Below are 208,575 nucleotides of genomic sequence, written 5' to 3'. Positions count from 1 at the left end.
GTTGAGCCCGACCGACCCAATGCTAAATTCTCGACTCGACAGTTTGATATGCGGTTTGGCAGAGCCAGCAAAATATCAGTTTTCCATTGCAGAACAGGACCACTGGCAGCAGGAACACCAGCAAGGAGCTTTCCACTTGCTGATTTAATTTTCCATGGCCGACTTTTGGCCAGGCCCTGGCTTCGGTTCGTGTTTGGGTGCGCGCGGAGGCGTGGGTGGTCCAGTGGCCAGAGGAAAAACTCGTCAAATGTTTACAAGCAAATATGCCACATCATCAGAGACAAAGAAGCAGAGGGGGAGAGGAACTACCGTTGGATGCAGTTGGGGTGTGGTGTGGTGTGGTGTGCTCTTTAACTGCGCTTCTCTGGGAATTTGTAGTTTCCCCTCTCTTAGACCCACTCACTCTCCCTCTCTGTAGTTGGAATCTTGTTAAGCCATGACCTGTGGGGGAGTAAACAGGAGGATTGGGTTTTGGGGGCCAGCTAGAGAGCAAGAGAGAGAGAGCGAGACAATAAGTTGGAATTCGCTTTGATCTTTTCGCACTTTTAAATGTTTGAGAAATCTTTGTAAAAGGCATGAATCGGATTTCGGAGAACCAATAAAAAATTAATGGCAGGCAGTCTGTTACTGTTGCGGCTGCCACTGTGGTGGCAGCAGCAGCAGCGGTTGTTATTTGTTTTTTAAATTTTCTGTTTGATAAAGCGCACCACAAACAAAATGGGTGGCAAAAAGCGAAATTCCCTCCGAAATCAGGAAAAGAAATAAATATATGCGGGAGCGGGGCGGCCAGAGATGTGCAACTAGTTCAATGGAAACACGGCTGCTGCCTGCTCGATCGCGCTGTCTCTTTTACTCTCTGATTTACATTTGATTCGATTGGAAGGCGGAAATCTTTGGCAATTGCAGATTAATGCCCTGACAGCTGCCTGGCTGCCAGGCTCCTGGATTTCGAGCGCCTGGATCTCAGCTCCCGTTGCCTTCTCAGGTGTCAGGATACTTTGCGCTGATTAGATAAACATTTTGGGGAAATGTGTTAAGCCTTGTTTGGCTTTTGTTTTTCCACCCGCGCCACGTGGGGGAGCTAAGGGCGGGCTAAGTGCGGGCTGTGCCTTTAAAGCCAACTTTCTGCGGGCCAAGACAGCGGCCCAGCGCAAATGGCATTTTTATTGAGCCATTAAAATTTTCGTTTCGTTTCGTTTCTTGGATTCGATGCCTAGTCGAGAGTCCTGGGTCGTGGGTCTCCGTGTACGTAGATGGCGATATCTGGCGGCCAGGACATCGTTGCTCTCCCCGCCGCTGCTGCTGCTACCCCTCTAACATTTTGATTAACGTGCTCCTGATGCTCGTTATACCTGGTACTTGTAGAGGATGAGGAGTATCTGCTGTAGATGGAGTTGTATGTAACAGGTAGCTGTGGCATCTGGAGCTTTGAAGTTATGGGGCTACCATTTGGCAAGCCTTTAGCTAGAAGTATCCTCTATCCATCCAGCCAAAGTCATTGCAACAGATATAGTTATAAATATAATTAGCGGGTATCCTCCAGTCGAAGTCTCAAGCATTGTCTTCCTTCCAACTTGTGTTTTTATGGGGATGGTTTGTTTTTTTTGCTGGCCTTTTTGCGTGCCCGCAAATATCCCACCTAAGGGGATAAAGTTGTGAAATATTTTGGGATTTGCGCGACTTAGGCGCTGTCCCATTCCCATTTCCACTGCCACTCCAGTGTTCCCCCCCATACCTCTCGCGTGGCTAAAACGCTGTAGGTGATTAGGCAGCAATCCATATTTCTTGCGGCCAGCGATCGTTCCCGGCCCACAACTGCGAGCATTCCTTTATTTTCGGTCAGCGGCGCTAAAGATTTATGTACATATTTGTTTTTGGCTTTTCGGGAATTTGCCTCATTAGCTGCATCCCTTGTCTTGGGCCCCACCCCACCACGAGCTAAATCTTAAGCCCACACCAAGCAATCCAACAGCCATCACACCTGGGGGCGTGTGCGTGTGCTTATCACATGAATGTCATTACGCACCTCTGCCTGAGACACCCCACCCAACTCACATCTTCCATCTCCCATCTCCCATCTCCACCTCCAGCTATAACTTTGTGCCCCCTCCCCCAACCCTGCATAAAAGTGCGAATGTGAATCCGAATGGGAATACGTGAGTTCTGCAAGTTATGTGCGCGTAAGTGAATGAAATTACCGTAAGGCATTTAGCCAATGCAAGAAAGACTCTCGGAATAGATACATAAATGACAATGCCACGAGCAGGCAGAGCGAACAGGCAGCTGTAGCTGAAGGGATAGAACACTCGTATATCCCCAGCCACAAAACGTTTAAAGACGCTCCTCAGCACTTGGTATAAAAATTGTGCTGCTGCCTCCACCTCCAACACTGCTCTCTCTCTCTCTATATCTCTCCATCTCTCCACTCCCACTCTCTTGCTTACTCTTTCCGTCTCTCTGCTGGTGTACGGCGTAAGGCGCGCTTATCGTTTTGACAGGAATATCTGCGCTTTCTAAATGCCGACGCCGTCGTTTATGACGCTGACTGCTGCGCTTACGATTGAGTCTGCCACAGCCAACAGCCAACAGCCACCAGCCATAGCCACATCATAGCTGAGCAGAGCAGAGCAGAGCCCCCCCCCCCCACATCTCTCTCTCTCTAACATCTCTCCATCTGAGGAACCTTCTTTTGTCGCAGCATTTGCCGTGCGCCGTAAAAACGTGCTGTGCCTGGTTGTTACTTTAATGGCTTTTACTCCCCACGAATCCCGGAGTCGTCAGGCGAATTATGGAAGCTGCCGTCGCCGTCGCCGCTGCCATCGTCGACTGGGATCCCTTGGCTTCGTCCTGGCTTTGTTTTTCAGCACTTTCGCGTGCCTGCGTGTGTATTTAATAGTCTGTGGTTTGACATTGACTGCCACGAGGCGCTATATACACACGGCTATGCGATTGCTATGCGAGAGTATGTACAGATATACTCTGCCCAGAATTATATACACATAAAGTGCTCTGCATTAATGCGCCGCTCAACTTGTAAGCCGTGCCAAAGGGCTGAAAGGCTGGCGATGATTTCGTGCCCAGCGAGATCCATCTGCCCCCTGCCTAGTGCCCCCTGCCGCAGTACCTGCACACGGCCCAGCGTTTCGATTATCGTGTCAAATTTTAATTACTCAAATTACAGCGCGGCTTTTTATGCCCGCGATTTACTTTCTCTGCCCCCCTCCTAATGTACATCTCGCAGAGAGTTGTCAACGCTGTCAGAGAATGTCTTTTGGTCATTAAACATCCGGACTGGTCGAGGTGGAGGAGTGGTGCGGCGGGGATTTGTGGGAACATTTTAAAGCCTGCTAAATAAGTGAGACAATTGACCCGAGGTGACTCTTTGTTCCTCCAGAGATGGCAGGCTGAATACCTGAGGGGAGAATTTTGGGAATTTTCTTAGATTTTGTTGGGCGCAGCTTTAAGGTTTATTTTGCCATAAAAGTGAGTTGGGATTAAGTTATCTTTGCGTAATAATTATGCTAAATATTAGTTATGCTGTTGTATAACCGAAAAGGTATCAGAAAAGAGGGAGATAAGCAACAATCCTACTCAGTTGAACACATAAATAAATTCTTATTTAAGCTATGAAATTGCAAAGAAAGCAACGAACTTGACTCACATTGCAATCAATAGAAAGAGCTTGGAACAATTGAATAACCTTTCAATGAATCTTTAAGTAAATTATTTCTGCGTCTATTCTTTCGGTAATAAGAACACCTTTGGGCTGAAGTAAGAAATAATAACTTCAAAGATTTATAAACATAAAATCCACACTAAAGACGCAATCAACACAAAGTTTCATCAAATTCAAAGACATAATTTTTAGCCATTTCTGATCATTTCTATAAATTTGGATTGCCCTGCTCTTATCTTTTTTGCTAATGCATTTTGTGGGTGGGGAGGCAGAGAGAGACAGAGATAGAGAGAACCTTTTTTCTGCCAAGTTCATCAATTCGCCGGCAATTTGACACGCAGCTCGGGGTCTATTAACCAAAAGCGAACCATGGCCAAAAGGATTTGCCCGGCAACGGCAACCAGTAGCCAAAAAATATCTCTGTCTATCCATCTTTGGTTTAAAATCTGCTGGAAAAAACGGAGCGAACGAGGAGGAAGCTGAGGCTGAGTGAGTAGAATGGGCGATGGCAGGGTAATAGCAGCGACGACTTAGGCCGCGTTAGTCCTTTAATATGCCAAGATTGACGTCGATTATGCATTAATAGGACACGCACTATAAATAACGCGCCTTTGGGCGTCGCTCGCTCTCTCTTCCCCTCTCTCACGCTCTCTCACTCTCTATGCAGTGTCGTGCCGTGACGTCTGAGGGGCCTAATGAACGGTTTTTCGAGCATACGTTCCACGTTGCCGCCCCAGGGAGTGAGTGGGAGAGTGACAGATAGAGAGTGCCCGTGCCCGTTGGTGGGTCGCATCCCCGCTTCGAATTTTGCGCTGACATTGATTGATTATAAATCGGCATACATTGCAAATCCAAAGAGAACACAATAACTGCTCTGCTTATCCTTTTGTGTGGTTCTTGTTCTGCTGCTGATGCTGCTGCTGCTGCTGAGGCTGCTGCTGCTTCTGCGGTTGCCTTTGTTTGGTCTGTGACAGCTTTTAATCTAGCACGAGGCAACGGAAACATCAGCCACCTCCACCCAAAAACCACCAACAACAATGATATGGGACTGCTAAAGTGCCTGGAACTCGAGCATATTTGAAAATCACTTTAGTTCATATTTCGGACACTCACACATTGAGCTACAGAGTGACCCTGAGAGACCCTGAGACCTTAGCCAGTTGTCATTCGTGAGAGAGTGGTCCAATCCAGTCCATTTCTGTTGCCGGAGATCCAGTGTACAGGGCGTTAATGATGCGGTTTTTGGTCAGCCGCAGTCTCTATCCAAGCCATGCTCAGAGCTTCATTGACTGCCGTACACGCAATTTACATAATGGCCAACGCCTTCTGGGTTGTGGGATGCAAGCGTGGAGTGGAGTGGAGTGGAACGTGGAAGGCTTTCAGCAGCAACAGCAACGGCAAAAACAACAACAGCAAAGGGAGACTGAACCGTTGATGGCACGTTTTTGATTTCAATTGCTATTGCCAGTAGTTTCACTTGACTTTATGTCCACTCCTGCTCCTGCTCCTGCTCCTGCTCCCTCCTCGTTGGTGCTTCGTTTTCGATGTCTGGCCTATATAGGTTGCTTGGCGCCATTTTATGTACGTAGCAAAACAAAAGTTATGGCCCGATTTTCCCTATCTATTGCCTATGTCTTGCTCTCACATTCCCCCCCACTGCTGAGGGTTGGGGGCGTGCTGCTAACAAGTGGGACATTTGCCAGTTTGTCTTTCTTGTTGTTGGCAGAGCAGCCGCAGCAGCAGCAGCAGCAGCAATAAAAACAAGAAAAGAAATCGTTGACGCCACCCTTTTTGGATGTTTTTGTTGGTCCAAAAGTTACGTTACGCATCTAGGAGTAATGGGAAATCGGCATAAGTAGATGTGTACACAATCCGATGTGTAGTTTTTCTTATCCATGCCCCAACCCCCAACCACCCTCTTGCTCTATGATAATTTTAAGCAAGCGAAAGCAAAGCAGAGACAATTACGTGGCCAGGACAAGCCTGTAGGTCTGAGAGGATGGGGACTCTTTTGCTATGGCAAATTAATAGGAAACACACACACGCACACTCGCACACACACACACACACACATGTGCTCATACTCATAAAATGTAATGTCATAAGTGCTGCGCTGAACCTAAAACATTCCGCTTAACGCGGGTCCCTGCCACTCAACAGCCAAGCAATAGGCAAGAAAATAATGCTAGAACAGAGGCAGAGTTTCGACTGAAAGATACCCGCTAGGGAGTCGAGCTGATGCCTCAAATGGAGGAGTGTACTTGGAAGAGGAGTTTCCATATTGGAACAAAGAGTTCCATCACAAAACGCTCAGCCATTTGGCTTCATCCAGGCGCATACCCCTTGGCACTCCTTGGACTGTGTGCGGGGTACAAAATGTTGCTTCCACTTTGGCTTCTGCTCGTGCTCATAGCTGCAAGATTTCCCATTTTGCTTGGGCTGGGGTAAAATATTCGGATTAGTTATGCTGTTGGTCTGCCCCAGGCAGTGTCTGCCTCGCTTCCTCCCAGACTGGGGGTGGCTGTTGTTCTTGCTTTTGTGACCAAGATGAAGGACCACAAGCAGGACCAGGACTATAACTAATTCCCTGGTTATGTATTGTAGTTTTCCTAGCAAGCCGGGCCGAGCGCTTAACTGCAGCATTCATTGCTCACAAATTGGCAGGCAGGAGCCGCAGGCATATCCATTCAAACTGTTGCTTGCCGGGTAGGATGCCAACAGGAGCTGGAGCCTTCTCCAGCTCTGTTGTTGTTCAGTCAGTTAGTGGTTTATTTGCTAGCGAAAAATATCCTGTTCCAGCTTCCGTAACGCACAAGGAGTGGGAGGGAGCGTAGGCATTCTAGGGATCCATCTAGTTCATAGATTTATCTAAAATAAGTGAACCATCTAATTGTTCAATAAGTTCATCGTCGGCCCCTCTGGCTGGGAGGCAGGAAGGCGGAAGTCCCTGCAAATCCTAAGGACACGAAGACCCACAATTCTTGTTGCTTGTTTAGAATATCCAGGGATTGAATAGCCAGCTTAGGCAAATGGAATCTGCACCCCAGCTCCAGCTACAGCTACAGCCGGAGCAGCAGAAGCCGCAGGCTCCATCCTCCAGTGTTGCTTAAACCCAAAATTAGGGGTGGCTCCCAGCAGTCTCTCTCTGTGTGTGTGTGCTGGTTGCGCGTGTGTGTCTGGGCCTTCTTACGGGCCATAAAATTTAAAAGCGAGCAAAGCATTTTAGCTCTGGTGCAATTTATTAGGCCAGCTCATCGCGCCGCATTTCTGTGCCTTTGCGTAACAATTGCCTTCATCTGTTGATAAATCCTTGGCCTGGCACCAAGTAAATTGAAAATATACCCCCACACCGATACCAATCCCAATCCCACACCCACACCCACAACCATCCTCCCAAAAGGTGGACTCTGGCGTTGGTTGTGCAGCGAACTGTGTCGCAGTTCTAATTATCCACGCACATGTCTCTGGCAATTCCATTGAGCCTCAGTGCCGTCTGCGCTTTAAGCGAACCTTAAGGGCACGGCAAGGACAAAGAGCTGTAGCTGGTTACGGTAGCGCTTCCGCCACAGCTTTGCAGTGTGCTTTTGCCTTTTATGCAACTGCATTGGCCACCCGCTGGCTGCTGGAGCGGCACTGGCATTCAAAACAGCAGCCAACTCGGCCCACCAGCTGTGCTGCTGCCGCCGCCACCGCCACCGCTGCCTGCGCATCCGAAAGTGGCGTGAAAGTTATGAATTTTAAACATTTTGTGCCAAAGAACAGAAACAGGAGCCGAACAGCAGCAGCAGCAGCAGCCACATCCATATATCAGCCGCCGTGTCTTCGTTGGCGACTGCACAATTTATAGCGCAGCCAGCATCAGCAATTGTGGGTGAAGTGAATCCTCCTCCGGGTGCTCCTCCTCCTGTTGTACTCCACTTCTTGCATAAAAACATTGAAAGATTTATTTTAAAAAATTAAGTGCTGTATGAAAAAAGATGTCTGCTAAAATGGAATGGAATGCCATGCTCCTAGGATGCTGTGCGATTGTTGCGCCATATGTCCACATCTGTTTGGAGGCACTTGCGGTACCTGTAGTTGACCAGGCCAATGGAGTACATGGGATTGGCAGCCTTGTAAAAGTGCAGTCCGCGTCCGATTTTGATTATGTAGCCGTTGCTCAGACTGGAAAGCACAGGAAGTACAAAGAAAAGATTAGATTGCAGCCCTATGGCGACGATGAGTCAAAGTAGACTTACTAAATTCTGCGATCGTGCAACGTGTCTTCATACTTGACGGACACCACAATGTCCCGGCGCTCCAGGTCAGCTCTTATCTGGCCCAGGTTTGTCTTTTGTTGGTCCGGATTCTTTGGGTCCGTGTGCTCTTTGGTTATCAAGCGGAAATACTTCAAGTTTTTGCAGTTCGTGATGGCCAGCTCCAGAAAGCGCACCAGGTTTTGATACTGTCAATACAAATCAAAGGTTCCATCGATGTCCTCTCTGGGGAAAGAGTTGCTCTAGTTACCTGATAATTCTGCGTCATGTAGGGCTCCTCGAGCAGTATCTCAACGGTTTTGTCGTCCATGTACTTGCCAAAGATCTGATCGTAGTCGTAGCCCGTGTCGTTCTCCTCGATCGATACGTGGTCCACCACCTCGCCCAGCATGAGCTTGCCATTGACGCGTGCCTTGATGGCATCCGCCCGGTCAATGTACTCCTTGATGCGCAGCAGGAACGCCTTCCGCTTCGTCTCCTCCCGCTCCGTCTCCACGAACGAAATGAGCTGCGCGATGCCATCTTGGTAGAGCGTCTGCGCCTCCAGTATTCGTCCGATTTTATCGCATTCCACGGCGCGTATCAGTTGTTCCTTTGCTTTCAGTGCAGCGCTCATCTTTGCATCTCACGGTGGGTGCTACTTTCCAGTGGATATTCTGCTTAAAATTATTAACTGTACAGTCAAACTTATGATAGCTACAAAAACCGAGCAAATAAACAAAAAAAACTGCAACAGGTTCCAGCTGTTCGCGCAGAGCAGGGTTGCAGTCAGCGATTGTCCAGGGCTGCATCGCTGCCGCGTAAACGTTTTGCGTTTGAATTTGTCCGCTCATAAATATTTAGCTCTTTCGTTTTATGCTGATTTTGGCTTACGAGCAATTTACCTGAAAGCGAAAGCGAATGCGTTTATCGCCAAATGCCAGACATGGCAGCCACATCGAACCAAATTCAATTTCACTAAGCCAAATATTAATTTATTTGTGTTTTCGTTTCCAGCTCTCCCCTATCCCACTCTTCCCATCAAAGGTGACCAATCGAATCGAAACCAGAGAAAAAACCGAAAACGATTCGTGTTATTTGAAGTGGCTGGCTGGAACTGGTGCTGGCGTGGCTTCGGGGATGGATGGCTTTTGGGTATCCTGGCGGCGGCGGCAGACCCATCCTTATTCCCGTATTCGTATTTTTATTTATGTCATAAATTTTAAGCCATTGGGAGCTGTGGCTGTGCGAGAATGAGAGCGTGACGTCAGCTTATAGTTCACATTTTTAGGGCTTAAATTTTTCGCATTTTGAATGCGAATTAAGCAGAAAGTAAAGTCATTTAAGGTGATTCGACATAAAACTTGCCCCAACCAACCAGCTCTCCATCCCGCAGCACATTCAATGATTTGTTTGTTTTATGTACTACCTGTGAGGGTGGGTCGGGTTGGTGGTTCCAACTGGTTCCCGGAACTGATCGTGCCCTAAAAATCATTGCATACTTTTGGGCTGTTCGGTTTTAAATTTTAAATTTTAAATCCCCGGTTCGCCACTTGAGACACTCGAGAAAATCGTATTTAATTGGTAAATTAGAGCACTTTAAGTGGTGAAACGAAAGTGACCTTGCTGGGGCGAAGAAAGTCCTGCCAGAGAGAGAGCTTTTCAAGTGCCACGCTGGACTAACTTTTTGTTTGGAATTAGTGGAATTGTATCTTGTAAAACACCAACTCAAGTGGGCTAAGGGCTCAAAGCCGTTCTCAAGCAGCGAGCAGGCAGCAAGCAGCTTCAGGCCTAAGAGCTGTAGCTCTTCCACATGTCACCCAATAATGCGCTGTGATGTGCGAAGCCACTTGCCATCGGATTCGGAGTGGCCAGAGGATTGGTATTGCTGCTGCCGCTGCCGCTGCTGCTGCCTGTTGTGATGGTCCACTGAATGGGGTTGGAGTCGGAGTCGGAGATGGAGATGGATATGGCAAGGGGATTGTGTGTCGTTGGAATCGGTTGCTGGGGGCAGTGGTTAGCTCATATTACGGGTATCTTGGCGCCAGCTTTTTATCGACGATTATTTTCTTTAACTGTGTGAGTGCGTGTGTGTGTGTGTGTGTTGTGTGTGTTTGATTGTTGTTCTTGTTGGTATTTTGCCTTTTCGTTCAATATTTGCTTGCTGTTGCCATTGCTGCTGCCTGCTGCTACTTCTTTTTGTGCTCTATGCAGAGGGTATTGCGATTTGGAAGTAGATTTTAAGCCTTTTCTGAATATATTTTATTGCTGAAAAGTGTGCAAGAACTGCACGAAGATGGGAATATCCTATCGCTTTTATTATGCGAACTTCAAGCAGTTTTTCCATCTATATTCACTACATCTCATAGCCATAGTTCCTTTGATTAATCATAAAACACTCTACTGATAAACGCTCCATTTTGAAGTATATGTAAGCCTTCGACCTGGAAGTCATCTTCATAATTCTTGTTGTTTTTTCTACTTCTTGGGCGTCTGCTTCTGCTCCAACTCCTGCTCCTGCCTCTGCTCCTTTATTCATTCTGCTTTCTGACTCTTTCTCTGTGCTGCTTCCTTCTTCTATTTTTTTCCGCCACTTTTGCAGCCTTTCTCGTTGATTTTTATTTGTTTCTCTTTCAATTTATTTTGCCATTTCGTTTTCCTTTCTGCTGTCATTGCTGTTGCTGTTTTCTCCTGTTTGTTGCTGTTGCTGCCATTTTCATCGCTTTTATTACAAACACACACACACACACACACATAGACACACACACACACATGTGGAGCAGCTACTACCCAACATTGTGTGTCCTTCAGAGTGCGTGTTTGTCAGTCTATGCTCCTGCCTGTGGGTGGGTTGTGGGATGCAGGGGGGAGAATCTGTTTGTTTGCTGCTAAATGTGCGCTCAGCCCGCCACTCATTTATGTCGTCGATGTGCCACAGCCGCTGTCACCCTCTGCACCCATCAGAATCGAAGCCGAAGCCGAAGCGAACCCAAAACCCAACCCAAAACCCCCCCCTGCTGATGTCCCATCCCCATCCAGTGGCACGTTCGTTAACGTTCAGTTTTCCACTTGATGCTATATATGTTTGCTTCCATTTTTCAAGAAGGATCAAAATTTATATTGGCTAAAAAGTCCCTCGAGAGCTTTCAGCGCGCTTTCAGCTCCGCGCACACATTTACAGATGTAACAAATTGTAACACAATCGTAACTGTTTGCTCTGGGGTCGGGCTTGGGCTGGGGTCGCTCGATGGGTTGGCTCAAATCATAACCTCATGAACTTTTCGCCTCGTACGGTAAGTGGCCGCCACGCCACGCCATCAGTCCAATCCAGCACATCCCAACCCAACCCGCCTGTTTGTCCGCTGTCCCCCCAGTGCCATACATGTGTCCCGTGTCCTCTGTCCCCTGTCCTAGCTGGAGTATATAGTAGCTGCTCCCATTCTCCCTTTCTTATCCACAGCATTGAGAGACGCCAAGCAATTGAATTGAGCTGCAATTGTTTTGATTTCTGGCCCAGGGCTTGCCGTTTCATCTACCCCTGCCACTGCCTAGTACATACATACAATATATTATGACTTTTCGTATTTATCGCCTGGTGCTCCATATATGTGGGTCCCACCGCCTGCCTACGGCCCCTTCGTGCGCTCGTCAAGTGTGGCAAAAATGTAATAAACAATTCGAGATGCTTTATTGCTGCAGCAACTCAATTTATATGGCTGGCCTGCTCCTGTCCAATTCCAGCTCCCGGCTTCTAGTCCTGCTGCCTTGATCCTGTTTCCACCTCCAGGCAGACTTATTCTTCTACTGCCTCCTGCCTCCTGCCTCCTGCCTGCTTTTGTTGTGCGTCAGTTTCCATATTAAGCACACAAATTGATGATGTTAACAATGACGATACAAGAATTGACTGCGCTCCGCGCCATGACTGGCCGAAAGTTGAAGTTTTTGGCGTTTTGGCGGCCAACCGGAACAGCGCATGGGCCAACTGAAATGGAAACTGCCAGGCCAACTGGGCAAAGAAAGAGACCAACTATCGCCAGACATAATTCCTGAATATTGGATGCCTAAGGGCAGTGGCAAACAAAGTTTAATGGGTAAGGCATAACATAAGCGGGAAGAATGTTACCGAAAATACAACCAGAATTCACTTCTTGTTAAGAAATATCCATCAAAATTTGATGTCTACATTTTGTGCTGTTTGAGCAACAATTTCTTAGACACAAATATTGTTTATATTAAAGTATTTCCCAGTTGATCTTGTAAAAACAACTAAACAACTTTCCACCCAACTCAAGTCTCGACTTTCACTGCATATTGGATTCAAATAAGTTGTTTTGCCATCGAAAGGAAGATGTCCGACACATGGAGCTGGTCGCCCTCTTTCCGCAACTGGAGGAAAATATGTACATATGTAGGAATGTATGTACGTATCTCCGCTTTTAGCATGGCCAAAAACTGGCTTTAATGTTTTCACATTTGCTTTGTTGGCTTTGCTGGAAGTGAAGTTCGGTGCCAGCCCCAACCCTGCCACTGCCTCGACAAATCAATTGAAAACTGACAGTTGTGACTAAACGGCGCATATTTCCCTGACATCTGTGTGGGAGACTGTGTCTGTCTGTCTGTCGCTCAATGCCCCAAACATATCTCCACGGCACTCTGCCAGCGCCCACGCCCACACCCACTCCTGTGTCATGCATATTTCTGTATTGGATTTCAGTCCATTACGCGTCGTTCGAGTTTCGGGAATTGGATATCGGCTTTTATGCCATAGATATACTCTCTCTCTCGCATATGTATTTGTATGAATGGGGGCCCTGTTGCCTGTGCTGGCTGTGGCTCCTCTGTTTGTGTTCCGTTTTTGTGCATTAACGAAACTCACGCACGCCAGCAGAAGGCAGGGAAAAATGTCAGGGGCTTGATTTATCCTGTCCAACTCCAGTGTGTGCTGCGTGTTTGGCCACAATCAATCGATTGCCGCCATCGCCCATCGCCCATCGCCCATCGCCCATAGCCCATCCATGGCCCATCACCGCTTGGCTGTTTGTAACTGTCGCTCAGGGCGTGCCTATGCACGGAGCAGGACGAGATGGGACCGGGACAGCCCACTGACTAACTGACTAACTGACTGACAGACCCGTACACAGACCCAAAGTGCGGCGAAGGCAACAGCTGAGTGAGCGCGAAGGGCGATAATTAAAATCGGGTGCTCCTACCTGTAATTAGTTGCACAGGTCGAAAAACGTTAAACGTTCAACGCTCCATTCTCAATTTGCCACCACGCACAGGCCCTGCCCCGAGGCGGCCTGGCGTCCACTTCCTATCTCCATCTCTATCTCTCCGCTGTCTGTCTGTGAGTCCATTTTTATGGACATGTGCGTAAGCGATCCGTGCGAAAAATGGGCGCTTCGTAGCAATTACCTTCGATGCGATGAAGAAGCAGCTGAAGGCAGCGCCAGTCCAAAGAGGAATATGTTGATGCCACACTGCCGATAAGCCGCACTTCCAGCTCCACTTCCGACTGTGGAACGCCTACGCACCTTTTGCTGTCATGCAAATCAGTTTCAGCGGGTGGGGGAGAGACCAGTCCAATCCAATCCAATCCCTACCCATTTCTAGCACGCTCGTGGCATGCGTGGCAGCCGCTAAATAACGAGAATTCAGACAGCACCAGCGATATCTATCTGTTAGAGATGAGCAGCGCTTGGGGGTTGGTAGCGATAGTTTTTGCTAGCGTGAGAGATGGGAAGGATCAGCAAAGCAGAGGTAAAGCTCCAGCCTAGCCTAAGTATTTCTTCTCTAGTTTTCCCAATGATAAAAATCTCGCACTTAATCTTTATAAAAGTGTCCATTGGGGTTGAACTCCCCTTTAATTGATTGCACTGCCTGCTAATTATCATCATTTGGAACCCTTTAGTACGTTCCAAGTTAACAAATTCCATTAGACCACTAGACCAAGTCTTTTATCTTCCGTCATGGGTATTTTTCGTGTGATATTTGGCGCCAGTTCTTCCACTTCCACGCAGCCGGGCAGGTGGTTTGGTGGGGGGTGCCCGGAACCAGCCCGAAGTTTATCATTGCGTTGCGAAATGCGAATCGGAACATCCGTTTCTAAATGCCAGGCATTTGCCGTGCACTCTCTCTGTGTGTGTGTGGCCCCCGTCATGGCTTTTTAATGGGGTTAGGACCTGCAATTGTCCATACATATGACTCGATGGAATGGATGGACTGGGTACGCCGCTAAATTGAAATTGACCAGAGCCGTGAAGATAGCAAAAGAATGAGAAGACTGCCAGGCACATGGACACGGACACGGACTCTCGCCTTTGAGCTTATATAACGTCCCGGGGCTTATGTAATTTCAGCGTCACTTTCGAGATTTATAAATTTTCGTTGGTTTCTCTTTCAGCTGGTTCTTCTGCCTTTCTTTTTTTTCCCAGAGAGCGAGCTGCTCTCGCATTAAGCCAGCTGGACGACGTTTCATTACCAAAAGTGTGGGGCAGAAAGCAGCCGAAAGCCCCGAATGGAGCTGCGAGAGTATGCAATGTGAACAAATGGATAGGAAGAAATCAACGTTAAAATAAATGACACTAAAACTGGAGACACTCACTTTGTTTCCCTGTTGCCAGTCGCTCGCTTCCTCCACTATCTGCCGGCTGGCCCATGACTCTGTCCCTCCCTCGCTCTCCCTCTCTTTCCTTTCTGCTCATTTAGCCTGTTGTTGGGATATTTTTTTGGTGCTTCTCTTTTTGTTTTTCCTGCTCTTCAATTGGCTATTAAGCAAATTGATTCAGTTAAATTTATCTTAATGCAATCTTCACTCGCCCCCACAAAACCCCCACCATTCCAGCACCCGCACTCCACCCCCATACTGGGAGATAGTGCATAATTTGAAGGGCATAGTAAACCAGCCAACAATTCGCGCGACGCGCAACAACGGCTCGACGTACACTTGTGGATACAGATACATCTGGAGGCTCACAGTCCGACACATGACAGCAGCAACAAAAAAATAAACAGAAAAAAAAGGAAAAGGCAAAGGCAAAGGAATGGCAAGGAAAGTAGCGGAAAGGAAAGAATCCAGGCTGAAAACCCAATCCCATTGTCATTGCCCGAACAAACCAACGAGCGAGCGAACGAACGAACGAACCCTATTCCCCATTCAAGGAGACCCCCAATTGAGAGCCGCCCCGTCATGGAGTGGGAGGAGGAGGCGGAGGAGGAGAGCGCCGGACGACCACCAGGACTCCCATAAAGCGCTCGAAGCGTGAAGAACAAGGGTGAATGTGGAAAGTTACAGAAAAAAAGCATTAGAAAATATATCTGGCATGGCTTAAAAAGCGCGCTGTTGATTGTTTTGCTGGATAACGCTGCCACGACTCAGCTCTGGCAAAGTATTCCTTCTGCCGTTTCCCCAGTCTCCCGTTTCCCGTCTCCTGTCCGAGCCAAACCCTGTTGCCCTGTTGTGCTGGGTCGGGGGGGTGCTATTTTGATTTCGTTGTCGCCGTCATCCGCCTATGATGGAATCGCCCCGAAGGGCTGCTCTGTCTTCCATTTCCCCCCAGCCTGCTCCCACACTGACAGTGCCAGTGCCACTGGGGGGCGAAAACTATCTCGACTCGCGCTGTGTATGTGTGCTACTGGGCAATCTCTAAGCCGTATAAATATGCCATCGTCTGAGGACAATCTACTAAAACCATCAGATTCGACGCGGCCCAACCCAGGCCAGAGCCCAAATCCAGGCCTCGCCTTCGTGCCATTGATCGGCCTATAAACAGAATTTTTCTCCACTGCTTTGTTATTGCCCCATAGGCAAATCATATAAATTATGCTCAATTTTTTCCTTTTGGCTTTTAATAAGCATAAAAACTTATGATATGTGAAAATATGCGCAACAAACAACAACAGCAGAGGCAGAGGCAGAGACAGTGGCAGTGGCAGAATGGGAGGATGGGGTGTTGGGGATATCATCCATGAGGCTGTTTATGTTTGAAAATTGTTTACTCTCTTGTTTTTGGCTCCCGGTTACAGGCACAGCCACAGTTGGGCACGGAACAACAGCTTGCCAGAAGGGGTTCTTCCCTCGCACATCCCCCACATATATTCAACCTCTAACGTGTCACATTTCCCCTGGGGAGTGTTTTTCCACGGCTCAAAGTGTACTCAAAGTTGAATTTAACTTTGATTTGAGCAGCTCCTTCAGACATTGTTTGTAGTTATTGTTGAGAAATGATTTTGTAGGTAAACTGTGAGACCTTTAACCATCGAATAGCGATTTGCAGGCAGTTGTCGCTGGAATATCTGCTGTAATTTGCTGTAATATTTGGCAGCCATGACTTAAGCTATAATCTTGGCGGAAGAAAGAGAAATTCCTTTGCTGCAGCTTCAGTTATTGCCGCTTTCAGTTGATTCTCAATGGAGGCAAGAGCTGGTTAAATGTTAAAAAAGGGAAGGAAAACCCCTCCCCATCCACTGCCTGCAGTTACGTGGAAGTGGAAGTGTAACTCCAATTACTTTTTCCCGGGAAAAATACTGAGTTTCCGTTCCGTTGATTCGCACAAACGGAATTGCATTGAATGGAGGAATCCACAGAGTTTGTCTGCAGCTGACAGTAGTGCCACTTCCTGCGTCCTGCGTCTCCCTCCCAACCAATTGAAATCAAACGCACTTTGGTTGAAGTTTTTTTTTGTCAGATTTTTATTTTTTGTATTCACTATGTTTGTTTTTTCATTTACTACGCAAGTTGTTTTGCATCGTCGCACTTTTCATTTGGTTTTACTCCGTTCGTTTTCTTTCCATCTTTTCTTTTTTTGTTTTTTCTTGTCATGTATAAATTTGTCATGTGTTATGAAAATATAATATACTTATGTACGTTTTTATGTTAGATGTTTTATGTTTTATGTTTTACAGAATGCTTGGCTCCATTGTTGTGTGTGTTGTCTTTTCTTTTATTTTCTTTAGTAACTATGCATTGATTAGACATTTCTGCTGCTGCTCTTACAACTGGTCTTTCAATTGTTATCAGTGTTTGGATGTGTGGATTATACAAATCAACTGGTTAAGTACAAAATATATCGTTTATAAGGTGTGTTTATATGCATATACCTATGTATGTGTTTATGTATCGCACGAGTACTTGTCGCACTTGAATGGAAACCACGCAATCAAACTGAAGACTTATTTTTTTTGGTAAATTCTTAATTCCACTCGTTCAACTCTTCTTCGGTTAATTAGCTGCTCAATTTTTCAACAACTTAGCATAAAAACTACTGAAAAACATGAAACGATTCGCTTGCTTTGTAATTGGAAATTGACCATTTGGTAAAATTGACTTTCGAGGGCGGAGGTGCCCCTGGCAAATGTCAATCGTAATCGTATCTGATTGACAGACAGACATAGTGCCAGGACCTTCGATTGTGTGTGTGTGTCTGTCTGCATGATGCACATGAATGTCATATACATAATGCATGTCATTTATAATTTAGAATGTATTCTTGTATATGTGTATATCATATTTGCACAATAAACGCATTTTTGCTTCTCTCTGTGTCCGTGTGTGTTTATATACTCGTATTTATAGCTTTATATATCAATGTATATATTCTTCGATTATTAATCGATACAATGCAATAAAATACATAATTATGTGTGTGTGTGTGTGTTTCGTGTGTGTGTGTCTGCTGTTGTTCTTGTTCTAGGTACAGAATTCTTTTTGCTGGCTTCGTCTAATGTGCTGTGTTTGTTGTTGTTTTGTTTTAGTCATAGTCTAATCGTAAGCTTAAATTTATGTCTCGCTTTTGTCTCGTTTTAATTATAATTTGCAACTCTACTTTTCTACAATGCTACAGTTGTGTCTGTGTCTGTGTCTGTGTCTGTCTGTGTTTGAGTGCTCTAAATACAGGATAAAATACAGGATTTATTTTCTACGCAGTAACTCTTTCAACTATGTATCGTATCCGCCGTGTGGTGTGTCTGTGTCTGTAAGTATTTCCGTAGTATAGTCGATCAAAATAGGTTTGTATATATGTAAGTACCTATCGCAACAATGCACCTATGCAAAAACATAAGATGAGTTTTCCTTTTCATTTGGTTTTTTCGGTTTTTCAGTTTTACGGTTTTTTGGGTTTTCGTTTTCGTTTTCATTTTTCCTTTTCGTTTTTCGTTGTATAAAGTACATCAATTGGTCTCGTCAAGCAGCACAAAAGTTGCGATAACAATATATGCAAAAAACAACTCTACCGTTAATATATATGTATGTATCTGTATATCGATAACTAATAATCGTTAAATCGTTCAATTCATCATATGCCAGCTAAATCCAAAATCCCTACGGCTTTTAATTAATTCTTAGTACTTGTTTAATTTTTCGCTTCTGCTCTTCTTTTTTTTTTGGTTTGCTCTCTAGCAGTTTTCCGTTCGTTTTTCTCTGTAAACTAGGTATATATCAATATATATATATCGATTCTTTATTATGCTATAGTGTATAGTGCCATAAATGTTTGGGGTTTTCGCTTACTTATCGCAATAATATAACGAATTCCAAATATTTACTCATAGATACATGCGATTTAATACTTTTGAGTTACCTTAATGCTCTATTGCTTCTGCTGTTGCTCTTGCTTTTGCTTTTGCTTTTGTTGCTGTTTCTGTTGTATTGCTTTTTATCGTTAATTCTTCTCTATGATTATATACCATATACAATAGCTGTAAATAAGTTTGTTGCTTCCTCATATTGCTCTCCATTTTCGATTCATAATATATACTACAATAATATATATTCAAAGTGTTAAGTCTTTCATTTTTGTTCTTTTGCTGTTTATTCGTTGTTTCTGCTTTTGGTTGTTTTTTGTTGATTTCTCAATTACTTTCTTTTCGAATTTCGTTATTAGTTTATGTTCAATTCTTGAATTATTAGTGTTAACGTGCCAAGTCTTATTAATTTTGCTTTTGCTTTTGCTAATAGTTAATCATTGTTTGTTTTGGTTGCCCAATTATTTATACATTGCTTGTTGTGTGTGTGAGTGTGTGTACGTGTGTTGGATATAAAAAATAAATAAATCACGTGGAATGCAAATTAAATTTTCGAATCAAATGCTCGCTGCATCACCCTAACGTTAGCTCGCACCACCCGCCGCCCTTCGCTTCTTCGCTTCTGTGTGGAATGAGTTGTGGACTGTGGACTCTGTGGGCCACGCCACGTGCTGACTGACGCAGTGGACCAGCCAGCCAGCCAGTGTTGGCATGGCACCGCTACTCGCCGCTCCTCTGCCCCTCTCTTTGTGCCCATTACCATTCTCTCGTGCTCTCTCATTCATGGTGCTGTTCCTCTTTTTATTACATTTCCCCTTTGTTCGAGTACGCCTAACGAGCGCTCGTTAAACTGCATTGACACAAAAAAGGACAGCACAACATTGTGTTGCTGTGGCACTGGCACTGGCACTAGCAGAAGCGGAATGGTGTGTGGGTGTGGGAATGGGGGCGAAGGGTTGTCAGCAACAGCAACAGATAATGGAAACAATGGATCATGAACCTAATGCCACAAATACTGAACCATTTCAACAATTGCATTTCCAGGTTGCGTTCTCGTTCCCGTTCCGATTGCGATTACGATTACCATTTCGTTCGAGTATGTACAGCTGTGTGTTGTGTTTGTGTGTGTGTGTGTGCTAAATACTATGCTAAAAAAAAAAAATGTATCAACTTTAACAATTTCCTTTTGTATAACAGTACGTCATGATCCTGGAGAGAACACCCATAACATGTGTGTGTGTGCGTGATTGGACAAACTGAAACGCTTCCACGTCGATAACCAAATTTTGGATTAAAGCTTTTCCAAATAAAAGAAATATATTCTGTATTTATGTGTGTATGTATATGCCTGGGCTGGGGTAATTCTATTTACTATTGGTTAAAAATCTCAAAATATTCCTCTGCCACTCCCTCCCCCCTGGTTATACTCTATTTATGTATATCTTTTACCACTACGTTTTATTGCTTTTCGATACACGTTATGCTATGTATAGTTTTCTGGATCTCAATATGAATTTGATTTCTCGTTATCTTCCAATATCCTTTGAGCAAAATTAATGAATCTCGTGTGTGTGTTTGGATGTGTGTGTGTGTGTGTATGTGTGTGGGCTATCACAATATTCGAATTGCTTTGGGTTCATCTCTCAACCTTTCATCTTCTTACGGCTGGCTGTAATTTGTATTTCCATCTAAAATCACTCAGCACAATAATTGTTGAAGAAATAATCAAAATGCACAAGAAACAAATACACACAGAGTCCAGAATCGTTAAAATGAGAGAAAATATTTGTTCAAAGCATAATGAGAATAAGTTTATAAATGAAAAACAATGTTTTTGCATGTAAAGTGTAAGCATTTAATATGTAAATTGTATATTTTTAAACTTTATATATATTTTTGGGTTAACCTTTTCGTTTATAGTACATGTGTGTGTGTGTGGGTGTGTGTGTGTGCTGCGATTGCTAATTGTAGATAGTTTCAACCTTACAGTTTACGTTCTAATACTAATAATCGATTAACTCTCATTTGTTAAGTTAAGTTATTGCTTTTCTTTGCTCTTTTTTCTAGCTTTCTAGTCGTGCCCCTCACGTGACTCACGCGCTCTATACAATTGTTATACAAAATTTTTAAAATTTAATATTATTGCCGGACTTCAATTCAATTTTAATTCAACATTTCTCATAATGCAAATTTCATAAATATTCATTATATTGTTTCCATCATCCATCCATCGTTTTTTGCAATTCAATTTTCATCGATTACGAGAAATAATAGATGGTAAATAATATGTGACTATTCCTATATAACTAGGTATATATTAAATATAGTTAATTGTAATTTTTAATTGAAATAATTGTAGTTTGTTTTGCCTTTCTTTGCATTGGGGTTTGTTTGTTTTTTTGAGTATTGCTTTGGTACTTTAGCCGATTTCGATTTCGATTCGATTCGATTAATATTATTGCTTAAAAGGGGACTCGCTGCCGCCTCTCGCATCTCCCTCCTACTCCTGCTCCTGCTCCTCCTCCTCCTGATTACTCCTCTTCCAATCAACAGTATAAAAATAATTTCGTGATTATGTACTAGGTTAACTTACGCGTACATATCTGAATACTATACCCTATATATGTATGTATATATAAGTGTATATGTATGTATATGCTTTGTAAATATTACGCAACTACATACGTATTCTAGATGTATGTATATAGATTTCTATCATCCACCTCTGTCTCTCTGTGTACCAACAACTTTGGTTTCCTTTCTTTTGGTTTTTTTGGGTCGCTCTAAACTTGGCTACAACTATGGCTACAAAATGTTCGTTGCACTTCGTTCGTTCTTCCCCTCCACTTCATCATTGAGATCGGTTGCTGAAGCTGATTTCAGTTGAGTATATAATGTGTGTGTGTGTGTATGTATAATGTATATAATGTATATGAAGTAAGTTCTAATATTTACAGAATTTGTGCAGCGATTTGTTATCTTTTCTTAGGGGTGTTTGTGTGTGTGGAATGTGTTTGTTGGGGCTTGTGAGCTTGTTGTGGGTATGAGTATATGAATGAATGATTAAATGATGGAATGATTGAATGGAATGAAACGTATCTTGAGTTAAGGGTTAAGTAATATCATCGTGCTAGGTCGGTTAAGTTGTCGAAAAGTGCAAAGTATTATTCACGCATGGACGAAGTGTACTGTTAAATGCTTGAGACTAGATCACACTCGATATTTATACTCGTATATTCGTTATTCTGTTCTTCAGAGGGGCTCTGCGCTCTTACGATACGATTCTTTGGTCTTTTTCGCTGGCTGTCCTACTCCTAAATTGGGCCTCTAACGGAATGCAATGTTCTTTAATTGCATAACTGGGTTCGAAAAACTGGGAAATTGTTTACTGGGACCTGGCTTTGGTTCGTTCATTTGATTATAAATGATAGATTTTTCGTGGTTTTTTTTTGCTGTTGTACAGCGACTAGATGTTCACTTCTATCGTGAGTATTTTCTATAATAAATAATTGTCTTCTCCCATGTTTCTCCTGCCGGGTGTCGGTCTGGGTCTTGGAATGCTAATTGACTAAAATGTATGCTCGTTGGATATGAATTGAGCGGGGAAATCCTTGGGGGGAATAAATGAATGAAAAGTCAGCCCAATAAATTCAGAAATTTCCACCTCTGCAAATGCTCTTCTAGCCTTAAATGAGATCGGAATGAACTAATGGGGGGTTACCTATATGTATGTATTTATGTATTAACGTGATGGATGCTTTCTACAAGGGTTTAATATGAGGGATGGGGTGACGGAAGCGGTTCGGCATTCGGAAAACCCTCCTGTCGAACCGTTCCCAATACCTGGCTAATATTGCTTTGCGTTTCGTTAGTTGTTTTAGTTTTCGTTTTTGTTTTGTTTGTATGCAATTTTTGATTAATTTGTTTTGTAAGTTGTTGTTTTTGTGTCGTTGTTAATATCGAATCTAAAAATCTTTGAGTGCTTAAATGTCCGGCTACTGTCCGTTGTTCAGTTGCTCTTAGTATTTGTTTTGTGGTGACTTAGTTTAAAATTGTTTGTTCGGTAGGTTGGCCCCAACCCCCCAATTGAGTGGGGCCACCACGCGTAATATTCTGCTTATAGATAGGCTGCCCTTAAGACCTAATTCGTTGTTTGAGAAACATTGCATTTGCTTTTGTAATTCGTTGCATTAATTTTAATCACTTCGTCTTCGTCACGTTGTCGATTAAGGATTTAGAGTTAGTGTTTAGCATTAGATTTAGAGTTAGAGAGAGATAGAGAGAGATATTTTCATCGAGCTACAGTTAGAGTTAGGTCTAGGGTTAGGGGAGAGTGTTTCTTCTTGGAGAGTTATAGAGTTAGAGAGAGAGAGAGTTAGAGTTAGAGTTGTGGAGATTAAAAACGTTTGCTTTTTGCATCAGCTACAGATTATATAGTACACTCTATATAGTAGGTATATATGTATATATATATCGGTATGTATATATGTTTTGCTTCGTTAAGTAGTTTTTTGTTGTTGTTTTTGTTGTTGTTGGATAGATTAGAGATAGCTGCGCTCTGGCATAGAATTGCTTAGTTTTTTGTTCAGGTTTACGGAATGCATTCGGTATATAGCCATACCTCATACACAAGGCTCTCTGTGTTTGTGTGTGTTAGTGTGTGTGTGTGTGTGTGTGTATGGAATGTTGGGTTTTGTTTGGGAATGTTCTTCAACTCTTTCTTAGCTTAATAAGAAGAATCAGCTTGGAATGGGAATGGGTTGGGTGTCTTTTCTTTTTGCTGTTTGTTCGATTTGTTGTTTGTTTTGTTTGTTTCTTTGCTTTCTTTGTTTTGTTTTTGCTGCCTAACGTGTCTAATGCGATTTTCTACAGTCTCTGTGTTACTCTACTACACTTTGCTTTTGGACGTATTGTGATGTATGCATCGTATTTCGTATTTCTATATAAAAACTGCTATCGGTTGTAGCCTAGTTGTAAATGGTAAATGGTAACGGTAACTTTAACATTAACGGTAAATTAACTAACCAGCATGGCAGCCCTTCCACTTACTCAACATTGCATTTGCCGCTGTGCATTACATGGCATAGGTGTTGCCACCCAGTCCCGATCCTGTCTCCACCTTGACGCGTTCGAGGAACTCGTGTGGCGGGGAGGAGGCCATGCTGGCGCCGCTTTCGCTGTTGCTGTCGCCGCCGTGGCCGTGCAGCGACATGGCCATCATCAGCTCCTCCTCGTCCTTGAGGCAGGCCGACTCCAGGTGCTTGTTGAGGTACGACTTGAGCGCGAATGTCTTGTGGCAGCGCTTGCACTCGAAGTTCTTGTCGACGGAGTGCGTCTGCATGTGGGCGCGGAGGTTGGAGCGATCCGCAAAGGCCTTGCCGCAGTGCGCACAGCCGTAGGGCTTCTCGCCGGTGTGGGAGCGCAGATGGCCCTGGAGCAGCCAGGGGCGCGAGAAGAGTTTGCCGCAGACGCCGCAGCTGTGCGAGAGTTTGTGCGTCAGCACGTGCATGGCCAGGGCGGGCATGGACACGTACGCCTTGCCGCAAGTGTGGCACTTCTTGGCCGACTGCGAGTCCAGGGAGCGGTGCGTCTGCTTGTGGCGCGACAGGTTGCTGGAGGTCGCGTACTGCTTGCCGCACTCGGAGCAGGTGTACTTGGTTTTCGCCTGGTCCTGCACCACCACGGCAGCAGGATCTGCCACATGCTTCCGCTTGGAGCGGCCGTCGCTCACGAAGAACGCCTCGTAGGTGTAGGCCACCGTCTTGGCCGCCTGCGTGCCGCCCGCCTCCCCATCCACCGACCCGCCGTCGCACTCCTGATTCGTGTTTGTCGTGTTGCTGTTCTCGTTCTGCACGCTGCTGCCACTGCCGCTGCCGCTGCAGCTGAGGATGCTGCTGGCCGGGCTGCTGGGCATCGCGTGCTGGGAGCTGGCACTCGAGGCGTTGCTCGAGGGGCGTTGTTCGTTCACCGCGCTGGCTGCAGCAGCCAATTCGGCAATCGATGACGTGCTCCGTAGATGCGCATGCGCCTCGAACGATGCGGAGTGGGAGTGCGAGTGGGTGTGGACCAGAGCATGTTGCTGCTGCAGAGGCAAGTGATGCTGTTGATGATGCTGTTGCTGCTGCTGCTGCTGTTGCTGTTGCTGCTGCTGCAGCTGGTGTGGCTGCGTGGGCGGGTGAAAGGCGGTCGAGGCGCTCAGGTCCAGTATGGCATGTGCCGCATGCAGGTCCTCCTCCGCGGGTATCCGCTTGCGGTACCCCTGCGTCGGCTTGTCGTCCAGCGAGTACGGCCGATAGATGTCCTTCTTCTTGGGCGGCAGCGACAGCGTGGCACCCGTGCTGCTGAAGCACTTCCGCTCACTCGATGTCTGGCCCGTTTCCATCTTGATGTGCGGACTGTAGCGGTCCACCATCCGATCGCCGGCGCCGCTGGGCGAGCACGAGGGCGACGATGTGGTGGACGATGGCGGTGTCTGGTACGAGGCCAGGTGCTGATCTGCGGCCGGACTGCTGCCGTTGGCGGCTGCCACCAGGGCTGTGGCCGCAGCACGGATGACGGTGATCTCGCTCTCCATTCGGGGCAGGTACGCGGTGTAGTGCAGCGGTGACAGTTCGCGGGTGTAGCCTGCAAGTCGCGAGAGCAAACAGAGATTTGGATGTGGGTTAATTATCTGTGGGATGTGTGCAACAGTTCGAGGGAGAGTGAAGCGTAGAAAGGAGTGCCTAAAGGTGTGCTAAAATGTATGGTTTTATGCATCAAAGGATCTTCAAGGGATAGCCCGTTGGGATTGCTGTGAATCTTGCATGAATTTTAAGCCTTTTCTTTGACTGTTGAATACACCTTCGACGGTGTTCCATGCCCAGCAGTCCTTCAACTTTAAATACTCCCCAGCAATGACTCACATAAAACAAGCGGCAAATCCATTAATTAATTCTTTTTCTAGCTGACCTTTCGCCCATTGCTAAGCGGCGACTGTTAAGCCCGAAGAGGAGCCGGAATTACCTTGGATTCCCCTTGAAGTGTGCGTCGCTCCGGGCGCAGCATTGAGTGACAACAAAGGCAATTAAATGGATTCGATTCGGAATTGTTTCGCAATCGAACAATGGTCGCATCAATGACAGCGATTACGTGCTTGCCCCGTGGCATGCCGTGCCCCAAACCCCAAACCCCATGCATATTTCGCTCACTCTCTACTCGCTCTCTCTTGTTCGATTGGGAGAAAGTTTGCTGCGGCCAAAACTTACCGTTGTAAACATTGCTGGCCACTCGCGTCGCCGCCTCCGGGGAGTGGGGCGGCGGACTGGGCGCCGTGGTGCCCGCCGTGGGGGAGCTTGGACCCCAACACTTGGCCGATGTCGTGGTTGTTGCTGTCACTGTTGCTGTTGCTGTTGTGCTCTCATTGCTGTTGCTGCTGCTGCTGTTATTTGTGGCCTCTGCGGTGGTGGCTCCTGCTGTTGCTGCTGCTGCTGAGGCATTGCTTGTGCGTTGCTTTTCCAACTTGGTCAGGAATTTATCGCCCACAACATCGATCTCCTCGTCATCGTCGAGGGTGGAGCGACGCGATTTGAGATGCGACAGTTCTTCATCTCTGGAAGTAGTCGATGTGTTTGTGGCATGTTGTTGCTGCTGTTGCTGCTGCTGTTGCTGCTGCGGCTGTTGTGTGTTATCCTCGGACCGATCCAGCCAGGGATAGGCCTTCCATTTCTTGGCTATCAGACAGCGCGGCATCTTGGCTAACGGAAGCGGCAAAGGTAAAGTCAAAGGCAAGGGCAGAGGCAGTTGTGAGGTTTAGTGTAGACTGATGGAGCTGTAGCTGTAGCTGTAGCTGTAGCTGGAGGAGCGCGTTGGATCCAGTTGGATCCTGTAGAGCGGGTAGTAAAGTGCTGAAGCGAGTTTCGATTTTCGAACGAGCAAAGACCGTCTGAGGGGTATTCGTTGGTGGCAAAGCGGAAAGGAAACGTTGCTGATTTTATTTCGCAATAACTGATGACGCATGTGAAAATAGATTTGGCTCGCCGAAAGTCTCTTAGAGATTTACTTGTACAGGTTGTCGGGATTGGGCATACTGCTGTCTGCCGTCTCTTCTCCCGTGTTCTCCTTCTTCTCCTTCTTTTTGTTCTTTTTCGGTTTAGGTTCGCATTTTATGGACTGCTTTTCTGTTTGTTGTTTGGTTACTTTAGTTTTGGTTTTTGTTTTGTTTTTTGTTGTGTTTGTTGGTTAGGATTCCTCGAATTTCACAGCCACTTTACACATTTCTGCGCTTGATTCGTTGTCAGACCAGACCTGGCACCCAGACCCGTATCCGTCATTGGGAGTTGGCAGTTGGAGCCACGTTTTGGGTCAGTCCTCGACGCTGCTGCTGCTGCTGCTGCTGCTGCTGCTCTTTCCCATACACGGACCCGCACCCGGACACAGACACTTTCACGTACACGGGACACGGACACGGACACGTTGTTCGCGTTGGCTGCGTGTGGCTTATCGATTTTTACATTTGCGTTTACGTTTACGTTTTGTTTTTACACGAAATGGACTCAAAACATAACGCCTTTCGGATTGCTGCTGCTGCTGCGTGGGTGTTGGTCTCCACTCCGCTCCACTTTTACCGATTTGGGTTTGATTTGCGAGCGGATATATCCTTTGGTTGTGGCTTATTTTCGCTTGTTTTGCTTGTGGCTCGTTGTTCTTTTTGTTTGTTGGGAAACAATTTGAAACCAAAAACTTTGTCGAGTCAAAAATAAATGTTTATACGGAAAGTATAGCTTTAGTTTTAGTTTTAGTTGTAGTTGTAGTTGTGGTTGCAGTTGTAGTTTTAGGGGTTTAGGTTTAGTGGTAAAGGTTAAGTGAGGTTGACGCGAGTTTCAGAATAGTTAAGTTATTATTATTGTTGTTGTTGTTGGTAGTGAAAAAATTGATTTAGGAGAAAATATAATATTATATAAGATAGAGAAGAAATGCGAACGAACCGAATGCTTGAATGCTTATGAGAGGCCAACTGAACGAAACCCCGCTTATAAGGGTTGTTCCAATGGGGCGGCAAGGCCGCGCTGCCTTCAGCCATGGTGAAACCATTCAAGGTGGTTCCGTCGGCTGCCTAAACGTTTCGTTTTTGCACCCCTAGCCTTCAGTGCGTGGACGTGAAAGGCATTGCTTAGGGGCGCCGTTTTGGCTGATGGGACACCTTGTATGAGCTGCGCTGCCTGCAGCGCACGGACTCAAATGTTGCTGACTTAATGTTGCCAGCAACAGACAGAGACACATTGAACGAAGGCACGAGAGAGAGCAGCGCGAGTGCGGAACGGAATGGCAGAGCAGTGGAACACAAAAACACAGCCCCTAAAATACCAACAAGCCAGCAACCCCCAAAAAATGGAACCGTAGCTGTTGCTATTGCTGTTGCTTGTCCTTAAGCCAGCGGCACACGTTGAAAGTTATTCAATTAACATAATATATGGTGGAAAAGTGCTGAAATTCAAATGAAACTCTAGGGTGAAGGCATACTTTTACCCTTACAGCTTTTTAGGTTTCATTTTTATATAAATTAAGAATTTTTTAGCTCTTTTTGCTGACATGTTTGACAGTGTGGAGCGTCCCGCGGGCGACAAGGCAACAATCAGGAAGTGTTTCACTCTTGCCAAACGTTCCGCATTTCGTTTCCATTTCGTAATTGTTGCGCCTCTCTCTCTGGCGCTGCTTGTGTCAGGACATACACTCGTACCTGAATTGGCTCATGGCTTTTTTGGCTCGGGGCCTGCACCCCGCTCGCCCCTCTCCCCTTTGTTATTAAGCTTACAGGGTGGATTTTCGCAACAGCCTGCCGCCCTGCGCTGCCCTGCCGCCTGCCGCCTGCCCCGCCGTCGTCACTCACAGAATGTGGCAGTTGTGCCGAGTTAATTGCTGTTGCATTGCATTTGTTGCTCCGTTCTGATTTTCAACAAATTGCCAGCGACGGCGACGCCTGTGGACGGGGGCAAGCAACAGTGCTGTGTGCTGTGTGCTGAGTCCTTGCCTGCTCCTTGCTTCTAACTCAGTTAGTACAAGATAAACAGCAAACTAACTCCTGTCGGTCCATGTCACTGCAATGTCCTGCTGCTGTCCTGCTGCCCTCCTTCATGTTCCTCTATGCACTGGGCATGAATAAGTGGTTTACTTTCTGGATCAAAGGTCGGGCTGTGGACTCCAAATCGGTCTATGATTAATTGCACACTGCACAGAGTCCACTTTGATTGACAGCTAGCTGTGTGTGTGTCATATGTCACACTCAGAAAAATGAATGTCTTTCCATTTTTAAGCGAGGTTTCCATGTCCAAATGTTTACAGTAAAAGTTTTGGAAGAGTGCCGTCGGTACATCCATTCATCCATTTACATATATTGCTGCATAATCTCTTCCACTTCATTGTGAGACTCCACACACACACACACACACACACACACACACACACACAGGAAACAGACTAATTAATTTAAGTACAGCACAGCTTTCGATTGGCAGAAGTGCAGCGGGGTGGCGGAGTAGCGGACACGACACAAGCGGGTCTGCATAATTAGACACTTAAATTACAAAGTTCTTAACCTTTTAATTAGCCAGAGAGACAACAGACAATTTGACTGCCACGACTAACTTTCGCAACGTTCTGCAACAGCAGAGGCTGCTCTGCTCGGATGAGGTTTCAGGACTTTAAATTCCATTTTTTTTTTTTTGAGAGAATTCCATTTCTGGGTTTTCTATGGTATCCCCTGACTGGAGGACTACGTGACAGATGCAGTCCTCCTCCTTTCTACGGTTTCCCTGTTTAAACAAATTCGAATTTTTGGAATTTTGGAGGAAAGCCAAGAAGTGCACGGCAAGCGATCCAATCCAATCTATCCATCCATCCATCTCGCGGACATGACAGGCGACTGTAGTAGGGTCAGGGCCATAAGGACCTTCCTCGGGCATTCCTTGGAAATGCATTTCTCTCTGTCTGTCTGTATGTAAATATGAATGCTAATGTAACGTATAGGCCATCTGTGGAATTCGACTGCACTAATTACAACAAGGAATGGGGCTGGGGCTGTGCCTGGGCTAGGGATTCCTCCCTGGAAATGGAAGCCTTAGGTGTGCCCTCGGGTAGGTCCTTGTCTCTGTTTTGAGCTAAGAAAAACCACTCGCATGGCACACAGGGCACTCGGCCTCCCTCCTTTCGGAATGGTAATCTGCTTTTCCAGCCAACGGCCAGCAGTCTTGCAGGCAAATGTGGCACAAGATGCGCTTTGGACAACCCACAACGAAATTGTTGCGCTTCGTTAGTCGCACTCCTCCACCCAGGAGCCAGCACAGGCCTCGCCTCGATCCTTAGATCGCCGCTGGCCACGCGCTGCAGATGTGGAGGCAGTGAGGCGGTTCAAGCTCTGGGCCATAGAGACCATTCCATATGGCTTTGGCTGCCAAATTGAAACTTACTCGTAGACACGCGTCAGCGACAGGAAAGCAACGACCAAATTATGCAGCCGGCAGCCGGCAGCGACAGGGCAGGGCTGGGCACCGCTTGGGCGGACAGAGGGAGGCGCTCACCTGGAACAAGGACAATATGGTTAATGCAGCGACAGCGCCTTTCCTGTTTCATGTTTTACGAGTAGTTCTGCGTACTATGTCTCTACGTTTGGGTGCTATGAGCCTTTGTTTATGCATTTCTTGTATACCCTTACCATGGGGGGGATTTCTACTGAGTTTAATGACATTAAAGGGAGAGAGTATTGGCTGGGATATAGAGTGTGAATAGCGAAAGGAAAACCATCTTTAACTTTGTGTTAATTCTGCTAAATATTTACTTATTTTTTGCTTTAAGAAAAACTTTCCTTGGGTGCAAAACCGACTTCCAGAAGCGCATTTGGTTTGTCGCTCTGTTTAAGCTTGTCCACACGGGGCCATACTTTTTTGAGTTTATTTAGTCTTTGGGTGGGGTACAATAAGCGGCTAAGCAAAGGTGCACCGCAGCCCCGTTTGCGGGGATGCAGTTGAGCGCGTTTGCGAGCGTGCAAAAAGCAGCAGCCGCAGCAGGACTGAGACCAGGAGCAGGAGCAGGAGCAGGAGTGGAAGCAGGAAATGCTCTACAAGTGCTGTGTTGCAGCTGGGCCAGCTGTTGGCTGTTATGGCTTTTCCTTGGTGATTTTGGGTTGCACCACCACCACCCACACACACCAGCTACACCCCCCCGCCCCGACATGCATGCAGCTCGTATTTGGCTTGTCAGCTTGCCAAAGGCTATTTGGCGTTGCCTAGCGCTGGCTCAAAACTCTACGACTATTACGGACAGGCTAACCCCACACTCTCTCTCTCTCTCTAGCCTTCTCTTTCTATGTATAACTCACTCCATCTCGCTCTCACATGAAGTGTGACGCTCGCGTGGCACGGAAGTGACGGCGGCAGCTGTAGCCGAACTATAACCAGAAACTGTTGATCCTTTCCTCTGCCACCAGCCAGCACCCAACAGCACAGAACCGAAGCGAACCCAAAAGCAATGTGGCATGCGGCATGCGGCATGAGGCATGAGGCAGAGCCCAAGCGAGCCAGGTGTCTGGCATGCTCATTCCGTTTTTCCATTCATTCAATGATGTATTAAAGTGGAAACAGCACACGGGTGTGTGTACCAGACAGAGTCTGGGTCCGAGTACGAGTCTGATTCTGATTCTGAATTGTAGCTACACTCTCTGCCAGGGAGAGAGCATGCGGAATATCCGCTGGAGTCTGCGGGAGAGATAAACCCAACAGAGGTTCTACCTCTAAAACTGTTCAAGCAAACGCCAAGAGAGTTAAACCATGAAATATTGAAATGCTATAATTGAATTAAAGCAATCGCTGGCTGCTCCCTGCCCTGTCCCTGTCCTGTGTGTGTCCTGTCGTAGTTTATGGCAACATAAACCCATCAGCTTTTGCCCTACAAAAGGAGAGTATTCACGCTTCGATGGCTCACCAATTGACTTCGCTTTCATCTTTATTGTATTCGCGTTGTCTGTCTGCCTGCCGGTCTGCCGGTCGGTCTGTGGGTCGCTTTTTGGTCCCTGTATAATTCGTAACTCTCTCTCTCTCCTGCCGAACGCTGTCGAGTTTTTCCCAAATGCTATTTATTCCTGTTTCTGCTGTAATTTCATTGTTACTCCTTTTTGAATGGCTCTGCAACCACCCCATACTGGCTGTAGTCGTCCTCATCATCATCATCATCATCAGGCAGAGCAACAGCGGCAGGGCAGGGCATGGCAGCAACAGCCACAGCCACACCACCACCACACCTCACACTGCCGCTACCCAACCACCCCGCCAGCCCCTGTTTTTGGCATTTTTTGGCGTCTGCATAGAAACAGCAGCAAACAGGTAAAGCAATTGGGGAATACCAAAAAGGAGAAAAAATGAAAAAGATCAACGGGCTGTAGGGGAAATGTGTGGAGTGAAGGTGGGGTTTTGCGTCATCGCCCGAAATTGCACTTTGCTCAGTTTTGATGGGCAAACTTATTAGCATATCCTGCAACAGGATATAGAAGCTCCTGCCTGCCGAGTGCTGCCTGCTAGCTGCCACTCACTACTGTTGCTGCCGCTGCCGCTGCCGCTGCCCCTGCTGCTCCTGCCACCACTTGTGCGGCTTCCACAGCCCAAAAACTGGACACACGCGTCCGATGCGAGAGTTGAGTTGAGTTGAGTTGAGTTCAGTTACCATTCCGGTAATTCGAAACTTTGTATTTTTAATTACATTTGTTTGGGCTTTCGCCTGAATCGGGGTGTTGAGTCGGGGAAATCTCTCGCTGCCCGGATAGGGATTCTCTCTGCTCGGCTCGGCTCGGCGCGGGGATCCTCTGTTGCAGCTGTTGCAGTCGGACAACAAAAGCGAGTTGGAAACCCACAAATCGTTAGACGAGACTCTGGGGTTCAAAGACCTCTGTTGAAGGAGCAGCAGCAGCAGGAGTCGGGGGCCCGAAAAAGAGCACGAACCCCGGTCCGAGGTCTGAGGTGCGCTCCAGGTAGAAAAAGGACCACAAATATATTTTCGGCCCTCTGTCTGTTGGTTGGGCCTCGCCCAGCTCTGATCCTTAGACGGGACAACGCTTGACGATCTACATAAATGCAACAACAACAACAAATCGAGGATGATAATGATGATTGTGATGCGAGGAGATGCAGTCTGCCGCCGGCTCTTGGCTGCTGCCTGCTTCATTTTTCTCTCTAAAAAAACTGCCAAAAGGGCGATACGATCCGACCCCAGCGAGAGTGTGAGTGAGTGAGTGAGAGAGAACCGCTTTTCATTCGCCTTTCAACAATTTTCACGACAGCTGTCCACATTGGCATTATTTCGTGTTACTCATTTTCCACATTTTCCTTCCTCATCGATGCAACAGCAGCTGATTCCTGATTCCTGACCCTGGGCGCTGGTTCTGCTGCTGCTTCGGGTTCTGGTTCTGGTTTTGCTGCATTCTGACGGCTGCACCCAGTTCTTGAATTTCAATTCGGGATTGATCCAGGACCAGGTCTGAGTTTCGGCCTGGGTTACTGCCCTCTGGCATTTGTTTTGTTTGCCAGCCATAAACTAATGGCTGTCAGCCCAGGCAGCAGAGATGCAGAAACGGCGCAGAGAAAGTCTGGGAGAAGTATTTTGAATATCGGCGGTTGCATTTCCCGGCTGCTGTTGATTCAATTAATCGCCCAAAAAAAGTCAAAGTTGTGGAGGGAGGCAGGCAGGGTCGAGCGTCAATCAATGGGAGAGGAGCTGCCATTGAAGTTGATTCTTCAATTTGTGGGAATTACGGGGAACGCGCATGAAAGGAAGCATTCTGCAATTGTTCTTGTGCAAATTAGAAATGCCAAAAACTGACAGTTGTTCCACAAATTTACATTGTTGCTGGAAGAGGTAAAGGGAGGAGCTGGAGAGGCAACGTTTGTGGATTTTCAAATACAATTTGTTGGGTTATCATTAGGGAGTTGTATGAACTGTTTATCACTGCAGACTTGGAGTACTCAGCTTCGAGAAGTGCTGTCATATTTGGCTTGAAATTTGCACAGTCCTATGGCTGATGGTGATTTCATTCAATCCGAAGCAAGTCTTTGGGTCTGTGGCAGGCATTGCATATAGGTACAGCGTTTCCGATTCGCAAAATCATTTCTTACACCGATAATTGCTGTATCAGAGATCAAATTTCTAAAGAGCCGAAGTGCCATTTGATGGACTCAACTCCCTGAGTTATCGCTGTGTTATGGCAAATCCTTTTCTTCTACAAATCTACAGCCTTAAGGCACATTTCGTTTCGAAAGATCCGGCTTGCCAACACACATTAACCAAATGCAAGAAACAACAAAAAGCTTTCGCACATTTCCCTTGGAGAAAATACACTTTAAAGCAAAGACAAAGAAGAGCCAGGCAAGGATGGATGTTGTTTGTCTGTGGACTCTGCTCTATGTGTCTTTGTACATACATTTGTACATACACATATTGAGTCACTAATCTTAATTACTTGTTCGAGTCGGTGCTCAGAGCCTCGGTGCCTCAGTTGGCTCGTTGCTTGTGTAGCATGCAACAAGAGCACTTAGCGATGATATCCTGCCAGTGGTCTCATGTATCTATCTCTGGCCACAGACAGACATACACGAGGAGTACTTCGCACTCGCACTCGTATGCACAGACGTGATTATAGTTTCCGATGGCCTTTAGTGCTGCTGCTGCGGCTGCTGCTGCTGCTCATCTACCTTCCTTCTCCCCTCATCCCCTGCTGTATCTATTTTCCTTTCTCTTATTGAAATAAATTCCCAATGAACGCGCCCATTCGATGGGCCTTTCATTTTCATGCGTGCCATTTGCAGCAGCTGGCGATGGTCCTTGCAGCTTGTTGCTGATGTTGCCACTGCCACTGCTACTGCCACTGCTGCTGTTGCTTTTGTTGTTGTTGTATTTATGGAAACGCTTGCAAATCTATGGCCAGGCAGGAGCAGATGCTTTATAGTATATACACGATTGTGTATCATATTTGGTTTGCGCATTAGCCCCCCCGTCCCATGCCAGCCCCTGTCCAGGCAAGGCTAAGCGACACATGGGGAGCTCATCCACAGCCACGAGCTACGTTTGTAGAAGGATACACACACACAGCACACACAGCACACACAACACAACACACACAGTGGATGTGCACATATTTGCCTTGTAGATGTTTAGGGGGAGGTGCCACGAGGGGTGGTTGAGCGAACAACCCAACCCAACCCACGCCCAGCCCAGCCTCTTAGAGCCCCTTCTCCATGCCCTGGCATGCCATGTTATCCTCATGTCCTTGTGCTTCAACTCGACAAATATTCAACACGTATTCATTTCCTGCGGACGCTCAGTTGCCAACTGGCAACATTCTGTGTCGAGTGAGTGCTGGGGCCGGGGACAGGGCTGGAGATGGATGCTGTAGATGGAGAGATGGAGATGCTGCACAAGTGCAGCCAGAGCAACGCCGAGGACATGGATACTTGCACTTGATGGCAGTGCCTCTGCCTCTGCCTCTGCCCCTCTGCTCCTGCCCCTGCCTCTGCCTCTGCTGATGAAGTAGCGACAATGCGGCAATGCGTCGCAAACTCACTTTGAGTGCTACTTGGCAGCAAGACAACGTCGACGCCAGACTGCAAGAGATGCTGCAAGACACCGGCGCTGATGGCGTGAATCACGCAAAAAGACCCAGCGATTGGGGAGGAAATGTGTAAAGAATTCCAAGAGCCAGCAGGAAAAAGTAAGCTTTTCCCACAGGTAGCGATAGCAGAAAGACAAAGGAGTGGAACGCAGAGAGAGAAGCGGGTACAAATTACTATATGGAACCCAGACAACTGGCACATAGATTGATGCAGAAGAGAATGCTGAAAAGTCTTTCTTCGAATTGGAAATATATAGAGCCAAAAGGGGGATTACGATAAGGGTAGAACTGCTCGAGTGTAGTTCTACATAGACTACATTATAGACGACATATTCCATCATTATTCCAACTCCGATAACACCAGATTCACTCTTAATTCCCTTGGTAACTTTTACTTCAAGCGTCTTGTAGTCGCTTTCCTTTAGATTAATGGATTCTACTGAATTCCCTGGAACCCTGCTGGAACTTAGCTCTGGGGTACGTCTTGCGGAAGTGTCTCGTGACAAATTTCCAACACGAACCCGTGGCCCCATCTCCAAACGAACCGAATATGTTGATCCTTTGACGATTGCACAACACATGCAGTCGTCCACCCAGTACCCAGTACCCAGAACCCAGTTCCCATCTATCCACTTCCCAGTCGCAGCTCCATGCTCAACCTTCGTCCTTCCCTCTTCCCCCTTGAGGTAGCTCGTCAAGTGACCCTCTCGATGGCTGTGGCAGTAGCTGTGGCAGTGGCTCCCGGGCTCCCGGGCTCCCGTGGAGGAAGCCGTGAACGCTTAACGCCCGCTCATTCCCACCGAGGGCGAGTCACACGTATCCACGAAATCATTTTTCACCACTTAGTCACGTCGCTTTGACAGCACATATCCCATGGAGGCTGGATACTGTATATTCTAGGGAATATGCTCCATGGACTGGGGTCTGGGCCTTGGGCTTGGGCCCATCTACGGGTTAGGGATAGTCTCAGTCTCAGTCGCAGTCTCAGTCGCAGCCGCAGCCTCAGAAGCCGCAGCATCCTCTGTTATCTGCGGTTTAGTTGCTTATAATTGGCAGACATGTGAGTTGTCTGTCCCAGCGCCTGTCCTCCGGGTGTGTAGTTGATGGTGTGGCTGAGAGTTGAGAGCTTTTCCCAGCAGCCACCGAGACCCTCAGAAGGGTTCTCCCCGCTGAAAAACTCCAGACCGGATGCGAATGCCTGCCTGCCGACTGTTAATAGTTAAGCGATGGCAGAGCACAGTGCTCTGCAGCGGAGTATCCTTCAGTGGCAGGATATCTGTATATCAGTAATTATCCAACGGTAAGTTCCATGGAGCACAGCACGTTCCCACGCAGGACATTGCGTGATGTTGTTATTAGTTTGTGCGCTGCAATTACAATTGTATTTTGTGTCGATCGTTAGTTGGGAAGCGAAACTTTCCCGGAGGGTGGGCTGGCACAGGGAGAGAGTGTAGCGCAGGGGGAGGGAGGATGGTGTGGCCGGTGGGCCAGAGGACATATGGCATCAATCAAGTGGAAACCACTAAGTATAATGCACCAATGTTGCCCAGTTTCCTGTTTGGTTCCCAGCAGCTACTCGGACTTGGAGTTGGACTCGAACTTGGACTTGGACTCGCAGTTGTAGTTGCAGCACTCCCAAATCTTGTTGCTGCCACAGCAGCTACAACAACAAGTGCCTGTGGTACGTGTTGTCCCTGCTATTTGGTTACCTTGTATGGTTGCACTTCCTCCTGCCCCACTGCTACGCTGTGGCACGAATCAAAGTATTGAATTTCTATATCCGTTTTTTGTTCGTTTCGTTTTTATTTTTTCGTGTATTGTTCGCCTGGCGGCAGAAGGCGTGCGAGGAGCTGCCACTGCCACAGCCACAGCCACTGCTGCTGCTGCTTACATAAGGACAACGGCAACAAGAGCTCAGCAGGACTAAATGAGTGCACAGGAAGTTTTTACATTGCTCACCTTGAATGGGGTGTGAGGTGCAGCCAGAGAGGGATAGGGGGTTTGGGTGGATGGATGTGGAGGGTTTTTGGTTGGGTATCGTTATGGGTATGGGTATGGGTATGGGAATGAGAATGGAACTGAACTGCTTGCCGGGGCAATTAGGCTGGCTCTCTGTCTGTGTGTTTCTGTGTGTGTGCAGTGTGGCACAACGGAAACTGTCGCAAGTGATCGGCGTGTTGATAAGTTCAGCAGCAACATCAGCAGGAAGGAGCCAAGCAGCAGCAGCAGCAGAAACATCAGAAACATGAGCCACAACAGCAACAAGAATGTAAGGGCTAGGGCTAGCTGCAAAAGGACGAAACTTTACATACACTTCGAGAGAACCGTGCAGCCATAATTGCTATAGAAGCTGAAGATTATAGTAGCCCAACTTTAGGCAGTTAATTCTATCTCTAGTTCAGTTTTTCTTCATATTTTTGCATCGTTTCTATAGAGAGATGATATAATATTTCGATTAGGGGAGGTTGAGTTTTTATAGCAACTGATAACCCGATATGGCCAGGAAATATTCTCTATCTTCTGCATGGACTTAGACCTGCTGCCGTTGCAATCATTTGATCACAATCTTTGTACCCGCAGCCTAAAACTTAAGCCGCCGAAAATCTGTAACACATTTTGGGCATTTCGAAAAGTGCCTTAGCAAAAGTTTCGAATGCGTTTTCGAGGGGTGTACGAGTATGGCCCAAAATCCATTTGTTCCGTTGGATTCCCAGTCATTTTTTGTGTGTTTTGTTTTTGGCTTGGATTCAGGTTCAGGTTCCACTCGGAAACAAAGTGCTATAAAAGTCACGCCCGAGGGCGAAATGAGTTTTGTGTTGTTGCTGGTGGGGGGAGTGCCTTGCTCTGCCTTGCCCTGCCCTTCGCTTCGCTTCGTTTTTTTCCGGTTTTGCTTCAGCATCAGGTAAGGGCTGAGCGGAGCAGAGGAGAGCTGAGGGGGGCTGACGGGGTAAGGTATAACCTTTTGTGCCGCCCATTAGAAACATGCACGCAGTCGAGGCTTACTTAAGCATACAAATTGTGTGTGTGGAGCCAAATGCAAATGCGACTGCGAGTCTGGCAATGTGGAAAGTGGAAATGTGGAAATGCGGATACGTGCGGGGATTTCAAGCAGCCCCAGAGCAGAGGCAGAGCAGAGGCAGAGGCAGAACTCCTGGCCGCAGGATGGAAAACTTTGCCATGCGTGCCGCCATTTGAGTCGCTAGATTGACACGCGGCCAGACAGAGGGAATGGGAATGGGAATGGGAATGGCATTTTCCCTACAGCTAAAGAAAACTGTGCAGATGTGTCCAATTTAGTGGAACACTGGACCAACGCCCCCGGCCAGATGCTGAAGCTGCTGACTGAGGCTGAGGCTGAGGCTTCTCCTGAATCCTTATGATTGCAAGCAACCCCACAAAAGGGAGCGAAAACCTCGCTGGCAATTTGCTTCTCCTCGAGGAAATTAATACAGTAATTGTGGTAAGTGCTGTTGATTCATAATCGCATGTATTCAATTAAGAAGATTAATTATTTTCTCCAAGAGATTATTTTCCCAACTGAAGGGAATTTAAAGGCTTCGCTGGACAGCTTTAAGGGAGAACTCTTTTGGGGCTGGGCAGCGGGCAGCGGTCAGCGAGAGGTCACGTGCGTACCATAAATATGTTTGATATCGATTCTACCTGACCAGTCCCAAGAACTATCCATCTTCCATGAGATGTCAGACGCAGTGCGGCCGCAGCGGGTTGCGGGTTGAAGGTTGAAGCTTCTCATGCAAAGTTCTCCCGGACTCAGGCTGGGGATACACCTCCTGCTACCAGAGAAATCTGGTTGAATATTATGCGCTTGCCACACCCACCCAAAACGCCTTCGTCTGCTGGAATGTGTCCTGGCAATAATCAGCAGCTGAAGCCTCTCTGTTGGGTGTCAAAAGTGTCCTGCCATCCCCCTTCTGAAGGGTGGTTTTCCCCCTCCACCTCCACCAGCGCTTATTTCTATTCCTCTTATTGAAGCCAATTCCCGTTTCTTGCTTTGGTCCTTGGCCCTTGCTTCGATGGTCCCGGCGAAATAAATTAGGCAGCAAAAAATTGACATTCCTGCCGAGGAGGAGGCCAAAAGGAGGGCCGGGACATTGCCACTGATTAGAACAATATGCGTAAATATGTTGGGCACTTCTATACACACATACAGACAATACATATGCACACATTTGTGTACACATTTATTATACCCGGGACTCGAAGAGTAAATAGGGTATATTGTATTTGTGGGGAATAACGGTTGTATGTAACGCACAGAAGGAAACGTTTCCGACCCCATAAAGTATATATATTCTTGATCAGCATCAATAGTCGAGTCGATTGGGCCATGTCTGTCTGTCCGTCTGTCCGTCCGTCCGTCTGTCCGTCTGTCCGTCCGTCCGTCCGTCTGTCCGTCTTGTTTGTCGGCTAGTTCTCAGAGACTATAAGAGCTAGAGCCACCAAATTTTGGCACCAGACTGCTGTATGCTCACACTGAAACCAGTGTATTTAAAAAATGAGCCCCGCCCCCTTCCGCCCCCGCAAAAGGGCGAAAACCTCCCAAATCGACAATTTTGAAGATAGCAGAAAACTAAAAACGCTATTCCGTAGGGAATGGCCATATCTATCAGATCACCAAATTGGGTTCCGATTGGGTCATTATTATAGCCACAATGAAGAAATTTCAGTGTAATTTTCAGTGGCCAAACACACACCGTCCCGCAGCTTATAGCAGCACACTCTGCTTCGCGCAGTTTATGGCCTCTGCCCCTTACGTCTCTGCCGCTGCCTCTGCCGCGACTCTGCCCTGACTCTGCAAAGTGTGTCTCTAGGGGAGGGTGACGAGCTAAAGGAGCGTGTTGGCGGGAGTAGTGTTGTTGATGTAGATGACAGATGAAGAAAATATGTAAAATTTGACAAATAACCGCTAAGTTGCAGATGTAGTACTGAGTGCCGGGTATAAAAGTTGTGACGCGTAAGAAGCGTCTCACACGTCCCTTCTCGTTTTTTTTTCGTTTTTGCTGCTTCGTTTTCTTCGGCCATCTACGAATGCGTTATATAAATAACCATATAAATATATATACGAGAAGGGACGTGTGAGACGCTTCTTACGCGTCACAACTTTTATACCCGGCACTCATTACTACATCTGCACCTTAGCGGTGTTTTGTAAAATTTTACATTTTTCCTTCATCTGTCATCTACATCTACAACGCTTCTCACTGCAGACTCGCGGCAGAGGCAGAGGCCGCATACTGCAGAAGCAGAGTGTGAATGAGTGAATGTGAAAAAAACAACAAAAGCTGCGGGACGGGGTGGGTTTAGCCACTGCAAATTATTTTCTTCGTTCTGGCTATAATAATGGTCCAATCGGATCCCAATTTGGTGATCTGATAGATATGGTCATTGCCTACAGAATGGCGTTAGACTTCTTTTATCTTCAAAATTGTAGATTTGGGAGGTTTTCGCCCTTTTGCGGGAGCGGAAGGGGGTGGGGCTCATTTTTTAAATACACTGGTTTCAGTGTGAGCATACAGCAGTCTGGATGCAAAATTTGGTGGCTCTAGCTCTTATAGTCTCTAAAAACTAGCCGACTAACAAGACGGACGGACGGACGGACAGACGGACAGACAGACATGGCTCTATCGACTCGTCTATTGATGCTGATCAAGAATATATACTTATACTTTATGGGGTCGGAAACGTTTCCTTCTGTGCGTTACATACAACCGTTATTCCCCACAAATACAATATACCCTATTTACTCTTCGAGTACCGGGTATAAAAAGATGTGTTCAAAATAAATATGCGTGCGTGTTGCTTCCCCACACCAACACTAGCCCAAACACCCACATCCACCCACACACACAGTCGGAGTACACCCATACAGTAGCACAAATGAGTATAGATTTGTTTGTTTGTATGTCGTTAGCATTGTTTTTTCTCCAGCAGTGCGTGCGTGCATGTGCCGAGCTTCGCCTCCGCCTCCACCTCTAAATATATCTCTGTGTGTGTGTGTGTGTCCTCTCTTTCTCTCTATGTGTTCCTGTGTGTGTGTGTATTTTTGCCTTTCGTTGACACTTTCACAATTTATGGCAAATGCTGTCTTTCACCCCCTCTCTGCGCTCCACCCCATGCCGCGGTAAAGGCGCCAGCGAACGTGGCAACCGAACAGCGCAACGGCCCACCAACCCCCTGAAAGTTACTTTCGCCACCCACCGAAAAAAAACGAATTCCCCGAAAGGACAGAAAAAAAACAAGTCAATTGGGAAAACATTTGGGATAAGACTGGGAAGTACCTAAGAAATGGAACTCTGGAGCTGGGAAAGTGAGGAATTATATGAAAATTAGTTGTAGAAAAATGAAGAAAAATAGTAAGTATGAAAATGATAAATTAGATCAGATTAAAGTAAATTTATCTGAGGATACAATGTATGAAATATAACTAATATTTATGGAATCTATAAAGCAGCTGTCTGGCTTATCCTACGATCCTGCACTTTAAAGAAAATTTCAGCTAAAATAACTGAAAATAGTTCCCGAATAAATTCCATTAAAGGTAGTTCCATTATCCACTCCAAATTTCCAATGCAAATCCCAACACATTCTCCCTCCTACAGGGTATCATGACTGGTTGTCTGGGGGCGTGGCAGGCCGCTGGGCAGAACGAAGCAGAGCACGGGGAGGGCAGGGGATTCTGTTTACCAGTTTCCGCAGTTCCGCCGTCGCACATCTCATACCCCACATCCTACATCCCGTAACGATCCGCAGTTGTGTGCCGCGTACACAGGACTCATTTGAAATAAATATTTTTGTGTTTTTACTTGAAGCGACAATAACGCAAAACATGAAACATACAACACTAACGGGCAAAAGACAAATGTGTTAGTGTTGAAGAGAGAGGTGGTGGTGTGCGTGTGTGGCTGTGGCTGTGGCTCTCTGCTCTGCCCTGTGGCTGTAGGCAAAACCACGCGCGGCGTTGCGGCGTCAAAGTCGAATTACTCATACGCCACATTGGCCAATGCCACTGCCACAAAAGCTGGCATTGTTGTTGCCTGCCACCGTTCTCGCACTCCTCCATCGCCGTTGTTGGCGTCTGACACACAATCCGTGCCTACTATGCGCGTTGACGTTAAAAGCTACAGAGCAATTAATCATTAGCTTTTGCAGGATTTATTGCAAATACTTTTATCGGATATATTAAATGAACTCCACTCCACCAAGCCCTACTTCAGCCAACGGAGACGACTCGACAGAGGCCGCACCCCCGCAGGCAGAGTAGGAATTATGGCAGCATTAATCCAGTGAAGACTATCTGCTGGCAACATCTTACTACTGCCATTGTTGCTGTGCCACTGCCACTGCCACTGTTTGGTTGCCACCGCTGCGCTCCTCTGCTTTAAGATTTGCGTCATCGTGGAGTGTCAGTCATGTGGGTCACGGGGAAAATTAAACTGTCGCCTGCAAAAGCGAATGACAGTGCCAGGAATGGTGGGGGAATCGCTTCGAAAAAAAGGGAAAGCTGTGTGTGTGAAAACTGAAGGCAAAACTTTTTCGCTGCTGTCATTCCCTGGGTAGACATATGCACACGCGATGCCGTGGCAGGCTTAGCAACAGTTTACATCGCATTCTGTTGTTTGCTTTCGGTGACAAAATGAGTTACAGGTTTCATTCATTGCCGCCTAATGCAGCTTGATAAATTTGCGAGCATTAATTACGCTCGCTTGGAGGCCATTCCAGCTCCACCTCCACCTCGCAGTGGTTCCTGAAGTGTTCTCTTCTGTTCTCTGCTCCTTTTGTCAGTCAGCGATTCCTGCCTGAGTGTGCTGCTTCCTGCTGCCAGCTGGAGCACTCCTCGGTTGTGTCTGCTCCGAACTCTGTTCAGTTTCATGTGCCATTAACTGCCACAAGCCGCTGCGATTGATCTTGCCCGTAAGTTGGGTTTATTGCTGCTTTACTTTACTCCTTCCCAGACGCGTACCTCTTGGCAAGAGGAGAGATTCCCGCACACACACTCTGCACATGCAAATTTATAACAATTTTACGTTCTCGCATGCATGGGGTCGTAAATCGTATTCGGAAAAAGGTGCGAACTGCTGCTCCAAGGGGGGGAGACGCGGAGACCCTCTCCGGCCAAGTGGCTGTGCATAAAAAATCGTTTATGGCTTTCCAGCGCTCAAATAGAACAAAGCATAAATCCTAATTTACTTATGTGTAGCTGCAGCAGTTGCCGCTTGCCGCTTGCCACTTGCCACTTGCCACTTGCTACTTGCCACGTGTGTGTGTCGCACAACGGTAAACATATATCAACAACATCTTAAACTCATGACGCCAAATAAATACAAATGTTGTAAAATGTTTTCTGCGCAAAAAGTGCAAGGGATGGATGGCCCGAAACCCAAAGGATATTCCACTCCATTCCGGTCTGCGCTGCTCTGCTGCTCTGCTCTGCTCTGCTCTCGGCGGGGCAGACTCGTAAATCGCTTGGAAAGCGAACACCTACCTAACCAGAGTGAAGCACCTTGTGAGCTTAGTGGGATCGCGATTGAATAGCTCTTTGAATAAATTTCCCACCCTAGCAACTGCTGTGGAGGGGCCTAGTCTTGGGCGTGGGGAAATTGTTTATATTTTACTCAACTTTTGCTGTATTAAAATGGGATTTGATGGGATATGGATTAGGATATGGGTGGGTAGCTTGTTGCTAGCTCATTTTGAATGGATTTTGATGTGATAAGTGAGAGATAATTTTGGGTTAAGATTTATTTATTGATTATTAGATTATATGGATGAGCGGAAAATACAAATTAGTGCCAAACATCTAGTGTTTATGTGGCTGTTATTTCCTCAGTTTAAACATGAGTCTGTAGCTGCTCCTTCTGGAAGTTTCCACCACTTAAAGTCATACATTTTCCTGTGGTGCAGCTGCAGCTTATTAGTTAATAATTGATTTATCAATTGATTTATGACTGCCTCCAATCAAAAATATACTTGCAGCTTGAATAATGTTCGAGTCACGTCTGGCCTGCATTCAATCAGTAAAACTTTTGGCAAAAAGATAATCCGAAAATGCAATCGAAATCAGAAATCAGAAGTCAAACCGCAAAAAGCCACGGACCAGAGTTTGTGCAATAAATGTAACCAGCACTGAACATACCTCTTGATCAAACTAATCAAGTTGAGTAGCCGCCACTGAAGTGGTGTTGTTTACTCCAAGAACTTCTCTGCCCAGAAATTGATATAATTGATGGCAAGCCATTACACACAACATTAGAAAGGGCACGAGAGAGACAGAGAGCCCAAGTCAGGTCGGTGCTCTGCCTCTCTCACTCTGCAACTGTGTTTGTGCTGTGTCTGAGTCCGAGTCCGTTTCGTCTCTGTGTTTGTCTCCATCTGCTGAGAAGCTTGACTTTTGCAATCCGAAATCTAACAGCTTCTCGCAGAGCGAAGAGGAAGTAGCGAAAAAAGAGAAAACTAAAGCGTCAGCGGCATGTTAAGTAAACTTTATGACCAGTGCGAGAACTTCACAAAAAGCAAGGATATGGATTGTGGAGAGCTGGTTTGGGAGGAGGCAGAATTGCGGCGCGCAAATAAAAACCCAGGAGCAGCAGCAGGACCCCAAAGCAGAGCCAGCAGCAGAGCCAGAGTGAGGCATCAAAAAGTAAGAGCAACAACGACATCGCCAAATGCAAAAGCAACAACTATAAAAACCTGCAGCGATAGTAAAATGCAAATTGGGCAGCAGGCGGATTGTGGATTGTGGATGGGTACCAGGACAGAGCACCAGGACACGCCAGGACTCCTTTGGTCCGTCAACCAGAGGCGCACAGACCAACAAAAAAAAAAAACTGAGCGAACAAGCAAAAGTGGGGAGAAGAAAGCGCTGGCATTCGCACTCGTAAAATAAAAGTAAAGTGCAACAGCAATTTGTTTGCACAATTGCTGAATGCGGCCATTGCTGTTGTTGTTGTTGCTTCAGTTGTTGCTGTTGTTGTTGCTGTTGTTGCTTGTGATGTTGCTGTTGGCACTCGTCGCATTGTTTGCTTTGTAGCCAGTTGTTGTACATTTTTATGACAGCTCAAATTGGCCCCCATCGCCGCGACTGACTGCCCGCGAGCAACACTGTCAGCATATGGCAATAAATGCGATGGCCAGGACCGGCAACAGGAATAGACTCTCCCCCTCCCCCCCCCCACCACTTTACACCCACACCATTGTCCGAGCATGTCTGTCCCGACCACTCCTTCCGTTTGGCTGTCGACGATTCGCGTCTGATTTGTGATGGGCAGGCAGAAACTCTGTTGATTTGATGCCTTGTGCGGTGGAGCCCTTTTTGATGAGTTCCCAGCCCACCTCCTGGAATCTCTCTCTCTCCCTCTCTCTATTCACCGAGCAGACCCTAGTGCTGCCTCCTGCCACTCCTCCTGCATTTCGTTTTCTATTTTGTCACTTTGAAATTAAAATATAAATCCCGCGCCGCTTTGACAACTTTTTAAGCTCCATTAGCGTTGACGAAAGAAAAGCCTATGGCCGTGGAAAAAGGGTCAATGTAACCGCGAAGGCAGCCGTCGCGCGGCAGGACATCAGGACAACGGCAACGGCAACGGCGAACAGCAACCCCTTTTCGGCTGGGGGTAACCTTGCGGTTGTTGCCATTCCCAACACCAGAGCGGAGCTCCCGACCCCATACCCTGCCACGCTCTTCCGGTCTGGTTTTTGGTTTGGGTTCGTTGCCGGGTTCGTTCGTTGGTGTTGCACTTCCGTGGCCCGAACAACAACAGCGGCACCACAAAATACGAAATACGAAATGCGAAATGGAAAGAGAAAAAAAACCATTTAACTGTTTCGCTGTTTGGCATTCATTGCGAATTTAAAGGGCGGCTTAGTGACAGGAATAATAAGGAAGCCCGCAGCGGAAGCGCTGATGTCAACGCAGCAGCAGAGTCAACAGTGGCAGTGGCAGTGGCAGCAACAACAGAGGCAGTGGCACACACAACCAAAAAAAAAGCAGAACTGTAACCGCAAGGGACTTGGCCGAAGGGGGGCAATAATGGGCCACGGGCCATGAAGTCCTTGTTGCTGCTGCTGCTGCTGCTGCTGCTGCTGTGTTTGTGTCCGTTCGTCCCCGTTTTCGATTCGGTTTTTGGGGCTGTGCAAACAAACCCCAGAACCAGTGCTCAGTCCACAGTCCGCAGTCCTCATTCGAACCAAAAAACCAAAGGAAACCAAACGAAACCAAACGAAACGAAACGTAACGAAATAAACCCAAAACCTCAAAACGTTAAAAAGGACAACAAGGAGCCAGTTTCGTTGTCAGTTCTCTGGTCAGCCCCAACTATGCTAAGGGGACATTCCCCAGCAAATAGTTCCTCAGCCCAAGGAATGGAAGCAATACCAAATTAAATGCTTACTACTTGAGCGGCGCTTAGTTGAGTCTCATAATTTATAACCAAATCCCCTGCTCCGACCCAGGCAGATTTCCAGGTTCTGGATTCGTTTTTGGTATTTTTAACCCAGCGCCGTGCCAATTCTGGCAGCCGGGCAGCCAAGTGGCAGACATCAAAACACACCCCCGGCCCGGCCCGGCCCGGCCCGGCCTGGACGCGCTTCCTTCAGCCTGTCGGCCGGCGTTCCAACCCCCGAGAGTGGTCCTGTTTCTGGTCCCACTCCCAGTCCCTGCTCCTGCTCCTGCTGCTGCTGCTGCTTCTTGCGGTGCTGTTGCATAATTTTCGGCAATCCACAAGTGTGTGTGGATTTGCCTGGCACGAGTCCGCTGCCAGCCTCTGTCCCTGTCCCTGTCCCTGTCCCTCTCTGTGTGTGTCTGTGTGGCTTACTCGTTTGTTTTGTGCTGAGAAATGAGCGTGAGAGAGCAGCAGCGCAGGCGCAGATCCAACTCTCTGTCTCTCTTCGCTTTTGGGGTTGTTGAATGTGGGCGCCCGAACTGGGGGCTGGCTGGCTACTTGTTGTGTCTCTATGTGTGTGGTGGGGGACAATCATCCATCAAATGGCGCACTACCTATCGATCGCTATCCGATAAATCAAAGCAGTCATATTCATATCAATAAGTGTAAGTAAAGATGCATCTTCCTCTCAGCCATAGAGTGTAACAGTAACCCTTCGTTGGGATCATAGTTACGAGGCAACAAACAACCCCATCCCAGCACCAGCACCAGCACCACCTCAAGGGTGGTGCGTTGGTGTGTTGAATTTGGTGCTGTTGCTGTTGCTGTTGCTGGCACTGCTGCTGACCCGAAATCACGCACACTCGCTGTAAATTACACACACAGAAACCCAACGCACAGATACACATGCATTTGTGCTGTGACGGGAGCGGCAAAGGCAACGGGTAACGGGCAACGGCGAAACAACCGAAACGAAAGCTGCGAATACGAAGCGCACAGTAGAAGGGAGTGGTACGTCAAAAACTGACGCACAGCGGCAGGCCACACTGCGCAAGAGGAAACAAGTCCATAGTTTAATAGTACTCATAATAATAATAATATAAACTGTAAAATACATAAAACAATACGTGCAATCCAAGTCCAAGCCCGAGCAAACCCAAATTACGTGAGAAAGTGCAAAAAATCTATAAGAGAAAAGCGTGGAGAAAAAAAAAACTGTGCAACGGTGCTGAGAAAAACAAGCCAAGGAAACATACACATAGCAGGGCAACAAATCAGAGCGAGTACGAGAGAGTTTCATATAGTATACGACATTCTATAACAACTATGTAGATTCCTATATCGCAAATGTATTCCCCTCCTGAGACCCAAGCATGTTCATGGGGCCTCCCATTACCATTAATTTTTGCATGAATTGATTTGGGCAATCCTCAGATGTTTCGTGTTGCATGTGAGCAGAGGTATGAGGTATGCAACAAAGTGATGTGTCTGTGTGTGTGTGCCTCGAGATTGGTTTTCTTTCGGTGTCGTCCCCGTGCCTCTTGTGTGTGTATATAAACTGCGATGTCGACACTCGTTGCAGTGCCAGCGGTTGCTGCAAAGTATGCAATAAAATCTCGCATTGTTTATGTGCAAGGCTGGAAAGAGAGAGGCATAGAGACAGAGAGAGAGTATGAGAGAGTGTCCGGGACAGGGGTGTGCTGGTGGAGACGACAGTGAGGTAGGCTAAGGCAACCAACAGTTGACTATTTGTTGCATGTACTCGCACCACCACTCACCACTCGCCACTCGCCGCGAGCAGAGCACCAGCGAGTGCGCTCTCCCGAGCCGAGCACCTTCCATATCGTTCTCTCTGTCTCTCCGTCGATTTCAATTCACAAAACATTCGACAAGTGCAGAGTGAAACAAGTTGTTGTTGCTGAAGCGAGCAGCCAAACAACGAACAGGCGAAAAAAATTAAGGCATATATTCAATAACCCGCAAACAGAATCAATCCAATTCGGTGGAAAATAATCATTTTCCCACCATGTGATAGCTGCAAAAAGAAAAGTGACCAAAGTGTGTTCGATACTGAGGAAGGGAGCGTAAGCGGAACCAGGCAAGAATCGCATACCATGAATGGGAATCTCAATTGGAATCGGAATCAGGATCCGAGTCGAATCCGAGTCCGAGTCAGAGTCAGAGTCAGAGTCGGAATTGCAATTGTCGTCTCTGCATTTCCTAAACAATGGCAACGAGTGTATGCGCCATTTTTAAAAGTGGGATAGGGATAGATAGTTTCGTGTCCATGTCCGTGTTCGTATTCGTGTCCGTGCGTGTGCGCCTTCCTTCCAATGGATGTGGATGTGGAAGTAACTTTGGAAGGGAGTCCTTCCTCTCGCTCCTTTCGTGGCTGCGTGGAAAAGCTACGTACTGGCACTGCCAACCCACGTATAACCCGTGCAATTTCGTGCAAAAAGTATAACAATTTATCAATTAAGTGTAATCAAGTGTTGCAAATCGCCGACCCCTCGGCCCCATGCCCCATGTGGCATGCCAACCCAAACGCCTGCAATATCTGCTGCAACCTGCTGCCCTGCCACGTCCGTGTGGTGTCTTGTGCATCGGTTTGGGTTCAGTTGACGCTGATTGCACGGCGGTTTCTGCATTTATAATGTAAATATTATGGCTGCCAACCACCGCAGGAACTTGTTTACAATTTTCACTCGCAAATCGGCATTTAAATTATGCAATTTTACGAGGAGCGCAGCGTTTTTTGTTGCTCGTTGCCTGGTGGTGTGTTCGCTGCATAGTTTACAGAGTATTTACTTTAAATTTAAATGGGGATTCCAGTGTGTGTTATTTTAGAGGGTAGTAGGCAATGCCAATACGTACGCGTGACATTTGCATATATGGATTATTTTACGATAGAAAAACGATAGAGGGACATTCGTGGGTGCGTGGATATGCACGGTGCTGGTAATTGGATGCGTTCGAGAGTAATGAGCTGATTAAGGGAGTAAATGCAGCGATTCGATTTCGCTTACTTTGCAGCTTGCACTCTTGGAAGATTCGATTTTAAGGTAGTAAAAACTCCCAAAATTGTTGAACTGAGGAAACTGTTTGCCATTTATCAATTTTGAATGAAGCTCAACCGAAACGAAGACACAAGAACTTATATTTAATACATATCTTATGAACTTATTTGCTTCTTTATTATTTCCCTTTCTTATTTGTCCCTTTGGGGAATCTGCAACGAATATTCGTACTTATATTTGTATGTAAATGGGGCTGCCTCTTTGTCTGCAGTCTGCAGTCCTGCCAGTGAGTAAATCCAATATAATTTACTTTCATGTCTACTCCTTGCAGAACCTTGATTGTAACGGCAGAGGCAAACGGCAGAGGCGACGGCAACGCAACAACGAACGCAAAATACCTCAATTGTGGCAAAAGTGAGTTTTGGCCAGGCCAGCAAGCGACACAGCAAGTTATATAAGCGGCAAAAAGAAGGCTAGGGAGGTGCAGAGGAGGCTGTCGAGGATGCCCGCCAGTCGCAGCCGGCACGCCAAAGGACACGATTCCAACAATACCAAAGGAGCAGTAGCAGATCCTGGAACTGCAACTGCAGCTAGAACTAAAGCCGGAGCAGCGCTACTCTCAAGGCAACTCATGTCAATGTCAAAGTTGAAGCATAACTAGTTGGAGGAGGAGGAGGAACAAGAGCAAGGAGCAAGGAGCAAAGCTAAAGCATTTTACTGCAGACGACGCTGGAGTCGATGTCAAAGAAGGTTGTGCTACATCTACATAGTAAATACAAAACAAATTTAAAACATAAGCAACAGAAACGGGCTTCAAGAGCAGCCAGAGGATCCCCCACACAAGCCCCAGGAAAGGAATCCGAACCGAGAGTCAGAGCCCAAGCCAACACACAAAATATAAGTGCAGACCGACCCTGAGGTGTGGGTTGTCTGGTGCACAGGCAATTCTAGAGATTTGATCCGCCAGGCGGCCAAACTGGCAACTGCCGGCAGACTCGGGGAGCGGACACGGGAAAGGAGACGAAGACGGTGACGGAGTCAGAGTCGGAGTCGGCCCACAAGGAGAGAGCAGAGCAGAGCAGGCACCATGTCTGTGGACTTTATACTGCCCAATCGGAACAAGATACAAACGATTGCCTACGCGAGTGCCAGCAGAAAGTATGCCGCTGCGGCATCCCCTGCCTCGACCGGATCCGGAAGCAACAGCAGCAGCAGCAGCGAGCTGCAGAGCTGGCGGCGACCGAAGCCGAGAAACGGCAGCAAACTGAGGCTGGAGGACAGGTCCTCCTCCTCGGTGCTGCGCAATGCCAATGGGAATGGAAATGGAAGTGCAAACGGGAGCAAGTCATCGCTCAAGTCGCTGGCCAAACGCTCCTCCAGATCCCTGCTGAAGCGTGAGGTAGTCGAGCTGGAGGACGAGGATGATCGGAAGGAGGGAACTGGCGGCGAGGAGCAGCTGTGCGAGCACTTGGAATGGTCCGCCGCCCAGTCCCTGGTGCAGATGACCTCCTCCAAGCAGGAGAAGCAGCGTCGCCTGGGAGGGGGCTCATCGGGAGGTGCTAGCGGCACCACAGGAACCACAGCGGCAGCCACAGTCTCCGCCTCAGGTATGTGTGCAACAGTTGACCACTTTTCGGTTTCCGTTTCCGTGTTCCTTTAGTCCTTCCTGCCACTGCCCCTGCCACCGTCCACTGCCAATGGTTGCCCTTTCCCTCCTCCGTCTAGCGGTCGCCAAGCCATTCATTGTTCCATTTATGGACTTCCCCTAGTGGGGCTCCCCATCACTCCTTCCCCTTGCCCTGGTGGCCAGCCTTCCTTTCTTCTGGTGGCAGCTTGCCCTTTCCTATTTCCTTCCCCGCCTCCACCATTCCCCTTGGAAAGTTGCGTCACAACAATGTGAACAGGTGGCTGCGACAATTTGTGTACTCGTATTTATTTTTAGTAGCCAGGCTTCTGCCTCACTCTCCCCTCGTGCTCACTCTGGCGTCCATGTGCCCCAACCAAGAAGCACTCTCAACCATTTTATGACCCCCCACTTTGGCCACTGGTCGACGCTCCTCGTCCTTCACTGTGCCCTGTGCCCTTATCCCCTGCGCAACAGCCAGCTCAGCTCCCCCCTCTTCGATATGCGCTCGTGTTTGACATTGTCGCCGTTAGCTAATCTTTTTAGCGTATGTTGGCATTTTCCATGTTTGCGTTCGCTTTAGCCCTCGCCTTTTTGCCCCACTCTCCCTCCCACCCTTGTTGCTTCTCCTTTGCTTGTTGCTCTTGACAAAGGCACAGAAGAAGAAGAAGGAGAACAGAAGAAAAAGAAGAAGCGAATGCAAACACGAAAGCGAACAAGCGGCGGCATTGACTGCCAGTCTAGGAAAGGGGTGGGGGAGGGGGAGGGAGGAGAAGGAGTGTAGAAGAGGTCGCGTCGTCATCTTATCGATTGAGAAACTGTAAACGTAACAGGTCAACCTCTGCGGCAGCAGCAGCAGCAGCAGCACAAGCACAAGCAGCCGCAGCGTAATGTGAAAATATTGCGTCAGCGTCAGTGGGCTCATAAAATAACCAAATGTGCAGTTATTTATGTATGGGTATTGCATATTTCGCTTGCCCCTCCTCTCAACCTCCACACCATCTGTGTTGTTACTCTTCTGCTTTATTTTCTTCATCGCGCTTTACACAAAACAAACACACACACACACATGCACACGCACCAAATAAATCAAATGCAGATTTGCTTTAAAGCGATAGAGAGGGACAGCGAGACCCTCACCGTTTCTTCTTTGCAGTTTATCCCATTCTCCACACTTACGCTTGTGCCGAAAAGGGACAGATAGAGAGTCCGCAGATTCGGGAACAGTAATTCTCTGCCCGCTGCGTCGATCTCTGTTTATTAAATTTCACAATTTCCGCAATGAGCATTTTAAATATTTTAACGCTTATTTTTGCCTCTGTTAAGTGCTTTGTGGTGTTGAGAAGTGTTATTTCAAGAGTGCGTCAGCCAACACTGGGATGCCGGAAGCCGGTAGTGCTTTCTATCCGCAGCCATGTGTTGCAGGTGTGACATTTCTGGAAAGCCTTTCACCAGGCAACCCTACTTTGAGCAACTTCTTTCACAGCTGATTCTAAAAACCCTTTGAACATGTTTTCTGAAACATCTATGGTATTTGGCGAGCCCCAAACTGAGCCCTTGGATTGTTGGTTGAGAATTTCGGTAAATTTTGTAGCTGCGGCCTCCTGCAATAAGATATTTTCCACAATTTACAGTATCGGTGCGCCGTCCAGTGGCCGTCGGGCGGGCCCCGGCCGAGGACGGAAAGGTGATCTTCTACGCACCGCCAGCCAGTGCCTGTGGTGCTGCGCGCCAGCCGGAGCCAATGTCCGTGAAGCGCCAGCGCGAGCAACAAGTGGCGGCGAATGCCTCCGCAGCGGCCACAGCCGCTATGATTTACCGCGGACGCAGCGCTGAGGAGACGGAGGCCGCCCACGATCTGCTGTCGCTGTCCCAGAGCCTGCCGCCGCTCATTCCGCCCTGCGTGGTGACCATCATGAAGCAGGAGCAGGAGCACCACAAGTCGTCGGCGGAGCACTTGCCGATTATGCAGGAGATCTCGAACGCTTCCAACAAGTCGCTGGCCACATCGTCGCAGTCGAACATCCGATTCATCGGCAGCAGTTCCTACGACATGATGAACGGAGCGCCCGAAGCATCGAACAACTGCTCGCCACTGACGCCGCCCAACTCCGATCACAGCTCGGATGTGGACATCGACATGTCTTCCTCGTCCGAATCCGGCCAGATGCACTGGGGCAAGCAGCCGCACCAGCCGCCGCAGCAGCAGCGGGCCTCGGCCCTGAAGATGTGCCTCAACATGATGGACGGGCGCACGAAGGCCAGCAAGGCAGCGGCCGGCAAGGACCGGGAGCAGCTGCACCAGCGTCCAAAGAGCTCCAGCAGCTCCAATGCCTCGGGCGGCGCGGGAAGCAGTGCCGCAGGCGGACGTGCAGCCACGCTTGCTGATGTGGCAGCAGCAGCTAGCGCTGTATCCAGTGGCAACGGGGAGAATTATGCCAAGCGCAAGCGCGGATGCTACAAGTGCTCCGAGTGCGGCAAGCAGTACGCCACCTCCAGCAACCTGTCGCGCCACAAGCAGACGCACCGCTCCCTGGACTCACAGTCGGCCAAGAAGTGCAATACCTGCGGCAAGGCATACGTGTCCATGCCGGCCCTGGCCATGCACCTACTAACGCACAAACTCTCGCACAGCTGCGACATCTGCGGCAAGCTCTTCTCGCGCCCCTGGCTGCTCCAGGGCCATCTGCGCTCCCACACCGGCGAGAAGCCCTACGCCTGTGTCCATTGCGGCAAGGCCTTCGCGGACCGCTCCAATCTACGCGCCCACATGCAGACGCACTCTGGCGACAAGAACTTCAAGTGCCACCGCTGCAACAAGACGTTCGCGCTCAAGTCGTATCTGAACAAGCATCTGGAGTCGGCCTGCCTTCGGGATGCTGGAGCCATAGGGCAGGGCAAGGGCGATGACTATGACTGCGATCTGGACGACGAGGACGAGATGATGGGCAAGCACGATCAGGACGAGTTCGACGGCGATGAGATGGACAGTGATGAGACTAGTCAGGATATTGAGGTGGCTTAGGCGGCCGTCGACGATGCCATGGATAGTGATGAGACTAGTTGGGATATTGTGGCGGACTGAGGCAGCAGCCGAGGTTGGCCACAAGACTCCTCGTTTACCTTAATATTAGATACTTTATACCAGAACCCTATAAGCAATATTCGAGCACCCTTATCAAATTAAAAACGATAAAAACCAAAAGGAAAGAAGCGTAATCGAAGGTTATAATTCAAATCTGTCAACTAGCAGCTTACTAGCAGAGTAGTTCGGACGGAGGATGGAAGACGGATGGATAGCAGATGGATCTCAACTCAATAGAATGTTTTCAACAGTTATATACATATACATATATATCTACTTACTTATTATCTGACCTTTTCCGGGCTACTACTATAGCGGGACGAGCGAGAATGAGAACATGGCGGAGGAGTCTTTCCGAGTTGCAACTTTTACTGAATTGAACAACAACCAAAAATGAACAACAACAACACCAAAAGCAACAGCGACAAAAGACAGACCGACAGACAGAAGAGCATAACGGAAGGGAGAATTAAGGGGAGAACAAAACAAACGGAAACAAAAAGGAAAAAACAAAAGGTTTAAGAAAGAAATCCAAAACGTAACTTATAGTAAAAATCTGACACAACGAATATTATGGAACATAAGTAGAAATTCTATATATACACAGATCAAATAAGCATATATACAGAATGGAAGGGAGAAAAGGAGTAAAGGAAGGAAGAATGGACGGAGGAGAAAGGGCAAATTATATATATATACATATACATATGATCTATATGAACTACGAGTATAATAACATAGCGAGCAGAACCAATTTGCATGTTTTTTGGTAATATCTACTTTAAGGCATCGTTTTAGGGCTCTAGAGTTTATACACACACACACACACACCCCTTACCGCATCCATGCATACCTAGATGTACGAGTATTACGAGTATTAGTCTGTATTCAAAGAGAACTTTCTCGCTCTCTATCTCCAACCACGCCACCCCCACACGCCATTCGAGGAGGACAGATGGACAGTAGAACAGTTTGAACAGTTAAAACAGTTGAACAGATGGACGGCTCACTTTCAAGTCTAGCAAACTAATCAATTAGTGAACTTATAGCACTTCCTGTAACTCCCTATATCTCTCTCGCTCTTAGGCTCTTTTTAAATATTGTACTCAACGATCAAGATTAGCAATTGGAAATCGGATATACTCTCAGCAAGATGTAGTCGGACGAAGGACGCAGAGGCAAAGAAGAACCATTTTAAAACTGCTAAGGCAAACTTTACACTCTAACCCAGTTTAAGATGGGTATTACTTCCATATTATGCTCTAACTCGATAAACAAAAACTACTTCAATTACTTAGAAATGATTAAAATTAATGAGAAAACAATTTAGAAACATATCACAAGGACAATACTTAAACATAACTAAAAAAAAAACAAGTACATTCAAAATACAATTAAAACATAATTTAAAAAAAATATAACAACACCAAAAGTAATGATTATGAAAGAAGCAAAATCCCATTTAAGGCATTCTCATACACAGCAGCAACAAAGTACTTACGGTATAGTTATTTTATTACTAGCATTAGAACCAAACCAACTCGTGTATATACATGCAAGATTATATTAACAATTTTATACAAAACCTCCCCAGTCCCCTCCCGCCATTCCCGGTCCCACACAAAGACAACCCCCACTTTGGCCCAGCCAAAGGTTTCTTATAGACAAGAACAATCCTCCCCTTCCCGCAAAAATAGGATAGCAGCCCCCCACAAGTTTTGGGCAATCGAGGCCAGGTCGAGATAGCGATGATTATGATGATGATAGAAGTAGAAGACGCACTTGTAAAACAAATGATAACTAAAAGCAATTCCAAAGTTAAGTGACATAGTTTTTAATGATATCACATAAGGAAACCAAGAAAAAAAAAAACAAAACAAAACCAAAAAACAAATTTGTAATTCTATAACAAAATCGAGAAGTATTGATATATACACAAAAAAAACATGTATTTATTTTACGCGTAGATTTTATTCTGAAACCAAAAAGCAAAATGGGCAACAGACCGAAACCAAAAGGAAAACAAAATAAACAAACGAAAAAAAAACAAAACAAAACCCATGTAAACAATTTAATTAAATTGTCAATTACAATTATTTCTTAATTTAAGAAACGATGAATGAGGCGGACGCGATAGACGTTATTTTTTAAAGCATATATATACACATATATATACATATAAACAAATATATTTAAAAAAAGAGGCAGTTTTATATCGAAAATTACTAATAGTAAAGGCAGAATAGCAACAAAATATTGAAAACCATTCGAACTTAATTATACAACGAGCAAGAAAACATTAATTATAGATCCAAGCCCACACAAGTAAAAAAAACAACAACTTCAGAGATACACACACACAACACACAACACACAGACACTGACAGGACACACCTCCAGTTTATATATAGATTATATATAAATAAAAACATGAAGGGAAAAGGAAAATTATTACATCGTATCTACATACGTGCATGTACTTATTATACACATGTAGATCCGTAGATATGTCGCATGTCGAATGTAGCATGTCGTGTGGTGCATACACAACCGCGTCAAATCGGAGGAGCATTAGATTTAGACCAGAGAGTGCTATGTGCATTGTTTAGAGATCGTGTTTATGCATGGCTTTATTGATGATTATTGATAGCGTTTTAAATAGCATTAAATGCCTATATACACATAAGCAAACCAGAACAACAAAAACCAAAAAGAACAACAAAAAGATAAAAAACCAAAAAAAAGTATAAGAAATTCCATTGAACAGTAGTGGTAACAATTATGTGATTTGCAATTTTACATTCAAAATATATATATGAAATAATTACGAGTATGTATAGATTATATATTGAGGCAAGCGTTTAATTGATTTATTTATGAGTAAGATTTATTTATACACATTATACACCACAAAACGAGAAACAAAAAACCAAAAAACAAATGAGAAAAACTTACAAAAAAAATGTGAACAATGATGAGCAGAAACAAAGCAAAACATAAGTATTTTTACACCAAAACTTTGTTTATGTTTGGTTTTTTTTTTTTAATGTGACAAGTTAAGCCCCAAAACCCTTAAACCTTAGATACCACACACAAACCCCCAAACACTCCTGCAATATTCATTTAGATATCCCCAAAAAGCACACAAAATACAGACACACAGACACAAACAAGTGAATAATTTCAAGATCAAAGACACCAATTCAATTCGGATTATTATACAATAAATGGTAAGCTAATCGAACCAGAATGATGGAGGAAAATTGGTTAGGGAGAGATATTTTATAAAAAACGACAGACAAAACACTGAGAGAAGGGGGAAAGTGGAATGAAATGAAATGAAATGAAAGTGAAAGTGAAAGAATAACGTAAAGATATTAATTTATATATTCATATATTAGAGATGCAAAAAGACTTGAACAGTTATATATACATTTAAAATTGCAATATATTGTATACTTCATTCGAATATATATACATACATACCATACATACACATATATTGTATACACGGAACGTACATATGTGTATACATAGTACTTAACTTATTTATATATTGTATATGCTTACAGCGAACCATAAACTTAACATAAACCGAATGCCCAATAGGAGTCCCTCAAGTATCAGTAACTCAAGATCAATTCTTACAATTGTAATTGTAACCCAATGACCACTTGGCAGGAGCGAGCATATCGATCCACCTGCCCTACAGGAATACTCGTATATAGATAAAACATACCACATAGAAATGCATGCAGAAAACACACTCCACACACATGAGAATACACCCACACAGCTTTTCCTTTTGATACTTAGCATTTGTTCTTGTTCAAATTTTAGTTAGAGAAAGCCAGCAGCCAGCCAGCAGCAGCAGCAGCAGCAACAAGCAAAGCATTAAATAGTTTCAGCTTTCGTAGGAGTTAAATAATCGAACTTTACCTAGATGAACCGGGACTAGCCAACAATGCTCGCTAAACTTACTTGTAAAACCTATACCTATGCCTAAACCTAAACCCTAAAACCCTAAAACCCTAAAACCTACACCTACACCACCTCCCTCAACACTGACACACTCTCTGAACACAGTTTAAAGAACAACACTAACCGACATGCATAACCATACGATTTTATGGCTAATATGTAGCGTATATAACCTATTATATCCCAAAATGAAAAGCTTATCCACTCTTAAATTAATATACACAAGAATTAACAAAGCGAAAAGGAAACGAAACGAGACGAAACGAAGCAAAAGAATCACAGAATCCGCTATGGAAAGAAAAGAAATACGAGTACGCATATGACAAAACAAAACAAAGAATAAACGCCACACGAAAAATAATATCTACAAATAAAAAAGAAGAAAACAAAACAAAACCCCGAATCCTCAAAAGATTTAAACCAACAAGAATGGTACTAATGGAGATGGTATATAAATTAGATACATAGTTATAAAAGCTACACCCACACACTAGTGCAGCCATGTAACTATTTTTAGAGCCTCGGAAATAAACATACATAATATACATAAAAATATTAAATAAACGACAGAGAAAAACAGAAACAATTACCAAGAGTTTTGTTATTTGATAGAGAAAAGGTTTAAAGTAAACTCTAAACTCTGTTTTGGCTAAACTTTCAGGACTCTTCTCGCCTTTAATGGGCTTTTCTGGTCTAATTTCTAGTACTAATTCCCGGTTCGGTTGAAATTGGATAACATTGCTGTGAGCGCTTCCAATAGTGCTTAATGAATGTTCCGACCCCACCCTGATGCCATTCCTGATGGATTCTATCAACTCAATTGGGATTAAATGCGATAGTTGCCGAAAATCGGTACGTAAAAGTGCACTTAAATGGCTGGGCATCGACAAACATTTTACATTTTGTGCCCACAGCCAGCCGAGTGGCGGCCACTCGTTGTTTTGGGGGCAAGTTGATGCTCCACAACTAATAAACTATGCATCGCTGCTCTAATTCGATTGGGGCACACAGGCAGAGGCACAGGCACAGGCACACATGAAGCTTAGTCAACAGTTCCCCGTCAGCACTCGGGGCATATAAATATGTATATGTACATATGTATGTACAATACATACAATACATTATTGAATTGTGTATAGAGAGGGGGCCAAGTACAGTCGTGCTCTTCCGAGTAAGTATTCGTATTCACAGACAAGTGGCTCGGCATGTGGAGTGTGTTTAAATGAAATTGCTTGATTCGGCATAAACATATTTACTCTGTTGAATATTTGCTCAACAATTTGATTCGAAATACGCTGTTGTAGGGCTCGTGCCCTACCTCTGCCCTGTGCCCTGTGCCCTGCCCTTACATGTACTCGCACTCTCGCACAAAATCCCAAAATCAAAATGGAACTGTATCAAGGACGCGCTCCAAACGGAACAATCGAAGCAGGCAAACAAGTTCAGGCCTGCTCTAGTCGTACCCACCACCCATTTCCGTTTCCCTGTCAAGGCTCCAGCCCCCAACCCAAAGCCACTTGCATTCAATAGCGTAATCGTAGTCTGATAGATGTACTCGTACTCGTTCTCGTACTCTTGCGTGGCGGTGCACCCACACCCACCCGCGGCATTCATCTACTACAGATGTCAGCAATTTCTCGATTTGAATACTCAACAAAAACGAAAGTGGGCAAACAATTCAAACGCGCGAGAGCGGGAAGAGCGCGCAAAAAAAAAGACGAGCCGTCGCAAATGGCTTCTCTAACGACCCAATTAATTTGAAACAAGAAGAAAAAAAAGAATGTTTGAATTTGGAAAGCGGCAGCAGCGAAGGAAGTTGCAAGAAGGGTGGCTGGTGGAACGCCACAGGCCACTAAATGTTAGGTTAGAGCCCCACACCCACGCCCCACGCCCCACTCCACACGGAGCCTGGCAATTGCCGCAGCCCGAAAGCTTTTTATGCGCTCCGCCACAGCTTGAAAAGTTTGCCGACACCGCCGACAGCTTCATTACCAGCCATCATCGGAGCCATCATCATTCTGAGCCCCTGCCTCCGCTTCTCACTCTGCCGCTTCCCACGACTCTGATGCTGCCTGCACCTGAAGCTTCGGCTGCTGCTGCTACCCATGAGTAATTTGCCAAGCAAAAGTTGATTGTGGCGAGTCGGATTTAAGCCCAGCTGCTGACCGATCTATCTTGAGTCGAGAGTCTGGAGTCACGTCGATCGCATGCCAAAAGCACAGCCGCAAAAGAGTCAACAAAATATAGCCATGGCCAAGAACAGCCTCGTAGTTGCAGCTCTCGCACTGTTGGCCCTCTGCAGTGTCATTCAGGGTGAGTAAACTGAATGCATTTATTTGCTTTAAATATTAGCACTAAATGTGATTAAGCAGATTTATGAGGTGCGGGGATACATCTGTTTTGAGAATCACATTTCTATTGTTTGTGGGGCGAGCCGAAACAGGTTTTTCGATGATTTCCCTTGCCGCGCCAGAATCGCCACTGCCTCTGGCCCAGGGGCGTAGTTTGCACAGGGATCGGTTCGTTGGCGAGACCAGCCGTCCGACCCCAGCACAGAGTTCTTTGCTCGTTAGTCATAATTACGCTTTGCCGTGATTCAAGGCTTCCGGGTGTATGTCATAGCCAAAAGCAAGAGATTAGCCAACTGATAAGAAGAACAGCAAAAGCAACAGCGACAAGCGACAGGCGACAGGCGACAGTAACAGCAACAGCGAAATAATTTAATGGCTTGTAATTAAATGTTTTTTCTTAGCGGCGCCCTATCAGGAGCTGGAGCCCCGCAAAGGTCATGTGCCCGTCTACATACGCCACGGGAATGAGCCGCTGAGCGACATTCATCCCGGTCTGGCCGAGGCCTTCAAGGAGGAGGGTCTGTCCAAGGCACTCGAGGCAGAGGTAAGATATAAACAGTAGCGCAGAGTAGCGCTCCCTTTATCATGATTTATTTTACTCAGAGTCTGGTCACTGAGATACCCGAAGCGGCAGCCGCAAGCTCACCAACGACAAGTGCGCCAGCGACGAGCTCAACAGAGTCGGATATTGCCAGCTTCGAGACCATCAAAGCCCAGGCAAAGGAGTAATGCAATTGAATAAACACAAAATAGTTGCTAAACTTCTTTAGTTTACAAGTTAATTCCATCAAATAAAACCCCATAGACAGGCAAAGTTTAAGCTCTAGTGATGAAAAGTGTCTAAAAAGTAATTAAATATTTATGACAAAAGTGAAAATGGGAATCAAATTAAAGAAGATATTCCATTCTCCCATCAAAGTTAATATATTTATGTAAAATCTGCATTGGGGCATCTCCCAACTCAGAGCTTGTGCAGTGGCTTTCATCACTATTCCTCTGAGTGTCGTGTCTGCCGTGTTTAAATGAATTTCCGACTCAAAGTCAAAGTCGAGTCCCAAGCTCGTTAAGAGCTGCACAAGTTTCACACATTCAATGGAAATTATTTCGGTCCTTTCCTTGGCTGCGTCTCCAATTCCGTCGCCGAAATCGCCTTAGAGCTTTGTGTGTGATTTACTTGTTGGGCCCATTAGGGCGTGGAGCGGGTCAGACGGGGCCAAAGGACAGCAGCAAGAGCAGAGGCAGGAGCGGACAGGAAGTGAAGGGATTCTGGGTGCTGGCTGCTGGAAGCTGTGGCGCAAACGTTTGTAATTAATATAATGGCAACGGCTGTGTGGCAATGACGATGGCAAAGTAAAACTCCAAAATGGCCTACACACGTTGCGGTCTTCGTCTCCGTCTCCGTATCCTTGGAGATGTGGTAGCTGGGAGGCAGATGGGTTGGTGTTTGGTGCTTGGGGCTGGTTACGAGCTGAACTGGGGACTGGGTGATTGGGGGGCGATCACAAATTGTTGTTTCATTGTCTCTGTGTCGGCGCGGAGGCTGTCTAACGAGCAATAAAACTAAATACATACACATAAAGTTAATTATAAAAGGGCAAAAGGAAATGGGAGCAGCCAGACTATTGAGCCTGTGGATGCAAGTGATGGATTAACCGAAATGGAGCAGCGGCCCCAGCAATCCAATGCGGACTATCTTCAGACGAAATCAGCGAAAAGCGAACCCCAACGAAGGCTGCAATCAAGAGGGCATTAAAAGCAGAATGGAAAAAAAGAGCAGGCGAGTAGCTGAGAGAAAAAAAGGCGATGAAAACTATGCGTAGTAAAAGCGAGTTTTATGGGGCATCCTCGTTTAAGGAACTGCTCCTGAATTTAAATTTTTCCTTTGCGCTCGCTGCACTCCCACCCGCCAGAAGGATACGAACACACACACAGATACGAACACGTACACTCGTACAGAGCGGGGGCAAAAGAGGAAGACGAACGAACGGACAGACAGACGGACAGAAGGATGGGATGGGATGCTCAGGTCCGTTGTCCGTGTGCTTGTATCATTGTGTGCGTTCGAGCGCATTCAACCTCAAAATGAATAATTGCATATGCTTCAATGATTTGCGACTTTATTCGAATGCCACGGCAAAGCTCTCCACAAGCTGGGCTGCTAGCTCGCTGCCAATACTTTAAAGATACTGCCACATCCTTGGCCCCGCTCTTTGGTTAAAGGCCAAGAGTTCAATTGCACAAAATAGACAGCAGAGACACGATGGGGGGTGGACACCATTCCATTTCCATTCCCATTGCTGGCTAATTTGAAAATTGTTCGCTTAATTGCGATGCTGCTCCAACGAGCGCTTAAACAATAATCGAGTTAACGATTATGTGAACGATTATCGCCATTTTTACACCACTGCCAATACTAAGGATTATTGGCTGCCCATTAACAGGAGCTTCAATTCCAATCCCCCCACCCAACGACACTCGACGGAGTTGGCTCTCCACTTTATTGGGTATAATGTGCACACATTTCCAGCTGCCTCTGCTCCTGGTGCAGATTTCAACCCAGTAAATTGCCCAATAGGCCGCCACCGGTGCCGCCTCCGGTGCCGCCGCCGCCGCCGCCGGTGAGTCCTGGCAGGGAAATTAGATTGCCCAGCAAGGGGTTTCCATTCAAGTTGAGAAGGCAGCTGTCAAAGCATTGCAACGTTTAGTATATAAAAGAGTTGACCTGGCTAGTGGCAGGAGAGAGAGAGAGAGAGAGCGAGAGCGGATGTTGCCACTTACCGCAGATCCAGACGAATGACGTACTGACAGGCCCACTCCCGAAGGCACTGCAAATGCACAGCACACGGCAAGGCTCGATTTGAATATTGCCAATGGATTTGGTTAATCTGCACTTACCCGTAGCATTTCAGGTGAAGGCTTGGGGCAAGTGCCACCAACACCACCACCGCCGCCGCCGCCGCCGCCACCACCGCTTAGTAAACCACCTCCACCGCCACCATGCTCCGGATTCTTGACGGGCGTAGGAACAGGCACAGGTACTGGCACAGGAACTGGAACTGGTACTGGCACCTTAATCGGAGCTGGAGGCTGTTCCCAGGGATTCTAATTATTCAGATATTACAGGATCGAAGATAATCGAACAGGATCGAGCTTACCGTGTGTGCCGTTGCCAGGGCGATGAAGCCCAGCACAGCCAAAGGTAGCAGGAATTTACTCATATCAGCTGTAGTCAGAAAATAACTATCCACTGATACCGATGCGCAGCCTGACAGTCCATTATATAGCCAGTCCACAGATGTTTCAATGACCCACAATCGACAGAGAACAATTGCTGGAGCTATCAATGCACGACCCATATCTGAATGACTCAAAAATGACAGCCAAGAAAGTACATTTTTATTTGCAATTAAAATTGTGTGGTCTACTCTTTGGCTGAACGATTAAATTGTGTAAAATGTAAATGTAACTCGAGCTGCATGAATGAATTTATGCCTATTCGGAATCGGAATCGTCTACCAAATCTATGGTACAAACATCTGAACTCTGATTCTGCGAATGGCGAGCCTCGTGGATCTTCTTTAGAACATCCCAATCCTCCACCAGATGCACGGGCTCGATGTAGCTTTCGTTGGCACACCCAAAGACCGGGCAATGGACTTTTTTATTGCGCTTGATGATGGCAAGGACGGTTTTCTTTTCGTAATAATGTTTGCAAATTGTATTCCGGACAGGCTTGACAATAAGCCGTGTGGTCCATGGATCCTTTAAAGATGAAAATGTTTCCGCGACCAACTCGACTTCGTCGTCGCTAGACTCAGATAAATTCGAAAAAGAAACACGTTTGCCGGAAGCACTGCTAAGTGATACACGATGATGGGATTACAATTCTCTTATTCAGATAATTGTTTTTACCTCATCCTTCTTGATATTCCGCACTTGAAACAATAACAATAAAAAAATTAAGATTATGCGAAAACTCCGAACAAAAAAAGACGCGAGTTTGATTTAACAAATTTGTTCCGGCTTTTTTTTTAGCTCTCAACTCGACAGTAAACAAAACAAAACTGAATGCAACACATTGACGCACACAATGACAGGAAGTAAGTAGATGAAAAGCCTCCTTGTGGACAAGCAAAATGAAAGTCAAGGCACTTTGAGTTGATTCTCTATATGTTAGGTATATTTCAATTAATTTGATAATCGTAAATATTTGATTTATTCGTCATGCAAACCATGTACAATTACATAAATAGGTAGGTTCATTTCAATTTCAATTTCAATTGTTCTGTGGTTGTGTTTTTGTTTCTGTTTTTGGCAACTAGTTATACAATAAATATGCATTTATTTGGATGCACATTGCAAGAACTAATTGTACAATAATTCATCTAATAATACCATTTTGTGTATAAGAGTAATATGAACGATCGGTTGTTGCTATTTGATTACGAGTAAGTAGTACAATATCAATATCAATGTCAATATAAAGTTTTAAATATAAATATCAATGGTGTGTAATTGAACTGCAATCCAGCATGCAGCAAAGGAGGAGAAACGCACATTCAATCCAATCGTAACCGTTTCCATTGTACAGGTAGGTGATTTCTAATCATTTTCTATTACACTTGAACTTGAACCTGACTTGACTTTTGAGCCCTCTGTTTATGCATTGTTTTAGTATATATTATTTTAATATAGCTGTGTATATATTGTTGTATTCGGGGTGTTCATTGCAAGAGACAAAATACTCGCTAAGAATCTTGAAATCAATCCTGAAAGTGCTGCTCTTCTATCAGTGCAAATGGGCGGCCACCTTCTTGCAGTTGCACAGCCACTTGATGATTCGCGCATTCCGCTCCACAATCGACGGCGGTTCCGAGGGGCGATAGGTCTGTGTGGTCTGCGGCTGTGTCTCGGTGCTGTCGGGCAGCCGCATCGAGTCCACGGTGCTCACGTCCGAGAAGAACACCGTGCTGGAGTCATCGGAATCGGTCTCCGGATTGTGCTGCCTGCGCGGCTGACTGTAGATCTCGTGGAAGGCCTCATCGTTGAGGCCCAGCCGATCGAAGAACTTCTCCAGCTCCGAGATGCTGGCATTCAGCGCCTCGCGCTCCATCTCCATGCTGTGAGCACTGGCATAGCTGGCGTCTGCCGAGAAACCTTTGGGGAAGAACACATTCTCGTGATCCACGCTTCCCCGATGCTGCTTGTAGGCAGCCAAAACACCGACACTGGGTCCGCCCATCTCCACGCCGCTGCTGTTGATGGGCGATGTGCGCGGCTGGGGCTGCACCGGCAGTCGATTGCGGTTCTTGAAGCGGATGCAGCGCTGCCGCTTGAACTGGATGGGCGGTGGACTTATGTCGTCCACGGAGGGTGCCGAGCCGGGACTCTGCACCAGGGAGCTCTGCGAGTGATTGATGCTCGTGTAGCCCTGCGAGCTGGTGTGCAGCTGCTGGCTGGAGGAGCTCGAGTAGCGCGGCGTCTGCGTCTTCATCCTCGGCGATGGCGGTGTGGGTGTGTAGTCATCCTGGAAGGCCTCCGGCACCTCTGGCGTGGGCGTAAAGTTGAGCAAATAGTCCGAGGCAGCCGCATTGTCATAGCCGCTCAATGGAGCCGTGTCCTGCTTGCAGCGGCAGTCGATGCACTCGGTATTGCGCCCGTTCAGCGACGGATAGTCCGCACCCGGCGTCACATAGCCGCAGTAGGAGTTTGCACTGTGCTGTGTCGAGGAGCCGCTGTCGCGCCGCGTGGCCGCCACCAGGGTGCAGCAGTTCTTGATTGTGCCACTGGCTGTGCCCACATTGGGCTCCCGCTGGCGCTCGCGCTTGTAGCAGGGCTCGCTGCGGTGCGTGTAGTGGCCGGAGCTGCCGCCCGAGTCGCGATTGATGGAGGACTCGCCGGCAGACTTGATGGAGCGATTGCCACGGCTGCAGCAGCTCAGTATCTCGCTGTGCGGCGAGTGCCGACTGATCTGCGTGTGCAGATCCGGCAGTGATTTGTGGCTGTTGATGTTGAAGTCCCCGCCAGCGTACGGAGTTCGCTCCTCCGGCGCATGGGGCACCTCGTGCGAGTGCGAATAGGAGCGCTGGTAGTTGTACCTATAAATGGAGCACGTTCCAGTATAAATTCAAGTTCTCCTGTGGCTCTCGACTCACCTGTAGCGATCGTTGTGGGCTTGTCCCGACTTGGCAGCATACTCGGCCGGCGGACTGATTGGTCTGTAGTTCTCGGTTAGCACCAGCGGCTCCTCGCCGCCGCTATTGTAAGCAGAGGAGTCCCGCCCATAGCCGTGCGATGGTATGTAGAGGGGTGGGGGTATCCTCAGAGCACCGCCTGGCCCGGCACCGCCCTCGTCCTCCCCGTAGTCGGTAGGCAGCAGCTCGGCACTGCCGTCGTTCAGTTCGTGACGCCGCAAGGTGCCGCCATTTCTCTCCTTGACAGCCTCCGAGCCGAGCAGCATGCGCAGCTTCTGCTGCAGCAGATTGTTATTGACAGCAGCGCCCCCGCCCCCGCCCCCAGCACGACCTTGGGCCTGGCCATGACCGTGGCCATGGCGATTGTGGTGGTGCTGCTGCTGCTGATGCGGATGATGGTTGTGCATGTACTGCTGGGCCTGCTGCAGCTGCTGCTGCTGGTGCTGCTGCTGCCGGGACAGGCTCATGTATCGCCGGTCCTCCAGCTCGTCGTATGCCTGGGAGTTGTAGTGACCACCGCCATGACCGTGGCCGTGCGCCTCCTCCGGGCGTCGACCCCGCTTGGAGCCGGCAGCATTGTTGCCGCCGTTCCGATAGCTCGACTGCTGCAGCCGCTCGAACACCGCATCCGACTTGATGTAGAACGGCTTGGACTCGGCCAGCAGTTCCACCGCAGACTTGCGCTTGCTGTAGTGCCTGCCGCCGTGATAGAACGCGGCATGGTGGCCCCAATAGCTCCGACTTGCAGCTGCCGTCTCCGGCAGAGCAGATGCTGACAACGGACGCTGCCCGGAGGACATGTAGATAGGCCCGTTGCCGTATGCACCGTCGCTGGGCATGCTCACGCCCATGCCGCTGCCAAATATCTGCTGGCTGGTGGCGTACAGCGTCTGGCTGGCCGTCCGCGAATACTTGGGCATGGTGGTGTACATGGCAGGGCCCGACGAGGGCGTGGACCCGTGATGGGCGCCCGGCGAGCTGCTGCCATTGCAGGAGCGCTGCCGGGGACTGCTGCAGCCATGGACCACGGCGGCCATTCCCAGGCAAACGGAGCAATCCGCGTGGCCTCCACTGGCAGGCAGCCTTGAGCTCTCTCACAAGGTGTTACTGTTGTTGTCACCTGCTGCTGTCTCCTCTTCTGCCACTGCCTCTGCTTCTGCTTCTGCTGCTGCGGCTGCTGCTGCTGCGTCTCGGCCTCGACTGGGTTGAGACTCCGACGGGGGCTGGGGCATGCGCAGTTGTAGGCGTGATGCGTATACTGAAATTACAATACATTAATTTTCAGCTCAGCCCCAGTCTTGCACTGCACTGCTCTCAGACCCAACCAAAAACCAAGCCAGAAATGAGGACTCGACATGCACTTGGAGACTCGGAGACAAGGGCTGGCAGGGCTGTCTTTCACTCTAGCTGGCGTGCCTTTGGTCTATTTACCTGCGGGTTATTTATAGATACCCCAGATTTCGTTTTATCCTGAGCAGACTTTTCACTCTGCCAAGCAATTCGCAGGCCACCAATCCTCAACTCACTTTCAGTTCACACTTTGTCAGCTCTTTAGTGGTTTAAGCTTTGAATTCTTAGAGGAAAACACTTTAAAACACGAAAAACTCACCAGGCAATACGAAAATTCCTTCAGTCTCGGCCTGCGACGGTTGCAAGGTCCACTACAGTGTGCCTCTTTGAATAACAGATGTTGTACCACTTCCACGCGTTCCGTTCCCACAGCCAAAGCACAATCATGCGCCCAGCAAGAGAACAGAAGCTATAGCTGAAGCGTGTCCAAGCTTTTGCTAGATGCGGTATTTGTTGTGTAAATGGGGAGGCTCTACGCATATCAACAGCTTAGGTTTAGTCATTTCCAAAATAAGCACTAAAATAAAAGGGAACCATTAAGAAATGAACGAATTTTCAATTAAAAACATAATTACCTCATCAAATCTACTTCATGTCCAGCGTGCAGACACTGCAAATCCCAACCTGTTGAAAATATCACAAGAGCGCACACTTAAATAACCGTTAGAAAGCTCACTCAAAGCCACTAGGAACTTTTGAAAGCGACAAAAGCTTTGGCCAGAACTTTAGCAGCACAAAACACATGAACACGCTCCACAGCAAGCTGCGACGGCAATCATTCCGATTCTAACGCTGCTTCCGAGATGTCCGCTGGAAAAATCCCGTACGTTAAGCACAACAACGGCACCCAGATCCAAGCCATTGGACTGGGAACCTACACGGTAAGTGTAATGAATAAAGTGGGCTGGGCCCACGTCAACGGTGATCCGTCTCCACTATCGATCAGTGCACCAACAATGCTTATCGGTCGAGAGCGAGCGCAGATGCCAGAGGCGAACAGTTGCATATCTCACTTTTAAATGACTTTCCAATTGTCCGGCAGTCGTTGGGTGGGGATTGCGAGCGCGCAACGCTGCATGCCATAGATGTGGGCTACCGACACATAGACACCGCCTTCTTCTACGAGAACGAGAATGAGGTGGGCGCGGCCGTCAACAAGAAGATAGCCGAGGGTGTCATCAAGCGCGAGGACATACACATCACCACAAAAGTAGGTATCCAGTGGGTGGTACAGTTTAACCCAAACTGACGCTGACGTTTTCTCTAGCTGTGGTGCCACTTCCATGAGCAGGAGAGGGTGGAGTATGCCTGCCGCAAGACCCTGCAGAACTTTGGCCTGGAGTACGTGGACCTGTACCTGATGCACTGGCCATACTCCTACGTCTATCGCGGCGACAACGAAATGATGCCCACAGATGCCAAGGGAGAGGTTGAACTGAAGTAAGATTTGGTTATATCAAAAGTCAAACAGAGGTAGGCACTTACCCTCACTTTCTTATTACAGCGACATTGATTATCTGGACACCTGGCGTGCCATGGAAAAGCTGGTGGAGCTGGGCCTCACCAAAAGCATTGGCGTCTCCAATTTCAATTCCGAGCAATTGACGCGCCTGCTGGCCAACTGCAAAATCAAGCCAATCCATAATCAGGTGAGTCGTTTGCGGTTGGGCGGTTGAATAACACTTACCTGAACACACACATCTGCCTGCACAGATCGAATGTCATCCCGCTCTTAACCAGAAGAAGCTGACGGCTCTGTGCAAGCAGCACGACATTGTGGTCACCGCCTACTGTCCGCTGGGCAGGCCCGATCCGGCCAAGAAGACGCCCAACTACATCTACGACGACAAGGTGCAGGCCATTGGAGATAAGTACAAGAAGTCCACGGCACAGGTGGTGCTCCGCTATCTGGTAAGAAATTGCAATCGCTGGGCAACAGCTGATTCTGACTTCTTATCTACTCTTCCACAGGTTGAAATTGGCACTGTGCCGCTGCCCAAGTCCTCCAACCCGAAGCGCATTGAGGAGAACTTTAAGATATTTGATTTCAAATTGGATGCCTCGGACCATGCCGTCCTGGACACATACAACACTGGCGAGCGCCTCATTCCCATGGAGCATGCCGTTAAGAGCAAGAATTACCCCTTCAATATTGAGTTTTAAGCTGAAAAGTCATTTAAATTGTTGATATTAAATTGTTAACTAAAGATTGATATACTAACACACATACTTACTTAAACACGCCACAGTGTTATCATTTTAGTGATCGCAAGTTAAACTTGCCGACGAGAGAGAGCTTTTCGGCCAGACTTCTGTGCTCTGAAAATAAACCAAACCGGGATGGAAAATTCCACTCAATCAAACACACCACCCCATGCCCACACACGTGCTGGTATTTATTTAAAAACAGGCAGTCTGATGGGCTTGTCTAACAACAAATACAACCCACACCACGATTATGTATTAGTAAAACTTAAGCAAAACAGAAACAATTTTCTGATTTCATTTTTTTTCACATTCTTGGCGCCCCAGCAATCAGCTGATAGTGTGGCCAACTAAAGGTTGTTGTCAGAGCGCTGCCAGACTGCTGGATAAGGCTGGCCCATCAGCTGTTCGCAACAACAACCAACAACAATTTAATAAACAGAAATTTCACAACAAATCACATCATGTCCTGAAACACCACATCACTGCACTGAACATTACGTGGACGTGGAAATCAAAGCGGTGTAGATAGATAGAGCCTTCCGTCCAATCCGTCCAACGCTGCCTACCCAAATCCCAAATCAAAGTAGAGCAACGACTTCCGGCAGCGGCTGCACTGTCAACAACACGAGCAAACCTCAAACAATCGATGCCCCACTGCCACATAATGGTCTATATGCGAATTGTGCTGACAACCTTGGTGACCGTCACGTGCCTGCTGGGGGATAACTTCGTGGAGCTGACCCAGCATCCGCTGCTGAAGGCCCTGGCGGACAATGCAACGCACGCGGCCATCGGCGCCCTCACCGGCATCGCCTTTTCGATGCAATTCTACGAGCGGACCACGCAACTTTTCGGCTGGATATTGATTTTCACCTGTTTCGTTGTGTCATCGTTCATTGACTTGGATCACTTTGTGGAGGCCCGTTCGCTGTACCTGGAGGTGAGTGGCCACCCAAAGGGCAAACTCTTTGATTGAATTTCGTTTGTTCCTTGCAGGATGCCACCAATCTGTCGCGTCGTCCGTTCCTACACTGCTCCAGCATCATTCTGGTCATGTTGCTGTTCTACATGTGCACCGCGTGCCTGAACTACTTCCGCACCAGCCTGCTGCTGGGCGCCCTGCTCTGTGCCTTCATCACACACCATACGCGTGACGCTGTGCGTCGCGGCTACTGGATGTGTCCCATGGGACACACGGATCGCGTGCCGCAGGTGGCCTACATCCTAATCACGATCATGACGCCCCATCTGCTGGGCTGTCTGCACGCCCTCTGTCGCAGCGTTTTGGTGCTCAACTTTTTGGGGCAATACGTGAAATTAAGCGAATGCAATTACCGCGGCGGATCCGGGTCGGGGTCGGGCTGTTCGAATGCCAACTATCGGTATATGCAGGTGTAAGAGGATAAGGGGGAACCTTTGTGATACGACAACGTAATGCGAAATCATCGAATGGTGAATGCAAATGCTTTGTAGGCTTCAAGCGCATTAGAGATTAGCTTTAACATTGGATCAGCTAGAAACCAAATACTTCCACACTACAGGACACAATTTTAGACACAACTACAATTAGTTTTTATTCGAGTACATTTTGGGGAATTCATTGATTCCCGTCCAATTGATAATATGATATACTTTTTGTCCATTAACTAGCGTAGGTTTTTACTAGACTCTAAATACAGATAATATCCGAATTGTGATATTTAGTTGATAGTGAAAAAAATAGTATAACGACGAGCATAGCGCACAACAAATCAATTTTCCACTTCCAATCTTGACTCTGTATCCGTAGTAGGCAGGCCCTAGTATTGTGTATTTAAGCCATTTTAATCTAATAAATCCAAATAATTGCCTTAAACTAAACCGCTGTCTCATCAGCCTTCGAATCACGGCCAACCGAACCATTAATCCTATTGATTTCTGCTCACCTCAGCTCATAGTTTCTCTGTGTGTGCTTCTGGCGGCCCAAATTAGTTGCCATTTACAAATTGGCCGGTGCCAAGTGCAAAAGGTCTTAATGGATGGATGGATGGCTGCTCTCCCAGTGAAAAAAACATCATAAATAGCACTGTTTGTACCATTCCCGCAACTGCTGGCTCCTCGAATGAGTCGAGTCGTTGGCTATTTTTATAGAGTTTAATTTTAAATGTTTGCAATTATAAATAGTTTACAGTTCGATTGAAAAACTTCCCATTAGGCAGATAAATAGGCGGTTTTTGCGGAATATTCCTACGCCTTTCAATGGAAAATCATTCGCGATAAATAAGTGATAAAATTGACATAACATGTGTGAACGCGTCTTCATTTAAGACAATGACTAAAACGGACGCAAAAACATTGCCAGATCAGCTCGAAATCCCACGCTAGGGTACTTTCCAATAAACGGTACATAGCAGTAGGCAGCAACAAGAGAATTCTGCTTCTGATTCTGCTAGTGCCACCCACATCACAGATTTGTTTGACATGCAAATGATCATCTCGTTTAGGACCGTGTCGCTTGTGGACTTTTATTTATGTGATTTGGCGTGGCGTCTGACCGATCATTCGCATGTGGTGGATATTGTCACGCTGAGAGCAGACAAGTCGAAGAGACAACCGCGAATCTGTGGGCAGTACAAAAAGTGTCTGCGAGGCGGCAACACAACGGTAAAGCTGCAAACTGTGCCACTCTCTTCTCGCGCTCACCAAGTTTCGTCGCTCTCCCTCGTGCGTGTCTGTGCGTGTCTTTGCGTTGTTCAAAATTGCGGAACAAGAGGATAACGGTACAAATCCGCTCGCCGTAAGTGTGTGCATTATTGTAGGAGTAGAATGCTCAAGGCAGCATTGCCAGTTTATTGGTTGCCTGCAAATCGCTTTGTTATGGCAACGCTCCAGCTGCCTTTTGACCTTGAATGCTTTTCATGCTTCGCTTGGCAGCAATGGCAATTCATTTGAATGTTGTAGCATTTCTCAAATGGGGTCTCCGATGATATCACTTCAACGTCCATTAAGGCCGGAATTAAGTGTGACATTTTCCACTAGCCAAGTATCGCTCAAGCGTTTCCGTAGTCATTAACAGCCCGTTGAAACGATCTTTGTAAATGATTCCCAGAGAAAAGCACGATCAAAATACAACATTTCGTTTTGTGAACGTTTCATAATACTTATCTGGCACGATCATAACTTGCACGGCGGGCATAGAAAATTATATGTACAGACATATACGATATATGGTTTAAAAATAAACATTGTAAATATTTACATTGGAAATCTATGAGGAGGCGCAAAAAGGCTAAAGAGCAGAATGATTTTTCCCCATAATTCGCTAGCGGGAAAATTCACTTTTCACTGATTAACGCGTGGCAAAATTTAATACACATATTTGCTGAGAAATATTCCTATAAATAAATAAGCTAAAAAGCTGTCCGATGCTTTTATGAACTGATAATGTGATCGTAAACACTCCAAACCGAATGAAACCGAATCGGTTTCTGGTTTCCTCCGGTTGCAGGAGGAAGTCTGGGTTTTCCATTGAGAGAAAGTCATTCACTGATGGCTCCAATGATCGATAACGAGCAAAAACACGAAATAAATCACCAAACGAAACGTTGATTGATGCAACACAAAAGCCTGTCACTCCCTCGAAGTGAGTTGTACTCGCAATTTATGTTGTTGGAGGTCCCTGCAACACCAGAGACGAGCAACCCCAGCCACCCTTTTGCCTGCGTGTGAGCAATGTGTCAGCTTTAGACGCCTTACCTGCACCGCTTGAACGGTCCACGACAGCTGCCTAATTAAAATTATCAAAGATTCTCTGGGGGGGCTGCTGGCCGTGTTGCCGTTGCCAAGTTTCTTGGGCCCGGAGTGTTTGTCAATCGTTAAAAATAAACCATACGCAGTGTGCCACACGAACGCACTTGCAATGCTGTGCAACCGGGTTGAATGACACGATTCTGTGCGTTCGACTAAATATAACCTTTGCTGCCTGCCTGCCTACACCCCAAGCTGACTATTTTCATTAAAACAAAATTTCTACTTGCTCAAAGCACCAAATACGAGAACAAATGTTTGCCAAACCTTCTTTTGTCGAGCTCTGATGGCACACATACTTATTTATTTAGATACCTAAAATTCGCAGCGTCACAAGATCCAAATGTTATGCCGGCTAAGCTTGTTGACAATGCGCGAGAACAGGCTAAGAAATCGGTGGAAATAAATCAACAAAAATTCAAATTAACAAAATGGCAATCCCCCAGAACGAGGCAAGATTTCAAAATTTCGGTGCCGTCAGATCCCCGAGAGAGGCGCTCTCTCTCCGAACTTGTTCACTGTTCATTTTTTGGCAGCTTTTCGAGCTCGTTGGAGCGCCGCAGACTGTTCAATATTGTTTGGGATTCCGTGGCGAGACGATCGTCGACAGAGTCGCGCGCGCATCGACATCGAGTCAGTAAATTATATACAAAAAAATTCCAAAGCGACAAATATACATTTACTGCGCAAAACAAAATAACAAACAAGACATTAATAATCGCCGAAGGATTTTATTTATCTCAAATTATTATCAGATATTCTTGGAATTCAGTTGAAAAGTAAAACTAAATACCTACAAAGAGTGAACAGTGCCGACAAGCGAAAATAAATACATTTAAAGTCGATTTAAGTGCCATTTAAGTAAATATAGCGATAAATAACAAGCACAGAAACTAGGCCAAAAGCGGCACCCACCCACACCCAGCAGAAAATCGCACATACGCCACAGAGCACACCAGCCGGCACCGGCACACCAAGCAACACTCACTTGTTGTTGCGGTGCATCACCTCATTTGCTGTACGCTTTGCTTGCGAGTAGCTCCTCCACATCCCCGGCTTTATCAATATTGAATGAGCCCCATGAGTGGTCTACGTCATCAGCTGAAGGTGAGTACTTACGGCACCCTTGAACCTTGTAGACAGATCCATTGAATGCCACACACCACACCGCACCGAAGCGATCTCGCATTTATCCAAATATTTGCTTAATCGCTTTCGTTCTCCGTCTGTCAGGTGCTAAAGCTGCCTCCCATGCACACACCACAATCTGTTTATTTCTTTTATTAGGGGCAAATATTAATATTTGTGGCTTTCCCTCCATCGACCCTCCTGCGCGCTAGCTATAAATAAATTTCAAGAATAACAATATTATTTAGTAAATTTAAGTTGATTCCTTTTGTGTCTTCAAGTCGCGCTGCAAGTCTGAAGTCAGTCAGACATTTCCATTACTTCGTCTGCGGACTGCAACAAAGCCTGGAACTCAGCTTTTTTCTTTACTTCTAATACTAATTTGGCCGTTAGTTCTAGTGCTGCTTCGTGCTCCGCGACACGAATTCCCAGAACCACACCGAACAATTCTTCTCCAATGCGGCCAAAGCGCTCAACGTAGTTTTCCAAGCGATCGGGAAGATCGGTCACTGATTTCACGATCGGAGCACATATCTTAATCAATCGAAACAAGATTTTCTGTATGGCTCCCTCCTCAAGGCGGGGATGCTTGTCTCCAGCGTACAGCAGTTCCGATAACTTGGATAAATCAGGCAGCAGATAGGTTTCTACGACAAGACTTCCCAATTGGCCAAAGCCAATGACGGCACCATAAATCGTTAATAAATGTTCGTGATTGCAGAGTCCCTTACTTAACGTTCTGCAATGTATGCAAACAAATTTATTCACAATCAAAGAGCGTGTCCGCATCAGTTGCTTACCTTATAATTCGATCGAGCAGATTGTAGTTCTTGTCGACTCGCACAATATCGCCCATCAATTCACTCGCTACTTCCCGCAGCTCCCAGTGTAGCTCATCGCCTTCAACGTCAAGCTTTTCGAATTCGTACTGAATGAGAATGCACGAGAGTATGCCAGGTAGAATGAAATGGAACTGCAAATGCGATACAATAATCATTAATTAATCACCGAATGCACTGCACCACTCCCCCACTCACATTTTGGTCAAAGGAGATGCTTTTGTTCTTGGCCAGAGCTTTTGCCATATGAATCACAGTGAAGCACACAGATATATCGTTATTATAGAGACCGCGATCGATGGTGCTCATCATGCTCGTGATCAACTGGGGCAGTATAGCCTCTAGGCTTGGATCTACTTCCATTGACTTGAGCGCTCTGGCGCGCACTTCATCGTGCGGTGCAAGGCAGGCTGCCGTGACTTTCTTGTAGAAGTCCTGCTGCTCCTTGGTGAGCGGAAATTTATTGGGTGGCTGTGTATTCTCTGTCTCCTCTTCTTGCCACCCAGTACTGCGATAATTGCTCGACGATGCGGAAGCTGTCTCCGTCGTGGCAGGAGTGTTGACAGTAGGAGCTTGCCCCTGCCCTCCTATCCCAGGATAAGGATAAGCCGGATCAAGCTGAATCCCCATATCATTGACATAGTCGGCGTCATCTTTGAGTGCCTTGCGAACGTCTTCCTCCGTTATCTGATCGCTACGGTTGTGATATGCATACGTCTCGACAGTCTCCAGCATTCCACAAAACTCTAGGCTCATGTCCTGCGCAATAGCTTGAGCCACTTCATCGCTTAGTTCCCCGCCTGTGGCCGTCTTGTAAATGGTTTTCATAGTTGCGGCCGAAAGAAATAACACTCTGATATCATATGCTCCGCCGCCTGTCATGGTGAAACGATGAATATTTCGCTACTGAAGACCTTTCGGAAATGGAAACGATTTAAAAATTAAAAGAAGATTTTTGTTTAGGCTGAAAGACTTACCTGGAAAAAGCAATTGAATTTGATGGGATCAGCCGAAACAGCTTTACGCTTACAGTAGACTAAGCCGCCTTTTGAAGAGGTTTGTCGTTATTCGTTCAAGTTCCTTCTGAAATCAGAATTAACATAAGTTAAAATATACTTAAAAATGAAATTTTGGATGCCAAAAAAAGAGAAAAACTCACTTTGCAATAGAAGGACAGATGGATCGGTATTGTCTCTGACTTCTATCGGGACTTTTTTCAACAATAAAACAAAAAAACACAAACAAGATTGTACTTTTTTGAGAGCTGATGGCTGATTCTGTTTGCGCATTCAAAATGGAAAACTGAATGTCTAAAAGGTCTAGCTCCTGTCGGAAGTTAGCTTTATGCATAGCCAACTTCATCTGATTTTATGACAATTAGCAGAGTTGCCAAATAGTTGACCTTACGTCAGATATTAGTGGTATTCATGCGTAAGAATATATTATTTGATTTGTGTTCATTTATAACACATCTACAATACTCTTTCGTATAGGTTTCATCTGTAAGTATCTCTCATTGTGGGCACAAAGATTAAGTTTCAAAGCAACAAAGTTGCACCTTTCCGCCGTTATAGTCAATTGTTTTAAATGTAAGCAAACATTAAATGGGGGAAAACTAAAAACTTGCCAACGATAAACGCCGCTCAAGTCGTTCGACAGCATTACAGACCATTTCACCCATGGGGGCCGGGCCATAAAACGCGTCTCTGTCGCATCGCAGCCAATAACATTGTAGCCAGAACACATCATTAAAGTGCACAGACAGCCACACATCTATGTACGGGATTCGTGTTCGCGTTGTCGTGACGGAGTCGAGAGACCCGGACTCATTATGGCATAGGAGATGGCCCATAATGGCTTCTTAATGTCCAAGTCTCTGGGCATCCGAAATGCGCTTCAATGCTGTTCATCGCATTAAAAAGTTGATTGTTTATCGCACTATATAGATGTTTACACATACAAATACTTTCCCCAATCTAAACAATGGCAAATTATTAACTTTTCTTTACTCTTTCGATTTTGTATATTTGAATTTCATGCAACAAATTATGAAGGATATTAGCCAGGGAAAATATTTATTGGTAGGTAGATATATTCATTCAGGGCTAACGAGCCTATCAAAATGTTGACAAACAAGACGCAATATTTATGCTTCTGGCAAGGCATAATATTCGCATAAAAAAGGATTATAGAATTTACACACAAATAAAATACGAATAGAAGGGAGGTAAATTGTAGTGGAAAGGTGTCAACGCTGGAAATGCCATTAAGCGAGTATTTAAAATGTCAGTCTCTTGTGTACATTTATTAATTTGTTTTTATTTTATGTCATGTGGCACGTGAGCGGTGCCTGAATTGTTATTTGACCAACTGTTGTTTGTGGGGTCGGAGGTAACTAACCTGGGCCAAGGCTTTACCATGAGAGCTTCTGCTGCATAATAATTACCAAGAATGTTTATATTTTTCACCTTTACTTCGATAAAAGGTGAACTTTTAAAGCATAAAACATTGTTCAAAATAAATACAAAATAATTAACGGATTCTTTTCATGCCAATAGAGATTTAGCCATGAAAACCACTTCAATTTTCCAGCCCACTAATTGATATTTCTGCACCTTAAATTCACTTAAAATAGAACCAAAACTGAAAACAAAACAAAATAAAACGTGACACGAAATAAACAAATTCAGACATGATTGAATTAAGCGCTAATCGATTTTCGTTTCATTTCACTGAGGCAAAAATAAATCAGAATTTGCAATGTACCGCGGAGGCAGCTCTTTCATATTTAAATCTGATATTGAATTATACACAAATATATACTCAGTGTTTTCGTAAATATATGAATCTCTATTTTTAGCGCGCTCGCTGTGCAATTTTGCAATTAATCAAAAATGGCCGAAATACTTGCCACAGGGCGAGGTAAAACAATGGAAAATTACAAAAACATTTCCCCCAAAGACCCACAATTAATTAACTTATATGTACATAATCTAGCCCCAGCCGAGTGATCTTTACTGCATTTGCAGTTCTCTGGGGTCTTTGTTGCACGAATGCTAGGAATCCCTCGTTCCCAAATCGAATATAAATAGAATGGGTGCAAGATAACAACGTAATAAACAAAATGTCAAAAATAAAACGCCAGTCGGGCTAGACATTAGTCTCTTGGGACGAGATGTAAACGAAATACACAAATAGCTTCACCTGCCGGCCCATGCCGTACCTGCCGCAGCCAAGACCTTTCCGCTCGAAAATATGCAACACTTTTGCTCTCCACCTCAACTAACATTTTCTCTTGGGTGTATTTTAATTTGTATTATTTTTGTGTTTATATTTCAGATGCTGGGCACAGCACTGCTGGGCAAGCGAGCCACCAAGGTAAACACATTATAATCCCGAAAAAATCAGCTTCTTTGGGTCTTAATCTATTTGATTTTCACTTTCGTTTTGCAGGCTGTCAAAAAGAAACCATTTACAGAGGTGGAAATTACAGGTAAGTCAACGAAAATCAACAACAAAATGAAATGTTTATGTGCAAAACAAAGGGAGTAGAAAGCAGTGACCTCTGATGTTAAGTCGCGGAAAGAATTATGGTTCATACAGATTATAACTGATGTACGAATAAATACAAGGGGATTACACTTCTTTCCCGCGTACACGTAATCCGCTTGCAGAACATCGAACTGCAATGTTCTGTACAAATTTAGACTGGCCTAAATGCTGGCCGCCTTTTTCATGTTTTGCTAAAAATATAATTTGAAGTGTGCTGCAAAATTAATTTTAGCTGCCTGCCGATCGGGACGGCACGGGACAGGTGCACTGGCACATTAAGATAGATGGATATTTCGAGCCGAGTATGCTACAAACACTCTTTGAGATATTTGTATAACTTTTTTTCGCTTTCTACAAACCAACAACGACTGCAGAAATGCGGCCATAATCTAATCGTGATAGCCATAATCGACTTGAAATTTAATTAACGCGCGCCTCCTTCTTTTTGGTACCAGATAGGTGGTACGATTGGTGGTAGCCACCACCACCAAGGAAGGCAGCAGGTGAGGCAGAGTCGGAGATAGCTGACACCCGCACATCACGTGCCCAATTAGCGGGGAAATAAAAGGCACGAGCATAGGAAACAAAGATGCAGATACTTGCCATACAGCTGCCGATTATTATTATGCGAAATAAAGCACGCTCATGGCTATAGAGATTTATCGCGAATCAGATAAGATGCTCTTGGTTCCTGGCCAACTGTGGGCTCAGCATCAGGCCATGTGACACATTTCTTGGATGACAGGCAAAATGTATCTCGGGCACAAGTTATCATATTTAAATCACTTCGGACACTTTCACATGACACTGCCCTGTCAGACTGCTAATATCCAGCAAATATTTGTATGAAAGTGGAATACAAAGTAGCTGAAGTGAGTCACTACTGGACTGGATTTTATGGTTTTGTTGATCTGATAAAATCGTATTTATGGGGAAAGGTATAACCTTTTTATGTCAAAGATGCAACAACGTTTGATGTTACTCTCCATCATTGACAAACAAGTTCCAAGTTATCTGTTTATCTATTATTATATGCCAGTTTTCTTTTGTTATCTTCAGCTTTCTCTCTCAAAGCATAATCCGCAAATAATAGGGTACCAACAGTACGACTCTCTCCTAAAGCCTATCCTCACATATCGTTTGGGTAGTAAATATTATCACCTGTTCATTAATAACAATAATTTATCAATCATACCATAAAAAGTGTTATTGCTGTTTTAGCACTCCCAGTGGAAAATTATAGGGAAACTTTAGGGTTACGAATAAGATACGAATATATCTATGAATGTGCAGAATAAATCAGAAGTACCTCATACACATCTCATATAAAAACCCAGACAAACCCACTCAACGTTATTTTTTGAGGCTAAGGCCCCTTTCAAAGTGTTGTCTTTCGTTCAACAATGTGACAACAATGTGAAATCTGCGATAAGAGCACGAATAAGAACAGTTATAATAACAATTAATAAGAGCAAATAGTGCACATGCCCGTATTACTGTATTACGCCATATAGAAATCAGACAACTGCTTGACTTGGCCCATCCCAGACCCCCCGGGCCCATCTCAACGACGCCCCCACCCAGATTTGGGTGCTGCCATCAGCTGATAACTGATAAGCGAGTTATCTGAAATGAAATATAATACAATATAGTAGTAGCACAGACACATGGGCACACCCAGATATAAAGAGAGAGAAGGGAACCCTAGCAAAAGTCGGTTCATTCCAGTCATTCATTATCTTGGAGTTTTCGTAGATAAATCGTGCGGCAAGCGGTAAGCGTTGGCACTCGTGCAGCATTTCGAGCCTTAACCAGAGTATTGTCAGCCTATACAGCGGTTAGAAGTGTTCGTCCCGAGTGTCTCTTCAGCCTTGATTAATCGCAGCCATCCCTTACGATCCATCAGCACTCCATTGGAAACACGATCAGTGCGCGCTGCCAAATTAGCGTCTATTGGAAATATGAGCAAAGATGATAAGTGTGAGTATTGGCCAAAAGCACTTCCGAGCGGTGTGCCGTGTGCCGTGTGCCGCTAGCCGTAAACTTGAAAGCGAACTTTAGACGTACTATCGGTCGAGCGGCTATCGATACCACCGATTGTATTGATTACAGCACAGCCAAAAATTGCTAATTTGTCACCGCACAGAGGTGACAGCAAATCCACTTTGGGAGACAGAGCGACCGGTGCCAATTTGTCGACACACTTGTAAAACTAATTAAACGTTTGTCACCAGCCACGTATGTACATATGTCGCTCTCTGCCTCCCACTCTCTCTCTCTCTCTTTTTCTGACACTTATCGCTTGACAATTTATCTCCGTTCGCGTGCGTGTCTGTGCGTGTCTCTGTGCATGTGTGACTTTGGCAAGTGGGCGATGGGCTATGGGCGGTGGGCCTGGCAGTTAATTTGTTGCCACTTTCCTTTCTCCGCTGCTGAAGGCTGACAGACAGCGGTTGCCACAATATTCTACGCTTTTCCTCTTTCAATTTTTTTTGTTTCTTGTGTTTTTTTTTGAGGGTACACGCCTGCATCTTGATTTATGGTTGCGCCACTCTGGCGGTTTTTTATTCCTATGCCACAAAATGCTCGAGCTTGACACTCGAGAGCTGCGTTATGAAAGGCACCGCAATTAGCCGGCAAAAATACGAAGGAGAAGCGAAAAATGAGAACGTTTGGTGGCTACAAAGTTTCCATCGCACTTTAAATGTCACGAAATACAAGGAATTCAACAGCATTTAGCTCTTTATAAGCACTTGAATTTAAAGAATTAAATTTAAATGTAAAGTATAAAGTTATATGCAAGAGTTAAATTTGGTCACGTAAATGGAATGAATATCAAAATGGAACGAAACCAGTAATTTTATTTGATGTCTGCTTATGAGTTTGTGCGTGACTCTGCAGTACCCCACAATTTTCGGGTACTCTGCAGTCCCGCTCCAATGCACTCCTGCAACCCACTTGCACCCCCCCTCGCTTTCTATTTTGTATATTCAAACCATTCACACGGCACGTTTTGGGTTTGAAATATTTTGATGATGGCAGCGACATCGACCCGCGGATTGATTTCTGAATATTAATGCAGGTCCTTGAAGCAGCAGAGGCTGCACTTCCATGGAGTGGGTGGGTACACTCGATACAGTTGAGCAGCGTCAAAGCTCTTGACAAGAACCATAAAAGCAAATATGGTTGAGTGAAAAACGCATCTCTAAATGGACATCGCATCGTAAATATCAAATTTATGGTGCATTTTTTTACACTTAAAGCGTGAAAATCGCAAAGCAACTCTTAGCGAAAGAGAGAGTTAAGGATTGTGACTGGTATTAGGCATTAAAATCCGGCAACTGGCGCCCACCGGGTGGGTGGCATGGCCTCTGGCCACGGCACGTGACCTCATTATTCCGAACCGAGCCGGGCCCCCTGCTATACTTTATACCAAACACAATTTACGCCTTAATCTGGTGTGTGAAAGTTCTTTTTGCGTCGCAGTTCGTGTTTAACCCTGCACTAGAGTTTTATATATTGAGAGCTCGATGCGGAAATAGTTTATTGTTTGGTTTTTGGCTTGCATTTTCTGTTGTTCTCTCTTTTGTTCTACAAACTTTGGGCAATTCATTTTCATTAAAAAGTTGGTGTACAATGGAGTTGAACGAACTAAGGATGCGCTCAATCAGGAATGAAGCAAAAACAAAGGCGGACAAGCGTCTCTTAACGGATTACAACTCATTTGTCGGAAGAGCAAGCAAACCACAAAAACCACCCTCTTTGTGGGAGGGAACTCTTTTAATTAGCAGAAAGCGGAAATCGAATACCAACTAAATCCATTTTGTATCCCGATTTAATTGTGAATTACGTAAAATTCAATGAAATTGTTGCATAAACGCCTTACGTATTCGTAGTTTACGCCTTGCTGTCCACCCACTCTCCACCACGCTCTCCCTCACCTCCTCAGATAACTGAACACACAAACAGAAACAGAAACACAAACACAAACACTTACACCCAGCCCAGGCACAGAGCCGTGCCGTTTTTCGTCAATTTGTTTTGTTCCACATATTCGCTGAGCCAAACAAACCATTTTTATTTACCCTGTGTGTGGAAAAGAGATGGAGATGCAAGAGAGACTTTGGTGGTGCGGTTCCAGTCGTTCCAGAGAGAGCTTTACCCCTCCAACATACTAGAGAGAGAGAGAATGAAAGTGAGAGGCGAAACGCATCTGCTTGCACACGGCATGCGTTCCACTTGTTTTTGTTGTTTTTATAGCAAGGTTATTGGAAAGTGACTGCTCCTTATGGGATGTTGACAAAGATGCTTATATACAGGGTGTCTGCGGTTGGGCTTTAGGTGAAATTATTTGCGATTGGGACTGTTTGCATCATAAACATCGTCAAGCATTCACAATAAAAGATTAGGCATGTGCCTTTGAACACTTATCATACTTGCATTTCGCACACGAAAAGTCCCGCACAGTCCTTCATAAATAAAGCGCAAAATAAAAAGCCACAAAACACGAGGAACGGAACTTATCACGTGAATGCGCTTCACTTTGCCACTGGCATTCCAGCGTGGAGGGGAAAGAGTTCACAAGTGGCTCTCGCTTTGGCTCTCCGCCTGTGCGGCTCTCTTCGTGTGAAGAAGAACGTTATGAAAACAGAAGCAGCAACAAAAACAAAACAGATTTGTTGAATGAAATTTCGCTGAAGCCAGAGACCGAACGGAAACCCGAAGCCATACGAACCCGAGGCGCCATCTAACGGCACCAGAACCGAATGGAGGGGGCCGCCGCCTATCATGGAGAACAAACACCACCCACCCGAAGCTGCTGCCAATTCATGAGGTTCCGCTGGGTGCCGTTCAGTTCAGTTTCGAAGTCGACGCGATTGCCAACAGAAGACCGCGACGGAGAGTTCGAGTACCCACTCTGTGGTCTAGTCCCCAACTAACAACTAACCTAAAACCCGACTATAATCGGTGTGCTATCTACATACCTTTCCATCGCTATCTCCACTATCCGGCTATCAGTTTCGAAGTTTAGACTCCGGGCAGTGAACCTCTTGGCAGAGCGGCGTAATTTCATCAGATTGATTCATTATATGGTAATCGAAGAGATAATATAAGTCAAAGTTTTGATTGGTTTGCACATTGAATGTGTGTAAGTGTTGTGTTCTGTTTTTGGATGGGTTCCAAGTGCAATTCTGTGTCTGTGGCTGGCCTGCTGCAAGACCCCCAAACGGAGTCTGTTATGTCACTTGTGGTAACAATAGTTTCAACTGCTAAAGACTTTAAATTTGCAGTAAGAATATGATACAAGAAGCATTCTTTGGTGCATGATAAATATGAGTCAAAGTCATTTGCTTGGAAATTTGATAAGACAAATGAGTGTTTCCCCATCTGATATAAATTTCACAGCTGACAAAGCTGTTTAGTCCAAGGGAATCTTGTGATTTCATTCATCAAACATTCTCCAATGAAAGTATGGCTTTGAAATTGGCAATCAATTATTAAAATATCAAGTCCGAGGAAACTCACTCACTAATGAGGCGCACCATACACACATTTGAGGAAAGCCGACAAGTGTGTGATGTGGAGAGGGTTAAAGCAGACATCAAGTACACGACCGTGACCCTGGCATTTGACCTCATTCAGTCATCAGACATCATTTGTGTAATTAATTGCAATGAATGCCACGGGCTGGCTGAGAGGTTAAGAGGTTTTGATGGGAGAAGTTGCACAAAGAAATCCATGCAGAATCAGGTTAATTATGCTCGTTTATACGCCGCTCCGCCAAGATCAACAATAATCATAGCCATTGTTTGCTATTTTTGAAGAGAAAACTTTGAGAACTTTTGAAAGTGAATAAACAAATCGCGCAAATTACTCACAACGCCCGCCCCATTGAACGGCAGAGAAAAGACACAAGAAAATAAAAAGTAATAATTGCCAAAGAGCTAAAGGAAAGAACATCTTAACAGCCAGATAATTGTGCAAATAAACGGGCGTCCAAGGCGCACTGAATCTATAAATACTGTAGAGAACCACTAAACAGAAGACACCCAAACGGAAAGAAAGAAAGAACCCAAAGCAACAGAAATGGATCACAAAGAAATCGCAAGTCAAGTGCGAGGTGAGCTAAGTACGGACATCAATTTCGATTATTTAATACTTGCTACAATATTTATCATCTTTGCTCTATAAATACATTTGATTTAAGCAAAATTTAAAGACATTTTCACACTTCAAAGTGCTTAAATGTTTATTATTTCTTGATAGTACACAGTTTAGTTTTATGACAGTCATTAAAATTCCATACGGGGGAGCACTTTTCTACTTATCTGTCAGCATAAATATTTCCATAATCTTGAACTATATTTAACATTTATTAAACGGCGCTGCAGCAGATCGTATGTTCCCATTAGATTCTTCAATTTTGGCTGCCTGTTTCCCACTCGTATTTCAGTTTTTTTGCTATAACTATCTCTGAGTCGTGTGTTCGCACATTTCTATGGCGGTGCTAACAGAGCACATGATTTTGTGGATATATCCAAAAAATTATCACTGGAAATCTATATGCCATGCATGTGCACAATGTTTAAACAAATTAGAGCAGGCGCAGCCGTGTGGGGAGCCGGCAACAAAGAGTCGTGTCGTGTGTCATGCCAAATCACCGCCGCCCGTCCGCCCACACACAAAGACAAACACAAATACAAATACAAATACAAAGAAAAAGAACAGCACGAATGGCATTGCCAATCTAATCAACACGATAATTTTGTATGTTTGTTATTGCAATACGCTACCAGAGGGTGTCATGATTTTGATCTAGAGTTTGTTATTTAAAGAATCATTTAATAGCATGAAGATTGAGAAGAATTCGTCTGGTTCTATGCTAATTAGTCCCTCAAATTATGCCAAAAGTTTTGACTGATCAAATCAGTCATCAATCTGCAAGGGTATCCAAACATTCGAAGCACAGAATTACACTTTTTACTAGTTCTCTTTTGTTTGCATTTTTTGCTGATGATTTGTTGGGAATTACCACAAAATATCTTATCGCTGGCACACCAAGCAACCAAGTCTATTATTGTTTTACATGTTCATAATATTTTTTATGATTCGGCAGGGAGTCCTCCATGTTGTTTATCGCCTTTGCTGATTTCCGTTCGATTGGAGCACGAGCGGAAGCACACAGTTATGGCGGTCAGTGTGTGTGGCTGTGTTGTGTGCCCCACTTTACAATAAGTACGCAGAGTATTTTCAACATTCAGGATATACGCTGAAGGGTGGGAAATCTGTGCGCGTGTGTGTGTGTGTGTGTGACAAATAGAGGCACTCGAACTCCTACGCCCACTTCAATTTGACACGTTTGAAGTGCTGAAAAGCGCGCGCGAAATGTTCAAGCATCGAGCCCTTTGTTACGTATAATTTAATTCGTGTGCCGACATGAAAGGGGATTAACATGGTTTACTGTCAGGCAGGCTATTAATAGATAGCAAAATTCGCAATGAAAAAATATAAAAAATCAGGCCATAAACCAGGGAAAAACTTCCGCTTCTGCGGAGATTCAATCAAGGTCAGGGTTAAGCGCAGAACACCAAAATGTTATTTGGGCTATAATCTGAAAGGTTACATGGCAATAAATTACATATAATATCTGTATATCTGAACCATAACCTTGAACAAATTCCAAGATGAGACCAACAACAGCAACACCATGAGGCAGCATTTCCGCTGAATAAACGACTTTCCTGCTGCCATAAGCCACAACTCATGCCCACTCTGGTTTATGCATATGCTGTCCCCACAATTCTTGGGAAAATCTTCTCCTTCTGCCAATATTCGTACGAGTACGAGCATGTGTGGGCGGATTGGTAAAGTTTCTGCAAGAACTTTTAACTTTTAAGCGTTATTTACGGCAACACACAGCCAGTGGAAGTGCAATTTAGTGCCCCGGGGTGCCATGCCCTGGCCCTGGGCTTGGCCACGTTTTTTGGGCTACTGCAAGCGTGTTGGCAAGTTTGTTTTTCCAACTCAATTACATTTCACTCGACAAATGAGACCCGGGGGAAGGTGCCGCCAATGTGTTGGCCCTAAAGAGCCAACGGAGGGCAATGCAATGCAATTATCAAGTTCATTGACAACGAAACAAAAACCTAAACAGACAACAAGGAGCGTGAGCGAAACAAGAATTGTTTTAAGGACAAAGTTGTATGGCTTAAATGCAGCAGCAAACAGGGGAAAATGACTCACATTTCAGACTCCCAGGACAGTGCTGCTGTCCCTTCAATTAGTTTCCTTGCGACACTTACAGATTGCAAACTTTCCGCCTGAGCGCACTTTCCGCTTCGCCTTGAAGCGAGGGACACGCACGGAGCGAAGGGAAGAAAGGTCTTTGTCCTTAGCTAATATTGCAATTAAAAAGTTTTTCCTAATTGCAAAGGCCACTGACAGCACTGACTTGACATTTGCCACACGTTTCCATCACTAATTTGCGATGACATTTTCTACGCTGAACAATCGATAAGCGCAGCCCATGCAACGCTGCAACAAGAGGCAAAAATTCGAATTTATTTGACTACAACTTAACTAGATGTCAATCACTTGGACGCCGGAATATGGGGGCAACCTCAATATGTCCCTGTCTGACACCTGTCAGACCTGTGCCTGTGCCTGGCAACGCTGCAGACGCTGCAGCGTGAAATATTGGTGTCAATGTGTCAATATTTGAAGAATAAACACGTGTGCAATTACAAACTATACAAATGCAAAGCCCACACACCCACAGGCACACACAACGCGGGCCACTCGACAAAAGCCAAGGCAACGGAAGTGCTCCACATTCTGTACCGGAGGGGAGGAGGGCGCAAAAAAGCGATAGGGAAAAGAGACGTGGCCCAAAGCAATTTACATGCAATTTTCGCATATCTTCTTGCCATCTTCTATGCCAGCGGAAGCCATCTACGGAGGTGGCAGCGACTTTTGAGATCTTTTCCAGTGGTTCACCTTTAAGCTTGTTTTTCCCCTGCCTAACCATTTCCCACATCACAGTTTACGTGACCCAAATGGCAGAGTATTTATCAGAATTACGCGAAAGTTAGGCGCGATTGGAACAAAATTATAAGTTTTGTGGCTAAACGTTAATATTTATTGGGATTTTCGCCGCCAACCAACTGCAAGTTTGATCGATTTGGCATTGAGTTCAAAAAAGTCAGACACAGACAGCAACAGCATTTTTTTATGGCCGCAAGGCATTGACTGAGGTCTTGTCTTGGCATGCCACAGAGAAGGCCGCGACAAGGTCTTAATTATTGTGCAAGGCCCCGCCTGGAATGAGAGTTTAAGCCCCAGAAAATTCCGCCTCAGTTCATGCAATGATTATTTTCCACCCCCAACACACATCAAAAGGGAAGGACTGCCACCCCATTGAGCTATGTTTTTCCCCACATTTTTATGACTTTATGAGTAAGAGCTAAAATAACAAACATTAAGCAGGGTTTCCCCCCATAAAACATGGCGTGGAAGGGAGTTTTTCCTGTATCCTCAGAAACTACGCATTTCCCTAGCAAACAGTTTTTCCTTTTTTTTTTTGGACAAATTTTGCTGTTCGGGGCAACACATTCGACGCAATTTGTTTCCCTTTAATATGCACATAAATACTCACTTAAGTTTTGCTCATAGTTTGCCTCGCCCACACGACGCATACGTAATATTGTGGTGGGAAACCACACAATTCCGACAGGCAAAATGCCAGAAATCGCTGCTTGATTGCACTTTCCGAGATATGCTGATGAAATGTTTTCTGCATTTTGCCATTTTCATTTTAAATTGAAATATTTACTTATTTATTCTACTTAAATTTATGTTTCAGATCTACGCACAGCATTCGATTTATTAGACAGGAATCGTGACGGACGCGTGACGGCCAACGAGCTGCAGTTTATGCTCAAGAATCTGGGCATAAATGTGCGTGATGAAATCATACACGATCTCATACGTGAGGCGAGCCATTCAGGTGAGTGCCACTCCACAGCAAAACGGCAACAAAGTGTTTGCCCCACTTCAGTTGTGGTTCTCTCTTCTCTCTGACAAGAAGCCCACCTGTGGACAGCAAAGTGCAACAGTTAGGCCCTTGGTCTGCCCGGTCCGCTTTAATAATTCAAGCGACGCTGAAAGGCGGACTGTAAACGTTAATTAAACTCAGCCGAGCATGTCAAGTGGTTTTGCTGGCATTTAATCAAGTTTAGACTTGGCCGAGCACAAATACCAGTATGCAGGTGAAATGTATTACTTATTTTCTCCTTTTGTGTGGTCGTGGGACTCACCAGGCCTGACATTTCCCTTGAGTGTAGGGCAATATCAAAGAAAATCCCAGTTGAATCTAAGGGCAGCAGCAGGGGGAAGTTATTTTATTGAATGTTGCCCCAATAAGTGTGCTAGGAACTGTTTGAATACCCTTTCCAGCTGGTGGTACTTTATTGTAAAAGTATATTTAAATATTCATTGGAACTCTGAAGATTCAGCGTTCGCTTGATTTTTCACTAGCTCCTTTAATTCGCTAAGGAAAAATACCTTTAAAGAGCATATTCTAGTCAAATAAACTCCACCAAAACATTTCTTTTGATTCTTATATTGTAACAATATAAAATACATCCGCCTTAAGCCAATTTGTTGCTGGCCCACGCCGTTCCGGAAGTTTTTCTTATTTAATTTAGCCGTTGGAAAATGCGATTTTCCCCTCGTTAGGAATAGGAGTAGCGGAGCACACTCCGTGTCTGGAGTGTGGGTTGGCTCTCTTGGCTCTTGTTGCATTCTGGTTTAGTCTATGGAAAATTTACCCCATTTACTGGATCCTTGTCAGCTCGCTTCTTCCTGCTGCTCGTCGCGTTTCGCATATTTAAATCAAATTAGGGCAACCTGGCAGAAATACGTCTAGTCGAATACGTGTGCCTGTCACTTATGGTACATATAAACAGACATAAATGTGTATGTGAAATGTACATGCAGCGTGGAGTGCACGTTATGGGCGTTGCCTCAAGTCTCATTTGTGTCAAGCGTCTCGGTGGCATATTGAATTCCATTTAAGCTCCTTTTTGCTTCAGGTAACTTCAATATTTGCCCACTGCATTAGCAGTCTTATCGATGGGGAGACTTTGCCTGCAAATGCTGTAAATTTAAAGGAGGTCACGTACAGCAGTGCAGCAGAGCTGGGGGCACACGGACATTTATCATATATAAAGCAGACAAACTGTTGCTGACAGCCGCAGCCACCGCCTTCTCACAGTCAGACAGGCATTCGTACACAGAAGACAGCAACAGAGAGAAGGGGGAGCGACCGACCTGTTTTGATGACTGCCACCGACAGACAAATGTTGCGGCACCAACGCCCCCAAGCTTTGTATGGACACACACATATTGTATGTCTGTCTGTCTCTGGATATCCTTAAAGTTTATCTACAAACACAGGCCGCGAACACAGGCAGCGACACGTGCACGAGACACAATAGAAAAATATGTTCGAAATACTGATAAAGGTTCGACTTTAGCGTCTGATTGTTTTTCCATTGTTGTTTGTTATGACAAAAGCAGACTTGACCACACTATCGCTTACCAACACTAAGCTTATCAACACTTGTCAACACTGTTCTTAAAGCGCTATAAAGGGAGCAGAGCAGAGACAGGAAATGTTTCTGTCTCGTTCTTAGAATATTCAATAATAATAGGCATTCGGATTTCCAGCAAACTCTGTCAAAGGCAAGCTTTTTGAGATATTTACCCTATTTGTATGCAGCGAGGAAGACACTTGGAAATTGTCTTAGCAAGTAAATAATATTCTATGTACTTTGAAACTATTTAATAACTTGCACTGGCCTCTCATAGAACATACCCCGAGAAGTGGCAGCAAACTGCTCGAGCGAGACCTTAAACAAAGACACACTTTGCCTTTGCCTTTGTCTCCCTGTTGAAGTTTTTTGTTTGTTTTTTTGATTTCGATTAGGGCCGAAAGCGTGCACTTTATGGCTTCATTAACATTCCCTGGGTTTCAATGACACCAACCGGCCTGTCGCCCTCTGAGGCTGTCTGTCTGCTCGGCTGTGATTTGGAATTTCGGACGCTGCTAAATGGACACCTGGCTGCGGTCGGTCCTTATTTATGCGTGTCTTTATGGGGTCCAGTGAGCATTCAACAGTTTTTCTTTACGGCTTGCCTTCTCCCGGGGGTCAAGTCAATTGTGGTGGGGTCAGGTCAGGTCGTGCGAAGACCATTGATAAATTATGTGCGCTGAGACTTAGCTGGGACTGGACATTGGTCGACGCTTAAAAATAATTGTCAATGCTTTTAGGCTGCAATGCAATTAATTTGAGGATTGGCGACAGCCAGCAGGAGATTCCCATGTGGTAGGCACAGATGTGGCAGCGATTTTGTGGTGTACATAAAGCCATAAACGACAGCCGGGAGGAGCCATTAAAATTTCCTATTTGGCAGTGGTTAGTGTGGGTGGAGAGGGGAGGCCAAAGCCAGGCACTGTCATGTTAAACTAGTTCGCCCCTGGCCACTGGACAGCAGTGTGTGTGTGTGGAGTGGAGACCGCAGCTCGAAAGCGAAACACATTTCCCATTAGCAACAACTGTCGAGGCAGCAGGCCACCCGTTCAAGGCCGATATCAAATGGAAATGGAGCTCTAATCGAATCACAATGAAGAGGCCAACGGCGAAATCTGCATAAATGGCAGCAGCCCACCCCCGCCCCGAAATGGAAGGAAGCACTTGGAGAGGCCCCAAATTAAATTCAGCTTAAAATACCCAAGGAAAAGCCGAGAAATTCCTTGAGCATTTGCTGGCCAAGTGAAATGGAAATGGGAAATGGCTGCCAAAAAAGAAATGCCCCAAAATGGGACCCAGACATGAAAGTGAGTGAGAAATGCTCGAAGGGGCTTGCAGCTAAGTTCAAAGTTCAGTTTGAGCCTTGAACTGCATTCCTGGCCGGCAGCAGCAAATGTGTGGAAATCCCTTCAAAGCGTAACATTGCGCATACGCAACGTTGGTCAGAGGCAGGCGGCTGGCTGGTAGCAGATTTAATTAATGGCCAAGCAGCAAGGTAATTTATTTGCCATCACAGACAGGCAGTCGCCAGCCCTCTAACCGCTCTCCTTCTCCCTCTGCCTGTGTTTGCCAGCTTTTATTGCATGTTTTACTACCAGCTCAAATGTGTCCAAATTACACGTACTCAGAGGGTGCGGGGTGGAGGGTGCTGGTGGGGCCAATTCCAATTCCACAAAGCAACAATCAAAGAGGAGCCCCACACACACAGCCACAGGCCCAACCCACATTTTTCCTCCCCCCTGCCGTGTGCCGTTTCAACTTCCGTTTCCGTTGGCATGAGGTCAGCCGTGGCAGCAACAGAAGCAGCAGCCACACCAGACAGCAGCAGGTACATTTTGCCAATAATTGATTACACTTTGGCATGAAGTTGTTGCCACACAGCAGCACCTGCCCCGGCACTGCCCACTGCCTCTATTTGGCATTGATTTGTGCCCGAAACAGATGCACCAACACAGTGGCAGCTGCAGTTGCACGTTGTCGTTGCCCGGCAGCGATGAGAGGCTAATAAACAGCAAATGGATCTGTGATTGGCAAGAGCTGATTGAAAATGTGAGGCAGGAATTGTAGGTGGGTGGGCAATGTGCAACAATTTTGCTACGAGGGGGAATATTGAATATTGTTTAGCAATGTTTATCGTCTAATGCTATCGATAAAGTACACAATTATCGATCATTGCTGACATTTCTAGCTGCTTTTGCCACTCCCAGCCATCGATCAATGACAGGAACTTGGAATTTTTGCATTTCTCTGCTTAACGACTCAAGCAACAGACACACATGGAATATAATAGGACATGCTGCACTGCATGCAGGAAACATTTCGGTGGCACTGCCCAAAATGTGCCACACAAAAAGAATGCCCCCATGGCTTGGAGGCGCCCCACGCTGTCTGCTGCCCGAGAATGTTCTTATTGCAGATGGAACGACAAAACGACGACAATGGCGACAGCAGCAGCAACATCTACAGCTACACAACAGAGCCATTTTCATTATCCTTGGACTTGTGCTTTTTGCAGGCACAGACGCAGAGCAGGAGGCAGACACAGAGGCAGAGCTAGAGACCTAGAGATAATGTGCAGCGCGCGCAAACATTTAGTTTTGTATTTAAAAAAGAAAAGAAAAAATGCGGCAGATACGAGGAAAAGGAAAACATCTCAAGGCTACAGAAGGATAGGCATTGCCGAAGGAAGATGAATCTTCCGCCAAGAGCACACACGGACAGACGGACAGACGGACAGAGAGACAGACTTGATCAAGAATGCGGAACAGCTCCTCCCCTGGCAAATGACAAGCAAAGCTTAGGGCTCAAGAGGTTGACGGGGTTGCATGCAGGCCGCTAAGCACAAATGAAAATATTTTTCAAGCAGCCAACACAGAAATGTCACACAGATGTCAGAGGAAACAACAGCAGAAAGACCAGCAGCAGCAGCAGCAACGGCAGGAAAATGGCAAACAAAGAGCTCGCTCCTCCTGCGAATGAGAACGATGACAATGATGGGTGGGAAGGGCAGGGCAGCATGAGCCAAGTACGAGTATGCCGACATATGAACAAATATTCCAAGCAATCATCATGGCATATCATGGAATAATATTTGTACCAAGTGCGGTGTTGAGTGAGGAATTTGTTATGTACATTTCCGTAGGGCCCAAGGCACAGGACACTGGACACTGGACACTGGGCACTGGGATGTGCTGATGGCGCTGCATTGTCTAATTGATGTGAGAGTCCTCGTCCTTGTCCTCGTTCAAGTACGGGCATTGGGTTTTATGACCTTTAATGCTTTTTTGATGGCAAACCAACAAGCAAATGCCACTCAACGGCTCACAGCCAGCAGTTCGTTTCGTAATTGCCCACATTTCTACATTTTACCAGTTCTGGCCTTCATCTTCGCTGTCCCGCCCTCTCCCTCACTCTCTCTCTCCCTCTCCCTCGTTCTCTCTGTTGGCCTTTAGCTGACACTTTGCCTCTATTGTTGGCAAGGCAACGGGGTGTCAACTATGCCAGAGATTGGATTTCACTAACAAGCTAAGCAGAACCATGGAATTAAACGGGAAAAATCGCCAAAAAATGTGGGAAAATCAGGGAAAATATAAACCAACTGCAGTGTGCTGGAAAAGCATAGAAATAAATGTAATTGGATGCGGGATTACTCTTCAAAGAGCTAAGCCCCAACACTCGGCAGGGATTTCTTATTTCAAATATAATTAAATTACTTATGCCTAATGCTGAGGTTTTATTTCAGTTTCTTCTTTTAATGACAAACGAATTAGCAATTCAAATTTCGGTTACGCTGCCCCAAAAGACACACAAACCACACACAAATTGCAATTAGAAGTGGAAATTTTCCTCAAGCCAGCAATGTGAATGATAAAAGAAGCCAAAGCCAAGTCCACCAACCATTGCCCCGCTTGCCATTCCTGCCACAGAACAACCGCTTGGCGATTGCCGCAGAGATTATCGCAGATTTCAGCTTCATTTTCATTCCCATTTACACCAACTGTTTCCATGGCATTCCCTTTTCCGCTTTTGCCTTTTTCCTTACTGATTTTTTCTCTCCTCTTCGTTCTGGGCCAGAGGTCAAGGTCGTGGACATGGCTTCAAAGGTTTTCCGGACGGCATATCTTTGGCTCTTAATTGTAAAAGTTTCTGCTAAAAGTCCCAAAAAAGTTATCTTCCCTTTTTGTATGTTCTGGCTCTAGGATTTAGCTTTGGGTTTTTAATGCCTTCACCTGGACACATTGCACTTCCTGGGGGAGGGAGTATCTCCCATCTTGTTCTCTATCTATCCCCTTGCAGCGTGCAAACATTTTTCAGCTGGCAGGCAAACAGCCAAGAAAAAATGCACTCAAATCTCTTTTTTATGCGGAAATGCTTAGAAATTCTCTGTCTCCTGCTCCTTGCTGGCACACTCTCTCACTCTGCATCTTTCGTTGATACAATTACAGGAAATGGCTTAATCAACGAGGCCGAGTTTCTGCAATGGGTGGGCAGAATTCAGGCGCTGCGCGACGACCAACAGCAGCACGATGAGAATCCCAGCAACAGCAAGCCCCTGGACGAGGCCGATGATGTCACCGAGGATTTGATAGCAGCATTTAGGTGAGTTTATCCGTATTTCCGCTCTACAAAATATATATTTAAATCTCTTCTCTTAGAGTATTCGATCGGGATGGGAATGGATTCATAACGCGCGACGAACTGCAGACCGCCATGGAAATGATTGGCGAGCCTTTGAATGAGCAGCAGCTGGAGCAGCTGCTGGCCATTGCCGATTTGGATCAGGATGGTCGCATCAATTACGAGGGTAAGTCAATGCAGTCGATAAAGGACATTGCTGACGCAGTCAAGCAGACCCAAGGACACACACAGAGAGACATATAAAAGCCACAAAACGGCGGCACTGGCCTGAGGCTTTGGCTCCTGTTGCTGCTGCTGCTGCTGCAGCTGTGACTGGCTGTGGCTTTTTCTGTGGGCCCTAATCAAGTCTTGCCATAAAATATAACCTTGAGCGAATATTTATTCAAGCCCGAACCGACAGCCCAAAATTATTCGCTCATAAATCAACTAGACAAACGACAAAGTTTATTAACCTGCCCCCTAGAAAGCGCTTTAGCTGCGAGAGTGAAAGTCTATTTTCTTGTTTACTTCAGAAGTTTTTATGACCCTTTACTGCTGCTGAATGTAATCCAATACGAAAACTTTACGAATTTGTAGTTAAATATCGGAATAACATCAAGAGCAAACTCCTATAGCAATTCCAGTACAGATATCTTTGGATATTCCGCTTCATATTCCATCTCTAACGAGTAGTTTTCAGCCCTCCCTTTACACCAGTGGAAACACCTTTAAGTACTCTCTCTTTCCCCTCTCCCTCTCTTATTTCTCTGTGGTAGAAAAAAAGGCAGCACAGCGTTCCCTGGGGTGGCATTAAATTGGTTTAATAAACTTCAACTAATACTGCGGCATGCACAGACACGCACAAACAAACAAGCTTTGAGCTCGAGTGTTCTCAGCACTAAGAGCGTGCGCGTGTGTGCATTGTTTTTTATGAGTAAGTGTGTGTATGTGTGTGTGGTTTGAATTCCCTTGTATTGTATCATTAGGTTCATATGCCATCGCTTTAGCCCAGTTGATACTTTGACCTTGTGCAAGTAACGCATTGACATGTCAGCACACCCATCCAGCCATCGAACGAGTCCAGCACCCGCACCCACCGCCAGCCATTTGTTTGCTGCCATCTGCAATTTATTTACTCTTTTTGTCTCTTTTTTGCGCTTTTACCTGGGATAAGCACTCAAAGGAATTCAGCTTGGTACTGGCAGAATTAAGACACGGTACACAGGATTCCATTAGCTGATCCCAGCAGCATGGGGGAAACCTTAGTAAAAATCGAGGGTATTCCATGGTCGAAGTAGCGCACAAGCCGTTGTCTGGCTTACTTTTTCTTTGGCTTTGTTTTGCTGTACATTCTGCTGACACTGCACTGTGCCGGAGGATTGGCCAGAGCAACACGTACACGTGGTGGACCCTACTCGATGTCGCCGCTCGCAAAAGTGTGACAGGGGAGGAGGCGTAATCACCAGCTGCAGGCGACATTTTGTGTAGTTTCGATGTATCATCCATGAAAGGATTTAAAATGGTAGAGAAGTTGTCAAGGCAAATGATTCCCAGTGATAAATATTTGTCCTCAGCGTTGCCAGACCACTTTTCCACCTAAGCTTTAGCATGAAAGAGTGAGGTTATGTTTGCAGCTTGACATACATTTTGGCACTCATCCATTTTCCGTATAACTTGAGCATTGTTCTTGCCCAGCACAGCAATTAGAATTAATGGACAACATCTTTTTTCTTTCTTGATTTAATTACAGAATTTACGAGACTTTTGCTGTAAGCAATTTCAGCCCAGGAATGGAGGCATGGACAGCAACAACAAACAAAAACTTAGAAATGGAAAACAATGGAAAAAGGTTAACCATTTAACATATGCATATACACAAGTGTTAAGCTATTGTGGATTATACTCAGACAAGCGGAAAACTATTATTATGAGAAAGAACATTTTTTGGCAGAGTGAAAGAATGCAAACAAAAAATTACTTAATATTTTATACAAAAAACTAAATGAAGAATTCTATTTATATACAAAAAGGCGTGGGAGAAAGTGCAAGGCAGGCCCATACACACACAAACACACCAACCCTACACACACACACACACACACAACACATAAATTAGTTTGGAAAGTTCTTTCGATTGTAAAAAGTAATAATATTCATTTAAGTTAATGAAGCAAGAAAACCACCAAGAATAAAGTGGAAAACTTTTTAGATTTATTTTTGTAAGTTTTGTCGAAAAATGATTTATATTATGCAATTATACACACAAACACACACAAAACACACACCATACACATTAAAAAAACGAAAGAAAAAACAGAACATATATATTCATATTCGGATAAGTCTGAGAGCGTGAGTGATATTGTGTTTAGGGTGATGGATGCAACAGCAAGGGGCATGCATATATAATAATCAAATTTATAATAATAAAAACTATGAAGTGGTGAGTCCCCAGCTGGATACCATACATATATTTGTATCTTATTAAATGTAGTTACATATGCTGCTTTCAATGTATGCGTGTTTCAAAATCCCCCAACAAAAAACGTTGTTTTCAAACAGTTGTTAGAATAAGCAAATAAATGTTAACAAAATCTATATAAGAAAAAAGTCCACAGGAGAAAACTTATTTCAGTTGGGAAAAGTAAACCCTTTGGAAATGAAAGAAACAACAAAATTATATTTAATGTTGAAGAAGAATATTCTAACAAATATTTTATTCATGCAGCAGCCCATTTTGTGGATGAAAATTGATGAATTCAGTGCAAAATCTAGTCAAATTAATTTTGTAATAATTTCTTTGGGTTTGTGTTTATTCGATTCCAGGCCAAAATTCAAAGTCCATTACATATTGCCGTCCCGTCTTAGCCATAGATCAGAAAGTAATAAAAGTAATACCTTTTTGTTACACAAATTCCCACTCATCCATAGGACATGAAGGTTTCAAATTAGTTTTGTATTCATTTCGCATTTTAACATTTTCCTTTTTGATAAATGGAAGATTTAGGTACAGTCAGAGAGCGAAAAACACAAAAATATTTATATGTCGACGATTGTACGAGAGAGGAAAAATTGATAAACGTGCAACAGACAGCAAATAATTAAACATATTAATCAGGTCAAAGGTACAAATAGTCAAATGGGAATTACAAGGAAAGCAAAACACAAATTTTTGTAGTGTTTTTACAAAAACTGGACAACTTCAAGAGCAAGCAAATGAAAAGCAAATAAACCGTAAACAAAATCAAAATCAAACAATGCAGTTTTCAAGTTATTAAAACTCTATATTCTATATGAAAGATCTTTATGGATATATACCCGATCAATGTCTTTGATTCAAGTAGTTTTTTAATGAACTCTAAATGTGCTTGGAATAATCTTACGCAGGACTATGTAACCCAACAATATTCGAGTACCACAACTACTTAAATATCCATTTGCTGTTTACGTTTAGTGTCAAACTATCAAATATTATATTACTACTACTACTACAACTATATACTGGACAACGCAAAACACACATGAAGTAAGACACTATCTATATGCTAACGAGTACTTAAAGCGGTAGATGTTTCGTTTAGGTATTAATGATTTCATAATTTATTATAACTACGAATGCGAGATGGCGAGCGATCGAGATACGACATAATAAACTACGGTAAACCAACGCTCAAATAATGTTTTATTCCTTCAAATTCGATGGATCTGGGTAGGCGCTGTCAAAACATGCACTGGGAAAGTGAAAAAAAACTGGAATTTTTCATTAACAGCGTTTCCTTTGAACTATAAACAACTCTACAATAAAATTTCCAATTTAACTTCAAATATCATAATGAACCGACAGGAACAAATGGTGAGTTACAGGGGGAAAGTGGTTTTGTTTTTGTGGAGTGGGTGCAGACTTCGGCGCTTTTAAATTTAAACCGTAACGGTCGGTGCCCAAACGCGCTAGTGCAATACTCATCTCGCGTGCTTTTCAGTGTGACCATTTACGGTATATTGTATACCCTGCAGTACATTACGGGTATTATCTGTGGGTATATTTCCGTGGGTCCGTCGGTATATTTTATCGATAAAACTGCGGTCACACCGAACCCCAATTCACGAGGCCCAAAATAAAATCAATTTTTCACGAAAACCGAACGAAAATTTGTGTTCAAACTCCATTAAATGCAAGCGAGAACTGCATTTAAGGTCCGTTGTCAGCGTTAAAGTCTCCCTGTCCAGTGTTCATCAGATACAAACGGGTTACGATCACGTTACCCAACGATTTCTCGACGTGTGTTAAAATAAAGCCGCAAAGTGGATACCGAAACTGTGAAAATCGAGGATTTGATGGACTCTGATCCTGAAATTGAGTTCATTGAAAAGGATAGCGGGATGTCATCGTTAGGCGGCAGCAAAGACGAGACGCCCGAGCGTCGCACAGTGGCCACCGTAAGTAGAAACGTGGTTCCCATTGCCAATCCCCTACGTCTTATCGTGCTCACGTAATGGCCGCACCGACCGACCCATCGACCTGCACGCCGCCAGCAGCAGCTGCCACAGCTGTTGCCCGTACAAAAGCTAGCTATAAATATATACTAAACACAAATTTATTGGTAAACACTTTCTAATGCTGTTTTTATCTACTTTGCAGAGCGTCCAGCAGCCTGCACGCGATGGCGAGGAGAATTTCGATGATGTAAGTTGGCGCATGGCGCATGCTGATGTTTGTAAACATGCATCAAGGCTCTAGAAGAGCATACAAGCTGTAACATACTATAACCTCAATCTTTCTCATCCTCAAGGAGCCCGACGAGACGATCGGCGAGCGCATTATTGGCCTGACCGAAATGTTTCCCGATTCTGTGCGCAATGCTGTTGCCACCGTTGCCGGAACCAGCGTGAATGGCTGCAAAGGTCTCTTTTCGTTCTCGCGCAACGCTGCATGGATATTCTTTACAACGTCCATCATTATGTTTGCGCCGATAGTCTTTGAGACTGAACGCGCCAATATGGAGGAGCTGCACAGGTCGCAGCAGACGCAGGTGCTCCTGGGGCCGAGCAGTGCCATGGCTTCCACTGGGCCAGCGCCCAATCTGCCATTAATACGTTAATCTATTAGCAATTAGCTCTATAACCAGCTGGGGTCCGTGTTCGGGACGCGTTTAGCCTAAGTTTATCAAAATATCAACCAATCAATACCAGTCGCAGGCAAAAACGAAAGCCATGCCCCTCCATAACACACAGCAGAACAGAACAGATCAGACACACACACAGCAAGCGCCTTAAGCATTTACGATGCCTCCCACTTACCCAGCAGCGTTGCGAGTGGGTTGGAATGGCCCCCCAAGAAAATAGTCCACTAAAACACCTCATCGTTCGGCATCCTCTTCGAGCAGTTGCGAAAAATTCTGATAGGTCTTAGATTCGTAGTTGACGTTTCAAAGTGTGTAAAAAGTGGAACAACTACGATATAAACAAATTAATAAAACTATGTTTATTAATAGTTAAACGACAGCGACCAGTTCAGGGACTGCCCAGGTGTTCGCGCGGTATGGGATGCTCTGTGAAATAGCGACGAAACTCACCGGCATACTTGTTCCGCAGCGTCCGTTCGCCAAAGTCGTTGAAGCGCTGCGCCAGGAACACGAACACATCCAGCACCTTGGAGTGGGCCTGCAGCTGCTTGAAGGACTTGGCAGCGCGCTCCAGTATGTCCAGCGACTTCAGCAGCTGAGCCTTGCGCGCCTCCACATTGTTGGGCGTGATGGCCAGCAGGCAGCGAACAAACACAAAATCGGTTCTGGCCCGCTCAAAGATGCCGCCATTGGTGTGTATGTCGTGCATGGCACGCTTGATGGCCTGATAGGCCTTCTGAGGCAAGCCCAGGAGCAGTAGCTGCTGCGCCAGCAGCATGTCCACCAGGGCCAGCTCGTAGTCCATCTGCGAGTCGGCCATTTCCTCGGCCACACTCATCAGCAGCATTGTCGTTTCGCTGGAGAAGCGACCCTCGGCCAGGCCGCAGTAACCCAGCATCACCTTGATGCGCATACGCAGCAGGAAGGGCAGTTGGGTCTGCGTGGCCAGATTGTCGAGCAGGCGGCGAGCATTGAAGAACTCCCGCTTGGCCACATAGATGGAGGCGCGCTGCATCAGGGCATCCGATTTGTCCAGCAGATACAGCTGGTCGCAGGCTTTCAGGGCATCGTGCCAGCGACACTGATAGATGCCCGCTTGTATGATCACATGGCACTGGCTTATCATCCAGCCCTCGGCGCTGGGCAGACGCGGAAAGCGGCTTCTGGCGCGATCTAGCAGCACCCGCGACATCTGTGGCTGACCCTGCAGCTGCAGCCACAGCGCATAGCTGGCCAGGGCACTGCCCAATCCGGCCGAACCATTGCTAAAGCGATCCCGAGCAGTGAGCAGCAGTTGGGAGTACAGGGCGGACAGCTCGTGCCTGCCATAGGCAGCCCAGACGGCGCTCCTCAGCGCCAGGGCCTCAGAGGCGTGGTCCACGAAATTGTTGCGATTTGTGAGATTATCGCTGTGGTGCAGCAGGTCGAACAGGCGCAGCGGCTTGTAGCCGGCAACTGTGCCCAGCTTGACGGCAAAATGCAGCGCCAAAGTGTAGTTCTGCAGCAGCGAGCCGTCCACTTCATTGGCATCGGACACACTGCGCTGCACGGTGGACAGCGGCAGCTCGTCGCGCAGCAAACAATACCAGGTGTTGGCTAGGTTGAGGCTGCGCTTGTCCCCGTGCTCTTGGGCCAGCATGATGCTCTCCCTGAGAGCGGACAGTGCCTCATCGCGGTGCCCGAAAGTGGCATGCAGCACGGCAAGATTAACGCAGAAATACTGATAGCCCTTCTCCTGGCTCATCAGCCGCACGGGGCTGCGGTCCAGGGCGCGATGCAGAGCGGACAGCGAGGTGTAGTAGTCCCTCACGCGCAGCTGGTTCATGTAGCCAAGAAAGTAGGGAGTTGTCGTGAGCGGCAGATCCTGTATCATCTCTTGCACCTTGCGCTGCAGCTCCATCGGCGACAGGGAGTGCCGTTCATTGGTCTCCAACAGCTCCGACTGTTTGTTGATGAAGTATTTGGCCTGCTTTGGGGCCCACTTGCTCAAGAGATTGCGCCCGTCTGGACAAAGTGCCACAGCATCGTCGCTCTTTTTGTCGTCCGCGCTGGATTTGTCTTGGACAGAAGCTGGCGGTGGGGTCTCCTCTCTGTGCAGCACTCCGCCGGCCACTGCCTTGCGTGGCCCTGGGCCCGAGGCCATGGCACGCACACCACGCTCATAGAACGAGCAAATGTTGCGATACATGTCCATCATGTCGGAGAAGCTGAGCCGCTCCAGGACGACGCCCACGCGACGCACATAGACGCCCACCATGCTGAACTGGCTGATGCCATAGTTCTCGTTCAGAATCTCGTCTATGTTCTGGATCTCTGCAAAGTCGAACAGGGCCTCTATGCTGCCCGCACAGAACTCGGACATGGCCTTCTCGAACGCCTCCAGCATCAGCTTGTCCAATTTGTAGCGCCCTGTGGTGAGCAGAGCGTGCAGCTCGTCGTAGCTCTTGTCTGCCTCCTGGATTAGCTTGAAGATGAGCATGTAAAACATGCGCCGCTTCTGCGGACGCATTGAGATGCCCGTGTCCAAGCATACCTTCTTGTTCTGCAAAAGAATAGACGCAAGCAAAAGTCAACTTTGTGGCGGGGAAACTTTGTTAGGCAAACCCACAATTACATACTGCTTGAGCAGAATTAGGACAACTATCTTGTGGGCAGTGGGAGATTCTATGCGCGGCGGCACCAGCTTCGAGGTGGGATCCAAGGTGTCCAGTTCATCGTTGAGATCTGTTGCCATTTTCGAGTTGTTCAATTTGTTTGGTTTGCCGGCACTGTGGCCGCGAATTCACCGATAAAATATACCGCCTGATCAGCAGAAATATACCTTTTCACTTTAAAAAAATACCGTAAATATACCGTACATCTTATCATTTACCTCGACTTTGATATTCTGCTTAATATTACCGGCTAATTTGGATTCTCAGCGCTAAAAATATAATTTTATCCGATTTATTCATGAATTCTCCATAAGATTAGCTACTTTTCATGACTTTATTTTATTGGATTGTTTATTAAATAAGGAGCAAACCAAAATGGTCAATTCCCTACGGAAAAGAGAGAAAATAGTCTAGTCTAGTCCCAATTATTAAAAAAGCACACGTATGGGAGATTTGATACCCTATGTTCTATTATATACCTTAACGCAGTCACCCGAGTGTACAGCACTAGCTCAACATGTGCACCTTGAACGCTTCTTCGCAGAAACGAAATAATCAATTATTGCCCCAACCGAACTTCCCACTTGATCAAAGTCCAAGTGGGAAACTTACGAAAATTACAGACACAAGGTAAACGTACTCTTCCCCAATATGTATTTCTGCTTTAAACGAACGAAAGCACAAAGTTCATAAATCAACTACACTACCCGTTAAATGCTAACCAAATGGAATAGGTAATACAGCGTCGAGAACTGCGAACGCAATGAATTTTGGTGGCCATTTACAGGACAAATGGGAAGATGGAGCGGCGCTGCCGGGGATAATCCTTGAACTCCTTCTTATAGTTGCGATGCTTGGCCAGGGCCCAGACGCTCATCTGGAAGGCGCCAGCAAAAGCAAACAGATAGGCGGGCAGGCACGATGTCATCACCGAGTAGGAGACCCAGGCGCCAATCTCATAGGTATAGTTCGGGCAAGAAACAAGGCTGCAAAGCTCCAAATATTAGCAAAAAAATTGTCTACTGGAAGGACTGGCACTCACTTGAACAGCTTGGTCAACGGATTGGCGTCGGCAACTGGAATCCTGCGCACCTTAGTGCCCGGTGGACGCAAGTTGCGCAGTGCAATGTGAATGGAGAAGTTGCCCAATTCGCACAGCTGCAAGGGAAAGAGTAATTAGTAATCCTGTTGTGGACTACCACGCAGTAGTGACAACTCACAGCGAAGGCTCCAAGGGCGGCCCAGACGGTGCACATGCAGGGCGATGTGTACAAAGGATGGTTGACATGGTACGACACATATGCGGTGAATCCCCAGTAGTAGGTGCAATTTTTGAACAGATTGCGCAACGGCATTGTGGCGTGCGAGAAGCGGTGCACAAAGATCGTCTCCAGCAAACGCTTCGCATAGTGGACAGTGTAGCAACCGGCGGCGATACTGCAGAAGATTGGGGAAAAGCGAAACAAACGAAAACGGGTTAATAATTATGCATTCGGGTAAAAGCAAACCAATGTCTGGGCTTGCGGTTTGGTCACTCATCGCTTTGCATAAGCGGCCCTAGTCGCTGTTGGGTCAATCAGGTCGTATTCAAAAAAATACAAAATCGAAAGATGTGCGGCGAAAGTCGCACCGAAACGAACACACACAAACACACACACACGCAACGGTCTACTTACTGGGTGGTGAGGGAGATCGGTGTGCTGGCTGCCTTGCCGTAGACTAGTTCCGGGCGGAAATAGAAAACCAGATACACAATCAGGGGCCCGGCATACTCGGCCAAGAACACCGTCTTCCATCCAATCTGCGGTCCCAGGTCCTTCACATAGATCTTGTCCCCAGTGCGCAGCGACAGCGACTCCACGGTGTCCGTGTCCTTCAGGCTCTTGCCACGCGCATCCAGCCGCAGTGACTGGCGGTTGGCGTCCGGTGTCTTGTTCAGGCTCTTGTGGATCAGGGCGCGCAAATCCCCAATGGGAGTGGCGGCCGTGGGCACCTTTACCTTGCCATAGGATTTGCTGGTTTTTGCACTGAGTATTTCGAGCTCCATTTTTTTTGCGGCCGTTTGCGAAGTGACTAGAAAATTTGTGACGGGTGATTATCGCCAAGATATACTCTGAAAAATACTGAAATATACCTTGCCATATACCGTAAAGATACCGAAGGAAATGATATTCCGCAATTTTGATATTCTCATCCATATTACAAGCTAGTTAGGACTCTGTGCACTGAACATGCAATTTTGTCAGATTCAATAAGCAATTACTTAGAAGGGTAGTATATTTTAAGGTCTGCTTTTATTTTATTCCTCATGAGAAAAAGTATTAAGCAAAAAGTGTAAAAAAATGCCCTTCTATTTTACATAGTAACTACACGTCAACCACACATTTACTACAAATGAACAACTGGACCAATCCATTCCCTAATTCCTTTAATTAATGCTCAAATTCGGTTTTCATCAGATTACTAACAGAGATGCAAGTGTGTCCCACACTAATTTATACAGAGGCTAAGTAGTCGTTGCTTTTAATTTCAATATAAAAACAATAAAGTTACAATAGCCCTTACTCCTCACAATTTTCCAGTCAGGGGCCTGAAAGGAAGAAAAATCATTCGAAGTTGTCCACAAACGTGCAAAAGTGTCTGGGGAGCATCATTGGTAATTATATGTGAATCTACCGTTAGTTTTAAATTTGCTGTACTCAATTTTTCATACATTGTGGGTATACCTAAAAGGGCTTTAGGGAGAAGTGCTTTGAGCTGCAAAGTTATATTAACACAGATTAGCATAACAAGCCTTGAACTTAATTTCAACGATATTTTTATTGTTCATAACAAAATTTCATGTTGTTTCAGTTGTTATCCAGGTCTTGTCTTGAAATTGTCTGATAATATTTTACATTTTAATCTGGTGAGTTTATACAACACCTTATCTGACGGTTCGTCTACTACACGGCGCTGACTTTAGTGTCAACTAAAAAAAATGTGACAAAAAAGTTTTCTAAATCAGTCAGAGCGGTCAGGTCTCTCACCGTGCTTCAAAAATAATTTACGAAACTAAGTATGCGAACGGCCTCGAATTTATTGTCAAGGTAAATTTGTTTGAAAATATTAGTTATAATCAGTCGGTCAGTACGGTTAGTTGTCGTCTCGAAGGGTTTGAACATAGTTGAGTAATTTTATTCTGTGGTGAGTATATTTTTAATATAATATTCTCTTGCGCTGTGGGTATTTTTTAAACGGAATATCAGACTGCCTATTCCGTTGTCGGTTCCACAATTCGGTAAACATTATTATGATCGTACTCTTCAAGACCAATCTAGTCATGAAATAAGAATGTTTACGGTATGTTTTGAAAATGGGATCAAATATTTTGGTATTTTTTTTGTTAGAAGTGCTGTGATTTTGATCAATAAGTCCACGGTCACACTGTTCACTGAAAATTGAAAGATAAAAGCACAGTTCGTTTGTGAAAATTGCAGAAAAAAAACAGCAGCAGAATTTAACAGCAGATACGTGGTCTTTGTTGGTGAAGAGAATATTTTAAAAAGAAAAACTAAATAGTTTGAAGACAAACGTAAGTTTTAAATGTTGCTTAAATAGTTATTTAAAGGCTTATAAAACAAGCTGCAGTTTTTTCCAAGGCCTCGTAACAAAGGTCTTTGCAGCCATTTTTTTTTTTTTATTCAACCCTCTTATGCACTTGCTTATTTTAAAATTAGAATCTGGGCTGCAACGCATTAGTTTTCGTAACTAGGCTTCCGGGAAAATAAACAATGATATAAATAGTTGTTGCGTAGATATCGTTTCTTAATCAGATTTTGACAATTTCTTGTGAAATTTTACTGTGACGCCATTTGAAAATTCGAGAAGTTTCACACAATCTTAAATATGACACACGCATCCCCTTTTGTATGCGTATGTGTGTGCTGTGCTAATGATTTTCTTAATTTTTCTTTCGAATTAAATGAATATTGTGAAAACTAAGTAAAACAATACCTAGTCATTCATTTTCGAAGATTTCAAATTCGAGAAACCTACATGCATTGTATGTATGTACATACATACATATGTACGCATTGGCCTTTGTGTGCATACGTCGTCATATGTACAATGTGTACAAATGTGTAGCCCTGCTGGTTTATTTAGTCAATTTCTTTCGTATTGCAACAACTATTTCCCAATTTTCGTGCAAACAAGGTGACGAAATCTTTTCAATTTATTTTGTACATATGTATATTTGATGTAAAAAGGGTTGGTAAAACTAGTTTAGCCTCCATTTCTTACACATCTTTGACGTCACTTATGCATACATACACAAAACAAATGCATACACAGCTGCTTTACAGCAAATTGGGTATGGACCGTCCTTCACTTTCGTGCCCTCGTGCGTGATCGTGACTGTTGGAAATAATCGTGCACATCCACTTTCGAATACCACATTTTGCTCGTGCCCGAGGCCATCCGATTTCGTGCTTTCGAAACTCTATTTGTGTCCATCTCTAATATATATGTATTCCAAGCCACGACTACCGAGACGGAACAAAGGTATCAAATTTTTTCCTTTGTGTCTTTGTTTTGTCGAATTGAAGAAGTAACAACCTTTCACCCCGGAAAGAAGCAAGCCAAGAGACATACTACAGTATCTCAAATACTTTCGTCTCGAATTAAAAATTGTCATTGTCCCCCTTCCCAAACACACAGCTGTTATTAATTCAAACATATTTTCATTTTCCTTCGCAGAATAATACAAAATGCAGATCTTTGTGAAAACCTTGACTGGTAAGACCATCACCCTGGAGGTCGAGCCATCCGACACTATTGAGAATGTGAAGGCCAAGATCCAGGACAAAGAGGGAATCCCCCCAGACCAGCAGCGTCTCATCTTCGCCGGAAAGCAGCTAGAGGATGGCCGCACCCTGTCGGACTACAACATCCAGAAGGAGTCGACCCTCCATTTGGTGCTGCGTCTCCGCGGTGGTATGCAGATCTTTGTCAAGACTCTGACCGGCAAAACCATCACCCTGGAGGTCGAGCCATCCGACACTATTGAGAATGTGAAGGCCAAGATCCAAGACAAGGAGGGAATCCCCCCAGACCAGCAGCGACTGATCTTCGCCGGAAAGCAGCTGGAGGATGGCCGCACCCTGTCGGACTACAACATCCAGAAGGAGTCGACCCTCCATTTGGTGCTGCGTCTCCGTGGAGGAATGCAGATCTTTGTCAAGACTCTGACCGGCAAAACCATCACCCTGGAGGTCGAGCCATCCGACACTATTGAGAATGTGAAGGCCAAAATCCAGGACAAGGAGGGAATCCCCCCAGACCAGCAGCGTCTCATCTTCGCCGGCAAGCAGCTGGAGGATGGCCGCACCCTGTCGGACTACAACATCCAGAAGGAGTCGACCCTCCATTTGGTGCTGCGTCTCCGCGGTGGTATGCAGATCTTTGTGAAGACTCTGACCGGCAAAACCATCACTCTGGAGGTCGAGCCCTCGGACACCATTGAGAACGTGAAGGCCAAGATCCAGGACAAGGAGGGAATCCCCCCAGACCAGCAGCGTCTCATCTTCGCCGGCAAGCAGCTGGAGGATGGCCGCACCCTGTCGGACTACAACATCCAGAAGGAGTCGACCCTCCATTTGGTGCTGCGTCTCCGCGGTGGTATGCAGATCTTTGTGAAGACTCTGACCGGCAAAACCATCACTCTGGAGGTCGAGCCCTCGGACACCATTGAGAACGTGAAGGCCAAGATCCAGGACAAGGAGGGAATCCCCCCAGACCAGCAGCGTCTCATCTTCGCCGGCAAGCAGCTGGAGGATGGCCGCACCCTGTCGGACTACAACATCCAGAAGGAGTCGACCCTCCATTTGGTGCTGCGTCTCCGCGGTGGTATGCAGATCTTTGTGAAGACTCTGACCGGCAAAACCATCACTCTGGAGGTCGAGCCCTCGGACACCATTGAGAATGTGAAGGCCAAGATCCAGGACAAGGAGGGAATCCCCCCAGACCAGCAGCGTCTCATCTTCGCCGGAAAGCAGCTGGAGGATGGCCGCACCCTGTCGGACTACAACATCCAGAAGGAGTCGACCCTCCATTTGGTGCTGCGTCTCCGCGGTGGTATGCAGATCTTTGTCAAGACTCTGACCGGCAAAACCATCACTCTGGAGGTCGAGCCCTCGGACACTATTGAGAATGTGAAGGCCAAGATCCAAGACAAGGAGGGAATCCCCCCAGACCAGCAGCGACTGATCTTCGCCGGAAAGCAGCTTGAGGATGGCCGCACCCTGTCGGACTACAACATCCAGAAGGAGTCGACCCTCCATTTGGTGCTGCGTCTCCGCGGTGGTATGCAGATCTTTGTCAAGACTCTGACCGGCAAAACCATCACTCTGGAGGTCGAGCCCTCGGACACCATTGAGAATGTTAAGGCCAAAATCCAGGACAAGGAGGGAATCCCCCCAGACCAGCAGCGTCTCATCTTCGCCGGCAAGCAGCTGGAGGATGGCCGCACCCTTTCTGACTACAACATCCAGAAGGAGTCGACCCTCCATTTGGTGCTGCGTCTCCGTGGAGGAATGCAGATCTTTGTCAAGACTCTGACCGGCAAAACCATCACCCTGGAGGTCGAGCCATCCGACACTATTGAGAATGTGAAGGCCAAGATCCAAGACAAGGAGGGAATCCCCCCAGACCAGCAGCGACTGATCTTCGCCGGAAAGCAGCTTGAGGATGGCCGCACCCTGTCGGACTACAACATCCAGAAGGAGTCGACCCTCCATTTGGTGCTGCGTCTCCGCGGTGGTATGCAGATCTTTGTCAAGACTCTGACCGGCAAAACCATCACCCTGGAGGTCGAGCCATCCGACACTATTGAGAACGTGAAGGCCAAGATCCAGGACAAGGAGGGAATCCCCCCAGACCAGCAGCGTCTCATCTTCGCCGGCAAGCAGCTGGAGGATGGCCGCACCCTTTCTGACTACAACATCCAGAAGGAGTCGACCCTCCATTTGGTGCTGCGTCTCCGCGGTGGTATGCAGATCTTTGTCAAGACTCTGACCGGCAAAACCATCACCCTGGAGGTCGAGCCATCCGACACTATTGAGAACGTGAAGGCCAAGATCCAGGACAAGGAGGGAATCCCCCCAGACCAGCAGCGTCTCATCTTCGCCGGCAAGCAGCTGGAGGATGGCCGCACCCTGTCGGACTACAACATCCAGAAGGAGTCGACCCTCCATTTGGTGCTGCGTCTCCGCGGTGGTATGCAGATCTTTGTGAAGACTCTGACCGGCAAAACCATCACTCTGGAGGTCGAGCCCTCGGACACCATTGAGAATGTGAAGGCCAAGATCCAGGACAAGGAGGGAATCCCCCCAGACCAGCAGCGTCTCATCTTCGCCGGCAAGCAGCTGGAGGATGGCCGCACTCTTTCTGACTACAACATCCAGAAGGAGTCGACCCTTCATTTGGTGCTGCGTCTCCGTGGTGGAGTCAGCGCCTAATTTTGCTACATTTCCAATTAAACACTCTCAACCACACAGAACTAGTTATTGCAAGGCTACACTATCAAGATATTTCTGCCGCAAGCGACTGTCAATTTCAGTTTAGATTCAGGCCTCAGGACCAAGACCGATATCCTTTTTGTGACCACTTTTCCCCGCTTAAATTATATTCAAAATTATCCATTTAAATTAAAGGACAGGTTAATAAATTAAATTGTTCATTATTCCGTTTTAGTTCATTTAAATTACTCTTAAGAAAATTTCGAGCACTGGTTTCAAATACTAGATTTTTGGTATTTTGTGCATTATGGAATGCGCTATGGATTTTCTAGTAACAAGCGGTGGTATTTTCTACAGAAACGCATTAGGAAATTTCTGTAAAATAAATAAATATAGCAATAAAATACATTTGAGCAACAATGGCGAAATTGTTGCAACGCCTGGAGGTGACGCTTCGTAGTTTTTACGTTTTCAACTCGAGCTTTGGGGAGAAGGAAGGCGAGGTGAGTTAAAATGAGCCGAGTCGCAAGCAACGCCCACAAATGAGTAACATCCGCAGGAACACAAAAAAGTCTTGTACTATCATCCGAACGACATCGAACTGAACACGAAAATAAAGGATGTGGGCCTCAGCGAAGCAATCATCAGATTTACTAGGTAATTCCCACGATAGCAGTAGCTCCAGAAACCATTTAATGCCTGTCTCTTCCAGCACCTTCACCACTGAGGACGACTGCAAGGCGCTGCATACGCAAAAGACAACGCAGCTCTTTTACCAGCCAGAGCCGGGCTTCTGGCTGGTTCTGGTGCTGAATGTGCCCAAGGAAATACGGCTGAAGGAGGGCGTGGAGGTGGCCGACTACCGTGGCGGCGAAGTGTCCGACCGCATCTACAGGGCCGTCCTCCGCCAGTGTTACCAAATGTATCGCTTTCAGCATGGAACACTGGCGTCCGTTGGAGCTGGCTTGGAGCAGGTCGATGAGCGCCGGGAGCTGCTCTCCGAGCAACTGTTGCAATTCTACGAGAAATATCTGACCAGCCTGAAGGATCTGGCCCACTGTGATATCATTGACATGTTGCATTCCATCCAATACCTGCCCCTAGACAAGTCGCTCTTCCTGCGGGCGCACAACTTTGGCATGCTGTGCGCCACCTTTCCGGTGATCAAACAGAGCATTATGTTCTACAACGAGCAGATCGTCTGCGGTGGCAAGCTCAGTGCCGTCGATCTCTACAGTCTTCACGCATACATTGTCCACAATGTCCTGGCATTGGAGTCGAGCTCAGCATCTGCTGCCACGCCAGTGCTAAAGCGCAGCATCAGCGAGTGCCAAGCGAGAGGGTTCGTACGCTGCCAGCCCGACGATGGCCAGGAGGAAGCACCACCGCTTACGGTCTACCTAACCATCGACAATCAAGCAACGCCACATTACTTGCTCATCTATCGTGCTCTACACATAACCTTGTGTCTTTTCCTCGATGGTATGTCCAGGTCCCATCTCTTATTTCTCCTTTCTAATCCCTGCTTTCGCTGCAGCCAATGAGCCTGCTCCAAAACAGGAACTCTACGATGAGCTGCATGCCTACATTGCGCCCCAGCTGACGTGCCTGGCCCGTGATATTGCCAGCGAGGTGGCAAAGGAAGCTCTGGCTCACCCAGTACCCGACAGCGGCTCAGCGTCCAACGATTCCGCACCCAAATACCTGTTCATCAACGAACAGAGCCTGCAGCATCACACGAACCTACACAGGAATGGCGTGCCGCGGAACGTTATGAGCGTAATTGCGGATCTGGCCAATCCCGGCGAGAATTTGGATGTGGCGTCTGCGGCGCCAACCGAGGAGCTGCAGGTGAAGACCACCAATGACTATTGGATTGTGAAGCGGCGCTGCAACTGGCGGCAGTACTATGTGATTCTGTGCAACAGCAAGGCGACCCTTCTGGACGTGACGCAGGAAGCGAAGCGTATATTTGAACAGGAGCTCACAGATGATGTATTCTTTGACAAATAAATAGCAGTATGAGGTAAACGAAGGGGGTACGCCAATTGTAGTGCCGCTGCCCCGATCCTGGCCGGCGCTCCTGGTATTTCCGGCAGAATCTGCACGTGGAATGGGCATTGGTTGGTAGTTTTCAAGCCATCACCGTGGAGCTAGAGCCAATGTTATTGCCCTCAGCAGCATCGTTGTAGGACGTGGAAGACGACGAGCTTGTGGTGGCTCCATTCTGCGTGTGCGTCTTGCTCAACTTTACGACGTAAATGCGGCGATTGGACATGCAGATGCTGTAGTAGTGCTGGTCGTAGTCAATGGTGATCCTCTCGCAGCTACTGTTGGGCATAAAGTCCTCATCGATGCTGTAAATAATAATAATCAAGGTGATAATCAAAATGATGTGGGTGGCGTTTGCACTTGCTCCAACCTTTCCGTCAGATTCAGAAGGCCCATTATGACATTTGCACTGCGTTCGTCGTTCTTCAGGTCACCACCCGATTCCAGAAGGGAACCATCGTCCTTCAGGATCAGGTATCCAATCTGATTAGGAGCAATTAGCTTTTCTTTATCCATTTCAAAATATTTTCCACCCACACAAACACACCCCAAAACAAAGTATTTTTAGTGTTGTCAAATTTCAAATAGTCGGCATTCGTCATTTTGTAAAATCGAATCGATAGTACCGCAAACGCAAACATCGATGAGCACTATCGACTAAACATTTTTACCGTGCGGTTCGCGTGAATTTCAGGCGCTGCGAAAAACTAGAAAAAACCATTTAAAATCAATAATTTTATTAATGAAACAACTGTGAAACATTACATTAGATATCAAAGTGTAAGTTTTCAATAAATTTCTAGTGAAAGCACGTGGATTTATAGCTATAAGTTACAATTGAAAATTTGGTTGGTGTGCAAAGTGAAAATTTTTCGGGTCAACGCCACACCCTCTCATTGGGGCACTCTTAAATCCAATTAAACATGGTTAAATGTGAGGGAAAAGTGTTGAATATTGTTAAGTATATCAATGGCACAACACCGAGGATACAATTATCCTGGAATTGTTCGTATTTCGTACAAAATTATGTATTCCAATTGAAGTTGAAAAAAAAGTATCTATGTATGTAGTAGCTTCAGTTTTGTTTGTGTGTGTGCATGCGTGCAGGAGTAGAAAATTCAATGTGTGCGTGTGTGTGTACGTCATCGGCTGGTGGTGCGGCAACTTCAGCCGAGAGAAAGCGCAAGAGAGCCTGTCATGAGATTGTTTGTGTGCATGTGAGAGCGTCCAAGTACGAAGAGTAATGTTTTGCCTTACATTTGCCAAAAAACCTGTTTTAAATGGCAGTGTCCTTGACTTTGCTTGAAGGCTAATTCTTTTAGGATATTTCAGCGCCGTTGCAACTGTTTGTGTGTGTGTGTGGATATAGCACAGCTCAGCCTACAAGTTATTTTGGCTAAAATATTTCGTGCTTGGCAATCATTGCTCATAATTCCAAACCGTGAGGATTACGTCATTCCAAGCTATTTTCTGATAGACACTTCAATTAATGTGAACACACAAAAACACACACACACAGAGATATGGGGTTGCTCTCTTTTCAAGGGGGTTCGCTCTCTCGCACTTGCTGTTTTTGTTGTTGTTTGTATTTTGTACCGCGATAAACAGTTAAATTGCCTTCAATGCTATTTGTATGTGTGATGTGTTTGCTCATACTTTTGTATGGCTGCTTTCGACATAAAGAGAGAGTGAGTGAGAAAGAGACATACAAAAATGTCCAAACCTAGCCTAGGGTATTTTTTTTTTTTTTTTTGTTATTTCCTGCCCTGCTCTCGGGCGTGGACCCACCCTCTCTGTGTGTGATTGTTTTGTTCACGGGTGGAAATGATGTCACTGGCTTTAATTAATTAAGGCAGATTTCTGCTTTTTGACCTCTTCCATTCGTATTCTGAAAACGTTAAGTAATCGTAATCGAGCAGTAATAAATTCCATGAAATATCCCAGATACGCTTATCAGAATTTCCCAAAAGGGAGATTTTGTGTACAGTAGAGGGTCGTTGAATGGGAACATTGTATATCTAAATTTAGTTTAATGGTGCGCATTGCCTTTATGTATCTATACAATATGTTTTATGTGCTCTACTAAATTTGAAATTGCATTTTCTATACTCTATTTAACTATGTAATATTATTTACCCTCTAACATAGTATGTATCAAAGAAATATTTTGATACCTCGTAGTGTCTTTCGTGACTTAGTTCCTTCTATTTCCCCTCCTACGCGTCCTAGTGTATGTGATTCAATCAACATCCTCAAGAACAAATCCTTCAACCTATCCACAAAAAACAAATATATAAAACAAAACAAAAGCAAATCCAAAAATAGAAACGAAAACCAAACAAAAGCCGAGCGTGTACAAGAAAACCATTTCTCTTCTCCCCTCTTCCGTTACAGGAAAAGTGAGAGAGAGAGAGAGAGAGAGAGTGAGACCATTGCAAACGCGAGAGAGAGGGAGGATTGTGTGTGTTTCTGACAGCTAATATAAATAGCTCGAGCCTCCGTAATAAGGCCATGTCCCTAACGTCTATTTAAACGACAGCAAAGACCTGGAATAAAAATGAACAGATTGGAAGAGACTCAGCTCCAGCATCTGCTGACGAATCTGGAAAAGATTTCACGTCCGCAGTTGCCACAGAAGTTCTTGTCACTCTTCAAAAAGGGCACGACCTGCAGCTTGGAGGACTTTGCTGTGTACTTTCTGGCTGCCGTGCGCCAACACACGGAACAGCATTTTCGCGGCAGCAAGTCGGACACGACACCCCAGTGTCTGACACCTGTACGACAGCCCAAGCCGCCGCCTGAAGACTCGCTCAACGAATCTCTCACCAACCAGAGTGCAGCCAGTGCCAACTCCTCAATGTGTACTCCAGGACGACAGCAGCAGTCACAGGGCCGAAGGTCCACAGGCAGCGGTCAGTTTTGCAGCACGCCTCAAAGCGCGAATCGCAGCGGAGGTGCAGCTGGTGACCGTGGCCAAAGCTTTTGTCTGGGCGATTTTCTATCTAACACGCCGACCCAAGGACAGCAGCGATCCACTAAGAAGAAAACCACTCCCCAGCAGCAGCAACAACAGCAGGCAAGCAATGCTGCTGCCCAGGCAAAGCCCAGGCGACGTGTTCTCCCGATGACTATCAGTAAGAACGTCTCGGCCAGCTCGTCCTTTGGCGACGCCAGCTCCTTTAGCAACGACAACAATTTATGGCGCCTCTCGCAGTGCAGCGAAATGTTTGATTGCAGCCAGGGCGCCGCTTTGGACATGGAGGCACGCAAATCTCTACTCCTGCACAAGCAGGAGATCAAAAGTGAAGCGCCCGTCAGTGTGGCCCCGGAGAGAGGACAAGAAGATGAGGTCTCCAGCATGCCAGATCCGGTCCACGTCAAGCTGGACGATGTGAAGAGTCCCGGCCAGCTGCAGGTGCTCTCGGCCATCTATGGTCAGCTAATGGACCTCAATCTGGTGCCGAATGTGCTGGGAGAGTTGGGCTTTGTGCTGCAGCTGCTCAACGTACACGACGGGGATGTGAGTCCGAGTCAGTCGGTCAAGGACCTGGATCTGGGTACGCCACTGCAGCGGCTGGGCCTCTACCAGAACTGCATTTACTTTGCCCTCCAGCTGCTGGAGCATCAGCAGTATCTTCTGCTGCAGCTGGACAGGAAATCACTCGGCGTTCTGCTGCAACACGAGCGCCTGGGTCTGCTGCCACAGCCGCTGCTGCAGAAGTTGGATGAATCGTGCCAGCGTAAGCAGGAATTGGCCAAGAAAGAGATTACATCCTCCTCCCTGACTGTGGCCTCGCCAGGGGGCCAGCAGAATGTCTACTACCACGAGGAGAAGGATTCGCGCGATAACTTTCCCAACCAGAATGAGTTCAGGGCCTTCAAGTCGCAGCGTGATCTCTTCTACAAGGCCTTCAAGGTGTGGGAGACCAGCCACCTCAATCGGGTGTTCTGCTTCAGTCGAGACGTCACGCCACGGGTGAGGGAAGTCTTCAAGGTGTCGGAGCATGCCGTGAACATGGCGCACTTTGCCAAGCTGTTTGTCAGCCAGCTGCTCATCTCTGGCAGCGAGACGACCGAATCTCCGGAGGAGCTGGGCCTCAAGTTGGACCAGCAGAGACTAAATCGCCTAGCACAGCGACTGGTGACCTCCAATTCCAGCGTTGAGGATCAGTTTCCCCGCTCGCAGGCTTTCTTCCGCGACTTTATCAGCGAATGCGCCTCCATGGCGTTTCTGGTGCAGCTCAAGCTCGCGCTCTATGTCCAATTGGTGCGCCACAATGACTCCACCTTCGAGTTGCAGCAGCTGGCAGAGGATGTGGTGGAGGAGGAGCGCGCCGCCCAGCAGGGCGGACCCTTCATTGTGCGTGCCCAAACCATGGCCAATATACTGATTCTGGCAAAGTTTCTCGGCTATGTGACGGCCCTGCCCTACAATCGTTGTGCCGGTCAGCCGCAAACGTATCTCTGCCAGCAGCAGCTGCAGCTGCGCAGCCACTTCCAGCCGGACTTTAATCTTCGCGAGCTCCTCGAACGCTCGATGGCGAATGGCAAGCTGCTGATCACTCTGCCCTGGCTGGTGCAGTATCTGGTGATGCTGGACCTTGTCACGCTCCAACTACCCAACACGCTGGCCACGCTGGAGCTCCTCTATGCCCTGTATGCCGCGATGCCGGCAGAGAAACTGCAACCAGGTGCCGTGTTCATTGCTAGGAGCTGTCTGGGTTGGCTCATGGAGGCACAGCCGGATCTGGTCACTGGCTACTACAGCCACAGGGCCCTGGAGGCAGCGGGTGCGGGTCCCGCCGCATATGCAGCCATTGTCGAGAGCTGCCTGAGCACTTTTCGTTCGTTGAAGGCGTCGCATGTGCCGCAAATGGAGGAACTACTGCCGGTGGCCTGCCCCTACCTACACGAGTTTCGTGTGAGCATCACGCCCTCGCGGCAATCCCAGAGCACTGGACGAAGCGGCCGTTTCCGGTACATAACCACGCGTCTGGAGCAGCTCACTCAGAGTGCAGCCGCCGCCACGTCCTCTGCAACGGGCCATCCGGCGGTGGTCGCGGTGGAGCTCAGTCCAGCGGAACAGCAGCAGCGGAAGCTGGCGGATGCCTTCCTCCACTCGCAGAACGCCTCAACGCGACGCCTCATCGAGTTCGTGACGGAGCGCAGCTTCAAGTGCGTGGTAAAGGATGCCCAGCAGCAGATTCTGCTGCCCTCCAAGGCGGCAGCCGATAGTCGGGTCAACGAGATCAGTTCCATGCAGTATCAGGAGGTGTTTGGGAGCATACAGCAGATCTATCAAGAGACCAAATCGCAGGCCTGTCAGCACTGGGCGGAACAAGTGCCACGAATGCTAAAGGAGCGCATTGAGAAATCGCTGGAGGCACTGCTCCCGGAAAGCACCAACGAAGTGCTGCGAGCCACGTACGCCCAACTGATACGTGGCCAGGCGCAGATCCAGCTGCAGCAGTGGCTGCAGTCGAACGTGCTGCAGTCCAGCTTCTACCACGGGGATCTTCAGGAGCTGACGGCCAAGGTGTGCCGCGCCAACAAGAACAAATTGGAAACAGCTGGCAGCAGCAGTTCCAGCGAGATGCAACTGACCCTGGACGTGGGCTTCAGTCTCTCCGACATGCTCTACCAGCTGCAGCAGTGGCTGCACTGCGTCAGCCTGCGTCCGCAGAGCGTGGGCGATGCACCCGAGCTGTGCAAGCTGCTGCAGCAGATCGAACACGCCGTTCAGCTGCCCCAGCTGCCGACCGTCTTTTATCACTTGGTTGGCTCCTGCTTGGTGCGACTTGTCCAGCTGCTGATCAGCCGCGAGCCGCGGCTCCTGACGCCACAAATACTCTCTGCCAGCTGCGCCGTGTGGCGAACACCTCAGTACTCGGCCAGCGAGCCAGCTTCGCCGGGTATTTTTGATGCTCTGCTCACTGTCAACTTTATCCATGAGGTGGGTGGCAAAGCGATAAGCTTACGCTTGCTGGAGCAACTCCTACTCACCATGCTGGAGGAGGGAGTACTGAATGTCGATCAGTTAAATGAACTGTTCCTGCCGCTCTTCAAGGAGAACTGGCCACCGGCCGTCTGGAGTGCCCTCTCCCAAATGTTGCAGCACCTATCGCAGGGTCAATACATTGCGGACAAAGAGGGGGAGATCAAGAGTCCCGAGGACGAGGCCAAGTCGCATTTATTTATGGAGATGCTGGCGGATTTGTCCCGTGATATGGACAGTTTCTAAACCCCCAAAACGAATTTGTATTGCTTAAGTTTTGTGTGCGTGTACTCTTTGGCCTTCCTAAATAAAGGAGGTTGCTCTTTCCAACTTTGTGTAGGGGAATTGTCTTTATTGGTTATGTTGTCGATAAGATAACGAAGGCTGGGGCTGGGGTAATCAGCGCGAGAATGAGTGTGCGTCAGTGCTGTCACGCATTCTGAAACGATTCGATCATCGGACCCAGGAGCAGTTGGCAACGCAGCAAGCGGTGATTTCAACTCTATTATTATTAGTATATGCATTAATTTATACAGCTAAATGTTATGCAGACGCTGCAGCCTGCAGTTGTACATTTTCCGTTTAAGTGAGGGCGATTTCTCTCAGATGGCTGGCAACGCTATAGGCCAGGGATGCTTTCTGGCTGCTGTGCCAACTTGTTGCAGGAACAGAACTGTAGATTTTTAATTAAACTTTTAAACTGTTTAATATAATTAAATAAAAACTAATTATATATTATTCCATCTATAATTTTACAGTTGTGCACGGTCAAACATTTGATGAAGAAGCAGCAGCAAGCAACCAGCAGCAGTATTAACTTGAAACCAGTTGGCAGCGCCTAGAGCAGCTTACGGTAAATATTGCAATACACAAAACGAAAAGGAAAATGGAAATTTATTAATGCAAATTTGCTCTTTGCAGCTCTTTACCGAAACCAAAAGACGAACGAATATTTTGTTAAAGTATAGAAGACAACCAAACGAAGCCACGAAATGGAGAATTTCACACCGAAGGAGGTGAAAATCCTCGAGACTGTCGAGGACATTCAGGAGCGTCGTGAGCAGGTGCTCTCGCGCTACAATGAGTTCAAGATCGAGACCCGTCAGAAGCGCGAGAAGCTCGAGGATTCGCGTCGCTTTCAGTACTTTAAGCGCGATGCCGACGAGCTGGAATCGTGGATCCACGAGAAGCTGCAAGCGGCCAGCGAGGAGAGCTATCGCGATCCCACCAACCTGCAGGCCAAGATCCAGAAGCATCAGGCCTTTGAGGCCGAGGTCTCGGCGCATAGCAATGCCATCGTATCGCTGGACAACACCGGCCAGGAGATGATCAACCAGCAGCACTTTGCCTCCGAGACCATTCAGCGGCGTCTGGATGAGCTCCACCAGTTGTGGGAGCTGCTGCTCAGCCGCCTGGCCGAGAAGGGTCTGAAGCTGCAGCAGGCGCTCGTTCTGGTGCAGTTCCTGCGCCAGTGCGAAGAGGTCATGTTCTGGATCAAGGACAAGGAGACCTTTGTCACGGCCGATGAGTTTGGTCAGGATTTGGAGCACGTGGAGGTGCTGCAGCGCAAGTTTGATGAATTCCAGAAGGACATGGCCTCGCAGGAGTACCGTGTGACCGAGGTCAACCAGCTGGCCGACAAACTCATCCAGGATGGCCATCCCGAACGCGACACCATCACCAAGCGCAAGGAGGAGCTGAACGAGGCCTGGCAGCGCCTGAAGCAGCTGGCCATTGTGCGCCAGGAGAAGCTCTTCGGTGCCCACGAGATTCAGCGCTTCAACCGCGATGCCGATGAGACTGTCGCCTGGATTGCCGAGAAGGACGTGGTCCTCTCCTCCGACGACTATGGCCGCGACTTGGCCAGCGTGCAGGCTCTGCAGCGCAAGCACGAGGGCGTCGAACGCGATCTGGCTGCCCTCGAGGACAAGGTGTCGACATTGGGTGCTGAGGCGCAGCGTCTGTGCTCCATCCATGCCGATCACAGCGATCAGATCCGTGACAAGCAGTCGGAAATTGCCAATTACTGGCAGAGTCTGACGGCCAAGGCTCGCGAGCGCAAGCAGAAGCTGGACGAGTCGTACTATCTGCATCGATTCCTCGCTGATTTCCGCGATCTGGTGTCCTGGATCAACGGCATGAAGGCCATTATCTCGGCCGATGAGCTGGCCAAGGATGTTGCTGGCGCCGAGGCGTTGCTCGAGCGTCACCAGGAGCACAAGGGAGAGATTGATGCGCGCGAGGATAGCTTCAAGCTGACCACCGAATCCGGCCAGAAGCTGCTGGAGCGCGAGCACTATGCTGCCGCCGAGATCCAAGAGAAACTGGGCGCTCTGGAGAACGACAAGAGCTCGCTGCTGTCCCTGTGGGAGGATCGTCGCATTCTGTACGAGCAGTGCATGGATCTGCAGCTCTTCTACCGCGACACCGAGCAGGCAGACACCTGGATGGCCAAGCAGGAGGCATTCCTGGCCAATGAGGATCTGGGCGATTCACTCGACTCCGTGGAGGCGCTGATCAAGAAGCACGAGGACTTTGAGAAGAGTCTGGCCGCCCAAGAGGAGAAGATCAAGGCCCTGGACATTTTTGCCACCAAACTGATTGACGGCCAGCACTATGCCGCCGATGATGTGGCACAGCGTCGCCAGATGCTGTTGGCTCGCCGTGCCGCCCTGCAGGAGAAGTCTGCCAAGCGGCGCCAGCTGCTGGAGGACTCCAATCGCTATCAGCAGTTCGAGCGCGACTGCGACGAGACCAAGGGCTGGATCAGCGAGAAGCTGAAGTTTGCCACCGACGACAGCTACTTGGACCCCACCAATCTGAATGGAAAGATGCAGAAGCATCAGAATTTCGAGCACGAGCTGAACGCTAACAAGTCGCGCATCGAGGACATCACCAATGTGGGCACGGAGCTGATCGAGAAGAAGCATTATGCCGCCGATCAGATCAACACGCGCATGCAGGAGATTGTTGTGCTGTGGGAGACGCTTGTCCAGGCGTCCGACAAGAAGGGAACCAAGCTGAATGAGGCCTGCCAGCAGCAGCAGTTCAATCGCACCATCGAGGACATTGAGCTCTGGCTGAGCGAGATCGAGGGCCAGCTGCTATCCGAGGATCACGGCAAGGATCTGACCTCTGTGCAGAATCTGCAGAAGAAGCACGCCCTCCTCGAGGCCGATGTCATGGCGCATCAGGATCGCATTGAAAGCATCAAGGTGGCAGCCAATAAGTTCATCGAATCGGGACACTTTGATGCGGACAACATTCGCAACAAGGAGGGCAATCTGTCGGCCCGCTATGCTGCCCTCGCGGCACCCATGAGCGAGCGCAAGCAGCATCTGTCGGACTCGCTGCACGTGCAGCAGCTGTTCCGCGACCTCGAGGACGAGGCTGCCTGGATACGCGAGAAGGAACCCATTGCCGCCTCGACCAATCGGGGACGCGATCTGATCGGAGTGCAGAATCTGATTAAGAAGCATCAGGCCGTGCTGGCGGAGATCAACAACCACGAGGCCAGGCTGCTGAATGTCATCAGTTCGGGAGATAATATGCTCAAGGATCAGCCCTTCGCCAGCGACGATATCCGTCAGCGATTGGAGGCTCTGCAGGAGCAGTGGAACAACCTGAAGGAGCGGTCCAATCAGCGCAAGCAGGATCTGGATGACTCGCTGCAGGCCCATCAGTACTTTGCCGATGCAAACGAGGCCGAGTCGTGGATGCGCGAGAAGGAGCCCATTGCCACGGGTAGTGATTACGGCAAGGATGAGGACTCCTCGGAGGCGCTGCTGAAGAAACACGAAGCGCTCGTGTCCGATCTGGAGGCCTTTGGCAATACCATTCAGGCGCTGCAGGAGCAGGCCAAGAACTGTCGCCAGCAGGAGACACCCGTGGTGGACATCACTGGCAAGGAGTGCGTCGTCGCCCTCTACGACTACACGGAGAAGTCACCGCGTGAGGTGTCCATGAAGAAGGGCGATGTCCTCACTCTCCTCAACTCCAACAACAAGGACTGGTGGAAGGTGGAGGTCAACGATCGTCAGGGCTTCGTGCCGGCTGCCTACATCAAGAAGATCGAGGCAGGGCTCAGTGCCTCGCAGCAGAACCTCGTGGACAACCATTCGATTGCCAAGCGCCAGAACCAAATCAATTCGCAGTATGACAACCTGCTGGCCCTCGCCCGTGAGCGTCAGAACAAGCTGAACGAGACGGTGAAGGCGTACGTGCTGGTGCGCGAGGCTGCCGATTTGGCACAGTGGATCCGCGACAAGGAGAACCATGCCCAGATCGCCGATGTGGTCGGTGAGGATCTCGAGGAGGTGGAGGTGCTGCAGAAGAAGTTCGACGACTTCAACGATGACCTCAAGGCCAACGAGGTGCGTCTGGCCAACATGAATGAGATTGCCGTGCAACTGACGTCGCTGGGACAGACGGAGGCCGCTCTGAAGATCCAGACCCAGATGCAGGACCTCAACGAGAAGTGGAACAACCTGCAGACCCTCACTACGGAGAAGGCCAGCCAGCTGGGCTCCGCCCACGAGGTGCAACGTTTCCATCGCGACATTGACGAGACCAAGGACTGGATCGCCGAGAAGGCCAATGCCCTGAACAATGACGATTTGGGCAAGGATCTGCGCAGTGTGCAGACCCTTCAGCGCAAGCACGAGGGCGTTGAGCGCGATTTGGCTGCGCTGCGTGACAAGATACGTCAGTTGGACGAGACGGCCAACCGTCTGATGCAGTCGCATCCCGACACTGCCGAGCAGACGTACGCCAAGCAGAAGGAGATCAACGAGATGTGGGACCAGATCATCACCAAGTCCACAGCTCGCAAGGAGAAGCTGCTCGACTCGTACGATCTGCAACGTTTCCTCAGCGACTATCGCGACCTGCTCGCCTGGATCAACTCGATGATGAGCCTGGTCACATCCGATGAGCTGGCCAATGATGTTACCGGTGCCGAGGCGCTCATTGAACGTCATCAGGTAAGAGTTGCGCATCAGTAGGAGAGGAGAAGAGATCTTTGCAGTGCAGATTGAGGCTGCGTCTGCAGGGATACTCAATGCTTCGGCAAAGCCGAAGTTGTTTTCTTTCAGTTGAAACTGTTTGTTGGCCTGATCTATCCATGGAGCCAACCCATTTAATTGACTCTTGTATTCCTCTCTATTGATTATTTCGTTTTGGTTTTTCGGTTCGTGTTCCTTCACATCATTTATCGATCTATCGACGACCTGCAACAACCATCAATCAATCAATCAATCAATCGAAAATAAAACTACAACAATGGTTCATGGCTCATGACAAACAACATTCAAACAAAATAAAACTCACATCATATGGTTACCATTACAAAATCCGAATCCTGGCTATTCCCCACGCCAGGCACATCGAGCTGAGATTGAGTTTACGCTGGGCAGCAGCAGCTCCGTACCGAAAGCCACTGGGGCCTCGACCACAAGCATCTCATCACCCGCATCCGGCGACGAGGTAGAAGTTCCTTCGGCTTACCCATTATCATCAGCAGTGATATTCCGTTGTATCTTTCTGTGTGTGTTTTGTCGTTCTCTCTGTGTGCCATGCCATGCCAACCATTTACAATATTCTGAATATCCAGTGGTGTATAAAATATCAAAATTCTGAAGCATACCCTTTTGGCTTTTGCTTACACACACACAGACGGAACATATTTGTTGGTTGAATAACCCCAAGAATTGTTTTGTTACATTATCTAATACTGGGATACATACATCAACACGCTCACAAACTCTGGAAATCATGGCTTTAGTTGCTCAAACATTGTGTAAAAAGAAAATCAAAGCTTACACGTTGGATTCTTCCTGGCACACATCGAACATTTACCAATACTGTTCATATACTCCACTCCAAGGGAAATTTACTTACAAGGTGACTTCTTCACCTGTCTCTGTGTGGGTGGTGAATATGCTTTCGGTTTTGCACACAGCGGACCACGTCACCTTGCAAGTAAATTCACCTTGCTCTGCTCATCTTCATTGAATTCTTTCTTCAACTTATTTTCGTTTCCACGTTTATTTGTTTTATAACTAATTTGAAGCTGCCGCTAAATAAAACGCAGTCCTGGCAGCCTAGCCACAGCCACAACCAAAGCTGCATATTGTTGTTCTAACCCTCACGGCGTTGATTGATATCTTGTTTGGGCATTTGAAAACTTAAACTAATATTGTGCTCTTCGGAATTCCCTTAGGAACACCGCACGGAGATCGATGCACGCGCTGGAACCTTTGGTGCCTTTGAGCAGTTTGGCAACGAGCTGCTGCAGGCCAACCATTATGCGTCGCCGGAAATCAAGGAGCAGATTGAGGATCTGGCCAAGGCTAGGGAGGATCTGGAGAAGGCATGGACCGAGCGCCGTCTGCAGCTGGAGCAGAACTTGGATCTGCAGCTGTACATGCGCGACTGCGAGCTGGCCGAGTCCTGGATGTCGGCCCGCGAGGCCTTCCTCAATGCGGACGATGACGCCAATGCCGGCGGCAATGTGGAGGCGCTGATCAAGAAGCACGAAGACTTTGACAAGGCCATCAACGGGCATGAGCAGAAGATTGCCGCCCTGCAGACAGTGGCTGATCAGTTGATTGCCCAGAACCACTACGCCTCCGCGGCCGTGGACGACAAGCGCAAGCAGGTGCTGGAGCGCTGGCGTCACCTCAAGGAGGGGCTCATCGAGAAGCGCTCCCGGCTGGGCGATGAGCAGACGCTGCAGCAGTTCTCGCGCGATGCCGATGAGATTGAGAACTGGATTGCCGAGAAGCTGCAGCTGGCCACCGAGGAGAGCTACAAGGATCCGGCCAACATTCAGTCGAAGCATCAGAAGCACCAGGCCTTCGAGGCGGAGCTGGCGGCGAATGCGGATCGCATACAGAGTGTGCTGGCGATGGGCGGCAATCTGATTGACAAGAAGCAGTGCAGCGGCTCGGAGGATGCGGTGCAGAAGCGGCTGACACAGATCGCCGATCAGTGGGAGTACCTGACGCACAAGACGACTGAGAAGTCGCTGAAGCTGAAGGAGGCCAACAAGCAGCGCACTTATATCGCTGCTGTCAAGGATTTGGACTTCTGGTTGGGCGAAGTCGAGAGCCTACTGACCACTGAGGATTCTGGTAAGGATTTGGCATCGGTCCAAAACCTCATGAAGAAACATCAGTTGGTCGAGGCGGATATCGTGGCGCACGAAGACCGCATCAAGGACATGAACAACCAGGCCGATTCCTTGGTCGAAAGCGGTCAGTTTGACACTGCTGGCATCCAGGAGAAGCGCCAGAGCATCAATGAGCGATACGAGCGCATCTGCAACCTGGCCGCCCACCGTCAGGCCCGCCTCAACGAGGCCCTCACTCTGCACCAATTCTTCCGCGACATTGCCGACGAGGAGAGCTGGATCAAGGAGAAGAAGCTGCTCGTCGGCTCCGATGACTACGGTCGCGATCTCACCGGCGTCCAGAACCTCAAGAAGAAGCACAAGCGTCTCGAGGCCGAGCTGGGCAGCCACGAGCCTGCCATTCAGGCCGTGCAAGAGGCCGGCGAGAAGCTGATGGATGTCTCCAATCTGGGAGTGCCAGAAATTGAGCAGCGTTTGAAGGCCCTCAATCAGGCCTGGGCCGAGCTCAAGAATTTGGCTGCCACGCGTGGCCAGAAGCTGGATGAGTCGCTGACCTATCAGCAGTTCTTGGCCCAGGTCGAGGAGGAGGAGGCATGGATCACCGAGAAGCAGCAGCTGCTCTCCGTGGAGGATTACGGCGACTCGATGGCCGCTGTCCAGGGTCTGCTGAAGAAGCACGATGCCTTCGAGACGGATTTCACGGCCCACAAGGACCGTTGCTCGCTGATCTGCGATCAGGGCAGCGATCTGGTGGAGGCCAAGAACCATCACGGCGAGTCGATTGCCCAGCGCTGCCAGCAGCTGCGCAACAAGTTGGAGAACCTCAATGCCCTGGCCGCTCGTCGCAAGGGCGCTTTGCTGGACAACTCTGCCTATTTGCAGTTCATGTGGAAGGCCGATGTGGTCGAGAGCTGGATCGATGACAAGGAGAATTATGTGCGCTCCGATGAGTTCGGACGTGATCTGTCCACGGTGCAAACGCTGTTGACCAAACAGGAGACATTCGATGCAGGTAAGTTTGGGCTGTGGTTTACAGTGAGAATTTTGCTTATTAAATTCGTTCTTTTGTTTGTTGCTTAGGTCTCAATGCCTTCGAACAGGAGGGCATTCACAACATTACGGCACTGAAGGACCAACTGATCAATGCCAGTCACGCCCAATCGCCGGCTATATTGAAGCGTCATGGGGATGTCATTGCCCGCTGGCAGAGTCTGCGCGATGCGTCGGATACGCGCAAGCAGCGGCTGTTGGCCATGCAGGAGCAGTTCCGCCAAATCGAGGAACTCTACTTGACATTTGCCAAGAAAGCTTCGGCCTTCAATTCTTGGTTCGAAAATGCCGAAGAGGATCTCACAGATCCTGTTCGCTGCAATTCGATCGAAGAAATACGCGCGTTGCGCGACGCCCACGCACAATTCCAAGCGTCTCTGTCCTCGGCCGAAGCTGACTTTAAGGCATTGGCAGCACTCGACCAGAAGATCAAGAGCTTTAATGTTGGACCCAACCCATACACCTGGTTCACCATGGAAGCTCTTGAGGAGACCTGGCGTAACCTGCAAAAGATCATAGAGGAACGCGATGGGGAACTTGCCAAGGAGGCCAAGCGCCAAGAGGAGAACGACAAGCTGCGCAAGGAGTTTGCCAAGCATGCCAATCTCTTCCACCAATGGTTGACAGAAACAAGGTGAGTGGCGTAGTTATAGTAAAACATAGCTGGAGGTTGTTCCTCCATGATCAAAGGTACCCTTGCCCCGCCCTAACCTCAATCCTCCATTCCCCCCTCACACATACACACAATGAAAACAAACTCTTGGTGGTCTCTCAATCCATTCGAACCATGAAAAGCGTAACTGAAAACGTTCAATTCTATTTTTCTAGATATTATATGCTGGGTTATAATCGTCAAGGGTAATTAAGAAGGCGTCGCGCGTCTCTTGTGTCTTTTGTTTTGATTTTGTTGTACTCGTTCGTTCGAGAGGGCCACACTGGCGTGTGTCTGTCCAGCAGCAAAGGTCACTCCTCTCCTAACAGCTGCGCTGCTCCACTAACCAAAGCGCCTCTCCTCTTTGGAAAATAATAACTTTTGCTTTTGTGCCTCGCGCTCTTTGTAAATATCCTCAATCTAGGGTCGAGCAGCGGCAACAGCAACAACAACGGCAATAATAGTTTTAAAATTTAACAGTTTAGTTTTAGTGCCAATCAGCTGTTGTGATTATGCATTTCTTCACATTTGGTCACATTTGAAAATTTATTCCCAAATTCGATTAAAAATATCAAAAACGAATTCTTTAGCATGTGACAACAAAATATAATAAATGCAATGCATAAATAAATCATTTTTTTAGCGGTACAGAAAATTATATGTAGAAATTTGAACAATTTATGATCTTTTTTTTGGTAGCAATTATTTTATTCAAACTTGGAAATTTCTTTGGCGCTTTAATTATTTTAAACTTTGCTTTATATAGCCATTAGACGACTATTACTCCTTATTAGTTGCTGAATTCAATGAATCAAAAGAGAAAACAGAAAGCAGTTCTAAAACTACACAAACTCTGCTCCGATACTCGTGAATTCCTTGAATTCCACCCAATTGAAATGAAACAAAATTCAGACACCTGTAAATATAAACATGAAGGGACGACAAATTAGTTGTGAACCCCGCCCCCACGCCCAGAAAACAACAAGAAGAACTTATTCGCTGCCCCATAACAGACCTCTAACAAGATTTGCTTTTATTATGCATTCTACTATAATATCATTCTGTAACGTTCTGAATTTCTTTGTGAGAACTAAACTCGATCGGCTGGTCTTTTGTCGTGCCGTACTAACGAAAGCTTTTGTTTATTTTTCTGCAAATCTCTCAACCCACTCCAATCCAATTCACATGCACAGAACATCGATGATGGAAGGCTCTGGTTCCCTCGAACAGCAACTGGAAGCGCTTCGCGTCAAGGCCACAGAGGTGCGTGCCCGTCGTGTCGATCTGAAGAAGATCGAGGAGCTGGGCGCCCTACTGGAGGAACATCTCATTTTGGACAATCGCTACACGGAGCACTCAACAGTCGGACTGGCCCAGCAGTGGGATCAGCTGGATCAACTGTCGATGCGCATGCAACACAATTTGGAGCAACAGATTCAGGCACGCAATCACTCGGGCGTCTCCGAGGACTCGCTCAAGGAGTTCTCGATGATGTTCAAGCACTTTGACAAGGACAAGAGCGGAAAGCTAAACCATCAGGAGTTCAAGTCATGCCTGCGCGCCCTCGGCTACGATCTGCCCATGGTTGAGGAGGGACAACCCGACCCGGAGTTCGAGGCCATTCTCGATGTGGTCGATCCCAATCGCGATGGCTACGTTTCCCTGCAGGAGTACATTGCCTTCATGATTTCCAAGGAAACCGAGAATGTGCAATCCTACGAAGAAATTGAGAATGCCTTCCGCGCCATCACTGCCGCCGACCGCCCCTACGTCACCAAGGAGGAGCTCTACTGCGTAAGTTTTTCTTTTATCAGCATTCCGACTGTTCCTTTATCTAATTTGATTTTATTTCTGCAGAACCTCACCAAGGACATGGCGGACTATTGTGTGCAGCGTATGAAACCCTTCTCTGAACCGCGCTCTGGCCAGCCCATCAAGGATGCTCTGGACTACATCGATTTCACGCGAACGCTTTTCCAGAACTAAGTGGGCTTTTGCGGTCTTTTTGTTCAGTGGCGCCTGAGAATATGTCTTACAATCTAAAAACAACAAAAACAAAACAAAACAAAAATTATATATTTACACAATTATTTTCGATAATTTTAGTCTCTAAGTCGAAAGCAATTTAAAAGCTTATTTAAGAAAATTATGCCACAATGAACCTAAAATCAACAACAGTAATAGCACACCCCCCTGCCTGCAATACATACAATACAATTACATATTTATCAACATGACTATAAATCCGTTTGAAGTTTTTTGCATTTAAAATATTTGTATCACCAGTCCAGCTTCCAGTTCCCTATCCGAAAAGTATCTTAAATTTGAACATTTCAGTTGGAGGATTGCACGAGAGCGCCGTATAGAATAATTATACACATATTCGGTATTGAATACATATGAAACTTTGCATATAAGACGCTTAGCTTCCAGTTAACGAGCATTACATAAACTTTCTATAGTCGTGTCGTCAAATGTCTGTAATCGAAATATCAAAACGTTTAAGATACTCTTGCTACCCACATCTAAATACATAGATACATAATCCAGCCTTTTCCCAGTTTTCCTTGTCCAGTTTCTACGATGTATTCGCAACGAAAGTAGAAGATTTCTTGAGCAAATGCAATTTTATAGAAAAAACAAAATGAAAAGCTTAACAAACAATAAATATTGCCTCTGTATTGAACACATATATTTACAATTCGTGAGTTGCAAATAAATATATTGCTGCATGTCTAAAAATGTTAAAAATATGACGAAAATTTCCTTCACAAACATATTTTTAGGGTGTTGTTCCCATTTATTCTTTACAAAACAGATTAACATTTACAATTATAACAAAAACTTCTTTATGCTATCCGCGTAGGCGGCATTCGTTAGCTTCCCATCGAGTGCAGCCTTGGGCAGCCACACGTACTTGGGGGCAGGCGTCTTCTTGTCTCCCACTTGGCCGTTGCATAGGGAGGCGCGATAGAAGAATACCTTGGCCCCGACGCTCTCGGCACGCTGATTGCTCGGGTACTTGTACTTGTGGAAGCCCACGGGTGCGTTTCCGTAGAAGAGCACCTGCAGCTCGCTGCCGCACTGTTCGCGTAGCACACGCTCTGCGGTCTGGCGCATGGACTCACCATCTTGCCGCTTGCCCTGGGGAAGAATCATGTGCTGCTGCTGGCCGAGCTTCTGTTGCACCAACAAATAGAGCGTGTCCTCTAGGCAGCGGTCCGTGGAGCTGGTCTTGTTGGCCGCATCGTCGGGCGTCGTACGGGAGCCCAATTGGAATTTCTTCAGCTCCTCGACGTACGCATCTTTCAGATCTTGGGCGGTCTGTTTGGTCATGCTGTCGTCCAGGTCCACCTGCACTTTGCCCTGCTTGATGAGCTCGGCCTGCACCAGTTCCCGTTCGTTCTTCAGTTCATGGTCGGACTTCAGGCTGTTCTCGAACTCGACACGCCACAGCAAGTCCTGGAACTGCTTCTCCACAGGGCTGAGTGACTTGGATACGACGGGCAGCCGTTCAACGAGAACGCCGGCGTAAAGATCCCATTTCTCCTGGGCGGCAGCTGTGGACTGGGCGCGCACTACTTGCCTGGCTCCCACTTGCACAAAGCGTCGCAGCATTGTTTAGTTTTTAATTTAAAAGTTGATGGAAAAAAAGAATCCAAATCCAGCCCCGATTACATGAGCAGCGGTGCTAACATATGTTCGCGAGTTGCATTGGCCGGCAATCGTTATCGGTATCGGAGAGCGCGTCGCCAGCGTTTGCCGAATCTTGATTTGTATTTGTCGCGTTTTTTCATAAATAAACCAAAACATGTCCGGCTTGGAATCCTACATCAACCACACAGTGTCCATAATCACTGCGGATGGACGTAACTTCATCGGGACACTGAAGGGATTCGACCAAACCATCAACATCATCATCGACGAGTGCCATGAGCGGGTTTTCTCAACGTCGTCCGGCATAGAGCAGATTGTGCTGGGGCTGCACATCATCCGCGGCGACAACATTGCTGTAATTGGACTGATTGACGAGAGCATCGACTCCCGCCTGGACCTCGCCAACATTCGAGGAGAGCCCCTGGGGCCCGTTGTGCACTAATGAATAGCGAATAAAAACAAGACTCTACTCTTTAACTTTACTAAACTGCATTTACTTCCACAAGCCTTCCACTCTACATTTCATTCGGATTCCGTGCTAAAGTTAACCTGGCGGCAGGTGAGCGTGTCCAGATCCACCACGGCGACGCTCTTCGTCTTGCCAAAGCTGGGTACGCACACGAGGCAGGTGCGTTTTCCCTCGGAGGTAACATGAAGGGCCGTCTCGAAGGACTCGCAGTTGCCTGCAAAGTACACGTGTGGACACTCGCGCATGATGAATGGATCACTCTCGATGTACGGATAGCAGGCCAGAGTGTCCGGAGCAGTGGGCGCCACATGGCCCCAAGTTAGCGTGCAGCGCAGGGCCTCCAGGGAAGATTCCAGCGACGTGCTGCGAAGGAGATCTGCCACATTCTGGCCGGCAGTGCCCACAATGAGAGCATCATCCAGGCGGCAGCTGTACGGATTGGTCACGGCCTGGAATGATGAGAGCTGCGCCGCTTGGGGGAACATGCACTTGTGGAATGGCTGCTGTGGCAGCATAAAGTTGGCCGGATCGAAGGCGCCCGGCATCACATCGATGGGCAGGCATTGCGCCCACGAGGCGAACCAACTGTCCAGCTGGCTGACCGCCTGGACAGTGTCGTTGGCATTCGCCTGAGTGCGTGCCACCTGCAGAGTCGGAACATGCGCCATCGCACTGCCGCGGACCGAGTTCCCCGCTATGATCATTCGGACCAAGGACTTGGCATCTTTTCCATTGCCCAGACTGCCGCTGAGCCAGTACTGGAAGAGATTTAGGGCGTCTACATAGGTGTGGGATTGTAGCTGATCCAAGCCAGACACAAGCACCAGCAGTCGGTTCCGTTTGTTGGGCAGTGGCTTCTGTGGCCCGCTCTCGTAGTACATCACATCGTCGACGTTGAAGAAGCCTTCGCTGTCGGTGCCGCCAAGCACAGCGCACACGACGCCTGTGGCCATGAGCTGGGTCTGCAGTATCTTTCCCTGCAAGCGCACCCGCTGCAGTTCATCCTCCAGTATCACCTTGTCTTCAGGCTCCGAGTAATTCTGTCGCGGCGGCTGCGGTGCCAATTGATTCTCCTCGGATATGTCCCTCAGGATGCTGGGCTTGTGCGCCTGGTGCTTGTATATGGTGCCAATCAGGATGCAGTGGACATCCTGTTCGCCACGCAGCTCGCACAGCTTCTTGATGGGCTCCGTTTTGCCCCACTTCTTCTGGACAAGCGGCGTCAGGAGGCGCGTCATCTCGGCCAGGCGGTGGGCGTACAGGTGACAGAACTGCTTCTGGTAATCGTAATCCTTCAGCCGATATTGGCTGCTCAAGTTCTCGTAGGAGCTCTCCAAACGAAGAGCCATTGTTTACGATTGTATGGTTATATTCTTGCGGGATAAACAATTAATTTGCTTGTGCAATTTGGCGCAAAATTTGTTGGTAGTTTTTCGATATGTATCGGTGGCTGTCAGCTGTTATCCGTTATTCGCACAGTTGCTAATTCTGCATTTATCGGAAGAAGAAGAAGCGCACAACTGATTTTCAGCGAAAAAGTGTAGTGTGTTTTGGAAAAAAAGAGTTTTGGATGTGTTAATGCAATGCATTTAGTCTATAAAGGCACAAAAGAGATGCGGAACAATGTGATAGCGTAAATGGAGTGCCTTATGCCTCCTGCTCAGTGTCCTGTGCTGATTTGGGCGAATGTTTAACCGAGCGTATTGATTTTTACGACTGCGGGGACTGGACTGCTACGCATATTGTTGTTTATTGTTCTCCACAGCAGGCAAGCCCAAAACAAGAACTGCGTCGCAGGACGGTGAAGCATGAGAGTGGGTTGTCAGCTGGATTGAAGAGCGAGAAGCCAGCCAGTGAGGCGACATGGGTGGCTCTGTGAGCCAGGTGTTCCGTTCTGGGTCCGCCCTGCTGTCACATCGAGATGGCCACAAAGTGTCGAAGGCAACGGAGGAGAAGATCCAGACGCTGTTCGAGATACTGCGTGCCAATCCGAAAATCTCGCTGCAAACACTCGAAAGCCTCCTCATCCAGATACCGAAGCACGAGAATATCCTGGTCATACATGACGATTGCGGGTACAACATCCTGCAGCGCAGTGTCGGCCTCAATCACATTGATCTCACCAAGTGGCTGCTGCACCGCCATCGGCCGGATGTGAACCGTTCTCCCTGCTCCCTGCCGCTGCACATTGCTACCCTGCGAGGGTACGAGGAGTGCGTGGAGCTTCTCCTGCGCCACGGAGCCCGCATCGATGTGGATACCCGGATGTGCTTCCCTGGCGCCCATACGCACAACTGCGAGGAGAGCGGCAAGTGGCACAACAATGTGGACGACGTCAGCGAGCGATTGAACAACAAGCTGCAAAATGCTCTTTGCTATGCGATCGACGGCGATCAGTACAATGTCCTGAGCCTGCTCACACAGAAGATGGAGGAGCCTTGGATACCGTTTCGGGCTAAGAAACCTCTCCTGCATCTTGCCTGCGAGCGTGGTGCATGGAATTGTGTGCAGCAGCTGGTGCTGACGCGATCCGAAGAGATAAATCTTATCATGGATGAGTACTATCCGATCCACCATGCCGTGCTGCACGATGGCCGCTTCCTCGAGCTGCTCATACAGCAGGGGGCGGTGACCACTGTTCGTACCTGTACCCAGCAGATGACACTGCTGCATGTTGGTGAGTTCTAGTGGGAATTAATCCTTCTGCGTGCTGAGCAGTATTTAATAAAAACAAAATTCCCTTCTGCAGTTATCTTTGCTGCCCGCAAGCCGGCCGAGGATACGCTGGCCACCCTTCGCATTCTATTGGAACGCGGCTGCAAGGAGCTGATCAATGCACCCGACTCTCTGGGGAATACACCGCTGCATGCACTCATCGTGCGCTATGCGTTGGAGGAGGCTCGCTACGGCTACGACAAGTGGAGCAAGTGGGACGTTTTGTATTTGGTGCGCTTCCTGCTGCAAAACGGAGCCAAGCAGTCCATCAATCAGGCGGGCAACAGTGCGATGGCCTGTGTGTTTCGCCACCTGCGTGACTGGGAGGTTTGCTATGAGCTGCTGAACATGCTCATCAAGGAGGATGGTAAGGGAAACCATCTATGAATCTTTATTGAGACTTATTGGGACATTGTTTTGTAGGTGATCCAAACATTGTGGGTAGGGATGGGTCCGTGCCCATAATGGTACTGCTGGTGCCGCTGATCAACAAGGACCATCTGCACCATTTTACGCATTCAATGAAGGTGAGTCCAAGCTAAAGCTAAAGTACTGTCAGAGCGCATCGTATAACCTTTCATTTTAGGTCTGCTATTTGAACTGCATACGCATTTTGCTGCAGCACGGTGCGAATCCGAACTGTTCGTATCGCGCCAATCTGAAGCCGCTGCACGTGCTCGTGTTCACGGTGAGCGAGAACTTTACCCTCAATTGTGATGCACAGAAGCGCACAAACTTTGACTTTATAAAGAACATTCTGCTGCTGCTGCTGCAGCACGGCCTGGACTGCAACAAGACATATCAGCACATTCTGCAGGCTGTCATGGATATGGTGCAGAATGTGCGCACTTGCCACGACATGGAGTGCATCTACGAACTGACGCTGACGCTCATACAGTACGGGGCCGATCCCAATATTGTGCTCAGCAGCAAGACCACGCCGGGCATAGCGATCTTTTCGAGCGAAATAGCCAGCTATGGCGAGGCCCTGGGCGGCGGTGGGGCCGCCGCTGCTTTGGGCGGCGACAACACGTTCCGCAACTCTTTCCGCACAAACTCTCGATATCTGCTTTTCTACTATATTATACTGATAACGAAGAAGGAATTTATACTCAACGATCCGCATTTGACGTTTACGCGCATCATCCACCTCTTTTACCTGACCATGGAGCACGAGCCGCTCTACAATTGCCTCAAGTCGCTGCACAACTTCTACGTTGCCCAAGTTCCCAGCAAGAAGACCGAGCAACTGATTGCCCTGATATCCACTCTGTACCGCAAGCCGCGCAGCCTCAAGCAACTGGCACGCTGGGCCATCTACGAGGCGTTGAACCGCAAACTGGCCCCAAATGTCAATCGCTTGAATCTGCCCGGCCCACTGAAGGACTATGTACTGCAGTTTGAGAGATAACAAGTGAGCGTCGTCGATGTTAACCCCTAACTTAACGACCAATTAAACCCAACCACAACAAAGAACTAAAATCAATCATTACTGCAATTGTTATGTTGCCCCTAAGCTATATAGTACATATATACGAGTACTGTTTAATATACATATTTACCGCATACTAATACACCTACGACGAGGTATCGTATCGTATAGTACCGTATGTGGGGCTAAACAATAATTACATATTTTACAGAATATGATATATGGAAACGCTTAAACGTATGTACCTAGAGAACTACAACAACTACAGAAACACAACTAAAAATACTATTGGCGAAATCAAACGTGTGCAATTTCTTTGATACGAATCTATTATTGGAAAAGAAAAGAACGCTCATCTACTTGTATGTTTTTTGTATTTATATTGTATACGTATTCAGATTGTATACATAGCTATTGTATAATGTATTGCATTGCGCTTTATTGTAAACTAAACTGAAAGAACGCCCCGCAACCAGTGCCCAGCCGCTGGCCGACAGGGACGGGGCGTCTATTCCTATCTGCACCGATCCTATACCCCTCCCCTGATACTATCTCATGCCGTAACCGTATATCGGAGTCGGAGATCTGCATTAACTTGAGGCTTTTGAACTGATGAATATTGGGTTTTTTAGAATATTGTATTGTATTTGCAATTGACGAGATGTTATGTAATAAATATTGTCATTATTGTTGCTAAAAAGTTGTTAATCTCTGTATCTATAATGTATTTTCAATCGAATTGATAACGATCAATCAACAAATAAAGAACACTTTCGCCATCTTAAATTGGATATAGCCCTACAGGAGAAGCTTAAATACAAGTCGAAAGTCAGAAAATGTACGTGAAACCGTGTTAAATTGAACAGCAGATGGTGTCACCACTAGACGCCAGTGTCATCCCTATATTTTCACAGCCCACTCAAAGTAACGGGACCGACCAAAGCAAACGCCAAGTACCCCTCCGCCCAGCAGTCGTAGTTGCCGGCTCACGTACACACATACAACTACAACAAAAAACAACATGCGAACAGGTGCACAGAAAACAGAGAAAGATGTCGCGCACCCAAAGAGAGAAAATACGATACGAAATAACGGTAAACAAACATAACGGCCCATTGCTTGTTGTTGTTGGGGAGGGTCTCTGCTTGTGCGTAGGAAAAAATATACATACATGCATACGTACGTACATACATATTTCTATATGAATTTGGGGGGGTGTGTGTGTATGTGCTTGCAAAGGCTTTTTCGCCGTTAGCTGGGCTTTTACAGCATCCATCCCTTGCTTTCTATGGAGCAGGAAGGACAAACAGACCAGCATATGTATACGTGCTCCCTCTCTCTCTCTCTCTCTATCGCTACTGTGCATCTCTCTCCCCAATAACAATGAAAGTGCGAGTGCCTGCCATAAAAATGTCTATTAAGCTGTCAAGATTTGACACTCATAAAACCATCAAACAAGTCAAACGAACAGGTTCGCAGCAAAATGTGTACGTTGAACGGCTGTCAACATTTTTCGGTTCATCCTGGTGGCTTTCTACACGCACACATACACAGCGAGGCACACCACACTCGCTAGGAGGTTGTGTGGTTTGGGCCTTTTCATATTTTGTGCCGTCCCCAAATGCCGGAGGCCTTATTTATGGGAAATAGCAGGCTGTGGCTCCGTTAGGAATGGGCAGAACAGGAAGATTGCAAAGGCGAGGAACAAACGGATTGTACCTAATTTATAGTCGAAACTTTTGATGACTGGAAGGGGGCCATTCCAATTGGAAATGTGTGAAAGAATTGAGGAAGCGGCAAAATTCGCTAAATTTCAATCACACAAATAAGAGAGCGTAAAAACATAATGCGGGAGAACCTACAAACACGTATGCACATACATACAAATGAGTGCATGTGTGTGTAAGCACTTGTAAAGAAGTTCAAAGAGAGCGTGGAGTCAGCTCAAATGCCGGGCAGAAAAACGGGAACTCAAAAACAAACAAACACAACAAGTTGCCTGGGCAACAACTATTAATACGGAATACGGAAAATAGTCAGGAATAGGGAGTGAAAAACCTTTCCATGCACGAAATCGAATCCCGTTGCAGAATACTGCATTGCATTTTGGATGCGATTGTGAGAAAGAATTGGAAAAATGTACAGCCGCAAGCTGAGCCGCATGCACCGGCCGCCCTCGGACACCAGCAAATACGACAATGAGCCGTACATGAAGAATCCCCTGCTCAAGTTTCGCATTTCGGATGTGCACGAGCGCCGACACTATCAGTTCCTCAAGCAGAAGGCGGCTGACGTGAAGGTGCGAATTGCACGCCAGCACTGGCCACCCGAACCGGACATTCGGCCGCTGCCGCAGTCCCACTACGTGGACAATCTGCGGCGCGAGGTGCGCAAGATCATCGTGCCGCCCATGCTGCGCAAGACGGAGGCCAAGATTTTGAGCTTCGCCTCGGAACGCTTGCGGAACAGATACCCGGAGCTGGTGGACTCGTACATGAGGGATGTGCACGAGGAGTACAACCGCCTGATGAAGATCTACAGCATGAAGAACATACTGCGCCACCCTGAGTTCTCCGACGAAGATCCATCCAAATTTGAACTGCCGCAAGCGGACTTCCACTTCAAGCGGCCCGGTCGCACGGCCAACTACAGCGCTTATCTGGAGAACCGCCGTAAGATTGGCCAGAAGCTGCTCATCCTGCAGCTGCCCATGCGTGCCGTGCTGAGCATTTCGGTGTCGGATCTGCCAGACGTCGTCTGCATTTTCAAGTACATAAGCGCCACGGGCGCCCAGCAGCAGCAAATGGGTCTGGGTGGACGCGAAGCGCTCTCCTACAAATTCTACCGCAAGTACATCCAGAACCAGTTGGACAAAGTGAACACCTTTCTGCGTTGGACCTGGTATCCCAAGCTGGTGATTGTGTTGCGCAAGATGCTGCGCAAGCGAGTGATGACTCCGGCGCTGTGGAAGCGTGCCTGGAGTGGCCTGGAGGGACTGATGAATCGGGAGCTGAACAATATGAAGATGCGGACATTCATCACAATGTTTCGCATCTGCAGCAATCCGCGCACGATGCCCATGTTCCGCATGTCCCTGGAGTGGACAGAGGTCTCGGGGGAACTGGACACGCGGCCCAATCTGTACAGCATTCTACGCACCTTTGCTGAGATCTCCACGGAAATCTCGATGGTCGGCTATCGCATGGAGTCGCTGCAGCCGCAGGTGGAAACGCTCACCTCAATGGCCGCGTACGCGAAGGTCAATGACTACCTGAAGATCGAGATGAACGACAACTCGCTGAAGGATGTCATTGACAAGGTGCAGAAGATCATCATTGCCACTTACGAGGAGGTCACAGCGTACATCGACAACTTTAGGAGCAAATACGATGCGCTGTTCTCGTGGGAAGAGCGCGATGCCCTCAACAACTTCCTGGCCGAGTCGCATGCCTTCGAGGAGTACTTTGCGCGGATCGATGTCTATTACGAGTTCATCAATATGCTACGCAGCGAACCGGGCATCGAGTACTTTGTCATGGCCGTCATCCACAATGAGCCAGCGATCCAGGGACTGCGCAACCTGGCCGAGAATCTGATAGCCGAGATCACCGTCATCATTATAAGGGAGCACATCAAGGCCGAGGAGGAGATTTGTGAGGAGTTTGAGAAGATCAAGTATCGAGCTCTGGAGATACCAAAGTCTACGGAGGAGCTGCTCGAGAGCGCCGACTACATGATCCACGTGAAGACGGTGAAGCTGGCGGAGCTGACGGATCGCATTCAGTACTGCCTGCAGGTGGGCACCAACATTGTCGAGCTGACAGAGATGTCCAAGTATCACTTCGATCTGACCATCAAGACCATCAACTGGATCAAGGACATCAACGAGATATGCGAGTACAATGCCTCGCAGCAGGAGCAGTTCAAGTTCCTCTTCGAGGAGCATCTGCAGGAGGTGGTGAAGAAGCTGAACTCTGACATTGAGGAAATGCTGCCCAAGCTGGCCATCATCGATGACATGAGTCGCCCAGAGAAGTTTCGCGACAGCTACATAATCCTCCAGAACTTTATTGATCAGTTGAAAACTTTTGATGACTACGTCGCGTGGATCAACAAGGAGGAGAAGCTGTTCAAAGTGGCACAAACGGAGTATCCCACGCTGGAGGTGATCAAGTCGTTTGTCTATCCATTTGCAGAGATCATGAAGTGAGTGGCAGTCCATACCATCTATAAGGATTTCCGTTCTTAATGTTTCCCCTTTTGTTATCCCACAGATGCTGCATTGACTGGCAGCGCTACTTGAATGTGTGGCAGGATGGACCCTTTGAGTATTTGGAGCCCAAGTTTGTGGAATCCACAACGGACAATTATCTGAAGGAGTTCCAGAAGAATCAGAAATATTATCGCGTCAAGATCAAACAGGATCTCATTGACAATCCCGTGTGCAAATTCAAGGTGCGGGAGTCAAGCATTTCCCGCAGCATGTCTAATCGCTAATTCTTGTTTTTGCAGGGCCAAACGGAGGATCCCGATCCGGCCAAGCATCCAGTGCCGCTGCGACTTTGCACTTCCATGATTCAGTCCATTAAAGACTTTACCACCGGCGTCTTTGTTGTCAATATAATGTGCAATCCGGCACTGAGGAAGCGCCACTGGAAGGAAATGTCGGAAATTGCCGGCTTCGATGTCACACCGGATGCGGGCACTACGCTGCGGAAGATACTCAACTCTGGACTGGATCACATACTCGATCAGTTTGAGATCATCAGCATCAGTGCCAACAAGGAGCTGCAGCTGTGGAATGCCCTGCAGGCCATGATCAAGGAGTGGGAGAACAAGGTCTTCCCCACGGGCCCGTATAAGGAGACGGGAGTGACGATCCTCAATAGCCTGGACGACATTCAGGCGCTGTTGGACGATCACATCCTCAAGACACTGACCATGCGCGGCTCGGCGTTCATGAAGCCCTGCGAGGAGGAGGTGCGCGCGTGGTACGAGAAGATAATGCGAGTCAACGAGACGCTCGATCAGTGGGGCAAGGTGCAGGCCAACTATCTGTATCTGCTGCCCATATTCTCCTCCAAGGATATCGTAGCACAAATGCCAGAGGAGGGTCGCCTCTTCACCATTGTGGAGCAGACATACTCCCGCAACATGGGCCTGGTGCTGCGTCAGCCGCTGGTGATGGAAACGGCGCCCGCATCCGGACTGCTCGAGTCTCTGCAGAAGGCCAACGAGCTGCTCGAGGATATATCCACGGGTGTGAGCAATTACCTTGAGAAGAAGCGTTTGTTCTTTCCGCGTTTCTTCTTCCTGGCCAACGATGAGATGCTGGAGATACTCTCGGAGACAAAGGATCCGCTGCGCGTGCTGCCGCATCTGAGCAAGTGCTTTGAGGGCATCAACAGCCTGGAGTTTGACTCGAGCAAGAATGTGCTGGCCATGATAAGCAGCGACAAGGAGTACATCGAGTTCATTGAGCCTGTGTCCACGTTGGCAGCCGGCGGCAGCGTGGAAAAATGGCTCATTGGCGTGGAGGATGAGATGCTGAAGGCGGTGCGCAACCAGAACGAGCTCTCCTACGGCCACTATCCGAAGGTGAAGCGCCACGAGTGGGTGCTGGAGTGGCCCCAGATGACGGTGCTGGCCATCTCGCAGGTCTTTTGGGCAGCCAAAATGCACGGCTGCCTGCGTCGCAGCTTTGGCGGCAATCAGACCGTGATGACAAACTTCTTCCAGGAGTTGTCCAAGGAACTAAACGACATTGTGGCCCTCGTGCGTTCGCCTGTGATTAGCAATCTCAACAGGATCACCATCAAGTCACTGATCGTCATCGATGTGCATGCCAAGGATGTCACCGAGGAGCTCATTCGGCTGAAGATCAGCAGCGAATACGACTTCCAGTGGCTCGCCCAAATGCGCTACTACTGGGAGGAGGAGAAGACTCTGGTGCGGATCATCAACGCCACCGTGCCCTTTGCCAACGAGTATCTGGGCAACTCGGATCGCCTGGTGATCACACCACTCACGGATCGCTGCTATCGCACGCTGGTTGGCGCCTATCAACTGCATTTAAACGGCGCCCCAGAGGGTCCCGCGGGCACTGGCAAAACGGAAACCACCAAGGATCTGGCCAAAGCGCTGGCCGTTCAGTGCAAAGTCTTCAATTGCTCCGATGGACTGGACTACAAGGCCATGGGCAAGTTCTTCAAGGGCCTGGCCTCGTGCGGCGCCTGGGCCTGCTTCGATGAGTTCAATCGCATTGAGCTGGAGGTGCTGTCGGTGGTGGCCCAACAGATTCTGCTCATCATCCAAGCGGTGCGTGCGAATGTCAGCAAGTTTATGTTCGAGGGCACAGAACTGATGCTGAATCCCGCCGTCTATGTCTGCATCACCATGAATCCCGGCTACGCGGGTCGCTCCGAGTTGCCCGACAATCTGAAGGTGCTCTTCCGATCCGTGGCCATGATGGTCCCGGACTACGCCATGATTGGTGAGATTTCCCTCTACTCGTATGGCTTTGTGGATGCCCGCAAGCTGGCCGTTAAGATTGTGACCACCTACAGGCTCTGCTCGGAGCAGTTGTCCAGCCAGAACCACTACGACTACGGCATGCGAGCGGTGAAGACGGTGCTCTCCGCCTGTGGCAACATCAAAAAGCAATACCCAGACGAACTGGAGGATATTCTCCTCCTGCGCAGCTTGATCGATGTGAATCTGCCCAAGTTCCTGTCGTTCGATGTGCCGCTCTTCGAGGGCATCATCTCGGACATCTTTCCGGGCATCAGTCTGCCGCACATCGACTACAGTCTCTTTGAGACCGAGTTCAAGCGCGTCTGCAAGGAGGAGGTGTTGGAGCCAGCCCCGTCATTCCTCACCAAGGTTATCCAGACGTACGAGATGATTATTGTGCGGCACGGCTTCATGCTGGTGGGTGAACCGCTGGCGGGCAAGTCCAAGACGCTGCAGGTGCTCGCCAAAGTCATGTCTGCGCTGAAGATCAAGGCGCCGGACAAGAGCAGCTACTTCCAGCACGTCCTAATGGGCATCATGAATCCCAAGTCGATAACCATGAACCAGTTGTACGGCTCATTTGATCCCATATCCTACGAGTGGACCGATGGCCTGGTGGCCAAGATATTCCGTGAGTTTGCCATGACACCCACGCCGGACCGCAAATGGGTGATCTTCGATGGGCCCGTGGATGCTGTGTGGATTGAGAACATGAACACGGTGCTGGATGACAACAAGAAGCTGTGCCTGACCAGCGGCGAGGTCATCACCATGTCCCACGAAATGTCCATGATCTTTGAGGTAATGGACCTCGCGCAGGCCTCGCCAGCCACCGTCTCCCGCTGCGGCATGATCTACATGGAACCCTCGACGCTGGGCTGGCGTGCCTTTGCCAACAGTTGGCTCAAGAAGGCCGATCCACGCTGGGCCGACGCGGAGGGTGTCGAATATGTGACGGCCATGCTGCAGTGGCTGCTGCCCCAGTGCCAGACCTTTGTGCGTCGCCACTGCAGCCAGTTCGTGCGTTCCGGGGAGTTTAACTGCATGCAGACGACCTTTGACCTCATTGACATGCTGCTGGATGAGGCCATCGAGGAGAATCCCGAGGACTATCAAAAGTACATTGTGGGCTACTTCCAGGCGGCCATTCTGTTCGCGCTGGTCTGGGGTGTGGGCGGCATTCTGGACACAGCTTCGAGGGATAAGTTTGATGCATTTTTGAGAAAGGTAAAGGAACAGAAAGGCTGTAGAAGGGATTAACTTCTTCCTCCTCCTCCTTTTTGCAGATATATGACGGCGAGGAGGCACACCCACCCGAGGCTCTAGGCAAAATGGAGGTCACTCCGCCCGTGGAGGGTCTCATCGTGGAGTATGTTTACGTCTTCAAGCAGCGCGGCACTTGGCGCTACTGGCCGGAGCTGGCCAAGCGCATGGATGTGGAGGAGACCAAGACGGGTGTGATTGTGCCCACGGTGGACACGGCACGCTATGTGCATCTCCTCAAGATGCATGTGAAGCACAAGAAGCGCATGCTGCTGGTCGGACCCACGGGCACCGGCAAGAGCGTTTATGTGCAGAATTATTTGATGAACAAACTGAACCAGGAGGAGTACGAGACGGGCTTTATCACCTTCACAGTGATGATCACCGCCAATCAGTGCCAGGATCTGCTCATTTCGAAGCTGCAAAAGTTGAAGCGTGGCATCTATGGGCCGCCCAAGGGCATGCAGAGCGTCCTCTTTGTCGACGACATGAACATGCCCGTGAAGGAGGTGTATGGGGCACAACCACCGCTGGAGCTGCTGCGCCAGTACTTTGACTACGGCCACGTGTACGACCTGAAGGATGCCTCCAAGCTGTACATCAACGATGTGCTGATCATAGCTGCCTGTGGCCTGCCCGGCGGCAGTCGCCAGGATGTCTATGCGCGCTTCCTCAATCACTTTAATGTGTTCTCCATCAACACCTTCAGCGATGACAGCATGTTCCGCATCTTCCTGAATGTGGCACTCAACGGTTTGAGGCGCTCCGGCCACGGGCAGGATGTGTTTGTGGTGACCAATCAGATTGTCAGCGCCACGCAGAGCATCTACAAGAGTGTGCAGTCGGAGATACGTGCCACGCCAGCCAAGAGCCATTACATCTTCAATCTGCGCGACATTTCACGCGTCGTCACGGGCTGCACGCTGGTGCGCAAGGAGTCCGTCAATGACAAGAAGATGCTGGTGCGCGTGTGGTACCACGAGGCCATGCGCGTGTTCTACGATCGCCTGGTGGACGACACCGATCGCAAGTGGATGTTTGACAAGCTGAACGAGTGCCTGAAGGCCAACTTCAAGGACAAAGTGGAGAACATCTTCGACAAGTACTGCGTGCAGGTGGGCGATGAGCAAGTCTTCAGCATGGAAACTGCCAACAATGTCTTCTTTGGCGTCTACTTTGACGAAGACAGTGTGCCGGATGAGCGGCGTTACGAGGAGGTGCCCAGCGTGGAGGTTTTCCTCAAGGTGGCCCTGGACAGCCTCGACGACTACAACTCGACGCGTCGCTCCAAGATGGACATCACCCTCTTCACCTTTGCGCTGCAGCATCTGAATCGCATCTGCCGCATCATCTCCATCCAGGGAGCGAGCGCATTGCTCATCGGACTGGGCGGCTCCGGTCGCCAATCGCTGACGAAGCTGGCCACCAACATGGTGCAGACCTCGTTCTTTCAGCCGGAAATTACCAAGAACTACGGCGCCAGTGACTGGCATGATGACATCAAAGTAATACTCAAGGAAGCGGGTGGCATGAACAAACACACAACCTTTCTGATGACCGAGAATCAGATCAAGATGGAGCTCTTCCTGCAGGACATTGACTGTCTGCTGAATCAGGGCGAGGTGCCCAACATTTTCCCCATCGATGAGAAGCAGGAGGTGCTGGAGATGGTGCGTCTGGCCGCACAGGGCGGCAATCGCAACATTGATGTGTCGCCGCTGCAGGTCTTCTCCTTCTTCGTGAATCGCTGCAAGCAGAAGCTGCACATGGTGTTGAGCTTCTCGCCCATTGGGGATGCACTGCGCACGCGCGTCCGCCTCTACCCGTCGCTGGTCAACTGCTGCACCATCGACTGGTACGACAGCTGGCCGGAGGAGGCGCTGCAGATGATTGCCAAGATGTCGCTGGTGGATGTGAATGTGCCCTCGGAGGAGATCAAAATGGCCATTGTCGACACCTGCCAGTACTTCCACACGACGGCTGCCCGCGCCACGCGCGCCTTTTGCCAGCAGACGGGGCGGCACATCTACCAGACGAATGCCTCCTTCATCGAGCTGATACGCTCCTTTCAGACACTCATTGACCGCAAGCAGAGCGAGACAATGTTCGCCAAGATGCGTTACATTGGGGGCCTGGACACGCTGGCCAATGCAGCGGCTGCCATTTCCATTATGCAGCGAGATCTGAACGCCCTGCAGCCAAAGCTGGTGGCTCTGGCGGAGGCCTCGCGCAAAATGATGCTCGAAATCAACAAGGAGACGCTGGCAGCCAGTGCTGCCGCTGAGCAGGTGAAGCGGGACGAGGAGGTGGCCTCCGTGCAGGCTGTGGCCGCGCAGGTGCTGAAGAACGAGTGCGAAAAGGATTTGGCCAAGGCCATACCCGTCCTCGAGGATGCCCTGGCTGCTCTCAACACACTGAAACCCGCCGACATCACGCTCGTAAAGTCCATGAAGAATCCGCCATCGGTCATCAAGCTGGTCATGGCAGCGGTGTGCGTGATCAAGGCCATTCCGGCGGACCGTGTGCCCGATCCTGCGTCGGGTAAGATGGTGATGGACTACTGGGGACCCAGCAAGCGGCTGCTGGGCGAGATGAACTTCCTGCCCGCCCTCAAGGAGTTCGACAAGGACAACATTCCCGTGGAGATCATGAAGCGCATTCGCAAGGAGTTCATACCCAACAAGGACTTTGATCCCAAGGTGGTGGCCAAGGCCTCGAGTGCCGCGAAGGGTCTCTGCCAGTGGATCATTGCCATGGACATGTACGACGATGTGGCCAAGGTGGTGGCACCCAAGAAGGCAAAGCTGGCCGGTGCCGAAAAGGAATACGCGGACACCATGAGCTTCCTCGCGGAGAAGCGTGCCCTGGCCGCAGCGCTCGAGGAGAAGGTGGCGCTGCTCAACATTGAGCTGGACAAGGCCAACGAGGAGATGAAGAAGACCGAGGAGCACGCGGAGAACTGTCGCAACAAGCTGCTGCGCGCTGAGGCGCTCATCGGGGGACTGGGCGGCGAGAAGTCACGCTGGAACAAGGCAGCGGATGACCTGCAGGATTTGTACGACCATCTGCCTGGCGATGTGCTGCTCTCGTGCGGCATCATTGCCTACCTGTCCGCGGTGAATCTGCAGGCGAGAACCGAGTGCGTGAACGATTGGTTCGAGAAGGTGACGAGCCTGCGGATTCCCTGCTCCAAGAAGTACTCCATCACGGAGGTGCTCGGCCTGGAAGTGACCATCCAAAACTGGCAGCTGGACGGCCTGCCCAACGATGAGTTCTCCAGCGAGAATGCCATCATAGTGTCCAGCTCCAGTCGCTACAGTCTCTTCATTGATCCGCAGGGCCAAGCGAACAATTGGCTGAAGAATATGGAGCGCAAGAATCGTCTGAACTGCGTCAAGTTCAATCAGGGCAACTACATGCGCGTCATCGCGGAGGCCATGGAGTACGGCACGCCCGTGATCATTGAGAATGTGCAGGAGGAGCTGGAGGTGCCGCTGGATCCCATCCTCATGCATCAGACCTTTATTCAGGGTGGCGTCAAGCACATCAGCCTGGGCGAGTCGGTGGTGCCGCTGTCCCCCAACTTTCGGCTGTACATGACCTGCAATCTGCGCAATCCGCACTTTCTGCCGGAGACCTTCAACAAGGTGACGGTGATTAACTTTGCCCTCACCCAGAATGCACTGATGGACCAGCTGCTGAGCATTGTGGTGGCCAAGGAGCGGCCCGATCTGCAGGAGCTGCGCATCACACTAACCACAGAGGCGGCGGCCAACAAGGGCGCACTGCGCGATGCCGAGAACCTCATCCTGAAGACACTCTCCGCCAGCGAGGGCGACATACTCGAGAATGAGGCTGCCATACAGATACTGGGCGAATCGAAGGGTCTGTCCAAGGACATTCAGGAGAAGCAAGAGGCGGCCAAGGAGACGTCCGCCAAGATAGAGGCTTTCCGACTCAACTACAAACCGGTGGCCGTGCACTCGTCCATTCTGTACTACTCCATCACGGATCTGCCCAACATCGATCCCATGTACCAGTTCTCGCTCAATTGGTACATCAATCTGTACATGTACTCCATCGACACGGCCAACAAGTCCAAGGATCTGCCGCGACGCATCAAGTTTCTGGTCGATGGGTTCACCAAGAACCTCTACAACAACGTTTGCCGCTCCATCTTCGAGAAGGACAAGCTGCTCTTCTCGTTTATACTCACCGCGCGCGTGCTGCTGGGCACGGGCCAGGTGGAGATGCGGCATCTGGCGCATTTGGTCACCAATGCCAAAGAGTCCACCCAGATGCCGCCCAACCCTGATCCCAGTTGGATTACAGAGACCGTCTGGCTGAACGTGCTGCGGCTGGAGGAGCTCAAGGAGCTGCGCGGCATTGTGGATGCGTTCCGTAGGAATCTGCCGGCTTGGCAGGCCATCTATGACCACGCCTCGCCGGAGCTGCAGCCACTGCCTGCGCCGTGGCACGACAAGACCACAGCCTTCGAGAAGATCATCGTGCTGAAGGCCCTGCGCCCGGACTCTGTCTTCCTGGCGGTGCGCAACTTTATTGCAATCACCATCGGGGATCAGTATGTGTCGCCGCCAGAGTTTGACATTTCCAAATCCTACGCCGACTCCACAGCGCTGACTCCGCTCGTGTTTATCCTCTCACCGGGCGCTGATCCGTTGGGCTCGCTGCTGGCATTCGCCGAGAAAATGGGCCAGGAGGAGACGTTCCAGAGCATCTCGCTGGGCCAGGGTCAGGGCCCCATTGCCACGGCGCTCATTAAGAGCGCTCAGGAGATGGGCTACTGGGTGTGTCTGCAGAACTGCCACTTGGCTGCCTCCTGGATGCCCGCCCTGGAGTACATGTGGGAGAACATGGACACCTTCAACACAGTTCGTAAGTGATGGCAAGGCTACGCTGTAATCTCTTTTAAACTTTAATTCCCGCAGCAAATTTCCGCCTCTGGCTGACTGCCTATCCGACGCCACAGTTCCCGGTGACCATTCTGCAGAATGGCGTCAAGATGACCAATGAACCGCCCACTGGCCTGAGGGAGAACCTAATGCGCTCCTACAACTCGGAGCCAATCAATGAGTACGAGTTCTATGCGGGCTGTGCCAAGCAGGATCGCGCCTTCACGCGGCTGCTCTATGGCATTTGCTTCTTCCATGCGGTGGTGCAGGAACGACGCAAGTACGGGCCACTCGGCTGGAACATTGCCTACGGATTCAACGAGTCCGATCTGCAGATCTCTGTGCTGCAGTTGAGCGTGAGTTGGAGTGCACTTTTAGCATGAGACGTCAATCAGTTGAGATTTCCTTTCCCCCCAGATGCTGCTCAATCAATACGAACACGTGCCCTACGATGCCATTTCGTATCTGACCAGCGAGTGCAATTATGGCGGTCGTGTCACAGACAACTGGGATCGACGCGCGATCGTCACGATTCTGGCAGACTTTTGCAATCCCCAGGTGGTGTCCGACAATCGCTATAGATTCGCCACAGACGATCGCTACATCCTGCCACGCAAAACGGAGCACCGCGAGATGCTGCGCTACCTGGAGGACAATATACCTTCGCTGGCACCGCCAGAGGTCTACGGTCTGCATGCGAACTCTGGCATAACGCGAGATCTGCAGACCACGAAGACGCTGCTCGATTCGATGATCCTGCTGCTGGGCAGCGAGGCGGCAGGCACCGCAGGCGCTGGAGTCAGCGTGGAGCAGATCATTTTGAACACCATCAAGCAGATCGAGGGGGATATGCCGGCGGACATGGACATTGAGGCTGCGGCCGAGAAGTATCCCGTGGACTACAATGAGTCCATGAACACGGTTGTGGTGCAGGAAATGGAACGTTTCCTCAAGCTGCAAAAGGAGATTCGTGCCTCCTGCAGGGACCTGGCCATGGGCATCAAGGGCATCATTGTGATGACACCCGATCTGGAGAATGTGATGACAGCAATGAAATTCAATCGCATACCGCTCAAGTGGATGTCCAAGTCGTATCCGAGTCTCAAGCCACTGGGTTCGTATGTCCAGGATCTGTACAAGCGCCTCAACTGGCTGTTCCACTGGCACATGCACGGCAAGCCGCCCACCTTCTGGCTGTCTGGGTTCTTCTTCACGCAGGCTTTTCTCACTGGAGCCATGCAGAACTTTGCGCGCAAGCACAAGATTCCCATTGACACGCTGACCTTCGACTACGATGTGCTCAAGGTGGAGACGAAGGCCTCGCCCCCGGATGATGGTGTCTACTGCAACGGCCTGTTCGTGGAGGGTGCACGCTGGGAGTGGGAGCAGAATATGCTGGTGGAGCAGCATCCCAAAATACTGATCTATACCATGCCCGTCATCTTCTTTCGGCCCGTGCTCATTGTGGAGCTGGTGGAGGGCACGCGCTATCGCTGTCCCCTGTACAAGACAGGCGAACGCAAGGGCACGCTCTCCACCACAGGCCACTCGACGAACTATGTGGTGCCGCTGCTGCTCAACACCCAAGCGAAGCCCTCACACTGGGTGAAGCGTAGCGTGGCGCTCATCTGCCAGACGAACGACTGAACTGAGGTAATGACTGAGTGATTTCAATACATGTGTGTGTGGTTTATTAAACATTGTTCCAAATTAATATAATAATATAATATATGCAGGCCTATTCTTTACAAGTACAAATTCACAGCATTCAAAACGCTTCTAAGAAAACAAACAAAGGAAAGAGACTCGCAGATCAGCTCGTTTCAGAATCTAACTGCAGCTAACTCCACTTGCACCACTCGAGATGTTGAGATATTTTGGAGCTAAACTTTGGATTGGGCTTATTGCGTGTTGCAGCGCATTTCATATGCCTCGCCGTGGTTGCTCTCCGAGCTGCTGCTGTCGCGTCGCCGATACATGGAACTGTTGTCGCTGACGGAACTGGTGGCACTGCTACTGTTTTGGTCGTGCTCTGGCAACGCTCCAGGTGCGGCATCCGCATCAGCAGACGCTGCAGCACGATTGCGACGGCGATAGCGACGATTGTGCCAGCGTGCCATGGTGGAGGGATTATCCAAGAATTGACGAAAAAATAATAGGCCCTGTTGGCTGGCATTGTCTTCGCCAACTGTCTCCCAAATGCTGCGTCGAAAGTTTCTATAGAGCGTCTCACGCAGCCCATCGGGTTTTGGGATTTGCTGCAAAAGGGAAGATTTGATTGAAAGATTTAATTGAATGCCAGCAGCTGGAACACACTCACTTTTACGGGTGCATCGGGCGTCCAGATTTTGACAGTATGCTCCAGGCCCGAGGTGGCCAGCACTGGCATCCAGGGATGCGGCTCCAGGCAGTTGACAACACCCGCCATGTCGCCCTTCATGTGGTTAATGATTGACTCTGTGTTCTTGTCCCAGAAAAAGATGTGACCGCAGTCGCTGCCACTGATGACGTACTCGGATCGTGGTCCAAAGAAGTTGACGCCCTTGATGGTGCGATGGTTTCTGTGTGGCAAACGGTGAGCAGGAGAACAGACCACAATAATCTAGAGCATGACTTACACGTGACCCTCGTAGCAATGAAGAGATTCGCCCTCTTTGTAGTTGCGGGTGTCATAGAGAAAGATGCCAGCATCGCTGTAGGAGGCCAGGATCTCGCTGCCACTGTGATTGTAGACGGCGCAAGTGATTTGCGTGATTTTTGTCTTAAGGAACGAGAAGTAAACACAAATGAAAAGTCTCCCGTTTGGGCGGTGAAATTGCTCACCTCCCGAACGCCTCGGGGGGTCATCTCGTGGATGGGCTCTGGCAGCTTGCGCTTGTCGTAGACACGCAGATTGTCATCAGCGCCGCTGACACAAAACTCGGGCGCAAACGGATGATGCGAAATGCTGAAGAGACGCACGCGGCTCCGTTGGCCCCGCCTGTTGGGATCGGTGTAGCCAACCTTCAGCATGGTGTTGGCGGATGTGCTGGTGCGAAGATCAAAGTGCTTGACGGCACCATCCTCGCCGGCGCTCATCACCTCGTGCTTGGTGTGCGGCACCACAACGAGCTTGTGCACAGCATCGCTGTGCGTGTAGAGTCGCGTGGGCTTTGTGTCGCCACCGGATGGAGGAATGACGGCGCGTCGCACCTGACCATCGCGACTGGTGGACACAATGTCCAGGCAGCCGGCACTGTCTATGAACTTGGTCTGGAATATGTTCGTGTGATGGCCCGACTTGAACACGTGCAGCGGCTTATCGTTGGCCCAGTCCCAGACGATGATTCGTGTATCGTCGGAGCCAGAGCAGAGCAGATCTCCGGCCCGATTGAAGTTGAGGCAGTTCACGCAGCCATTGTGTTTCTTCATTGTCTTCCAGAGTGACATCTGCTCCACGACATGCCTGGATCCGTAAAAGCCACGCCCGAAGCTCTGCACCGAGGTGTGCCCGCCGCGCCATCCAATCCGATTGATGATATTGTGTTCGCGCTGCATCAGCTCATTGGCCGAGATCCAGGTGTATGGCGGTTTATCCTTGTACATGATTTCGTTCACGGCAAAGTCAATGTTCTCCCGGTCGGCCGCATTTGGCTCCGGTTCAATCCAATCACTGTGGTCCATCTGGTGCCCGCCCCACGATGATGACGAGTGTTAGAAAAGAACAGAAGTGAAATTCTTCAGAACTTACCATTCCACCATCACTGGAGCTGTTGGTGCTGGAGCTGCTGTAGTGGGTCCAAAAGTCATCCTCCACGCGACTATTGATGGTATCGGCGTCACTCGATGACTGCTCGTCGTCGTCGTTGGGTATGGGATTCGGTTCTGCTGCCTCTGCGGCTACCTCGGGCTCTTCGTCTACACTGGGCAGAGCTGGGGCGGCGGCAGCTGACTCACTGTCGCTGCTGCTCTCCAATGTGGCCACAGGATCGACGGTTATGCGGCGATAGGAACGTGTGGATGGTATATTGCGCTGGTTGAATGTGGGCGAAGTGTCAGTGCCATTGGAAGTGCCGGGATTTGCTTCATCATTATCATCGCTGTCGATGGCATGTAGCGGAGTAAATATCGGAAGCAAAGCACTGGCTGCCGCTGGCGACAGCGCACCCAGCAAGAGACTAATCTTTGTGGCAGCCTCCTCTGGCGGTGCCATTGATTCGTCGTTGCCCCCTGTCGTCTCAACCTGCGGCAAAATCTGCTGGCTGCTTACTCCTCCCTCTCTGTTGCTCTCGCCGTCATCGTCGTCGTTGTCGTTGTTATAATCGTTGCTGCTTGTGTTGGTGTTGTTTTGGGTTCCTATTTCAGTCTCGCTTACGACTGCCGTTTTTTCTTCGCTTCTTTTTGCCAAATCCAAACAAAAATCAATCAAGAACTACGCACTTGTTGGGGCGTATAACCTCATGTACTTACACAGCTGGTGCTGCCGAGGAGTCTATGTCCATGGTCGCATCTCCTGCAGCGGAGCGGCTGCTGGAGCTCTCATCTTCGTCATCGGAATCATGGCGCTTCTGGCGCTTGCGCGCGGATGCCGCTTCAGCATTACTATCCTCATCCGTATCCATTCTGCAACGTCACAATGTGTCAATCAAACCGTGACAAGTGCACCTGTTTCTGCTTGACGATTCTTTCTTTTCGATTTTCCCTTTTTTCAAGTGTACGTTGTTTATGTAGTTGTTTATGTCCGAACCGAAGGCAGTGATGGCAAACCAAACGAATATTCAGGGCTACAGCTTCAATCGCTTGGCCGCGATGGATCGATACCGCCGGACGCACTATCGATGTCTGTATGTAAACATTCCTCTCACGCGCCGTGATTTCAGTGATTTTTGAAACACTCCGATTTTAAATATTGATTTTGAAGCAGTTTCCTAAAAGCAAGACATGCTGTTCCCCAAATTAAAAATGTCGTAATGCTCGCGTAACGAAAACAAAAAGAAATCTGAAGTTTAACAATACAAACGGAATTATTTTTACTTTTCAATACGATACGAGTCAGAAGATTACATTTGAGTAATGTTTTCTAAAGCCATACTGGTTAGAATAACGTTAGCCGACTGAGATCTGAAATGTTTTCCATTTATTAATTCCAGAATACATGTTTTTTGTACATAATAAAAAGTTATCTTAGGTTTTTCTCCATGCTTGCTCCAAGCTTAACTTAACTCCGTCTTGTAATTGGCTCTTTGGCGACTTGAGCTCTTGCGACTGCTGGGGGATGGTGGCTCGGCTTCGAGTTCGGCTTCAGTTGCTTTTTATACATACATATATACATTTCAAGCTGTGGCCACGAAGACCACGACAACGAAGACGGCGACGACGACAAGTTTTGTTATTCAGTTAAATGCGGAAAGGCGACGGAGGCGGTACAAAGTTTTATGACGGCGCGTGCGTGGCAGCCAGTTTAAGCGAAACAGAACTCAAAATAAAATAAAATAAAACTTAAGCATCAGGCAATAAAACATTGTACGTGTATAAGCAATTCAAATCGAAGACACATCGTACGACGGTCCACTTGTTATGCTTTCCATTAACGAATATCTTGTGCGACGACTTCGCCCAGCCCATTTCGGAGTTGAGGTTTCGTCTCCCTCCAGTGTGTGTGTGTGTTTACGTGCTAATTGGCTTTCCACTTCCTCTCCCTCTCATCCAGCTACGCATGCGCAATGCAATCTACGTACATGAAGAGTTGCTCCCTAAACAGAATCTTCGTGAATCTTCCTATACATAGTACATAATTACATACATAGTTACATATTTATTTATGTATGTGCATAGTTCAATCCTCTGTGGAATTTGTTTTTGCTCTGATGTTGTTTTCCTCTCGATTTCGTTGATATTCGTATTCTGATTCCGTTTTCACATGTTTTGCGGCTTCTTTTGTCCGGGGGTTCAACGCGTGATGAACGCTCAATTCCGGTTTGCTTCAGCCTCGAGGCTAAACAAAAAACAAATTAATATGCAAAATGAAAAATTTGTAAAAACAAGCCGGAAAGTGAAACCATTTAAGAGTTGCTTTTCCAACCAATTTCCACGCAAACAAAAAACCTAAGTGCATATTCATGCCATTTCTTATCAAAAAACATCCAAAGTAAAGTTGTTTACGGAGCCCGAACCAAAGCAGATAGCAAACTTTACATAGTCAGAAGTAGTAGCTCTGGGTGGAAAAACTTGCTTGGGATGTCTGTAGTTTGGCGAATGAATGATACAACGTGATTCATCAGCCTCTTTAGTTGGTCATTGCGTTGCCGTTCTGTGCGATGCACCTTGTCACCGCCGGTCGTCAGCTATTTAAGGGCCTTCGGGCGAAAGTTGAGAATCAGGTTCGACAACCCACACAGCAGTCCCATGCGAATTTGGTTCAAGTATTCCCCTTCTGAGATGGTTGCCGAAACGAATTCGTGATAACTGCATGGAATACCAGTATTCCGGAGAGTCGGCAACAAAGAGAAGTCTTTGATTACATTCTGGCTGTCTGTCAGTTCGATGATGAAATGAGTTTCTAGCACACGGAGTACTCGTAAATGGCAATGAATGAGTCACAGTTCTACTGTTTCGACTCTCTAAGAATTCTTTTGCCTTTCACTTTTCTTGCATTCATCCCCGCGTCAAGCCGCCGTTCAATTAAAGTTCGTAATTGAACGGAATTGGAATTATGAAAATGTTTCTGTCGCTACAAAAGTCGCTTGACCACGCAAATTCATTCAATTCGTTGCTCGTGTCTCTCTTCCCATAGATGCGTCAGAGAGAGGTATGGGGAGAAGCACCGCAGCTGTGGCTCCTTCTGCTGCTGGCATCCGTTTCGTGCACATTGTGGGCTTCAGTGGACGCCAGGACGGGTGAGTGCGATGGCAGTGGCTAACCGCAAAAGGGGTTGACACATTTCACATCTCACTTTTGCAGGTCCCTCGCACGACAAGGTGGTGGTTTGCTACATATCCACATGGGCTGTGTACCGGCCCGAGCAGGGTGCCTATGCCATAGACAACTTTGATCCCAACTTGTGCACCCATGTGGTGTACGCCTTTGCCGGCCTCGACATAACGCAGGCGTCCATCAAATCGCTGGGTAAGGGGGAGCACGACCACGTTCGATTAATATATTGCCTTATGCTAATTCCTTTTGCTTAGATCCCTGGCAGGACCTGAAGGAGCAGTACGGCAAGGGTGGCTACGAGCAGCTGACCGGCCTGAAGCGCAGTCATCCACATCTGAAGGTCTCCCTGGCCATTGGTGGCTGGAACGAGGGCTCGGCCAACTACTCCAGCCTGGTGGGCAACAGCTACCTGCGGGAGCGCTTCGTCAAGCAGGTGTCCAGCTTTGTGCGCAAATACAACTTCGATGGCCTCGACCTGGACTGGGAGTATCCCACGCAGCGCGGTGGCAAGCCCAGCGATCGCGAGAACTTTGTGGCTCTCACCAAGGAGCTGCGCGATGAGTTCGACAACCATGGACTGCTGCTCACCTCGGCCATTGGCGCGGCCAAGAAGGTGATCGACGAGGCGTACGATGTGCGACAAATATCGCGGTATCTGGACTATCTGCACATCATGTGCTACGACTATCACGGCAGCTGGGACCAGAGGGTGGGCTACAATTCCCCACTCGCTGCCCCCGCCGAGGATCCACTGAGTGTGGTAACAGTCTTGCTACAAAATAATCCATTTTAAGATGTTAATTGTGCCTGAATTATTGCAGAAATTCACCATTGACTATCTGCTGAAGCTCGGTGCGCCGCCATCGAAGCTGGTTCTCGGCCTCCCCTTCTATGGACGCACCTTCAAGACGGTTTCCGAGGGAAATCTCAATGATGCCAGCGATGGTGTGGGCTTCCGCGGACCATTCACGCGCGAGGATGGCTTTCTGGGGTACAACGAGATCTGCAATATACTGAGCAACAAGACTTCGGGCTGGACCAAGCAGTGGGACCCACAGACCAGCCAGGTGCTGGCTCGCTCCGAGCGAAATGTGTTCACGCAAGATGTGAGTGTTGTGACGTTCGACAGCTCGCGCTCCATCGCCAACAAGGTGCTGTATGCCATGTCCAAGCGTCTGGCGGGCGTCATGGTCTGGTCGGCGGACACGGATGACTTCCTTGGCAACTGTGAGCTGGATAGCGATACCTTTGAAGATTTCAAGGTGGTTAGCAGTGCGCCCCGGCGACTCAGTCAGAGCTATCCCCTGCTACGTACCATCAACGAGGCCACAGTGCTGGCACTGGAACAGCTGGCCGTACCGGAGCCAGTGCCGGATGATTCGGAGAACGAGATCCCTCACGGCAGCATTGCTGATCGCAAGAATGCGGCCGCCTCTCTTGTTAGCCTCAGTGTCACTGCCACGGCTCTCTTTATGCTGCTGCACAGTCTGGCCCATTGACAGAGCGGCGTAATGAAGCCATAGTCATAGTAATCCCAGTTGTACTGTACGACGTAGTCATTAAATTCCAAATTGTAATTTTAATTAATAGCGTCTTTGTTTTTAACGATCTTCATATTGATCGATAGTAGCCGAGTATACTATCGATATACAAAGCTTTGATGGCGCAGCCCTGGTCTCGGAATTTACCGCAATTTCAAAACACGCGCGGATTTGTTGTTGTTAAAATGCTTCGGATATACTTTGTTCTTTAATAAATTTAACTTGCGCTCTAACATTTAACTAACTATGTATATACTATATATGTATGTATATGTGTGTAAGTGTGTGTGTGTATATGTATGCAACTATGTAAATACGCAGGTAAATATAACATAATTTGTATATAATAATAATATTTGTACACTGTGCGACAAAATGGAAACTTCTGTATGTGCTCAGCACGTGCCAAATATTAGTTTGTAGATAAGGAAGAGTTTTTTAAGTTTTTAAACGTGATTTGGGAGGTAAAGGTTTGTCTACAAACTAATTTTTGTCGCGTGCCAAGAACAAAATCGCCGACGCACAGTGTTTGTCATTTCTACAATTTCTCAACATTCAATTCAATGCTACAATATTTGTGTGTTTACGATAGTAAATATTCCATATTCAATATAAACTATGTGTATATACTATATGCAAAGGATATTTCGCGTAAAATAGTTAAAGCAAAGTGTGCACGGCCGGCGGGGGCCTTTGAGTTGGTTAGACAGAGAGAGAAAGAGATTGAGAGGGAGGAACTGCTGCTCCTCTGTTGGATGGCAAACATTACAAATGCGACGATATTTTGTTGGTGTGTGTGTGTGTGTGCGGGTGGACGTGGAGAGAACACTAAAGAATCGACGAGTACATAGTCCCGTATTGAGTATATAATGATGATAATGAAACCACTGCGCCACTCCGCCTAGACAAACACCTCGTCGCACGCTTTGTCTCACAAACGCCCCCCGTCCGATGACCAGTCTGAGCGATCAGCTCCGCCTCCACTGCCATAGATGTCCAGCTGCTCCCGCGAGCGTGTTTTCGACTTGGACTTGTGCTTGTGGCTGCCGCCGGCAATGGCGCGCTGCAGCTGATAGCTGCCCACTGGATTGTTCCTATCGTTGATGACCTCGTAGTGGGTATCTACGCCAACAGTTGACGTACCACCGCCGGCCATGAGCAGCTCGTGGATGTTCTTTGTGGAGCGACGATGTGCCTCCAGGCACTGCGACTCCGAGGAGTATGGGAACGAGGCCACAAAGCTTGGTGATTGCTGTCCCGTCGTGCAGGGCGTGCACGGCGGATCGCTGGCAAAGTTTGCAGGTGGCGGTGGCAGTGATCCACCGCAGGGCGTGGATGGTGACAAGTCGGTGAACTCAGTCTTGGCCTCCGACTCCACGGAGCACATGCTCTGGCGCGAGATCTCCTTCTGCAGCTGTTGCTGCTGCTGCTGCTGCTCCTTCATCGTGGGCATATTGAGGTTCGAGCTCTCATAGTCGTCCTCGAGCCGTGCCTGAGGGGGAATGGGCAGGCGACTGCGTATGGAATGCTCTCGTCGTCCGAATCTCTGTGCCAGATAATCCTCATTCGCCGAGGAGTTGGAGTTGCTGTTGGTGTTGGCGTTGCTCTGGCTGCTGCTGTGGCTGCAGTTGCTGTGCTGATGCTGATGATGATGGTGCCCCTGATGCCGATGGGCGTTGTCGTAGTAGTTGTCGTTCTTCACGGACATGTTGCAGCAGCTGCTGACGTCCGCAAAGTAAACCTCCGACTCGGCGGGGTCCTGCAGTAGCGAGCCCACCACCTGATCCTTGGCTATGGCTCCGTTCGAATCCTGATATCCGCTGTTCTCCACGCCCGTCGAAGACTGCGTCTGTGCCTCCTGCGCACCCGATTGAGTGGACTGCTGCTGCTGTGGCGGCTGCTGCTGATCCTGCTTGGCAAACAGCTGCTGGACATTGGGTCGCTGCTGGCTGGGATTACTCTGTGGTCCGATGCTCTTGGCCCCGGTGCCCGCCTCGATGCGCTTCTTCAGCTTCCGCGTGGGCAGCGTGTTGGAGCAGCGATCCCTCTCCCTCACATTGCCGCCTCCGTCGCTGTCCGAGGGCGTGTTCTCGTACTCCACCTTCGACTTGTAGGCAGAGGAGCGTGTGGACGTCATGCCAGTCATGTTGCCAGTCATACTGCTCAGACTCAGGCCATCCATCCGCTCCAGAGTAGCCGACTGGCCTTGGATTCGCTGCAGCTGCAGCTGTTGCTGCTGCTGGGGATGTGCGTGGGCGTGGGCGTGCGAGTGTTGATGCTGGTGCTGGTGCTGCATCGCCTGCTGATGGAGCTGCTCCTGGGTGAGGGCCACCGTCGTGGTTGAGGGATTGCCAGCCAGACAGGCCGCTGGCTGCAGATACTGGTAGTAGCCACGCCTCGCGGGGCTATTGGGATCGCTGTACGGCGGCGGCGGACCCCACACTCCGTAGGGCAAGGCATTGGGCGGCGGCATTCCATTATAGGTGGCACCCACCGCTGGCTCTTCGATCAGCATTTGATTACCGTCCGCCGTCATGGCCGTGGCAGAGCTGAAACCGTACTGGGAATCCGGACTGGCTGCTGCCTGGCGGAAGCGTCGTCCCGTGTCCGGTGTGGTGCGCTGCCATGGCATTCTTGGCCAGCTCCAGCCGCTGCTGCTGCGTCCGCCTGCCCCTGCTCCTCCCCGTTCTCCGCCACGACACTGTCCGGAGGCATCGTCACCGCCTGGATTAGGCGAGTAAAAGTTTCCCGGTGGCTGGGACGCCCAAAAGCGTTGCTCCGCTCCACCGCCTCCGGCTGCCGCGGCTGCTGCCGCCACCGTGGCCTCGTCCCAGGGATAAGCGGTGGTCTGCATCGGCAGCGTCATCTGCCTATGGGCGTGGCACTGCTCGCAGCAGCGACAATTGAGCATACGTCCGGGTGCACCGAGAGCTCCCATCGAGGGTGGCGGCGCCTGGCTGGCATAGAGGGAGCGGCAACGCAGCTCCAGCTGCTCCCAGTACATCTTCTTGCGCTCATGACTAAGCAGCTGGTAGACGAGCATGCAACTGAAGACGGCAATGAGCACACCGGCCACTGACAGCCCGAAGATGGCCCGCAGGCAGGAGTATAGGGATCCATGGACGACACCGCAATCGGAGAGGGAGTCAAAGACCAGACGCACTCCTTCTGAGGAAACAGGCAATGCATAAATGGAGGAGCATAAACACCACACAGACGACAGACAATGCTTACCCTTGTCCACACGATCCACCTGGGACTCGATGAGGTCCGAGTAGCAGGTGCAAGTGCGCGTCTTCTGGGCGTATTCGCACTCCCGCAGCGCCTGCAGGCGACTCATGTGCAGCACGGTGGTGGTGACCGTGACCAAGGCACAGGTGAGAGCAGAGACCAGTCCACAGGCGCCCGACAGTTTAATCTGCAAGAGCAGAGGTTAAAATAATCTATGAGGAGTGGAATGATGTGCTGCCACTTACCAGATAGCTATAGCGATTCCTTCGACGGGCCAGGCTCATGATGCAGATGCCCGTGAGGATGAGCAGTGTGGCCGGCACAAAGGTCGGCACCGTCTCAAAGTTGCCCACGGTGATGGTGTACGAGTGCAGCAGGAAGTAGACGCCCAGAAAGAGAACGCCCAGCAGGCAGCTAAAGCCGCCGCAGATGAGGCACCACACCACATACTTCTTGATGCCAGCTCCATGGCGATGGGCTGCAGTGGGAGAGAACAACACAAAAACGGATATAAGATGGGGAATTAGAGGAGTCTAAAGCCAGTACCACGATGATGGGTATCCACATTGCCGGAGGACGGTGGCGGAGCGGGCACCCAGGAGCAGGGCGGCGGCATGCTGTACTGCACGAACTGCATCACCGGATAGCCATGCATTTTGGCAGGGATTCGTTGCTGTTGCTGTTGCTATTGCTGGAAGCCTTGCTGTCGTTTCGCTGGCCATAAACTGGCAGCCCCTATGCCCACATAGTGGCCATGGACAGGACGCGGAAGAGCATGAAGCAGCAGAGGATTCCTGAACACGTTTCCAAAAAACTCAGTTCCCTTACGCAAATTTCAACTTTGCTTTTTTTTCGCCTTCCCACTCGTCACTTGGTTTTCTTTTTGTTTTTTTTTTTGCCCCGCAACGAAACGGAAAAATATCTACACAGAAGTCGCTGATGGCACTGATGGAGATGCCACCGCTGCTGCTGCTACTGCTGGTGGCAGCTGCGCGAAGCGAGAGGCGGGAAGCAGAGGCAGAGTCAGAGGCAGGAGCGGGGGATACGGAAAAGCTGGGACCTGCGGATGTGCTTTGGGGATTGTGCGTTTGTTGCAATAACAGGAACGGAACGGTGTCAACTGAAAATCCCGACTGACATTAACACACTTCCAACCATTCAACCGAGCCGATGGAAGCCAAGGAACCATCCCCCAAGCAAATATTTGGGACCTGCAACAGCTCTCTCCGAGAGAGATATGAAGTCAAGGCGCAGGCGCTGGGGCCAGATATGCGGATGAGGAAGATATCAGAATGCCACGCGGAGGCTGGGACAGCAAAAAAAAAAAGGGTGACAAATCAGTGACTATCCCCCACAGGGCATGGATACGTGATTCACCTTTGGCATCTCTGATGCGCTGCGGGACACTCACCTATGGAACCATTTCCGTTGCTACGTGGCCTGGGCGGCGGGCGTGGCGGCAGAGGCGGTCGATTGTCATCCAGATTTTGGGATTTTCTGCCGCGAGCACTAGAGCCTCCCAAGGAGAGCACAGAACCTGCTGCCCCATCCAGCTCCGTGTCGTGGTAAATGTCGTTGCAGCTGTCGCTCGCGGGCTGAGTCTTGGGTGGCAGCTGCCCCGCACTGGAGCGCGGCTTCTTCTTCTTGATCATGGTGCTGTTGTTGTCGGATTCGCTGACCGTGATCTCATCCGCACCGAGCATGGCATCGGCCAGCAGGCTGCGCTTGTGCTGTGCCAAAGAAGAGCCTCCATTCGCGGCACAGCTGCACTCCAGGTCACAGTCACAGCTGCCAGCTCCCACCGAAGTGTCCAGCTGTAGATTGAGTCGATCCCTCTGTTGCTGCTGCTGTTGCTGCTCCTCTTGCAGCGCCTGGTAGGAGTGATTGAGCAGGGACTGGGCGGACTGCGTCTTGAGTGGCGTCGCTTGCTCTGTGGCAGGCACAGAGGCCTGTTGGTGCACCAGCACCGCCACTGCCATTGAACCGTTCTGTGTTGGTTGTTGCTGCTGCTGCTGTGGCAGTTGGGTCATTTGTGGCGCTCGGCCACAAGAGCAGGGGCACTGGCATTGGCTGGCTGGCTGCTGGATCGGCGGCTGTAACTGCATCTGCTGCTGCTGGTGATAATGTGCCGGATATTGTATGTAATGATAGTGATGGGGCGCCGGTGCAACCAACTGGCTGGGGGACATGGGAGATGCTTGTTCTAGACTCGCTTGAGAGCCGACACGTTGCAAGGATGTTGTTGTTCCTGCTGCTGCTGCAGTTGTTGTTGCTTCGGTTGCTGCTGCTGCTGTTGTGGATGATGTTGCCTCCTCCTTCTCCTCCATGACTAAGTGGTGCCCCCAGTGGCGTCTGCGTTGGCTAAACCGGTTTGACCCTTTAGCTTCGAAATGCTTATTTATGTTGCATACCACCACTGGCACGCACACATGCAACCACCGTCCATAATCGATGTGCGGATCGGGGTCTCACGCTTCCAATTTCAAGCACCGCGAATTCACAAAATTTATTGCTAATTCTGCAATATTTGCTAGCATTTGGAATAAATAAATAATTATCGGCTGCACATTAACATAAACAAGGCACTCGAAACGCGGAACACACACAACACACACGGGGGAGTAGCAAAAAAAACAAGAAAAGACGATCCAAATCCAATCCAATCCAAAACACCATTCAAACAGACTAACAAACCAACCGATCCGCGCACGCAACTCGAACACGGCTGACAGAGACTCGCAGCTGAAGAACAAATGACCAGTGTTGCCAAAAACTCAGCTCGGTTTTCCCGCCCGGTCTAGCTTTTTTTCAACATTAAATGTCGGGCAAAAGGGAAACTAGTTTTCGCTTAATATACCCAGAAAACCTTTAATGAACGGGAATACAAATTCAAGGTATCATTAGCTCTATTTTTGTTGCATTTTTAGTAATTCTTTTATTTTATTTTAGACAATCTAGCTTTGTTTCGTTCAAAAATATTGCCAGCACTAGCACTGAAAACGATCGAACGAACCTGTTGCGATGGGAATTGTGAATCAAATTGGTTCGAGCTCAACCAACTCACACCCACACACCAGCGAGGCACTCCTGTGTCCGTGAGCTCATGAGTGTGTTTTTGTTGGTGTGTTGCCTGTTTGAAGACCGACCCAAAAGGTGTGCGGCGCGCTTGCGCTTCAACATCAAACGGATTCGATTCCGGTTCTGGTGTCTTGCTTGTTGTTGTTGCTGTTGCACTGATTCATTGTAGGTGTGTGTGTGTGTGTTTGTGTGTGAAGACCCGCAGTCCGAACAGAGAAAATCAATTTCTTTGTATGGTTCTTGTTACCTTTTATTTTTTTTCTGTTACCTGAGTCTACCTGTATCTGGTAAAGGGCTTGTTGTTGTTGGAACTCTCATTCATACAAGTGTGTGTGTGCTTGAGAACCATTTCTGAGCGTGTGTGTGCGAGTGGGTTTGATGAGATCCAATTTAAATGTGATCCATCTCACAGTCCAAACTGGCTATGGTGAATGGGATCTGTATCGTGTCTAGAGCGCCATGGTAAATATCAACTCAAAGTTGTCTTTCCCTTTATATATGTATGTAAATATCTGACATGTCTCACACACGAGTGTGGGAAGAACTCCGTTAGCTCCAGGCTCCACAGGTATTAAAAAATATGTCTTTATAGAGGCTTTACAGCACTCGTTGGCGCATTGCCATGTGAACTTCTTGATTGTTTCCAAACCATTCTTCATGCTGGTCAGACCATCCTCTTCTCAAGACTATCATGGGAATCAGCTGAATCTGTGTACACGTGCTTCGTACTCGGCAGGTTAAACACCTTGCAGAGCGTCGAACCACTTCTAGGTGCACCGGCAAACTCATTTTGGATTTCGCTCGAATATTTTCTGAGGATTCCCGAAGATTACCTGTTAACCAACAACGACGTAGATTATTTTATTCATTTCTGTAATTCGATATTTACTGGGACTAGCGCTAATAGCTATTTCGACACACCTTTAAATTTGTTAATTTGTTTCAAAAAAGACCCCCCAATGAGGGTCCCAATGAGTTCAGAGCACACACCCACCATCTATTAATCAATCGATTACTTTTGTCATAAATATTTGCCTGTTGTTGTTGACATTTCCGTTTGCTGATAACACACGCGACACTGCCAGGGGGGCCTCGCACCTGAAGGGAGATTGAAATATTGCAAAGTGATGTGGAAAGAGATGAGATCCGTAATATTGCCACATTTCACTTCAAGAAATTTAAAGCAAATAGGAGTTGAGTCACATATCTAGCAATACCAATATTTTTAGCACAGATAATCTTATCCAAGTCACGGGTTCGAAGAGCTCTTCGTTTTCAAATCCTCTTTTCCAGCTTTGTTCCATTTATATTATCGCATAAACGGAAAACGCAGAAAACCTAATCAGCGATTTATAGAGATTATAAGAGAATTCTTGGTAAATCGCAATGAAGAGCAATGTTTATTAGTTAGGGGACGTAATCACTATACATACTATACATATAGACGTACACGTACAAATATGGGGCGGGGTACCACCTACTTATTTTAAGAGTCATCGCTTGTGCCCTTTGGCTATATACAATTTCGTTGTTAAAGAGAACGGACACGCACCTGGGGAGGGGGACGATAAAACAAAGATAGGGTAAAGTATACAATACACTTAAAATAGGTTAGAGCAAATGACTTTCTGCCTAAGATTAGGGGTCGTAGGCTATCGTAACTATTTACAGAGTTTAAAGCACAATTAACCATCTTTCTCTTTAGACTCTTTAGAGGGGATTTCCTGAAGAGCTATCTATGTACAAACATTGCAGGGCAGTGCAGTGTGTCAAGGGAAGAATTAATTATAATCACAACCGAGAACCGATCGAAATGTCATGGAGTGGGTACGATAGTATTGGCAGCACACAAGTCCATGTAGAAGGCCCATTGGCAGTATTACTGGGCTGTCGCTGCAAAGGAGTGCACCAGCATGGCAAAGCTGCTGATGAGGAATATACTCGCTGGCAGCGACGACAGCATGCGGTAGTTCTCCTCGGTATGCTCGCGCGTCTTCTTCTGCTTGATGACCCAGCCCAGGCTGCGTTCGACGGCCCGCTTCCACTTGCCGTAGCGCTCCTTTCGCTCCACATCCGTGGTTGTGGCCAGGAACGTGTCGTAGTGTACGTTCTCGTAGTAGCGCTTCTCCGGCTCAAACTTGCACAGATCGATGCCCTCCGCTTGGGCGGCACACATAGCCGCCCCGAAAGCCGTCGAGTCCATCAGCTGAGAGCGGAACACAGGCATGCCGATGGTGTCTGCCTGGAGCTGCATCAGCAGGTTGTTCGTCGTAAGCTTGCCATCGGCATGCAGCTTGTTGATCTCATAGCCGCACTCCTGATGCATGCACTCCAGGATGTCGCGTGTCTGGAAGCAAATGCTCTCCAGTGCCGCCCTCACAATGTGGTTCTTCCGCGTGAATTGCGTGAGGCCGATGATGATGCCACGCGCATTCTGACGCCAGTAAGGAGCATACAGTCCGGTGAAGGCGGGCACAAAGTAGACATCCCCCGATGTGGGCACCATCTCGGCGTACTTCTCTGCATCGCGTGAGTCGGGCAGAATTCGCATTTTGTTTTGCAACCAGGACAGGGCATGTCCTGCCACCGATACGGCTCCTTCGATGGCGTAAATCGTGGGCGCCTGCGGTCCCAACTTATAGGCGACAGTCGTTAGCAGTCCGTGGCGTGAAAAAACGGGCTTGTCGCCCGTGTTGCACAGCAAGAAGCAGCCGGAGCGATAGGTGTTCTTGGTCTGGCCCGGTTTGACGCACATTTGGCCCAGCAGCGAGGCCTGCTGGTTGCCCATAATCCCGCTCAGTGTCATGCCGCGCAGTGCACTTCGCTCCGAGGTGATCTTGCCAAATATCTCCGAGCAGCTGCGAATGGTGGGCAGCATATCCTCCTTGATGGCGAATGTCTTGAGCAGCACGGGGTCCCAGTTCTGGGTTTCGAGGTTCATGAGCAGCGTGCGCGAGGCATTCGTTACGTCCGTGATGTGAAGTGCACCTAAAATGCAAGAGCAAAAGAGGATTCACATTTTGAGTTACATTTGAATTTGAGAATCTCTTACCGTTGGTCAGATTCCACACGATCCAACTGTCGACGGTTCCCGCCTTGCAGCGCTGTCCGCGTATGGCCTGCCGCACCTCGGGCACGTTGTCCTTCAGCCAGCGGATCTTCAGGGCTGAAAAGTACGTGGAGATCGGCAGGCCAGTGATGTTGCGGAAATGATTTGGATCCTGCACCTTGGCCACAATCTTTTCCACAGTGCTGCTGGTGCGTATGTCCTTCCACACAATCGCATTGTAGAGCGGCTTGCCTGTGACAGCGTCCCAGACGATGGTCGTCTCGCGCTGGTTCGTTATACCCACGGAGACAATGTCGCTGGAGGTGAAGCCATGCTCGGGCAGCTGCTTGATGGCCTCCTCGGCACACTTGTTGATCGAGGCCATGATCTCCAGCGGATCCTGCTCGTACCAGCCATCCTGCGGACTTATCACGCTCAGCTCCACACGATGGGCGGCAATTTCATTGAAATCGGGCGTCGTGTATATGGAGAAGCCGATGGTCTTGGTGCCCTCATCAATGACGCCCACCAGGCCCGTGTGTTGGATCAGCGACTGCTTGCGCAGCTCCTTGCTGCGGAACGGTACATCCGCACTGGAGTTGGGTATGTTCTTGCCCTCCGTCATGCTGCTGGCTGCAAGATAAGAGCCGCAGTCGTAAGATTAGATAACCATTCAGTTGGTTAAGTATTGTGGGAAGGCAAGGCAACACCCCATTATTGCATAATTTGGTTCATTTTTGGAGAGGGTTCATTGTACATGTAATTTATGGGATGAAACATGGATCTAATAATAGAAAGAGAGTGATTTATGGTACGATTACATAGATAAAGATCGCTTGTTGTGGATACAAGATCAATCTGTGAGGGATAACAGTCTTCCATATGGTATAAGAAGTGTAGAAGAACCCTTGTTTAACACTCGAGATAAAGATCTCTGTGTGTTGTTCGCACTCGCGCCTAAAATTCCATCTCATTCGACTGGGTGACGGACCTGTCGTCGCTATTGTTTGACTTTGTACCCGGCTGTGGCGTCCGTGTGCGGCTGGCTTTTGGCCTGTTGAAGGGGGGGCTTGATTTCGACGCAGGTCTAACGGTCGAGCCCTCTTTCGGCGCACACATGGACAAACTGTGCCGCCACCCAAAGACTTATCATCGCTTGGGTGCTGTGTTCTCTCGCTGTATGAAGTGCCATTTGTGGTGCAAAGCAAATTCCAGCACATAAATTATGGTCAACTGTTTGGTATTTTGTGATCGCAGGTCTCGGCGACAAGGTCAAGTACTTAGGGAGATAACAGACCGATGATTGAGTGCACTGAATGATTAACTCAACATATATATAAAACACATATAATATACGCAAAGTACATGGGTTGTGTCAAGCATTAAATTTGATTATTTCCCCGTCAAACGGTACGATTCCGTTTATAGTTGAAACTTTCCACTTATTTCGAGAATTTCCGGATTGAACTGAGTTTACATCCCGAGATAAGGGATGTCCTCTAGTTGTTTTTGGGTTTTTATTGATATTTGCCAGAAAGAACCATCGACAATCAATGGATGTCTGGCTACAATCCCTGATTAGATATGGGAGAAACGCACGATCCCTTGACCGGCGTGGGTTAGACCCTAAACGACACTTCAACCCACCCGAAAAGGGAAGGTAAAATCAAACAATTATGGCTGGATAACATTCAAACGATAAAAAACATTCGATTCGATGATTTGAGTGCTTGATGAATTGATAGACTTTGGATGGTGGTTAACTTCACTTCGGATTGTACGCACATTTGATATTCGATTGTTTGGCGGTACTTCCTCTAGATAACACCGATACGGGAGAGAGCGTTCAACACTTGTTCAAATACTATAAATTATAAGGTGCAAGTGAAAGAGAGAGCAGCGGAAGAAAGACGGAGAGAGAGAGTGAGAGAGAGCGGTAGCCGATTTGTGTGAGGTGTAAAAAGTTCGTTATGCGCGCGACAAAATGGAATCACAACCGAACCGTTCGTAGCCAGCGCCAAATTGTATCTGAAAGTCAAAAATCCATCGTCGCTATCAAGGCGAAGGCGCGGCAGCGCACTGAAAATACATCGAAAGAGCTTTCAATATACTACTCTGCCCTATTCCTCATGTGTGTATTGAAAACAAACTAACAAATACACAGCCGCAGGTCTCCACACGAGCGTCCGTCCACCCGTATATGTACATTCCCGTATATTGTATATTGGAAACGACGCGAATACCAGCCATCGGAGCAGGCCAAATCAAATAAAACTGGTGGCAGCAACAGCTGATAAGACAGGCCCCACAGCCGGTAGTGGAGAGAGACATAGAGAGAGAGAGAGATTGGAGCGGGGGTCTCCATCTCTTGTCTCTTGTGGGTGGCAAAAGAGTCTCTTCTCGGTGCAATAAACTGCCAACTGGTTGCGACAGACGACAGTCGACAGACAGACGATGGCGACGGTGACGGCAGCCTTGGCATTTAAAAAACCCGCCACAAACATTTGCATCTGCCAGACGGATCTACCATGGGACAGTGGTCAAATGTGATTTGTTTTGGCAATCGAAAGGTTTTGCGGACTAGTCCGAAGGCAGACACATATAAGAAATTATCCCATAAAACTGTTACATAAATTTACATGCACTAACTGTGCAATTTCCCACTGTACGTAAGGTGCACTTCCAATTAACCATGTTTATGATGCAATTAGGGCTTGTTCAGGCATTCGATTTGCATATTCATGAGCAGAAGTTATTATCCCCACTTTGTTCCCAACAATTATAAACTGTAAAATGATTATTATTCTTAAGTGAGGAAAATATTCCACTGATGGGATCTCCACACATTAATTCTTTCGAGAAACCATCTATATTTGTGTGCAAGCTCGCGTGTGGGCGTCAGTTCATTCAGACAAACAGCCTCTGGGCCAATGTTCTTTCTTCTATAAATAGTTTGACCATTATTAAAAATATTCCATTGACGGCGGGGAAATACAGAATCTGCTTGACAAATTCAAAAGCAAAGTAAAGCAAAGCGAAAATAAAAGCAAAAGTCAAATGCAAATTATGATATTTGAATATTTGTGAATCCATTAAACTTTTGTTTACAAAAAAGTCAACGGGGGAGTGCGCTTTCTTATATAAACGAAGACATAAAGACGGCAAGCGAAGCGAACTTAATATAATTATTGTGTGATCGGAGCGAGCGACTTCATTAAAATAAATGTATATAATCTGGAAATGTCAGCGTGAATAACTCATGAATATATACACGTATACATACGTAGAGTTTTCGCGTGTGTTGGCCCACAAATGACAGCAATTCAGGCTTAATGGCCTGAACTGTTGCCCCGATGGTGGAGCAGTGTGGGGCATATGGGACAAGAGCTGACACTTAAGTCTTATCTGTCATCTGTCAGCTCTTTTGTGGAGGGTATAGGACAAGTCGTGTCTGCCTGATGGCCAACAATAAGTATAATGAATTGTGTGTGTTTCTTAATGTGTAATTTGAGGGTCTAAAAAAAAAATACAGCGAATGCTCGGTTGTGAAGACTGTTATTAAAATTGTCGCTGATTAGAGTATTCACTGTACAGAATGTCGTAATCCGAGGGATTCTGAAACTGGGAGTAAATAAGTCGCTGCAATACCTACTCATTTGCATGCCACCACATTATGTGCTAGAACTCTACATAAAAGTCGAACAGGTGCAGGTGCTTATGGGCATTCTATGCGCTATAAATCATCGCCCCGTGGGATCAAAGGTTCAATCAACTGTTCGCAATACAAAATTCACATGAATAATTACACATTTATATGACCCATGGGGCTATATATAGCTGAAGCCTTATCATATGGCACCATGTCGCATATCGAATGAAAAAACTTGGAACATATTTCGATGCGATTGCAAAAAACATTTGTTGGCCATTGATAAAATTGACTCCCATCACTGTTGACGAATGGACTCTGTCTGGGTTTTGTTTGCCATGAGTGTAGTTTCACTTGTTTTTGCTGACATATGATAACTGATAGCTTAATCGACAGAAACACGAGAGATTTCCAAAGTGTAATATTCCATTACGCCAGGTCAAAGGTCACGCGATTGGTGGCGCCGACGACTTTTAATCGGACAGTCGCATCTTTAATTATAGGCACACGTGTCATAGTTTTACACACACACACACGCACACGCACATTAAAGGTGCGGGCCCTGTTGTTTATATTTCGTACTTTGCTTACACTTGTTGGGCAATTAGTTACGTAAATTTCACATATTATAATTTACAAATACAAAATGCATTTTGCATTGCATCCGCATTGCGTTTTTAGTTCTTACCGCTTTCACAGTTGGCGACACATTGATGTGCTTGGGGCAAACAGCGATTGTTGCCATCAATAATGATCGCAGTGTGGGGCGGACAGAGAGCCAACTCACGTGATTCCCCTAAGCCCCACTGAGAGCAAAAATCAATACACGGACACCGCGTGGCATTGCGCTGCATACGTCATACATACTCGTAGTATGTGGACAGGCCCCTCTGTAGCTAATGACGTCACATCACGTCTGGCAAAGCCGCACAACAACAACACGTAATCAAAGTTGAACTAACCTATAGGCAGGGAGTTCCCTGCACACTATTATACACAGACATGCTCTAATGAATAAGCCATGACATAACCATTAGCATCCCATTGAGCATCATTAATTATTTATTTATCACTGGAGGCCAAGACACGTGAGCGCCGCTAGACAGACGTTGTACACTCACCTCCGCCACTCTCGCACCCACGCCGTGGAAACTCAAGCTGGTTTATGGACCACCAACTCTAAATATCCGACCACATTCTCGTTTTGTTTATTTGCAAGTTAAACAACATTTTATTGCTCTTTTTGTTGCTTTTTTTTATCAAAAGACGAGCCTCTTTTTTTCTGTGACCGCGGAATTATCGATAAAATATACCGACAGACCATTCGAAATATACCGTTTCATTTTCAAAATATACTGCAAATATACCGTACATCTTAAATCATTTTCATAGACTTTAATCTTCTGTTTAATTTTAGAAGATGTTTAGGAAGTTCAGCTTGCAAAATGTAATTTTACTCGAATCGTAATTTAATTCTCATGCCGATTGGCTAATTTTCATGACATATTTTTATTGGATTGATTGCAAATCCGTACCAAAGTTTGGGGAAGAGTGCTGCTCACGTTTCGCAGTAATGTAATTTTTCACGTTTTCGACACTGGTGAATTGGACAAGAGGGTGACGCAATATTTATTAAAATTAGCAAGTTCGTAACCAAGGTCGTGTGGTGGGATATAATACTGTTTGTATTTAGAGTCTCTCCCGATCATTCCACTCTACTTACATAAAAGAAAACAACCAAATTTTCAAGCTGAACTGTGTTAAAATTCTTGAGGGTCGACAATGGGTTAATCGTTCTCTCGACTATTATTGCTCGATTATCGTATGTGACTCATTTGACCACTTGTTGCTGAAACCTATCGACTACCCGCTAAACAGCATTTCAAATTTGAACTTCTTGCGCTTTACATAAGCGATTTATTCGCTTCAAGCATTCAAATGAATTAGTTCTGCTGTATAGTGTCTGGAATTTAGCATGGTAAATTGTTATACTTGGCACAGTAGCTACACCTGTATAGTACACCTGCTTTATCGGTTAATAAAAGGCGTGAAATTCATAAAGCTTTTTTGATGCCCAGCATAGATAAGAAATTGAGTACACCTTGGGGTTCACCTGATGATGATAACGTAAACAAGCGACAAACTTCATTTTATTATTAAACATGAACGAAACAAATATTTTGTGTGTGTTGCTGTATTTCGGCTTAAACCTGTGGCTGTGGGCTACGCTATCTTTCGGTTTTCCGATAAGTTTTGGACGGTCTATCAGTGGGCAGATTAAGTTTTAGTTTTATCAGCATATTGATAGTCGCATAGCCGCTGGGCGGTCGCTGCCTCAGAAGTCCGTGAGTCGTCATGACCAGTCAAGCGATTGCCGTTCCTGGAGCGGGAGCTTCGATTCCAGCACCGATGGAGAACAGCAGTGCAAACAGCGGAAACGGAAATTTAGAAATCGGAAGCGATGCTTGGCTGCAACAGGTCGTGGTCTACGACTGGCAGCCCGCGGAGATTCTCGGCCAGAATGTCGAGTCCATGCAGCTCATTGTGGCCACTTTTTGGTGTGTTCTCGTGGCCCGCGTTGCCACACAGAAGCTCTGCCCCCGCTCCAGTCCCAGTGTCGGCTATGCCGTGGAATTTCTCCTCATCGTTCCGCCCGTGGTTCTGCTGGCTACGGTGGCCAGTGATTACTGCACCCACATCCTGCTGCTGATGCTCATCTGCTCGCTGTGGTTCCTGTTCCGCAGTCAGGCATTGCAGCGCGCATGCGCCCGCAGCCAGTTCGACTTAGGCGGCACGCGGCCCACGGTGTTCACTCTGGTCCGTGCCCTGACCCACCTGATTACCGCCGTCTGCATACTGGCCATCGACTTTCAGAGCTTCCATCGGCCTTACCGCAAGAGCCGAACGTTCGGGGCGAAGCTGATGGACACGGGCATCGGACTGTTTGTCGTCACCATGGGTCTGGTGTCGCATCGAACGCGGCACACCAAAGACCTTCGCCGGAGCTTGGTTTACGCTGCGCTGCCGCTGCTGCTGCTGGGACTGGCGCGGACCGTGGCACTGCTGATCGTGGGCTATGGCCAGGATGAGCACGAGTACGGACGCGACATGAACGCGTTCTTTACGCTCGGACTGACGAAGTTGTTCGGCTCGCTGGCCAGCTTACTGGCACGCCGGGATGTGCACCTTCTGCCACTGGGCTTGGGTAAGTTTGTGTCCCAGCCTGACGCAAAAAGATGATAATTTTAGTCCCGGTTTAGGTCTCCTCGTGGTCCACCAGATGGGCCTGAGTGTCTTCGGTTTCTCCGACTACGTGATGGATGAGGATGTGCCGCGTGAGACGTTGTTTAGCGCCAACCGTGAGGGTTTGGTGTCGCTGCCCGGCTTCGTGGCCATGTACCTGCTGTCCATTTTCCTCAGCCGCTGGCTCATGTCCGCCACGCTGCTCAGCTACTCGGAGATGGTCAAGAAGCTGCGGCGACTGCTCCTCCTGGTGCTGATACTGTGGAGCCTGTTCGCGGCGAGTGCCTTCGCCATTGGCATCTCCCGGGTGACGTGCAACTTTGGCTACGTCGTCTGGACACTCTCCATCATATGCACCATTATGTGGCTCGGCCTGTTTGGCGTGGACTTTGTCATAGACAGTGTCCTGCCCTGGGATGCGCATGGCCAGGCAGTCGATAGCCAGGAGAAGGGCCAGCTGCTGGAGTCGGCAGAGGGAGAGGGCCAGGCCTCAGCTAGGATCGGCAGCTTTGCCATCTGCCAGTCCCTCAACCTGAACGGTTTGACATTCTTTCTGCTGGCCAACCTCTTGACGGGTGGGGTCAACATATTCCTCAAGCCAGAGGATCGCAGCCAAGCTGAATCGGTGCTCATTCTGCTCGCCTACATGTTTCTGGCCACCAAGGCGGTCCACGTGCTGCTCCAGCGAGGTGTCCGCCTGGCCTGAGTGTTCTGAGGCCTTCTGTGATTTTTCCATTGAATTTTACCTTGAATTTGCATTAGTTTATGTTTGTTTTATCAGTAAATACCTTAAGGTTAGTTAATAAATAATGATTTCTAATTGCATTCCCCCTACAACTGTGAAAACAGCAAAGTGACCGGCAACAAAAAGTACAATTTATTATCTCTACGAGTCGATATGGAGGTGTAGGCCCGATAAGAAGTGTTTAGTTTCTGCGAAGTGCTAAAATTATAATCTTAAGTTTTGCTTAATCGATGGGGTGTCATTTTAGACAGCAATATTAACTTTTTATTACATTCTAACCTGTTGCCTTGCCTTTCCTTGCAGATAAGCAGATACATAGATAACTTGACATTTCAAACATACAGTCATCGATAGTCATTTCGTAACCGTTTCTACTGATCATATTAGTGCTGCAAAGCTATCGATTTTTCTTCGCTGCCCAACACTCTGCGGCAAGATTAAAACTCTGATTTCTGATTGGAACAAATGTGGCTCAAACAACAGGTTTTTACCTGTTTCTTCGTTGCGGGGTGCAGCGGGGAAAGCAGCAATGTTATGGCTCAAACGCCACTCTTTTCCGTGTCCATGGCAACTCCACCGTTTAGTTGTCAACACAAGGGGCCAAAGCGAAAAAAGAAGTGAAAATTTCTCTGGCCAAAATGTTTGTTTACCTGAGTAAAAAGGTAATTTAACTAATTTTACTTGATAAATGGCTATAAATGAATACTATTTTGTGTGCAGATTGCCATTCCCAACAATGTCAAGCTCAATTGCATTGCCTGGAACAAGGAGGAGGGCTACATTGCGGTGGCCGGCTCCGAGGGTCTGCTGAAAGTCTTGAAATTGGATCAAGGTAAAGGTATGGGAATATATTTGGCTAATATTAACTTTCTCACATCTACCCTTTAGGTTCTAACGGCCAAAGTAAAGGTGGACTGGCTGCCGTCTCCAATTTGTCCATGAATCAGACCCTGGATGGCCACAAGGAGTCTGTTCGGGTCGTCACCTGGAACGATGCACAGCAGAAGCTGACTTCGTCGGACACAGACGGCGTCATCATGGTCTGGATGCTGTACAAAGGCTCGTGGTATGAGGAGATGACCAACGATCGAAAGAAATCCACGGTGGCCAGCATGAGTTGGACCTCGGACGGGGCCAAAATCTGCATTGTCTACGAGGACGGGGCCATTATTGTGGGCTCCGTGGATGGCAATCGTATCTTTGGCAAGGAACTCAAGGGCACCCACCTCACCGGCGTGCAGTGGAGTCCCGACAATCGTCTCATTCTCTTTGCCCTGGCCAATGGCGAGTGCCATCTGTACGACAATCAGGGAAACTTTGCCGTGAGCATCAGTGATTAGAGTCAGACTTAGAGTAATCCCCTGACTAATCCTCTCTCTCGTGTATCCTTAGATGAAGCTCAACATTCAGTGCGTGCGACTCAATGGGTCTAACGCGTCTCGGGTGCAGCGCATTGCCAGCATCTGTTGGTTCAGCGGTCGCTCCTCCAGTCGCCGCAACCGACCCGTTCTGGCCATCTGCTATGAGAGCGGCAAGGTGCAGATAATGCGCAATGAAAACGATGATGGTAAGTGCGAGGATGAAGGCAAAACTTCTGCCCAGACGTTAATTTTGCATCCACTTACGCGCAGATCCCGCCATCTTTGACACCAAAATGCGGAATGTGGATGCAAAGTGGAATCATGACGGCTCCGTTCTGGCCATCTGTGGCACCACGCTGGAGACGCCAGTGCCGCCAGCACAGCGTGACAATAACCAGGTGTGCTTCTACTCACCGCTGGGGAGGATCTATCGCACGCTGAAGGTGCCAGGGAGTGACATTACTTCGCTCAGCTGGGAGGGCAAATCGCTGCGCATTGCCATGGCCGTGGACTCGTTCATTTACTTTGCCAACATCCGGCCGGACTACATTTGGTGTTACTTTGAGAAGACGGTCGTCTTTCTAAACAGCAACAGCAGCAGCGGCAATGGCGTCAGGGAGACGCCCATGAGCGTGATCACCTTCTGGAATACGGTCTCCAATCAGAGCTTTCTGAAGGAGGTGGAGCCAACGCTGTGCCTGGCTGCCAGCAGCGAGCATTGCGTGCTGGGCGTGGAGTGTGTCAGCAGCAACATCAAGGAGATTGCTCTGAGCACGCTGGAGAATCGCAGCAATACGGCTGACGACAAGGTGTATCAGCTGCTGCTCTGCAACTCCATTGGCACCACTGTGGATTGTGAGTTGAAGTTAATTTGGAACTACGTTCGTGTATGCTTCAATCTTTCTCTTTTACCCCAGCCAAGTACACGGACATCAGACCCAGCTTTGTGGGCATCAACTCGAGCTATGTGGCCATCGCCTCGCAGGAGGAGATCCTCATCTGGCACTATCACACGCCCAAGAGCGCCTCCAATCTGCAGAGCGTGAAGGCGCGCAAGGAGAAACGTTTTCACATCGACGACACCCCCACGGGCGTGGAAATGGCCAAGGATCTGATGCTCGGCAGCAGCAGCACTGGCACCGGAGAGGCTCATTCGCATCGTCGCATCAGCGATCCCATTTGTGCCCTGGCTCTGTCCGAGAAGCTGCTGCTGGTGGCCCGTGAATCGGGCGCCATCAACGAGTACAGCATTGCCAATGTGGCGCTGCGGAATCGCCACATGATGAGCTCCAAGGTGTACAAGATGGCCATCAACTGCAATTCCACGTGAGTTCTGAGATGTTTCCCTGAGCTGCCTCAATTCACACATTTCCTTTCAGTCGTGCGGCCATCATAGACCACATGGGGGTCATGACGTTGCTGGATCTGGACGACAATCGTGAGACGCAGCTGAACTTTAGTCGCGTAGAGCGCAAGGACGTGTGGGCCGTGAGCTGGGCCAAGGACAATCCGCTGCTGCTGGCGCTGATGGAGAAGACGCGCATGTACATCTTTCGCGGCAACGATCCCGAGGAGCCCATCTCCTGCTCTGGCTACATATGCACCTTTGAGGATCTGGAGATCACCAGCGTCCTGCTGGACGACATCATAAGCATTGGCGAGCTGCAGAACTCTTCGCACATCATTCAGCTGCGCGTCAAGTCGCTGCGCGACACTGACGACCTCCTGGAGCATGTCGGACTCGAGGATGCCAAGCAGTTCATCGAGGACAATCCCCATCCACGCTTGTGGCGCCTGCTGGCCGAGTCAGCGCTGAAAAAACTCGAGCTGGACACGGCCGAGAATGCGTTTGTGCGGTGCGCCAATTATCCGGGCATCAAGCTGATCAAGCGGCTGCGCACCATCAACACGCAGGAGCTGCAGCGTGCCGAAGTGGCCGCCTTCTACGGGGAGTTCGAGGAGGCCGAGAAGCTCTACTTGGACGCAGATCGCAGGGATCTGGCAATTGAGCTGCGCATGACGCTGTGTGATTGGTTCCGGGTGGTGCAACTCTACCGCATGGGCGGCTCGGGCGTCTCCGATCAGCAAATGGAGACGGCCTGGCGCGAGATCGGACATCACTTTGCGAACCTCAGGTCGTGGGAGAGCGCCAAGGAGTACTACGACAAGTCGCACTACATCGAGGGCTTCATGGATGCCCTGTACCATCTGGAGCAGTTCGACGAGCTGGAGCAGTGCGTGGAGAAGCTGCCGGAGAAGAGTCCGCTGCTGCCCAAGCTGGCGGAGATGCTGGCCTCTGTGGGCATGTGCGCGGAGGCAGTGCAGGCGCATCTGCGTTTCGGTGACCAAAAGGCTGCCGTCAACACGTGCGTGAATCTCCGCCAGTGGGGCGAGGCCGTGGAACTGGCCCAGAAGTATCAGATGCCGCAGGTGAACACGCTGATTGCCAAGCACGCGGCGCAGCTGCTGAACGAGGGACGCCTCACCGAGGCCATTGAGATGCAGCGCAATGCCGGACGCCACCTGGATGCGGCTCGCCTACTCGCTCAGCTGGCAGAGCGCGAGCTGGAGAAGCGAGCACCGATGCTGCGCATCAAGAAGATTTACATTCTGGCCGCCCTGCTTGCCGAGCAGCACCTCAAGGCGGTAGCCACGCCCGAAATCGATTATGCCAGTGGCCGGAACACGCTCCTGGACTCGATCAGCCTGGAGGATGCCGCCTGCATTGAGCGCATGTGGCACTGCGCCGAGGCTTATCACTTTATGCTGCTGGCCCAGCGACAGCTGCGCTTTGGGATCATCCACAGTGCCCTCACCACGGCCATCCGCCTGCGGGAGTACGAGGATGTGCTGCCCCTGGAGGACATCTACTGCCTGGCGGCACTTGCCAGTTGTGCGGACAGGGCGTTCGGTACCTGCTCCAAGGCATTCCTGAAGCTGGAGACCCTCAGCCATCTGCCCGAGAAGACTCTGCAGGAGTACGAGCAGCTGGCGCGGAGCATCTTCTCCAAGTACGATCCAGAGGACGCCGATTTGGACACGGTCCCCTGCTATTCCTGCGGCGTACCCGTGCCCGACAGCTCGCCCGCCTGCATGGAGTGTGGTGCCCGGTTCCCGGCCTGCATCTCCTCGGGAAAGCCCATTCTGCAGCCGACAAACAACATTTGGATATGCACCACTTGCCACCACTGTGCCTCGCCCGTGGAGATCTCGCGACATCGGGCGTGCCCCTTGTGCCACAGTTTGATTGCCTCCATGGCGGTGTAAATGTAACTCGCAGCGGAATTCTGCAATAATAAAATAATCATAGGTTAGAACAAGTTTAAAAATCGCGCCTACTTCACGATACTTTGCTTATCGATAGAACTATCATGTAATTGAGTGCTCGATATCGTATTGCATTTATGAGCAGGCATCAGTATATTTCTATTATCTTTTAAGTTTTAACCTTATTTTGCCAGCAATGCAGCAAAAGAAAGTCATGAAAACTAGCTCATCTTGTGGAGAATTGAATGAATTTTCAAGTAAAATTACACTTTTAAAGCTGAGATGCCTAACCGTCTGCTAATATTAAACAGAAGATCAAAGTCGAGGAAAATGATTTATATGTATATGTATATTTACGGTATAATTTGATAATGAGACCGTACATTTCGGTATATCTTTGAGGATAATGCGGTATATTTCATTATTAAGTCCGCGGTCACACTGTTCGCAACTCACGCTTCGCGAGTCAAATTTTTTAAATTGTTAAATTAATTCAATACGCTGATGAACAATTGTATGCGTATGCGTGCGTAAATAAAATAAATAAAAGTTGCCGCTGGGCTGCGAATAAGCTTGATTTCAGCGACTAAATTGAAGTGCATTTCGGAACTGCGTCACGTCGTGTCGTGCGTTTTGTTGTTGTTCTTTGGGTTGGGTTTATAAGTAGAAATACTTATTTTTAAACAAATTCGTGAAGGGTACGCTACGATCACATAAATAAAGTATGTACATAATGTGTACATAATTGCAGCATTTGTGGTGTAGCGGAAAGTTTCGTGCCAAAAGAAATGATCAAAACGAGTTTCAGTTTGAGTGCGAATCTGTGTAGTAGTGGATAAAAGAAAACAATTCGCACAGCTTGGCGAGATGTTGTAAGCATTTAAAAATATATTCATTCGGCGAATGAAAGGTGCCAGTGCCATCCGAAATAAATCAGCCAGGTCGCTGGAAACCACGAAAGCAAAACGTGTAAACTAATTGAGTGTAAATTGAGTGCATTCCTTGCCTGCAGTGCAGTTGTTTTGAGTGGAGGAACAAAGGCACGCCAGGCCCCAGGCCACTAAACTGTGGTTAATGTAAGTAAAACCAGTTAATTTTAATGCCTTTTGGTTATACAAATAAGTGAAGCTCTTGAAATGTGACACATTCTTCGCCATTTATAGGGTTTACGAAAGTTCCAGTTGGCTTTTGAGTGTGTTTATTGGCCTCTTGATTGTGTGCATGCCTGTGTGTGTGTCAATTAGCGCTTTCGAGCACTCCAAGAACAGTTAAACCTGTTCTGGTTTTCTCTTTCTTCTGCGCCTTCTTCTTGTGGTTTTTGGCCTTTCTTTCTTCTGCCTTTGATTTCGCCCACTCCACTCTCTTTCGTTTTCTTTATCTTGCATTAAATTGGCAATATTATGAATTCGCCCTCTCTTTCTATTCAGCACAGCAGTATTCCCCAGCCGCCGACAGCCCGCATCCTCTGCGTTTCGTTCCCGAATCTGCGGAAGCTTCCAGCGGGGCTGCATCTGCCTTCAAGTAGATTCAATGGGAACGCTGCCAGCATATCTGTATGATATATGAATGTACTGTGTGTATGTGTGTGTCTGTGTCTGCAGCCTAGAATGAAATATTAATTCAGTGGTTTGGTTACGCACATACAGATCATACATACAGACTCTTCAGCCCTCTCTCACTCTCTCTCTGGGTGGTGGCGGGCTACAGGGTGTCTACGCCAGCCGCTGGCCGGTATCTAATCTAATGGCTTGTTGTTAAATATATAGATATACAGAATACATACATATGTATGTATGTACATACATACATATATAGATTATAGCTTGTGTACATACTATAAATGAATGACTGCTGATTGTCATACTGTGCCTTAGCTTCCTTTCGACACTGGGGAATCCCATTTGAAGGCTGGAATCCTATGCTGAAGTGCAATTCTTTTTAATTTCCCCACCTTGTTTTTTCCTTAACCAATCCTCATAATTTTCGACATTGACAATGAAGCTTCATCAGCATTCATTCGTTCATTATCATTATCATTATGTTAATGATCATGAGCATTTGCATGGTGCATGGTGCATGTGTGACTGACGCCCGTTTAGGACTTGAGCTTAAAAGTGCAATGCACGGCAGAAAAATCAACACAAGCAGTTACAAAGAGGTGAAAGATAACTTGAGCATGCCGCAGTGTAGATACTCTTTTAAGCTTAAAGCCAGTTATCAATTAAGAAGCTATCAATCTGTGAATGATGGAAACAATATTCAACAGAGCACATGTTCGGTTAATATTCATTACCGTCTCTGTGTAACAAATAGCTTATCCAAACCCAAATACCCACTGCTTGCGTATAAAAGTAAGAAATGTGCTGAAACGAGCACTAAACAGAGCACTCCCCATACTCGTGTGTGTGTCGTCGGTCTGGTATGCACCAGAATAAACCTTCAAGGGGAGTGGTTTGCAGGGGTGCCGAGTGTACACAACGTACTTTATTCGATATTGCTCTGGAGCACTGATGACAGCGGAAGGGTGCGTCTGTAGTGTTGCAAGATGAGGCAGGAGTCTCCTCCATTATCCATTACGCGACGCTCTAAAAGTTACCGAAGGACTCGTAGGATGGAGCCTCCACTGTCAGTTTTCTTTTTCCTGATGGATTATCCAACATGGTTGCAGGTTGCAGTTGCAGTGCACTGATTATGCAAAATGCACTTCTTGATGGCTGTCTGGTGGTGGCACATGTACTATACATATCTTCTGTCATGGCATGCCGTCGCGTGGCGTGGGTTCCACCTATTTCTAGTGTCTCTGTGGGGTGTTCGTTCAGCTGAAAAGCTGTTGCAAATAAATCTAGGAAACTTTGGGGCTGGAAATGTGAGAACCCCGTGCTAATTGGCCAATACTACGGGGCTACATTTACGGGTAAAGAGGTGTTTGTTGTCTGTATGCGAAATGAATTTGGAAAGCTGGCACAAAGCGTCTAGAAATTATTGTTGGCTGTCGCTGCCGCTGACGTGGCTGTACATCTGTTTTCATATTGTACTTTGGATCTACATATAATGGAAGTTTTGATGTCATCGCTTTACACACTTTGAATAATTGTCAAGTTCGAATGGTTCCCAAAATGCTTCCATTAAGCGGGATTTATTTGTGAATTAAGTTCGGAATATATTGCTAGGCAAAGTTCATGTTAGCTCTGAAATCAAATTCCTTTAGTTTTATACGAGTAACAGCACAGCCTTTGGCTCACGTTCTGCGGCCAAAACAATTGTTGATTATTATTATTAAAATTTTTGCATTTGTTTGTGTGTTTTTCCAAATGTGTTTTATCAGCGTTTTGGCTTGGCATTAAATTACCAACAAGTGTGGATATGAAACATTTGCGTTGCCTGTGGCGGATTCACACTTGAGATTAAGATTGAGTTGTGTTTTTCTAAGACTTTGATTTCCATATCCTAAGTAAAGCCTGAAGCTGGAATAATGTGTGTCTTATATACTGAACACATGTGTAAATGTGCACATAGTACATACATACATATATATTTAAATGGAATAAAGTACAACCTTCTTTGTTTGAGCTTTAATCAACTGCGCAATACTGAGGGAGTGTACTGAGTAGTGTATATGCCAGAGTTGGATATCCCGTCTCCAGCCAGAACACAACCCACACACGACAAGATAATGAGCATGTAAACACAATATGTCTGAGATATATTTATATATACATATGTAAAAGGAACACAAAGACAATACTTTGCCAAAGGTTGTGCCTTCGATAATCATAAAAACGAATAATGTATTCTACAGATGGAAAACTTTTGATGTTGTCTAAGAATTTATTTTCGATCTCTCAATTACACATTTCCTTCTATTAGTAGTCAAGTGCTTTTCCTACGAAGTGGGCCCTCCACCTCGAGGGGACTAGTCATAAATATATGTAAGTGCTATAGAAAGTAGGGAAGACAAGGAACAGGCAGATTGGCAAGCTTTTAATGAACTGAGGTGTTACTTATCAATTTACCATCCTTCGCTTATTAAGTACCCTATCAGCAATCATTCGTAGTGATTCATTAACGCGTATTATGTGTATTTGTGCAAACAAAAAGGAGGGCAGACACTGCGACGAGTGCAAGTCAACAGAGGAGTGGAATTAGAAACCCTCAAGATTCGGAAAACCACTCCCGCAGGCAGCCAACGAGTCTCACCAGCAACAGCTAATATAAAGATGTAGCATTTCCTTTAGTAATCGAACTGTGTTCGAAGAAAATAATTGAATCAATGAATAAACATAACCGAGATATCAGTTGGAGTGCGTAATGATTCATGGAAGCCAGATGCTGTCCATAATGAATCGATGAATGAATGGAATAGTCAATGTAGCAGATATTAACATGCACGTTTTTCCATTGAAAATAGTCCCACACACCTTTGTGTATCTCTCTCTATACGTCTATATGTGTCTCATATACAGATAAACATAAATACAGATAGTTTTCCTCTAAGCGTCTAGCCGTCGAGATTCGCGTGAGTCATTCACGACATTTTCATTTGCCTCACAATATCAACAGATTGTTTAAACAAATAAGTATCTACATAAATGGCAAATGCAAACTTGTTTTTTCCTTATAAATTATTTGCTTTTCTCTCAGTTTCATAATTAATGCGGAAAAACGAATGCAATAATGGGAAAAGTGTAAGGGAAAGGTATGAATATATTGAATCATGTTCGAGCTAGAATGTAAAAATATTATCTCTGGGATTCCTATTCTTATCTTCTAGGAGATAAAAGTATTAAGCACTCGTGAGAGTGGTGCTACACCCCAGTAGATAAATCTGTAAATTCTCATAATTCTCCCTCTGTTTGCCGTTCCGTTGAATCCAATTACTAGCCACTGGCACTACCCAGAGAGCAGCTATATTATTATCATTATATGTATATTCTATGACACTCTCGAGTCCATGACCGGATTACGCATCCTACCATCCACGGCTTGTCCATTTATTTGTTTACACTCGTTTGTGTGAGGGGGTAACATTGAATTAGTCATCAAGACACATGCTATGAGGATTATTAGTTCTTATCACCTTTCAGCTATCGTTTCAAATCTCTGTCGTAGCTGTTGTCCGGGTGGAAGGAAGAGCCGAGTCGCTGATTATTGCCTGTGACCTGTCGATTTCAAGGGTTTCTAATGAAAAAAAAGATTATATTTACAATTAGGAGATTGTGTTCTAGAATTTATTATCAATTTTTAAAGTTTTTTATTGCTATTGAAAACAGAAATAAAGATAATGCGCCTTTGAATGGTGATTAGAGTGGTTTTGCTTTTGTTAATAGTGAAGTGGAGTGTCTGAATAATACAAATTATAAAATATAAATATAATTTGTATTATTTATTTGGAGCTACAAGCAGCCGCTACTTTGTCCATCAAAATTCCGTTGTTCTTTTGCTCTAATTGAATTTTTTATAACATTGTGACCCTTGCTCGTGCTACCGCTACCCCGCCACAGGTAGTCCCTTTGTGGCGCCACTTGGCAGTGGCAACAGCACACGCGATTTCTGGGCTAATGACAGCCTTGGCAGTGAACGAAACGAACTGATGTTTGTTGATGTTTCAACTACACACAGAAAAAAAGCACTGAGAAAGTGATATTACTTGATCCTACAGTAAAATCCTAAGAGTTCACTGCCGGAATGGATGTAAATAAAGATTAAATTCTAATAAATTCCTCGAGTGTTTCTTTTTTCTGTGTTACTTTTCGCGGAGTGTACGTGTATGGGAATGGCCAGCAGAGTGTCGAAGCAGACTGGCGGGGAGTGCTACAGATGTGCCCGAACTGACGATTAAATGATTCAGATTTGCACTGCTTTCCCCCACTTCCCCCCTTCGCTGTTGCTGTGACGTCTTGGTCTGCCACAAGCCAACAATTAGCGTTAGAAATTACATTATAAAATGGAGATATGGGAGCACAATGGAATGGGAGGGAGAGCCCTAATTGCAGGCATTTTCCGCAAATGAAAAACGACATTATTGGGGCATGCTTCATGTAACAACAGACTGTAATCACGAATGGGGAAAAGGGCTGACTCTCTCTCTGTACACATTTATGTGTACCGAATGTATATCCGGATCGAATCTTATGCAATATATTCGGTAATTGAATCCCAAGAAGTGGCCCCTTGGCACCCTTTCGCAGAGGTAGACTTGACCCTGTTTACACATTGGATTGCTCGGGTTGCTCGATTGTAATCGGAGGCATCTACCAACCAACGAATTGCCCCTGAATGTGAATGCTTTGCTGGATCATGGATCATGGATGATGAGGCTTCTGTTCTGTGTTGTTTTGTGTCTGTGGATAAGGATTCCACTTGCCAGTTGCCACTTGCTGAATGATCACTGAATCAACATAAACAGAGTGAATATTTAATGATTCATTTGCTGCTGTTGCTGCTGTTGCTGTTGCTGCTGGGTTCTGGTGTAGATCCCATCCCTCCGAAGTGCGTATGCGGTGGCCTGCAATTGGGGGCAACAAAGGCCCCACAGCTGCCACAATCGCTGCTGCAGCGGAAATGTTTTGCTGCTGCTGCTGCTGAATGCTGCCTCTCCTCCATTTATCATTGAATAAATTGCAAAATAAATATACAAGCAAAAGTAATAATAATAATAATAAATGCAATCACGCAGGCCGCGGGAAGAGCAAGTGGCTGCTGTCCACCCACCCAAGTGGAATGGATTGAAAGAAAAACATTTATATATGATGCATATAGGCGATATTTATCTGATCGATTTGGAATGGAATATCTTGTGTTGTGTGCTCTCTCTCTCTCTCTCTCTCTCTGTGTACTGTGAATTTTGAAAATTCCGGCATTTATTCTTGTTGAGGCCAAAGATTCCGTGCTGCTGCGAGATTTGGCATCAACGAAAATAGATGCCCAAATGGAACTGCACAAAAATTGTACCCCCTGAGGGGTAGGCGAGTGTCAGCGTGTGTGTGTCTTTGTGTTTTGTGTTTGTTTCAGTGTATAATTATATTTCTTTCTGCTCTGCCACTGCTCCTGCTCTAGAGCAGCATGCGCAGACGTATCTGAAACACCAACTCCTGCACGCTTTTCTTCAGGAGTATCACCATGGACAGTGCGAAGCCCAGGAGGCTGAGGCAAAACAGCCAAGGCGTGGCCAGGGCCACTGTGAGAAAGACAAGAGTGTCGGGGCCGCGGGCATTGGCCATGCACCACAGCAAATGGCGCTGGGTGCTGCGCAGCCTGAACTTGTTGTTCCACAATCGCAGGCACACCGATCCGACGTTTTCGGTGAGGCCCACTGTCCGCGTGGTCAGGCACAGTGTCGAGTGGCACAGCACCTGCAGCACCAGCAACATGCCCTTGACCACAGCGGTCTGCGAGGCGCGATGGTATGTTGCCACCAAACGCTCACGATGCTCCGGCTTGAATTTCGACAGCACAAGATCGAGGAGAGACTTCGAAGGGCTGACTGTGGGTGGTGGGCGGCTGCTGAGCTCCTCCGTTTCCGAGTCTGTTTCAATGCGGTCTGCCTGGCTCGGGCTCCGGCTCGGGCTCTGACAGAGGCAGGGATCCTGCTCCTTCACCTCGTTGGGCATCTTCAAGGAGTCGCCCTCGTAGTAATTGCTGTGCGTGGATCTGGCGGTGCTCGCATAAGGTGCTCCTGTCCGGTGGGATGTGGGCTGCTGGCTTCCCAGCCCGGCCATCTGTGGCACAGCATTGAATCTGGAGGGAGGCAAAGAAGTCTCAGTTATGTGTGTGGATGTAGTCTGTGATCTTGCCACTTACCCATCTGAATCTCCCCTCTGAATGGGGGACAAGGACCCATTGCGACCCATTGTGCGGGAGAGCAGGGGAATGGTGTGAATATTATTAAGAAATGGCATCGAATTGAGTCCATCCTTGTCAGTGGTACCGGGACCTTCGCCCTGCTGCTGCTGCTGCTGCGGCTGCTCATTCGAGTTGAAGGATTCAAAGAATCCAAAGGTCCTCTGTGTACGGGTGAAAGTGGAACGTGGATTGTTCATCGTTGCTAATTTCTTTCTTCTTCTGTTTTTAGACTCTGTGTGGAAATATTTATCTTTTGCCAATTATTTTCCCAAAAAAAATTCGGATTTTTGTTTTACTTTTTATTCGAGCTGCTTTCAATATCTGCTGCTGCTGCTGTTGCTGCTGCCTCTGTGTTGATATTAAATGATTTTACTAACAGTTTGAAATGATTTAAAAGGATAATTCAAGGCACACTTTGATGCACACAAAAAAGGGTAAAGGCAAACCTTTCTAACTTTTGTTTTTCTTTTGCAGTTTCAGTAGTGGCGGAGGAAGACTTTCCATCATGTTTCGGTTAATGCTATTTGGATGGCTGTTGGCCTGTATGGCACTGCTGGTCCACTCGGAGCTCACCGAATTGGATGGCCCCAATATATGCAAGCGGCGCGAGAGGTGAGTAGTCCACTCGGAAGTCTAATCTCAGACTAATGATCTCCATGAACATTCCCTTAGCTACCCCGTTGAAGTGGTCTACACGGAACTGCAGTCGTACCAGGAGCGTGGCTCCAATTGGTGCCTCACCATACCACCACGCTGCTCCACGTATCGCATCAAGAATCGTATCGTAAACAAGACCAAGACCATCATGAAGAATCGCATTGTGCGTGACTGCTGCGGTGAGTGGGAGGGGCTCCTCTCTTTGCAAATAGTTTGCTAATTTAATAGATACATTTTAGATGGCTACGTGTCCAGCGGCGGGGAGTGCGTGCCCCACTGTACGGACCATTGCGAGCACGGCAGATGCATTGCCCCGAGAAGTGCAAGTGCGATCATGGCTATGGCGGCCCTGCCTGTGATATAAGTTCGTTGAACCATTTGATTCCTCTTTCTAAACCCCTAGCCCCCCTCCTAACCCTATTTTATTTTTGTTTTTTGTGTGTCGAAATCTGTACAATGAAACGCCTTGGGGTGGGTGCCTCTGGGGTGTCCCCTTTTGCTTAATTCCTCAAACGAAAGCCCTTGCAGAGTGCTCTGACAGAGCAGATTCAGGGCTAGCCATGAGTTATACATTCCGAATACTGTAAATGCCAGAACAGGGGGATAAAACATAGGGAAAAGTAGAGAAAAACAGGAGCATAGCAAACACCAAGAAGGGAAAAGGACAGGCCACACAATATGTACACACAGGAGGATGAGGATCGGGAGGGCATGCCGCCCATCAGCATTCCCACATTCGGGATACCCAATGAGCCCGAGCTGCTGGACGTGTATGAGCTCTACCGCCCATCGATGGGCACGCGGCGGCTGGTCAGTGAGCAGAATCGTGAGCTCTACCCAGAGGCCTTCATCGAACACGAGCGACTGGGCACATTGGCGGATCTGTGCGTGCGGGCGCTGGCCAAGAGCCAGGGCACTGTGCACATTGCAGTGCTCGTGCGGGAGGATCCGCTGGAGCTGCGCATCCACTACGACTCCATTGACGTGGATCTGCCGCTGCAGGAGTGCTTCTTCGTGGAGGACTTGCGTTATTGGCGGCGCGTGGTGCTGGCCAAGAGCTCGGACAAGTCGCTGGCGCTGAAGAAGCTCTCGGAGTACGACTGGCGGGGCAAGGGAATCAGCATCAAGTACGTGGAACTGGTGGAGGCATGTCCGGCCGCCTTCTGGCCGGAGCACGAGATGGCCGCGCTGGCGGCACTCGTTCGGGAGCATGTCCGCACCATGGACATCCGCCATCTGCAGTCCCACACGGAGGAGAGCTTCCAGCATCAGATGGAGAGCAGCGGCTCAGAGCCGGAAGTGACGTCGGAGGAAACCGAGGAGCTGTTCATTTCCAGTGATGAGCGCAACACCTCATCACTGTTGTCCGATGAGCAGGAGGAGGAGGGCTCCGATGAGCAGTCTGCAGTGGAGAAGGAGGAGCAGCAGCAGTCCGCGTCGAAGCTCAAGCAGCCAAGAATCATGTTTAATGAAATGCTAAACGACGAGGAGCCAGAGGAAGCTGCGGACGGACAGGCTGAGGCTGGCTCCATTCGGCAGGATCGACGCATGGGGCGTGCTGTCCGCAATGAAGTGCGCCAGCAGCTGCGGGACATGCAGGCGGCCAGGAGGGAGCAGCACGAGCAGCGGATGCGCCGTCGTTCCATTATGCGCAAGAAACCCGTTGAGGAGCCGCCAAAGAAGCGGCGCAAGAGCCGCAAGACGACCATGGGAGTCTTCAACATGAAGGTGGAGGGCGAAAAGGAGGACGTCGAGGAGAAGATCGTGGACAAGCGCCACAAGGAGAAGCTGCTGAAGCGCATCAAACGCTACGACTACCCCGCGGAGCACTGCCACCACATCGACCTCAGCTTTGTGCGCTTCTTCGATAATCTCGTGTCGCTGACACTCGAGTTCCTGGGGCCACACATGGGTCGCGACTACCACAAGCGTCACCTGCGCTTCTCCGTGGAGGATATGCTGCGGCTGGCCAGGGGTCTCCAGGCACTCGACAAGCTGCAGATCTTTCGCCTGCGCAACAGCCGCATGGACCAGTTCAAGCTGCACGCCCTGTGCGGTGGCCTCAAGGACCTGAAGGCTTTGGAAGTGATTGACTTTGGCTACGACGAGATATCCGACGAAAGTGGCGCCACCTTGGGCACCCTACTGCAGCGGGAGAACATGCTGAAGGCCCTGGAGCTGGAGTATAATCATCTGGACCTGAAGGCGGCCTCGGCCATTGGGGCCGCTCTGCTGCAGCAGCACCAGGCTGGAGGGACGACGCACCTGCAGTACCTGGGCCTGGCCCACAATCGAATAAGCGACAAGGCACTGTCCACGCTCGTCCACTACATCACGGGCACCGAGCATGTGCAGGAGCTCAATGTGTCGGCCATTACGGCCCGCAAGGAGGCGGTGGCCGAGAGTCTTGGCTACCTGCTGCGCAACCATCCGCCACTGCGGCGACTGGACATGGCAGCCATTCCGCTGAACGGCGCGGTGGGACGGAGACTTATCTGCGCCCTGGAGCGCAACCAGAAGGTCACGCACTTTGACTGCCGCGGCTGCGACCTGGACAGCGACGAGGAGTTCGAGGCAGCCATCATAGTGAGGCGCAACAGCTTCCAGAGGGATCACGCGTACATCGGGGACGAGACCAAAACGGAGCAGGACATACGGGAGCACTTCAAGAGCATCAAGCACCCGCTGCTGCAGAAGCTCGAGGACGAAAGGCTACGCCAGTCGGAGTGCCTCAAGGCGCGTCCCTCTCTGATCAGCACGCCCAGTACGCTCAGTGTGAGGTCCCTGGCGGAGGAAAAGGAGGAGGCCCAAGAGTACGACATTTGGGCAGAGTTGGGCATCAAAACGAAAGTCTCTGTTCCTCAAGAGGTAGAGGCTTCCGTGTCCAGCCGCAGCAGCGTGTCCGAGCAGGGTCCCTTTCGCTTTGATCCAAATAGCTTCGACTTGGAGCAGTTCCGGGAGCACATTCAACATCCGGGCATCGGCAACCGCTATTACTACTTCAAGAGCCGCAGGCAACAAAGCTGAACATCCATTTAGGGAGTGTTCATTATTTGTTAGTTCAATTTGATCCAAATCTGAAGTCGTTAGGAGCAGATCCAAACAACACAAAAAACGTTTATCGTTTAGGCTTCCAAGTGGGACTATTAAAGTGTGTTTAAATTAGCAGTTAAAATATGTTAACTGTAGGAATATGAATGGAATTATTAGCTGTGTTAAACCTCTGCAAGGGCGTGCCATCATCGGCCTGCCGTTGATATGCACCACCTCTTTATAACCGTAGTCTATCTGTTGCTGCCTTAATCTCCGTATCTGCCATGTACCTATGTATATAATTGTTGTATGTGCTTGTTTGTAGCTTTATTTGCATTTAATCTTTGATTTTGAGTCGAAATCTTAGTCTAACCAAGAGCACACACACCACACACACACACCCAACCAATCCTTATTCACACCCAACCAAACACGCAGTTCCCCCCGCAGAAGCAATGTTTATTCACACACGACACGTTCTTGGAGGAGTACTCCTGGTCGTGCCGTGGCTTAGTCGCCAGCAAAGCAAAGCAAAGATCAAGAGCAAGTTAAAGCAGCCACTAACTGTCCAAGCACCCCGTGTAACGTGTCCCAAGTTCTGTACAAAGAGAGAGAAAGATCGAGAGAGAGCTTCTGCTAATTGTCTCTAACTTTTTGCACGTCAGATTGTCCGCCTGGCTGGTACGGACGGAACTGCTCGATGCAGTGCGACTGCCTGAACAATGCCCTCTGCGAGCCCTTCAGCGGGGAGTGCGAGTGCGCCAAGGGCTATACGGGCGCCAGGTGTGCCGATGTCTGTCCGGAGGGACGCTTTGGCGCCAACTGCATCGAGGAGTGCCGCTGCGAGAATGGTGGCAAGTGCCATCACGTCTCTGGCGAGTGCTCCTGTGCGCCCGGTTTCACGGGCCCCCTGTAAGTGTCCACCAGATCGTGGCCAGCGAGACGAGATTCCCCATACTAATCTCCCTCCCAACCAGATGCGATATGCGCTGTCCAGACGGAAAGCACGGAGCACAGTGCCAGCAGGATTGTCCCTGCCAGAACGACGGCAAGTGCGAGCCGGAGAGCGGTGCCTGCATCTGTAATCCGGGCTGGTCGGGTGACGTGTGCGCCAACAAGTGTCCCGTGGGCAGCTATGGCCCCGGCTGTGAGCTCTCCTGCGAGTGCTACAAGGGAGCTCCGTGCCATCACATCAGCGGACAATGCGAGTGTCCACCTGGCTATCTGGGGGAGCGCTGCTTCGACGAGTGCCCCCTGAACACCTTCGGCCTGAACTGCACCCAGAACTGTAGCTGCGAGAACGACGCAACCTGTGACCGGGCCACCGGTGTCTGCATCTGCAACGCGGGCTGGCGCGGGGATCGGTGCGAGGAGCGTATCTGCCCGACGGACAAGTTCGGGCCGGACTGCAACCAAACCTGCGAGTGCGACATGGAGCACACGGAGCTGTGTCATCCAGAGACGGGACGTTGTCAGTGCAGCATTGGCTGGAGCAGCGCCCAGTGCACGCGGCCCTGCACCTTCCTGCGCTACGGCCTCAACTGCGAGCAGACGTGCAACTGCAAGAACGGCGCAAAGTGCTCCCCAGTGAATGGAACGTGCTTGTGCGCTGCCGGCTTCCAGGGACCCACTTGCGAGGAGAGCTGCGCACCAGGGACCTTTGGACAGGACTGCGCCCTGCGCTGCGACTGCCAGAACGGAGCCAAGTGTGTGCCGGAGACGGGACAGTGCCTTTGCACTGCCGGCTGGAAGAACATCAAGTGCGACAGGCCCTGCGATCTGAATCACTATGGGCAGGACTGCCGCAGCGTGTGCGACTGCCACAACAATGCCGCGTGCAATCCGCAGAACGGCAGCTGCACCTGTGCGGCCGGCTGGATGGGCGAACGATGCGAGCGGAAGTGCGATGCGGGCAAATTCGGCCACGAGTGCAGTCAGAAGTGCCAGTGCGATCAGCACAACAGCCTGGCCTGCGATGCCACCAACGGGCGTTGCGTCTGCAAGCAGGATTGGGGAGGTACAATATTCGGAATCCCGTTCACCCTTCCACGCCCGCCTCTCACCTCAAATCATTAGCTCCCATTTTATCATAAATCAATAAGGAAAAGCTCCCTCCCAATCGAATCCCTGCAGGATGGTGTCCCCTTCTAACAGATAGATCATGGCCAACTAACAAATTGCACTCATCCATCGCATCCCATTATGTATCCCCCCATCTATCGTCTATCATTTTTGCATGCATGTCGTTTGGTTTTTACAAAATTTTAATTAGCTTTTTCTGGTTTTGCACTCGTGTGTTTCTGTTTCTGTTTCTGGTTTATATTTTGTCGTCCCGTTGTCCTTGTTGTCTGATGGCCAACACCCAAGGCGTTCATTGCGAGACCAACTGTCGGACCGGTTACTATGGTGAAAATTGTGATAAAGTTTGCAGATGCCTCAACAATTCATCCTGCGATCCGGACAACGGCAACTGCATCTGCTCACCCGGCTGGACCGGCACCGACTGCAGCGAACCCTGCCCGACTGGATTCTATGGCATGGAGTGCAAGGAGCGTTGCCCAGAAATATTGCATGGTAAGTTGTGTCAATAAATGAATTATCCAGCAGCTAACACTCCCCTTGCTTTGTAGGTAACAAGAGCTGTGACCACATCACCGGAGAGATACTCTGCCGCACTGGATATCTGGGCCTCACCTGCGAGCATCCGTGCCCCGCTGGACTCTATGGCCCCGGCTGCAAGCTCAAGTGCAACTGCGAGCATGGCGGCGAGTGCAACCATGTGAGTGGCCAGTGCCAGTGCCTGCCCGGCTGGACGGGGGCCAACTGCAACGAGTCCTGTCCCACAGACACGTACGGCCAGGGATGTGCCCAGCGCTGCCGCTGCCTGCACCACAAGGTCTGTCGCAAGAACGATGGCATGTGCATCTGCGAGACCGGCTGGACCGGCACCCGCTGCGATGAGGTGTGCCCAGAGGGCTTCTACGGCGAGCACTGCATGAACGCCTGTGCGTGTCCATCGGCCAATTTCCAGTGCCATGCGGCGAACGGTTGCGTGTGCCGCAGCGGCTACACCGGCGAGAACTGTGACGAGCTGATTGCATCCCAGCGCATAGCCGAGGCCAACGATGAATGTGAGTCATTCCTTAAGCCCATGACATTCCCCTTATTAATCGACTTTCTTCTCTAATCATCCATGTGTTCCAGCAGCGGGACGAGCGAGCGTTGCCCTCACCCTGGTGCTACTCACGCTCTTCGCCTGCATTATATTCGCAGTCTTCTTCTACTACCGAAGGAGGGTTTCCAATCTGAAAACGGAGATCGCTCACGTGCATTACACACACGACACGGCAACCACCTGGCCGCCCAGCAATCACAACTTTGATAATCCCGTGTACGGCATGCAGGCAGAGACGCGCCTACTGCAGAACAATGCGCGAAAGATGAACAACTTGGACCAGAGGAGCACGTTGAGCACAGAATACAGCGGTGACGACTCCAATGCCAGTGGCAGAGGTAAGATCGGATATATCTACATGCGTCTCTGGTTGTTGGCTAACGATTTCATGTGTCCATCTACAGTGGGTAGCTACTCGATCAATTATAACCACGATCTGCTGAACAAGAACCTTAATGCGGACCTAACGAATCCGAACGTGTACAATGAGTCGCTGAAGGAGGAGCATGTCTACGATGAGATCAAGCACAAAGAGGGCTACAAAGATCCCGGTAAGTTGTCAGATAATTCTCACCAGACTTTTCTCGACGCTTTTCCAACTAATCATGTATTCCACATTTGCATACATTTTGGCCAAAATCAGTGAAAATTTATAGCAAGATTTTGTTTCCAGAGGGTAAGCGGGCGATGCTGAGTATTTTGAGTGCTTTGTCTGGACCATTTTTATTCAGTCCTGTCCATTGTCAAATGTGAACGAAACTTAGTTTCCAGAGTTTGATAACTAAAACGATTTCTTCTTTATATCTTTTCATAGGGGAATACGATCATCTGGACTACTCACGACCAAGCACTTCGCAGAAGCCCCACTATCATCGTATGAACGACACCATGCTCAACATCAATCACGATGAGGAGAAACCCAACAACCTGAAGAACATGACGGTGCTGCTGACGAAGCCAGAGCCACCCACAGAGCCAGAGCCGCAGCACGAGAGTTTCGATAACACCAACATTGACAATGTGTCGACTGCCTCGCCCAGCTCCAGTCCGGAGTTCCGCAAATAAGCAAGCACCACACACACACCTTTACACCCAACAGTCACGTGGATAAGTTTAAGTTGCAACTGCTGCGAACCATGATATTTTAAAGGGTCTGCATCTTAGCCTAATTTATTCGATAGCATTTTAGTTATGTATTTTGTCTGTCTCTTCGTAGAATGAGCGTCTTGCATTCGATATATTTGTATGTAAAATTGTTTCATTTCTCGTCAATTCGTTCAGAATATGTCATAGGAGTAAGATGTGCATGCTCAATTGTAATTGTAAATTGTTAATCAGGGGGCCCTATACAACCCAGAGTGTCGGCCTGACTTTTGTAAATGTCTTTCGTTTTATACATACACCTTTGCTCATTATGCTCATTCAATTCATTATACACAAAAACGACTTATATCCTAAGTGAATACGTATACAATTAAGTACCTATACACCTCTTCCTGTTAAGAAACGATTGTGCATTGGATGTCTGTCTCCAAGAGAAGCTGCCCCATATCGAAGGTTGCAATAATTTTAAATACGAGTAATTACAAATTGATATCAATAGCATGTTAAGCATACGGTATTTATATTTTTAATAAGACACATATTTGTAGAACTGAATTCGCGGGGGAAGTGTTGAACAAATTGGGGGTACAAAATATTGTATTTTAATTGTCTGTAATATGAAAACGATTGGCCAAAATTGTTTGAAATGTTTTTTAGATCGAATATTTACACGTAGCTTAAATATTGGTATTTTTTGTAATACATCAAATTGTTTTCAAGTTGTAATCCAAATATTTTAATTCAAAATATGTATGTATGTATGTAGTGGATAGATTACTGTTCATATAGATAATCGGTCTTAGGAAGGCGAAGATATCAAATAAAAGATGTATGGATATTTTAACAAAAATCGATTGTGTTTATTTTGGGATTGGGAACGACAAAACAAAAAAAATTGCGATTAAGAAAAAAAATATCAAATTTCATAGCAACCAGCTTTTGGCACCGTGCACATCGCAATTTCATAGGAACCAAATGTTGACACTGTGAAAATTGCAATTTCGTAGCAACCAGCTTTTGAAACGGTGGAAAACATGGAAACCAGTTACCTTCTGCTGATTTCTGTTCGCCTGGTACTTGGTCTGAAAATGTTCCAGTTTTCGGCCATTTGAGCGAAGCAATTTCAAAAGTTCACCGTGGCGCCACAACACTGAGCGGTCGATTCTCGAACTACACTATTTTAGTTCAAGAAGTGGCCGTCGCGATCGCGGGGGCGCCACTGTGCAAAGAGGTGGTTGTTGTACAACAACTTTTGTTGTACAACAATATAAATTGACAACAACAACAGGACAGACTTGTTTTGTTGTTTTCTCCTCTATTTGTGGGCCGACCAGGACGTGCCACGCCTCCTCGTGATCGGCAAAATGTCCTTTATCCTTTTCAATCATTTTGGGTGCAAGGACATTAAGGATAATGCCATTTTAACGTTGATTTTAAATATAATTTTTACAACGCTATAGCTCGGCTGTTTCCTGTCGGATAAGGACATGCTATGCCTCCTCGTGCTCGGGACAATATCCCGGATCCTTCGCAATCACTTCGGGTGCAAGGACATTAAGGATAATGCCATTTGAGTGTTGTTTTTGAATAGAATCCCTACAAAGCTATAACTCGGCTGTTTACTGTCGGATCAGGACATGGAATGCCTCCTGACGAGAGGATGAGTATCCTGTATCGCTTGAGTCCATCAAGGACCCCAAGGACCGCAGGATATGGCTGTTTTGCGCTATTTTGTAATTAGGATCTTTTCAGCCTGAAAGTATGCCACACTTAAGAGAACAAAGGCAGCCCCCAAAAGATACTTCAGACATTTGATCGCACCCCAAAAGTATGCTACATTTTATTTGTTTTAATAAAAAACAGCTAATTACATATTTTTACAAAATGTGTATTTATGTACATATGACTGTGTGTGTATGCTCTGCAGGTTAAACTTAGCCTCCGCTCCAATCCGATCCATCGTACTGCTCGTAATTGTTGGTTGGTAATTGTTTGCTGGCCATTGCCAAATCTGCGATTCTTTCCATTTGTCCACCGACGATTTCTTGAACTACATTTTTTCTCTGGTGGCGTCACTCCATGGATCGACGGCCTCTGCTGGAAGTAAATTAGATTAGTTCAAGTTATTACCGCTCGTTGTGGGGGCGCCAGAGTGCTGCACGTTAGTTTTAAATCGATTATGAATTGAATATCTACATATCCACCATAGGAAACTACTTTTAAACGCTATTTTCCAATCTATTTTTAGTTTAGTCGCTACAAATCTTCCATTTCTCATTCAATATGAAGCGACTCAGCGTTTGCCGACTTTCGTCACCTTTGCAATGCGATCCATTAAATAACAATATTGGTGGGAAATAGAGCACGCCAGACCAGAAGCCAGTCGTCAGATTGTGGGGAAACCAAAGAGTGACGTGACGTAGCCGATGTTGTGACTAGTCGAGGTGTGGATCTCCCAGTCTCCCACAATCGCAAATTACTACGCTCTGGGCCGGCATGTCTGCCAACAAGTGCACTTAATATATGATGACAAGCTGCCGTGGAATACCTGGGAATGCCTATGCGCTGTCTAGAGCACGCTTGAGTGTTATTTTCTCCACGGTTTGGAGATGTGTCTGTGCGTGTCTGTGTTTGTTTATCTGATTCCATGGCGGTGGACGGACGACGCAACGCATCGCATTATAGCTGGCTAGAACACACACTCGTATGCAGCTACTGTGGCGTCTTCTCCGGCTGCTCTCGCTTCGCTTCCCACTCCCGCTCCATCTCCGATTGCTGTCCGTGGAAAACCACTATACGGCTCTCTGTCGGGTCAGCCGTCGCCCTCTCCTTTGTCCACGGGCACGCTGGGGTCTGCCTTGGGCGTTTTATTTCTGCTTTTTCCGATAGCACATTTACAGTTATTTCTAAAAAACAATAAAATACAGGCATCGGCGTGGAAAAGCGCTACAAACAGATGTATACATATATATATGTATATACACCAGCGATCCGATCGTACGCTCGGGGATCTTGTTTTCGTGCTCGTGCTCGGGTTTCTGTGTGTGGCAAGTTCAGATGGGCAATCCCGATGTTCTTTCTGTGCTATATTTTGGAAAACGCATCCGCGCAGCGTCGTAGTAGGCACGAAGATTCCACGGAGATCGGCTCGTGAGATTGTGATCAAACTTGAAACAGAAAGCAAACAGCAAGCAGCAGCAACATGAGCAGCGTCGTAAGGCCTCACCATTTAAGTGTTTCGCCCTAGTGTGATATTAATTGTGTTTTTGGTTGACTCTACTGGACCAGGTAGATGAGGATCTTACCCCCGAGCAGATTGCCGTGCTCCAGAAGGCATTCAACAGCTTCGATCACCAGAAGTCTGGCTCCATTCCCACCGAAATGGTTGCCGACATCCTGCGTCTGATGGGTCAGCCCTTCGACAAGAAGATCTTGGAGGAACTCATCGAGGAGGTCGATGAGGACAGTAAGTGATCAAAAGTTCAGAGAAGTTGAGCGAAAATATGATTCATTGTTGCGTGGCACTGCCTGGCAGGGCCTGTCCGAATATTGATGATCAAATTTCACTTAGTCAGTGAGTGTCATTGATTTATTATCATCGTAAACCTGCGGCAGATAATTAGCTGTATTTTCGACTCAGCTCCGACAGTTTCCAGCAGTTTGGGCAGCTATTAATACATTTGTTTTTTCTTCCATAGAGTCCGGCCGCTTGGAATTCGGTGAGTTCGTGCAGCTGGCTGCCAAATTCATTGTGGAGGAGGATGCCGAGGCCATGCAGAAGGAGCTGCGTGAGGCCTTCCGCCTGTACGACAAGCAGGGCAACGGCTTCATTCCCACCACCTGCCTGAAGGAGATCCTGAAGGAGCTCGACGATCAGCTGACCGACCAGGAACTCAACATGATGATCGAGGAGATCGATAGTGATGGTTCCGGTACAGTGGATTTCGACGGTGAGTCGCGTGGCCTCCATGCCATACAGTATTTTCATTCATTCTAGTGGCTTGCGTTTCGGTTATGCCCCACCCCAATGTTTCCACACACACACCACCCACCCACACACCCACCCACACAATCTGGCAAATCATAAATTCGAATCTGATCATTGGGGCCAGCTGAGGATGAAAAAGATGATGATGATGATGATGATGGTGCTGGTGTTCGTGTTCGTGCTGTGGGTGATCTTGAGATCGCCTCGATTATGACAACTTGATCACAGCTCTCATGGAGCATATCGCTGGCTATTTTTAGGCGCGACATACAAAATTCGATTGCCGCCTGTCCGTCCGTCCGGCACAACGTTTTCCATACACATTTCTCGCCTCCGTTTCTTTATTTTCCACGCTCGCTGTTTATGGAATACGAGTATTTATTTTTAAATGCATATAGCGGTTGTTATATGCGATATGCGCTGTACGCCCCTCTCCTCCCCTGCCATCGGTTTAATGTCTGTCATTTTGTTTAATTTACAGAATTCATGGAGATGATGACCGGCGAGTAAATAGACGCACTGCGTCTTTTGCCCATGACCACGCCCACAACCACAACCACAACCACCACCACAGACACAGAAACACAGAACACCCGATACCCATTCACACACGCACACCTGCATCACATGCACACACCTATACACCTCTACACACACACCTGTACACCTGTTGGGCACACGTTTTGACTGTTTATATTTGCACACTTGTTTCACTCCCCCCCCACGACTGTATTCTCCTGTGTTCGGGTCGGAGTGCAAACAAATCCAACAAAATAATGCCAAATACTAGTAGAAATAGAAATTTTTGTACTACTTTTTTATACTAAAAGAGCAGCAACAACGGAATGCTGTGTATGCAAAAAAAAATAAAGTGTTATGCGCTATAACAACAAACCAAGCAACCTGTTGTCTGTCCACTTCTTGCAGCCGCTTACCGAAAGCCACCGAACAGCGAACACCGCCAAGCAACCGACAAGCAGCTGAAGAAAGCTGCCGAAAGCTTCCACAACTTTTAACCACGTTAACTCTACAAGTCTACAAACGAGCATTGGCCTCGGACGCCGCCGTCCGTCGTCAGCCGTCGGTGGATCGTCATTGTTGCCGCTGCTCTTGTCGCTATCGTTGCTGCCGTTGCTGTTGCTGTTGCCGTTGCCGTTGCCGTTGCTGCTGCCATCGGCCTCCGCTGCCATTGAGCGCTCAGCGTAAAGCGTTTGTACCGCTTTTGCTTCTGCTTCTGATTCTACCTCCAACCAACCAAACGGAACATAACCCAAAGGGGCCACAGAGTTTCCCCCGAGCAACACACACCCCGCTGTGCCTTTGACATTGTCTTGTCTCGTGATAAATTCGAGTGAATGTGGGTACGCGCCACAAGTGTTTGCAATTGATAAAGAAGCAGCAGGATCAACCATCCATCCATCCAACATGCCGCAGAGGTAAAAGAAAGTGCTACAGTGTCTCTGGTCTACCGTTATTTATATAATAACAACTCCGCTGCGTTCTGTTTGTTTTGGCCAAAAATGAATGTGAACGTGCTAAAAGCAGCCGCCGCCGCCACCACCAACACCGCCGGAACGGTCGTGCCTATAAAATTTATGATGGCATAAATGCTTTAAAAGCCCCAGTCAATCCGATGCGATACTCTTGTTTGTGGCCTTTTCATTTTTCTTGACATTGGCTTATCAAATAAATTATAAAACAAAAATGGACCTGATAAACGGCTGGGCGGCTGTTGTAAATTTGTGCGTATGTGTCAGTGCGAGTGTATGTGTTGGCCAGGCCAGCATTTTGTGGCTTGATAAGCTGATTTGTTTTTTTTTGTGTTTGGAAGGCAGGCGGTAGGCAGGCAGTCATTCGATTTTGTAATTCTTGCCATGTCTGAGTGAGAGAGTGCTGACACGCGCTGCAGCCACGAGGCGAGTGATTCAATGCAATCCGATCGGTCCCGTCTCGTCTCCGCTAGCTCGGTCGGTGCGGAGTGCGGGGTGCAGCGGAGTGGATCCGATTCGATGGGAACCCCGCCGTATATGCATACTCGTAAATGCATGCGCATGCGAATGCAGTTTGTGCGAACCGGGTAATCGGGTAAATTCTTCAGTTGGTGCGCGGAAACCAGACGCCGACGTCAGCGCCGAAAGCTGTGGGACGCCGTGTGACGTGAGTCATACAACACCAACAACACCAACAAACAACAACAACAGCTGCCGAGTGCCAATTAGCACCGAAGTTTGAATCAAATCAAGCCAAAATCTAAAGCAAACTCAATTCACCAACGCAAACAAATCGAAATAATGTGAAATAATAACAGTACGTGGTCTTCCTGAGCTCTCTACTTGTTTTTTTCCTTCCAGCCCCACAACGAATTGGTCGTTCCAGCCGCTCCACCGCCAGCGCAGTGGCAGCGGGTATCACCAGCATGTCCTGAACACGGTGCCGGAGACGGCTCTGCTGACGACGCCCCCGCCAATCCGCAAGCGTAAGTAAACACTTTTTGAATTTGAAACTGTCAGAAGCGAGTGTCACAGCGGGCAGCTTGCAGCAGCATATCGATAACATTTTAGTTCGTTAACAGCACGCACATATAACAGCGACATTGCAGTGCGCCCAGAACTGTTGTCGAACTTTAGCTATTTTATAGAATTTGTTGCTCCTTGTATAAAGGACTCCACACACAAGAACAATACTCCAATATCGGGCGGATATATCGGAGTTTAGCCCAATAAGCTCCAAGCTCATTCTAATATTTACTTATATTCCTTCCCTATCCCTTTCAGAAAAATAATAGAATCTCTTATCTCTTTGGTTGCGCGCGCTGTTTTTTAAAAATTGTTATGATATCAGTTAACATATCTCTACATGTTGCATACAATTACATACTGTATACGAAGCTGCCTTGCTTCCAGAAGGGGTGAATTGAATGTTTGAATTTATAGAATACAAGGTCAAACCCATAACAATTAGGATTTAAAATGTGTCAAATTGCTTCTTCAAACAGATTAAATTGTTGTTTCAGTGCTAAAAGTCCTTGCAAGCTGGTAATATCAAACAGAAGGTCAAAGTCGAGGAAAATTATTTAAGATTACGGTATATTTAGAGTGTATTCTGAAAATGCAAGGGTGTACTTCCGAGGGTCTGTCGGTATATTTTGTCGATGATTCCGCGGTCACACTGCTTTCAGTATTTATTAAACAACAACAACTAAAATAATAACAAAATTTACAGCGCTCACAATACAAATTGCTGGCGTTGCTGAGAACAAACGCAGATACATCCCAGCGCGGAAAAAGCCGAAGAGCGCAATGAAAATGCTCGTGGACACGGAGCGGGAGGAGGCCCTGAACCTGGTACGTAAATTAAAAAACCATGACAACAATCAACGGAACGGGATGGACGGTCAGTCAGACAGACAGACGGACAGACGTTGTGCCTTTGCCGTTGCCGAAATGTAGTGCAATTAATCGGGTTAATCTTTGTGCGTGCCCCTTTAGCCATTTATTGATTATTGATTGATTCTGTGTCTGCTCTTTCTTCATTCGTACCCTCGCCAACCCCCGCAAAATGCTGACTTTATTGATTTGTTCACGGAACGTGCCATTTGTCTGGTGGGACGACGACTACGACCTATTTCTGTGGCCGTTGGTTGGGTGCTCTGCTGTTCTGTGCTGTGCGACTCTCTGGCGCTATCGCACAAAACATACGAACAAACCCACAAACAAATATGCAAACATTCCCGCCACAGCAAATTGAATTCGAATGGGTGCTGCGGCAAGAAGTACACGCGATATTGAAACAACTGCGAGCCATTCTGGTGGTAAGTACTATGCAAAGCAAAGCAAAGCAAAAAGCAAAACAAATCCAAGAGATAGCATAGCTAATCTGGCACCCATTCCCCACCTGTGCCACACTGGAGGAGTGTGCGCATCGATTTCCAGTGCCGCTCTACGAAAACGAGGGAAAGAAGACTGAAAAGTTCATACTCACCGTGTCGCCCGATCAGCTGAAGGCGGTCCTAACCCTAACGGGCGATGCCATAACACAGGCGGTAAGTTTAGTTAATCATTCCATGTACACATGTATGTATGTGATGACTAATCGTGTGTGTGTGTTTGTGTGCTTGCAGGATATTAGCTTTAAGCTGTGCAAAGCTCCAAGCCAAACGCAACGTACCTCAATCACACAAGACTCGCCGTGGAAGCTGCAGCAGGTTCAGGATGCCGCTAATCATCTGCAGACAGCAATCAATCACATTGACGACGTTGATGACTCTTATCACTTCAAGTGAGTCACATTCGACATTGTTGTCGAGATGCGAGGTTATTAATATTCATTTCCCGCATGCTACACGCGCCAGAACCTCCGATGAAGTGCTGCATGTGATAGGCAACATTCTCGATGCGCTGCAACGGGGCCGCACCAGCCTGCTGGTGCCCAAGAAGAAGCCCATCGACGAGCTCATCAAGGGGCGTAACATGAAGTCGCTGGTGCCCAACCTGCCCGAGGATCTGGCCGTCAGCTTTTATCTGCAAAGCCACAAGCTCATCATTGCCGTTTACCAGCTGCTGAACAACCAGGGCACGATGCGGTTCGATTCCCGGCAGGCGGAAGCCTCTGTCCAGTGGCTCAACGATGTGCTGCTGCTGCTGATGAATGGCCAGAAACTGTGCCAGCAATTAAAAGACAAGGTACAGTGTTCCGCTGCGGGGATTCCTAAAACGAAAGATACGGATAAACATGCTGTACAAGCATCCACACATCAATTACTTCATTTTGGGGATTTACTTTGTTCTGCTCTGATAAGGGCATTTGCTCTTGAACTGATAACTCATTGGCATCGTCATCGTACCGCCCTATAAGAGCACATGGTGTCCCATTTTCAACACCGAACCACCCACAAGATGCTGCCAAATTGTATATGTAAATGTTGGCCGACTGCCAGGGCCATGCTGCATGCAGTTCTTGACTGTGACGCAAGTCGGCAATTAAATTGGCCCAAATGAAGATTGGCAAGTGTGGCAGCAATGAGGGGGATGGGAATATGGGATATGGATATGGGGATATGAGCAAGAGTTATTTGTGTATTTTTAATTTGACATTTGTACTCTTCCGCAGATTTCTGTGTTTTCGGTGTATAAAGATTTCACAGTCGGCTCCCGGTCGCCCTCGGCATTGTCGTACTGAATTGCAAGCTGGCAAACTGGCAGAAAGGATAGCAGACAGGATAGGATGGATACCCTGGATACCCTATCCGATAACTGTGGTGGAATCGTTGGCGACAAAAAACAATAACAACAATAATAGCTAATAAAGAATCGTACGTGTAATAGCAAAGTAAATAATGTTAGTTGAAAAGTTGCTACTGGAAAAGGCACACCCATACCCGCAACCATAATGCCCATGCGTACTAAATACCACATATGTACTTCTATATACACGACAACGTTATACACATACTATACAGCTAGTTTAATATATACACAATCAGCATTCATGTTATAATACCATTACTATTACCATATACCATATATAGCTATATAGAACTTGAGTTGAGTTCTAAATTCATCGCTTCACGTCACTCCAATTATGCATCAAAATGCATCTAAATAGCACTAGAATGATAAATGAAAAACTGAGATGTGTTTTTTGTATGTGTAACTATTGAAATTGATAGATAATTATAGTTTATTCGTATGTGTAATCTGTAATCTGTAATCAGTGTAATCTAATGTTAATGTGCTATCCCACTATTTATGTTTGTCCGTGCAATGTAATCAATGTCAGCAGCAGTCAATCCATACAGTCAGTCCTACAGTACTTAAAAGTCGTGCAGTACTTAAGGGGAAGTTACTTATCTACAATTGAATACATACAAACAGACATATATTGCATATATGAACTTACATTTACATTGGCATTTACATGATATTGTTGTAATAAACCAAACCGAAATGTGAACAGAATTTTTAATTGTACTAAACACCGTTTTGTATTCGTATTTGTAATCGTAATCGTAAACGTAAATGTAAACGTAACCGTATTCCGTATACCTGTTGTATATCTGTTCGTTAATGGTTAAGTGCACCTAATCCTAAAACAAAACCTAAAGAACTCTATTCCTAACTCGTAATCCAAAGTCATTTGTATCGACGGCCTTTTACTTCTCGTTAACCCTAACGTTTGTAAACCTCAAAAGTTTGTTAAGAGAGAAACGCAACGAAAACAATTATCACTGTACTTATTGAACATTGCAATTGCCTATGCACTCCCCGTCCCGAGATGCCTGGGACAACAAAATGAAGACAACTATTTATGTAAAATTAAGCGTACTTACTGTCCACATTCATTTAATTGTTGTTGAATAAAAATTACATTTTACCAGCAGTTTCAAAGTCTTATCTTTTGCGCGCCCACCGATAGACACCATCGATCGATAGCACAGCGCGCTGCTGCCTATCGAAAGCTCACGAAAGCCCATCTGTCTGGCTATCATTTGAGAGTCGGTTTGTTTTGGGCCATCAGACATTTCAAAGTCGGCAAGCAGACAGTTTGGATTGTTACTTTTATACAGCGTTTTATCTCCTGGTAAGCGCGGTTTCTGAGATCATAGTTTGTGGCTACTTCCCCCTGTCGATCGTTAGCAATTTGCTGTTCTAAATGGACTCCTGGACTTGCAATAAAAGTCGAAGTGCCTAGATCAAGTGCTTTGACGTTTGAATGTCGAAATAGACAGGGAAACCAGTTCGCAGTAATTATTGTGCTGCATGTGTTGTAACCGCGAAGTCAGCCAGCCCAGCGTCAACATTAGCGCATTTGTTGTTGACTTTCTGCCGCGAGTCTTTCATAGGAGTCTGCACAAAAGACGCTGCTGGCCTTTGGACTGGCTGTGCTGCTAAATAAAATCACACAAAACTGTTGACCGTGGCCGAGTAACACACAAAGCCGAAAAATGAACGTTAGAGGAAAAGTTATGATACTATAACTTGGATGTTGTAAAACTAAATGCAAAACAAAACCAATTTTACCGCTATGATAATGAGAGTAATCAGAGAAAAGGCCAGCGACTTGAGCCAGACAGAGAGCATGAATTAAATATGTGAACTAACAATACTCGGATGTATATCACCTTTGCTAGACCGGTAGAGGAGCGTCACGTAAGCATAAGACAAGACGATCATTTGAAAACCCGCCTAGTCATTCCGAAACAAGATTTACTGACCCTCGAAGAAGGCCGTGATGAGCTGGTTTAAATGGCTTATTATATGTGTATGCCCAGGTTTAACGACAATCTCGACCACCAATTAAAACCATTCTGACGGAAACTTCACTCCACGAATTTTACCTTGCATTTGGTCTCATTGCAGCATTTGTCTTGTACTTGTAGTTCCAACAACCAGTTGCCATTAGCCATCAACCAGCAATGAGCAGCAGCAGTAGCAGTAGTAGAAGCGGTGACGGCGATGTGGTGCTCGTAACGGGCGGCAGTGGATTTCTGGGTCAGCACATCATTAAGCAGCTGCTGGAGCGTCGCACTGAGCTGGGCATCAGGGAGGTCCGTTCGCTGGACATTGTGCCCTACAAGAACAACATCGGTCATCCGGAAACGCCCATACTGCACACCTTTATAGGCGACATTGGCGTCGATCGCGAGAGCCTCAACCCAGTCTTTGCCGGAGTGGATGGAGTCTTCCACTGCGCCGCCTCGGTGAAGATCGAGTATCCGCCCAACTACGAGGAGCTGGACCGTGTGAATGTGAAGGGTAAGAGAGTGTTCGCTTGGGATTGCCAACTCCAACTAACAATTGATTAATTTCAGGCACCCTGGCCGTGGTGGACCTGTGCATCCAGAACAATGTAAAGCGTTTGGTCTACACCAGCTGCACGTCCGTGTGCTTTGTGCCCTTCAAGGGGCGCAGCACCTTCTCGGCGGTCATCAATTCAACGGAATCCAAGACGGACACACCCACCCTGGACGGCGCCACGCTCTGGGAGCAGGACAGCCAGTTCCTGATTGCCGGCTACGCCTCGAGCAAGCTCAGGGGCGAGAACATTGTTCTGAACTCCAACGGAGCACCACTCCAGAACCAGGAGGGTGAGTCTTGGCCTAGCTGTCCTAGCTGTCGGGTAGCGTCATTCATTTAAAACTCTCTTGGCAGATTACTTGGCCACCTGTGCCATTCGTGCCCCGCTGACCTACGGCGAATGTGACTCGCTCTTTGTGACAAAGACCTTTGAGTATCTGTCGACGCGTGGCTGGGTCTTCCCACGTATTGCCGGAGTCGGGGGCAAACAGCAGCTGGTGTACGCCGGCAACGTGGCCTGGGGCCACCTCTGTGCCTACAAGGCTCTGAAGGTCTCCAGCAAGGCGGTCAATGGCCTGCCAGTGTTCGTCACCGACGACACGGGCATCAACGACGTATCGCGCTTCATCCAGAAGATGGCCCTGCTCGGCGAGCGCTTCAAGGTGAAGACCAGCTGGTGGTATCTGCCCCACTTTCTGTTCTTCTTCCTCGCCTTCCTGCTGGAGGTGGTGGTGCGCGTGGCTTATCCCTACACCAAATACCGTTTGCACTACTCGCCCCGTGCCATCGCCTCCTACACGTCCTCCATGCTGATGTACAATCGACTCCGCGCCGCGATACACATGGACTACATGCCACTGTTCGATGCGGACACCAGTGCCGAGCGCAGTGCCAAGTGGTACGCCCGATGGTGGGACCAGAAGCAACAGGCCAATAAGCTCAAGAAATCCAGCTGAGATTTGCACGGATTATCCCACACATTATGTTGCTTACTCGTAGTTGTATTTTTTTATATTATAAGTTGGATTTTTATGTACTGCCCCTGCTCCACTCCCACAGCTATAGTTCAATAAATTGGTTATTGTTTGTTAACTAAACAAATCCTCTTTGATATGGGGAAAAGGGAAAACTCACACACCCACCGTGAAATGAATACAAAACACAATTGATGTTTTATGTTTTTGAACAATGTTCATATTTGTTTATTTATCATTATGAATTAATTTATTTATTTCTCAGTTACTTTCATTATAATTTTTATTTCATATATATATATATATATTTGTTTGTCTTGGTTTTGTTGTTGTTGGTTGTTGTTTATTTTTTTGTTGCTCTAGAGCGTTTCTTTGCCGTTTGTTTTTTAAACTTATGTTCCATAGCTTAACTTATTATGCCATTATTTAATTTCATTCTGTTTAAAATCATGTTTTAGTTTGCTGCTTCTTTTTGTGTGTGTGTCAATGTGTGTGTGATTCAATATGCATTTAGCTCATCGGCCGATCTTTACCTGCTCGCTCTCTCGAGGAGTTCCCCGCAGCTTACCATCCCACCCACTCCTCGTACGTGGCACAAAGTGATTCCTTTACCCTGCATATATATGTATTGCTGGATGTACTCCATGTGGATGTGGGTGAGTGCAATGTTCGTTTGGGTCTCTCTCTTTGTCTGCTATAAACTTATGCAATTTCGCTGCCGTCCGAGTGGGTTCTGGCTCTCCTTCCCCCATTTCTTTTGTGTTTTTGGCGTGTATGTGTGTTCACAAATGTGGATGGTGTTGGTGAGGTGAGGTGTAGTGGTGGCTGATGTTGTGGCTGGGATGTTGGTGGTTGTGGTGATGGTTGTGGTATGGTGGCCGCATACTTTAGTTCTCTTCTGATCGGCTCTTTTGCTCGAGGGTCCTTATTAATAATTGAATTTCTTTAACCGCCAGTTTGTTTGTTCTGTTTGTTCTGCTCATCGTCGAATGCTTAACATTATTGAATTTAACTATATGTTTATTTGTTG

General features: G+C 47.7%; 35 protein-coding genes across 64 annotated transcripts; 21 read left to right on the top strand and 14 right to left on the bottom strand.

Annotated features, from left to right (window-relative positions):
* Nucleotides 1-7,631: 7,631 nt before the first annotated feature.
* LOC117893945 (MIT domain-containing protein 1) lies at nt 7,632-8,653 on the bottom strand. Its single transcript, XM_034800735.1, has 3 exons — nt 8,183-8,653; nt 7,915-8,120; nt 7,632-7,840 (listed from the first exon to the last, which is right to left on the bottom strand). The coding sequence occupies exons 1-3, from the start codon at nt 8,546-8,548 to the stop codon at nt 7,687-7,689; spliced, it is 726 nt and encodes a 241-aa protein (XP_034656626.1). The 5' UTR covers nt 8,549-8,653; the 3' UTR covers nt 7,632-7,686.
* A 9,364-nt stretch (nt 8,654-18,017) lies between these two features.
* On the bottom strand, nt 18,018-47,282 carry LOC117893935 (transcriptional repressor scratch 1). Of its 2 annotated transcripts, XM_034800717.1 has the most exons (3): nt 47,261-47,282; nt 25,680-26,228; nt 18,018-25,059 (listed from the first exon to the last, which is right to left on the bottom strand). In XM_034800717.1, the coding sequence occupies exons 2-3, from the start codon at nt 26,161-26,163 to the stop codon at nt 23,510-23,512; spliced, it is 2,034 nt and encodes a 677-aa protein (XP_034656608.1). In that variant the 5' UTR covers nt 26,164-26,228; nt 47,261-47,282; the 3' UTR covers nt 18,018-23,509. The 2 variants fall into 2 exon arrangements, with proteins under 2 accessions (XP_034656608.1, XP_034656609.1); XM_034800718.1 differs by lacking the exon at nt 47,261-47,282 and having other exon boundaries at nt 23,261-24,586; nt 26,065-26,563.
* Nucleotides 47,283-47,455: 173 nt separating this feature from the next.
* On the top strand, nt 47,456-55,605 carry LOC117893936 (zinc finger protein 415). 5 transcript variants are annotated; one of them, XM_034800722.1, is made up of 5 exons: nt 47,456-47,738; nt 49,804-50,034; nt 50,545-51,079; nt 52,731-54,121; nt 54,183-55,605. In XM_034800722.1, exons 2-4 carry the CDS (start codon nt 49,975-49,977, stop codon nt 54,119-54,121), a joined length of 1,986 nt encoding a protein of 661 aa, XP_034656613.1. In that variant the 5' UTR covers nt 47,456-47,738; nt 49,804-49,974; the 3' UTR covers nt 54,183-55,605. The 5 variants fall into 5 exon arrangements, with proteins under 5 accessions (XP_034656613.1, XP_034656611.1, XP_034656612.1 ...); XM_034800720.1 differs by having other exon boundaries at nt 47,457-47,738; nt 52,731-55,605; XM_034800721.1 differs by lacking the exon at nt 47,456-47,738 and adding an exon at nt 48,363-48,504 and having other exon boundaries at nt 52,731-55,605.
* A 4,724-nt stretch (nt 55,606-60,329) lies between these two features.
* Nucleotides 60,330-61,339, top strand: LOC117893948. The gene is made up of 3 exons (XM_034800738.1): nt 60,330-60,475; nt 60,915-61,057; nt 61,117-61,339. The coding sequence occupies exons 1-3, from the start codon at nt 60,370-60,372 to the stop codon at nt 61,240-61,242; spliced, it is 375 nt and encodes a 124-aa protein (XP_034656629.1). The 5' UTR covers nt 60,330-60,369; the 3' UTR covers nt 61,243-61,339.
* Nucleotides 61,340-63,064: 1,725 nt separating this feature from the next.
* Nucleotides 63,065-63,731, bottom strand: LOC117893637 (keratin, type II cytoskeletal 1). Its single transcript, XM_034800324.1, has 4 exons — nt 63,669-63,731; nt 63,409-63,615; nt 63,292-63,338; nt 63,065-63,194 (listed from the first exon to the last, which is right to left on the bottom strand). The coding sequence occupies exons 1-4, from the start codon at nt 63,729-63,731 to the stop codon at nt 63,065-63,067; spliced, it is 447 nt and encodes a 148-aa protein (XP_034656215.1).
* Nucleotides 63,732-64,701: 970 nt separating this feature from the next.
* On the bottom strand, nt 64,702-68,752 carry LOC117894010 (filaggrin). Of its 2 annotated transcripts, XM_034800835.1 has the most exons (5): nt 68,633-68,752; nt 68,317-68,574; nt 68,139-68,256; nt 66,669-67,965; nt 64,702-66,611 (listed from the first exon to the last, which is right to left on the bottom strand). In XM_034800835.1, exons 4-5 carry the CDS (start codon nt 67,742-67,744, stop codon nt 65,303-65,305), a joined length of 2,385 nt encoding a protein of 794 aa, XP_034656726.1. In that variant the 5' UTR covers nt 67,745-67,965; nt 68,139-68,256; nt 68,317-68,574; nt 68,633-68,752; the 3' UTR covers nt 64,702-65,302. The 2 variants fall into 2 exon arrangements, with proteins under 2 accessions (XP_034656726.1, XP_034656725.1); XM_034800834.1 differs by lacking the exon at nt 68,139-68,256.
* Nucleotides 68,753-68,793: 41 nt separating this feature from the next.
* Nucleotides 68,794-70,282, top strand: LOC117894011 (aldo-keto reductase family 1 member B1). The gene is made up of 6 exons (XM_034800836.1): nt 68,794-68,938; nt 69,100-69,267; nt 69,325-69,497; nt 69,562-69,706; nt 69,771-69,968; nt 70,029-70,282. The coding sequence occupies exons 1-6, from the start codon at nt 68,861-68,863 to the stop codon at nt 70,218-70,220; spliced, it is 954 nt and encodes a 317-aa protein (XP_034656727.1). The 5' UTR covers nt 68,794-68,860; the 3' UTR covers nt 70,221-70,282.
* A 415-nt stretch (nt 70,283-70,697) lies between these two features.
* Nucleotides 70,698-72,120, top strand: LOC117895732 (transmembrane protein 267). The gene is made up of 2 exons (XM_034803587.1): nt 70,698-71,205; nt 71,262-72,120. The coding sequence occupies exons 1-2, from the start codon at nt 70,912-70,914 to the stop codon at nt 71,661-71,663; spliced, it is 696 nt and encodes a 231-aa protein (XP_034659478.1). The 5' UTR covers nt 70,698-70,911; the 3' UTR covers nt 71,664-72,120.
* Nucleotides 72,121-72,921: 801 nt separating this feature from the next.
* On the top strand, nt 72,922-99,448 carry LOC117895733 (calcium-binding protein E63-1). 5 transcript variants are annotated; one of them, XM_034803589.1, is made up of 7 exons: nt 72,922-73,041; nt 79,358-79,396; nt 79,472-79,511; nt 89,433-89,576; nt 95,610-95,763; nt 95,820-95,968; nt 97,532-99,448. In XM_034803589.1, exons 2-7 carry the CDS (start codon nt 79,358-79,360, stop codon nt 97,552-97,554), a joined length of 549 nt encoding a protein of 182 aa, XP_034659480.1. In that variant the 5' UTR covers nt 72,922-73,041; the 3' UTR covers nt 97,555-99,448. The 5 variants fall into 5 exon arrangements, with proteins under 5 accessions (XP_034659480.1, XP_034659479.1, XP_034659483.1 ...); XM_034803588.1 differs by lacking the exon at nt 72,922-73,041 and adding an exon at nt 74,640-75,158; XM_034803591.1 differs by lacking the exons at nt 72,922-73,041; nt 79,358-79,396; nt 79,472-79,511 and adding exons at nt 84,429-84,663; nt 85,396-85,691.
* On the bottom strand, nt 75,961-77,297 carry LOC117895731 (transcription initiation factor TFIID subunit 6-like). The gene is made up of 4 exons (XM_034803586.1): nt 77,178-77,297; nt 76,996-77,101; nt 76,217-76,932; nt 75,961-76,152 (listed from the first exon to the last, which is right to left on the bottom strand). The coding sequence occupies exons 3-4, from the start codon at nt 76,898-76,900 to the stop codon at nt 75,976-75,978; spliced, it is 861 nt and encodes a 286-aa protein (XP_034659477.1). The 5' UTR covers nt 76,901-76,932; nt 76,996-77,101; nt 77,178-77,297; the 3' UTR covers nt 75,961-75,975.
* A 150-nt stretch (nt 99,449-99,598) lies between the features above and the next one.
* Nucleotides 99,599-101,216, top strand: LOC117895735 (mitochondrial import receptor subunit TOM22 homolog). 3 transcript variants are annotated; one of them, XM_034803595.1, is made up of 3 exons: nt 99,599-99,634; nt 100,421-100,465; nt 100,572-101,216. In XM_034803595.1, exons 1-3 carry the CDS (start codon nt 99,614-99,616, stop codon nt 100,878-100,880), a joined length of 375 nt encoding a protein of 124 aa, XP_034659486.1. In that variant the 5' UTR covers nt 99,599-99,613; the 3' UTR covers nt 100,881-101,216. The 3 variants fall into 3 exon arrangements, with proteins under 3 accessions (XP_034659486.1, XP_034659484.1, XP_034659485.1); XM_034803593.1 differs by lacking the exon at nt 99,599-99,634 and adding an exon at nt 99,850-100,233 and having other exon boundaries at nt 100,430-100,465; XM_034803594.1 differs by lacking the exon at nt 99,599-99,634 and adding an exon at nt 99,851-100,218.
* A 24-nt stretch (nt 101,217-101,240) lies between these two features.
* Nucleotides 101,241-103,672, bottom strand: LOC117895729 (anaphase-promoting complex subunit 5). Its single transcript, XM_034803583.1, has 2 exons — nt 103,513-103,672; nt 101,241-103,446 (listed from the first exon to the last, which is right to left on the bottom strand). The coding sequence occupies exons 1-2, from the start codon at nt 103,636-103,638 to the stop codon at nt 101,293-101,295; spliced, it is 2,280 nt and encodes a 759-aa protein (XP_034659474.1). The 5' UTR covers nt 103,639-103,672; the 3' UTR covers nt 101,241-101,292.
* A 523-nt stretch (nt 103,673-104,195) lies between these two features.
* On the bottom strand, nt 104,196-105,643 carry LOC117895730 (very-long-chain enoyl-CoA reductase). Its single transcript, XM_034803585.1, has 4 exons — nt 105,235-105,643; nt 104,779-104,995; nt 104,601-104,716; nt 104,196-104,544 (listed from the first exon to the last, which is right to left on the bottom strand). The coding sequence occupies exons 1-4, from the start codon at nt 105,603-105,605 to the stop codon at nt 104,340-104,342; spliced, it is 909 nt and encodes a 302-aa protein (XP_034659476.1). The 5' UTR covers nt 105,606-105,643; the 3' UTR covers nt 104,196-104,339.
* Nucleotides 105,644-106,449: 806 nt separating this feature from the next.
* Nucleotides 106,450-111,136, top strand: LOC117893574 (polyubiquitin-C). Of its 3 annotated transcripts, none has more exons than XM_034800247.1 (2): nt 106,450-106,466; nt 108,299-111,136. In XM_034800247.1, the coding sequence occupies exon 2, from the start codon at nt 108,310-108,312 to the stop codon at nt 111,055-111,057; it is 2,748 nt and encodes a 915-aa protein (XP_034656138.1). In that variant the 5' UTR covers nt 106,450-106,466; nt 108,299-108,309; the 3' UTR covers nt 111,058-111,136. The 3 variants fall into 3 exon arrangements, with proteins under 3 accessions (XP_034656138.1, XP_034656137.1, XP_034656136.1); XM_034800246.1 differs by lacking the exon at nt 106,450-106,466 and adding an exon at nt 106,726-106,744; XM_034800245.1 differs by lacking the exon at nt 106,450-106,466 and adding an exon at nt 107,007-107,132.
* A 272-nt stretch (nt 111,137-111,408) lies between these two features.
* On the top strand, nt 111,409-113,088 carry LOC117893576 (vacuolar fusion protein CCZ1 homolog). Its single transcript, XM_034800248.1, has 4 exons — nt 111,409-111,560; nt 111,617-111,714; nt 111,770-112,539; nt 112,595-113,088. The coding sequence occupies exons 1-4, from the start codon at nt 111,477-111,479 to the stop codon at nt 113,068-113,070; spliced, it is 1,428 nt and encodes a 475-aa protein (XP_034656139.1). The 5' UTR covers nt 111,409-111,476; the 3' UTR covers nt 113,071-113,088.
* LOC117893577 (ragulator complex protein LAMTOR4 homolog) lies at nt 113,000-113,682 on the bottom strand. The gene is given in 2 exon segments (XM_034800249.1): nt 113,000-113,414; nt 113,480-113,682. Coding segments are annotated over 2 exon segments (519 nt in total). The 5' UTR covers nt 113,626-113,682; the 3' UTR covers nt 113,000-113,041.
* Nucleotides 113,683-113,768: 86 nt separating this feature from the next.
* Nucleotides 113,769-130,581, top strand: LOC117893552 (spectrin alpha chain). 5 transcript variants are annotated; one of them, XM_034800202.1, is made up of 9 exons: nt 113,769-113,889; nt 119,863-119,957; nt 120,026-124,086; nt 124,484-124,588; nt 125,325-127,248; nt 127,317-127,920; nt 128,115-128,144; nt 129,132-129,732; nt 129,796-130,581. In XM_034800202.1, the coding sequence occupies exons 3-9, from the start codon at nt 120,097-120,099 to the stop codon at nt 129,922-129,924; spliced, it is 7,383 nt and encodes a 2,460-aa protein (XP_034656093.1). In that variant the 5' UTR covers nt 113,769-113,889; nt 119,863-119,957; nt 120,026-120,096; the 3' UTR covers nt 129,925-130,581. The 5 variants fall into 5 exon arrangements, with proteins under 5 accessions (XP_034656093.1, XP_034656097.1, XP_034656096.1 ...); XM_034800204.1 differs by having other exon boundaries at nt 113,825-113,889; nt 119,896-119,957; XM_034800206.1 differs by lacking the exon at nt 124,484-124,588.
* Nucleotides 113,772-119,443, top strand: LOC117893553 (protein disks lost). Its single transcript, XM_034800208.1, has 2 exons — nt 113,772-113,889; nt 115,504-119,443. Exon 2 carries the CDS (start codon nt 115,667-115,669, stop codon nt 119,348-119,350), a length of 3,684 nt encoding a protein of 1,227 aa, XP_034656099.1. The 5' UTR covers nt 113,772-113,889; nt 115,504-115,666; the 3' UTR covers nt 119,351-119,443.
* A 119-nt stretch (nt 130,582-130,700) lies between the features above and the next one.
* LOC117893570 (39S ribosomal protein L46, mitochondrial) lies at nt 130,701-131,641 on the bottom strand. Its single transcript, XM_034800241.1, has one exon. The coding sequence runs from the start codon at nt 131,554-131,556 to the stop codon at nt 130,771-130,773; it is 786 nt and encodes a 261-aa protein (XP_034656132.1). The 5' UTR covers nt 131,557-131,641; the 3' UTR covers nt 130,701-130,770.
* A 26-nt stretch (nt 131,642-131,667) lies between these two features.
* Nucleotides 131,668-132,085, top strand: LOC117893572 (U6 snRNA-associated Sm-like protein LSm8). Its single transcript, XM_034800244.1, has one exon. It carries the CDS (start codon nt 131,750-131,752, stop codon nt 132,035-132,037), a length of 288 nt encoding a protein of 95 aa, XP_034656135.1. The 5' UTR covers nt 131,668-131,749; the 3' UTR covers nt 132,038-132,085.
* LOC117893565 (DNA polymerase delta subunit 2) lies at nt 132,068-133,496 on the bottom strand. Its single transcript, XM_034800235.1, has one exon. It carries the CDS (start codon nt 133,411-133,413, stop codon nt 132,118-132,120), a length of 1,296 nt encoding a protein of 431 aa, XP_034656126.1. The 5' UTR covers nt 133,414-133,496; the 3' UTR covers nt 132,068-132,117.
* Nucleotides 133,497-133,551: 55 nt separating this feature from the next.
* Nucleotides 133,552-136,927, top strand: LOC117893559 (ankyrin-1). The gene is made up of 4 exons (XM_034800221.1): nt 133,552-134,741; nt 134,814-135,146; nt 135,203-135,306; nt 135,366-136,927. The coding sequence occupies exons 1-4, from the start codon at nt 133,928-133,930 to the stop codon at nt 136,188-136,190; spliced, it is 2,076 nt and encodes a 691-aa protein (XP_034656112.1). The 5' UTR covers nt 133,552-133,927; the 3' UTR covers nt 136,191-136,927.
* A 1,354-nt stretch (nt 136,928-138,281) lies between these two features.
* LOC117893551 (dynein heavy chain 12, axonemal) lies at nt 138,282-150,591 on the top strand. Its single transcript, XM_034800201.1, has 6 exons — nt 138,282-140,417; nt 140,486-140,666; nt 140,724-143,951; nt 144,011-148,883; nt 148,937-149,256; nt 149,318-150,591. Exons 1-6 carry the CDS (start codon nt 138,349-138,351, stop codon nt 150,545-150,547), a joined length of 11,901 nt encoding a protein of 3,966 aa, XP_034656092.1. The 5' UTR covers nt 138,282-138,348; the 3' UTR covers nt 150,548-150,591.
* Nucleotides 150,592-150,602: 11 nt separating this feature from the next.
* Nucleotides 150,603-153,830, bottom strand: LOC117893557 (DDB1- and CUL4-associated factor 8). Its single transcript, XM_034800219.1, has 6 exons — nt 153,350-153,830; nt 152,631-153,276; nt 151,724-152,563; nt 151,519-151,661; nt 151,221-151,461; nt 150,603-151,158 (listed from the first exon to the last, which is right to left on the bottom strand). The coding sequence occupies exons 1-6, from the start codon at nt 153,499-153,501 to the stop codon at nt 150,802-150,804; spliced, it is 2,379 nt and encodes a 792-aa protein (XP_034656110.1). The 5' UTR covers nt 153,502-153,830; the 3' UTR covers nt 150,603-150,801.
* A 441-nt stretch (nt 153,831-154,271) lies between these two features.
* LOC117893564 (probable chitinase 2) lies at nt 154,272-157,395 on the top strand. 2 transcript variants are annotated; one of them, XM_034800233.1, is made up of 5 exons: nt 154,272-154,402; nt 155,673-155,775; nt 155,840-156,004; nt 156,067-156,572; nt 156,634-157,395. In XM_034800233.1, the coding sequence occupies exons 2-5, from the start codon at nt 155,673-155,675 to the stop codon at nt 157,309-157,311; spliced, it is 1,452 nt and encodes a 483-aa protein (XP_034656124.1). In that variant the 5' UTR covers nt 154,272-154,402; the 3' UTR covers nt 157,312-157,395. The 2 variants fall into 2 exon arrangements, with proteins under 2 accessions (XP_034656124.1, XP_034656125.1); XM_034800234.1 differs by having other exon boundaries at nt 154,275-154,408.
* Nucleotides 157,396-157,793: 398 nt separating this feature from the next.
* On the bottom strand, nt 157,794-163,256 carry LOC117893555. 6 transcript variants are annotated; one of them, XM_034800214.1, is made up of 5 exons: nt 161,996-163,256; nt 160,830-161,062; nt 160,588-160,771; nt 159,234-160,521; nt 158,373-158,782 (listed from the first exon to the last, which is right to left on the bottom strand). In XM_034800214.1, exons 1-5 carry the CDS (start codon nt 162,909-162,911, stop codon nt 158,476-158,478), a joined length of 2,928 nt encoding a protein of 975 aa, XP_034656105.1. In that variant the 5' UTR covers nt 162,912-163,256; the 3' UTR covers nt 158,373-158,475. The 6 variants fall into 6 exon arrangements, with proteins under 6 accessions (XP_034656102.1, XP_034656103.1, XP_034656106.1 ...); XM_034800211.1 differs by having other exon boundaries at nt 157,794-160,521; nt 161,996-163,253; XM_034800212.1 differs by having other exon boundaries at nt 157,794-160,518; nt 161,996-163,253.
* Nucleotides 163,257-165,032: 1,776 nt separating this feature from the next.
* LOC117893561 (glycerol kinase) lies at nt 165,033-171,636 on the bottom strand. Of its 3 annotated transcripts, XM_034800222.1 has the most exons (4): nt 171,049-171,273; nt 166,715-167,344; nt 165,540-166,650; nt 165,033-165,507 (listed from the first exon to the last, which is right to left on the bottom strand). In XM_034800222.1, exons 1-3 carry the CDS (start codon nt 171,212-171,214, stop codon nt 165,542-165,544), a joined length of 1,905 nt encoding a protein of 634 aa, XP_034656113.1. In that variant the 5' UTR covers nt 171,215-171,273; the 3' UTR covers nt 165,033-165,507; nt 165,540-165,541. The 3 variants fall into 3 exon arrangements, with proteins under 3 accessions (XP_034656113.1, XP_034656115.1, XP_034656114.1); XM_034800224.1 differs by lacking the exon at nt 171,049-171,273 and adding an exon at nt 171,482-171,636 and having other exon boundaries at nt 165,033-166,650; XM_034800223.1 differs by lacking the exon at nt 171,049-171,273 and adding an exon at nt 168,497-168,720 and having other exon boundaries at nt 165,033-166,650.
* Nucleotides 171,637-172,523: 887 nt separating this feature from the next.
* Nucleotides 172,524-174,423, top strand: LOC117893563 (uncharacterized protein At4g17910). The gene is made up of 2 exons (XM_034800232.1): nt 172,524-173,565; nt 173,621-174,423. Exons 1-2 carry the CDS (start codon nt 172,716-172,718, stop codon nt 174,307-174,309), a joined length of 1,539 nt encoding a protein of 512 aa, XP_034656123.1. The 5' UTR covers nt 172,524-172,715; the 3' UTR covers nt 174,310-174,423.
* A 406-nt stretch (nt 174,424-174,829) lies between these two features.
* LOC117893554 (WD repeat-containing protein 35) lies at nt 174,830-179,051 on the top strand. Of its 2 annotated transcripts, none has more exons than XM_034800210.1 (7): nt 174,830-175,010; nt 175,069-175,180; nt 175,258-175,670; nt 175,741-175,915; nt 175,980-176,564; nt 176,627-177,035; nt 177,089-179,051. In XM_034800210.1, the coding sequence occupies exons 1-7, from the start codon at nt 174,987-174,989 to the stop codon at nt 178,974-178,976; spliced, it is 3,606 nt and encodes a 1,201-aa protein (XP_034656101.1). In that variant the 5' UTR covers nt 174,830-174,986; the 3' UTR covers nt 178,977-179,051. The 2 variants fall into 2 exon arrangements, with proteins under 2 accessions (XP_034656101.1, XP_034656100.1); XM_034800209.1 differs by having other exon boundaries at nt 175,237-175,670.
* Nucleotides 179,052-179,414: 363 nt separating this feature from the next.
* Nucleotides 179,415-195,597, top strand: LOC117893556 (protein draper). The gene is given in 13 exon segments (XM_034800218.1): nt 179,415-180,052; nt 187,293-187,430; nt 187,491-187,654; nt 187,715-187,783; nt 187,786-187,839; nt 191,174-191,420; nt 191,486-192,525; nt 192,876-193,082; nt 193,139-193,639; nt 193,716-194,021; nt 194,088-194,234; nt 194,327-194,359; nt 194,498-195,597. Coding segments are annotated over 12 exon segments (3,126 nt in total). The 5' UTR covers nt 179,415-180,052; nt 187,293-187,323; the 3' UTR covers nt 194,749-195,597.
* On the bottom strand, nt 185,722-187,237 carry LOC117893569. Its single transcript, XM_034800240.1, has 3 exons — nt 187,115-187,237; nt 186,777-187,050; nt 185,722-186,713 (listed from the first exon to the last, which is right to left on the bottom strand). The coding sequence occupies exons 2-3, from the start codon at nt 187,013-187,015 to the stop codon at nt 186,029-186,031; spliced, it is 924 nt and encodes a 307-aa protein (XP_034656131.1). The 5' UTR covers nt 187,016-187,050; nt 187,115-187,237; the 3' UTR covers nt 185,722-186,028.
* LOC117893558 lies at nt 187,928-190,618 on the top strand. Its single transcript, XM_034800220.1, has one exon. It carries the CDS (start codon nt 188,154-188,156, stop codon nt 190,500-190,502), a length of 2,349 nt encoding a protein of 782 aa, XP_034656111.1. The 5' UTR covers nt 187,928-188,153; the 3' UTR covers nt 190,503-190,618.
* A 2,254-nt stretch (nt 195,598-197,851) lies between the features above and the next one.
* On the top strand, nt 197,852-199,342 carry LOC117893571 (troponin C). 2 transcript variants are annotated; one of them, XM_034800242.1, is made up of 4 exons: nt 197,852-198,001; nt 198,076-198,253; nt 198,486-198,737; nt 199,257-199,342. In XM_034800242.1, exons 1-4 carry the CDS (start codon nt 197,990-197,992, stop codon nt 199,283-199,285), a joined length of 471 nt encoding a protein of 156 aa, XP_034656133.1. In that variant the 5' UTR covers nt 197,852-197,989; the 3' UTR covers nt 199,286-199,342. The 2 variants fall into 2 exon arrangements, with proteins under 2 accessions (XP_034656133.1, XP_034656134.1); XM_034800243.1 differs by having other exon boundaries at nt 197,858-197,998.
* Nucleotides 199,343-200,063: 721 nt separating this feature from the next.
* Nucleotides 200,064-205,153, top strand: LOC117893568 (protein rogdi). The gene is made up of 8 exons (XM_034800238.1): nt 200,064-200,211; nt 201,127-201,251; nt 201,998-202,119; nt 202,515-202,586; nt 202,686-202,817; nt 202,896-203,053; nt 203,127-203,457; nt 203,885-205,153. Exons 1-8 carry the CDS (start codon nt 200,201-200,203, stop codon nt 203,951-203,953), a joined length of 1,020 nt encoding a protein of 339 aa, XP_034656129.1. The 5' UTR covers nt 200,064-200,200; the 3' UTR covers nt 203,954-205,153.
* Nucleotides 205,154-205,284: 131 nt separating this feature from the next.
* LOC117893567 (3 beta-hydroxysteroid dehydrogenase/Delta 5-->4-isomerase) lies at nt 205,285-207,648 on the top strand. Of its 2 annotated transcripts, none has more exons than XM_034800237.1 (4): nt 205,285-205,354; nt 206,154-206,529; nt 206,586-206,861; nt 206,926-207,647. In XM_034800237.1, exons 2-4 carry the CDS (start codon nt 206,190-206,192, stop codon nt 207,525-207,527), a joined length of 1,218 nt encoding a protein of 405 aa, XP_034656128.1. In that variant the 5' UTR covers nt 205,285-205,354; nt 206,154-206,189; the 3' UTR covers nt 207,528-207,647. The 2 variants fall into 2 exon arrangements, with proteins under 2 accessions (XP_034656128.1, XP_034656127.1); XM_034800236.1 differs by lacking the exon at nt 205,285-205,354 and adding an exon at nt 205,870-205,923 and having other exon boundaries at nt 206,926-207,648.
* Nucleotides 207,649-208,575: the final 927 nt, after the last annotated feature.

The sequence above is a fragment of the Drosophila subobscura genome, chromosome J, assembly GCF_008121235.1.
Source record: "Drosophila subobscura isolate 14011-0131.10 chromosome J, UCBerk_Dsub_1.0, whole genome shotgun sequence".
Taxonomy (NCBI): domain Eukaryota; kingdom Metazoa; phylum Arthropoda; class Insecta; order Diptera; family Drosophilidae; genus Drosophila; species Drosophila subobscura.
The sequence above is the reverse complement of the archived record's forward strand: the minus strand, read 5'-3'. Positions and strand labels throughout refer to the sequence as shown.

Coding starts and splice junctions, on each gene's coding strand:
- LOC117893945 (XM_034800735.1), bottom strand. CDS start 8,548: ATGAGCGCTGCACTGAAAGCAAAGGAACAACTGATACGCGCCGTGGAA. Junction 8,121..8,182: donor ACATGACGCAGAATTATCAG/GTAACTAGAGCA, acceptor TTGTATTGACAG/TATCAAAACCTGGTGCGCTT. Junction 7,841..7,914: donor TTGCACGATCGCAGAATTTA/GTAAGTCTACTT, acceptor TGTGCTTTCCAG/TCTGAGCAACGGCTACATAA.
- LOC117893935 (XM_034800717.1), bottom strand. CDS start 26,163: ATGCCGCGCTGTCTGATAGCCAAGAAATGGAAGGCCTATCCCTGGCTG. Junction 25,060..25,679: donor GGCCAGCAATGTTTACAACG/GTAAGTTTTGGC, acceptor CGCGACTTGCAG/GCTACACCCGCGAACTGTCA.
- LOC117893936 (XM_034800722.1), top strand. CDS start 49,975: ATGCCCGCCAGTCGCAGCCGGCACGCCAAAGGACACGATTCCAACAAT. Junction 50,035..50,544: donor CCAACAATACCAAAGGAGCA/GTAGCAGATCCT, acceptor AGGAGAGAGCAG/AGCAGAGCAGGCACCATGTC. Junction 51,080..52,730: donor AGCCACAGTCTCCGCCTCAG/GTATGTGTGCAA, acceptor CACAATTTACAG/TATCGGTGCGCCGTCCAGTG.
- LOC117893948 (XM_034800738.1), top strand. CDS start 60,370: ATGCCAAAAGCACAGCCGCAAAAGAGTCAACAAAATATAGCCATGGCC. Junction 60,476..60,914: donor CCTCTGCAGTGTCATTCAGG/GTGAGTAAACTG, acceptor GTTTTTTCTTAG/CGGCGCCCTATCAGGAGCTG. Junction 61,058..61,116: donor CCAAGGCACTCGAGGCAGAG/GTAAGATATAAA, acceptor TATTTTACTCAG/AGTCTGGTCACTGAGATACC.
- LOC117893637 (XM_034800324.1), bottom strand. CDS start 63,731: ATGAGTAAATTCCTGCTACCTTTGGCTGTGCTGGGCTTCATCGCCCTG. Junction 63,339..63,408: donor CTTCACCTGAAATGCTACGG/GTAAGTGCAGAT, acceptor GTGCATTTGCAG/TGCCTTCGGGAGTGGGCCTG. Junction 63,195..63,291: donor GTCATTCGTCTGGATCTGCG/GTAAGTGGCAAC, acceptor ATGCTTTGACAG/CTGCCTTCTCAACTTGAATG.
- LOC117894010 (XM_034800835.1), bottom strand. CDS start 67,744: ATGGCCGCCGTGGTCCATGGCTGCAGCAGTCCCCGGCAGCGCTCCTGC. Junction 66,612..66,668: donor GCCCACAACGATCGCTACAG/GTGAGTCGAGAG, acceptor CTCCATTTATAG/GTACAACTACCAGCGCTCCT.
- LOC117894011 (XM_034800836.1), top strand. CDS start 68,861: ATGTCCGCTGGAAAAATCCCGTACGTTAAGCACAACAACGGCACCCAG. Junction 69,268..69,324: donor ACATACACATCACCACAAAA/GTAGGTATCCAG, acceptor CGTTTTCTCTAG/CTGTGGTGCCACTTCCATGA. Junction 69,707..69,770: donor TCAAGCCAATCCATAATCAG/GTGAGTCGTTTG, acceptor CTGCCTGCACAG/ATCGAATGTCATCCCGCTCT.
- LOC117895732 (XM_034803587.1), top strand. CDS start 70,912: ATGCCCCACTGCCACATAATGGTCTATATGCGAATTGTGCTGACAACC. Junction 71,206..71,261: donor CCCGTTCGCTGTACCTGGAG/GTGAGTGGCCAC, acceptor TGTTCCTTGCAG/GATGCCACCAATCTGTCGCG.
- LOC117895733 (XM_034803588.1), top strand. CDS start 75,123: ATGAGCCCCATGAGTGGTCTACGTCATCAGCTGAAG. Junction 89,577..95,609: donor ACGTGAGGCGAGCCATTCAG/GTGAGTGCCACT, acceptor ATACAATTACAG/GAAATGGCTTAATCAACGAG. Junction 95,969..97,531: donor TGGTCGCATCAATTACGAGG/GTAAGTCAATGC, acceptor ATTTAATTACAG/AATTTACGAGACTTTTGCTG.
- LOC117895731 (XM_034803586.1), bottom strand. CDS start 76,900: ATGACAGGCGGCGGAGCATATGATATCAGAGTGTTATTTCTTTCGGCC. Junction 76,153..76,216: donor GCATCTCCTTTGACCAAAAT/GTGAGTGGGGGA, acceptor TCGCATTTGCAG/TTCCATTTCATTCTACCTGG.
- LOC117895735 (XM_034803593.1), top strand. CDS start 100,117: ATGGACTCTGATCCTGAAATTGAGTTCATTGAAAAGGATAGCGGGATG. Junction 100,234..100,429: donor CCACCGTAAGTAGAAACGTG/GTTCCCATTGCC, acceptor CAGAGCGTCCAG/CAGCCTGCACGCGATGGCGA. Junction 100,466..100,571: donor GCGAGGAGAATTTCGATGAT/GTAAGTTGGCGC, acceptor CTCATCCTCAAG/GAGCCCGACGAGACGATCGG.
- LOC117895729 (XM_034803583.1), bottom strand. CDS start 103,638: ATGGCAACAGATCTCAACGATGAACTGGACACCTTGGATCCCACCTCG. Junction 103,447..103,512: donor TGCTCAAGCAGTATGTAATT/GTGGGTTTGCCT, acceptor ATTCTTTTGCAG/AACAAGAAGGTATGCTTGGA.
- LOC117895730 (XM_034803585.1), bottom strand. CDS start 105,605: ATGGAGCTCGAAATACTCAGTGCAAAAACCAGCAAATCCTATGGCAAG. Junction 104,996..105,234: donor CCGATCTCCCTCACCACCCA/GTAAGTAGACCG, acceptor AATCTTCTGCAG/TATCGCCGCCGGTTGCTACA. Junction 104,717..104,778: donor CCGCCCTTGGAGCCTTCGCT/GTGAGTTGTCAC, acceptor TTTCCCTTGCAG/CTGTGCGAATTGGGCAACTT.
- LOC117893574 (XM_034800247.1), top strand. CDS start 108,310: ATGCAGATCTTTGTGAAAACCTTGACTGGTAAGACCATCACCCTGGAG.
- LOC117893576 (XM_034800248.1), top strand. CDS start 111,477: ATGGCGAAATTGTTGCAACGCCTGGAGGTGACGCTTCGTAGTTTTTAC. Junction 111,715..111,769: donor GCAATCATCAGATTTACTAG/GTAATTCCCACG, acceptor TGTCTCTTCCAG/CACCTTCACCACTGAGGACG. Junction 112,540..112,594: donor CTTGTGTCTTTTCCTCGATG/GTATGTCCAGGT, acceptor CTTTCGCTGCAG/CCAATGAGCCTGCTCCAAAA.
- LOC117893553 (XM_034800208.1), top strand. CDS start 115,667: ATGAACAGATTGGAAGAGACTCAGCTCCAGCATCTGCTGACGAATCTG.
- LOC117893552 (XM_034800202.1), top strand. CDS start 120,097: ATGGAGAATTTCACACCGAAGGAGGTGAAAATCCTCGAGACTGTCGAG. Junction 124,087..124,483: donor CGCTCATTGAACGTCATCAG/GTAAGAGTTGCG, acceptor TCCCCACGCCAG/GCACATCGAGCTGAGATTGA. Junction 129,733..129,795: donor CCAAGGAGGAGCTCTACTGC/GTAAGTTTTTCT, acceptor TTATTTCTGCAG/AACCTCACCAAGGACATGGC.
- LOC117893570 (XM_034800241.1), bottom strand. CDS start 131,556: ATGCTGCGACGCTTTGTGCAAGTGGGAGCCAGGCAAGTAGTGCGCGCC.
- LOC117893572 (XM_034800244.1), top strand. CDS start 131,750: ATGTCCGGCTTGGAATCCTACATCAACCACACAGTGTCCATAATCACT.
- LOC117893565 (XM_034800235.1), bottom strand. CDS start 133,413: ATGGCTCTTCGTTTGGAGAGCTCCTACGAGAACTTGAGCAGCCAATAT.
- LOC117893559 (XM_034800221.1), top strand. CDS start 133,928: ATGGGTGGCTCTGTGAGCCAGGTGTTCCGTTCTGGGTCCGCCCTGCTG. Junction 134,742..134,813: donor GATGACACTGCTGCATGTTG/GTGAGTTCTAGT, acceptor TCCCTTCTGCAG/TTATCTTTGCTGCCCGCAAG. Junction 135,147..135,202: donor CATGCTCATCAAGGAGGATG/GTAAGGGAAACC, acceptor ATTGTTTTGTAG/GTGATCCAAACATTGTGGGT.
- LOC117893551 (XM_034800201.1), top strand. CDS start 138,349: ATGTACAGCCGCAAGCTGAGCCGCATGCACCGGCCGCCCTCGGACACC. Junction 140,667..140,723: donor ATCCCGTGTGCAAATTCAAG/GTGCGGGAGTCA, acceptor TTGTTTTTGCAG/GGCCAAACGGAGGATCCCGA. Junction 143,952..144,010: donor TTGATGCATTTTTGAGAAAG/GTAAAGGAACAG, acceptor TCCTTTTTGCAG/ATATATGACGGCGAGGAGGC.
- LOC117893557 (XM_034800219.1), bottom strand. CDS start 153,501: ATGGATACGGATGAGGATAGTAATGCTGAAGCGGCATCCGCGCGCAAG. Junction 152,564..152,630: donor GCTCCAGTGATGGTGGAATG/GTAAGTTCTGAA, acceptor GGCGGGCACCAG/ATGGACCACAGTGATTGGAT. Junction 151,662..151,723: donor CCCCCCGAGGCGTTCGGGAG/GTGAGCAATTTC, acceptor TCGTTCCTTAAG/ACAAAAATCACGCAAATCAC.
- LOC117893564 (XM_034800233.1), top strand. CDS start 155,673: ATGCGTCAGAGAGAGGTATGGGGAGAAGCACCGCAGCTGTGGCTCCTT. Junction 156,005..156,066: donor GGCGTCCATCAAATCGCTGG/GTAAGGGGGAGC, acceptor CCTTTTGCTTAG/ATCCCTGGCAGGACCTGAAG. Junction 156,573..156,633: donor CCGAGGATCCACTGAGTGTG/GTAACAGTCTTG, acceptor GAATTATTGCAG/AAATTCACCATTGACTATCT.
- LOC117893555 (XM_034800211.1), bottom strand. CDS start 162,911: ATGGAGGAGAAGGAGGAGGCAACATCATCCACAACAGCAGCAGCAGCA. Junction 161,063..161,995: donor CAACGGAAATGGTTCCATAG/GTGAGTGTCCCG, acceptor CTCCCACTGCAG/CCCATCGCCATGGAGCTGGC. Junction 160,522..160,587: donor GGTGGATCGTGTGGACAAGG/GTAAGCATTGTC, acceptor CTGTTTCCTCAG/AAGGAGTGCGTCTGGTCTTT.
- LOC117893561 (XM_034800222.1), bottom strand. CDS start 171,214: ATGCAGCGCAATGCCACGCGGTGTCCGTGTATTGATTTTTGCTCTCAG. Junction 167,345..171,048: donor TGTCGCCAACTGTGAAAGCG/GTAAGAACTAAA, acceptor CTTATCTTGCAG/CCAGCAGCATGACGGAGGGC. Junction 166,651..166,714: donor CGTGTGGAATCTGACCAACG/GTAAGAGATTCT, acceptor CTTGCATTTTAG/GTGCACTTCACATCACGGAC.
- LOC117893563 (XM_034800232.1), top strand. CDS start 172,716: ATGACCAGTCAAGCGATTGCCGTTCCTGGAGCGGGAGCTTCGATTCCA. Junction 173,566..173,620: donor CCTTCTGCCACTGGGCTTGG/GTAAGTTTGTGT, acceptor GTCCCGGTTTAG/GTCTCCTCGTGGTCCACCAG.
- LOC117893554 (XM_034800209.1), top strand. CDS start 174,987: ATGTTTGTTTACCTGAGTAAAAAG. Junction 175,181..175,236: donor AGTCTTGAAATTGGATCAAG/GTAAAGGTATGG, acceptor TCTACCCTTTAG/GTTCTAACGGCCAAAGTAAA. Junction 175,671..175,740: donor ACAATCAGGGAAACTTTGCC/GTGAGCATCAGT, acceptor GTGTATCCTTAG/ATGAAGCTCAACATTCAGTG.
- LOC117893569 (XM_034800240.1), bottom strand. CDS start 187,015: ATGAACAATCCACGTTCCACTTTCACCCGTACACAGAGGACCTTTGGA. Junction 186,714..186,776: donor CAGAGGGGAGATTCAGATGG/GTAAGTGGCAAG, acceptor GCCTCCCTCCAG/ATTCAATGCTGTGCCACAGA.
- LOC117893558 (XM_034800220.1), top strand. CDS start 188,154: ATGTACACACAGGAGGATGAGGATCGGGAGGGCATGCCGCCCATCAGC.
- LOC117893571 (XM_034800242.1), top strand. Junction 198,254..198,485: donor CGAGGAGGTCGATGAGGACA/GTAAGTGATCAA, acceptor TTTCTTCCATAG/AGTCCGGCCGCTTGGAATTC. Junction 198,738..199,256: donor CGGTACAGTGGATTTCGACG/GTGAGTCGCGTG, acceptor TTTAATTTACAG/AATTCATGGAGATGATGACC.
- LOC117893568 (XM_034800238.1), top strand. Junction 201,252..201,997: donor GCCCCCGCCAATCCGCAAGC/GTAAGTAAACAC, acceptor CAAAATTTACAG/CGCTCACAATACAAATTGCT. Junction 202,587..202,685: donor AACTGCGAGCCATTCTGGTG/GTAAGTACTATG, acceptor GCCACACTGGAG/GAGTGTGCGCATCGATTTCC.
- LOC117893567 (XM_034800236.1), top strand. CDS start 205,885: ATGTATATCACCTTTGCTAGACCGGTAGAGGAGCGTCAC. Junction 205,924..206,153: donor GACCGGTAGAGGAGCGTCAC/GTAAGCATAAGA, acceptor TTGTACTTGTAG/TTCCAACAACCAGTTGCCAT. Junction 206,862..206,925: donor ACCACTCCAGAACCAGGAGG/GTGAGTCTTGGC, acceptor CTCTCTTGGCAG/ATTACTTGGCCACCTGTGCC.